Here is a 288,358-nt window from a genome sequence, read left to right as displayed (position 1 = left end):
TACCATATAATTTTTCAAAATATTCTCTTAAAATTGTTTATATTTTGTATTGGTATTCCTCTGATCTCTCCTTTTTCATTCATGATTTTATTTATTTGGGTCCTCTCTCTTTTTGATATGTGTTACTAGGGAGTTACTAATTTTATTATTTCAAAGAACCAGCTCTTAGTTTCATTGATCTGTATTTTTGCTTCTGTAGCATTTATTTCTGTTCTTTATTATTTATCTTCTTCTCCTGGATTTAGGTTTTATTTGCTGTTCCTTTTCTGTCTCCTTCAGGTGTAAGGCTAGGTTGTGTATTTGAAACTTTTCTTCCTTCTTTAAGAAAGCCTGTATTTTAATACGCTTTCCTCTTGGGACTACCTTTGCTGCATCCCAAAGGTTTTGGATTGTCATGTTTTCATTTTAATTTTTTCCTATGTATTTTTTAATTTCTTCTTTAATTTCCTGGATAACCTGTTCATTCTTTGGTAGGATGTTCTTTAATCTCCATGTATTTGTGGTCTTCCCACATTTTTTCATGTGGTTGACTTCAAGTTTCTTAGTGGTGTGATCTGAAAATATGCACAGTGTTATCTCAGTCTTTTTGTATTTGTTGAGGGTTGACTTGTGACCCAGTATGTGATCTTATCTGGAGAATGTTCCATGTGCACTTGAAAAGAATATGTATTCTGCTGCTTTGGAATGAAATATTCTGAATATATCTGTTAAGTCCATCCATTCCAGTGTGTCATTTAAAGCCATTGTTTCCTTGTTGTTTTTCTGCTCAGATAATCTGTCCATTGCTATAAGTTGGGTATCAAAGTCCCCTATTATTATTGTGTCATTATCAATGAGTGTCTTTATGTTTGTTATTAATTGATTTATATATTTGGGTGTTTTCAAATTGAGGGCACAAATATTTACAATACTTAGATCTTCTTAATGAATAGATCCCTTAATTATGACATAATGACCTTCTTCATCTCTTGTTACAGTCTTTGGTTTAAAATCTAGTTAGTATGATATAAGTAATGCTACTCTGACTTTTTTTTTTGACACCCATCAGCATGATAGATGATTCCCATACCCTCACTTTCAATCACCAGGTGTATATAGGTCTACAATGAGTCTATATGCTATAGGATGCATATAGAGGAGTCTTTTTTTTTCTTAATTTTTTATCCATTCTGATATCCTATGCATTTTGATTGGAGAATTTAGTCTGTTTACATTCAGCGTGATTATTTAAAGATGTGAATTTAGTGCCATTGTGCTACCTGTCAAATGGTGTTTCTGGTGGTATTCTCTATTCCTTTCTCATCTTGCTTTTGCTATTTTTCCCTACTCGAAGAGTCCCCTTTAATATTTCTTGCTGGGTTGGTTTCATGGTTGTAATCTCCTTTAGTTTTCATTTGTCTGGGAAACTCTTTATCTCTCTCTCTATTCTGAATGACAGCCTTGCTGTATGAGGTATTTTTGGCTTCATCTTTTTCCCATTCAGCATGTTGAATATATCCTGCCGCTCCCTTTCTTCTGGCCTGCCAAGTTTCTGTGGACAGATCTGCTGTGAACCTGATCAGTCTTCCTTGTAAGTTAAAGACTTTTTTCCCTTGCTTTCAGGATGCTTTCCTTATCTGTGTATTTTGTGAATTTGACTATGATATGTCTTGGTGATGGCTGGTTTTCTCCATCTTCTGAGATTCCTATGATACGAATGTTATTATGCTTTGAAGAGTTGCTGAGTTCCCTAAGTGCACCCTTGTGATCCCATACCTTTCACTCTCCTTCTCAGCTTCATTATTTTCCATAATTTTATCCTCTTTGTCACTAATTCATTCCTCTGCTTCATCCATCCTCATTGTCATGGCATGCATTTCAGTTTGCATCTTGGTTATAGTATGTTCAATTTTTGCCTGAGTAGATTTTAGTTCTTTCATCTCTGCCATAAGGGATTGTCTAGTGTTTTCTATGCTCATTTTCAAGCCCAGCTAGTCTCCTTATAATTGTTTTAAATTTTAGTTCAGACGTCTTACTTGTATCTGTACAGATTAAACCCATGGATATGACTCCTTCTTGTTCATTCTTTGGGGGTGAATCTTCCATCTTGTCATTTTGTCCAGAAACAAAGGGGGGAAGCCAAATCCTAGGTGTGTTTTGGTCTTATTGTTAATAGAAGATATATCCAAAAATGTTTTTAAATACTTGGGGGACCGCCTAGGTGGCTCAGTCATTTAAGTGTCCAATTATTGATTTCAGTTCAGGTCGTGATCTCACAGTTTAGGATATTAAGAGACACATGGGGCTCCATGCTTTCAGCACAGAACCTGCATAGGATTCTCTTTCCTCTCTCTGTCCCTACACCTACTCCTCAAAGTAAATATATAAACATTAAAAAATTATAAATAAAAATGTATATTTAAAAAAAGAGAAGGAAAGCTAGATACTAGGTGTGTTTTGGTCTGTTTTTTAAAAGAAGCTAGATCCCTAAGAAGAAGTAGAAGCAGAAGAAGAAAATAAAAATAAAAAGGAAGATAGATCCTGTTTCCCTTAAAGCTGCAGGTTTGCTGCACTCTTATGATCCATAGCCTTGGTGTGAACAGGGCAGCTTAGTGTCTGCGACTGAGCCACATGCCCATGAAGAGCTCGTGCCCCCTCTGCCAAATGCACTCCAAACATGGGAACTGCCTCTCCCCATGTGACCCAGGGGATCCTTGGACTTATCTGCCTGCTTCCAGGTCTTCCTGCCTTCTCCACCATAGCACTGCTAAACCCACCAGGTGCCTCACTGGCAAAGCCACAAAGCTTGGAAACTTCAGACTGTGTGTGAGTTATTTATAAAAACTTGCCCTAGTCCCCCCCTCTCCTTTTCCCAGGTGATGGTTTTGGGGACGAGTTTTTCTTGTGCAGTTCCCTACATGCACTTCTCCTTTTTCTCTCTTTCTTTCTGTCTTGCTCCTCCCCACTGCAGTACCTGCAGTGATTCTCTTCCCCACATCAACTCTACAGTCCCTACCTTCCACCATGTGACACTTTTTTTTTTTTTTAGCTCTCATTGTACATTTTTACTCTCTCAGTCCTCAGATCAATTTTTTGGGTTTGAAACCCAAATCAAAATGATTTCATATTTATCTAGCTGTGTTAGAAGGATGAGGCAAGCCTAGGGTCTCCCTACTCCTCCATCATCTTACCTCCTTCTCCAAGCTGTGTGATCTTAAACGAGCTGCTCACCTGTTCTGAGTATGTCTTCTTACCTCAGTGCTGGGACAGAGGCCTAGCACCAGAGCTTGGGCATGCTCAAGGAAGCCAATTCTTTTCAGCTGGGCTCAAGGATTTCACTGCTTCTCTCTGGGCTGCTCACTGCAGAGGTCTGCACAATTATAAGAGACTCTTAACTACAGATAACAAATAGGGTTGATGAAGGGAGGTGGATGGGGGATGGACTAACTGCATAATGGGTATTACAAAGGGCACTTGTTATCATGAACCCTAGGTGTTATATGTAAGGGATGAATCACTAAATTATACTCCTGAAGCCATTATTACACTATATCTTAACTAGAATGTAAATAAAAAGTTGAAAAAGAAAGAAAAAAATAAGAATTTACTTTGTCTTCCTCTGTGCCCTTTTTTTGTTATTGAAATATAACTGACATACAAATGAATATTTGCATCATATTGATTCAACCATTCTGTAAATTACTCATTTCTTACCACAATAAGTTCTGCGGTCACTATCTGTCACCATACAACATTGTTAAGATGTTAGTGATGATATTCCCTATGTCTTTACTTTTATTGGACTTTAACTTTGGCCAAGAATTTTTCTACACATTAGCTCATTTAACCCTCATAATGACCATATGAATTTATGTTATTAATTCTATTTTATGGGAAACTGTTTCTTTGAGAGGTTAAGTAACTTTTTCAAAGTCAAACAGTGATTAGGGAGGGAAGAAACAGAACTCAAACCAAGTCTTGCCTTACTCCATGCCTCTGCTCCTTAGTATGCTGTGAAAACTGTTTCTTTTCTTTCTCTTCCTCCTCCTCCTACTCTTCTTCCTCTTCTCTTCCTCTTTCTCTCCTTCTCCTCCTCCCTCACCCCTCCCCTCCTTGTCCTTCACTTCCTTGTCCTCCTCCCCACCTCTTCTCTCTCTCCCTCTCTCTCCTCCTCTCCCCATACCCCTCTATCTCTTTCTTTTTCTCTTCCATCTTCTCTTAGGTAATCATGGTATGGACTTGAAAAATATTTCCATTTCTTTCTATATTTTTATAATTATATTTTAATTGAAAACAATGTTAAATCTGTTTATTGGGCTTTCTAAAAAATATGTCACTAGTGTAAGTTGAATATTAGATTCATATCTTTTCACAACAGTAGTAGCCTTCAGGACACATCAGTTTATATGACTGAGGAGATTCAAATTGTAGTCAATCTATTCTGTTATGCTTTTAACAGAGGGATTAAGAGTTTGCTGATAGCAAATACAACGTCGAGATCAGGATATAGAAGATGAGAATCAGGTTGTGTGATCCAAAATGGAATGCAAAATGTCAATCAGGCTGTCGTGTCAAAATCAAGAACCCGGGGTGACAGAGTTAGGTTGTTACCTGGATCATTACAATCAGGGATTATAATCAAGAAGACAGGAGCAAATACTCTGCATCTGGATCTCACCAGAAGGTATAGCAGGAGAGAGGGAACTCTTGAAAAGGTTGTGTAACTTGCCTGATCCTCAGCTTTTTCATTTTCATATATGGATATAACTCCTTAAGGATTATATATACCATATGAAATGCACCGAAGTATCTGACATACAGCTATAATCCAGTAAATGGCCACTATAAGAGAAGAAAACCTTGGTGTTTAAGATATTTGGTTATGACCTTGATTCAGTTTAATGTTTTGTATGAAACAGTGTTCCTCAAACATCAAAGTGTTATGCTCAACATAGGCTAACATGGCTATTCATGTGTCTTTGCTCACCATGTCCGCAAGGGTGCCAAGACTCCAAAAGTTAATGTTTTTAACTGAATGAAGTAAAAGTTTAAAACATGGGGAAAAAAGTTTAAAAATAGGATATATACATTCATATATATATATATGTATATATATATAAATAAATAGGATATATATATATATATACGTGTATATATATATATATATAAAACTATATGCATTTCATCTTTTTATTTTATTTTTTTATTTTTAAAATATTTATTTTTGAGAGAGACAGAGCGTGAGCAGGGGAGGGGCAGGGAGAGGGAGACATAGAATCTAAAGCAGGCTCCAGGCTCCGAGCTGTCAGCACAGAGCCTAGTGTGGGGCTCAAACCCACAAACCACGAGACTGTGACCTGAGCCGAAGTTGGATGCTCAAATCGACTGAGCTACCCAGGCGCCCCTGTATTTTTTATTTCTAAGGTTAGGCCTATGATGTCGTCTGTTCATAAGAAGAGAAGTTTGTTTCTTAGGCTATAGATTCAAGTAAATGCATTTTTAGGAAACTTCAAATGATGAATATTCCTTAACATTATATATGTTAAACTCTGTTTTGAGACTTAGGGGCTAGATGTGAGCTATGATGAGATTAAAAGCAAATAAAATTATATAAAAGAGCATCTCAAATATCAGCAGCAATACTCTGACTCTTGTCATTGAACACCCACATAAGTTAAAAAATTCTAGTGCAAATTCATTTAATTTTTTTTCCAAATAACCACACACCTAGATTGAATGTTATCAATATTCCCTAGTTTTTTTTTTTTATTCTTGTCTCATTATATATTGGTGACAGGAAGATCACAATCAAAGGAGGACATAAAGGATAGAAAGAGTCCTGCTTGTCAGAATCATCTTTGTTATTTATTTATTTATTTATTTAGAGAGCGTGCGCACATGGTGCATGTGAAAAGGAGCAGGGGTTGGTGGAGGAAGGAGCAGAAAGAGAAAATCCCAAGCAGGGCTCAAGCTCAAGAACCCTGAGATCATGATTTGAGCTGAAATCCAGAGTTGAACACTTAACCAACTGCTCCACACATGCACCCCAAAAATCAGTCAACTTTCTAAAACGTGTCTGGTCTTATTATTCGAGTGCTGAAATTCCTTTAATATCTCCCCATTATCTATATATAAAATCCAAATTCTTTGCCTGGTAGACCACATCTTTCATGACCCTTTTCAGCTTATTTACTCTTACTCTTACAGGTGAACTTAAATTACAGGTTTACTTCTGAAATGGTTGTGCTCTCCCTTGCATGTGTCATTCTCTGTGCTGAAGTGTCCTTTCCCATCTGATGTTGCCTAATAAGCTTCTGCTAATACTTGAAGATATAGCTCAAGTGTAACTTTTGTGAGAATTTCCTTAATTGCACCCTTCACACCTGATCTTTTTATATATATATTTTGCCCCTATTTCTTTCATCCAATAGTTTATACTTCCATTATACCACTTAACAGAACTGTAGTACTCTTGTGTGTTTATGTTTTGATGACCTAATTAGCAAGTGAGCTGCTTGAAAACTAGGATTCTGTTTTCTTTATCTTGTAACCTCAAATCCTAGCACACTGCCTGGCTTAATATATAGTGGAACTCAAGAAGTACATGTTGAATCAATGAATTAGGGAGTGCTTCTGTGAGACATTTCTGTAGTTCACCTAGCCTTGTGTTCTGTCTGAAATCTGACCCTGCGGGTGTTGGAGGATGGTAGTCTCTATCATGTCTTACATGATTTTAAGCTCCTTGAATTTAGGATCTCAAAATTTTCAGGAATGGTAGCATAATACAAATATGGGGTCACATTTTTAGTAATGATGATACCTGTATCCATTTAAAGTTTTAACTTCATAATATTTAATAGTAGCAATAATATTAAATAATTTTAATAATATTTAAATATTTTCTCCCTTTGAAATGAAGTAGTGTGAGTAGATCCTAGGGTATATCAACTGAGTGGTGAGTAATGTCATGACAGTTACTAATAGTCGACCACAAACCCCTAGGAACTATGATGGTTGACCATTATATAATGTCAAATTTTTATTCTCAGTCATATATTATTTTTTTTGTCTATTATGCAATGTTGATAAAAGACAGAAAAAATAACAAATATATGAAACACAGATGAGTAAGGAGATTGTAACTCTACAAAATTGTCTGAAGAAGGCTTTCAGTTGTTTCTATGTGATCACAGTCCTATGTTGCTTTCATCTTGACCAGAACCAAGATATCTCTACTACTGAAAAACCCATTGTTAAAAAGAAAAAAAGTATAGTGGTGAATATATCTAATTTGTATTTTTACCTACTGAGATGAACACTGTCTATATCCATTATGTGTCATTTGTGTCATTTGTGTGTAGGTGCTTGCAAAAAGCCTGAACTCTTTTTAAATTATCGTTTAGAATGAAAAGAACCACAAAGATCATATTTTAAAATGTTTTAATGAAAAATATGAAAATTCAAAATATTATTTCAGCTATGAATTTTGTCTGTTTTGATTTAAAAATGTTCTATTTCAGTCTACATAGTAATAGGCATTCAGTCTCCCAATACAAATGTGATGTCATTTTAAAAATTTGTTCAAAATCAGGATTTTTATAAAACAATTATGTTAAAGTAAATTAAGTATTATCAATGACTTGCTAAGTGGTAAATGTTGAATTTTGTCTTTAATGCTATAAAATTTATCAGAGTATGAAAATCAACTTTATAATGTAATCTTTTCTAACATGGTAATACAAATTTTAAAAAATCTTAACATTTTTGTTCTATTCGATATACATTTAGAACTATAAAGGGATTTTAAAAAGTAGTAAGTGGTCTTCTTGAAATGATGTGCTTCCGAGAAAGGAATTTATGAGTTATCATTTGGAAAACACCCCTGTAGTTGTATGTAGAATTTGATGGTGCATTTGGATTCTGTGCAGAAGCATTCCATGGACTTTCACTCCAAAGGCTACAATGTGTTTATGATCTTCTAACAATAGAAGCTTTTAAATTAGTTTATAATAGGTCATAACTGGATGCTCTAAAAATCTTTATTAAAATTTCGTATAATGTACAGTGAAGCCATATTGCATAACAGATGCAGTCCAATTTGCTAATGATTCACTCAGGAGACTGCTTTGAGAAGATCACCTCCTCAGTGGGATTTAAATACCTCTGTTTCTGTCTGTCCATCCATCCATCCATCCATCCATCCATCCATCCATCCACGTACATACCTATATGTTCTACTAAGCCAGCCAAAATGGCCACTTGCAGTTGCTCACTACATTTTTCCTTAAATTTTTGTAAGAATTAGAGGCGGGAATTGGTATGGGGTGTGTATGCCAAGCCCCTGGAACGCTACTATTTTGTGACTTTGAGTGTTATTGTAATTGTGATTTCTGCATATTCAAATAATTCAGAGAAATTTTGGAAAATGCTTAATCATTTCTCTTCCTATTTCCTATGCATTCTCTAACTCAGGCCCAGTAGCCTCCTGCCACACACTTTTCCAGAAAACACATCCTTGGGTCTTGTGCTTTGTCAGCCTTAATCCCTGCTAAATCCAATAGTCTTTCTTTATCCCTGCTGCCTCCACTATTTATTAGAAAGTACTGCATTTTCACTTATATCTTAAGGAAACCGTAGTTTCTGCATATTAAATGAGGTTTGCTTTCTCTGTTACCAAACCAGGAAATAGCAGAAGTAAAACTTAATGCATAAAGAGGGTCTCTGGGGCATTTATGTAAGATAACAATATATTAGTCAGTTGGTTGAAGATGATAATAAGGGAAGGAATAAATAACTGGCTACGTTATTTTCAAAAATATTTTGACCTTCTATTTTTCCTCTTTACTTCTTACTAAAAAGCTAGGTATTTTGATCAAATATTTCAGTATAGTTTCAATATGGCACTCAAGTGGCTGTATTATATTTATATATTTATTTATTTTAGCCCGTAACCAAAGAGTGTAGTCCTTACTGAAACTAAACCATACACAACCAGAACTGCATCAGGCTTACTTGATATTTGAGAAGATTTCTAAAATTTAGGTGTCTGCTTAGCAGACACAGAATGAAACAAATAAAAATATGACAACCTCAATCTAAATTATGTTTAATTCAAATCATTACTTGGATGGTTCTGATTTTTCCAAGTTAGGTCTTGTGTGCCGAAATGACAGACCGACCCTTTGACTAGCAGCATGTGTTTTAGTGGGAGGATTTCTATTTTCTTACAGCCTGAATTCAATGTAGTGTGATCACCAAGGCAAGGTAATGCCAGCGCAGCATGCATGTGATTTAAATACACAGACTTGCATTTAAAGAACATTTAATATCCTCTTAGTTGCTTTAGGTAAGAGAGAGTCCCTAAATCCATTCTTGTGTGTTTCTTCAGGGATAGAATAATAGAAAATTAATATGTGATTCCTCTGACTATGGACCTTACTTTTGGAGAGCTAGGTGAGGAGTGCAGTATTTTGACCCCTTTCTCTCACTCATTCCCTCTCTCTCTCTCTCTCTTTCTTTCTCTCTCTCTTTTTTTTTTTTTTTTTTTGCTCGGTACAACGCGAGCCCAAAAGAGAAACCTGTGGAAAATAGCTAAATGTTCATCCGTTAGCATTTTACCACTCAGGTACTACTAATACAAATTCAAAAAATGCTAATAAAGTCTGAAATTTCCCAGTAGGGGAGTAATGGAACACTTTTAAAAAAGGCACTTTCAGTTAATGACTAAGGCATTTTTTGCTAACAGCAATTTTGGCTTCTTATCCCAGGTGGAGAAAAATGCATTAAACAGGAGATTAAAATGTCCTTTCAACTGCTTGGTAATGCCAGCTGCTGCTGCAGGCTAAGGCATCCATGAAGTGGCATTTAGTTGATGGTGGTTCTGTTCCAAGGGATGGAGCAAGTATGAAAATCCCACTGGATGGGGGTCTCTTTAAATATGCTGTATACGCACAAATAGCAAGTGTAGGAGCTGGGCTAGGATGGTAAACTGTACAATCTGTTCATTGCATTTTGGTTGCTAATTAAGAGGTGACATACAGTATGAATGCACAGAACCTGTTGAAATTCTGTCAGGCTCTGTCTTTGCTTTCACATGTTTGAATGCTATTTAATAAGGCGTCTTAATTGAAAGCAGAGAAATACGTAAAAGTAGAGGACAAATTTGTTAGATTAATATTCTTCGACAACGTGTGTGTGTGTGTGTGTGTGTGTGTGTGTGTGTGTGTGTATTCATGATTCCTAACCCCGTGGTGCTTCTCTCTGAGACAACTACTCTACTTCATAAGCACAATATGCAAATTTTGTGATTTTCTTCTTGCTGTGGGGGATAGAACTGGAGTGGAAAGTTGGAAACAGAACTTGCAAACACAAATGTGAACTTAACAGTGACTCTGACATAAAGGAAAAATGGTTTCTCTTGCCAAGAAATACCGTTTTTATGAGGAGTGTTTAAGCAATGAAGACGGAAAAAAAGGGAGGGCACTGTTACTTTTAACAATGTATTGTGTGTGTGTATTTTTATAGCTAAATGGATATTTTCTCTCCGCCTTTCTTCAGTGGATGAAGCCACATTAATACTAAACTTTATTTTCTGCTGGTTGGCTGCATAGAGTAAACATCATGAAAAAAGAAAAAGATGCAGCAAGAGCCAAAGTCACTGGTCTCCGTGAAGCTGGAAATGCTAGAAACAGAAGCACACTGAAGTTTAGCATAAGGATAAAAGTACCCAGAACTGCAAATTCTGTCTACATGCTTTAGTTTCCTTGCTTGTATACAGGAGTTAATGAATTAACAGGTATTAAGCACTCTGACTTTGCCTAGCACGTAGCAAGTGTTCCGAAGTATTTGTTCCATCTCTTGTGCTTGTTGTTATTTAGTCCTTGGAAGTGCCAGTAGACTTAGGAAATCTGGTCATAGTGGGTTTTCTCCTTAGAATTCTCATTGGCCATGCTTCTGTCTGGAGCTAAAACAATTTGAATGTTTTACTTATGTTAACTAAAGACTCTCTTTCTGCCTCTTCCTGCGACTGGTAAAATTTATGTAAGCAATTATATATACATTTCCTTTAACAACCATTAAGTGATAGCTTTAAAAAAGTATATTTTGAGTTTGAAGGTTTCTTTTCATTTCCATTTGTACTGTTCTCATCTGTCCCGTCTCCTAGCTTATTCTCCTTAGACAGTTATGTGGGACTTCATTTGGTGGCCAGATCCACTGATACTCCCCTTGAAATTTCAGCAGTATCTAAGCCAAAAAGACATACAAACTATTGTGCCAGGGAAGGGAGCTCACCTGGAGCATTTGTCTTCATTTGCAATACATAAACCATGTGTATTATGAGCGTGCAGTAGCCTGAATTCACAGCCCACTGACACTGTGAGTTAACACTAGAACATTGGAAAAAGCCATCCATTATTACATAAGTAACTGAGGGTTGGATTGAGAAAATAACTTCAGCAAATGTGTTATTTAAACAATTTTTAATTCTCGTATCCATCATAGTAGATACTGATTTGTATCTTCTATAGCCCAAGAGGTTCAGAATTCAGAGACTAAAAAAACTGAATATTAATTTGTAACCATAAGGTGAATCTGGAGAAAAGAAGAGAGGGAGATAAAAAGGCTAGTGATCTCCTTCAAGATTTGATCAAATCTCTGGAGCCAGAATCCAGATACCTTTATATTGAGGTACACTATTTAAAAAATACATAGGCATCACATTTTAAAATTAAAAGAAATCCTGTTGTGATGATTCTACATGCCCTTTGTCATTACTGGACATAGAATTCTCTAGAGATACTATGTGTCATTTAAAGTTATGAAGAACTGTCCCTGGGACACAAATCGGGATGAACTGAGATGATCCCCCAAGATAGCTTTGAAATGCCCTGGCTCCCTACAATAGAGAAGAGTAGTTGTACAAAAAATTCCATGCTGACATGCTCCAAGATTCCTTCACATTTTAGTAAGAATGTAAATATTATTAGAGATTTCAGACTCCTAATCACTAAGAAAATAAAACCACACTAATGCCCTCAATTGCAAGTCACTTCACAATATTACTTACCGTAAGAATTTAGTTTTGCTTAGTAAATGCCAGTAAAAAACATAGCAATTACATGTTCTTACAGATTACTTGGCGACTCTATTTCTAAAATTTGTATGACTTGCCCTCTGATTTTATAACCGAAATAATCTCTTTACCCTATAATTACTTGCTATGTAAATACCTGTCAATAGATGATTGACTCTGGCCATTTCCATTTAATTAAAAGGTCAATGCCGACACGTAAATACTTTTTTATTTAATGATAATATTTGTGCCTATAACCACACAGTTAGCTTAGTATCCAAGGTAAATTTATCTTTCCTGTGCACACTGAGATACACAATATGAATTTGATGTCACAGGCATGTAACATCAAATTCTCCTCATGGCAATTATAAACAGTAGGGTGTTCATAGATAATAATACATAATAAATGCACATAGAAATGTTGCATAAAAATTATTAATCATGTATTAATTTATTGAATTATTGTATAGATTAGGTAAAAATGAGCAAGATGAATAATCATTCCAGATAGTTTCTATTCAGTTACCAAAATGTACATAACTATTAGTTCTCATAATTCTCCTTTGAGTACAGCAGAGAAAATAGGAAACAGAGATGGATAGGACGTATAAAATGTATTCCTCTGTTTCTAGGAGAGTCTATGGGGATAGAAGGGTGAAATGGAGCAGAAAGACAGAAGAGGTCAGATGGGTTATGTGACAGGAGTAAAGAGCAGGCTAATTGAATTTGCAAATGATATGAAATTGGGAGTTGTCAGGAACAGAGGGGAAGACAGACTGTGAGTGTTAGTAGATGACTTACTTAAGTTTGAGTAAGTTGACATTCTGCAACTTCGAACATTTACACTTTGCATACATTGGCTTGGCTTTGTTCTTTGTCATAGGATTTATTAGTTGCTTTCCTTGAAATTAGCCAATGATTATTTCATGATCCATTCAACAAATATATACCAAAATTCTCTAGTTCTTTTTCACTCAAGGAAAGACATGAGAATAAAATAAATATAATAATTATTTTTGTAGCTTTTCTGGCTTAAAGAAACAGTTTCCCTGGAATGTTCTAGTTAAGTGTAAGACACATGGCAATTTGAGTTATTTGGATGCTACCTGGCTCTTAATTTAAAATTTTTGCACAAATCAATTCAGAATCAATTTGCAGGAGAATGCCATGAAACACTTTTGCAGAGCAAAAAAATTTTTAAGTGGGTTATATAAAAGAGATGGAAAATAGTGTTGTTCTTGGTGAGTTGGTAGCTGAAAACTACCTCATCCCTCTTACCATTACTTAAGATGGAGAAGTGTATTTTACACCTCAAAGACTTGGGCCTCCTTTGTCATATATGAAATGTCTCATTCTTGCTTTAATTGAATGTGGCTTCATTTTTGAGTGATGCAAGGTGCCTGACTGTCAGTCCTGGAAAGAGAAGCCCCTTCCGTGAAATGGGTCGTGAATGAAAAGTGGCAGGAGCATGCTCCTTCGCCCTCACCCTCATTAACCTTCTCTTGCTTCACCTCTTTTCCACACAGCTCTCATAGCTCTCAAAAAAAAAGGCTCTGGGAATGAATATAGACCTCATAATACGATACAAAGAAATGTAGGTCATGAAAATTTCAAGCCTGATAGAAATAGTTAATGCTCATTTATGCAATGACCTATGTTGTTTAATTTATTTATAACTTCTAAATGTTATAACATTCTTTTAAAACTTATCTCCTGTCAGTTTTCTTGCAGTGCCCCAGGGAAAATTTTAAACTTGAAAGTTCCAACATTTCGGATTTATCAAAGTGAAAGAATTTCTCAGATTCTTTTTTCACTGGGTTTCATGGATTTTTACATTGGAGAGTTAATATAACTTAAAAAAAATCTTTCTGTAAAAAAAAAAAATCACCTCTAGGCTGAGACCATATTTGGAGAGCTTCTGCTCCAAAGCAGTTTTGAGGCTATTTACATAAGAGGAGGAAACTGGAATTTATAACTGAAATTATTTAAATGACAAAATTCGCTAAACTTGATGCTATGATAATGTCTGATGAATATACACATTTTCTAAAGAAAATCAGATAAAATCTCATCCAGTTAAAGCTCTATCTAGTTTATAGTGAAAAAAGACTTATTTTAAAGTGCTATTTTTAAAGCGTTCTACAGACTGTGAACTCTCAATCATTTTTTAAAGAAAGATGTTTATTCTTAATAATAGTAACTGATAAAATTGGTGAAGAGCGGCAAACCATTTCATAGCCAACTTGCCACTATTGTAGCGTTCAGAGCCAAAATAGAAAATATTGTGGAGAGATCATGTCCCAGTACTTAGAAAAAAAGTCTTTTACATACTGAATCACTTCTATGTCTGTGGGTTTAGTGTCCCTTTAATAAATCTATGCATGCCTTAGAGCTATAAATTTTTTTAAGTTCAACAGCAGGCCCAACTAAGTGTCTTGAAACCCAGAAATTTAGCCAGTGCCTTAAATATGATTAACACTCAACAGTTGAACAAATCATGCTGTCATACTTTCTTATATACCTATATATATGGGGGTCTAAATTACCACTCACCGATTGCTATTTAATTAAACAAGAAAAGTGCAGGTAAATTGCTCTTGTCACTATAAAGGCTGTGGACACATTCAGTGACTGTCAGCTAAACTAGTCTCAGTGATTGGATAGCCGCAGGCTATACAGAATATATCATTTCTTTCAAAAACACAGCGAGAGTTTTTTTGGAGGGGGGAGGGGAGAGTATATTATTTGTTGTATATCTTTTTGTGTGTGATTGTGTGATTTGGTTATTTTAAGGCAATGTCTTGGTGCGAAAATTATACTATGCAGCAATTTTAGCCCACCTACTTTCTGTAGCATTTGCTATTATTATTATTTGCACTGTTCATGTTTAAGATCATAAACAAGAAACTTGAGGTACAGACTTTCTAATAATGAAGACTATGTTCTCTTACTGAAACGATAGCCCATGCCATTTTCTCCTTACCTGAACTTTCCTACCTCCTCTGCATTTCTGTTTCACACACTTGGCTTTCACACCTCATGTAAGTGTTCTGTATTCTGCCTTGGACTTGGCCAGATGTAGTTCTTGCTCTGAGTTTTTTGTTTTGGAAGCCCCCACTATGACCCTCCCTTTGCTGTGCCATTCTCAAGGTTGACAAAAATCCACTGGGCTGGCTTGGGGGATGTGCCCAGTTGGAACCCATAACTCACCCAACTAGATGATATTTCAGGTACTCAGAACCCCAGAATTTCCTGCCCAAATATTCCTGAGATCACTGTCAGGGCCTGTGCTGGAGGATCTTCCAGGCTTCTTCTCCTGAGAGCACCAATATGCTTTTGCAGACAGGGAGAAGCAGGTGGGGGTTGTGTCAAGTGAGCGTGAAGATGGTGTTCTGGGAAAGGAAACCGAACTGGTGGGTGGGTCCCCAAGAGCTTCGTAGGATTTATACCTGGCCCCTAAAAGGGGCAGGCCTGTTGTCATTTACCCAAGAAAGTCTTTCTTGATTTTCCTGAAAGATGAGTTGCCTCCTTTTTTTTTTTCATAGGCCCTGAGATCAATATGTGGAAATCTGTAACTGTTGTAGTATTACTTACACTTATTTGTGGGATTATATACTTGGCATCTAACTTTCTGTAAGTCTTTGGCCTCATTTAAGCCAGAAAATGGGTTTGATTATGTTTATTATTATATCCTCCTGCCAAATACCATGGCAGGCTCATAGTAGCTGCCTAATTAATATTTATAATACATGAATGAGAAATGTATCACTTTATAACATTCTTCTGAAAACTGGAAGACCAATGACCTTATGATGCATGAGTACATGAGGCTTAATATGTGCTTGGCAGATACTTAGGTAAAGTGTGTCACTTAAGGTTTATCCAGCCAAGTTGATAATCAATTTGAATGAACATTACCTGATTGGCATATGTGCACTATCAATTATTTATATGAGCCATAACTATTTTGGCTTGCAAAAATTGTTTTACTGCATGTTCCTGATATGTCAGTACATTTAACTAAAAGTCCAGGGGAATTAATTGGCTTTAGGCACATATGGATCTAGGAGCTCACATGATAACATAAATAGTCTGTCTCTTTCTTTCTCTAGACACTGTTTTGGCTTTGTTCTTTGGCAGGCTTTTTCCCCAACAATTGGACTTAAATTTCCAGGCCTGACACTCACAGGCCATTTCTCGGTCGCATGTACAACCCTGAACTACTTAGGCCAGGCCACCACGACATGGAAATTGAAAAATAAGGATGCAGTATATTTCCCAAAAGAAAATTAATATGTTATCACTATAACGAAGATACTGATCAGCTAACACCATAGTTACCCACTCTGTCAACACACTCTAAAGATTTTTTATTTAAGGTGATTTGATTTAATGGCTTGTAGCCCATTGCTGCTGTCCTATCACTCTATCACACATAGGATGAGAATCAGTATGCACCCTTGCTTTCTAGGCTTCCTTCCTGAGGGACTCTGCTTAAGCATTCCAGGCTATATTCTCAGAGTGGCCTTCATCACTCCCTCTGGGGAGAATAGGAGGGAGAGAGATTACTGGCCCCATATTACAGCCCATTCACACTCGTGGGATATCTGTTGATTGTTGGCCAAAAACCAGATTTAAGGAAAGGAGCAGAGCCAAGCAGAAAGAATTGGAAAGGAGGAGAATGAGTGTTCCATCAGTCTACAGATTATAATGCTTATGAGACCAACAAACCACCTCTGCAGATGATTCCCAAAGACAAATCCACTTAACGTTATGGGAAAACATAGAATAATATGAACGAGTGCTAGCTCCCTAGGGGACTTCTCTGAAAAGTAAAATTAACTTTTGGTATGTTTGCTTAGAAAAGTGATTAAGAGAACAAGCTTTGGAGTCCATCTCTCTGAGTTAACACTGAGCCTCTGCCACATAATAAGCCCTGTGACCTTGATCAAATTACTAAATTTCTCTGTCCTTCTCATTTCACATCAGTTAAATGGAAACCTACTGAATAGAGTTGTTATGGTAAGTAAATGACTTGTTAGAAGTAAAGATTTAAACTATAGACTGGCACATAGTAATTATTTAAAAGTAGGCATAACTATTAGAATGCATTTGTAAACAGGCTGGTTTATATATATCTGCTACTAAATTATTAAAATGGGACTCAATATTTTTAGGCATGTGTGATAAACAATCCATAAAACCTTTTAAAATGACTAATAAAAACAAAGGAAAGGAAAACAAGCAGTACTGACTATACTTGGTATTATACGATTTTGTAACCTAAATGTGGAATATGTCCTGCAATAGGGAACTAGATTTGGGTCTTTAGGACACAGACTAGCTCTGTGTATAAGAGCTCAACCACCACCTATTCAAAGCTTTGAAACTCTTGGACACTGAAGTAGCAATGTGGTGAAGGATCAAAGGAAGAAAATGTCAGTGCCAATAAAGATTGGTTCATGGATTTTAAAGGCTGGTATGTGCAACAAGTAGTGTGTGGAAGACAGCCACATGAGCTGACATGATGGCAGCTAGGGAAAACCATGAATTTCTAATTGTAAATAAGCAAAATGACCAAGGATATCCACTCATTCTAATACTGCTTAGCGTCACCATGTGTGCATTATTTCATTCATTTAACACATAGTCACTGAATACTTAATATACCAGTGCTGGGAATAAATGTGTGTGTGTGTGTGTGTGTGTGTGTGTGTGTGTGTGTGTGTGTGTGTGTGTCTGTATGTGTGTGTAAATATATGTATTCAACTTCTAATCATGAAGGATCAAAAGAAGTCGTTTCAGCAGTTGTTACAAGGCAGAACAGGGTATTTAAGTGGTCCAGTAGCCTGAGAAAAGGCACAGAACTGTAACACACCTCTGAGTATTTTGGGTGGGTAAGTCCTTTAGTATTACTGGAACCCACTGTGTGAGGCAATAAGATTGGCCCAGTGGAGAAACAAACATTCATTGAATGCCCTAAATGCTATCGAATATTTACTTTACTATATATGTGTTAAAGAAGCTTTTAATTTGAGGAGTGATAAATAGCTTTGCATTTTAGAAAGATGTCTCTTGTGACAATGTGAAAGACAGGTATGGTATCATAAGACTAGAACCAGGGTGACTGGTAAGGGCCTGGAGGGGAGTAATGATTTGGCTGGAGAGGTATAGATAACAGAGGATTTGTCTAGATAGATTTAGTAATCAGTTGGAAGTCTGACATTGGTAATATCATTCACCAGTTTGAGATTAGGTGAGGGTGTAGGTTTGGAGGGGGACAGTAATGAGGGTTGTGCCTTGGAATTGCTGGCTTCGTAGTCCAGGAAATGCTTAGGAGAGAGGTATGGGTCAAAGATAAAGAAGTGTGTGTCACTGATGGACCGAGAAATGTAGGGTGTAGAAAGAAAAGAGCAAGCCAGGGAGAGACCTTGAGGATTACTAATTGTCAAAAAGTTTAAAGAGGAAGAAAGCTTCTTTTAGAAAGTGGAAAGGAAAAAAAAGATCAGAAGAATGTAAGAGCATGGTCACCACAGGGGTAACCACCTGTGTCAGATGCTAAACGGTCAAAGAATTTATTGAAAGCAACCCACTTATGTATGTTCATCCAATGGAATGTCTGCAGTAAAAATAAGAAATGTGGCCACAAAACAGCATCCCTTGATCAGTTTTCTGAAATATTCATTAGTCATCCCAGGTTTTTCTCTTAAATCCTCTCCTCTAAAATGTTGCCTGTGAAAAGTTCTTCTAATTTCTTCTGTTCTTATAATAAATTATATGACGCTGATTAAGATAGCCATTGAAGTTTTGGATTAGAAGGTGAGAGTTATTAAAGAATTTATAAATATACTCTATTCCTGAATAATATTAAATATATGAGAAACTTCATATAAGTTTTGCAAATATTAAAGGGTTTCATATTATAGCTATTTCTGTGCAATCTGAGCTCTAGCCAGAAGAATTATCTTGTATTTATGCCTCTAACTCCAATATCAGTCCGTCACTGTAGCTTTAGTTAAAATTAGCCTGTACCTACCATGTATCTGTTGAAGATCCACTGTGTTTACAGGGAATTTGTGAATTCCTGGGGGATTTACATTGTCTGACTCTAAGCTTCTGCTCTATCAGTTCACTATTTCTCTTTTAATTATGGAAAGAGAAGCCCTTCCTAGACAGCTTTCTGAAATCTTAGGTTTAGAAAAGGCATTCCTCTATTAGAAGGTGGTTAAAACAATAGAAAACCGGAATCTCCAGCCTGAATGATAGAAGAAATAAGAAGGGATTAGAAGTGGTTTCTAATTAAGTATGCCCACTGATAAAGTCCCCTAAACACAGATACCACTCCATCCTCACACAAATCCCAGGACGCTGGATTACTATCATTCTCTATTTTACAGGTGCGGAAATTGAGACTCAGGTTAAGTGAATGTAAAAGCAAGGCGAGGAGCAAAGTCCTTCTTAAACGACACTTCTTATTTTCAGTTTTATAAATTGGCAGCAAACAGTGGTCAGTAGGATGTCAGCATCCATAACACTGGGCTTCTGTTTCCCCACAGCAATTCCCTGAGTATTCTTACATCTTCTTTTTATGTAGCATGTCTGTCCCTTCTTCTCTTCTTGTCAGAATGTCATCCTTTGAATTCCGTGCCATCTCTTAAGGTTTCCTGATCGTCCTAATTCTAGTAACTTTTCTCTCCCTTAAATGTCCATAGCTCTTCATTTGTGATAATTTAGTTGACCCTTGTTACAAATTGCCTTGAATTTTTGGTTATTCCATTATGTATCAAGACTTTCCACTTATAAACTTCTGAAAAACAAAGATAGCTGCTAAGAATTGTAGCTCTCCTACTCCCACATCCTCCTGTCCCTTGTCCAAATTCTCACAACTGTGTGCCATTTAAAAGATCAGGAATATAATTTTACTCTGGTAATGTACAAATAGATTTTTAGACTTAACCCATTTCTCCTAAACCATAATCAGTGTAATGAACAAATATCATGAAACTAGAAAGCCTTGGCATCTAATATGTGACCTGTGGGAATCACTGCTCACTCTTGTATAGGCAAAGCCTTCTAAAACAAGGTGAAGAGGTCAAAGTTCTTTGTCCTTCCTGTAATATTTATTGAGCACCTAAAATGTTCTTATAGTGTACTAGATAAGAGGTTTTAAGGGTAAGTGGCAGCACAACTCCTGTCCTCTTGGAGCTGATAGTCTCGTGGCAAACAGAATAGTCAACAGGCAATTATAGTGTGCCATATATCCCCAGTTTGCCTGGAGCTTATTACTTCCTTGTCACCATTATCTCCTAGAAGTTTAGAACTATTATTTTTCCCCTTTTTCTATTTTGCAGGCTAGTTTCCTGGAATGTACCAGAATGCATTTTATTGTGTCTAATAGGCAACTTGTAAACCATGACCTCATTTTGTCACTCCAGTTCATGTTTGCTGTGCATTTTAAAGCTTACTATTGTGGTAGACCACTTCTAAAACATCCTCCAATTATCCCCACCTCTGGTCGTCATGCTCTTGTAGAGTCTCCTTCCCTTATGTGTGGACTGGACCTAGTGGCTTGCTTATAGCAAATAGAATATGGCAGCAGCACCTTACACATTCTCTCTAAGGCTCATCTTGTGTGCTTGCTCTGGTTAAGTGATCTGCTATGTTGAGAGCTGCTTCATAGTAAGACCCATATGGCACTAAACTGAGGGTAACTTCCAGGCAACTCTCACTGACATCCTTCACTTCTCACTTCTCACTGACATGTCCTTCACTTTTGCTTCTAAATGCTTCTAAATGGCCAGCACTTCTTGGTGAAGATCTTTGATTTCTTACAAGCAGGTAGATTTTGACTATCACTGTAACTAAGAGTAGGTTACACAGAAGACCATAAAATCTTCTTTCTTGGTAGGATAGGTCTCAGAGTCTTGGAAAATCATTTCTGTTTAGGACACTTGGCTGGCTACCAATCTCTCTCACCTAGACAACTATAGCACATAAATATAAAATACTTTGATACCTTCTTATTGATCTCAGATAAAGGAAAGAAGACCTCTTCAGCCTACCAGGACTTGCAAGTTCCTGCCAGGACATACTTCACGGGCCTGATGCTTCCTAGTTTTCTCACTCTGCCTCCTTCAGCTCCCTGTCTGTGCCTTTTTTTCTGGCATAACCTATTTCCATGCCCTGTTTCCTCTTCTAGGGATACTCTAGATGATTAAGGTGCGCTCATTTTTCAGATTACTTTGCTCACTCTGATGTTCTTCACTCAGGTTTTTCATGATCTCATTTATGCTCATGTATCACCATAAAACTCTGCTTCACTGTCTGTATCCTAATTGTAATATCTAGCCTTTTTGGTGAAAGTGTTAAAATTTATATCTCAAGCCTCTTCCCTGCAGGCACCATATAATGTTTTTTGTTTTTTTTGTTTTTCTCACCACTGTGTCATAATGCCTGGCAATGGTAGGTGCATAATCAGTATTTGTGAACAAGTGAAGGAACTAGACAGCACTCAAGTGTAATTTTTAATTAAATATGCTATTATTAAGCTCAAACTTCAATAGGAAGCTAATCTTGTGTTTATCTAATATGACTGTAGCACAGAGAAGGATCTTAAGACCAAAGGGAAAGGCTATGTGCTGACGGCACAGAGGCTACTTGGGAGTCTCTCTGTCTCCCTGTCTCTCCACCCCTCCCCTGCTCATGCTTTCTCTCTCTTTCTCTCTTTTTCTCAAAATAAATAAATATTTAAAACAAATAACAAAGGCAGATAGTAAATTTCAGTAGTTTATATATATATTATATACTCACTATATATATATATATATAATGTTTTTCTGAACCTATGTAGTACATAAAATTCCCACTTTTATGTTGTATGAAATTTCATACATGCAAAAGTAAGAATTTATTATTAATATACAGTATTAATAAATTTCTGGGTTCTTTTGACTAAATTTAATGAATTATTAGATTAATCCACTCAAACAGCAAATTAGTCACTTGGTTAATAATTGATTAGTAACTCATCTTTTTAAAACCAGGCATATCATGCTGCATAAAATCTATGAGGCACTGACATCCCTGGGAACACCAAAGGCCCACTCCACACCATCTACCTCACAGTACTTGGTCGTTGTCTTCTTCCTCACTTGGTCTCACTTTTCCTTGACACTATTACTTTTCATTAGAACAGGCTAATGGTTTTCTCTAATCTTTGTCCCACTGATTAGTCTCCCCTAAAAACTAATTTTTAAAATAATGTTCAAAGCTTTTGAAATCCTGAGTTCTTCAAATTTAATTTTCCACATTTTGTTTCTTATTTATACTCTGTAAATAAATATATATATTTCAAATTGAGACAGACCTTGAAACATAACGTGTCTTTATATAGCTGTGATCCACCCACTCAGAAGAAAACAATTCATGAACATGGAGTTTAAAATATATCATAAAATTCACGCTTCATGCTGTGCCAATTTAACACAAACATGCCATATCCCTTGCATTAATAACCACAGATGATGACTGATAGAAGAAGTTCATAAGATTGCAACTTAAAATCAATTTATTGATCAGAAAATAATTTGAGTAATGAAATTTAGATAAACACAAGAACCATAGCTGCACTTTTACACAGATGACCAGAATCTATAACACCATATGTGATTTGTTACATATATGAAGCAGTAGGCAGTTGGGCAATTTTGCTCTGCCTCATCCTTCAAGAGGACCAGCATATTCTTTATAAATATACTTTTTTTCTTCTACAAGTTGATTAAAACAGTAGTTGTGTGATAGTCATGGAATGAGAAAATAATTTTCTTTAATTCTTACAGCATACAAAATGTCTCTCATTTATCACTGGTGATACGAGGAATGATTCAATCCAAGTTTTTTTTTTAAATAGCTTTTCGAAAACGTTAAATTGAGTAAAAAAATATTTCTTTGTAGATTATGAACTGTAATAATGCTATTTACTAACTAACCCTAAAACAATAGTTTACATACAGAAAAATAGATTACAGAATTTTGCATATGTGCTATTATATGATATCATCTAGCAACCAAAATACTAAAATGAGCTAAATTGTTTATTTTGCGTTCTCCAAATGATTTTAAAACCTATGTCACTAAATACTATTTTGAAAATTCCAAGAATTTTCAAGTTTTTCCCAAAGTTGAACCCAGGAACACAAACATTGTATTTTATCCCTATGTATCTTTTATCAGGAAAGTATAATATTTTAGAAAAATCTTATTAGAATAGTAATGCTGAATAAATAACCTAAAATATCATTTGAAGGTTATCTATATTAAGTAAACGTGATTTGTGCAGCTTTTCTTCAGGACATCATCTTCGTTCCAGTATGTATTTTTCTAATTTGAATTTGAAAAAGCCAAGTGGCGTTGCAGAAAAATATCTGAATGGCAGTGCAGGAGAGAGGTCTCATTGGAAGAATTCTGAAAGATGACGCCATAGGTGAACATTGGATGCAACAATGTTTTTATCAGTTCATTTTTAAATAACACATTATTTGAGTAGACCTATTCCTCAGGAATTTATATTCTACAAAAATTAACAACCATCCTTATTAGTATTGTTTGTTTTACCTTGTTATGTTTTTATTTTTGTTTGTTTGATTGTTAGACCAGACTTTATTATCTGTGGGAAATAGTTTATGTTTTTGTGTTTATTAATAGCCAGATTATCTATTTCTAAGACTTTTTTCTGTATTTCCTATATACACCAATTGTCTAAATTTGACTACTCCCTTCTGTCACTATGAGTTTGGATTCAGTAGCTGCAGTGGATGTGAGCAAACGTAATGCTCTCTCTGGCCCTCTCATGTCAGCCAGCCCATGATTGATTTATTTTATTTTATTTTATTTTATTTTATTTTATTTTACTTTGTTTCGTTTTATTTTTTTTTATTTTTTATTTTTTTATTTTGCCAGCCTGAGGCAGGCTAGCCAAGAGAACTTGTGATCCATGTATTGATGAATGCACAGGCAGGAAGAAAATGGGGGGAGCTTGGTTCCCTGAATCACATATTCAGGAAAACAGCTTATGGATTACAATCAATTATTTTGAACTTTCCTGAGCAGGAGATAAACTTTACGTATTTAAGTCATTGGGATTTTAAAACAGCAGTTATTTCAGTTTGCTTGTTACTGTTTAACTAAAGCATAATTATATACAATAAAATTAATGCTGTTTGTGTCTAGTTTATGAATTTTGGCAAAAATATATAGTTAGTACCACATAATCAAGATACAGAACTGTTCTTTCAGCCTTAAAAAAAGCACTCATGCCCTTTGTAGCCAGTATCTCTGATCATGTCTTCCCTGGAAAACACTAATCTATTTTATTTCTCCTTAGTTTTATCTTGTTTGAAATGTAAAATTAATGGCATCATACAGTATGTAGACTTTTGATTAATTTAACAAGAACATTTGATACCCATCTATGTTACTGCTCGTACCAAGTGGTCATCCCTCTTTGTTGGTGAGCAGTATTCGATCATATGGATATATCACAGTTTAACCTTTCAGAGGTTTGGTGGGTATATGGGTTGTTTCCAATTTGGATCATTTATAAATGAAGCCCCTGTAAACAGTCCCCTACATGTTTGTACGTGAACATGTATTTTCACATCCCATGGTAAATACCCAGGCATGGAATCACTGGGTCATATGGTAAGCATATGTACAGCTTTACAAGAAACTGTCACATTGTTCTGTGAGGTATCTGCGTAATTTTTCATTCGTATCAGTAATACGTGAATTCTGGTTGTTCAGTATCATTGCAAACAGCCTTTGCTTTGACACTCTTTGGGGTTTTTTGTTTGTGTTTTTGTTTTTACCATTCTCATACATGTTTAATGGTATTTTGTATTTGTTTCTGTTGTTGCTACCCTATACTTTCAACCTTAATGCAACACAAATTTGTTACCTCAAAGTTCCTGTGTGTCAGAAAGCTAGGCATGGGTTAACTGGCTACTCTATGCAAGGTCTTAATAGGCTGCAATCAAGGTTTCAGTAGAACTGCAACTTTATCTGAAGCTCCAGGTCTTCTTCGAGATTCATTGAGGTCATTGGCAGAGTTTAGTTTTTTGCGCTGTGGCGCTGAGGTCCCTGTTTACTGACTGGCTCTTGGCCTGAGGTCACACTTAGCTTCTTACAGGTCTGTCAGTCATGGGCCATCTCATAACATGGCAGCTTGATTCTTCTTTGCCACCAACAAAAATCTTTGATTTCCTTTGTTTCTGAGCGCTGAACCCTCATTTAAGAGCTCACCTAATTAGATCAGGCCCATTAATGTAAACTTCTTTATGATTAGCTCCGAATCAACTGATGAGAGATCTTAATTATATCCATAAAACCCCTTCAGCTTTGCCATAAATGTAATATAATCATGGCCTGACATCCCATCATAGTTAGAAGCCCCAGCCAATGCTCATGGAGAGGTGGACGTACAAGGGCTTGGTCATTGGAGGGTCATCTTAGAATCCTTCCTACAATAGAACTTATTTGTGTTTCAATTTGCACTTCCCTATGACTAATGATATTGAGCATGTGTTTATGTACTTATTGCCAGCTTTATTTATTCACTGAAGTGTCTTTTGAAATATCTTGCCTATTTTTTATTGGTTTGTTTTCTTATAATTGAGTTTTGAGAGTTCTTTATACATTTAGACACAAGTCCTTTATCAGATAAGTGTTTTGCAAATATATTATCCCATCTGTACCTTGTCTTTTCATTCTCTTAACATCTTTTGAAGAGTGAAGGTTTGGGTTTTATTTTGAAGTTTTTAATTTCAGTAAGGTCCATTTTATCATATTTTTTTTTTATGGCTCATGCTTATTGTGTTACAAAGAAACACTTGGCTAATAGGTTCACAAGGCTTTTCTCTTATGTTTTCTCTTGATGTTTTCTAATTATAGGTTTTGCATTTGGGCCTCTGATTGGCTTTTATTAATTTTGTTTAGGCTATGAGGTACAATTTGAAGTTAATTATTTTGGTTGTGGATGTCCATACTTACAGCACCACTAGTTGAAAAGACCATCTATTCTGCACAGCCATTGCAGCTTTGCCAAAAACTAATTCACCAAGTATGCGTGGATCTATTTCTGGACCCTCTCTTTACAGTTTATTTGTATTTATCTTCTTTCCTTAATATAATATTAATTTGATTATTGTAGTTTTAAAGTTAACTCCCAAAGTCAGATAATATGAGCTGTCAACTTTAGGTTTCCTTTCATACCTAATGGTTTTTTAATAGTAAGTAGGATGGTGCCTGTAAGGGTTTGTTGAGGTGCCCTTTAATAGACTGCGGACATTCTTTTCTGTTTCTAGTTTGCTGACAGTTTTTATCATGAACAAGTATTGTATTTTGTCAAATGATGCTTCATTGATTGAGATGATCATATATTTTCTCTTTAATGTGTTCGTATGGTACAGTTGCTTTATCATGATGTGCTAACATTTCAAATATTTTTGTGTCTGTGTTCATGAGAGATATTAGGCTGTAAGTTTGTTTTGTTATAATGACACATCTGATTTTGGTTTCAGGGTAATGCCAGCCTCATAAAATATGTTGGGAAGCACTCTCTCCTGTTTTTTTGGAAGATTTTGCACTGAACTGGTATTCTCTCTAAAATGTTTGGTAGAAGCCAACTAGTGAACCTATCTGAGGTTTTCTTTGTTAGAAGCTTTTTAACTCCCAGTTCAATTACTTTATATAAAACTAGTCAAGTTATTGTTTTTTCTTGAACGAGACTTGGTGGTTTATATCTGAAGGAATTTGTCCATTTTACCTGTTGTCAAAATTTATGGGCTTAAAGTGATTCATAGTATTCCTTTGTTATTATTTTAATATCTTTGTGTTTCTTAGATGTCTTTCCTTTCATATTTGATTTTGGTAATTTCTCTCCTCCCTTTTTTCTTGCTAAGTCTGACTAAAGATTTATCCATTTTATTTGTTTTTTCAAAGATTCAGTTTTTTATTATAATTATTATCTCTATTATTTTGTCCTCAGTATCATTGTTTTATGCCCTTTAGTATTTCCTTCTTTCTGTTTAGTTTTGTTTTTATTTATTCTTATTTTTCTGGTTTATTCACAATTCAGACTTGTCCTTTTTTTTTTTTAATTTTTTTTTTCAACGTTTTTTAATTTATTTTTGGGACAGAGAGAGACAGAGCATGAACGGGGGAGGGGCAGAGAGAGAGGGAGACACAGAATCAGAAACAGGCTCCAGGCTCTGAGCCATCAGCCCAGAGCCCCACGTGGGGCTCGAACTCACGGACCGCGAGATCGTGACCTGGCTGAAGTCGGACGCTTAACTGACTGCGCCACCCAGGCGCCCCCAGACTTGTCCTTTTTAAAGTAAACATTTAATGCTATACATTCCTTGAAAGTACTGATTTATGTAAATTCCAAGAATTTTAATATTCTGTGCTTTTAATTATATTCAATTTAAAGTATTTTCTAAATTCCCTTGTGACTTTTTCTTTAGCCCATGAGTTATATAGAAATGGATTGCTTAATTTCCAAATATTTGAGTTTTTCCCATCTGCTTTTTCCCCCATATGCTCTGGTTACTAATTCCTAAGTTTTGTCATGAGCAGAGAACATAATTTGTAAGATTTGTAAATAGTATTTATGCCTAGAAATAGTCATACACTTTCTTCACCTTTGCTACTTGTGGAGAATATGAGTCAGTCCTTAAAAGATTAGGTGAGTTTGCCTTTCATCATTGTTTTGATTACCTTCAGGGTACAACTGACTTCAGGTTTCTCTAGCATGACCTTGTGCTTGGAGGGGCACTGGTTTGCCATTGTTTCTCTGTTAGTATGAAGATTTTCCCAGTGTGCCTACACCTCAGGGAGGGTTTGTCTCCATGCTCTCCCTTCCCCCAGAGGTGTACCGCCGTTGCCTATTACTCTTTGCTTGCCAGCCTAGTGGTGAAAGACAGAGGACTTCTCTATTGTCTTTATATAGTTTTGGGCTCTTTGTTCCTAACTTGAGATTTTCTCATGGATTCTGCCCTCCCCTTAGTAGTAGGAGACTCTGATAATCCCTCAGTACCAAAGGGATTTTTTCCTTTCCTTCCCCAGCCACATGGGTCTATACCTGTACCCTGGAATGATAAGCATTCTTGTCTTTGTCACAACTTTAGGCTCTTGTTCCATTGGCAGAATGGTCTTGACAGGATTTTTGGCTTTTCCTGCAGTGACAGCCCTCTCCTCTTCTCATTTGCACTGTGAGGGAGACTTTCTCTGGTCTCCCTGTTTCTGCTCTTTCTCATGGAAAGTGGTAGAGGTTGATGGAGAAGAACCTTGAGTGGCTGTGGACTCCACTGTGTTTTTGGCTCCCAGGGGTTTTATACTCTCATGTTAGCCTATGTTTTAGCAATGAATTAAAAATTTTAGATGAATTTCCATTACTTAACGCCATCTTCCTTCCCTTCTCAGTCAGTACTTAAGACCTATATCTCCTTGGAAGCCGTCTTCCTTTACATTACAGGCTAGTTGGTTGTCCTGCAATCTCACAATCCGATGAGTACAAGCAAAGTTATCATTTTGTAAGTTAATAGTCTTTTTTCCTATTGGTAGGGTGGGAGCAACACTCCTTCCTGCTTTCTACCTTTGAAGAAGAAGCCAGACATTAACTAACACATTTTGAACTATTTGTTTTATAAATTGACTCTTAAGTTATCGTTTATTTGAGATGAATGAGAAAGCCATGAGAAATAGCTTATATTTATGTTAGTGGGTGATGAGGGTACCACTATTGTCTGCATTTCACAAATGAAGAAATTGAGCTTAGGGGCTTTTCCAAGTCTCTTGAGGTCATATATCTCATAATGACAGAGCTGGACTTAATACCAGAGATTATGTCCTTGGTCTGTACAGTTTAGATTCTGAAATATGAAATGCTCACTTTTACCCATGTGGTCTGAGTTGGAATATAATTGGAATAGAAAACATAGATTTTTAGGATGAATTATCAAAGCAGCCACCTACTCTATGTGAGAGACACTTCTTAACATGTTTATCATCAACATTTAGCAGAGTCCTCAACAGATGTTTTATGAATGAATTAGTTAATAAGTTATTGCATGGGTAAGTGGATAAAAGTGCCTTAAGGAGTTTAAATAGAATATTTACTAATCCTTAAGTATTTCACTGGGTATCGGTGCACACAGGATACCTATCCTCTCATAGTAAAATGTGGTGTTCCCTGACAGAATTTGTTTTTATTAAAATTTGTCACAAATATTCTGTGAACATTGTTTTGAGGAAAAGTGATAAGATGTCAGCTACATAGGAAAGAAACTTTGAAAAATTTACCAAAATGATGAGATTGTGATGCCATAGTCCTCAGCACAGTACAACTAATTGTGTATACCATTACCTTGAATTCCCTACATTCATTTACAATATTAAAGGATTACCTTGTAAGGTTAAACTCAAATGGAAGAAAATAATTACATAAAGAAGGGAGTAGCAAAGTAACAGAGCCGGAAAAACAAAAGCTATTGATAATGTATGAGCTTTTAAAAGCTCAAAGCTCAAAAGCTCAAAGCTTTTAAAAGGGTGGTTTCTTTACCTGTTTGGAAATGAATTAAATAAGATTATTTCATTAAAGAACTGGGAATGTCATTTTTTCCACACAAGCCAGATATGATCTTTTCAATGTACAGTAGCCCAAGATGGTTCACCATGTGTGGGCAGTTTCTGACATAAAACTAGTCTTAAAGGCTAATTGTGTGTTGACAGTTCATGTACACATTTGTATGAACATTGATGGAGAATTATGCAAATATTTGAAATCATTGTGATTATAAATGAACCTCACTGAATCTACAGTGTTTTTAAGCAGCCCCTTAGAATAAACAGAAATTATTTAAGAAACCATGATTTCAATTCTTGTTTTCCCCAACCTGGGGAGAGGTCCTACTATAACACAAATTTTTACAGTTTATCTTTCCAGTTTATTTAATGTTTAGTTAAAATGAATTTGTCCTCAAAAGTCATATTTCTGTTAGAAAAAAAAGATCTTATATAAATTCTAGAAGCAAGACTTCTAATTGAGCTACAAGACAATTGTATGGATTGATGGATTGATGGATGGATGGATTGATACGGTTGTATGGATACAACCAAATCATAGAGTTACTGAAAATGGTGTCAAGAAATTCTACAATTGTCTCTTTCTCCCTCTCTCTCTCTCTCTCTCTCTCTCTCTCTCTCTCTCTTTTGATTTGTTTTAAAACAAGCTCATTTGAAATGGAGATTTGAAGATACAAGTGTCAGAAAACAAATTAGACTGCTTTATATCTAGTAATGTAATACAGTAATACTTAGTATAACAATTATATCAGAAAATCTAAACTTTTGAGACATTTGCTAAGCCAGACTGGACATAGCACCTAAACAATTTTCACCTAAACCATTTGGTGTGGGCCAATGTAAAATACCCAAGCATGTAACCACTCAAGATAGACAAGGATTTAAGGAATCACAAAAGATCATCCAGGTTCTATCTTACCTTGGGAAAGTCACTGCTCATATTTTGTTATCTAGTACCCCTCTTTCAGTTGACTGACATATAATAATAGCATAACTTATAAAATACTCTTTTTTTACTGATAAAATATTCTTTTTTTTTTTTTTCTGAAATTTATTGACAAATTGGTTTCCATACAACACCCAGTGCTCATCCCAAAAGGTGCCCTCCTCAATACCCATCACCCACCCTCTCCTCCCTCCCACCCCCCATCAACCCTCAGTTTGTTCTCAGTTTTTAACAGTCTCTTATGCTTTGGCTCTCTCCCTTTCTAACCTCTTTTTTTTTTTTTCCTTCCCCTCCCCCATGGGTTCCTGTTAAGTTTCTCAGGATCCACATAAGAGTGAGACCATATGGTATCTGTCTTTCTCTGTATGGCTTATTTCACTTAGCATCACACTCTCCAGTTCCATCCACGTTGCTACAAAAGGCCATATTTCATTTTTTCTCATTGCCACGTAATATTCCATTGTGTATATAAACCACAATTTCTTTATCCATTCATCAGTTGATGGACATTTAGGCTCTTTCCATAATTTGGCTATTGTTGAGAGTGCTGCTATGAACATTGGGGTACACGTGGCCCTATGCATCAGCGCTCCTGTATCCCTTGGATAAATTCCTAGCAGTGCTATTGCTGGGTCATAGGGTAGGTCTATTTTTAATTTTCTGAGGAACCTCCACACTGCTTTCCAGAGCGGCTGCACCAATTTGCATTCCCACCAACAGTGCAAGAGGGTTCCCGTTTCTCCACATCCTCTCCAGCATCTATAGTCTCCTGATTTGTTCATTTTGGCCACTCTGACTGGCGTGAGGTGATACCTGAGTGTGGTTTTGATTTGTATTTCCCTGATAAGGAGCGACGCTGAACATCTTTTCATGTGTCTGTTGGCCATCCGGATGTCTTCTTTAGAGAAGTGTCTATTCATGTTTTCTGCCCATTTCTTCACTGGGTTATTTGTTTTTCGGGTGTGGAGTTTGGTGAGCTCTTTATAGATTTTGGATACTAGCCCTTTGTCCGATATGTCATTTGCAAATATCTTTTCCCATTCCGTTGGTTGCCTTTTAGTTTTGTTGGTTGTTTCCTTTGCTGTGCAGAAGCTTTTTATCTTCGTAAGGTCCCAGTAATTCACTTTTGCTTTTAATTCCCTTGCCTTTGGGGATGTGTCGAGTAAGAGATTGCTACGGCTGAGGTCAGAGAGGTCTTTTCCTGCTTTCTCCTCTAAGGTTTTGATGGTTTCCTGTCTCACATTTAGGTCCTTTATCCATTTTGAGTTTATTTTTGTGAATGGTGTGAGAAAGTGGTCTAGTTTCAACCTTCTGCATGTTGCTGTCCAGTTCTCCCAGCACCATTTGTTAAAGAGGCTGTCTTTTTTCCATTGGATGTTCTTTCCTGCTTTGTCAAAGATGAGTTGGCCATACGTTTGTGGGTCTAGTTCTGGGGTTTCTATTCTATTCCATTGGTCTATGTGTCTGTTTTGGTGCCAATACCATGCTGTCTTGATGATGACAGCTTTGTAGTAGAGGCTAAAGTCTGGGATTGTGATGCCTCCTGCTTTGGTCTTCTTCTTCAAAATTCCTTTGGCTATTCGGGGCCTTTTGTGGTTCCATATGAATTTTAGGATTGCTTGTTCTAGTTTCGAGAAGAATGCTGGTGCAATTTTGATTGGGATTGCATTGAATGTGTAGATAGCTTTGGGTAGTATTGACATTTTGACAATATTTATTTTTCCAATCCATGAGCAGGGAATGTCTTTCCATTTCTTTAAATCTTCTTCAATTTCCTTCAGAAGCTTTCTATAGTTTTCAGCATACAGATCCTTTACATCTTTGGTTAGATTTATTCCTAGGTATTTTATGCTTCTTGGTGCAATTGTGAATGGGATCAGTTTCTTTATTTGTTTTTCTGTTGCTTCATTGTTAGTGTATAAGAATGCAACTGATTTCTGTACATTGATTTTGTAGCCTGCAACTTTGCTGAATTCCTGTATCAGTTCTAGCAGACTTTTGGTGGAGTCTATCGGATTTTCCATGTATAATATCATGTCATCTGCACTGATAAAATATTCTTAAATAAACTGTTCTCATCTTTAAATATTATGTATTTGAAAATAACATTCCAAGCTAGCAATACTTTGTGTAGTTCACATTTTCCATTTGTATTTACTTAAAGAGATTTCTAAATGCTTTTTCCTCATTTTGGTACTTGAAATAATTAGAAGTTGTCCTCCAGAGATTAAATATGCAAGTTGGTTATTTAGAACTTTGGGAATATTATAAAGTTTAAAGCAGTAGGTAATTCTCCAGAAGGTGAAGGAAATTATATGATCTTTTTTTAAGATGTTTCATCATGGGAAGTTTATACTCTAAATTAAATCAGGATAGATGTTACTAAAGTACTTACTAAGTTACTCTTGAGTGCTTACCAAATCCCATGTACTATTTTACACACTCTCATAAGGGAAATTTTTTATCTTACAAACTTATCCTTCATCAAAGATGAGAAAACTGAAGTACAGAGAATTTAAATTCCCCAAGTTCACGTAGCTCTTAAGTGATGGATCCAAGGTAGTGACTTAGTTAAAAACCACATTTGACTCTAAATCTAAACTCTTGTGACCCCAAGTTAGGAAGGCTATGCATCTTTTCTATAAATAAAAGAAAAAGAGATTGGTAGTGATTGTGAATTGTATGCAGTGGTAGCATTGTTACATATGGAGATATATTTAATTTATATAATGACATATTTCAACTTGATTTCTTTAGTGGTATTTGTTTTCAGAACTATAAATAAGATAACTCTAATGATTCCTTATATGTGGTAAGAATATAGTTCTTGGCTAACTAGCCATGTTTCTGAAATACTTTTTGTAAAAAAATTTTTTTGATTGACGAAATATAAAGTAAGTGTTATGTGCTATGTTACTCTCTAGAGTAAGACCTACACCTGTATTTATCAGTAAAGAAATTGTTTTATTCAATTATAATTTGTCAGCTAGTGTAATTGTAAGTCTATGAAATCCACTCATAGACTTATAACTGATCCTGGCAGTTATAACTCCAGATGCTTCTGGAGTTACACACTTTCATAACTCCAATAGATTTCCAAAATCAATCTCATCATGATGCCAGAAAATATACTAAAGCTTTTGTGGTTAGCTTGATTTGCTGATTCTTCAGCCATCTACTAGTTTTGTAACCAGTAGCAAATCTCATGGCTCCTTTCTAGAACCAAACCCCATTCATAATACCACTGTTCAGTCATTTCCTTCGGAAATGTGCTCTACTGTTCACCCAACTATTTTTTGGTGGTATTGGTAGTATTTCCTTTTATTTACTTTTTAAATTTTATTTAAATCCAAGTTAGTTAACATGTAGTGTAATAATGATTTTAGGAGTAAAATTTAGTGATTCATCACTTATGTATAACACCCAGTGCTCATCCTAACAAGTGCCCTCCGTAATGTCCATCACCCATTTAGCCCATCCTCCCCCACCCCGTACTACAACTATGAATAAAGGAACAATATTACATATTAGCTTATTTTTTGCATTAGCCCCTATTGTATCAGGTCTTACAGTGTCTTTCTTGAGGTGAGAGAGAGCATGCATGTGTGCATGTGTACATGTGTGCAAGCAGGGAGGGGTAGAGAAAGAGGGAGAAGGAGAGAGAGACTCCCATGCAGGCTCCGAGCTGTCAGTGCAGAGCCCATTGTGGGGCTTGAACTCACAAACTGTGAGATAATGACCTGAGCCAAAATTGAAAGTCAGATGCTTAACCGACTGGGCCACCCAGGCACCTTTGACGTGCATTTTTTTATATTAGGGTACCCCTTCCTTTGAATCAACATCTAAAGTTTGTCATTTTTTCCCCTCCCCTCTTTCTGTCTCTCTTCTTGTCTGCTAAACCTTATTTAAAGTCTATCTTAGGCCAGGCATTTTGTTATAGAATATTTTACTGTCCCCTAGCGTGATTCAAAAAGACAATGTAAATCATTTTTCTGTTGATTTTCCAGGCTTAGCTTTTTCTTTTTTCCTGGTACCATACAATCCCAAAGCATTTATAAATCTCTGGGCATAAAACAAGTTGAGTGAGTACAGTGTTTGGAATGCAATATTCATGAAATAAAAATAATTTCACTCTATTATATATCAGTAACTTTAGTTAATATAAACTCTAAACACAGATTTTAGGTCATTGATATGATATTTCTATATCTCTTTTTATTATTTTTAAATTCAGTTTTAATCAGAGTGCACATATAATGTATATCAATTTGTCATCTATCATTACTTTGTAAGCATTTCCTGTTATTTTCACTGCTTTCATTCACAAAGAATATATAAAACTCTTATGAATGTAGTATAAGTTACTTTTCTTACTGTTAGACATTTAGTTATCTAATTTTGCATAGTAAACCATCCCCCAAAATAGTAGCTTAAAATGCAATTGTTTTCTTTATTCACAATTCCGTGGGTCAGAAATTCACACATGGGACACCAAGGGCATTTTATGTCTGCTGATAATGTCTGGAGTCTCTGGTAGTATTGCTCACATGGCTAGGGACTGGCTCAGATGCTGGTCTGGGACTGGGGTCATGTGTCTGGTTCCTTGGTTCTCCTTCATGTAGATACTCCATGTAGCAAACTTGGGCTTCCTCACAACATGGTGGTCTCAGGACCTTCACATTTCTTCCCAGAGAAATAGCACAAGCTGCTACATTTCTTAAAGGCTAAGATTGGAACTGGTACAGTGCCACTTCTGCCACATTCTGTTGGTCAAGGAAAATCACAAAAGCAGACCAGTTTGTGTCTGGGCAAATAGATTTCCTTCTTGATGACAAAATAGCAAGTATATATACAAAGGGAATGAATTCATGTTGTAGTTTTTGGAGTCTACCTGACACATTGTACAATCCATTTGCCAGTTCTCATGCTTTTCTGCGCTGGCTGTTTATGTTTTGCTTCCCTAACCTTAATTAAAGACTGAATTCATTAATCATATTTCCCAGAAAGTTTTAATGGATCAAGCATTTGTTTGGTACTTTACTAAAGTTTGTAGAGTGGCCATATCACTAAACATACAGCATCTTATTTAAATGATTTTTATTTTCTCTACAGAGTAAGTCTTTCTCCACAGAAGAATTATCATACCAACTGCTAAGATGATGATTTTCCCCATGTTATTACATATGCAACTTCACTGCATGCTTGCCAGAACTTAGTAGTGGGAGTTTTATTTTAATGTTGTATTATGAAATATTACAACCACATATGAAAGTAGAAAAATGGTATAAGGCACACTTTTGTAGCTATTGCTTGGCTTTAAGAATTATCATCTTATGGCCAAAGTTGTTTCTTCTATACCGTGCCCTGTTACTAGCTACCATTTCCCTTCCCCTCTCTCTCTCTCTCTCTCTCTCTCTCTCTCTCTCTCTCTCTCTCTCTCTCTCATTGTTTTAAAATGTAAGTGAAGATATTATAGGATTTAATCTGTAAATTATTCAATATGTTGGTGTTAGACCCAAGTGAATAGTACTAGCTCAAAGTGCACAGTTGTAATATTTTGGGGCCAATTTGATGAATAGCAGTAAAAGTAATCCTTCAGTGCCTAGAGCTATGAGCAGAAACATGGTTATTTACTTTTTATACGAGGATAAGTGGACTTATCCTTTCCACAGACTGCTGCCTAGTGGTAAATGATTTGGTTAGGGCCATTAAAAGGATAAAATTACAGGAGCACGTCCGAGAATTGGATGAATCAGATGAGTTGATGAAATTGGGCATAATAGAATCCTTGCATATTATGTTAATGTGTACATGAGCCTCCATTGGATACAGGCTCTCAGAAACTAGAGGGACATTCTAATGCAGGTGCAATGGGCCCATAAAGAGTGTTTTCATGATGATAGCAGCAGAAGGCTTTGTATGGGCCCACCAGTTTGTGCTCCTTCTCAACAAGCTTTACCACCCACTAATGCCACTGCTGTAGACTAGACTTGCCTTTACCAGAAATGAATTCTGACTACACACTATGGCAGCATTTCTCAAGGTAACTGGTCGGCCACTCTGTGGTAGTTTTGTTAAATCAGTCCCATTCAACATGATTAGTGATGAATCCTCCCCAGGTTGATCTTTACTGTACACTTGATACTGATCTGCCTTCCATTTCTGAAATGCTGCCATCATGGCTACCACCCCCCAGCTTACCAGAATGTCTCACCTATCAACACAGTACCCACACATGTTCCTTCAGCCCAAATATTTTATGATAACGGAGGTGTTACGATAGGCTCTAGAACAAGATAGCCACTGGTCTTAACATATATTCCTCACCCAGAAGCAGCTGGCTTACTAGAACATGGCACAATGCTTACCTAAAGCATCAGCTCTGGGACTTTGGCTCTGTCTTCTAGGAGCTGGTATAGGTCCTGAACTCATGGCCATTATCAGGTGCTATATTTTTAATAGTAGAATATATGGGTATTGGAAAAAAGGAGTTGAAGTGTGATGAGCCTCTTTCATCATCATCATCCCCTGTGACTCAATTGTGAAATTTTTGATTCTCATCTCCACAGTCTTACATTCTTCCAGATTTGATTTGTTTTGATTTGATTTGATTTGATTGTTTTTCATGTGTGGGGCAGAGGATTGCATTTGATTGGATTTGATTGTTTTTCATGTGTGGGGCAGAGGATTTTCTCTTGCAAGTTACAGACTTCAAGTTCCACTGAACTTGAAATTCTTACTGCCACCTGCTTTTTAAAAGGTAAAGACAGGATTTTCTGTATTGGCAGAAAGTCTTGTAGGCTTAATGGTTGCTGCTACACAGTGGCGGCAGACAAGAAGAGTCTCAAACCCAGTGGGTTCCTAAGGGCATCTCTTGACACTTATGTGCCCAGTGCCCTCTCCTCAGCCACTTCTCCAAGTGAATATACAATATTTACAGACCATAATTCAAGTATTAGAAATGCCCGCTGCTACCAACAGTTATGTTTTTAGGACTTTTTAGCTAAGAAAAAAAGAATCATGGGTTCATCTTGATACCCTTGATGCCCGCTGCTACCAACAGTTATGTTTTTAGGACTTTTTAGCTAAGAAAAAAAGAATCATGGGTTCATCTTGATACCCTAGGTATCAAGAAAGGATTACTTCTTTTTTTTTTTTATTAACTTCTATCTTTATCTGTATCTCCTTTCTTAATAAAAATCCAAGATCTAAATGACACCATTTAATTACTATATTTGCTTTCTCCGATTATATACATATGACAGTCTCAAAATAACACTACTAGCATTATCATAAACACTGTGATGACTGAAAAACACTGTATGATCTCACTTACATGTGGAACATAAGATAGTCAAATTCATACAACCAGAGAGTATAATGGTGGTTGCCAGGGGCTGGGGAAGGGAAAAGTGGAGAGGCGACAGTTAAAGAGTATGTTTCAGTTCTCTAAGGTAACTAAGCTCTAGAGATCGATCAGATACTATAGTTTCTGTAGATAACAATACTGTATAATATAATTAAAGTTTGCTAAGAAGATTTATCTTCTGTTAAGAGTTCTTACCACATACACAAAATACTAATAAAGGGGGCAGGAGGACGCATCACTTTGACAGGTGATGGGTATGTCTTTGATGAGAGTGATGGTTTTACAGGGGTATGTACACTTATCCCCAAACTCAACGAGTTGTATACATTAAATATATACAGCTCTTGATATGTCAGTCATACCTCAATATAGTAGTTTAAAAAAAATATGATCAGTGAAAGATACTTAAGCTTTTTTTTTCTCCTAAATGATTTTTGGTTAAAGATACATACTACCAAGTTTTGTCAAAATCACTGGCTAAAGCCACTTGAAACAGTTTTTCCCTGTGATGCTGTGCCACCAATACACTATGTCATTTGTTTTGTTTGTTTTATTTTGCTTTTGAATTTTAGGTATTAGTTGTATTTATATCAATGTGGCTTTGGTTTTATAAATTATGTTCAAAGATTTATATTAATTCAAAGCCCAATATTTAAAACTAGGTATATCTTGGATTTCTGTGTTCCATCTCTATCCTTTTTTTAATTCTGTCGTTGCTCCCCCGCTTAAGGTAACAACTTTTTTAAGTCTACTGTTTCATTTTTTTAAGACCAGAAAATAATATATTTGCTAACATATATGTATGTGTGTGTGTGTAGATATAGAGAAATAGAGGTAGATGGGGGGAATGTTGTATTCTTCACCTCTTTTATAGGTAAATTATAGAATAGCTGAATTTTTATTGTACAAATTGAGGGATTCTTTTAAAAAAACATTTTTCTTTTCACTAAAATGAATGGGCACACACAATTTAATCCTGGGCTAGTCCCTTTCAAATGGCAACTTGTATTCTAAATAATAGGTCAATAAAAGGAATTGTAGAAGCCATATTCTCCTGGTTTAATTTATATCTAAATATTAAAATATTATATTTTATAAGGAGAAAAATTGTGACATCAAGATAAACTCATTATTGGACGAACTAAATTAAAATGATCTGTATATGAGATCAGCCATTTATTTAGACTGGAAACAGGTAAAGATTACTCCATGGTTTGCTTCAGTACTCATTGTTTCCATAGGTACTGTTGTCAATGGCTCTTTGAAAACTAGATATGAAATTCTGAATCGTGATATATAAAAATGATAAAGTGGATTAGAAAACGTTTTAAGCCACTAATGTATATAAGATATTGTGTAAAGCACTGTGTAGGGGAAACACAGACAATGGGATAATTGTTCTTTCCTTTAAAGAATATAGTCCAGTTGAGATAATACACTCAAATAGCATAAGACCACTTAAAATCACGTAAGTGAATGTGCAAAGTAATGCAAAATAAGCTGAGTACAAAAAAACTTTCATCTTTATTTTCCCCCAAAGATGTTTTTTTTAATTGATAGTTTTAATGTAAAACACTTTTTTAAAGGATTAGTATTATAAATAATAGTTTTTGGGAAAGTTCTCTTTAATGCATCATGTAAATGAAAAAAATTAATAGAAGAAAACATTTCAGCAGCAACATTGAAATTAAACAGCATCAGAAAAATAAAAAAAAAATATATTATGATTCACTTTCTTGAGTTTTTGAGGCAAAAAGCAAGATAGCCAGAATGAGTAATAGCGTGTGTACATTCAGATAGAAGGTGGAAGTTGGTGACCAAAGGTGGTAGGGGACTACAGTATAGATTTTGAAAGGTGGGAATTAATTTGTAACCAGTGATTTGAGTGGCACTTAGACCAAAGAGCAAGGCTTGGAACTGTAACATACAGGCATGTCCCACCAACCTCCTTACCTCTGGTTCAAATACATAGAAGAGAAAATTACTTTGGATTTTTGAATTGGATGAAATGGATTGGAAATAGAAATATAAAAAGTTCACAGTCTCACTATGAAAGTTATGACATTTAAATCACAGTTATTTTTTTTTATAACTGAATAAATTTGCCATTTTTTCATTAAGATACAATATGGAAACAAAGAAAAATTATAGGGACTCTGTTATAACTCAATTGATAATGATATTTTATTCAAATTGATATATCAGATTTATACCCCAAAGACAGCCACAGTCAGCATGTAGTATATTTTTCTTCCTAATGTTATGATTGTCCATGTGTGTATGTTTCACTGGGATTGTATAGTATATAGTTTTTATTCTAGTTGTTGCTTTGTTTTGTTATGACTAACAATCATTTGAACTGTTATAAAATATTTAAAATTTTTGCTTATTTATTTTTTTTAGAGAGATGGAGAAAAAGCATGAGCAAGGGGGGGGGGGGCAGAGAGAGAATCCTAAGCAGGCTTTGTGCCATCAGTGCAGAGCCTGATGTGGGGCTTGAGCTCATGAACCTGTGAGATCATGACCTGAGCCAAAATCCAGTGTCAACTGACCAAGTTATGCAGGTGCCCCATAAAATTTTATTAAAAATAATTGTTTTTATAGCATCATAGTATTCTTTATGCCCTTTAGATTTGTTTTTATTTTTCACCATTGTAAATTTACTTTGTAAATTTTTAGGTTGATATCTCATAATTTTCTTAAGAAAATTCCTATTAGTAGAATTACTAAAATTTCAAAATTTTGAGCAATTTCTTTCCTCCCTCCTTCCTTCCTTCTTTTCTATTTTTCAATAAGAAAAGATTGTGTAACTCACATAACAAAATTAAGTTATAATCTTGAGTGCTTGACAGCAAGAGAAATCCCTGGGACCTCAGCAGCAGAAATAAATGGGGTGTTTCTTAAGGGTTGGCCACTAAGGGACGCAGTGCCAACTGTTTTCTATCCCTATGTGTCTCCATTTAAGATTCATATTCTTAGAAAAGAGAATGTATTTGGCCTAATTTGGGTCCTGTTCCTGCCATGAGCTGAAAGAATTATCAGAACTTTATACAAGAGAGTGAGGGGCATTTCTCCTAAATAAATGATGCTGGTCAGACAAAAAATAAACAAAAACAACTCTCAGTTATATTCCATAACTGATTTTCATACTGTCCAATTCTGGGCTGACCAGAATTCCCTTCTCCTCCAACATACAGTTTATAGTCAGCTATTCCACACCTTAACCTTTCTCTAACTGGAGAGAACCCCAAACATATTCTAGTCCTATATCCACATGTCATGGCACCAACTTCTCTGATTTCACAATCAGTAACATTTTTCCCCTGATTCTTTCTAAATATTCTAGTAGAACCTCTTCCATTAAATGGACAATAAAATCCTACAAAACTCACTTAAGAACTATATTGGACCAAGAACAAAGAGAAGAAAATAGAATGGAATGCTTTGGGCAATTTCCCCCTTTTTACATGTGATGATCAAGGCCCTTAATACCAAATGGCAAGTAGCCTTCCAGAATTGATCTAGTTCACAGTCCCATCAGGAATATGCAACTGTGCCACTTTCACTGTACCTTTGCCAAAAAGGAGTACTAAAAAATCTTTGGCAGACAAAAATACTTCTGCTTTAATCTAAAATATTTTAATGCCAACATGTCTGGACATTTTTCATATGTTTAGGGAATATTTATAAAGCTCCTTTTGTGAATCAATGAATGTAATATTTGCCCAGTTTTTCTATTGGGGTATTCTAAAAACATCTTCAGCATACACCAAGTACTGGTTTAGAGTACTACTCTGACTCTACTGAGAGAATGATACAAACACATTCGTAGATAATAGCTCCTGAACTATTACATTTTATCTATAATCTCTTATTAACAGCAGTCAGCTATTATATAAGATTATAATATAATGTTATAATTGTTTGAAAGTAAAAATATAAAATGTATAGATATTTTACTAAAAGTAAAAGGAAATTAAAATTAAAAAGGGCTACATAACCTATTGGTAAATTCAAAGGCACATAACTTAAACTCAGACTTCTGGTCTCTGAACTACATACATGAGGCACATTAAGAAGCTGAATCAGAGTATTATGTAGTATTTTTAAGTCCTACTTGTGAGTGACCTAAATACAGAAGTTGCCAAGTGGCCTGAGAGCCAGATTCCAAGGGTTGGTAAAGTTACAACCAGGCAACAGCTTGAACTGTGGGAGAGTTCCATCAATAGGTTTTAAAAGCCTTGCCTTGGGTGGATAGTTGGGGAGGGGGCGGTGAGAAGACTGTAAATATGCCCCAAGTCTCACTGTATTTTAGAGCATAACCTGAATCAAGGCAATACTCTCTGGAGCCAACGTTCTTCTTGCAGTGCCTTAAGGAGCCATAGGAGGACTTTTAACTTTGGACTGCCTTCTTTGTATTTAGCGAAGGAAGTGCTAATGAGATATGAAAACTAAGATAATGAAACAAAGTTAGTCGGTGCTCTTGCAGTTTCCAACAGAGGCTAGTGAAGGTACCAAAGAGGAAGATTTCACACTTGATCAAAACCTAATTGAAGAATCTTTTTGGCTTTTTAACGTAACCAAAAATTAATGAAAAATGACGGACCTAAGTAGGAAAGCAAACCTGAGCAGTTGAATAGCTACTAAAAATATTCAGACTTAAAATATTTAAAAAATATATTTCCTTTCCTCAAACTCCAGTAGCATGGCATTTACATTAATATTGTGGTATTTTCCATATGTTGCCATTTATTATGACCGCTTCCCTGCAAGATAAAGGTTTTGTGAGAATAGGGCTCAGGGTCCACGAGACATTTACATTTATAATCACCATTGCATTTTGAATATGTCCTGGTCAGGGTTGAATAGGTGAGTATCATATTTATTAGTGGCTATAATATTAGTAAAAACCAACAGTAGGGTTATTTTATTATGTTTTACCAACCTACCTGTTTATATGTACTTGTGTAAAGTACTTCATAAAATTTAAAAAGCTGTGGTCACTTTGGAATCACCATTCTTATTTTATACTTGAAGAATAATTTGTTAAATTATTGTAAAAATCTAAGAGGGGTTTGATCATGTATTCTGTTGTGAAAAAGAGAGAATGCATTCAAACGTGTTTTAGTAAATAGGGTCTGATAGTCTTTATTTTTGTCTAAACGATGTCACAATAAAAAATAGAGGGATTTGAATATATAATTTTTTAGTTGATATATTTGATTTTAACAAATATAAAGGATTTAGCTAAAATCTTTGTACTATTTTGGGTGACTAAGGAAAATAACGTTTGGAGTTTGAGATTTGAATTAGGCAAGAAGGTCTTTGTGGCACTAATTATAAAGTAGGTTGCTATATGATTTTAATTTCAAAGCATGTGTTACCTGTTGCTCTTTTAATATCTAGGGTGTGTAGTACTTGAGGGTGGGTGAATAGACCAAACTGGGGAACATACAGTCCTGGCTGTTTTACCAAAGTGTATCAATAGTCAAGTTTTTTTCTTTCTTTCTTTTTTTTAAATTATCACCTTGTCAAAATTAAATGTGCGATTCACAGGAAATCTAAAGGCTAGTTAATATATTTCAATATATGTAGAGTCTCTTTGAATTTCTGGATGTCATATTTCTTCAGTAAACATTATAAAATGTAAAATTAATTTAACATTTTTGTATTATGCACTATTATCTTGGGGCTCATAGCCTAATAAGTGGTATTTGCTACTTCTCAGCATTTTGTTAAACAAATGCTTTGGCTTATTTTCAATTTTCTAACATAGGATTTTTTTTTTCAAATCAAGTAGAATATCTGAATTTTTTTGCCTGTGACCTGCATCTTTTTGTTCTACTCATGTTGGTGTTTGAAGTTAAAGGTCTATACCATATTATCTATATCTCAATGGTCTTATGTAAGTGAAATAGGACTTCATAACTTCAAAGAATAGTATAAGAGAAGGGTAAAGAACAGGGTAACAGAAAATCAGAAGGAAACAGATTGTTCTCCCTGAGGGAAAAGTGAAAAAAAATTTGCAAAAGAACTGGTCTCTTTTTTTAATCTCTGGGATGAAAATGGTAACCATAGAAATAACAATAAAACTGAGGCTTCCTTGTCAAAGAATTTCTCTGGGTGAATGACAATTCTCAATACTATTTTTAGATCTTTGCTCTTATCGCCCTTCCAATATTTTAGAATTTCTAGAAAGAATACACCTGTGCCATTCATGGACTGGCAATTTGGCCTGAAAAATGAAACAGTTGAATATTTGAGCTTCTCACAGAAACGGAATATAACATACAAAGCACAACAGCCAGCTCTCTACAGAAGATGGGAGAGAGAAGGAAAGGGTTGAAACTCATTCCTCACTCATATTTTTAGCAGTTCATAAAGCATAAAAACTCTGGCTAGTTTAACAGAAAACTCACTGGAAGAATAGAAAAATAGCTTATGAAATTTAAGAAAATTAACTCAGATTTGGAAAAAGTAACTAAACTACAACAGCAGAAGTTTGTAGGTTTTTCTTTCTGGAATCCTATTCTTAATGAGTATTTACCCCTGTGACTCTTGACCTTGGGGGTTTTACCTAGCAAACATCCCAGAAGAGAGGGTCTGTTTGGATCAAGTTAAATCAGGTGACTACTGTATCTACTACTAGACTAATCACAAGTTCAGGAAGGATGCATAAAACCTGTGAGAGGAACCTCCCCAGTCTGCTTGGGAGACAGTTCCCGTGGAAGGGGTGAGCATGGTGGCAGGGCCATCAGGTGAAAGGTATTGGCACAGTGTCCATATGACCAGGGTCAGTACTTGAAACTGCCATGCTTAGGCCAAAAATTACTAAGCACATGGGTATAGCAAAGCCAGTGACCCCACTGCTAAAGATATGCATTTGTTTAGTCAACCATCAATTAATTGAGTTCACATTAATTGAGACACTATGCTGTATAATTAGGAAACTTAGATGAATAAAGATACACACTTAGGTTTTAAGAGTTTATGGTTTATCAAAAGGGACAGACACATGAGTATGTTCAAAATAATTAACCATAAAATCCTCAGCAATAAGCAAGTGAACATACTAAGCAGTGAATTTAAGTTTAAGGGAAACAAAACACGTTTTATGTATTTTATATTCTTTAAATTTGTAAGACCAGGACTGTTTCATGATCCATATTTAAAGAAATATACAAGATCCTGTCTCTTGCACCTGTGTCTGTGTTCATATGCTATGGGTTTCCTGCCTTTTTATTTTTCACTCATGTCATTTTTATTTTTGAATGAAAGGCCTTGGTTTTCAGATTAGATTTCATTGTCCTTCCAAAGACCCTTTGATTTCCATACCATGTCCATAAACAATTTACTGATGCCTAAAATACCCCATGTAGAGTCCATATACTATCCCTAAGAAATGAATAGAACAAAGATTTAGAGATGTCCAAGATAATCTTCACATTTTTTTTTTGAGTCTTTTTCAGGCTTTACATGGTAAGAAAAAAGTAGAATGCAAAGGCAATTTTTTTGTCTCCTTCTTATGTCCAGGACTATGCCTAGCTGGGGCCCATGAAGGGGTTTAATAGAAGTAAAACTGAGTAAATTTTTTCATAAATATGATTTGATTTAAAAAAATAAGTTATTAGGCCTGTTCTTAGCTTCTTCAATTTTAAGTATGAATATAATAGGTTTGAATTTATGTGCAATCCCTTAATTCTATTGAAAGAGGAGTGTTTCATATATTTGAAACAATGCTGTGATGTGATTTCATATTTAAACACATGTATATATCCTTATTCATTAAAAATTTCATGACTACAAGATAATATCTCTATAACAGGAAACATATTTAAAAGTTTGGAGTTAGGTTAAATTATGTCAAAATACTTATACCTATCTTGATTAAAAAAAAAACTAAACAGGTCTAGACAAGCTATATGTAAACAACCAATAAATATAAAGATTTTAGTAAATGGAATTGAAGGCATGACAGTTATAACCTTCATAATAAATTTAAGATGAGGCTCAGATGAGGGCTGGAAGCAGCCAACATCCAATATGGCATTCTCCATCAGTCAGATAAATCAGTTAGTTAAATAGTTCTCAGATTCTCTTTAATTTGGGGGAAGATCATGAATAAATATAATGGATAATTATGTAGCAAAAACTGTAATGTGAGGATGCAGAGCTTGGGTCCTGAAGTCAGACTGCAGAAGATCGATTAACCTCTCAGTGTCTCAGTTTCCTCCTCTGTAAATAAGAATAATAGTAACACCTACTTCATGTGATTCTTCTGGACATGAAATTGAGTAATTCCTATGAGGTGATCAGGATACTGCCTGTCATATAAAAAGCAATCATGAATGTAAGCTCGAATTTTTATAGTCTATGAAGCAATCTGAATAAATTTTAGAAAGATTGATATTTTCATTGGCTGTAACACAGAAACTGGTTGTTATAATTTTAAACTTTTTAATATATATTGATTTACTCATTTAGCAAATATTAATCTACATAGCTGATGACAAGTACTTGATTAGATACTGGTAACAGAAAAGGTGGTCGCTGCATTCAAGGGGTCTGAGGACTGATGTTGGGAAGCGATTTTCTAACAAAACATTCAGTACAATATTGTAACTGGAATGATAGAATTAGGCATGGTATGAAATTGGAATACATGGGAAACAGTGATACCTTAGATCTCTCTAGCATGTGAATACCAGAAAGAATTCAGAGAGTAGTGGCCATGAACTGAGTCATTAAATCTTGCAGTGTGTTCACCCAGAAAAAAATGGCTGAGAAAGTGGCAGTCTACATGGTCAAACAGCACAGGCAAGAGATACTGTGGTGTTGAGGAATGAAAATAGTTTCTTTTTTTTTTTTTACTTTATTATTTTTATTTTTTTATTTTTATTTTTTTGGTGTATTACAGATTTATTTATTTTTTTGTTTTTGTTTTTTAATTTAATTTTTTATTTTTTTTTAATTTACATCCAAATTAGTTAGCATAAGGTAAGGGAAACAAAAATAATATAAAAACAGGGAGGGGGACAAAACAGAAGAGACTCATAAATACGGAGAACAAACTGAGGGAAAATAGTTTCTTAAAAATGAAACTTAACATGTCAAAAGATAAGGGATAAAGCTTGATATCTGAATAGGGAGTCAGTTCATCTGTAATCTTAAGTGCCATGCTATGAAATCTGAGCTTGGAGACAGTAGGTACCTGATATAATGATATTTATTTTAGAAAGTTAAATCCAGTAAAGGGGCAAGTGATAGATGAAAATTACAGGACCAGATAGCATTTTTCATCTCTTTACATGTATACAGTTTACTTCTTTATTATATTTATTTTTGTTTTCTCATTCTTCTTACCAATTGTAAACTCAAAAAAGACACAGATTTTCATCGGTATCTCTAGCATCAAGACCAGTTCTGACACATGATAGGTATTTAATAAATATTCACTGAAAAAACTGGAACTTCAATAGTTTAGGTAAAAGAAAATTGAGAGTCTAAGTGAAAGTAGTTTTATTAAAGTTGAAAAAAAGTTTTTAAGGAGTACAACTCTCTGAATTTATTACTGATTAGATAATGGTGAGTGAACCAGAGATATTTAGCAAATATCCAGTATCTAAATTAAATGGTAAATCAGTTGCTGCAAATATTGTATAATAGAAGAGTTTGGTGTGAGGAGGTAGGTGGTCAGGGTATATATAGTAATCTAGTTTTTGGCTTGTTGTTCTGAGGGGACATACTTGTGATGCCTACAGATGTCCGGGGAGTATTTAGATATATGGTCCTGAAGTTCAGAGAATGGACACAAAATTGAAATGAATATATTTTAAAATATTTAACATATTATTGTGGTTATATTTAATTAATTTGTAAATATATTTAAATCCAACATCTGAATGTATATTCAGTGTCTCCCACCAGATATTAGTAATTGCTAAATGTCCAATATCATGTTTTTTTGTTGTTGTTGTTTTCCCTATTTCTCTCACCCCTTTCATACTCCAAAACTTGCTCCACTCACTCTATTTGTGCTTTTTAAATACATACTCTGTCTTCTAATAGCATATTGTACCAGAGTACATGTATGTATACTGTTGGGAGGCAGAGTGCCATGTTTAAGAGAATGAATATCAGGATCAGGAAGAACGTAGCTCAAATCTACTCGGATAGTATCTTGGAAGAAAACTTATTTAATCTCTCTAAATGTCAGATTTGTCATCCATAATATATGAATGCCTGATTTCATAGGTAATTGTATCACTGTGTTCTGCACAGTGCTTGGACACAGCTTACTAGTTAATTAGCTCTAAACATAACTTTAATTATTGCTATACCAGGTATAATAACTGCATTGCATCCATCAGTAAATCAAAGATGTTAAAATTAAAGACTTTTAGACAAGTGACTATCATTCATTAACTTGTTCTGATGCAAATTTGAGGTGTTCTTTAAAATATTTTGTACTTTAAAGCATTCTGGTAGAGTATTCTTTCTATGAGTATTTTTTATTTGGCTCTGGCAGATTCTGAAAGATCAGTTTCATGGGACGTAGTTGAATTATCTCTTTCTGAATCTACATGTCTGCTATGATAAACTGTACTCTGTAAGAGAAGAGCTTGAATTTATATAGGAATTTTATTTTTTTAATTTTTTAACTTTTTTTTTTATTTAGAGAGAGAGAGCAAGCAAGCAAGCATGAGTTGGGGAGGGGCAGGGAGAGAGAATCCCAAGTAGGTGCTCTCCTGTCAGCCTGGAACCCAATGTAAGGCTTGATCTCAGGAGCTGTGAGATCCTGACTTGAACCAAAATCAAGAGTCAGATGCTCAACAGACTGAGCCACCCAGGCGCTCATACATAGGAATTTTAAATGCATGAGCATGACTCCTTGATCCTCCTAATCACCCTGTGAAACTTTGGACATCAGAGTTTATCATCTCTATGCCTATAATAGGAGGAATTTAGGCTCAGAGTGGTAGTAGCAGATTCACCCAGCAAACAGTGGAAAAGCAGGTGTCCAAGCCAAGGACTATTGAATGCGAACCTGCTATCATTTCCTCTGTCCTTACTACCTTTTCATCCATCTCTGACCCAGAAGCACTGCCAGGTGGTCATTAGGAATGAACTGTAACAGAGAGATTGCATCTGGACAAAATTAGCATTGTTTGTAGATGTTGATAAACAATCACTAAAATTGGAAGAAAAAAAAAACACTTAAAGCAGGACAAGATTAAATCTATGCTGTTATATTGTAAAATGCATCCCAGGATGATTTTCTCACATTCTACTCAGGAATTATTTCACAACATTACTAGCTTGCTAAAGCTTACCGCATGATTAGCCTGACTTCAGAGATCAAATGGAAGCCGCAAGGTGCCCCCAACCAGGTTATCTGTACCCACATACATGTCATTCCTCTCCTAACATCTCACAGAAAACATTGTCTCTCTTCTAGTGGTGCTAATAACATCCCTTGTGGCCTGGATCCCATTGACTTACACGTACTCAGAGACTCTGTTCTTTTAGTTATTATTTTTAAAATATTTATTTATTTATTTTGAGAGAGAGTCAGCCTCAAACCTGACATGGGGCTCGAACCCACAAAATGTGAGATCACGACCTGAGCCGAAAGCAAAAGTCAGACACTTAACCAACTGAGCCACCCAGGCATCCCTGTTCTTTTAATTATAATCTCTTAACGCTATCCAATATTGAAAGAAACAAATGAGTAAACAAATAATCATGGCTAAAACTGGAAAACTGCTCTGTAAATCTTCTGTGCCTTATAAGCTTCTGAATTTCTTTCAAGCTCTAGCCAGGTCTATAAAAAGGAGTCTGTCCTTCACTTCCTAACCTCTCTATTTTCCAGGCCACTGACCACACGATTTTGTTTCAGTGTGGTTGACCAATAACCACCTAATTGCCAAGTCTCATAGACTTTTATTTTCAATACCTTTTTTTTCTGTCCTCATCTTACCTGATTTTAATGTCACTTTTGACAGCAGCTGTATTCCCCTTAAAGTTCCCCTTTTTCACTTCTTTTTAAAAATGTTCTCTTTTCTTACATTTTTGATAATTCTTATTTAGATTGCTGCTTTTTCTTGGCCCTATCCTCCACTCTCTTCTCATGGTTTCATCTTCTCTTATGACCTCACTTCATGTATATGATGAGGACTTCTGAGTCCCATCTGTCAGCTGGCACCACTATTCTCAGTACCACACACACATTTCTCACTTTCTACTGGGCACTTCCACTTCTCTGTGACCCTGCACCTCAAATGTGACACGCTTTAAATTAATTTTATGATTCCCAAGCACCCACCTCCTGTATACTTCTCCTGCATTCTCTGTCTTGTTGCATGGCACCACCATCAATTCCGTCTTCTAAGTCATGTGCTAGGTATTACCCTTAGCTCTACCAACACTTTCATCCCCTCCCTAGATGTACAAGTGTCTCAATTCTTTCTCTCCTGTTTCTTAAATATCTCTCAAATCCACTTAAGTCTCTCCAACTCACAAGCCATTGCTCTATTTTAGATCTGCATTATCCCTCAAGTGAATTATTTTCAGCGGTTCTTCCAACCCATTCTCCATACTGTAGTTAAAAATCTTTCTAAAACTCAACTCTTTCATGCTATGTACCCAAGATAACCTTTGAGTGATTTTGTTCCCTTCAAATTATGGTCCTTAACTTTTTTTTTAAATTGAGTTCATATAACCTAGTTGCCCACATATTCCTCCAGCCATCAGTCTGTTGCTCCTTCATTGGCATTCTTAAAAACCTTAGGGGTCTCTCATTTGGGCTGTCATACCTCCCCACATTTACATCTAACACTGTTTATCCCATATTGCAATCACTTCTTTATCTCTTTACTGGATTGTCAGCTCCTTTAAAAGCTTTTATTTTGTATGGTGACCCCAGAACCTGCCACGACATTTGTGAGGTGAATGTGATAACCACTGTACTATGGAAGCAAGACAGGTTGCCATGGCATTTGAATACGTTGTGCACATAGAAAAATTTGTGGAATGTCTTAATGCATATTTGGTGGGGTATGATGTAGTATAAGCACTACTCTAGACATTGAGCATTGAGAATACAACTATGAAAAGCATAGCCAAAGCCCCTGCCCTTAGAGAGCTTACATTACCATGGGTGGAATAAATAAGTACTTGAATTCTAAATGGTTAAAAAAAAAGGATAGCTGTTTACAAATTTGTAATCAGTTATTGTTTTATAAAGTCATAAAGATCGCTTTTCTTCAAATTGCAGATTTTACCAAAACTTCTGCATAAGTTGTAAGAATTATAGTAAACCAGAAGTGTTATCTGTAAATCTCGTATCAAACCTCAGAATGTCTCCACATGTGTATGATTTAATATAAGTGTGACGATCATCTGATAAAAGTCCCAGAAATGTTGCAAACAATTCCCATCACACTGACTTAAAACATTTCAAATCAAACATTGCATATAAGATGTATTTCAGAAATCTCAAACCATAAAGTATGCAAAGAAAATGGGCTATGAATGGATGAGAGTCTAAAAAAGTGTCTAATTTCTAATTCTAGCTGCAACGAAAGGAATGTCAACTATGTTAGACTGTGGCTGTGTCTGCATCCACAAACTGATTTTTAAAATGATTGAATTCATTTAAATGACCAGTTATTTTGACAAACCCAACAACCAAACGTGGCCAAATCTAGTAAATACCTGGTTGTTTGCATTCAGCCTTCCTGCCCCCTCAAGTTGGCACTTATGTGTAGATAGTCTGTGTATCAAGAATTCAGGGTGGGCCACTAATGTCATTTTGTGAAAACATGTTACCAAATAAGAGTGTTTTCTGGCCATTTGCTCTTGGCCACCCACATGTCTGAGAATGTAGTACACCAGTCTGAGTACCTTAGGTCCTCACATTCTTTCTCATCTTCTAAAGGTGTGGGGGGAAAATAGTTTGTTGGAAAATAGTCTACCTAGTTGTTGTGAAGACATAGTTACCCTATGGCTTGTTATCAACTCAAGGATCAACCAACAGGGGCTGCTACCTAAGAACCCAGCAACCGTCCCCTCATTAACCTGACTGGTCTGTTAGACAGCAATGTTTGCTCAAAAGCAGAGACTTGCATAACATTTTTTTTTCAAGTGAAGCAACTTTGCTTTTGAATTGCATTTGTTTCTGTAACAATTCCCCTGCTTTAGTTTCTGTCAAATAAAAGACCAACTAGTATTTTTCTAAATACAAACACCAACAAATATGCTTACTGCAATTACTATAGCTGCCTTTTTACTATTGTTAGGAGATATTGAAGGCTTAATTGCTTGTATTTCTTGTAATGCTGATTAAAAATAAGTAAAATGCACACATACAATTCAGTGAGGTCTGTTAGAAAAACAACGTACGGCTGAAAATATACTCTGTTCCTGCTGATCCTTAGCCAGGATTATTACAATATTAGTGTTTAAAAGTACCATATTTATATTGAGGACACCAGATACTACTGTGTTAGCTTATTTTTAACAATGCTTATTCTTTACATTAGATTTATGTATCTTACTGATTTACTATGTCTAAAAGTAAGAATGTATGCTTGGAGCCTAATACACATTTGATCCTATCCTACCATCCTATCCTATCCTATCATTGTAAATTTAAGTTGCCCTGACTAATAATTTCTTGTAGTTTAGAGATAGAGATAATAGAGATGGCAAAACTGGAAGAGGTGGTGCTAATTCACTCGCTCCTACTTAGCCATCTATGTTGGGAAAAAATGATTGGAGAACCAAACATTGATTACTTGTCAGGACACCTGAGTCAGCAAAATCACCTGCATATGGTCAAAAAAGGGGTCCCGCATAGAGTATATTTTGTGTTTGACTTTACAGAAAACTCGAAAGCCAGAATACAGTAGCTGTAGATGGCATTTATATTTAGTAAGAGTGCAATATACTCGTTTGAAGTTGGGAGATGAGTATTTATTGAAACAGCTGGCAAATCAGCAGGAAAATGCTGATTTTGAAAAAACTATTCTTCTTCTGTGGAATCAGACCTACTGTATTTAGCAACACTATTATAATTGAACACAAAAACTGCATTAAAATACCATTAAGAAGGAGACAGAAATCCAGAAAAATAAGAGAATTCTAAGTTAAAAGCTGTCACAGCATTACTGAGTCAGCTCTTTTAAGCATAAATGCACAAATGCACAAATGATCTTTCAAGTATGACATGAGATGAACCAACTGGACTCTGTTTCCCCATCATTCATGGCCACTTCGTGTCAACTGCACCCAAGATATTTTTCCATGCTGACCTCAACAGCTCATCTATTTATATACACCGGAGCACCAATTCCATCCTTTCATGGAACTAAAACAACTAGAACTTGGATGAGACTTTAATTTCAGCATGACACAAATACAGCCTAACATTTTTTTTTTTGAAAATAACCTATGTATCCGTAAAGGACACTCTGTAACTCCTACTGACCCTTGCGCCACCACTTAAAAACCCAGAACCATACTTCTGTACAGACATGAGGAAATCAGAGGATCCTCAGGGCATTTTTCTTTCAAATGAGCATACTGGGAATGACTTAACTTATGTGACTTGCTAAAGGTCACAAAACTGGTTTGTGGCTAAAACCAAATCTTGCAACTTTCAATCCAGTGTCCTTTGGACCATACTTCTTGCCCTCTCTAGTTTGTCAGTTATGGTTGCTGCTGTGTATAAAATAAAGATAGACTTTGTCCCAACCCTGACCCTTAAAAGCAGCTAGGAGGCCAGAAGTAGGTATAAACAGTAGGGCATTTTGTGAAGCACTTAACTGTTACTATTTTCTCCTTCTGCATTTAATAATGACGACAGTCAAGTCCTCCCCACATAGGCCAGGAAAGTACTGTGGCAGACCACTTTTCAGTTTCCAGGGCAACAGGCCATTTATATGCCTTCTGCTACCCTGGAAAAATCAAGGAAATGTAGGCCATGCAGAAGGGCAAGGTGTAGATGTCTGAGAGCTCTTCTGCTATAGCTCAGCTCTGATCCCAGGTCCAGCTTAAAGGTAGAAGTCATCTCACCCTTTCTAAGAAATATACTAAAGGTTTTTCTGATGAAAAACAGAGTCAGAAAGTCTGTGGAGATTAACTTGATCTTCACTTCTACTCACAGAGTATAAGATAAATCTAGTGTTGTCTTCAGTGGAACCAAGCATAAGTGTGGTAAAAAGTGTACCTGAGTCTAGCTTTTGATAACTTGCTGTAGAATCTCAACTATTGAGGACAGAGTTAGCTTTCCAGAATTCACCACTGTAAGTTCATGTGGCTTGGGAATGCATCTGAACCTAGACCTTAATATCTGTCAGAACTCAGGAGATGTACAGGTGGTTATCACCGGGTTCCAAGAGACTATCTTTTTGTGTCCTGGTGACTTCCTCAAGTGCAATCCTGTCCCTTCTTGTAGCCCCAAGATTAGAGATGGATTTGCCTAGAATATAGCTTCCCAGTCTTCACAAAATTCAGTCATTTCTCACCTTCACAGTGTCTTGAATTTATTGGTTAAGATTCTTGTCATGACCATGGGAAGTTTAGCAGGTGAGAAGCATAAAATTTGAGAACTTATTTCTCTGAGTTGAAAGCTCAGTGGATGTTCTTGTGGTTGAAATGTGAAACCTAACTTAAACCTTGGATTATTCGAGTTCATACTTTCTTGGCAAAGCATGACCTCCCTTTCTTCATGGGGAATGATTCTAAAAAATGTCAAAAGGTAACTTTTTGAATCATTTTAGTTGCAAATGAATAAGAAACATAAGGATGAGATATCTCTGAAATTGCACATAGTTACTAATACTAAAAGGGAAAAGAGTAAAACAGTTCCTTTTAGACTTAATTGAACCATAAATATCCAAAATATTATTTTGGAAATTTGGGGTGTAGGGGTGCATAAATATTGTATGATGCCTTATTTTTTAATTATGAAATAGAATCAAGAAGAAACTTGAATATTTGTCTTGAATATTTATAGTGACAACCTCGAATTTCATTTATTCTATTTCCAGAGGGGTTTTGCTTTGCTTTTCTATTTTGCTTCATGTTAACACGTTTTTATTCTTCTAACCAAATGTATTATCAAGTGAACCATTAATAGATCCTTATGGGAAACATGGCTTTGGTCTTAGAAAATCCTAGGGATGAGTCTGTGGTTTTTAACATGGATTATCTACAATCTTTGCTGGATCAAGTTTGTTACAAGTCTCAACAATCCTAAACAATTGCTATGTTACTTTTAATAGCTCCATATCAATGATATTGAACATTTCCACACTTTGATTTCAGGTAGATTGATTTACATGATAGGTTTGGTAAGATCTTCCCATCTGTCTTCCAGTAATTTTTGCCTACCTTTATTTGGTTGCATTTATTTTGGCGTTTCACTTTTCTCTAACAGTTTCTTTGTAGATTTGTTTAAAGGAACATTTTTAGCATGCTCTTGGCATTGGATATAATGTTGCTTTTGCTAATTTTGTTGAGGAACAATAGACACTTTTTGAGTGCTTACTCTCCGTACAAATATGCAAAAGCCTTATATCTTGAGCTCTTGCATGCAAGAACTTTTCACACAATTTTATTTTATTTTATTTTATTTTATTTTATTAATTTTTATTTATTTAGAGAGAGAGAGAGCAGGAGTGAGGGGTGGGGGGGCAGGGGGGAGCAGAAAGAGAGGGAGACAAGGAATCTGAAACAGGCTCCAGGCTCTGTCTGAGCTGTTAGAACAGAGCCCGATGCAGGGTTCGAACTCTGAGAAGATCAGAGTTCAGGCGAGATCATGACCTGAACCAAAGTCAGATGCTTAATTGACTGAGACACCCAAGGTGCTCCTACACAATTTTAAATTCAATAATAATTTCTGTCCAAAGTCAAATGTTCTATACCTTTGCTTACATTCTCCCTTTTCCCTAACATGCTCCACAAAATTAACTGCAAATTATGCATTGCAGTTAAACACAACATGGGAGGCCAGGAATCGATGACTATATGAATCAGTACTATACTTCACCTGCTAATAAACTCAAACATTGTTACAGGTAAGGGCATCCAGGACATAATTATTGATCCATATACCAGCTTGCTCTGTTCCTCTTGTATATGAGAGAATCATGAGACAAATTCTTGTAAATGTATCCTAAAATCAGTATCTGAAAGATACACACTTGAAGGTTAAAGAAAGATCTACATATACTGCATATATGTGCATGCATTGATTTACTTTCATGAAATGATTTACTAGACAACTTTGGGGTGGGGCTCTGAGAAAGCCTGATTCCTCTGATTTTTTGGGCTAAAAAAAGTAGGTTAGGCATAAATTGTTGGTGTACCTCACTGATACAGAGTAAGTATTCACTGTCCCATCGCAAGTCTGTATTGCCCAACAGCCAGACCAAACCCATGAATGGGCAATGAAAAAATAAACAGATAAACAAATACATTTTGGATAAAAAATTGATACTGAAGAACTAACAGTCACCTGTGCCAGGAGCTAAGCTAAGCATGCTCCTGATTCTACACAGGATGGGTTTCCTCATTGCTGTCTGAGGGAGAACAGGGGCCAGCCCCAGAACATGACTTCCAATGTCGCCCGTGTCACTGCAGTTCTTTTCAGAAACATTGGATGATAATCTGGAAAAGTCTGTGAAGATTATGGGTGTAGGGTAGTAGAAGAGTAGAAGGCCTACATCCTGGCATGATGCCCGTCTGGCATTTGTGAAAGGAGAAATGGAAGAAAGGAGAATTGGATAGGAAACACTTGAGATTCATTGCAGTTATGAGAAATTTTCAGCCAGGCTGATTAAGAGTCCCCTAACAATGGCTTCTCGCTAGAGTCTATCACTATGCATGGCTAACCCCATATGTGTAGTCATCAGCTGGGGTAGCATGGACTCAGCACCAACAACACACTGGATCTAGAGGTGCTATAGTTGAAGGCTGTCAGCTAAGTGTGCCTACAACCAGGTTCTGTCGGGCAGAGCTCAGTGGCATAATGTCCTTGCCCACATACTCTGGAATATTGGTAAGGTCTGAGTCTTTTTCTTGGGGCTTGAAATTCACTAATGTGTCTTAAAATGAATCTTCATTGGAAAACTAGTTGTTTGGGAGTAAGTCAGCTCACACAATTATATTAAACTAGATTCACTCCCCTTCTCTGTGCAACTACCTTTGAGGTTTGGCTTCCCAAACTTACCTTGCCCTTAAACTTACTTCTCCCTCATAAAAATTTCTTGTTTTTATCTTCAGTCCTTCTCCAAATCTCTTTTAAGAAAATTAAATTAACAGTAGCTACAAAACATGTTCCTTTGTAACACCCTCCTCACAATGATGCTATTCCAGGATATCAGTTCTTCTTATGATATATCTTTTTGTGGAATAATATCTCTAAGCTCCATCTCCTATTGCCTTTTCTCTTATGCTGCTGTGGTCGTTAAGAGCTATACAACTTTTGTTTGGGGCTAGGATACTATGGCCTCTGGAAGAAATGAAGTTAATTCCAAATAAAGGAACTTTGGGAAGGAATTTTCAATTATCTTTTTGCTCTCTGTATGTTGTTAGTCAAAGTAATTAATACTAGTTGCCACAACAGACAAAGTCCAAAATCTTTGTATCTTAACACAAAGAAGTATCCAACATTGCTTAGCAGAGAGTTCTTTTCCATTTGGTAACTCAAGGATTGCAGTTTCTTCCATTTTGTCATCTCCCCTTAATCATCATATAACTTCCAAGTTGGTTGTAGAAGGGGAAGAGAGTAGGAGACAAACTTGATCTTGAATGCTTTGTTGGAGGAGTAGCACATCACTTTCACTCATGTTCTCATTTGCCAGAACACACTTCTGTGTCCCCAACCCAAGTGCAAAGGAGGCTGGGAAATGTGAATGAGCACAGTGACTCTGGCTGAGCACTATTTGTTTTCTTATGCCATGTCAAATTTGCTCTGTCCTCACTCCAGGCTGGGGTAACTGATCTTGTGTCCTTTTATTTTTTTTCTGTCTCATAGCCTCTAAAGTATCTCCATATGCATATATTCTGTCTCTTGCCAAGAAAGGAAGATCCAACACCTAAATACATACAAGCAAATAAGTGGAGTAATTACAAAGAAATAATTATATTCTGTCTCTTATAAAAGTTGAACATAATGGGTTAATTTTTGTCTCATCTTTAGAACAAAGTTTTTAACAAATTACCACAAATTGAATGGTTTAAAACAACAGAAATATATTCTCTTACAGTTCTGGAGGTAAATAGTCCAAAATGAACCTTAAAGGGCTAAAGTCAAGGTATTGGCAGGGCTGGTTCTGTCTGGAGTCTCCAAGAAAAATAAAAATCACTTTTTTTGCCTGTTCCAACTTGTAAAGACTTCCAGCGTTCTGTGGGTCATGGTATCATCTCACCAATCTTTGCTTCTACCTATACGTCACTTTTCCTGTCTTTGACCTTCCTACTCCCTCTCATAAGGACCCTCACAATTACACAGGTCCACCCTCATAGTTGAGGATAATCTTCCTAGTTCCAACATCCTTATTGTTTTAAATTTATTTCTGAGAGAGCACATGCATGTGCATGCCAGCGGGGGAGGGACAGAGAGAGAGGAAGAATGAGGATCCTAAGTGGGCTTTGCTGAGAATGGAGGCCTGATGCAGAGCTCAGACTCACAAACCATGAGATCTTGACCTGAGCTGAGGTTGGACACTTAGCCAGCTGAGCCACCCTGGTGCCCCTCAGCATCCTTAACTTAACCACATCTGCAAAGACCCTTTTACCATGTAACATAACATACTCATAGGTTCTAGGGATTAGGATATGTACATCTTTGGGGGACCATTATTCAGTGTACTAAGTCATTTTTATTTTCTTTACATACTCTATATTCTTGTCAATAGCACATGCTTATCAATCAGCTAAAGATAGGGATAGAATCCATAGTCATATAAGAGATTCATTTTCACGAAACTAAATTTGACTGATGTGGTAGCAAAATCTTAAACATTGGCCAACTATGAATTGGTTTTTGAATATCCACTTAAAAGGCAGAATTGATCAGGGAGGAGTTGAGAAAATTTGCATTAGGTCAAGGAACCTTCTGGGAACAAAGAGATTAAGACCCCCCCCCCCTACCCCTTCCCTCTTGGGGCTCAAAGTTCAATCTTCTTTAATGGATTGTGGCAGCTAGACAACAGAGGTCCACAGGTAGGATTAAGTTCCCCAGGGGCACCATATTCTACGTGGTAAAATGTTAGGAGCAATAAAAATAAATTACATCATAGAAGAGAGATTGAATTTTTAATTTAAATCATAATACCTCCATCCCTGAAGACAGATGGGATAAACTAGGGGTGAAGTTTTCATAAATTTACACAAACTCAGTAAGGTTAAGACTTTAATAGACCTGATTCTTTTCTGAACACTAATCTGATCTTTCCAAACATAGACCTGGTTTTTCCTTGTAAGTGTCATCTACTATGATATTTTCTATGATCTAATTGTTACCATTGTAGTAGTGTTGCTGTAGAACTATTCTGAAATCTTTTAACCAATGTAATGGAATTATAATGGCATTATAATGGGCTCCCCATAATTTCTTTTTACTATTGTAATGCTGTCATAATGGCATTGTAAGGGGTTCTCCGTAAACATACCCTGAAATCATTTTGCCACCATCATGACAGTGAAATGAGTCCCCATAGAGTTTATTTGAAATTGTTTTGCTCTTCTAATGGCATTATTAATGCAGCCTTCATAGACTTACAGGGAAATTGTTTGACCATTATAATGTGGTCTTTGTAGACTTACAATAAAATCGCTTACCAGTATAATGTGGTTTCCATTAACTTGCCCTGAAATAATTTTCCTACCATAATGGCATTATAATAGGGTATCCATGAACTTGGACTACCAAAGTTTGGTTCTCTTGATGGCATCATAGCAGCATTGCTACAAAGAGAGTTAAAGTAATGTTCATGTTCTGTTGTATCATAAGCAAAGACTGTAAGTAATGCACATCTACTTTTCACACTTAAGTATCATGTGGTTTTTCCTTTAAAAGTAATGTTCTGACCGCAGTATACTTTATAAACCAACAACAATCACTTCTCAAATAACTAGATGAGAGAACCCTAGATTCTTAGGACACAATACCTCATCCCAGTCACTCATTTATAAATTCTAATGTTTTTTGTTAATTTGATGATTTTTTAATGTGATAAATCCTTCCTGGTCTTCAAAAAATTAAAATATTATTTTTATAAATTCTCTTTTATACTATAATTTATTTAAAAAAATTTTTTTTCAACGTTTATTTTTTTGGGGACAGAGAGAGACAGAGCATGAACGGGGGAGGGGCAGAGAGAGAGGGAGACACAGAATCAGAAACAGGCTCCAGGCTCTGAGCCATCAGCCCAGGCTTGAACTCCTGGACCGCGAGATCGTGACCTGGCTGAAGTCGGACGCTTAACCGACTGCGCCACCCAGGCACCCCTATTTTTATAAGATTGGTACAAAGTACAATAATTACTTCCTAGTTTTTAGTATGAGTATTCTGAAGTGTACAATGTTTATATCAAGCTTTTCATTACCTTGGTCCCTTTTATGTAAAAGAAATAATACAGGGGCGCCTGGGTGGCTCAGTCCGTTAAACATCTGATGTCAGCTCAGGTCATGATCTCATGGTTCATGGGTTCAAGTCCCGCATAGGGCTCTGTGCTGACAGCTCAGACCCTGGGGCCTACTTTGGATTCTGTGTCTCTCTCTTTCTCTGCCCCTCCCCTGCTCACACTCTGTCTCTTAAAAATGAATAAAAACGTTTTAAAAAATTTAAAAAAAAAAGTAACAATACAAACATAGAGTACTTACTGGCAAAGAATGCATATAGTATAAAGATAGATAAAAACATGTAATAGAGTGGATTAAATATTTACTGGAGGCACAGACCCAGTTTTAGGTACATTATTAGTATATGCAGGCATAGGAAAAGGTGTGATGTTGAGGGAGTTTTATGTTTGCATAGGGTGTGATTAGATTACCAGCTATGCAACTTCATAAGCAGCTTTTGGGGACCTATCTACTACAGACAGTTTTCCAGAGTGGAGAATTTTAATCACTCCTTCTCTGAATTAGCAGTAGCATAGTGAATACATGTATGGTTTCAAAAGGCACAGTGTGTTATGCTTGGATTATTATGGATTTTACTTCTGTTGTCCTTAAAATTCTGTGCTTTCAGTCTCAGATCCTTCAGATATACACACAAGTTTTCCTATCAAAAAGCAAACTTTGTAATTAGGTATGAAATAAATGGACACCACAGCTCATGATTTAGCTAGAACATTAATTATTAAAAAAAAAACGAAAACAAGTAACTCTTCTAGAAGCGACAGGTCATGTCTTTATCTTGGTGTAAAGAGAAAATTGCCTTAGACAAATTCCTTCTTTGGCTTTAGAATGTTTCCTCTAAGGTTTACTCTGCAAGTATAAATATAAGGCAAGTATATATTACTGCCCTGGTAAAAGAGTATAGCAAGATATTCTTTTTGAGTGAGCAGTGTTCCTCTGATACCCAGTTAATTAGTAGTGTTGGTAACTGAGAAGGAAGTGGAAAATTTGTATAGGGGTCAGGGAACCTTTTGGGAACAAAGGGATCAAGACCTATACCACTTCTTTTTAAGATTCAATCCTACCATATTGTCTGTGATGAATTGAGATAGATAACAGAAGTCTACAGGTAACAGAGATTCCCCAGGGCACCTCAGTGCATTTATACCACGTAGGATGACTGGAGTGGTGACTGAGTTCACTGCCAAGACCTATATGGTCATGGGTTGGTGCATAAAGGTGGTGATGAGTTTGTCTCAAGCTGGTAGTCTCTCCCAATGCCGTGCTTTCAGATAGTGACTATTTAATAACAATAAAATAATATTACTCTAGCAAGGATATTTTCATGTGCCTCATATAAATCAACTCAAAACAACCTTATGATGCACATTTTGCCTATAGGAAAGCTGGAAGGATAAATGACTTGACTAAGATCACACAGTTGATCCAGGGATGATCTTAGGCAGTTTGACCCTGTTTAATTTTGGTACTACAACATTTTGGGATCCCAAACGTGGGGCACCCTTGTCCCTAGCACACTCACACAGTGGGATCATACTTTCAGGGTTGAAATCCAAGATGGTAGGAATAATTTCAGAACCGGGACTTAGGCTTATAGTGGTTAAAGAAACATTTGGAAATAAACTTCCTGCCCTTTAGACCCTAAGAAAGGATTGCCAGAATACCAGTGATATCAGAGAAGCAGATAAATTTAACATCCCAGTAAATGGGTCCACATGTATTCTACAATGACAAATATGGCTAAGAATAAAGTTATTGCAGCAGAAACAAGGAACTTTCTTCCATTGAATGGATCAGATTTTCTAGTTCTTTTCCCAAAATGTGAAGCCGAACTGATCCTTTTGAATGAGAAAGTCTCTAGAGTTCCTGAAATATGTAGGGAGTTGGACATGTCCCAAGAGAGATACTTGAGTTTCTGCTAATGGGCATGTAAAGGCTCTAGAGATTAATTTGAATACTAAAAATAGAAATGACCTCATTTATATCATAAGCTCATGAAACGGGTTATTTTGCATATATTCTGTAAAGACCTCTGGATTAACATATACCAGTCAGATTTCATAAAATAAAAATGCAACCAATGATTATCTCAGAATTACTTAATGAAAGCCACTGGCTTTTACTGCCAGGGTTCAGTTACAGACTTATGAATAAAATAGAAAAAACAAATCACAATGGTCAGAGTATGATAGCACAGTAATATTGGGATAAAGTTAAAAAAATAACCATGTCTAAATTACAATATGGATATCACATAACTAACGTTAAAAATGGCAAAAAAAAACCCCACTTAGCATTCTTTCATTTCACTTTTGTTGAAAGATTAATATCAACACTAAGCATATAATCATTCGTCAAACGTTAACAAGAGGTCTTGCAGGTCAGTGAAAAGGACATTCAAACAGGCTATCAGAGAATAGAATAGAACTTACCTCATAGATTTGTTGTCAGTATTTGTTGAGATAATTCACCTACAGCATTTAACATAGCATTTGACACATGGTGGGCATACAACAGATGTTAGCTCTTAGTTTTTACTGCTATGTTATTGTCATCATCTGCCAATGAAGCATATGGTTTCAGACAAGTCACTTAATTTTTCTAGGTCTTACGTGGCCTATCTTTAAGAGGAAAGAATGAAATTAGATAACTTGGATGTCCTTCTTAATATTCAACTTGTTTAAATATATAAATATACGCTGCTGGAATTTTGATTGGGTATTTTCTGGAAACTTTGTTAAGATGGTGCAAAGTTACTTAGTTACATGTAGTAAAGTATGAAATTTTGATGAACGTATAACTTTGAGTTATTTAGGCCAATTGCAAGAAAGGTACTTAAAGTAACTGCTGCACAGAGTCAAAGATGAGAACTCTGTGTTTAAAGGTTGTTAGAGACCTTAAAAAGAAAAAACCTGGTGGCTAAATAGCAAGAATTACTGCTAAACACTGGGTAATCATGGAACAGGTTGCCTGGTAACCTCTCTAAGACCCTGGAGTAGCAGCATTATCAGTGGAATCCCCTTCAAATAAAAATATTTTTATGGTTAGTAATACCAGTTATATGATGAGCTGTGGGATGTCAGAAGTCTTTAAGAGGAAGTCTTTTGAGATATTTTGATATGAAGAGGAAATACTTTGTCAGTCAGTCAACATGATTTACTGAGTTTATTTGACCATAGAGCTGTCAAAGTGGTATAAAACAGCAAAATTTAATTCATTGGAGGAAGAAACATAGGGCCAACTACTTTTATGGCTCTTAAGAGCAGAACATGAGATAAAATAACATGTAGGAATAGTTAGTTCTTGGCCTTGAAACTGCCAAAACTTTTGGGCTTATTATTTTACAGTTTTGGTGTAATCTTATTCTGATAGGTAGAGCAAATGTTTGATGAAAGTAGGATGAAAAAAATTGATGTTTGGATTTTTGACAAAATTGAAACCTTAAGCTCTGTTCATAAACTGTATGAAGTGACCCTAAACCTGTGGAGATGTTCTTCTCCATGTAGAGGTCCCTAAGAAAATTAGGAAAAATGGCAAGGGGCATTAGTGAAAAAAAGTCTCCCATCTTAGCCCCTAAAATCCTTAGAGTTGTTCTGTCCTGTGTTTCCTTTTATTCTTTGAGCCATCTCAGAGATGGCTTAAACTGTGACTCAAAACAGAAATGTACTGACAATACATCACCTGCCCATGCTGTCTTTCTTCTTAGTTCTTTGAGTCATCTGATCTTTTCCTTAATCACCTCTTCTTATTCATCTCAGTTGGTATTAGTCAAGTCAAAATTCACATTTTCTGAACAAAAGGAGCAATGATGAAAAAAATACAAAATGTTTTAAGGAATTACTTTATGGCCCTTTGATGGGTTATTATAAATCACAGTTTTAGTACTATGGACATCTTTTGCTTCTGTAGTATAAATAAATAACTATCCATTTAATATGTAATTAAGTAGCCCTAATTTTATATTGTATTGAAAAGATTACTGTACCTTTATGTTCATTGAGAATATATGCAATTAATATTTTTAGCTTGTTTTCAAGATAAGTATCTTAGACACAGACTTTTTTAATGTTTGTTTATTTTTGAGAGAGTGAGAGCACGTGAGAGGGGGAGGGTCAGAGAAAGAGAGTGAGACACAGAATCCAAAGAAGGCTCCAGGCTCTTAGCTGTCTGCACATAGCCAGACACGGGGTTTGAGATCATGACCTGAGCTGAAGTCGGACACTTACCTGACTGAGCCACCCAAGCACCCCTAGATGCAGACTTTTAATTGAGGTTTAAATGTATACTATGAGGGAAAAATTATGTAAGCCTGAAGTATACAGCTCAATTGATAGCCACAGTATTGTATATATGTGTGTATATATGTAAATATATATATATCTGTATATATGTGTATATATGTGTGTGTGTATATATACACGTGGGAGTGGTTAAATGGACACATACACATATGCCATGTAGGTAGGTGGGTAGATAGGTAGATAGACACGTGCATACATACCTACATGTAGTTAAATACTACCCAGATCAAGACATAAAACATTTCTATTACCCTGAGAGATTCCCTGTGTCTCTTCACAGCCAATACCAGCATTGAGCCACATCTCAACTCTCTGCCAAGAAATAACCATTGTTTTTATTTGTGTCATTGTTGATTATTTTTGCCTATTTTTGAATATCACATAAATGAAATCATATAGTAGTTGTTTCTTTTTTTTTTTAATTTTTTTTTCAACATTTATTTATTTTTGGGACAGAGAGAGACACAGCATGAACGGGCGAGGGGCAGAGAGAGAGGGAGACACAGAATCGGAAACAGGCTCCAGGCTCTGAGCCATCAGCCCAGAGCATGACGCGGGGCTCGAACTCACGGGTCGCGAGATCGTGACCTGGCTGAAGTCGGACGCTTAACCGACTGCGCCACCCAGGCGCCCCAGTAGTTGTTTCTTGTATCTGTCTTTATTCATTCAATATTATTTCTGTAATAGCCACCCAAATTGTTGTATGAAGCAGCAATTTAGTTTTGTCATGGCTGTATAGTATTTCACTGGGCGAATATAACAAAACATGTTGATTCAGTGCACTATTAATGGGCCTTTGGCTGTTTTGAGTTTCTTATCCTTATAAATAAAGTGGCTTAAGTATTCATGTGTAGATCTTTGTGCAAAGATGTTTTCATTTATCTTAGGTTTATGCCTTAAAATGGAATTTCTGGGATTACAGAGTACTATATGTATAGCTTTAGTGGATACTGGCAAATACTCTTAGAAAGTGGTTGTGGCAGTTTACATTCCCACCAGTGTATAAGAATTCCAGTTACTGAAAGTCCGTCCCAACACTAGCTATTGTATTTTTAATTTTAGCTATTCTGATAGATGTGTAGTGTTATATATTCTTAAGTGTGTTTGATGTGAATTTCCATCATTTATGATGGTGAATTCAAAAATTATAATTAAAATTTTGTGCTTATAGAACAGTTTACTAGCTTCTTTGGCAAATGTAATTATTTATAAAATGATACTAAATCTTTACCCCTTGAATTAATTGGGAGTTAAGAACTGGGTTTAAATTTTAGGTCTGCCAAACCATAAGAGACTCTTAAATACAGATAACAAACTGAGGGTTGCTGGAGAGGGGTTTGGGTGGTGGGATGGGTTAAATGGGTGATGAACATAAAGTAGAGCACAGTTTGGGATGAGCACTGGGTGTCATAAGTAAGAGATGAATCACTGGGTTCTACTCCCAAAGCCAAGACTACCCTGTATATTAACATGTTAACTAACTTGAATAAAAAGAAATTTTTTTAGGCCTGCCAGTAAGCAATAGAGTGATTTGGACATTTAATTTTTCCTATCTGGCACTTGAGTTCATTTGTACTGTTGTCTGTTTGCTTTTATTTCTAACATACATGGCTTAATAAATATTTTATTCTCTGTTATAATCTGAGTCTTTGGCCGGGCAAGTCCCGTAACTCTATATTCAATGGAGAAAAGATATACATAGTCAAAATCAGCATTGTGTTCTAGGTCATTTTTCATCCAGTTTTCAGATTTCTTTGGATTCATTTAGATTTTTAATGCTTTTCCTTAGCAGAAGCTGAAAGGGCCTAGTGGTTGAAGTTACTACTTATCCCTTGAAGGATTTCTTCCTGTATGATTCCCAGAGAAATTCCTTCTTAGTCCTCTTGGCAGAAGGATTTTGCTCTGGGGCCACTAGCTTTCTCTCCTTTGTGCTGACACAGCTCTCCTGTCAGATCTAAAACTTAAAAAGCATTATGCCCTCCCCAAAGTAAATGGCTTCCCATCTGCTTCAGGGAAGTTCCATAAACTCAGGAGTGTTGGATGGAGCACATCGTGTGGTCGCAATAACCAAAACAAATTCGTGTTACGTGTAATGAGGGCAGTTGTGATCCAAATCAGTGTCTTTACTCTTAGCCATATTTGAACCAGACCTAAACAGCGAAACATTGTTTTTCCTCTTGGTCTAAACTCCACCCGGTGGTAATTGATAGCCTAAGCCATACATTTTGTTTTTATTTTAAGATCTCCTTAATTTTACATAAATAAATTATTCTATTGGAGAGTGAACTTTGTAGTGCCAAAATTTTGCCAAATATAATGTTAGCCTCTTTTAAAAGCAGGATTAACTCTTCAAAGCCATTAGATTTCTAGTAACTATAGCGAAGTCTTTATTTAAACGGAAATGAACCCAGTGCATCATTGATTTATAAACTTTGCAAACATTAAATTGTGCCAGGGACTGTGGTATTCTTAAGAACACAGTAGTAAAACAAAGAAAAGTTCTCATTCTCTGCTCAGATGGGCTTAAAATCTTGTAGTGTCATTGGGCAAAGTTCTTAAATGTCTAGTCTTATGTATCTAAGAATCTGAACTAAGTGGATTATGAATGTATCAAATTTTTAAAATTACTAGACATTCAAAAGGACATTTTACCTACAGTTAGAAGAGTTAGTTCAAGCATTCCTTTACAAATATATGTATTTTTTTACTTCTTCTGATTTAACTGGCATTGTTCTAAGCCTTGAGATGTCAGGAGTGAATGAGATGGATGTGCCTATTGTCTGCTAGAGTTTCTGACCTGTTTGTTATCTTAGATTCTGCTAGAAAATTCTATACTTCATGGTTAAGAGCCTGTCACTACTAAATTATTGAAAATAGAGTTTTAATCTTCATATAAATGCTCATGCTCTTATGTAGCCTCCTCTTAGGGAACACAGGACATGGTTGTTCTTTCCCTCCTCACACTACAAACATGGAGTATGTGTGTGCATGCACACACACATGTATGTGTGTACTTGAGAATGTCTGGTTAAGAATGTACACAGCTTGGACGGAAAGGAAATGAGAGAATAATTCAGACATCTTTAAATCTGCTTATCCAGTTTGCTCATTAGTTACAACCTGCTTTCCTTTATCCCATGCAAACAGTAAAGGTTATGTTTAGACTATTAGATTTAGAATCTCGATCAAAGAAGACTCTGAATTTGGATTCCAGCTCTGCCATTCAATTCCTAAGCGACTTTGGTCAACTTATGTCTTACCTCTGGGTTTCAATAATCTCATCTGTAAAATGGGAATAGTAATCCCATTGTCTGCTTAATCCCGTTATTTAAAAAATGGGTTACACAGCAGATTCAGGACAGTTCCTCAAATTATGTAACATGAGCCATTTTCTATATAATAAAAGGAGCTGGTACTAGAGTTACATCTCTCTGTCATGGCCATTGACAACTGGGAGGAGTGAGAAAGAAGGAGTGCTGCTTGCTCACAGCCCCTTGTATACCATAACCTTCTCTGTTCTTTGCCCATCGTATTATGTTCAAAACATCATTTGCCAGGGATCAAATCGTGCTTTGAATAAAGGTATATCTGGATGGCTAGGCACATAGGCATTCAGAATACACCTTCTTTCGTAGAGGGAAGACTTCCACAAAGTTCTCTCAACCCATGCTTCGCTCCACCATGAAATTTTTTTTTTCCCTATGGGTCAGTTACCCAATTTCACTAATGAGGCATGGATAAACTAAATGATATCACTTAGACACAAATGATAATTAGATGGCATAGCCAGAATTAGAACCCATTAGACAGTTTTACTTCCAGGTCTATTCTCATGTCATTGAACAAGTCTTGTGCTCCCTTTCAGCTCAGATTTCTTATTTACAGTGATGCTTTGTTGCCTGAAATTTCACAGATTAGCGCTTTGACCCCTTAAAAACAGGTTTAAGTGATTGGAGCACTCTTGCCTCCATGCACTTTTATTTTTATTTAATCAAATCATCAAAACTTTCTATCGTTAGCAGGAAAAGGCAGAGACCAAGAACTTTCACAACAGCTCTGAGCACTCAATTATTCATCAGAATTGGTAGTGTTTTATGGAAGCAAAATATACACAGCCAGAATTATACATGATTTAACAAGGAGCTGCTCTATATCGGAGCATGAGAATAATATAACTGTTATTACAAAAGCAAAAAAAAAATTGAATCTAACTTTATAATTCTGGTCTTCCCACAAGAAATTTTATTTTCCACATGCACTGAGTCTGTATACATCTATGTTAATCAGTACTAAATTCATCTGCATACAACAGAAAATCCAAAAATAGTAGTGATTAAACGCAACAGAATCCATCCCCTCGAATAAATGAAGTCCACAATTAGGCAGTCATGTGTGATCATTGGAACCATGGAGTTACTAGAAAACCTTCCTTTTCCTTTTTCTCCTCCATCATCGTCAGTGTGTGGCTTCCATCCTCAGACTCACCGCATGGGTAAAGTGGCTGCTAGAATTTCTGTCCTCATGTCATTATTCCAGGCAGCAGGAAGAAGCGTGATGGGAAAGGCAGAAGGGTATGGTCAAGCTTCCTCTTTTCCTTTTAAAGGAGTTCTGCAGCCCTACATAACTTCTGCTCATGTCACTTTGGCTAGATCTTATTCTCATGACCACCCTTAGTTGTGTAGAGATAAAATCTTCTGTTTTGTTTGGGTTTTGTTTTGTTTCATTCTGCTCCATTTTATTTTGTTGTTCTATTTTATTTTTAAGCTGGCTGTGTTGACTCAGCAACTGTTAGAAGATTTCATATAGTAAGGAAGAAGGCAAATGGTTATTGGATAGACAGTTAACAGTGTCTGTCACAGTGTTTAAACCATGCACAGAGTAAATATCAAATGTGAGAATTACTTAGGGACCAACAATGAATGAGCTTCCAAATAATCCACATAAAAGATTAGTCCATATACATTAAAAGTCCTCCACAATAACAGTAAGAAAGTCTTTGAGTGCTTTTTACATTATTATTTTCTAATAAAGCGATGCATGATTGTTATAACAAAGAATGTAGAAGTCTGAAGAAAAATTTAAAGGTTTCCCCTGTTCCTCTGTGCCATTCTGTTTCCCTCCCCACTTCTCAGAAAACCCAAATTAGCAGTTATGTGTATTTCCCCACATTTCCCTAGAATTATACAAATAAATGATACATACATGTGTTGTTAGTAATCAAAAATGAATCATACTATATAAATTATTCTGCAGCTTAATTTTAACCTAATGTGTTTATTTGATATCAAATCTCTTTTTAATAGCTGCTTAAAATTGGTGAGTGTAGGTATATCATAACTATTTCGCAAAGAAGGCAACTTTTACTGATTAAAATGTCCACAAGGGCAGCAAAATCAGCCTAATGAAGTACTGAAGATGGCTAAAAATGCAAAGGCCTGAGTGGCTGAGAGAAACTTAGAGGTTTCGGGGTGAGCACATTTAAGTGGGTTAGCATGGCTAGCTAGAACACTGAGCATGCTCAGAATGTGACTGCAGCGTTTTCAGGACAGAGGGGGCATTTTTTAGCATAGCTTCTTATGCCACAAAATTCCTAAAGATGCCATTTATGCCATCTGGCTTTGTTGTTCCTCTCAATCAGCATCTTTAGACATCTCTACTATTCATTTTTTTCCCCTTTTCAAAACATCTCTCCAATCAAATCACCATCTAATTTCTAAATTCTGAAAAAAAATTTTAATTAAAAACTTTGCCCTTAAAGCACTTTTTCTAGTTATTAGTCCACCTGTTGATAGCATTTCTTTTTGTTTCGAATTTGCATTTATTTTTATTCTTTCTGTCGTGTACATTTTTCTTGTCTTTATTCTGCCTTCTTGTCCTTTTATCTTCTTTTCCTGTGATCAGCTGTCCCATCCTCTTAGGCTTATCAGATAATTACTTATTGAAACACAAACCAACATATATACTTTAATCTTGAATCGGCATAACTATTTAAAATTTTACATGAAAGGAGCTATGTTAGAATCTGAATCTCCAAGTTTGCTCTTCCTCCTTCCAGAATTTGAGCCTTATGCCATGAACTGCTCTCCTTCCCAATGTTGCACTATCCAGCTTATGAGACCTGACTGTACATTATGAATGTGATGGATAAGTAAGGAAAGTAAGCTGAAAAAGTGAAGGCAATTCTATGAAAGAGACTCAAGAAACACTTTTCCTGGAACACAAACATGTAGCTATCTTGGCATGTAGGGCAGATATGATCCAGAAACTCACACCAGGGTCCTCATGTTCTTCTGACTGATCCAAGCTTGAGGGATTTTCTGTCCCCTTCTTTTGCGGGATAGGACTGAGTAAATAGGGTCGCAGTGTAGATGTTCATTGGGAAGGGCTCACATACTCATCCATTCCTTCATCAATTTCCTCATATCCTCATTTTACAGTGAGGTTAATTGGAGATGCCAGGAAATTGGGAAGCTGGTTCTGAAAGCATCTGACATCCTAACTGCATATTTCCCTTGGTCTTTTGTGTCACTTTTACTAAGGAACATGATCTGTATTCACACAATATTCAATGACCATATTAATAAGAACATAGATCTCAGAGTTTCTCCTATGTGGAAATAATTTGCATGTGAGGAATTCAAAGCAATAAAGTGATTTGCCCCAAGTTATGTTATCGTTGTCAAAGCCAGAACTGAGTGTTTGTCTGTTATACAGGCTTCTTTCACTCTGTCCTTGGCCCAAGGCTGCTTCAGATAATGAACTGTTGGGTATAGTTAACCTTCCATTATTTCTGAGAAAAAGAAGTCACCTAACATTTTATGGAATGCTGATCACATACCTGACACCACCATACAAGTTGTTTCATGCTTTCATTTACTCCATGGATATTTTCCCAAAACCATTTTTTGTCGGCATCTTTGTTGGCACTGTGGACGAACCAAAAAAGATCTCTGTCCTCATGGGGCTTACCTCTGGATGTGTGTATGAATGTGTGTTTGTGTGTGTTGGCAAAGGATAAAGGTGGGAAGTGAAAGGGGAACAGTAAGTCAACATAGAAAATTACATATATGATAGTGTTTTATGTTAAATGTACATCAGAGGTGGGATGAACTGTGCAGAAGATGAGGGAAGAAAGCTACTTTATGTTATCTCCATTTAATCCCGATACTATTCTGTGAGCTAGGCATTCATGTCAGCCCTAATAAACACATAAAGAAATTAAGGCTCAGAGTAGTTCCACAGCTTCTCCAGGTTCAGGCATCTTGGGTGGGAAAGAGACGCCATTAAACCCAGGTCTGCCTCACGATCGAGTTGTGCTCTAGTCACTATGCCCAGTCACTTCTAAATGAGAATGTCACAGCAAAAAAAAAAAAAAAAATTTCTTGAAATTATATTCAACGTAGAGATTGTTAAATGAGAAAATACAGTGGATAAATGCTGATGATTAAGTATCTAAACAGTTGAGCTGAGTCATTTAATGAGGTTAAGGCTCATGGCATCAGAACTGGAGTTATTTAATCTTGAGAATGGCAGAAAAGAGGCCAAATAAAAATGCATTATTGGATTCATCTGGTTCCTATTTTCAAGGATCAAAGAATCAGCTAATAGGTACACAATTCTTGAAGCCATGCTGTTCAAAGCAAGGTCAGCAGCTAATAAAGACATCTACTGTTTAATCATGGATCAGACCACTTGACTTTGCTTGTATCACTGATACCAACCATTATTGGCTGTGAACCAGTGGAGTACTCAGTACAGCATGAAATAAGAGAGGTTTGGGGATCTGTTAATTGCATCTTGTCTCAGCTGTAGGAGGTATACTACTCCAAAATCAGTCCCTTCCAATTATTCCAGGTTGCAGCTGGCATGGTGAACCCTGTGTTGTTTTCGCCCAATGAAAGAGTCTAATTTTATCACAGAATCACAGGACTGGCAAGACCTTGAGAGGTCAGCAGAGGCTTTCAGGCAAGACTGCACTGAGTGAATATATCTAATCCTATTTTAAACCATCTCCAGAGGGGAGATTCCATGATTTCTCTTGAAAGCCAATGCCAGTGTTAAGCAGCCTTTTCTGTAGCCAGTCTAATATCCCTAGTAATTTATTTTAAATTCATCTTTCACTGCATTCATAATGCTGGTTTATACTGCGTTCATTTTCTTAAAAAGTTTTCTCTGTTCATTTTTTTTAAAGTATTGTTGAAAGCTACAATAACCTATTTTTGGATAAAAGGATTAATAGTTTGTAATTGTTGTCTAATGGGATATTATATTAGTTATTTAGCTTACTATGCCTGAATTGCATACCTATTCCGTAGTAACTTTAAAATTCCAAAGAAATAAAAATGAGGTAGCGGTACTTCCCAGCTAGTTCTCATTTTCCCCCGCTGGTTCCCCTGTTCCAGGCACACTGGCCATTTTATATCCTCAAATGTGCTGACTTTATTTATTTATTACTCAGGGCTTTTAAACTTGCCATTTGATCCCTTGCCTGTAACAGTCTTTACTAAATCTTCCTGTGGAGGGGCCCTCTTGCTAAGAAGCACCATCCCTCATCGACCTATTTAAAGTTTCCTCAGATCACATATCCATCTCTAAAATTATCTTATTTATTCCCTAGTTGGCACGTTTGCTCTTTGTTTCCTTCCGTGGGAGAATGTAAGAACTATGTGACAGGGGACCTCCCCTGCCTTTTTTTTTTTTTTTTTAAAAAAACATTGCAATCCCAGTGTCTAAACACTTGTGTGCTAGGGAATCAGTTAGTATTTGCTCAACAAATGAATGAAAGGATACTTGAGTAGCCATAGACTAGAATGTTCAGTAATCTCTGTTTCCTCAGAGAGCTCACAGAGTGGTATGTTCTGAGAGGATGTACAGCATGCCTAAATGAACTTTACAGTTGGACGTGTGGCTTCAAGTCCCAGATCCAGCATTTACCGACTGTGAAGCCTTGGTCAAGTTCCTTAAATTCTAAGCTTTAGTTTATAATTTGTGACATGGTGACAATAAAACTTACCTCATTTGTCAGTTATTAGGACAAATGGGTTATTTTATAAAAATGGGAAATTTTATATGGTACATAATTTATTTTTTAAAACAATATTTATCAAGTACTGATCTAGGAGCCAAGGATACAGCAGTGACCAAGCAATAAAAATCTCTACCCTCAAAGTTTACCTTTTGGTGCACGTAAATACATGTTTTCTAATTATTTTAAGAATAAGAACAGGCTTCTGAATTTAACCTTCAATGAGATTAAATTTGAACTCTGGTTAATGTCTAGTGCTGGTTCTTTGTTTAATAGTCAACCTGTATTTACTGTGTGCCTCTTATCTAGTGTAAGTATCCAGTGAATAATGGTTTATTAAGAGGGTTCTTAGAGATGTCTACTCCTAAGAGGATGTGGCCAGTCTTGCCTACAAATGGATTGCTTGTGTTTGAAACCTATAATTCATAAAAAGATCTATGAAGAGGTGCAAAAGTATCTTTGTTTAATAGCTCTTGTATATATTTCAGAAAGACTATGAACCCCCAAACAAGTGCATGTTTCTTTGGACTCTTGATAAGTAAAGACTTTTTTTTTTCCTGGAAATATGGGTGTTTATTGCTTTTAACCAGGGAGCCATGTGCGTTGGTGAAAGAGTCAGGACCTTGATTTTTCTGAAAAAGCTATTTTTTTCTACCAGTAATCCATTCTCATTTTAGGATGTTTAAAAGAAGAGATAATCAGCCAAGAGAAATTGTTACTAATATAATAATAGGTTTAGGTAAAAATGTAATTCACATGTTTTTAAATATAGTTCGTATTTCCAAAATTTACCTTTATATTTACCAGTATGTCATGACCATATTCTGTCAGCAGATCTAGATTCCCCATTATTTTTAATGGCAGTGCTAGGTCTGTGTATTAATGTATCATAATATATTTGTTCAACTCTTAGTTGTTGAACGTTTAAGATGCTTCCAGTTGTTTTCCTCTTCTAAACAATATCATGATAAACATACCTACAAAGCACTTTGTATAGTTGTTTAATTTCCTTGGGATATATTTGTAAAAAATTGATATACCTACTAAAGAAGGTATATATCAATGGATTTGATTATATGAAACCTAATTTTTAACATATGTAATAATAAAATCGAAAATGTGAAGTTTGGGGAATACTTATAACACATACAAAGTATAAGAGCATGATTCCTCGAACCAGCCTGCCAGAGTTTGACTTCCTTACTTAACTAGCTTGATCAGCTGGGGAAAATACTCTCTCTGTGTACTCAGATTTCCTCATCTCTACAAACAGGATAATAACTGGACTCATCTCTAAAGATAATTGTGAGGACCAAGTATAAAACGCCCCAAACCGTGACACTGAGGAATGGATAAGTAAAAGTTTGTTCAAAAACGTGTCAGTCATGCATAACATCCTAAATGTCTCGAGAGTTTATCAGTAGGATTAACACTAATACCTAAGTGATAAGCTAAGCAGTGTAACAGAGCATTCACATAAGAAGTAACACAAATAGCTAGTTAATAAATTAAAAGATGGTTGTTATATCTAAAATAAAAACATGGACATTAAATCCATAAAATACATTTTGGCCTATCTATATAATAACTATTAAATAAATACTAAGATCCCCTGAATTCTGATAGCAATGTACATTTGATTATAATACATATGGAAAATAATTTGGACAAACATATTAAAAGCTTCAAAAAGTGTTCATGCCTTTGACTCTCTAATTCTACTTCTGAGAATATAGTTAAGGCTATTTTCCAAAAGTGCACAAAGCCATACCACAAAGATATGTATCAAGATGGCACATCTAATGTGGGTCCAAAAAAGCAAAGTGGTTAACAGGTGAGCTTAGGAGTCAAATCAAACCTGTCTTTAAATCCTGCCTCCTTCATAAAGTAGCATTACTGAAATCTTTGATCTGAAATTGAAGACAATTCACCTAACATTATAGATTTGTTATAAAAGGACATGGTAACTGACATAGCAAAGTCTCAAGAAATGATGGCAAATTGCAACTATAAATAAAGCCCCAAATTTTAGATAACCTAAATAATTGTAGTTTTTCAGATGTTTTCAAGACATATATAGGTAGTGTCATTGAACATTCTAATGGATATAATATTTAGTTAAAAGTGAGATTCAATAGTGAATCTATTAGATAACCTTAACACTGTAAAAATATACAAGGTAAATGATGTCAAATAGTAGTTATTTCCATATGATAGAGTGAAAATTTTATTATTTTATTCTTTCTCTACATATATAGTGCAAATTTTTATTATTTCTAAGTTTTCAGTCATATGTATATGGTACAGAAAATTATTTGTACTAATAATAAAAATTAATTGCTATCTAAAATGTTTTTTTATAGTATACAAATGAGAATATAGTAAGTATAATTTCTTTGGTTAAGAATCTGGTTTTTCCTCTTATTCTAACACCTTCCCATCAAATATTAATCATCAAATATTTATTATATGTTCCCAGGCACTTAGCACTTGCTAGAGGCAAGCCTGAAAAAGTCCCTATCCTCAAGGTATTGACACACAAGAGATCATCTCACCAATAACATCCCCTTAGGTATAAAAAAATGTACACATGTTCACAGTGACTTTTGAATAAATTCAAAATGACGGTAAATATTTCAGAGTAGACTTTTATGCCCATTGGTATACGTAGATGAAATTCATTAAAAGTTTGACATTTAAAAATGATAACAGACCAGAAGCATTTTTTGCAAGAAAACAAAAAACTCAAAGTTTAAAGTTACTATAAAGTTTTGGTCATCAAGTTCAGAAGTGTATACAATGGGCAAAGTGAGAGGTTTTGTTTTGTTTTTAATTTTTTTGATGTTTATTAAACAGAGACAGAGACAGGGAGACAGATTGTGAACACGGGAGGGGCTGAGAGAGAGAAAGACACAGAATCTGAAGCAAGCTCCAGACTCTGAGCTGTCAGCACAAAGCCCAGCGCGGGGCTCAAACCCATGAACCATGAGATCATGACCTAAGCTGAAGTCCGGCACTTAACTGACTGAGCCACCAAGGTGCCCCAGAGTGAGAGGTTTTACTAGTTATCAATATGTAAATAATTAGCTGTTCATATGTTCCACAAAATGAGAAGAATCATCAACTCCACCTATATCTAAAAACTTCCTTTCTGCCCTTGGCTTTGCTTGTGAAGTCAGCTGTAGTGTGCTAAACAAAGCTTAAATCAATTGATTACTTGAATTCTTACTATTTATTAACTAATATCTTCCCAGAAAATCAGTTATGACATTAAATTTAATATAACATGAAATTTTACCATCTTTAAATAATAATAAAACGTCAAGTGATCTGAATGATATTCTGGAACAAAGTTGGGTCCTCCGCTCCTGCCTATACCTCAGTCAGGTTAGGACCATTTTGCTCTTGCTCAATGCTCTAGTCCCTGTGTGCCTGGCACACACACCCTGTGCACATTGCTTCAGAAAATACTAACACAAAGAATGAGGATGGCATTATAATGAGGCCCTCCTATGTAAATTAGTAATATTAGCCACATTAACTTCCCAATTACAATATTCATAACTGTGAAAGCATGTGGGAGCATACATGGCCTGACCTTCCCTGCCACATTCAGAATTTGATAAAGATGATTTTGGAGGATTTGTTCAGTCATCCCTCCTCACTGTGTATGTAGCACACACATAGCCCTATGATTGTACAGTGAAAGAAGTGAGTTACTCTTGGGAAGTAAGGGGACAAGGCACACTTGTTATAGTAGTAGATTTTTATGAAAATAGAATTTTAGCATTTAAAACTCCATATTAATATTTCAAATACATAAGTAAGACATACTCATTATAGAAAACTGGAAAATACAGAAATTCTAAGAGAAAATATGACATTTTCCAGCACCCACGTACAGACACTGGACAATTTGGTAAATTCCCTGTTTTTCAGCTACCTTCCCCCCAACATACACATCTATAACTTTACTTCGTATTAAATATATCTAAAGAAAGACCCACCTGTTTCCTTGCATTTCTGTTTCTTTGTTTCTGAATTCCTTGCATTATATTCAGAAGAGTTTGATGCACTTACATTAATGCTCTGTTTTTTTCCCCCACCACTCCTAATGAACATATAGGCCATGCCTCTCATTTGATTAACAGGAAGAAATTATATTTGACTCCTAAAGTGAAAGCAATCATAACGTACAGTATTCTTTCAGTGGTTCTGTCCCATTCTAGGTAAGGGTCATCTCTCATCTTTAACATAGGGAAAATAATAGCCAAAATTTTGTTATGAGAATTAAATAAATTGACATACATGAAGGAATTTAGAACGATGACAAGCGTATAGTATCAGTGCAACAAATATTGACTGTTATTGGTATCATTGTATTGTTATCTTTCACATGGTTTATAGAAAGGAATGGAGCAAAGAATGGAGGAAATATGGGGGCCACATCAATATTATCTGAAGTAAAGAGAGCAAAGTGAAAGAGCTGTGTTTTTTTTTTCTTCACTGTTTTTTTTTTATCACTGTATTCAGGAAAAGTACGTACATACGTGCATCAAGAGACAAACCCTGTTTGTGAGTATGCATGGCAAGATTGGGCTCTAAGACTATAAAATATTTTAAAATGTTATGTAAATGCAATATAACAAATTATCATAATGATATTGTGAAACCTCTCAAGATAATTATTTCTTATGATCATTGTGTAACCAAAGCTAATATTTGCTATTCAACAGAAGAGTAAAATAAATAACTTCATGCAATTTGTAGTATCTTAATTAATCTAATTTCATCTATAAAATATGAGTCAACTTGGCGAGTATCAAATGCATTTTTATTTATCAATTTAAAATTTAAAAATCCAGTTGACTATTTTTAAATTGTATAAAAGTAAAAAGGAACAAAAAAGGAATTATTGCTTTCAGAGGCATCCTTTCTGCTTTTCCTACTCAAAAATGGCTCTGATTAAAATTTTTAGCTTTGGCAAGCAGTTATCCAAAAATATGATCAAATGATAAATGGATGAGAGATTCATGACTAAAACCCCGCTTTATGCTATGCTTTCTAAGTAATATTTTTCAACCAAATTTGAGTAATTATTTTTACAATGCAGACTGATGTGACTAATATTTGAGCGGTCTGTTAAAAACATAAAGTGGGAGAAATGCCCATATTCAAGGGATCAAATGGACAAAGATAAATTCACAATTCCTTAAAATTCTTTCTGCTTATCATACTGTCACAGGTTGGGTTTCTCAGAAAATAGACTCTGAGACAGCGGTGCAGGATATTTACTGAGAAGGGCCCTTAGGATCAACACCTGTGAAAAAGGGAGCAGAGGGAGAACTTCCAGCTGTATCACAGGCTCCATGTCATCCTCGGTTGACCCCACTGGAAGCTCTGGAGCTAAACTGGCCCTTCATTGTTGCCTCATGTGGATTCCACAATGGCCAACTCTTTGCACCCAAACATCTTGGGATGTTAGCCTCTCAGACAAGGTGTGGCCTTGGATGAGGCAGCTCTGTCCAGAGGGGGCAATTTCTTGAAGGTCCCCCCCACACCTAACGTTTATCTTCCAGTAGCATGCCCAGCATCTGGACAACAAACTCCTCCTCCAAGGATGAACGGGGCAAAACCTCCACCACATGCTCTGTGAAGTTTATTTAGCCACATAGTATAAGTTCAGAATAAACATTCAAGGGAAGTTTTGTGAATATGTTTTCCCAGTTCTCTCACTTACTTGATTTCATCAAGCTAATTCATAATTGTCCTTGAGACAAAACTTCTGCATCACCTCCTTCAGGAATCCTTTACCACCCAAAAAGATGTATGCATATTACTACTCCTAAGTTTCGATGTAGAAATGTCTCTTAATATGTCACTTTTCCTTAGGGAAGGAGAGTTTCTCTAAGGCAGGGATGGTGTCGTCATCATCTTCATATCTTAACTGTCTACCATAGAATCTGTATTACAATAGTCACTCAGATGAGTATTTGTTGAATGAATGAACAGGTGAATGAACTTTTCTTGTCTCTGTTGGCGCTATCATTTTAGTCTCTCCTAATCTTTCTCACATAGCTTAATTTCTCCTTACCACAAGGAGTGGGTGAATGTTGACTTAATAGCTCTGGAGGTAACAATGATGTCTGTATACAAGGAACCACATGATTTGGAGATTCATTTTACTTAGTGTTGGAGGCTTCAATAAATTTTAGAAAAAATTAACATCAAAATTTTACTATTATTAAGTAAAAAATAAAGCATTTTATTACTTTAGAACATTCATCACAAATCATATCATATAATACAGTTGTTGAGATTAATTTAGAAATGTCTTGATTCCTATTTCTATAGTCACAGACAATGCCTACACCCATAGAGGCCACAAACATTTTTGAGATCCTGAAAGTTGTTTGGTTTCGTTGTAATATACCACCTAACCCTAGTAATTGTATAAAGTATGTATTATTTTCATTTTGTAGATGGAATTATATTCATGTTTTCATTTTTCAGATGAAAAGAAAATTGAGGCTCCAGGGGCTTTATAAAATTTCCCAATGTTCACATCTAATGAGTAGAAAAAATGGATTCAAACTGATCAGGTTTTAAGAAAATACACTGTAATAACTACAACCAATCAGCAGTGCTTTGGAAATCTACAGATATTTATATATTTTTAATTATAATTTTTTATACTTACATGCACATTTTTTTTAAATTTTCAGAAATTGTGAAGAATAAAACTGGCTTAAAAAATACAAGAACTGACTGTAATATGTTGTAAGAAAAACTTGTTGCACATTGCGTTTTCCAAAGATGGCTGCAACCATAGTGTCCTATCCCACATGCTCCTCTGCAGTGTGACCTCACCACCCCTCATCAAGTTTTAGAATGTTTTCCCTTATCTTTTGAATCTTGCCTGGCCTTAGTGACTCTTGAAACCAGCAAGATGTGGCAAGAAGGACACCACATGACAACTAGGCTGGAGTCAGAGGAGATTTGACACTTCTTGCTTGGTCTTTGGGACTACTCACTCTCTGGCTATTGCTTCTCAGATGCTCTCTTTTGGAACATGGTTCTCAGGCCTTCCAGCTCAGACTGAATTATATCACTGGCTGTCCTGGTTCTTGAGCTTTCACTGGGAAGATCAAGGCAATTCTTGGTTTCCAAAATCAGTGAGCCAATTGCTATAATAAACAAGCAAATGATCTCTTGGCTCTGTTTCTCTGGAGAACCTTGACGAATATAACATTCTGATAATGTCTTCTCATAATTTTTTCTTTGCTTTCTATATGATAGTTTTCCAGTCATATAGATGGCCCCTAAATCAAGTCATAAACAATGCAGCCTAAGTAGACACAGTTTAGAGGTTATAATTTCTAGATTCTTATTGTCATCCTTGACTTGAGTGAAATCTAGACAGGTGTTAGTCCCCTTTTTACCCAAACTGATTTAATAGAATACATGTATTGTGTACTGGGGAAAAGGCAAGAGGCTAAAACTTCTAGAAATAATTTTTACCATTTCAACTCTCTGTATATAATAGTCCTTAAAATACATTTGGCTATAACTGTCTTCACCAGTGCTGTCAACATTTGAGGATCATGATTTGTTCTTGTTGTTGTTGTTACATTTGATTAGCTCTTGTGTACCATCTGTCCATCCACATTCAGAATATGTTATATGCTTATATACATGTATGTGTATATATGTGTATACATATGTGTGTGGGTGTATGTGTATGTGCAAATATATATGAATAATTATTCAAACCATATAGTGCAGTAGGTAATTTATCTTTATGTCTCTTTCTAGAATTTCACAAAACACATTGAAATACATATTAGAAATTAGAACTGGGAGTTGTTAGCAAAAAACTAAGATTAAATTTCATTCTTATTCTTCTTTGTAAAGTGAATAGAACATTTGTTTTTATCAACTTTTTAAATTATTCAATAGCCTAGTACAAAGCAAAAGAATATCATTAAATATATATTTCTTCAAATGGTAAAACCAATATTAATTAAATGTCATTCACCTTTGCTTTTTATGGCTTCTCAGTTCTGAAAACAGAGGAAAATGGAATTTTTGATACATCTATTTCTATTTTTCTTTTACTACAAAGAAGTCAGATTAATAAGAGCCTTTAGCTAATGGGAAATAAGTCAAGCCTTGGATATAGTTAACATTCAAATTAAAAGAACAATTTGGCAATTGATCTGCTGTTAGGGGGAAAAAATGGACAAACGAAAAACCCAGTGCCTGGAAACAAATTTGTCTTCTTTAAAAGCTCACTTTCAAGTGTGTCTGGTTTCTAGCCCAGTTTGTATCAAAACGGATCAATTTTTCCCCCTTTTCCCTGTTCCACTTTTGCACTGGTATTGTCTGAATCCCAGAGTGAGCAGCAATACATCATCTTGCTTCAACATCTGCTAGAGCCCCCTCTCCTCCTAATCTGCCCAGATCCCCAAAGCCTTTTCCACCTGCTATAGCGCCAAATGCTCATTATAGCATACAGCTACGCCCTTCACTGTCCTTCCTCCCAGATCCTCAAGGTTAACGTGGAACAATGACTATTATTAAGTGGGGGCTCTAGGAATATAAAAGCAGACTGGGCAAGGAGAAAGGGGGAGGGGCAGTGGAAGCACTGGGTAGAATGCCAGGTTAGCTGGCAGGAAAGAGCTGCTAGAAAGCTGTGGCCAATTTTCCAGTCCAAACATGAGTCACTGAACAGAGATGCCCCAGAAATAAATAGCCTCCCTATTCATTGCCCAGTACAAGCAGAGACCACACCCTCCAATGGTTTTGTGTCAGAGTACTTTAGGGTATGGCTTTGAGCAGCTCATGGAGAAAGGAAGATAAAAATGGCCAGGGTAAGGAGGCTAGCAGGTCTATAAGTTATGTTTACTGCTTGGCCAACTGTAAATTGTAAGCAGTTGGAAGTTTTCTGGCTCCCCTTCTTTTTTCTTCAAACCACCAACCTATTCCTTCTTACATCGTCAGATCAATCACCAATGGAAAATTTGAGGTGCGCTGGATTAGACTGCTTAGAAAATAGAAAAATTCAGAAATCTCTCTGGTGCTCTGCATTCATCTTATATTATCATGGGACCTGAAAAAATATATAAAAAGGAATCTAATTGGGGGGATGGGGGGGAGCAGCTTTAATTTAAATTTCCTGTCTTTAGCAGCTGTGTACCTCGCTCCCAGAAGCCATACTTGGTACGATTTCCTTTTAGTTTTGCACGAGATATTTTAAGAGTTTAAATGCTGCTTCCTCAGTGACAGTCATAGGGATGATCTTGATATACCACATGAATGCCTGCTGGCCTCTGGCAGAGTTGGGTGGTTCTTCCCTAGACAAACCCTCGTGCTAACAGACCACTGGGCAAGGTCTTTAGCAAGATCAAGTCACTGCCTATTTCTCTTCAACTACTGGAAAAGTATAAAACCATAGATTCCCCCAAAGGCCACCTAGTAAAATTTTACTTGCCTCCACAACCCTGGGCCCCAGGAAATCTGTCAGGATCCTATAGTCACATGATGTGCTGATCTAAATAAGGCACAGGCCACCTAGCTCAAGCACTGCTTTAGCCAAGATAGGAGGGGGGGGGGTTGAATTATCTTTCATTATTAAAAACAACTAAGTGTAAAACTGCCTGGGCTAGATAAAGTAGGAGCTTCTTACTTGCTCTGTGAAATGACAGTGCATCTAAACTGTAGATTTACACTTAGAAGATTATTGTATTTCCCTTCTCTTTTTTAAAATCCAAGTTTGAAAGTTACAACTAATTGGGGATAGACAGCTTTTTAAAAACTTGCAATTAAGAAAGCAGAGACATTCTTAAGGTTAAGAGTTCTTCATTTTCACTTGGATTGACCAAGAAACTAGCTCTTTGCTGAACTTTTGTGTGGGTTAAAAAAATAAGTACAGTTTAATAAACAATGGACAGTTTGGAAAACAATTTTTAACAGACTTGGGTTATGGACATATACAAACTGTATATTTTAAGGCATACAACTTGATGTTTTGATAAATGTTTACCTTGTGAAATGATCACCCCAAACCAACCAATATATCTGTCACCTCTTGTGTGAGTGTGGTGAGATTTAAGATCTATCTTCTTGGAAAATTTCAAGTACATCTGTAGTATTAACTACCATCACCATGCTTTATTAGATCTCCAAAACTTTCTCATCTTTTGTAACTGAAACTTTGTTTCCTTTCACCAATACCTCCCCATTTCTCTTTCCCGCAGCCCCGGGCAACCACCATCCTACTGTCTGCATGTATGAGTTTGACAATTTTTGATTCCACACATAAGTGAAGTCATACAGTATTTATATTTCTGTGTCTTGCCTAATTCATTTAGCATCGTGTCCTCCAGCTCCATCCATGTTGCAAATGACAGACTTTTCTTTTTTAGGAATGAATAAAATTCCATTGTGTGGAGGGAGAGAGAGAGGGAGGGAGGAAAGGAGGTGGATAAGTAGATATCATATATATCCATTCATCTGTTGAAGGACATTTAAGTTGTTTCCATATGTTGGCTATTGTGAATAATGCTGCAATGAACATAGCTTTGAAAATGTAAAATCTAAACCTTGTCCTATACATTTCATGTTTGCATTAGTCTCTATCCCTGCTGCTTCACTATCTCCATTTTGAGACAGAAAGGTAGCAAGTAAATGTTAACATGGAATATTTTTTGTGAGTGTAGCTTGATATAAAAGTAAGAAAATTAAAATCATTTTTTATTGAAGTAAATCTTCAAAGCATATGGATAATGGAGAGGCATGATCCTAGCTCCTTTACTGGAATATGGGTAATATTGGGCAAGGTTTTTTTTTAGTTCCCTGGGCATTTTTTTTTCCTTATGAAAGGTGAGTAGCTCTAGTGTTTTACCTACCTAAACAGATTCTTGTGAGGATTAAATGAGATAGCTAGAGAAGGCACTAGGAATACAGTAAAAGATAGAATTCAGTAGTTACTGTCCTTAGCTATTCTACTTGAAGACATTTGCAAGATGTTTAAACATTTTCCAAATGACTATTTCTTTGCTCCTTCCTTTCTTCATTTCTTCTTTCATTTTTTTGTTTTTCCATTACTAAATTTCTATTCAAACTTTGTGAAGAAGAGGATTCCATTTTGTTTCATAAAGTTCCATATTCTTAAATTAGACTGTAATTAAATATTATACTATAAATACCCCAAATTAGGGGTAAAAATCACTGTATCATAATTAATTCAGGCTGCCATAACAAAATGCCATAGACTGGGTAGCTTAAACAAGAAATTTATTTTCCCACATTTCTGGAGGCTAGAGATCTGAGATCTGGGTGCCAGCTTGATCAGTTTCAGGTGAGAGCTCTCTTCTTGACTCACACATGGTCACCTTCTCTCGGTTCCTTCTCATGGTGCAGAAGAGAGATTCAGACTCTGGTGTCTCTTCTTAGAAGGGCACTAATACCATCATGAAGGCACCTACCCTTATGACCCTCAGGACCTAATTTAAACATAATTATCTAAATACCTCTCAGAGGTTCCATCTTCAAATGCCATCACTTTGGACTTAGGGCTTCAAAATATGAATGGGGGGGGGGTGGGGAGTGATGGTACCCAGTTCGGTCCATAGCAGACTTGTTTGAAACTTTGAGACCTGATTTAATCAGCTTGTTGGAAATGTTTTCAACAGAACGAATAAACATTGATCACCAAGATTCTACACTATAAGACATTTTGACATTACAACTGTAGACTTGAGTTTGATTAGCTCTATACATTACATTAGTTTAATCAAAATCTCCTTTATTCCCAAAAGAAGTCCCTCCAGACTACTCCAATTAAGTGTTATGCACAATTAGCAGTCTGACACAAATTCTGACCTTTTCTCTCTACTGTTTTTTTTTTTATCTTTCTTTAGGCAACTTTAACCTCTCCTATCCACCCATCTCCTCCCCACCTAGTGTTCACCTTTCCCCACTTACCTTTAGTCAATATGGTCTCTGAGTCTCCTTTTTAGTAACTCTGAAAATCTTGCTTTGATTTAACCTTTTTGTGATATCATCTCTTTGGTTCCATCTCTTTTCCTCAGAAATCTCTGCATTAATCTCCCAGCAACATTTCAGATTTCTTGACCATTTCTCCTTTTTGCTTTCCAGGAAACTCAGCTTTCCTGACCCTTTCTCCCCAGATTCTTCTCCACTGCCTTTTACTGGGCCTCCTCTCATTTTTTCCACGTCCTCTGCAAACCTAATTCTAAGCACTTCCCTTAAGACCATTTCCCTTTCCTCCCTATTCCCTCTGTTTTTAGTGACACCATCCACTTCCAAAAGTTTTATTTTCACCTTTGTGAATATGACATCCACTTCTTTTTCTGTATTCTAATTTTGCAGCTCCAGACCTTAAGTTTCAGGCCTGATCCTAGGAGAGGATCAGGCCTGAAAAGGGAGTATGTGAGTTTATGGGGCAGGGAGGAAGGAGGCATGAAGTTGCTGATTGGTAACTGAACAGTGAAATAACTAAAACAATTGTTTTTACAGCCCTCTAAGATGATTCATGATCTGACCATTTCATTTCATTTCATTTAACACTTGAAACTACTTATTCGGTGTTTAAAAAAGTTCAAGCTTGACCTGCTATCCTGCATCATAATCACACTGATGCAGTTGACTTACTTTTCAAGTTACCATTTGGATATGTCCTAGACAGTGTGTATATAGCTGATTTCACCATTATTTGTCCTCTTTTGTAGCCATACCCATATTTTGTGTTAGTAGTTTTATCTCTTAGCCAATACTCTAAACTCAAACCTCTTCACTGTCCCTCCGTTCTCCCCAATTCACATGTACCTATTGGTCATCAACATTTCTGATTCTCTTGGAATTTCTCTTGCACTCAATACTTTCCTTTCATTTTTATTTTCATTATTTTGTTTAGACTCTTTTTTACATTGCCTTTCTGATCATCTTCTCTTGCTTATTCTGTCTTGTTGCCAAATTCATCACTGTAAGCCACTCCTTTTCTTTTTTACCTTTATTCTCATTAATGAGTCCTCATTACCTTTCAAACCCTGAGGCATCATTACCTTGACTTTCAAGGCCTTCTACAAATTAGGCTATACCTCATTTTTATGATGCACTACCTAGAATTCCCCTTCAATCACCCTGCACTATTACAACTAAATCAAAATTGACCACTGTTTAATGAATTCGGTTAAAAACATCTTGGTGATGCTTTTACCTTCCTGTGGTCAAGAGGCTTCCCCACTTTTCCAACATGTTGACATGTTCTTTCCTTCAAGGGGCAACCCACATGTCAATCTCAGTTGAAATTTTCCCTGTTGCTACTTACCACATGTCTCATAGTCACATGCATGCGTGCACATGTTTTTAAACATAAATGCCTTACCAGATTCAATAGTAAGATTCAATAGGGCTATAGTAATTTCTACCCCCCCTTATCTCATCTGATATATTAACAATATGTTTGTGTCTAGAATCAGATCTTGTTTATATCTTTCTCCTTCTCACCACAAAATCAAATTGCATGGCTTCATAAATATCTGTACAAATAATGCAGATGAAGTCTTGATAAATATCTTTTGAATAAATACAAAATAGAATGATTACAGTACTAAGAAAAATTCTCATTTTTTATCACTAGGTGTTATTTTTTATGTGACCATTTAAAACAGTTACAATATTGTTAATGGTTACAGGAAGAAGCCTTTAGTTTTTTTAATACATTTGGTTGGTAGCATGACATGATATGGGCTGTTACATCCTTCTGTTTTTTAAAAACCTCCATGTTTGCATGTAAAATGGGTAACTGTAGTTTTGTTTGCATGTCTGTACGTACCTGCATCAGGAATAAAATTTTGAATAGAGAAATAGCTTTTAAAAATAGAATGTGGACAAAATTTGGTCATATTTAATCTGTAGTGGGATTATAGTCCAGTTACTAAATGTCATAATATATCCAAAGTGTATAGTTCATTCCATGAAAACAATACAAATTAAAAAGCCTATATTTAATAATTATTTTTGGTGAGAGATAAGATTATATTAATAGAATAAAAGCTTTCTGCTACTTTAAAAAATAATTTAATAAACTTTATATAAGGCCAGGTTTTTTTTTTCTATTTGAAGATGGGGAGGAATAACATCATTATGCTCAAAACTAATTTCCTTAATAGAGATTACAAAGTCTTTCTTTACCATGAATTCCACTGAAGTTCAAGAAAGTTTAAGTACTATAGAAAGCTTTTGGTTAAAAAATGCATTAAAACCTTGTAAAACAAGTCATCATTTGAAGATATATGGATGACGGATCCTCAGCAAAACACACATCATAGAAGTCTGTATTTAGTAAATTTTTTTAAAGAGATAAGAGAAGCTGGCTGATGTGACGGCACCTGTGGGTGGCCATGCTTGGGAGATTCCATAAAGGGCCTCGCTTGGCTGCAAAAGGTTTCAGTATGGGTGACAGGATATTTCCATGTGTGTTTCCTTTCAGTTGATACCTTCCGGTAAAGCTTCCTGTGTGCTGTGAGCGCTCACCTACACCACCCACGGCACATTTCTTGATTTGAATTAGGGTTTCATGAAGTGTGGGTTGTAGAAGTTTGATTCACTTACTAGACACCCGAAAATGTAGTGAAGCCCTGATTACAAAGATTCTCATCATTGCCAAAAACTGTTTTCACAAAGAGAAAATAAAAATCCACAGAACTTATATATTAAATAGTAAATACCTTTAAATTCTTTAGTGGTGAGGGATATTTATTCTAACTGTGATTTTGCATATGAGGAAACAGAGACTGAGAAAAGGTAAGTAAGTTGCTCAAGACAGAATTACAAGATGAATATAGGTTTCCTGGTTTCTTAAAAATTTTTTAATGTTCATTTTTTAAATTTTTTTAATGTTCATTTTAGAGAGAGAGAGAAAAAGTGTGAGTGGGGGAGGGCAGAGAGAGAAGGAGACAGAGAATCTGAAGCAGGCTCCAGGCTCTGAGCTGTCAGCACAGAGCCTGACAAGGTTCTTGAATTCATGAACCATGAGATCATGGCCTGAGGTGAAGTCAGAGACTTAACCAGCTGAGCCACCCAAGGGCCCCAGTGTTTGTTTGTTTGTTTATTTTTTGAGAGAGAGCGTGAGCAAGGGCAGAGGGCAGAGAGAGAGAGGGAGACACAGAATCTGAAGCAGTCTCCAGGCTCCGAGCTGTCAGCCCAGAGCCTGACCTGGGGCTGGAACTCACAAACTGTGAGATCATGACCTGACCCCAAGCCTGACGCTCAACCAACTGAGCCATCCAGGCACCCCAGGGTTTCCTGACTTCTAGTCATTGGACCTCATAGGCTGACTTCTCTAAAGAAAATTATCACCTTAATATTGAGCAGCTGATTGTTGTATTTAATAGTGAAAATACCTTTTTCCCCTCACCGGTCCTTTTTAAAAGAGCAGATTAAAAGAGAAGGAAAATGTATGTCAGATTAAAATGGGCCATAATTATTTTGTTACATATGATTTAGTTCTTAGCATCCCCAAATTATTTATTATATAATTTATATATTATTTATTATATAATTTATATTTATATATTTTTACATAATTAAATTTATATGTGTGTGTGTGTGTGTGTGTGTACACACACACACACACACACACACACACACACACACACCGTCTCTAAATGCTAAAATTATAAATGATGGAATGAGATGGAATATGTTTCAATTGCCTTTGGAAGTTAATGGGATAAGCTTCACACAACTATAAAATGTTCTCCAAAAACTGTAGTTTAAAAAAAATGTTTATTGGTTTATTTTTGAGAATGAGAGAGAGACAGAATCTGAAGCAGGCTCAGAGCTGTCAGTACAAAACCTGACGCGGAGCTCGAACCTCTGAACTGTGAAATCATGACCTGAGTTGGAGTCGGATGCTTAACCAAATGAACCACCCAGGCACCCCTGCAATTTTTTTAAGATGCTATTTTCCCTTATGAGTTCATGCAGGATAAAAAAAAGTTAGTGGAAATTATCTTTGTCATATGCTTGAAAAAGGCAGAGAGGCAAGTCAGAAAAAAGATAGATTTAAATTATCTTTAAACGTATCTCCTATATGCCTCTGTTTAAACCTCCTCAGTCCAGCTGAGATGAATCATTAAATAAATTCTTATATTAATACAAGGAAGGTAAAGTGATTTTAAATTTCAGTGTTACTTTAATTTGTACATAAATTTCCTTGACTTAAAGGAAATTTAAAAAGAACAGTAGAGTCTGTAATTGAAATTCATTTTAATAAACAACTAAAAACAAAACTGAGGTGATCTTGCTAATAGTTTGTCCCATCAGTGATGAGCAGTTGCTAAATGGTGACCTTCTAGGTTATGATTATACCTGCTTACCCATAATGATTACCTATTTGGGATCTAAGCCTATGCTTAGGAAGACACACACACATACATATATGTGTGTGTGTGTGTATACATATATATATGTGTGTATATATATATACACACATATGTATATGTATGTATACATGTATTTGTATGTATGTATATGTATGTACATATATATGTATGTGTGTGTGTATGTATGTGTGTGTGTGTGTGTGTATATATATATGTATATATATATATATGGCACAGGCCGAAGAAAAGAACCCAGAGTTGAAATAGAAGCACAACAGACTTGCGAAGAGTTGTACTCAAACATATTAGCTAAATTAGCTGGAGTTCAGAGTTGTAGAAAAAATACCCAAGATGAACTGGAGTGGGCAAAAACTAGCAGGAGGGGAAATGTCATTATAGCAACACACAAAATTCTGAGGATTCAGCTAGTGGAAAAGAAGGAACAAAATATCATTGAAAGGAATGGTTAATAGAAGGTGAGGAGCAACATGAATGCTTAAAAACCTAGTAAGTATAGGCATACAAAATAATAAAGGTGAAAGTCTTTATGGTTAAGCAGCCAGAAATGGTTATTTTATAGCATGGTCCTTGCAGAAGATTAGGGAATTCGATTTTCTCAGTATCATCGTCTACATGACCAAAATGGTATAAGGACAGTTCAGAGGTGTATAGTGTTCAAGTTCACAAGGTCTGGTTCAACTAATTCATGAAAGTCAGTAATCCTCACATAATTTGAGCTATTATTCTCTCATCCCAGTTAGACAAACACACACACACACACACACACACACACACACACACCCTCCTGCCAGGAAGTTCATTGCAGGCGTTCACAAGGTTAAATTAAATAACCAGAACTTTTCGACAATTTGAGACAACCAAACTGTTCTCTAAGACATGTGAAATGACACTGTGAAGCATTATAAACCTTAAATATTGAACTCAATTTCACCCCCAAATTGAGCATATTACATGTAATCAATTATACCTCAGTAATCTTGATAGGTGGGTAGGTAGATAGAAAATATTTCCTTAGAATGAATGCTTTTTGCTTAGCTAATACCCCTTTCTGAGTAAAGTCCTCTGTTTTCAGCAAGGCAAGCTTTTCACCCTACTTTCCTTTCAACCTAAGCAATATATGGGCTCATGAAAATATTTTTTTAAAGAAAAACAATTCTCCAAATACAGTATAATTGTAACATTTATTGTGCTTAGGGATTACATTTGTTAAATTCAGAAGAAGAGGGGCGCTTGGCACTTGCACATTATTGGAAATTCCCCAAACACAGACAACAAAAGCTCAGTCAGTTTAATCAAATTATCAGCTTTTCCTCAGTCTGTGTTTAGTCTGTGTTTGTCTAATGTCCGGGTGCATATTTTCTACTTAAGAAAATCAATAAATCTGCTGCTTTAAAAAAAGGCACATTTCAAATGCAGTATACAGCGTATTGCACTATCTGATCCAGCAATCTGTCTGCCTCTGCCCCACAGAAGGAATGAACAAGAAATATGCCTGACAAGCTTATGAGATGGTTTAGAAACTCATGTATGAAGGCAGAAAAATGATGCCATCGAGAAGTGCACACCCTTCACTTCTGATGTAGAAGGATGGCATGACATGTGTGCCTGAAACTTCTTTATGCTCTTTTAAATGGTTTTACGTAAAATGGGCAGCACTACTATGATCTTAGCAATGAAGTATCTAAATCAGTTTTCTTAGGTAGAATATTTATTCGTGTACTATTCTTTCATCAACCTAATTGTTACTTCTCTGTATATCTGGAGATCTGACAGCACATCTTCCTTTATTATTTGCTTTTGTTCTGTAAATATTTGAATTGCCAATCTGACGTATGATACTCACTTTACCAACTATGAGAAGTGATAATTCTGCTCCAGGGATAGTTCTTCATGCCCACATGGCTCTTAGGTCGCCCATGGTTGTCTCTTTTTTTGCAGGAATACTCTATACATATACAAACAAGCAGAAACAAGTTGTTTACACAAATCCTCTTAAGTGTTAATACTTTAGATAAATAAGTATTTTATAAATTTGATGTATAAAGATCATCTCACTAATAAAATCAAAGTTCAGGCTTTTCTTAGATCCAGACAGAAAAATGTAGAATTTTGATGGTAAGAATTTGGCTCTTGCATTTCCATGGATTAATTTTGACTGTATTAGAATTAGTGTATGTTCTCACATGGATGGGTGGATCTAGGGTGAATAAAATTTGAAAAGATATAAAGAAGACAGACATTTGGAGAATAAGATAAATTTTCTTCTATTGATTGACACATTTAAACTTATTAGAAAATAGATGCTACTTTTCTTCATAACCATCAATACATGATAGAACACTAGACGTAGGTTACAATAGAGCTTTTTAACCTAAAGATTTGCTCACCATTAATCCTTACAAATGATGTGGTCTTGATAGGTCTTTAATCATAACTAGTTCTGATGCCTCTAAATAAGTTGGTTTAAGCAGTGACAGTACACTGAGTTTAGTTGCTAGAGAAATGTTATTTACTCTTTCTCCTTCTGTGTTTTTTTGGCAGTAAGGAGATGGGGGAAATTGTGAAATTCACATTCCAATGAATTTGTCAAATATTAATAATTGCCCAAGTAATTCATGACATTTTCAATGATGTGTGTGTTTGTGTTCATTGGGGACAATAAGTGCACAAATACCAGGGAAGGCAAAGAAAAACCATTTAGAACAGTAACCTGAATTCATCCTCAAGGAAAGAGAAATTCTGATTAGCTAACTCCCCTTTCCCATCTACAACATCTTAGAACACATGTTTGCTTTGTTTATTATAAAAATGCACAAGTCACCATTGTCAAATAAATTTATTATTTCTAATGGTTCTGGGGGAATATTTTCTTTTTTGGTGTAAAACTCCCTGGATTTGGTTTGCTGTTTTCCCCACTGTTGTTTATGTGAAGAATTTCTAGTCAGGGTAAAAAAAGGTGTTGCTTGTGCAGAGAATCCGTTTAGTGGAGCAGGCTAATAGGCTGACCAGTCATTAACTAAAACACAGCTGGGAAGAGGCTATAATCCCCCAATTTCCTTCACAAATGCAGTAAATAAATATTCAAATGAAGCAGTGCACACATTTGCATATGTGTTAAACAAAAGCCCAGCTGAAGATCTGGTTTAAAAGCTCTGCTAATGTTTCTCCCTTTTCTACCTACAATTCCTCTACCTGAAGAGTTTGCATTTCACAAATGTCCCCATACTTTTCCCTTTTACTTCAAGGATTATCTTAGAAATCTTCTCTCTGGCTGCCCCCCATTAATTCCCTCATTGAACCCCATTTTTAAGAGGAACGAAATCCTCCTATCAGATTAAGTCTGTTTCTTCTTCTTTAGATGTTTTAAATTTCAGTACCCTTAATGTGTGAGATGCCATTGTTACTCTGTGTGTTCTGCTGGTTTGTGAATAAAATTCTATTTTTTTGGACCCTGGAGCATTAAATACTTGGGAAATAAAACTCGGAGGCTTGATCATTAGTACAACTAATTTGTTAACCTCATGGCTTTAGGAAGCCAATTCAGATCAGTTTCCTAAATTCTTTAGTCTGTCCTCTGAGATTTCAAGCAAGTGATGTAACATAGGATGCTGTTCGGTTAATTATTCCTCAGAATGAGCCTCAATATCATTACAAATTCCCTATTCTGCCTCTTTTTTCCCCTCTCCTGCTCATATTCGTGATTGTAATTTCTAGAGTTAGATTCTAGGGCACACCTGACCTTAGGCTCTTCTGGGTTGCTTATCCTGAAGCAGTGTGAGTCCCTCCCAAGGTGAAGAAATATAATTAGAAGAAAAAGAGATCATTCAGTGAGGAGCTTAAGGTAGGACACAAGGGGTTACTTTCTAGGGGAAAAAATAGATTGCAAAAAAAATTTTTTAAGTGATTCTGAAAAGAAAAAGAGAAAAAAGAAAGCTCTGCAGTTAAAGAAAAAAAGCATATGAAAAATTAGCAAGGTAAAATTGACTTTCACTTGTTTTCAACACTGCTTGTGACTCCACCAGATTTGTCCCACCCCAGTGGAGAAAGAAAAATAAAAGTAGCCAAAACCCCACGGAGTTCCTAGGTTACAGTGAATATGTGCTTTTTTCCTAGTTGTGAGAAGTGCACTATAATTATTGTCATATGTATAAAGACATCTACAATGAGAAAAGTATCGGCATTTATACACATATATTTGAATACTGTATATAAATATGTCGGCATACATTTAGGAAATGTTATTGATTCACAGCAAAGTACAGTGCATAGGTAGGAAATAATGTGAATTTTATAAGGAAATGGGTTAGTAATAGAAATACTACATCAGACTTTGGGCCTTCAGAATTATATTTTTAAATAAATAATACAGGAATTATTTTTGCCAACCTGTACTTAAATGCACGCAAGGATCCTTATTAGTGCCTGTTAGTTGCTTGCTCTACAACATCCTGATGGGTTTTAATTCTTCTATACCTAGGAGCAAGTGTAGCTTAAACAGTAAAGCTTTTGAGAGCTGAGATAATAAAAGATTTTTTTCCATCTCATTCAATCACGTTTACAAAGCATACTTGTAGGGAGAAAGTCACTATCATATAAACGATAATGCTTTGTATTTTTAACAAAACCATGCTGGTATGTTTTGTGTTACTCCTTTTTTACAAGTAAATTTTTTTTCTTGAAATAAGAAAATAAAAGCATTAATACTGTGAGGCTAGTTCAAATGTGTGCTCTAACTGATACTATCAAAGTAAAGAAGGCACTTTTAAGAATCAGGTTGTGTGAATTATGCTGGATATCTATGAGCATTATTTTGAAGAGGCTTCAAAGCTTTCAGAATGCATATAAAATATGGCAAAATAACAATAGAGATCGTTTTTTTTCCCCTAAGTTTTATCTTTTGCTTATTTCCTTAACAGGTCGTTAAACTAATTTTTTTTTTTTTCTGTTCAAGCCACACTGAACAGGACGCTTAGTTACTTGGTCACACAAAGGCTGGACAAGATGAGGTGCCCAAAGAACACCTGTTGAATTTAGACCTGCTGTTACTTGCTTGCTGTTCCATTTGAACTTGTCATGAGAAGTGGCATATCCTCATTTGTTTTATTATCCTTCAAGCTGAAATCTTCCCTAAAAGATGGTAATGTAGTCTGAGATAGTACACCCTCATCCACAGCCACTTGAGTGTAGATCCACTGTGAAATCATTTCCCATTTTGTATAGGAGATAAACTACAATTTGCAGATAACATTCAAGTTAATTATCTCTTTTGATTTGCACATGTTACTTTTTGTTGCCCTTTACATATTGCTTTAAGCGCAAAAAGTTATTTTATAATTACTTTGGCCCCCTGTTTTTTTTTTCTTTTTTTAATTGTAAAAGCTCCAAGTTACATGAGATTGTAGTGTCATGCATTGGGTTAGAACTTCCTGATCAGGTATAAGTCAAAGATCCTGGAATTCATGCAAATATTCATAAGCTGTGACGTGACAAGAACTAGCAAGGAGAATGAGTATTTCAGTCACCAAGGCAGGGAGATTTTTATCAGCCATTCTGTCTGAGCAAACGTACTGTGTCCAGCAGTCCAGTCTGAGGTCATGGCTGCCCCAGAATTTGGGCGGTTGGGGATATTTTGGGATACTTTCATTAGAAGGTACAGAGTACAGTTAAGAAACAGGCTTGGGGCGCCAGCATATGATTATGGCAAGACTGGCTGACCACTGGGAAATTGCTGAGCCAACAGGCCGAGAGTCTGGTTGACCTCCCCTGGGGCCAAGTCCACAGAGAGTCACCACCCAACACACCTTCTGAGGGGTAATCTGAAGCACTCAGTGTTCCAAATACTCATCTGAGCAACAGATGTTTTTGTAAGACAAAAGTATTGTACATTTTCAAAGCCTCTGTTTATGAATCTTCTTGCCTTTCTATTTTTAAAGGTGCCTGTATCCAAAAAAATATCCCTTATATTTACTTTAGAATGATCCAGCGTCTTCGCTGCCTGTTTCACTGGTGGTTGTTGGGGGAGGGAGGGGGGCGGTGGGAGTTGTTGCAGAAAAGCTCTAACCACAATGCGAAAGTCACTCACTTAGCAGGCTGCAAGTTACCAAGAGCCTGTTCAGAGAACCATTATATAAAGCAGGTATTTTTTAGACTTCTTATGTTTAATGACATTTAATGCTTCTGGATAAAATCTTTCCACTTTCAATTTGTGGTTAACAAAATATTTCTTTCCTTCTGTGTTTCATGCTTCTTATAGCACCCAAACTTGATGTTTCTTTTTTTTTCTTCTTGATTTTCAAGCAGCCTGTTTATACAAAGCATGGAAAAGAGTTAAAGTGAGAGAGAATTTAGAGAAGGTGTCATTTGATAACCATGACAACTCAGAAGGCAATAAGAAATTTGGAATCTAATATTTGTTTTATGAGCATTAGCAAACCTGGCAATTGAAGCAGCAGCCCTCTGTTACCTGGCATAGTCAGAGCATGGTTGAACTAGAATAAATCTGAAGAAAATGGGAAAATGTTAATTTGATAGTTTGGAAAGAAAAAATACATAATAAAAATCCACTAATGTCACTTTTTGATCATCTCACAACATTTTACGTAGTTTATGTGGAAAAAAACAACAACGTTATCCACTGATGCCTCCATGCCCATCGATTCTCCATGCTCGCTTCCTCTCCCGTTCCCGGGACGCATGAACCAGCCCTTCATGAGGTTTGGATTCGGCAATAGTGTGTATGTTTTCTTAAAATAACAGGAAAAAAAATTAAATGTGAAGCAAGATAAATTAATTATGACAGACTCAAATTGTATTAAAGCATTGACTCTTAGGGTGTCAGGGATTTCAATTTAATTCAGTTTGATTTAAGTAAATCCCTTGAGCTTTTCTGAATCAAAATTTATATTTCAAGTTTGGATGCTATAAGAAGCAAAAGTGCAGTATATATCAACTAAAACAGATGAAGCCCAAACCAGCAGTGGTTATGATTGTCAGGTTGCTCCTAAAAAGACAACAAATCAACAATAATGAAAATTAAAGTTTCTACAAAAAAAACAAATCTATAAAAAATCAGGTCCTACTTACCACTTTATAGTTTGCCTTCATTTGTGTGCATGTGCCTGTGTGTGCGTGTGTGTGTGTGTGTGTGTGTGTGTGTGTGTGTGTGTGTGTGTATGCGGGTAGTTTTCCTGGCTACACATTTGCCTCTTCTCTAATTTATTTCCTCCCTTATTGTTTCTTTCCCTTTCCTCTTTTAAATATATCTTAAGGTCTTCTTCAGCAATTCCAGGCCATCTGTCCTCACCGTACTAAATAAGCATTCATGGACACATGGCTGCCTCCTCCAGACTGACAAAGGCTCTTTAGTATAGCTAAGAGAAATGACCCAACAGCAGTGGTAAAGAGGCCTAAAAATATTTAAAGTAAAAAAAAATAGCAAGACCCACCAACTTTCTCTTTACTTGACTCCCCCATTTTTCTTAAGTTTATTTTATGTTTTACCATTGGAATCTGCCCTAGCAGAATACATTTGCATAATTGCCTGCCAAATTGGATATAAGCTTATTTTTAAAGGTAAAGAATCCTTATATCAGAAAAACAAATTAATAAAAAAACACAATCTTTAACTTCCTTTTAAGCCATGGCTGCATATATCCTCGTGTAATATAATTGGCAAACATTTAAAAGATGAAAGGTGATTATGTTTAGGAAGCACTCCTGAAATGATACGAAGAGGTTGGTCGATATATATTTTTTAGTAGTTTAATAAGAATGTACTCAGTAAGCAGATATGCTTTCAAATAACTTACATGAATTGTAAGGCATTAAGGACACACAGTTTTTTAAAAAGTATTCAGTGGATTAAATTTTTACATAAAAGACGCGGACTCATTTCTTTTTTTAGGTGACCAATCTTGAATTTTTTTTCATGCTCTGTAGAAAATTAACTTGTTTTATTTCCAATGAATACTATTTTCTTATATGTTTGTTAGTTTATTAAAGCATTTTATCTAATGAAAAATATTTTAATTGGATGTAAATTATCACTTTATTTTTTCACAACAGATGCTGTGTGAATTACATGAACTTATATGAATTTCTGAGCTACTCATAAGTATTCAGAAAACTGCTAAAACCTGTTAACTGAATAGAAAATAAGATATTTTCTCTCCTCTTTATGGACTAAACCTTGCTTATGTAAAAATTGTTAGGCTTTTTTTCCCCCTGAAACTTACTAACGTATAAGCAAGTGTTTCCTTGCTATACTATACACCTATAGTATATATGCTTATACCTATGCTAAGTATAGCCCAAAGTGATATCTTCTTGAACTTACATTACAAAATGGCTGAACACTACCTGTCATGTATTTTATGTTAAAAGAAAAAAACCTTTGCTCAACACTGCTGTCACTGATAGACTATCATAAGTCTTTCCTTGGAGTATTTCTGGCTCAATTCCAGTTATTACTAGTTAATTTGCAGAAAAAAACAATACATTTCTTTGAAAACTCAACAATAAAAATTTCAGCAAATCATATTTTTACAATTTCCAGAGAGAAGGGAATATTTTTAAAATAGTCCTTAAATTAGGATAGCACAAACAGCAAGTTGTCTAGTGTGCCACAAAAATGGAACTCAGATAGCAGACAAACTATCATCTCATCTATTTGAAACACAAACCAAGTTTTAGTTTTACATACCGTCTTTTCAAAATGTATGTTATGGTGTATATGCCATTAAAATTGGTCTTATGAGGGCTTTTGTTTGTATGTAGAGAGAATAGAGGCAATGAGGTGGGGGAAGAAGGACCTGAACTTAGGTGAGGATAAATTTCATGAAGCAGTAGGTGTTCATCAGTGTGTGTCTTACAGTGTTCAGTGTTTTTTATAGAATGTTTTCCCCCTCCAAAAAAAAAAAAAATCTAGTGGGTGTTCAGTGGTTTCTTTTGTTGTTCAATCTGTTAATTAGAATTTTGCCACAAATCTTCATGAAGAACTAAGTATTATAGAAAGGTCTTATTTTAAAATTTAGAAAATATGAATGCCAAAATCAAATAATTATAAACCTGAGTGAAAAACTATCAAAATACTTTACATGTTTGAAAATAAAAAGCACAGCACCATTTAATAACAGAAAGCTAGCATTAGGGACATGTCCAGGATCTGATTTGGGAAGGAAGCAGGATCAAAGTGGCAGAGCTCTGTATGGATAGTAGATAAAATGCCATATTTACATTTTCATTTTGACCTGCAGTGAGAGAGTAAATTACAGCTCTAACTCAGAGTTTTCCAAATCCAGGATAAATGGGTAGAGATCAAGGAACTGCTTCATCTCTAATATACTAAACCTAAATAAATAAATAAATAAATAAATAAATAAAAAGAAAAAGAAAAAAAGAAAGGAAGAAAAGAGATTAGAGGGAGAGACCAGGGAGTAGAAACAGTATCAATCCAACCCTTCCTAAATATGACTTAAGCTACAAGTGTAAGGCATTTCTTATACATTTTTTTTGCTCTATGTTTTCTTTGGTAATTCTTTTCAGTTCACTGTGTCAAAATCTTGATGAAGAATTATGAACAATACATCTTCTTTATATTTTAAATTAATTTCATAGGAGCCAAGTACTTACAGTCAATGCATTTGAAAATAATCCCTCAGTTAGAGAAGCAGCACATTGCACTCTGGGAAGCAACATAACATAATGGAATAATACAGATGCTAAAATCAAAAGACTTAATTTATAAATTCTTACTGCATTTCTTACCAGGTATATGGCCCTTTCAAATTACCTACCTCCCTGAGCCTCAGCCTCCTCCTCTGTAACAAGGAGATAATAATTGCTTCATCGTGGACTGATCATGAACATTAAACATGATAATATATGTAAAGCACCCAAAAGAGGTTTAGACCCATAGTGGGTGTTCGGAAAATTTGAAGTCCCGCGTCCTTGCCTACCTCATCCCATAATCACTTTGATCACCAGAAAAATGATTGCTCAGAAATTTCCTGGGACAGTGAGAAATTCTTTGGGATATTTTTCATACTGAAGTCAACAGTCTTCTTAATAAAGACTGTGATCAATGCAAAGTGGATTTTCATATTTAAAAGATGTATGTGGGTAGCTCTGGTGGGGAGTTTTCTTTTAAAAATCCCCTATTGAAAGCCTTAATTATCATGAGTTATGAGTATACTAAAAAGGTATCAAAATTATTATTTTGTTAACAGATCCCCTTAATTCATGTATATACAATCCCAATCCATGATTCACAGAACAACCTGATCATGGAACATGATTCATTCAAATAATACTTAGAGTTGTGTTATTGTCAGAGTCAAATAAATGTTATAAACTCATAGACTGTCTTGTGGTACATATAGCATAGATGGAACTGACAACTAGTAAAACTTGTGCAAAACCACTACTTTACAGAAAAAAAATGATATTCTGCAAAGGGAAAAGCTTTTTGAAAAAAATTTACTGTACTATAATATTTCATTAACTTAATTATAATGCTTCAAAACTTAAAAAAAATCTGTAGTCTAAGAAAAAGATTTTATTTCTGATCAGTAATATAAATAATATAATTTGTCTTTGCTTAGATTTTTGTGGAAGTCCTCATGGCCTTCTACCAAGTAAGTCCATAAGTGCGGAGTTTTATTGTAGTAAGTCTGGAGAAAGAGTATAAATGAAATATAATCATGTCACTTGTCATAATTTAAAAATTAATGTCTATTTTTAACTGATTACAATGTCTTTTTTTACTTTATATGAGCATGTATACACAGACACACACACGTTGATTCTATGCATTTAACTAATAGCACAGAAATACCACCCAAGCTGTTGTCTTGGAGTAATCTCACAAATAAACAGAAACAGAGTAGGACTGCTTAAGAACTACATGTGTTCTACTTTACCTATATTACAAAGGGCCCAAATATTTTTTGGAGTCTAGAAATACCTAGTGGAACTGATATTACTTAGCAAAGATTCCATAATGCCAACATCTAACCTTGGTTTCCACTAACAGCTGAAACAGTTTAAATTACTATGGAAACAAAAGCACAAATACTTTGCCAGAATCTGCTGTGTGAAGTAGCAATAATCACTTTCTCTTATTGTCAGACAAGAGAATATCATATAAGTAAAGGAGAGAGAAACAGACTATAGGGGGAAAAGTAGGGTGTGACGTGTACTACAAAAGGAAAAGGCTAATAAAAAGGAAAATGAATGAGGTCTGGCATTCATTCTTATGAATATTATTTCATAAAATTTTGGTTTGATTTACAAGAAAACAAGTTAAATCATTTCTGGCTAGTTCAGGCAATGAAACCGTTCATCTGGATTGGTCCTAGTGAGCATTTATGTTTCTCTCTGAAGAACATAGCTTGACTCTAAATTCACGATTCTGCACTTTATCTCTAGCCAGAACAGGAACAGTCTATCTTATTCTAGTGAAGAGAGTTGAAGCATTATCTTCATTATAGCCTCTCATTCTGTGAAGAGAGAAAGAATGATGTTCTTTTTTATTTTTTAACATGTGTATTTATGTATTTATAATTGAAACTTAAATTTACACGGTAGTGTATGTCCAATATATTTCAACAAAGGATGGTATTATTTAAATTTGTACAAATTACACTGTGAGCATAATCAGGATAGTCTACCTTACCCTGGGATAGCATCTCCAAAATTGCAGTAGATTAGCACAACAGACATGTGCTTCTTGCTCATCCCAGGACACCTGGGAACTCTGTTCTACATCTTCTCACACCAGGCAGATGATGTTTCTATCATCTGGAAAGTTACTGCTTGCCCTGGCAGTAGAAGGGAACAGCAAATTGCACTCTTCTTTGAAAGGCTCCATCTTGAAATGACACCTGTCACTTCTTCTCACATTTCATTAACCAAAGAAAGTCATAAGGACATAAATGTGTTTCATGCCATGAGGACAGGGCATTTTTACCATGCAATTTTACCATGTGACCAAAAGAAGAGATACTAGTGGCCAATCACATTTAGACTAACCAGTGGGAAGGCTGAGCAATCAATATTTTCTGTTTTCATTGTTGTTAATAACCCTCTCATCATGATTACGTGGAAACCCACGTTGATTAACGTGGTCAAAACTATTGAATAGTTTATCCTTTATAATTGTGTGTCAGACATACAAAAAAATAGTCTCCCACTTGCAAGGATCCTTTTCCCTGAAATGTTTTTTCCACAAAAGAACAGCCACCAGAAAATTGTTGAACTTGTAAAAACTTAATTATCACAATAAAGATCCTAGTGTCACAGTGTATAAGTCTCAGTATACTCGTTAAATCTGTGTTATGGATACCATCTTCTTCATTTCTTTTATATGCTTTTTTTCTTTCTGAATTGAAAGTCAGGGCTCCTGTTTTATCCAAAAATCTCTGGGTCAACGTTGCCATTATGGCTCCAGTTGTTATTGCTGTGCTGTTGCCAAGGCAGCCAAAATACAGACCTGGGTTCAAAGTAGTTGCTGGGTGTGTAAGAGGGTAGTCACTTCCACTTACATGAATACAGCTGCTCTGAATGTGACAAATACCATTATCATCATGGGTCTTATTACCTCCAGCCACAAGGTGCTATCTGAACAAATGCTGGGTTTTAACTGCCAGACTCTTGAATATGTCACATTTTTCTTTGGATCTTTGGGTTATTGTAACAGCTGTTTGTAAACATTGTAAAGCCTACATTAGGTACAGAATGGGTAAGAATATTTTGACCCAAATGTCTGCCCTCTGAACTATTGTAAGGAATGCAGCATGTCTGCTGACACTTAAAGCAGTAGATTTAAATAGCAACCGGGATCAACTTCCAGCTGAATAAGTCAATAGGCATTTTCAGTTTCGGACTCCATCTGGGTCAGTTTTCTTTCATCAGTTGGCCTGAGAACATCCGAGGGTATTCAGACCATACTGAAAAAAAGAAAAGGAGGGGAGTAGCAAGTAGGTATTTCTACCAAGATTTTGTCTGGGCAGTACTTTCCCTAAAAGTCTAATATATGCTCTTCCATAGTTTAGGTTACCAGTGCTTGGTGAAAAGCATTTCTTTTCTTTAGAAACAGAGACACGAGCAGCTTTAGAATTTGTCATGCTCTGATCTCTTTCGTTCTGTAAATACCCCATGCTATTTTATGTAGTGGTAATGAGTTAGATATTTCTAGTGCTTGCCTGGTAAGCAGTCATGAGGGTTGTTGTAATAAATAAATAGTAAGAGCACATTGCTCTGATAATAGCAACTTTCATTGAAGGATGTGAATGTGCCTTGCAAAAGAGTGATACAGAATCCTTAGAAAGGCTTTTATTACAAGAAATGTAATACAACAATTTTTAAATGAAACAGGCAGAGTGGAGAGAGAATCTCTGACCTTGTGTTGCTAGTGTCAGTTGTCATTGTGGACACCTAGGCTCTCAAACCAAGCAGTTGAGAAGCTAAGAATCATTCTTGTAAGAAAATGCATTTATCACGCATTGAATATTATGAGAAACGTTGTCCTCGAGATTCCTTGATTTTATAGATACCATACATCTTCCCACAAATTATATTACATAGTCACCTTTGGAAGTAGCCAAGTGATGTATATCCGGTTGAAATTTTACGTAGGATTAAAAATAAGACTCTTAAAATAATAGTCTTATTCTTTTATCTGCTCTTCACAGGATAATCGGATATATCGCAGCCATGATCCTCAAAAATTAAAAAAGTTTTCCAACCATCTTGCTTAAATACAGGAAACTGCGGTGAGTATGTGTGTATATACATAAACAACGCTACCAGAGATATAATTCATGTAGTTATCTCTAAAATAAGTACTTTGTTAAACAAAATTTATCTTATTTTAAAAATATTCGGTCATAGTTAAAGTTAGAATTAAATGCAGAACTACCAAGATAAGTAACTTAGTGCGTGTATGCTGGTGACAGGAAAAAGTTAGACAGACTGAGATTTAAAGTCACTACGGATAATCAAGAATTGACTAAACACGAGACATAGCCTTTCATGTAAAAGATGCAGGGGAGTCCTTTAATGCGTTCTTTTCCTGTGATGGTTGAACAAACTGAGGTTTGTTCTAGTCTCAACATACACAGAATCTCAAAATGAAACAGGCAAAGTTGTGTTCTGCTCTTTGATAGTGTGATGATGTTTGTGAGGCTTCTCACTTTGTTCACATGTTGCCTTGAAATAAAGAAGGCTCTTTCATTTGAGTGTGTGTCCTGAATTTCTTTATAAAATTAAAATTGAAAATGGAGACTAGGAATAGTGCCTGAGATCTCTTACATCTGTTTTGTCATGGAAATTCTTTGTCGATGCTGGCCCTATGTTAAGTGGTGGGAAAGAGTAAATTTGTGTTCTATTACCTTCTGCATCTCTCTCTTTTTTTTATTCTAGTATATATTCAAGTATATTTTCCTGGATTGTATTCCTACTACAAAGCCCCTTGAAGCCCACAACTTAGTGCCCCTAAGAATGTAGGAATTTTAGAAAGTGTCCTATCTATATATATTTTGCTCATTCTCATCTATTGCTACAATTTTCTAGATTAGAGTTCTGAGTGCAGTGGACTATAATGTAATGATATCAATATATTGCACATATATTGCACAAACATGTGTGATAAAATAAGTTGCACATTCTATATAAGCAAACATCTATTCTGTCAAGAGATTATGTTCAGAGAATTATCTATAGAAACAATGTCATAAATGGTTGCTGTGTTTCCAAATTCACAGAAAACAAAAAACAAAATCTTGAACTTATATTAAGTACCCCTGCTCCCATCCTGGCTACCCCTTCTCCTGGTCAGAAATGTCAGTCTCCTAGAATAGGTGATCTCACCTTCATTGGTAGAAAACAATCTGAGAGTACTAATTCCCACTCTTTCATGAAAGCGTGAATGACTTTTAATCCCTTAAACTCCCAAAGGTTGAGTGGTTAGAATAGTTGTTACCGAAATAAATCATGTATTTATAGAAACTTAATATAACAGGGAAACTACAGTGAAAAGTGTTCAGATGATATGTAAGGACTTATTTTTTTAGCTGACACATGGGCAAATCATACCAGCCCAGACTTTTGCCTCTGGACCTTTTAGTCTATAATGTTCATGATTTGGGGACCTTTTTCAACTTCTTGCACCACAGAATCTTTGAAAAGTCCCATTCATCTACATTGTGGTTCCCATTTCAGCAGCTGCAAGGGACTAGTGTGTGGGAAAAGTGTGACAGGAAAGAAGGTATTGTGTGCATTGATTTGAGGTAAATCAGTAACCTTGGGTATTTGCATTCGACCAGGGACTTTCTGGGGATAGTGACTTAACTGGAACTCTGAGGCATTCAGGCTCCATGGAAGGCTGTTGAGAAAATATTGAAGTCCCTCAAATCACACTATTTGTGTGGCCTTTTGTATTCTTTATTTGTAATTCAAATACTCATTTTCGCTAATTTCTAAGTGAAATAGTAGTTTATAAGTCATAAGCCTGGCTTGCAAGCCATGGTACCAGCGATGACTAACCCTGTGTTCTTAGGAAAATCACTTCATCTCTGAGTCTCTGTTCTCTCATGGGTCGAATGAGATTGTGATTCTAGCTGTCCCTTAAAAGGTGGTGGAGACACAGTGGACTATTAGATGCAAGCATGCTTAGACAAATTTAGGAGCATTATGTAAGTTTAACCTCCTTTAATTAAGTACTGTAAGATGGAACAAAATGCAACCTTAAAATATTTTTTCTCTTCCTCTATATTAGAACTAATTTAGCATAGAAACGAAGTTCATTATTTAGGGAAATTAAAATGTCACTATTTTCTTGAAACTGAAATTAACTGCAGTTTCAGATTTTATAAGGTAATTGTTGGAATACCTATATACAAATGCTTATTTCCTGACTTTTAGAATGCCAGGAAACTCATTATACTTCCAAGGATCCTTTAACACTCGAGACAACGTAGTTTTATCTCCCTTTTATGGTCTGTGCCTTTTTCTTTTATTCGTGGGGTACCAAGTTTTATTCTAGGTACGGATTCGAAGATATTTGAACATATGTGATAAACTAAAATTAAACTAAACTAAAATTAAACTAAAACTGAACTAAAATTAAAAATAGAGTTTTAATTTTATATCATACAAAGCATTTATTAGAGTGCATGATTTTATTTTGGAATCCAAGAAACAGCCTTTGGTAACTTAAAGATGTAATTGAGGAAATATTTCAGGGGATTGGGTCCTGTGTTTAACAGATTGAAATGGAGACAAGAAAGAGTAAAGCTTCCTATATTATTGTCACTGAGGTCCATTTATACCCACAGTGCATGAAGCATTAGAAAATATAAGTGAAAATGCAGTATAGTCAGCCAGACATTTCTACGTTACCCAAAAAGATGATCTAGGGCAAAACCAAACACTGTATGACTCATTTCCATAGCCTGCCATTGCACAGACAGGACTATGGCTTGTATCATAGTATATGCCTAATTGGTAGTTCCATTTGATTAAAATATGAAATGATTGCAACTATCAATACTAATAATCCAAAGTATTTTATAATGGACCTTATTCTTTCCAGACTCTAAAACACCATACCATATACCAAATATAAAATAGAAAACCAATTAGGAACAGGTTTTAAATATATCTTTATAATGTGTTTATTACATATTATATATATTGATGCATACATTTATAAATACATATAAGCATATGTATATATAATTAACAATCTCAAACATTCTCAGTATTATGCTATCACAAAATCAGGGGTTTTTCCTGGATTTATGTTAATATTGTACTTTAAAATTATTCTTATCCTCTTTATCTGTGGAGGGCTCTGGTAATTCTATAAAATATCCACACACTTAACATAGTCTGATTTATTGAACAATAAAATGTCTTGAGTGCCCAAACCAGATACTTGGGAATTTAGCAGACTTAGGCCACCTATGAATCAGTGCATTGTTCACAGCTTCAGCAGAAAGCAAATTGGACCAGGTGGGCTCCATTATGTCCCTTGATAAATAACTTTGCCCAGGGAGTCAGAGAAGAGTATCTACTAACCTCTAAAGTAAGAATAATGAAGGTGAAAGGGTAAGTCAGAAATGTGAGTGTCAGCTTGACTCCTGACTCTCCCTTACCTCTAATCCACGCCAAGTCTATCTCTTAAACTTCAGTTATATTCCTGAGTTCCTTTACCACATCCTCTCCAGTCACCATCATTTATCCCCTGAATCATTGAAACAGTTTCCTAAGTGGTTTCTTATAGTTTAGCTCCCCTTACAGCATTAGTTTCCCATACTGCACTGAATATAATCATCCAAAAATTCAAATAATATCAACTCTCTCCCCTACTGAAAAGTCTTCTACCACTTTCCATAGTCTTAAGGACAAATGGATCAGTTTGTTCATGTTTCTCTTTTATATGGTTGGTTTTCCTTCACCTTTTCAAGATTTTTGGATGTGTAGTCACACTTACAAATGATGGACTATATTTAATAGTAAAAGTAACTGGTACATATTCTGTTTGCTCTCATTCAGGACTCTTTCCCCATGAGGCCTCTCACCTCGGTGAGAAGGCTGACTGAAGGTTCCGCATAAGTAGGGGAAGTCAGGGGAATGTTTTGACAGGCAGTCTCTTTGAAGTACCCCTGGGAAAAAAGCAGGTTACAGAACAGGAAGCTCCTCTAGGCCTAGTATACTCTACTACAAAGAGGGAGTGCTTTCTGACTGGCACTTGAAACCTATTGTTTTCTGTACTGTGTGGCAGTCTAGAGGAGTGTTGAGGTCTACTTGACTTTTCTCTCATACAACAGCATCTTCACAAGATAACTTTCTTTGGGACATTACCCACATGCCCACTTGATTTGTAGAACAGCTCTTGGGCTTTTGCTGAAGACCTTTGCTATCAAACCAAAGCTCTGTTTACACCTGTATAGGGGGAAGAGTTCAACTTTCCAGGTTGTTTGGAAAGTACATTACTAAATAATGACCTAGGCTTGACCCTTGGCCTATCTCTGACCCCTGTATTTGTTGATTCACTTTGGGGGTCTCTTGTCACTTTTTATAAATTTTATCTTTCATTTTTCTACCAGTCATATTTAATTTGTTGGTGTCTTCCCAAAATGTTTATAAAATTTTTATTCACTGATGATACACATTTATTGCCCATTCCTTTTAATTTATCATTTCTATCCAGATAGACTTTGAGAGAAAGAAAATACAGACAAGTTTGAATTCAGTAGATCATTTTGAACTAGAAGATTAAGTTTACCTTTAATTTTTTTGGAAAAATAGTTTGGTTAAGTTAATAATTATATCTAGGAGAACTCACTGTTTTAAATACCTTTAAGAATTTCACAACGTATGGGTCCATTGATGGATAAAGGGATAAAGAAGTTGTGGTACACATATACAATGGATTGTTATTCAGTCATTTACAATAATGTGGATGGACCTTAAGGAAATTATGCTCAATGAAATAAGGTAGAGACCAATACGACATGATCTCACAGAGTATGTGGAATTTAAAAACAAAACAAAACAGAACAGCCTCATAGAAAAAAGATCAGATTTGTGGTTACCAGAGGCTGGAGGATGGAAAGGGGGAATTGGATAAAGGTGGTAAAAGGTACAAACTACCAGTGTTGAGATACATATGTACTAGGGATGTTACGTGGAATATGATGACTATAGTTAACACTGCTGTATGGTATATTGCAAACTGTTAACAGAGTAAATTCTAGGAGCTAATTATCATAAGGAAAAAAAATTTTTTTCTTTTTCTTTTCTTAAATACCTATATGAGATGATGGATGTTAACTAAGCTTATTGTGGTAGTCATTTATGCTGTATAGCTTACACTTATCCAGTGCTGTATGTCAGTTATATCTCAATGAAATTGTAACAAAACTCAAAAACATTTCTATTAATTTACAAACACTTATTCTCATTTGAAAAGACCTTTCGAGAATCAATTTATAAGATATATGACCATATCAAAATTAATAAAATTGTCCTTATAAAGATTCTATTTTCCACTTCAGACAGATAACATTTTAAGGCATTTTGATTTGTTAATTATAAAATATCAATAATCAATGATATGGAAATCAGTCAAACTGATATTAGTGAATATACCATTTTGTTGCTAAAATGTAATAAATGATATTTAAGCCATTTTTAGTTATTTAAACAAAACCTTATTTATTATGCCAGTCTTCAGCCAATCTTCTTGATGATTCTTCCCATCACAGTATAATTTTCAATTATCACATTTTCTTAAAGTCAACTGAAATTACAGTAATTAATGGAGATTAACTAAATTATATACCTTTTTGAACTATCCTAACAACTAGAAGATTACTGACAAATGACTCAGTGAAGATTTGAAAACTATCATAATATACCCATTGGAACTGGTTATTTTGAGAGATACATGATGGTAAAAAAGGAGAAGCAGAAATAATCAAATACATGGGGTGTTCTCAAAATCGCTACACACATTATTGATGGGCACCAAACATTAACCTTCACTGAAATCTAGTGTTAGAAATTAGTCTATGGGTTATACATATATTTCACACAGAAATTCCATTAAGTCTGTCTGAAGAGATAACCCATGGGACCAGCAATAAATGGTTATGTGGTAGGGAATGACTTTTAACGAAAGGTTAAATAAAATTGTACTGATGTTATTTTAAACTGATTGCTCAAGACAGTGATTCCTTTGGAATGGTCCATAGTTCAATTTGCTCTCTAATTCTGTTTTTGTTTGTTTGTTTGTTTGTTTGTTTGTCTTTATTTAATCTTCAGTACCCCTTTATTTCCCTGATGGTAGTATTTTCCTATCCATCTACTTCTTATGGTCTCCCAAATCAGATCCTTCTGTCCAGGATCTATCAATGGTTGTCTTATCCTTCACAGAGGTCTTCATACATGGGAAACTTCATTATTCTTTTACCCCTGCCTCCCATGATTATCCTTTGTTCCATCAGCAGTCAGTGTGAAAGGCAAGTATAAGCTTGGTTAGATGTTCCTATTATGTATCATAACTTTCTACACTAAAATTTTGAATAGTGCATGACAAAACTGTGATGGTAGTTTAACCTTCTTAAGACTAAAATGGCCTAAAGGTAATTATTATTTCTGTTACTGATCTGTCCAAAACATCTTGCAAATTATACATATCATTATAGTATATATCTTTTTCTTGCAGAGAAGTATTTTTGTCTCAAAACACTATAAACAAGGTGCATAAATTCAACTCTATAAATGTTTTCTATCTACTCTCTCGTACAAATATCCATTTCAATTAAGCATACACCTAATAATGCCTTTGCACTAGAGTTATAATTAAAGTACACTTTGAAACTCCAGCCATGAATATACTGATACTCAACTTTTCTCTTTACTAGTACTAATAACATTGGTTCTCACAATTCTTATATTCCTAAAAGCCAAACTTGCTTCCCAAATTCCCACTATATTGTATTCTAGAAACTCATTTCAATAGTTAAGAAGTGTCTCTAACACACATACAAGTGTGTTTACATACAAAGGTTTAAATTCAGCAGTTGGTGAATTTTAACAAGGTGAGGCAAAATAGATTGAAAGGAAGCTTTTAGTTTTCATCTTTTCAAATGGAACTTAATCCAAGATCTAAGGGCATATGGTATATAAAAAATACCTGGCTCTAAATCACGTTTTTTCATGAGAAGTTGGCTATTAATGCTGACTGGATTTCTCTATAATTTGATCTCAGAGAGTTCACACAGCCCAACTATTTGGGATGCCTACGAACGAGAAAAATTAAAGATTACTCAAAGATATCAGAGAACTGAAAAACAGAAATTTTGTTCAATATTAAAATAAAGACCTCATCGGGACTCCACTTTTAAAGAATTTTGAGAGTCTTAGCCACAAATCCAACAGCTAATATTTGTGTATTTGTATTAAGTAAAGTATTGTATAGGATTCTGGAGAAAGCTACAGAGAAGCCAGGAGGAATTCTTCATTGGCGGAGATTAGAATGTAAAATGGAAGATAGAATGCCATAATATTCTTAATCAAAGAAAGGGGCAGATATAACTTCTGTGGTGTTAAGAATTGTTGATATGGTACAAGTTTGTTGTAAACTGTTCTACAAGACAGTTTCCACTTCTTTAACACGTATAACTCCACAATGAAAGTTAAGGGTTGTTTTCAAATCTTACATATAACCTAAATAAAACAGCTTTTTGCCGCCTACCTCAAGGTAAATTTCAATATAGAATCACATCAAAAAGAACACATATCTGAGGAAAATGCTTTTTAAGATAAAATCACGTCCATCATCTTTTACAAAGGCAATGACGGCACAACACATTGCACCAACCCTGCACATCTTCTTTAGCTCCTTGTCCAGTGCTTTACCCAGGGTCTCCTACATCAAACAACTGTTCATATTTTTCTTTTCGAAAAAAATACCAGGTGCTTTTTCTCATTAACGTTTTCACTTTGGAATAATTTTAGATTTCAGCAGTATTGAAAGAGAATGTAGAGTTCCCCTATACTCCTCAGGAAGTTTTGCCTGATGTTAACATCTTACATTGCCAGGGTCCGTTTGTGAAAACTAAGAAGTTCAACACTGGTACATTACTTTTAACTAAACTCAAGACTTAATTTAAATTTCACCAGTTTTTATATTAATGTTCTTTTCATTGTCCCCTCATTGATTTCAGAATACTATCTTGCATTGAGTCCTCATGTCTACTTTAGTTTTCTCTGATCTGTGGAATCTTTTCTATCTTTCTTTGTTTTTAAACAGTTTTGAGGATTACTGGTCAGGTATTTTTTAGAATGTCCTTTGATGTGGTCTTGTCTCATACTTTTCTCATGTTTAGTCTAGAGTTATAGGTTTTAGAGAATAATACATAGATGAATTTCCTTCCTCATCACATCATACTAAGGTGTATTTGTTATCAAATGACATACCTTGAGATGTTAACCTGATCATTTTGTTAAGGCCATGTTTGCCAAATTTCTCCTCTGTAAATTACTGTTGTTTTTGTTTACATACTGCATTTTTTGGATGAGTTACTAAATCTATCACATACTCAAGGTGTGTGTGTGTGTGTGTGTGTGTGTGTGTGTGTGTGTGTGGTGGTGGTGGTGGTGTGATGTGATGTGATGTGATGGTGGTGGAAGGGTTTGGGGAAATAAGGTCCACCTCTTAGAGAGGAGTATCTACGTGTATTTTTTGAAAGTCTTTTATAAGTAACACTTGCCTCTTCTCCCCCATTCACTTATTTTCTTTTATTTTTTTTGTTTACCAAGTACATATTCATATATATCTGTTTTATACTTAAGGTTACAATTTTCTGTCACTGTATTGGGTTGAGTAGTACCTCTCAAGTTTCATGCCCATCCAATTCTGTGAATGTGACTTTATTTGGCAATAGGGTCTCTGCATATTTAATCAAGTTACAGTGAGGTCATACTGAATTAGGATGGGCCCTAAATCCAGTATCAGTGGTGTCCTTATAAGAGAGAAATTTGGCATACTTACAAGAGTAAACACCCTGGCAGAGGTAGAGACTGGAATGATACACCTTATAAACCATAATGCCAAGGATTGCTGGCAACTGCTAGAAGCAGAAAAGAGGCTAGGGAAAATCCTCCCCTGGAGACTTCAGAGACAGCATTGCTCCGTTAACACCTGTTTTTCAGATTTCTAGACTCCAGAACTGGTAAAGTAAATTCCTGTTGTTTTAAGCCACTCGGTTTCTGGTAATTTGTTACAGCAGCCGTAGGAAGCCGATAAAATTATACTATTTATTTTGTTGCTCAATTTGTTCCAGGTTTGACCATTGAGAGATAGTTCAGGTTGGCTCTTACATCCCTTTGATATGCCCCATCCCCTGCTGCATTTTAAATTCACTTTACTCTTCTCTCTTTTGTCAGGCTTCTCTGACTTCTTCACCCCGTGTGTGTGTGTGTGTGTGTGTGTGTGTGTGTGTGTGTGTGTGTGTGTGTGTGTGTACAAATGTATTTCTTCCAGATATTACCTTCTCCTTAGTAGGTGGCTGAAGACTGAACATTCCCCCTAATCTCCCCATCATCCTCTCTACCTGTCACCCACAGATCTCTTAACTGATCAAGTAAGTCAACTTCCTACCCAGAAGAGAATGAAAAGAGGGCAGTAAAAAGATGCTATAAGTGCAGTATCTTTTTTCTCTGTCACATAATCAGTAGGCCCCATATTGAACTGGTTCCCTTTCTGATTACTTAATATTTAACTAATATTTACTGACTTAGTTTTTTAATGTTTGATCAAAAATCCAGCCTTCTCGGGGCGCCTGGGTGGCGCAGTCGGTTAAGCGTCCGACTTCAGCCAGGTCACGATCTCGCGGTCTGTGAGTTCGAGCCCCGCGTCGGGCTCTGGGCTGACAGCTCAGAGCCTGGAGCCTGTTTCAGATTCTGTGTCTCCCTCTCTCTCTGCCCCTCTCCCGTTCATGCTCTGTCTCTGTCCCAAAAATTAAAAAAAAAAAAAAATCCAGCCTTCTCACTCTTTCCAAAGTACCACAAATAAATATTAAATACTTGTGCAAGATTTGGTGCCTTACAGATTGTGAAATTAGTATACATCCTTAAAAAAAAATTAACAGAAACCCATGGGGGAGGGGAAGGAAAAAAAAGAGGTTAGAGTGGGAGAGAGACAAAGCATAAGAGACTCTTAAAAACTGAGAACAAACTGAGGGTTGATGGGGGGTGGGAGGGAGGGTAGGGTAGGTGATGGGTATTGAAGAGGGCATCATTTGGGATGAGCAGTGGGTGTTGTATGGAAACCAATTTGACAATAAATTTCATATATTAAAAAAAATGTATTGATCAAACAACAAAGAGTAGCAAAATTGCTATAGGACACACATAGAATTAGCAAAGAGAAATGCAACAAATTAAAACCTTCTCTTCCTACTTGACCATTATCTCATTCTAGAATTTCAATCAATGATTTATTATGAAATTTTATTAGTGCAATTATCCTGTAGCAAAATGGATAGACAAAATATTTACTTCTTTTTGTATTGCTGTCCAATTAACAACACAACAGACAGATTTCATTCAGTCTGTAGGAAATTAGCAAATTAAGCACCAGGGGAATAATCCACAAACTAGATAATTACATAAATTGATTAAAAAACACTCCATCCTGAGATTCTTCATGATAAATGGAAAAATAAACATCAAATTTCACCATCCTGATATAGGAAGTGAGTGTAACAATAGCAGTTTTACTCATATTTCATGTACATGTCATCACTATTGTATGACTTCTGGGAGAGTCAGCATAGCAAAGATAAGAGGCTAAAAAAATGGGGGGAAATCTCATGGGAACAAAATTGCAAATTAGAGTAAAGAAAAGGTTGAATTTTTCATCATTCAGTGCAAGCCCTGTATTCAGCTATTATCCCTATTTTTTTTTCTCCAATGACCTCACAGCAGGTCCTTATTCTAACTCACTCTTAGATATGTCTCATGTTTGACTATACTTTTATAAGCTCAGAGAGTCCAATTTCTGTTTAATTTCTTATCTATAAATGGCTAACCTTCCAAGCAAAAATCAAATACCCAATAGAAACTCATGAAGACTTATTAAATTCTTCAGAATTTTTAGTTTCTTGGAATTCTGAATTGGTTATCCACCCTAAATCTCAAAGTCATGTACTTATTTTGAGACTTTATATGTGGTATAATAGCATTGTCTGAAATCTGTGTTCATATTATTGATAAATTAATATCTTTAAAGAATGTTTTTATGGATCCTTGCATACAAATATGTGTAAAGTATGACATTCACTTAACCTGGAAGTACAGGGAACCTTCCTAAAATATTATATAAATCCAGTATGTTGGTAGTATGTGTTATGTCCACCCATTGTACCCAACGGCAACCATGCACACAGAGAAAAAGGGGTGGAAAACTATATGTGAAGGCACTTTAGTATCAGAAAATGAAGAAGCATGCATGAGAGAAGTTGCCAGGTGATACTAAAAGAAAATGCCTTATGTATGGTATATACATGTCTGAAAAGTTTAGATTGTGATCCAATAACCCAAGATATATACAGAAATAATTACAAAAATAACTACTTGGTGCTTAAAAGTTGTAATTCATTCTATTATAGCTGATTATCTGATGTCCTATATAACCTGAGCCCATATGATACCAAATATTCACAGTACTCTAAGACAACGCTGACCATACACAATATTTTCTTGAAATGAGGAATTCCAAATGAGAAGCAGGGAAGAATCGTAGGTATAGTATATTTGAGATCTATGATATATTTTATTATTGTTCTCAGTTATCCACTCTTTCTTCTCTACAGGTATAATTCACCCCCAGTTACCATGCCTTTCTTAGGTAGACAGTTTCCTACCTCATTGTCAGAATCAGCCATGTGACTTGCTTTTTGCCAATGGATCTGACCCTATACTTTCTCCACTTAAGCTTTAAATGTGCCTGCATGGTTTGGTTGGGCTCTTGCTTCTGTCCTCTGCCAGGAGAACAACATATCTAAGATATCTGTCTTCAGCTTGGATTCTAGGATGAGAAGACGTGGAGTAAAGCAGAGCTAACCTACAAACCTGCAGGCAAAAAATAAATGTCTTTTGTTGTAAGTGACTATGATTTCAGAGTTGCTCATTAAAGCAACACAAGTTGACTAATAATACAAGGCAAGAGATAATTTTACACTCACTCTTAGTTTTCTAATCACCCAGGGACCTTCCATCAACCACCTGTTCCTCTGAGTAAATATAAATGTAATGAAGGTGACTGCTCAGACATTTAAGATGATTATACCTCCTGACTTTCACCATGGATTCACTAAAGGACTCCATTGCCTGGAGTTACTTTGGTTGTTGAACCATTTAAGAGTTTACACTTCTGTTGGACCATTCTGTATAAGATGTTTTGAGATGTGAGGTTTCTGGGCTGAAATGCTTTGTTTTTAGAGTTTTTGAGTCTGTCTTTATTTACAGACTATTCTGGAAGAGTAACACCACAACTGACATTTAAATGTGCTATACATCTGCTCCTGCTGGATGTAAAACCAGAATTCTCCTTGGACCTGTGTTTTTTTCTTATTAAAAGTACAAGAGCGTCACTTAGACTATAGAGAAGAACATCTACTAAATCCAAGTTCGAGGTAGATTCCAAAAGCAGTTAGATCAAACTGAGGGGATCCATATGCAAAAGACAGTTGGTAAAGGTTTTATGGGAGGGAATTACATAATTATTTCTGGTTTTCAGATGGATAACTCTAGTATCAAAATGGCACAAAAAAGCAGTGTAGAAAGAAAATTGTGGCAGGAAAGTAGAAAGTTTTGTAAATCCTGTAGTTCAGGCAAGCAGAATTTTCTGAAGGCAGGGGGTAAGACAATAGTGTTCAAGATAGAAAGACAAACACAAATTTGGGACAGGTATAATGTAATATCACCAAATAGAACAAATTCAATGCAGTGGTGGTATTTTTGCTTTAACTAAATATATTGCACATTTGACATTGTAGCAAATGACAAGTGATTCAAGAGATACTCTATATGTGAGATGATGTTACTAATTAACCATGTAATAGTGTGTGTGAAGTGTATAGAGAGAGGAAGGACTAAATAACTCCAACAATTTAGAAAGAAAAAATACAAATAAGAAAACAAAAGGGCCTGAAAAGCGACTAAGGATGCTGAATAACACACAGGATGTGACTGGATGCGCTCTCTGAGCTACCTTTGTTTCACAAACTGGAAATGACAGATTATGTTTCCTTCACTCATAAAAGAATTTACCTAATTTGGCTTATTTATTTTTATCACTGTGAAATTTCACTCCATCCACATAAATCTCAGTGTGGCAGTTTGACAAAATAAAATTGTTATTGCCCACATATTGTTACTGAATAGTTAAATATTATAAGTTAGTCCGGTAACTCAGCCAACCGAGGTTAGTAGCATTTGGAAAAGAATGTTCTTACTTCTCTTTAGAGGCTCACAGGTCTAGAGGAAAGTGGGGTTGAAGTCTTTTAGGTCAGGGTCAGATCCTTTGGATTCAACATTCATGACATGAATACTGGTAAAGATTAAGATCTTAAGGATGAGAAAATGGCAAGTCAGAATGGCAAGCAATAGATTCCAAACTAATAATCACAGTCAGCAAAATCTAATAACATCCTGATTCTCTGCTTAAGGGAGATGATGACTCATTAATTATACAGAGCAACTCTGAATACAGTTTTCGCACATTTGTTTATTCTGGTCCATTTTGTCCCTACACGAGGAATGCACATAAAATGTGGAGCTAAAACTTTCTTAAAACAGAAAGGAAGGAAGGAAGGAAGGAAGGAAGGAAGGAAGGAAGGAAGGAAGGAGGGGGAAGGAGAGAGAGAAAGGAAGGAAAGGAGGGAGGGAGAAAACTTCTACTTACACAATTGCATTGTAAATATACTAGTCCCATCATTAAATAATAGTATTCTGAAGGTGGCCTTTTGATTACTTTATTAGTTGCAATTTTCTTTCCTTTTTTTCAAAACCAGAATGAAAAGCTCAAGTTTAATGAGGTAGGAATAAGATAACTAATTTTAGACAAAATGAGGATGATATTCAAAACTGTATTCTAGGCACTGTTTCCACTTAATTCTTTTTTTTTTTTTATAATTCTGATGCATACCCTGGAGGTAAAATTTATCACAGAAAGACCTGTCTTGACTATGAAACCCTTGGTGTTCTTAGGGGCATACCACAGCCTACCTTGGTGCAGGACAAAGTCATTTTCTGGTTATGGCTGACTAGAAGGGGGACATTTTTACCAAACTAAGGTGGGGAATACAAAAGTAATATTGTAGCATTAGATATTCTGCATTTTTATGTAAAGGTAAAATAATAGTAGATGTATATTAAGAAATGAACAGCCTTTTATAAATAAATACAATGTTCTTCTTATACAAATGTAAAAAAATCTCCCATTTTCTTATTTCTCTCTAATATATCCATGAAATTGTCCAAAAGAGAAAAATAATCCTCAACTATTATTTAAAAGAATGACATGAATCAAATTCCCAAATCCTGTAAGAATTTCTACATTCTCTCACCTAATGAGTTAGGACCCAAGAACAGTATCTTCTGTCGGATCCCTAGGCATTCTCTCTGGAAAGGTGTGCTACCAGAGGTCAGGTGTTGCAAACAAGGGAGTTATGAACTGGAACAACTACATTAATGGCTTGGAGTCACAGAATCTTGGTCATTATGATCAATCTTCTGGGTGCAGTATAGGGAATATAATACTGAGGATGGCCTCAACATTTCAGTCCCTCATATGACCAATTATGTCAGACCTGGAAGAAGAAAACAGTAGATGCAAAAATTGGCTTGAGTGTGCATAGTTAACAATACAGTTTTGTGTACTTCAAAGTTTGTGAAGAGGGTAAATCTCATGATAAGTGTTATTACCTAGAAAACAAAACAAATGGACATAAGGAAACTTGGAAGCAATGAATATCTTTATTACCTTGAATACATGTATAGTATCACAGGTGTATGCATATATCTAAACTCATCAATTATTTAAAATAAAAGTGTATAGTTTTTCTTATAAGTTATACTCCAATAAACCTGAAAGAAAAGGCCTAAACCCTAAGTCCAATTCTGAGAGTCTAAGAAAAAGGGCAGGAATGAAATGTTCATCTCCAGTTGACACACTTTTAATTTTCAAATACAGAAGACATACTCTGCTATTAAGAGCCAAACTCTACAGTGCAGAGTATGGGAAGGGGAATAAAACTTCTCTCCAAGATAGTGTGCTCTTCAATGCCAAGTCCATGTGACACATCATGATGATAATTTGGCAAAGAATATAAAGCCCACACACAAGAACAGAAGTTTCAGCATCAAAGAAATAAAATACAATCTTTTATTTGTCCCCCCACTAAGTCATTCATTGGGTTTATAGCTGGATCTTGGAGTTTTTCTTCTAGCAATGGCACTAGTGGGGAACTTGGGGGGCAAGGGAAGCTTGTTTCTCCTCTTTAAGTATGGGTTCTATTCACCAAACACTCCTGGCCTCTTTCCGTTTACCAGATCACACAAAAGCAGGAGCAGCTGAGGCAAAGATTTAATTGTCCAGAGGTGAGGAAGGTCACAGAGAGTGAGTTCCTTGAGTCTTAATGGCAATGGGGTGAAAACAATATTACTGCTTCTAAACTGACTAACAAATGTGTTTCGTGGACTAGTAAAATTCTAACATAAATCGTGAACCCCATCCCTAGACAGGAAGTTCTAGATCAGCTAACTCAAATCCACTTTACATTCAGTATTAGGAAAGAAAGAGGAGGGTAGTCTAAAATTAATGTAGCCTTTTGCATAAGGCTCAAGAATTAACTTTCGCTACATGATTACACATTTATTTTGAATTGGTTAATTACATATGAGAACATAAACTTGCTTCACAAGTGTATTTATTATGCCTAGGCACTTCCATAAGATGCCGTGGAAACAGTCTCTTCCAGAGATCTGAAAATGCCTGCTCATAAAGAAACTGTGGTTTTTGTGGCTGGAGGGTCACTCAGTTCAATTCTGCAATGCAGAAAATACAGGACCAAAGGGAAACGGGAATTTAGATGCCCTGAATATACTGTGTAGGAAAGAAAGAGCTTTGTCAAAGACCTCACAGTGGGGATGTTCCCATACAAACATATGGAAGAATGTAATGATGGAACTCTGAGAGGAGGAATTATGAATAAGTGGATTACAGACCCCACCATATGCTAACTGTGTAATGCCCATTTTAACCTTTTGTTGGGAGAGTTTTCCCAACTGGGTTTCTTCACTTCAGTTTCTTTGAACTTTATCTCATAAGAGCAATGTAACTTAATACATGCTTTTCTTCTTATTCCAGAACTTCTGGATGAGTGAGTATGCCTAATTCGGAGGTTCAGCATTAGGAAGCATACTAGACTACAGATAAAACCCAATTCTTCCTTGAATACTCGCTATTGAGATGTTATTTTGGTTGTCATCTCTGTCGTCTTATATTATTTCTCAGTTGACTTATGAATGTGGTAGGGAATGTGAAAATACTAATTGTTGGTCTCCTCAAACACTAACCTTTGTGAAGAAAAAAGAAAGATAGTCTCATTTAAAATATATTTTCAAATAACTGACAACACCAAAATTAACTGTTCCTATAGAACCATTAAGATCATTGTCCAGATATCTTTCAACAAATGTACTTTTAAAAGAGAATATTGCTATAGGTACAAACCAGTAATTACTAGTGAAACCAATCAAAAAATCAAAAATAAATAATAAAAAGAATCAGGGGGTGCTAAGTTTATAATAAAGCTTTATTCATTAAACAAAAATTCATTGATAAAATGGCATGCTAGGCTGAGGGAAATACAATATTTAACAGACATAGGGACACATGCTCCCACCGAGTTTAAATTCTAGCTGAATAGAAGTACTAAAACAAAGCAAAAATATAAATGCCAAAGAGAAGACCATAGTCTTTTGTATATTTGAATTGAGAAACAAAAACAGTGTCAAACTATTTAGAACAAAAAGGATAATGTGTCGAAGGAATAGGGAGACGAACTACTCTTTGTTTACTGAAGTTTACATGCGTAAGCTCTGGAAATTTCTGAAGAGGAATTTTGGTTTTTTTTCCCTTTTGTCTCTGGACTGTCCCCAATTCAATATGCATATGGTAGATAATGAATGCCCCAGCCTTGGTTCTTAGCCTCAGCATCCAACACAGATTAACTATTCTCTTTGAATCATAATTCCTGATTGACACATAAGAAAATCTGTTTTACGCAAAGTTAGGGGTCCACCACACAACAAATCAGCAGTGACTGGGGGTTGAGTCCGGGGGCAGTGGAATCATGTAATACTGACATGGAAGTTAGTCCCCTTGGCAGACTTTGCTACTTGTCTAAGCAAGATCTTTTCTTTACATCTTTATTTTTATAATAGAGTCATGATTTTGTATGGGACAGTAACATATCCAGATAAATACAAAATTCCTTACCCTCTCTTGTGGATAAAAATAGGCATTTTAAAGGAAAAGACTTGGAAGGCACATACCTTCTGTCTTTGACTTTAATATTCTTCTTCCCCAAAACTCAGATAAATGCTAGTGGTGTCTAGCCATCTTACAAACTTGGAATGATAAGCCTAGTGGCAGAATATCATTCTAAACTTAGCTGGGTAGAAAGCCTACAGGAGACCAAGTCACTAATGTCATAAAAGCTGGCATAAGAGCCCTGGATTTCTCACCTTCAGAATATGGTGATGTGACAAAAATAAACTTTTGGTTTATTTAAGCCACTGCGAGTTGAGTTTTCAGCCACATGGAGCCAAGTGACTTAAGTAGTGCCCCTTTGTAATCAGTTTGTGATATGTAGCTGTATCAGAGAATTGGATTTTGACTGGTTAAGCTATCCAAATAAGACTTACTTTCAACAAAGAGTAGGGATAGCAATAGTAATAAGAATACAAAAAGAAAAGAATGAATGTACAGATGTACAAATGCATAGATAAGATCAGTGAAAAATTAACAGAGCAGGTAAAGGGGTTGTACAAAAGCACAATATTATTTATGCTACATAAGAGTTTAGACCACTATAGATATAGTCAATATAATGTAAACATATTGTAAACATATAATGTAAACATATAATTAGTCAATATAATGTAAATATCAAAGCTGTGGTAGAAAAGCAAATATTAGTTATGCCCTAACTAATAAAATTATGCAGAAAAGAAGATGACAAACAGCAAACGTCATATAAAGGTTTCATATAAAGGTTTCATTCATATAAAGATGAATGGAAATAAAGTACAGATAATAAAATAAATAGATCAATAGAAAAAAATGCTAGCTGTATAGGTTATGGACCCAGAGCAAAAAGAATCCACATAGCTGAAATATTCACCAATATTTATTAATAAACGTTGTATAAATACATCACGAGTGTTAGTATTATCAAACAAATTAGAAGTTAATGCAAAAAAAACACCACTAATAAATAAAAATTTATTGTTTAGGTTTGAAAACACTATAAAGGTCAAACATTAGGAGTGCCTGGATGGCTCATTGGGTTAGCATTCGACCCTTGATTTTGCCTCAGGTCATGATCTCATGATTTGTGAGATAGGCCCCACATTAGGCTCTGCACTGAAAGCACGGAGCCTGTTTGGGGTTCTCTCTCTCTCTCTCTCTCTCTCTCTGCACACAACCCCCTCAAAAATAAATAAACTTAAAAAAAAAATAAGGCCAAATGTTAACAAACATCCATGTGCCAAGCAATATAGCACCCAAAAGAACTAAGCAAAAATTTTAAGAAATACAGTGTTTGCAAAAATAAAGAAATATATAAATAGGAGAAAGTTTTATTCTCATAGTCTGTGGCAAATTATGCAAAAATCAAGAGAACCTCTAGAGGAAATTTAAAAGTTAGTTAGAAGAGAGATTATGGTGTGATACAAGTCTCATTTTGAATCCTGGACCCAGGTCAAATGCTCTGTAGTTCTGAAGCCTTGAAAAATTCTGTTTTTGAAATTAAGGAAGAGTAAGGAATAAGAGAAAGGGAAATGAGAGGAAGAGGAGCAGGTGGAGGAGGAAGGGTGGTGGTGAGGCAGGGAGAAGAAGGAGGAAGAGGAAGAGAAGAATGTAATTCAGGTTCTGTGTTATGGCCTTTATATTATATATATATATATATATATATATATATATATATATATATATATGTATATATATGTATATATATACACATATATATATACACACACACACGTATATATATAAATATATATAATTTCAACATATTCTCACATGTACATATCCCCATTTAACAGAATAATGAGCATACTTTCAGAAGTAACTAATTTTTCAAAGATCATACAGAGTGCGTTTGTCATATGTTTTTTTCTGATGTTTTAAATTTATTTTGGAGGGCCTACACTAGTTAGAAAGATCAAAACAAGTACTTTCATACTTTGAGGAAAACAAAATATTAAGGTAATAAACTTCTTGACTAGAGAGACAAAATGGTATATTACCATTTGCTTAAAACTTGATATTAGCAGTTTGAATTTTAATAGCTTTTCACTTAAACATGAGTGTTTTGAGAGAAACTATTTCTGGGATTATTTGCTTTTGTTTTCCAACCTCAGAAGCATGAAATACAGAGTGGGAAATAGCTTTAAATAAATAAAATGTTGTTCGGTTTATACAGAAATTATATGATTCAGGCTAAAATATATTTGACATAGAAATCTTTTCACTTTCATAAAAGTAACTATTTGAAATCTTTTAAAGCATTATTCTCTTCAAACATTTTGAAACAAAAAATTTGCCTTTTGATAGGAACTATGTGTTTCATTATAAAGATGGAACATGATGTTCTGGCTTACATATTCTCTGCAGAAGGAGGTCCTTTTTTGTACTGAATTTTTAGCATATAGTAAAGATCCAGATTGTAAAAAATTAATTTCAGGCATGACAGACTGGAAGTATATATTGAACAGATCTGGGAACAGAAATGATGCAAATGCCTTTCTTCCAGCTTCTGAAAATTATGTAATGGACCAAAATTTTCAGGATAGACTTCTGTTTGAGTGAAGCATGGACTCTTAATCAAAGGAGAGTACCAAAAATGACTTTTGGAAAGCAAAAGTATAAGGCACTTTTCCACAAACAGTAGTTCCATTGACATTGTCTCTGGAAATATCACTACAGCTAAGCATTAGGATATTCACATATATTTTAATTATTAGTGATGGTAGCAGAACTATGATAGAAGAAAAATTTCCTGAATGAGCAAGAGTAGTAAAGGAAATTGACTCATGAAAGGAAGAAGACCAATGATGCATTAAGAGCTAGAAAAAATAAATCAATGAAATTGTTTTAACTCTTCACTGTGTTGCTATTGTGTTTTAAAGTATGATGCACTTGTTGGGTTACAATCAGGATGCTAACATTTGCATTGCCTATACAATTATTTATATATTATTTAGTGTTTCTACCTCAAAATAATAAGAATGTGGATAAATAAGGCTCATAGAAAGTACTTGAAAGATTTGTGCTTTCCTGTCATTAAACCATTTAAAATATGACAGCTGCTTAGAGTACAATGAATAGTGATAGATGCTTATTAGTATGAAAGTTTTACCATAATGTTGATAAACAACAGATATATACCCAGAAAAAAATTAGTAATTTGAATACATGAAGGGATGAGCTTATTTATATCTGTATACATATAACTAGAATTAGGAAGATACATGTAACTACTATCAATAGAACAGATAAGTGGGCCTTGGAAAGGTACTGTTAAATCAAACAGCTTACAAGTTGTCTACAAATTTAGTTCAATTCAGTGCAACTCAACACATGTTTAGCAAGATACTATTATGTGACAATTTTTCTCACAGAGTGTTTCTAGCAGCAAAGGAATACCTACCCATGGCCCCACCAAAAAAGACATGACAAGTCACATCATTCAAGATAAATAAACAAAATGCTGTGGGAATTTGCAGGGATCTAAAATGTCTGGAAGCACCAGGAAAGACTTCCTGGCAGGGCTGGCATTTAAGATGCTACTATTAAAAAGGTTAAAAATTCAACGTGGAGACTTATGGGGCAGGGGCATAAGTCAAGAATGAAAACCAGTATAAGTCTACTGTCACAAAACTGCTTATAATAAAGCTCAATAAAGTCATTAGCTCACTTTGACTCAATAAGTAGACAGCAAATGATGTGTAAGAGAGAGGAAGTGATATTAACTTATCCACTCAGGAGACCCTAAGTAGCCAGAGCTCATGAATGAGGCAGCTGATGCAAAATGGATTTTCATTTCCATCTCTATCTCTAATCCATCTCCATCACCTATTTTTTCTATCAATTCCTATTTTTCAACTATAATATATGTATAAAATAGCTCCTACCTAATTGTGTCTATGACAGAATAGAGAGTTATACAAATGTGTATGTGTGTATGTTTTACAGAAGTCTGCTGTTCTCAAAATACCACCCCCAGATGTCATGCCAAAGCATTTATAATCCTTCAAAGCTCAGTGTGTGAAATGCTTTCATAGAAATTTTTCAGAGTGACCCTGCCTAAACTCGTGTCTTTAAGATAATGTATAGGTGAAATTCTTCCAATTTAAATATAAATTCTCATCTCTCTAATCTGAAAGAAATCACCCCCAAAGATAAGATTTGTATTATGGGGAAAAAAACATTAAAAGAAGAAAGATGAGTAAGCAGAAATCTGAGATATTAGTTTAAAAAGAGAGAGGGAGGGATCGGGGGAGTGTGTGTCATTGGTTTATTACTTCTAGCATCTGCTTACAACCAAAATATTTTCATATTTTAAATCACAGAAGTATATATTTTTCAATTTAAAATTATGGATGATGCCTTAAATTCCTATTTTTCCTCATCTTCACTAAACTTTGCTAAATAAATAATATGTCTTCCTCACTAATTATATTTCAATTTCTCTAGTGTATTTTAAGTAGACCTAAGTTTTCATCTTTATTTCAAATATAAACAGCAATTTAAAAAAAAAACACCATCTTAAAAAGTTAGGGAGGGAGGGAGCCAAACCATAAGAGACTCTTAAAAACTGAGAATAAACTGAGGGTTGATGGGGCGTAGGAGGTGGGGGAAAGTGGGTGATGAGCATGGAGGAGGGCACCTGTTGGGATGAGCACTGGGTGTTGTATGGAAACCAATTGGACGATAGATTTCATAATAAAAAATAATAATTAAAAAACACCATCTTTTGGTCTTACAATTTTTTTCACATGGAATATAATAAAATGTCATGTACTACTTGGTGGTGGTAGACGTTCATACATATTCTTGAATGACTTTCTCCTTCTCTACTTACAATATACTCACATTACTTTTTTTTAATAGAACAACTCCTTTATATTCTCATCTCTTAATGCTTGCTTATATGCTGTCTCCTCGAAGAAGTCTCCCAAAAGAAAACAAAATAATAACAACTATAGCTCTCTTTTGCTTTTATATGGCAGATGCTGAGCTAAATACTTTGCATATCCTCTTTCTTTTAATACTTTAAAAAGTCCTCTGTGGGAAATACTGACAATCCCATTCATAGATTAAAAAATTGAGGTTCAACATCATTTAAGTAATATTCAAGTATGTCAGATTGCAAAGAGCAAGTTCTTTGTGTGATTTTTCACCTCTTCCTTTTACTTACGTGTACATGCAAGTATGTGCATGTGCACAAACACATACATATATGATTGTATAAATGTGTATGTGCAGATATGTATGTATGTGTTCATATAGTTACGTGTGTGTGTGTGTGTGTGCGTGTGTGTGTGTGTGTGTGTGTGTGTGTGTGTATGTGTATACACTCCTCCTGAATTTTGTTTGGGAGTAAAGCTAGTCTTCAGAACTGCCTGCAGATGGGATTATAAAGTGGGTAAGGGCAATGATAGAGTCTTATTTCATGGTCATTGCAGAGCCTTTGTGTTTCCTTTGTTAATACAGTATCTGGCACATAGTAGTTATTCAATAAATTATTGGTTGAATAAATAAAACATCACTAAATTTTTCTGGAGAACTGTACTGAATACAGTTACAAACACCTTACAGCCTTATAATATTTTCATTCACCAGTGTCCTCATGGCTGCTTTTCACTAGGAATAATATTTTCTATTCATTCATTATCTTCCTCTATATTTTTAAGTTTGTATTAAGGAAATTTGCCTATTACTAAGAATAATATGTTCTGAAAGTGTCAAATTTTATTTTGAGTAGCAAAAATGATTACAGATTAACAGTTTTATCACAAATCACCTTTTATATTAGGGAAAGTAAGAAAGAAATATCTTTAGGGATCTTCTTTTTCAGTTGATACTAATTAGATTTCTTTTAAACCAAGTTTAAGGCTCACAGTGTTCTGGCTTGATAGTGCCAAGTGATAATCCAATGTGACATACATTTCCTATAGCAATAACATTTTGGCAGATAAACTCCCCAATGAGAAACAACCATTTCTATGCTTAGATGAATTTTGTGATAAAACGCAAATGCAAAAAAAAAAAAAAGTAACAGAATTAAAAAAGAAATACTCCACAGCATAATGAATCTCTTTTCTGTGTTTACTAAAAATGCCTAAATCCATGGAGGGTAAAAATATTGAGTAAGTAATAGCCAATACATCATAGATACCTCATTGTCCATGGAAGGTTGATAAAATAACTGATGATTATTTACACAGAAATCCATTCCTAGAAATCTTGTAACCTTTCCCTTCATTATGCAATGCTGTCTTGGACCTGGGAGTCTAGAAATGTGGAAATTATAACACTTTGACATACCATGTAAATGAGGTATCGCTGTAACATGCTATTTAAATAAAGTTTGGAACAAACATTCAGTAGGGAAGTTTGGAAAACTTATAACGAGATTACCTCCTAACTTTTTTTATAAGAGTATTCTTGTATTCCCCCCCAGCCATCTTTTAATTCCAACAAGAACGCACAGTGTGCCAATTTAGCTCTCTAGCAGCAAAGCCACACATTGTCTTATTGTGGCAATTAGTCAGGAGCTGAGCTTGTCGTTTGAGCCTCTCCTTCTTTTCTTCATGTAGATAATACTTGACTTGGAGGATCTTTGTCTTTCTGATGGAAATACCTGAATTGGATATTATCAGTCTCAATAAACAGGTTATTTCCCATCATCAGTTCTGAAACTGAAGCAAGTGTAGGATGGGTAGTAAAACTTTGCATTTGTCTGTGTGCTTTTTTTTCCCTACAGGTTATTTCCACGATTAATTGCAAGACATGGACAACTAGATTGTCTGTGGAAAGTTTTAGGATAAATCCAATTTAAAGGTTTCTTTTAAAAATGTAAGCTTCTTTGAAAGGATCATGGCTGTTGCAGCACAAATACCTGGCCACAGTTAGGGATGTGGCCTGGGAAAAAAGAGAACAAAATGAGAATATCTCATCTTTAAAATTAAATCAATTATCTTTAGAACTATATTGTTCTTAGGATAATTTATTTGCTAATGAGATCGAGACAAAAACTACTTAAAAAAAATAAGATGTACGTTAAAAGTGTAATGAAAACTCCAGCCTCCTTTGTTTTACAAATTCTGCCAGACAGGCCATATCTCACCCAAGATATATATTTATTAAAATATGTGTTCATCTTTCTACAATCCAGCAGCTGTCAGAAGGTGTCATAGACACCTTCTCTAGCATCCATCTCAGTGTCCTTTTGGCAGCATCCTAGACTCTATATTTTCTTCACTTTCTGAACTTTTTTAATTCAAATCGTCTCTCTCCATCCCTTCTCCTCAGTTTTTCCCTTTTGCTTCTTTTTCCAAATTTCTTACTACAAATGAGTAATTAATGTGAAATCTCTTTCTCTAAAAATATGAGTTATGTAAATCTAATGGAACAAATAAATTTGCACCAGGCTAAAGACCAGAGAGAGCAAAGAACTATCCACAGAAGAATCTGGCAAGGGAGGCCCAGACAGTCCCTCCCTCAAGAAAAGCCAATGCATCTCCTCAGAAACTATTTCAGTCACCATGTGTTCTCTAAATAGCCTTCTAAAGAATTTCCCAAGGAGATTTCTTCCCAGGGCACTTGGGAAAGGTTCCTTGCATTAGGGTGGGCTTTGGGGAAGGGGTGGATAAAAGAGACCATTAGGTCAGGTTACTAAAGATAGCCTGCCATACACTTTAATCTTGAAAGAATAAAAAATCATAATGAAACAGTGGAAAGCTTTCTGAATAACAGTAGGAAGTTTTCAAATTCAAGTCTGGCTATCCCATTGCCAGAGCATATTTACATCAGATTATATGAAATTATAAATAGCCTACCTTCTAATGTTTTCATTCCTGAAACTATTTCCCAAAATAGTGCCCTCTTTTGAAATTTGTAACCTTTCTTATTACATGAATTGAGGAGTAAAAAGCAAATTATTATCATTTTCGTAGCTCTTAGGTATATTCAGTGTAGAAAGCCATTTGTCAGTTTCATTTGCCCAAGTATTTTAAATTGATGAGTCGTTTTTAGAGGAAAGCAATAGAATCTAAGTTTAGTCTCCATTTGTGCTCTTTGCCAGTTTCCAGCAGAGCTGGCTGAGAGAAAGCTGAAGGGCACTGATTTAAAATCAGAGTGAATAGGTTAAGTGATTGCACTTTCTTAACAGAGTGTTCACCAAAAACACACTTTTAATTTCTTATATTTATCATTTCCTTAACAAATATAGACTTAATTGTGCCTGGTTGTTTACTTTATTGAAATGTATTTAAAGTTCACATTTTTAAATGAAATATTTCTGTGTGGTAATATCAGCTAAACCTAATTTCTAGACAATTTCATCCTTTAATTTTTATTTTGCTTTTATTGTATCTCTGGTCACAGAGATACCATTAGACACTGCAGTTTTTTATTGTTTTGTGTGCATATGTCCAAAAATGTTAAATACTTTTATATTAGGTAATTGCTATCTTCGTATCTGTCTGCTGATTTCTGAACATACATAAACATAGCTTCTTCCCATTGAACACACTTTCCAATGAAATATTTTAAGATTATAATTTATTCCTTTACTCCAACAAATGGTCATATTATTATATGTTTTCTGGAGGCAAGGGGAAATCATGTCTTTCTCCACACACGTCCACAACAACATCGTGACTGGCTCATTTTTGCTTCTCTTTTATGGTAGTTTGCATCTAAGGAAAATTTAAGGGAAGATGAATCCTAGATTTTTACCCATTGATTAGATGTTACTGAGAAAATTTTGTCTGGTATTTTAAAATAAAGTTTTATATTCTTAAGTCATGGTCCAAAATACAATTCCTTTTTATAATCTCTTGCCTGTATATGCTAGGAAGTCATTTTATTATACCTCACATCTATTTGATTAAATTCATTTTTGTGTTTCATGAAAATATCATAGCTTTAAACAATGTTGAATGATTTGTAACACCTTTATACTAAGATAAGGGAAGTCTACCACTGAAAATCATATATTTTACTCCTTTCCTTTTAGTAGCTCAGAAAAACTGTGTTCTCTTGATATTACTTAAGATTTGATGAATATTAGTGTATCTCTGGAATTTGTTTATTTGATAAATTTTAATTACTTATACCACTATCATTTCAGCCTCCACCATAAGCTAATATTGTAAAAAGAGAGAATTGATCAAGATGTAAAACCTAAAGAGATCTTAAGTTTTGCAAATTCCACGTTAAGATAATCAGATAATACAGATTTTTAATAGCTGCTATCAACCTATATTTATTGCAATTTATTCTAAGATCAGAAATCATGACTCAGAAAGTGTTAATAATTACTACCTTAAGGCATTGCCATTATAGTAAATACATAAATGAAAGTCATGGAACTTTAATACTAATTCTATACAATTCTATATCAAATGAATGTAATCAGGTGAAAATCAATTTAAAAACAAATATAATTAAAATGACTACATGGGAGGATATGTACGACAAATATGACAAAGAGTTAAAATCCTATGATACAAAGAACTCATTGATTAACATGAAAAATACACTCTGGAAAAACAGGCAATTCATACTAATTGTGTGTACACGTGTGTTGTGTGCGAACACATAAAAGTAGAAAAACATAAATGAGAATCTGCAGAATACTCCCTAGGGAGAGAGAAAGAGAAAAAGAAGAATAGAAGATATTTCAAACATACCTATCATGATCTATTTCAAAAATAAATTGATAAATGAATTAATATTGTCAAATTGATAACATTTGTCAAACTTTGCTGATGGGTTCAGGGGAGCATATTTTCCATGTCTTCCTTATGCTCCTTATCTTTAAAATAATTTATAATTTGAAAATAACCATCATATAATTCACACAATAAATTATTAAAAAGTCAAATAATTAGTCAAATAATCATTAATGTTTTTTTCAACATGATAAATAATTAAAAATGCAATTAAAGGAATGATAAAAAGGCAAAAAGTTATCAGAGATTTTAAAATGTAGGGTAGTCAATGTTAACATGGGAAGAATGACAGAGTCAAATTCATACAATGCTGTGGGAGTGTAAATTGGTGTAACCTTTATGAAAATCCATTTGGCAGTAGGTATAAAGAGCATGAAAATGTTCAGCTCATTTTGATCCAGTAATACCATTTCTGGGAATCTAGCCTAAAGACAAAAGACAAATGTGAAAATATATATAGGCACAAATATGTTGATCATTTCTTCATTTATCTATTTAATGAATATTTATAGAGTCCCTACTAAGTGTATTAGCTGCTGAGTCTATAATAGACATCAAGACAGACAAGGTCTCCGTTCAGTTTTTCCATTGAAGCATTTTTCTGATAACAAGAAATTGAATACAATTTAACTTTCCAGCAACAGGGGAGTTATTTTATATACATAGAAATAGATAGATATAGATATAGATAGAGATAGAGATAGAGATAGAGATAGAGATAGAGATAGATATAGATATAGATATAGATATAGATATCAATGTAAAATTATAATTTTTGATAGTAAATAATCACATTTATTGAGTAGTTGCCATGTGCCAAGACCTATTTTAATTATTGTACATACATGTATCATTTCATTTAATCCTCACAAAACTCCCATGATGTAGTATATTTATTTCCTATTGCTATAACTACCATAACTTTTAGTGGTTTAAAGCAACACAAGTTTCTTTTCTTAACAGTTCTGGAGGTGAGAAGTCAAAATGGGTCTCACTCAGCTAAACTCAAGGTATTGGCAGGGCTATGTCCTTCTGGTGGCTTTACAGGATAATTTATTTTCTTCCCTTTTCTGGATTATTTCTAGCCTCAGACTGTGGCACTTTCTCCATCTTCAAAGCCAGAAAGGTCAGGCTGAATCCTTCTCACATGGCCACATCTCCAAGCTTTCTCATGCCTTTTCCACTTGTAAAAATTCTTGTGCTTACATTGGGTACACCTGCATAATTCAGGATAACCCCACTCCGATTTCATTCTCTGCTAGGTGACTGCCAAACTTAATTCCATATTCAGTCTAAATGCCTCTTTTCCATGAAACCTAACATAGTCACAGGTTCTAGGGATTAGGACACGGACCTTGTTGGAAGGCTGTACTACAGATAGGTTCTATTTTTTATCCTTCTTTTTAGGTAAAATAGAGGAAAGAGATGTTCATTATTTAGTCCAAAGGTCATACACTTAAAAGTGAGAAGTCTGGTATTCAAACCTGGCTAAGCAAACCAAAACCTGGTCCTTCATCAGTATGCTATATTTCGTAATCACCATGTTCCCAATGTTAAATCCTCTATAATAAAATGAAGTGTTTCAGAGTAAAGATCTGTTAAATGTTAATAGCATTTACCTCTCAGTTTTGAACATATGCATAATTTTTATTCTTCTTTATATGTTTTTGTCATTTTCACATTTTCTTTGATGACTATAGTTATGTACTATTATATTATCAACTTGATTAAGCTGAGAACTATGTTTTCCAGAAGCCCCTTCCCTGGGTGGTCTGTGTTATTAGCCACAGACAATTGGAGACAGATCTAGAGCTGCAGGTGGTTTCCCATTTTTCGTTTGTCTTCCCATCCCTGAGGCCAGCTCTCCTTCCTGTCTGACACATCTATTGGCACTAGGCTCGCCACCAGGTATTTTACTGTGCACTCACAGAGACAATAGTCATGAACAGCCAATAACCTTGCATGGGTTTCTACACCGGCCTCCTTTTGTGACTCCATTTCTGCAGCTGATAGGCATAGCGTCTAGATTTCCATGTAAGAGCCAACTCATTGACCTCTCCGAGGGATGGCTAGTTAGTTTTCTCTGGAATTATGACTCCTTTTTTGTTTGTTTGTTTTTACATTTCTAGCTTCTCTCCCAACTGTGGAAGTCCTAACTCCTGTAATATATTTCTTTTTCCAACTACATACACATAGTGCTTCTGCATCTCTGAGTGAATACTGACTGATAAAACTATTGGATCCAGAATTTAGTTGATTTTCATAAAAGAATCAAAATGTGAGGCATTCACCTTGGTGGAAAGAGGCTGCAAGGGCATGTGAGTGGTCAGTGAAGACTTAAAGGACAACCCAGAAATTATCACTGGAGGCTGGAGGAAAGGGAGCTCAGGTTACCTACTGACAGAAATATGAGCCTTACCTGTGGTAACATGTAAATGAGAAAGGTTATCTAAGAAACTCATTGATGTGGCTAAGGAGAAGGTTGAAAGTGCTCCCTGGCTGCTTCTAACTACATGTGGCAAAATATGAGAAAAGAGATGAACTTACGGACGAAGTGTTTACTTTTTAAGCAGATTTTAGAGGGACTCTAGAGTTAGGTTAGATAAAGGAAAGTTGACCCATCTAGAATAAGGTTCACAAAGTAAGAAATGGCCTCAGGGTAATGATCAATCCAGCCACCTGCTAATAAAATACCGTCTCAGTTTAAAGATGGAGTCAGGAGGGCAGCTTGAACCCTTTATTGAGAATGGAAATCAATTTAGTGATATTCCTCATGGACTCTCTCCACTAGACAAAAACAAGAACAACAAAGCTGTAAGCTCACGTCTTAGACCCTTTTTCCTAGAGGGTTTTTATGGATTTTAAAGGGTATTCTACCACAGCACCCTGACTCTCAGCCCAAGACAAAGAGCCACCTGTTTCAAAGAGGTTTGTGATGTGCTTTTGTCTAATAAACATAAATAATATTCCTGAGAAAGCCACAGTGTTTTTAGGACAATTATATTTGTGGAAGCACTGAAATCTATATTAAATGAAAGAGGGTCAGTTCAAAAGTAAAATAGAGTCCCAATCTTTGTACAGGCAGAAAGCAGGCTGAAAAAGTTAAACAGCTGCCAACATGGGCCATTTCCTATGGAAAAGGAAGGATCCTTAAGAGTGTGGAGCCAATAAGCTGGGCAGTGGAGTTTAAAACCATAGAAAACAGCTCCAAGAAAGCATGACTGGACTCCAGTTAGGAAACTGGCAATGCTGTCCTGGCTGGATTTTAGAAGCTTTGGACTAGTGACTACTACTTTCCCCTCTTCCCCCCTTTTGAATGGGAATGCCCACTGAAGTTCTCTTGCTACCATACATCCCCTCAGACCATCTTGCTATGAGTACATTCAAGTTAGCTACATAGGCTGAGTGGAAAGAAAGTGGACCGGTGAGCCCCCTAGCCATGCCAGGCATCGCAACCAGAACCTTCAAGAACAATGTGGAGAAGAACCAAAGAATCCTTCTAAGACAGGCAGAACAGAGGCCCCTGGCAAGCCATCCTAGCCACCCCTTTGAGACACCTCAGTTGAGACACAGATATCACGTAGAAAAGATAAGCCATCTTTGCTATGCCCTCCTTGGATTCATGACTGACCAAATCATGAATACAATAAAATTGTTGTTGTTTTATACTGTTAAGTTTTGGGATGGAATAGACATGTGATTATATGATACATAATTGAAACAAATATGCACTAATCTTCTAATTCATATAAATAAATAAAACAAATATTGTGAATGTCCCTTTTTTCCCTTTGGAGAATTTAGTATTTTTTTTAAATTTTGTAATGTTTATTTATTTTTGAAAGAGAGACAGTGTGTGAGTGGGGGAGAGGCAGAGAGAGAGGGAGACACAGAATCCGAAGCAGGCTCCAGGCTCTGAGCTGTCAGCACAGAGCCCAACATGGGACTCGAACCCATGAACCGCAAGATCATGACCTGAGCCAAAGTCAGACACTTAATTGACTGAGCCACCCAGGCGCCCCTAATTTAGTAATTTAAACTTAAAAACTTAGAGAATTATACACCTTAATGTTACTAATCAAAGGGTGTCAGTTGGTCTTTAATTCAAAGGCTGCCTCTCCCTAAACATTTCTAAGTGGCCTGAAGTTGGAAGTTGCCTTCGCCTCTTCTTTTTCCCCATAACTCTTCACTGTTTGTGCCATTCATCTGGCATTCCCTCTAAACTGCCTTGTGAGATGGCTATAAGAGATTGCATTACAAAGGATAAGGTACTAAGACATGTATTTTAGCAGACACAAAGGTATATAAGGTGGTGTTCTTACCCTCAAAGAACTCAGTCTTACAAGCTACTCACATGATTTGTAAAAGGGAATATATGACTTTGATACAGGAATGACAAAACTTTGTTCCATAAAGAAATTCAGAATATTATGAGGGTTTAAAGGGGAGAGCCTATTTACTAGAAGATATAGATAAGTGTAAATTTAGGGGATATAGTGGAGCTAAAAATGAGATCATGGAGGCTTCTGGCCTATTCATCTGTGGATTCCTCAAGGACCTGTTAGAATTTTGAATTTATAGAAGCTCAATGATTGTTGAATTCCATTATTGGGCAAATTCTATAATGTTAGAAAAGAATCATTTGAGGGGTCCTTGGGTGGTTCAGTCAATGAAGTGTCTGACTCTTCATTTTGGCTCAGATCATGATCCCAGGGTCATGTGATCGATCCCCACATCAGGCTCCACACTGGACATGGAGTCTGCTTAAGATCATCTCTCTCTCCCTCTGCTCCTCTCCCCAGCTTGCTGTCTCTCTCACTGTCTCGCTTGCTCTGTAAAATAAAAAAAAAGAAAAGAATCATTTGGTTATCTTGTGTTCTAGGATAATAATTTTGACAGTAGGAGTTTTTGGGTTTTTGCTTTTTGTGAAGTTTTTTGCTACTGATTTCTATGAGATGCAGAGAAGTTTACATACAAAGCCCTCGTGACAGTTTTAGATAAAGTCACTGTAAAAGTGTAAGTCATTAGATAAAAGAGGGTAGAATTTACTGATATTTCCCATGCAACAATATCTTTGCCATGTACCTAGAGTAACAAGGTTAGATGACTTCAACATGAAAGTCCGTGCAGTTTGTTCAAGGTATTTTGAAAAGTTCTCCATTTTCTCATCATGTTATAAATTGTAATGTTTATAACCATCAGGTAAATGAAAACAGAAGAGAAAGAAAATCTAATTCGGAATAGAGCTATAAAAACAAAAGAATAGAATAAGGTCCTTTATGTCACTGAGATAAATTGTTACATCCTCTTATGTTCTATATCATGGACTTCTAACACGTTCACAACTTGTATGTGTCATATGGGCATAAGCTATTTCTCATCCTCCTACTCAGACTTCCTTCCTAATAGCAAGTTGTTCCAAAATATCTTGTCAGCAAGACTTTGCTGCTGCTTGAAGACAAACTTGATTCTGAAACCCTTTGCTCTTTGCAAAAGAAAGAAAAATAATGTTGTTTTATTTCCAGTGTCAGAATATAAATCAGTATCATAGATAATTTCAGCATTTTATGAGTGCTTAAATTAAATGCATGTAAAACACAATGGCCTATTCTTGATAATATTTGAATTGTAAAATGGATTCTGCATAGATATGAAACATTCCTCAAATTCTTGATTTTCTTTACTGTTTTTAGATTCTTTTCCTTTTTTACAATCTGTATGTTTCTAGTTAAGCAAAACTATTGATAATTATGATGTCTTTGACACAATGTAGAGAAAAACCTCAAGGTACCTTAATATAATTACATAGATCATAGATTGTTTAAAAAAATAATTCATCAACACTAGCCCCAATTCATGTGAAAATTGCAAAAGGCTGTGATAAAACCTCAGCCCAGAAATTGAACATGGCTTATCCTGGCCATTGCTTAGGCTTCAGAGATCTCCATAACCCTACCCTCAAACTTCTAGAGTGGAGACAATGTCCCCACCAAGTCAGCCCTCACTGCCTACAGTTTAGTGTTGGACCCCAGTGTCTAGCTCAGAAACATGAGCAAGGAGTAAAGTTTGGGACCAAAAAACCATTCACTCGGTGCTGACTGATGCCCACATTCAACAGTTGCAGTGCTGGAGCTGGAATTTCCACTGAAAGGACGTCAACTAGCTGGGAATAGGACACACTTTTCTGGTGGTCATAAAATATCCCTAACCCATAAAGAAATGGTCATCAAGGGACAGTAAACATACTCATTGATTCATTCATTTATTCATTTGTCTAATCATTCATATACACACATATCTGTTTTTTTAGTACTTTTAGGTACTTTTATGTTGGTGAATCAAAAATAAGTCAGTGGAGGGGCACCTGGGTGGCCCAGTCAGTTAAGCATCTGACTCTTGTTTCAGCTCAGGTCATGATCTCACAGTTAGTGAGATAGAGCCCAGCGTCGGGCTCTGTGCTGACAGCATGGAGCCTGCTTGGAATTCTCTCTCCCTCTCTCTCTGCTCCTCCCCCACTTGTCCTCTGTCTCACTCCCTGTCCCTCAAAATAAATAAATACACATTGTTTTAAAAAGTCAGTGGAGGGGCGCCTGGGTGGCGCAGTCGGTTAAGCATCCGACTTCAGCCAGATCACGGTCTCTCGGTCTGTGAGTTCAAGCCCCGCGTCAGGCTCTGGGCTGATGGCTCAGAGCCTGGAGCCTGTTTCCGATTCTGTGTCTCCCTCTCTCTCTGCCCCTCCCCTGTTCATGCTCTGTCTCTCTCTGTCCCACAATAAATAAACGTTGAAAAAAATTTAAAAAAAAAGTCAGTGGAAATGTTATTGAAGATGAAGGTCAATTGAGCAAGGTTCTGGAATTGGTGCTAAGTGTGCAAGTAAAGGTGTAATATTGGAAAGGGTGAGACTATCTCTTGCCTGAGGTAACAGAGAAGAAGATCTAGATGAGTTAAAAAGAAATTCTGGAGTAGAGAGAGTAAAGTTGAAGGAACTCTGATCAGAAGCCAACTCTGATCTCAATAAGGAGGTGATTCTGATTGTAGTACAAAAGGAAGGAAGAGCATGCCTTTGGGGCTTGAGGAGATTGGAAAGCACTGAAACATTAGAAATACTAGGATATTGACAGGGTGACAAGAAGGATTCATATGAAGTCAAATCATGGGTTTTATGAGCTATAGGTTCTGCTGAAGTGGGTCAGGATAGATAGGTATATCATAAACATAGTCAATTTTAGATTCATGACAGTCTTGATCAGGAGCTTGAAAGTCAAGTTGGAGAAAATGGTCAGTAGAATTATGTTCAAGACCAAGGAGGTAGAAATGTTAGCATGGTATAAGATAATGGGAAATATCTAAAGTACAAAAGATTGAGGAGACCATTTTAAGATTCGGGGCATTTCATGATCAGAAACAAACAATAAACTTTCATAGTTTATAATTTTTTTCAGATTTGTCTTCCAGAATTTTTTCATCACTGAGCCTCAGCTCCTCTCTGATATGAACTCCTTATGTGATCTCCATCAAATGCGTAAGCTTCAAGCTAGTCCTGACCTAAACTTTGATCTATGCCCCGTCCCTGCAATTCAATTCTTAGGCCTTTATCTCATTCCTGACATACGACTGAGTCCACTTGTAACTGATCACTACCTAAATCAGGTCTCACCTAAGTAGAAGGTGAATGACAGGGACAGAATGAGCTGTAGGCTTAGAGATTAGACATGATTATCAGTAACGGGATGATAGAAATGAAGTAAATCATTAGACTGGATTAAAAAAAGATGTAGATTACCTGTTACACATACTGTTATTAAAGAAAATCCTGATAATACTGTAAGTTCAATTTATTTTAGAAAAAATGGAACACATATAGACATTAAAAATTTGTGTATTGGGGCACCTGGGTGGCTCAGTCGGTTGGGCGGCCGACTTCGGCTCAGGTCATGATCTCGCAGTCCCTGAGTTCGAGCCCCGCGTCGGGCTCTGTGCTGACAGCTCGGAGCCTGGAGCCTGTTTCAGATTCTGTGTCTCCCTCTCTCTGACCCTCCCCCGTTCATGCTCTGTCTCTCTCTGTCTCAAAAATAAATAAACGTTAAAATTTTTTTTAAAAAATAAATAAAAATTTGTATATTAAAATAGTCAAGTAAATATATATCTGGGAATCTAGCAAGTTATTGATAGCATGACATGTGATTGGGTCTTGAGTGCAATAGGATGACAACTGAAACTATAAGACAAATGATGGACAAAATAAGAGGCTCAGAAATGATTTAGAATAGTAGTATAGAATTTGAAAGATTTTTTTGAAAAAGATTTGCAACTCCCTAGGAATTGTTTAGTGAGGGGTCATTAAGAAAATGATCACATCAAAGGTAAAGCCAAGTGTCTATAAAAGGAAGAATATGGGAATGTGTTTGATGGTGTAGAAAAATGAATTGACAAGATTGGGAAAAGGTGAGAGTAAAGGAACAGTTGAGGTTGAAGTGTGTCAAAGGAATAGGGTGTGACTTAGATGGGAATCTACATATCATTTGGTAAAGCAGAGAATGTTTGACTTTCACCTTTGGTGATCATTGGGAATAAGGAACTGACAGATATTGGATTTGGGGAATAAACTAGAAGGTCATAGTAAAAAAGAAAAACAGGATATGTAATCTTTGCTGTTGGCAGAATTTGTAGTTTTTAAAACCACAGAGGCCTGACTGGGGACTAGGATGCTGGTGTGATCTTGAAAACTTGCTTCCTCTGCTTGGTTCTGTTGCTGATAACAGCTTCATGTTGGAAGAGCGGTTGTTGGAGGACTGCCCCTCAGCACATTTGCCTCCTACATGCTGAGCTCTGATATGAAGAGAGAGGATGTTACATGCAAGAGATCTAGGCCACCTTGCTCAGGAATTATGTTGAAATGAATCAGCTATGTGAAGTTAAATAGATTGGCACTTTATTGGTGAAGTGAAGATTTGCAAACTATAGCGTTATATCAAGTTGTAGAAATCAGGGCCCAAAATAGTCAGGACAGTATTGCACAATTGCTGACTCAAGAGGGCCTCAATTATTTCCTTCCACTAAACAGCAAAAGCAGCAACTAGTTTTCATCCTTAAACCAAAACATGCATTAGAGGAATGCCTTTCATACTGACCAGTCTACTCTTCTTTTACAGTATCACTTTATGGTATAATTTGAAGAGCTCTAGATAAGAGGATAAGAGTGTTCATGCCCTTAAGTTACTAAATTATTTTTCCATATCATAGTGATGTCAGAAGTGGGATGATCCCCATAACTCTGTGAGGATCGACATGATCATATTTCCATGTTATAAAGATGGTTTTGACACTAAAATGGAGGGTAGATTGGTAGAGGTTCCAGGAAGAACATATTGGAAATAAATCAAGAAACTGCTGTTAAAATCTGGTGAGAACTGATGATCTATTGACAAACAGAATATGACTAATTAGATATGAAGCAAAGGATGAAATACAGAGAGAAAAGTAACTAGGATGAAAGCAAGATCTCTGGTTTGTGTGGAGATGCCCTTTCTGAGATAAGGAACATAAATAAGGTTAGCATGTGTGAAAGCAAAGATCCAAATTCAGTTTTAGGCATGTTGACTTCAGATATTCAATTTTAGATATGTTGGAGACATCCAGCAGGCAGCAAGATAAATAGTTCAATAGATAGGTAGTTAGGTAGACAGATAGATATGTAGACATAGGTAGGTAGATACTGAATATTGAAAATATATATTGAAATATATATTGAAATATATTCAGTATTCAGTATCTACCTACCTATGTCTACATATCTATCTGAATATTGAATATATTTCAATATATGTATATATTGAATATATATTGACATTTATTTATAAATATATATTCAATATATAAATACTCAATATTCAGTATAAATATCAATATATAAATATCAATACAAATATTTCAGTATCCAATATCTATCTACCTATGTCTACATATCTATTATCTATCTATGTATCCATCTATCTATGAGCTCAGAGTATACAGAGTTGGTGAAGTCGTGGGTCACCCAGTGAGCAAATAGAGACATATTCCAGACAACATATTTTAATTTTAACATGTTTGAAATTTGAAGGTATAATTGAACAAAGAGCAGTAGACCAAGGACTATCTTAACAAAAGCTCAATTGAAAAGGAAATTATTGTATGCAAACTCTTGGAACTTAATTGATTAGTTTCCTCATAGTTGTTTGTGCATTTAATGCTTACCACGGAAAAAGGAGCAGTGTATCCCTGTGTGTATAGTGTGTACACGTGTACATGCAAATGAGAGTGTGGAACAAAAAGTACCATGTGTATATATGTATAGATACTTTGTATATAGGTATCCATAACATTCTTGTGAATAAATATGTATGAGGAAATACTAAAATTTTGTTCTTTAGGGGTAAGAGGAACACTAGTTTTTTGGATGATGAGGAAGGAAATGTTTGTTATGTGGGTATGATTACTTTGCTTATAGTTCTGCTTCTACTGTGGTATAAAGTTAAACTTAAAGCCACTCAAGGAAGTTCACGAATATTCTATTCAATAATTTAAAGGTTAGAAAGCATGCTTTTCCAGGGAAAGACCTTCTCCACTGCAAAAAACTCTTAAAGAGTCAACTGTAAATTCTTGTTTGTGTGTGTGTGTGTGTGTGTGTGTGTGTGTGTGTGTGCACGCTCACATGTACACCACACACACACAGGCACACAGAATTTTTTAACCCATGGAAGGAAAAAAATTTTTGAGCATGATGATCATAGTGAAGCACTTAAACCAAAAGAACTATAAGCAAAAACTAAACTAAATCAGTTATGACTAAATAATTAACTTAAAACTTAGTAGTGTTTCTCCTACAGTAATACAGATTTGAAGATTTTGATCGATTCTGCATAAGCTTAATGTGTCAATTCTTAATACACTGGATAACTTAGTATTGAAAATTATGTTGAAAATGACTATCATTTCTTGTTCTCCTTATTTGTATCTATGATTCTTATTATTCTTGAAATTTACACTAAACTCACATTTTTATAGATCTATCATCTTCTTCATAAGCCCACACCATTTAATGAATTTTGTGCTTGAAGTTGCCTAAAAATTATTCAGAATTCTTCTATAAAGAAATAGACTTCCCTAATGTCCCTACATTGAATATATAAATAATAGAAGAATTTTAAGGTAGAGGTTCAATATATGAGACTCATATTTGTCTCTTTCTTCTGAGTTTGTAATTCCTTGAGAACTGACAAATGGAGCACAAAATGTTAATTTTATTATGGATAAAGTTTATCAGAGAGAATTTTGATCTGTGACCAAATGAGTTAGCTAAATTAATTTATCAGATTTGAATGGATAAGAACAGATGCCCCCAGAGGGATAGAGGCTGCTCTTAAGAGCTTAACTGTAGTGTAGAAAGTAGAAACAAATGCATGTGTCAGAAGGGTATGGCTCTGCAAAAGTACAAAAAGTACATTCAACTTTTCTTTTAAACTCATCCCTCATGTAAGTGACTCCAGTCAGTGAAGGAAGGAAAAAGGAAGGAGGGAGAAAAATTAAAAGCATTCCTCTTACACTTTTCCTTTCTGGGAAAGTGGAGAAGAAATTTGTTTTCCTCTGTGAAAACATGGGCAGTTTAAAATGCATCTCTATTTCACAGGTAATAAACAACAAGGACACATCTATTACTCAATGCATATAAAGTTCCTTTTATTAAGCCAGATGATAGAAATCAGTGTAATGTTAGGGAGACTCAAGTCAGTTCTATACTTTGATGTTCCATTGCAGTTTCTTTTCATTGTTTTAGGTAGTTTAAATTAGTGATTCTCATCTCATTTTTTAAAATGTTTTAAGTATTTTTATGTGCCCATTATAATCTTAATAAGTATTTAAATTTTTTTTAACATTTATTCATTTTTGAGAGAGACGGAGCACCAGGAGGAGAGGGACAGAGAGAGAGGGAAAGACAGAATCCGAAGCAGGCTCCAGGCTCTGAGCTGTCAGCACAGAGACCAATAAAGGGCTCGAACTCATGAAACGTGAGATCATAACCTGAGCCAAAGTCAGATGCTTAACCGACTGAGACACCCAGGTGCTCCGATAATCTTAATAAGTATTTTAATGGACACTTAATCAAATTTCATTTTTTATATATTTATATTATTTAATGCAATTACAAAATGTTGTGCTTTTAACCTATCTGCCCTTGCTTTACTCTGTTTTAGAGAGTCACTACAGATAGCTTTAAATGCATTTCTAGGGAAAATTAATTGATATATAACATTATCTCAGTTTTGGTTGTACAATATAATAGTTTAATATATAATATATACTATATAACATGATATATATGTTGTATAGTATATGTCAATTATATATTTATATGTAATATATATTATGAAATGAGTACCACAATAAGTTTAATTAACATCCATCATGACATATTTATAATTTTTTTTCTGTAATGAGAATCTTTAAGATTTACTATCCTAGCATCATTAAAGTATATTATTAACTGCAGTGACCATGCTGTATATTACATCCCCAGGACCTCTTTACCTTATAACTGGAAGTTTGTACCTTTGACCACCTTCACATTGTGCCCATCCCTTCACCCCCTGTCTCTGGCGGTGACCATTCTGTTCTACCTGTCTTTCTGTCTCAGTTTCACATGGCATAATGCCCTTGAGATCCATTCATGTTATTATAAATGGCAGGATTTCCTTCTTTTTTATGGCGGAATCTTATTTATATAAATATATTCATCCATTCATCTGTTGATGGACACTTAGGTTGTTACCATGTCTTGGCTATTATAAATGCCACTGCAGAAGACATGTGGGTACAAATATCTTTTTCAGTTAGTGATACCATTTTCTTCAGATAAATACCCAGAAATGGAATTGCTGGATCAAATGGTAATTCATTTTTCATTTTTTGAAGAACCTCCATACTATTTTCCATAGTGACTACACCAATTTACATTCCCATCAATAGTGAAAAAGGATTCCCCTTTCTATACATCCTTGCCAACATCTTTTTTGTCTTTTTTAATAATAGTCATTCTAACAGGTATGAGGTGATATCTCATTGTGGTTTTGATTTACATTTCCCTGATGATTAGTGATGTTAAACACTTTTCATGTACCTGTTGGCCATTTGTGTACCCTTTGGAAGTGTCTATTCAGATCATTTTCCCATTTTCAAATTGGATTGTTTGAGCTTTTTTCAACAATCTGTTTAAGTTGTATGAATTCTTTATATATTTTGGATATTAATCCCTTTATGATTTGCAAATATTTTTTCCCATTCAATAGGTAGCCTTTCCAATTTGCTGATGGTCCTTTGCTGTACAGAAGATTTTTAGTTTGATATAGTCACAGTTTTATTTTTTTCCTTTTGTTGACTATGTTTTTGTGGTTAAATAAAAAAAAAATTGCCAAAACCAGCGTTAAGGACCTTATCCTATATGTTTTTTTCTAGGAGTATTATGGATTCAGGTTTTATATTCACATCTTTAGTCCATTTTGAGTTGATTTTTGTATATGGTGTAAGATAGTGATCCAGTTTCATTGTTGTGCATGTGGCTGTCCAATTTTCCTAACACCATTTGTTGAGAGACTCCTTTCCTCATTGCATGTTCTTGGTGCCTGTGTCAAATGTATTTTTATAAGATCTTTATCAAAGAGAGTTGACACTCTGATTAATGATCACCAGAATGGTAACTTTTTTTGTAGGGATGAAAGATAAATATTAACAGGGTAGTATTTGAAAGGAAGAGACAAAAGAATTGCATAGGAAGATGGTTAACTTTGAAGTAGATGATTAAAAACTCTTTCTTGTAGGGGTGCCTCAGTGGCTCAGTAAATTAAGCGTCAGGTTCTTAATTTTGGCTCAGGTCATGACCTCATGGGTTTGTGAGATTGAGCTCCACACTGACAATGCAGGGCCTGCTTGGGATTCTTTCCCCCTCTCTCTCTGCTCCTCCCCTGCTCATGCTTTCTCTCTTTCAAATAAATAGATAAACTTAAAAACAAAACCCTCTTGTGAAAAAAATCTGTATATTTAAAGACATAAAAATAAGCAATGTAATCATATTTATCTCAGTTTCTAATCAGGGACGCCTGGGTGGCTTAGTTGGTTAAGCATCTGACCTCACCTCAGGTCACCATCTCAGGGTTCATGGCTTCAAGCCCCACGATGGGCTCTGTGCTGACAGTGCAGAGCGTGGAGCTTGCTCCATATTCTGTGTCTCCCTCTCTCTCTGCCCCTCCCCCACTTGTACTCTGTGTCTCTGTCTCTCTCTCTGTCTCTCAAAAATAAATAAACATTAAAAAAATTAAAGAAATTCTAGTCAGTAAATTAAAGGTAGAAATTGTACTATGTAAAATATCTAACAGCTCATTCCTTCTGTTAATGTTACTAGATTTAATATTACTACAATTATGTGAAACTTGAAACTACCCCAAAGGGAAAAAAATGCCATGAAAATCTTAGTTTTATGACTGAATCACACAATTAACATATAAATTTATGATGTTAAAAGGTAGTATTGTTATGGATCAGTGATTTGGCCTTATTAACATTTCTATTGAAATTAAAAACTTTCATAAATTTGCTTTAGTTTTTCTATCACTACAATTTGCATAGAAATTTAGGTGAATCTAGTGATGATCACAGATTTCATGAAAGGCCTTCAGGTTTCATGAAAGTAGAGATGACATCTGATCACTTTTGTTTACCAACTGTATTCTTTTTTTTTAATATATGAAATTTATTGACAAATTGGTTTCCATACAACACCCAGTGCTCATCCCAAAAGGTGCCCAACTGTATTCTTTATGCTGAACACACAGTAAGAAAAGTTTTGTTGAATACATGAATAGATTAAGAAACTGGAGGTAGCTGAGAACATAGAAAATAGCCTCAATCTTCTTGGAAGGTCTTGTTAATTTGTAATGGGGCTGAATATTTCTATCTTTTTTTTAATGGAAATACACAAGTCTCTTTAATAAATGTATTATGTCTAAAGAAGACACATTTTTACGATCCATTTGAAAGCAACTTTATTCCTAAATAGCAGAAATTTGGCTTTAACATATGAAATGGTGTCTTAGAAAGTTTTCTCATTCATTATTCCTAGAGGATATTTTAAATAGATTAAGGAGTGTGGTGATAACAGTTATTAAGCTTGGAACAAATGAACTGTTGACCCGCTTTTGTGGGGAACAGAAATTTTCATGTGTACTTTAATTTGTCTAGATTGTCAGTGAACAATAAAAGAAAAAGAACAAGAAAAGCAATATTGTCTTCTCCCAGCTCTGAGTCTGGGAACAGATAAAATAATTATTTAATATAAATTGGGGGATTTCCTACCTTTTAAGGTAGAAAAGATGTTGGAAGTGTAAGCATAATGACCACTGGGTAATTTGCAGTTTAAAGCATTTCAGAAAGTGAGACAAATTATGTGCCAAAATAGAAATAAGATTCAAATCTCAGTTTATTTGCTTTTTTAGCAATGTAGTTTTACAGTCTCTCTGTATCTTAGTTATATCATTTATAAAATGAGGATGAGAATGGTCCTATTTCATGAGGGCTATTGTGGGGATTAAGTAAATAAATAATTTAAATAAAATCCTTTAAATAAGTGACTAGTGCTATGCCTGGCATGGGGTAGATACCTAATAAGTATTGACACCTCTTTCCCCTCCGAAATGTGGGGAAATTTTGGAAGAAACCAGCTTAAATTATCCCACTAAAAACATTAAGCCAAGCAATCTTAGAAAAGTTTTATAATATTTAGCATCTTTTAGTAAGATGCTAAAGCAGTTGTATGAAAGTTTTTAATTTAAATAAACATGTTAGTAAGGCCAATGTACTGATTCATAATAATATTGCCTTTTTAGCATCTACTGAGATATGTTTGATAAAAGAGAGAGATCCAGAATTTCCTACAGATAACTTTGTCTACCCAAGCCTCATAGTAAGGATTTGGTGTGGACTGGATAGGGAAAAAACCATCACTGATAATCACTGCCAAGAGACCCTCTGAGCATAGGGGCCAGATCCTTGTTCTAACAAGGTCCCTAGGTGATCGTTATATATACTAAGGTTTGAGATACACTGGTCCCCAGAATAATAATTTTCCTGATCCCTGAAATAGCTTTTTTTTAATTTATTTTTATTTTTATTTTTTATGACAGCTACTTAGCAGGTTGAGCTTAATCACTGAAAAAGCAGCATACTCTTCTCTCTTTTTTTTTCCTTAGGGCAAATGGTATGATTATACATAACAGACAAGTGGAAAGAGTTGTTTTCAGTGCTTGGATCATTGTAAACCTCATCCTACCTTTTTTTTTCTCATCTACCCAGAGTGGTCGGTCCCCTTATGCAGCTGAGCGGTAAGGTTTAGGGAGAAATGAGCTGAATCCCAACATGGATTCTCAGCATAAGCTGGAAACTCACTCTAAGCTGGGTTTACATCAAAATGAACTAGAGTTAAAGACAGAGTCGTTGAGATTAATATGAGCTGAGGATTTTTGTCTCGTCTTCATTCCTAATAAGAAGGTACCTTTCTTACATAATTGATGGATAGGCTTCATGACTTGCAGACTTCTATTTTTTAACTGTTGGTTTAGCTGTTACTATTTTACCAATTCCCAGATCCATTCTCATGCCATTAATAATGCCAGAGAGCAGCTGTGTTAAAGCTGAGGCTGTCTCCTGACTTTACTAGCCTTTGAGGTCACCAACTATAAGTAGTTCAAAGGGATTCTGCTCCCTTCAAGGTCTGATGTTTCTCCCACCTGTTATACTCTTAGGGCAGCTCCCAACTTCATTTACTAATATAATCCTTCTGCATTTATTCCTCTGGTTGTTCTTCTATTTTTCCAATGAATATTGTCATTCTCTTATCTTTGTAATATTCATCTGTCTTAACCTCTATTACTAAAATGTCTTTCCAGGATCACATTGCACACTCCTAATTTGTAGGACTCTCATGTAATGGTTCAACCAATAAGCTGCTCCTGCCTTGTAAAAATCAGCTTTGGAGGCTTCCTCTTGAGTTTATCTGTTCCTTCTTCAGCTGTTCTGGTATATTTCAGCCTATTGATAAGTTCTCCATTGGCAATATGTTAAGATTTTCAAGTTATGTCCCTTATGAGAGAAGACATAAAAAGAAAGCTAGGAACCGTATGAACACACAAGTACAAACAAGTAAGTGCTTTTGATATTGCATCAAATATGGTACCAAATGCCCTGATCTGGTGTTCATGAGTTTGATATCAATTCTGACATTTTGATGTTCTAAATCAAAGATGTGGCTAAGATCACAGTTACTATGGAGACCTCAAAAAGAATGGCTGACCTTTAATGAGTTCTTTGTATCATCAATGAAAGATACATGAAAAAGAAAGGTATTTAAGATGCCCAATATTTCATTGAGAATTTCTTTTTACTAAGATTTTGTGAGGTCCAGGTTTATATTCTTTTGTGCCTGATATGAATAGTTCCTTATTATTAATATTAAATACCATTTAGTATTAAAGAATTCCTAATATAACTTTTGTTTGTTTCCCAAGCTTTCCAGGGTTTTATTATTTGGTTATGCATTTGAAACAATTTGTAAAAGTAATCATCAGTCATTGATGTCAGAGGCATAGAAAAACAGCTATTTTTGTTTACCTAACCAGCCCAATTTAGGCTTTGTAGCATTTTAAACTAGGGAGAAATGTTACTCACTATAAGTTGGGCTTCAACCAGGAGAGCACTGCCATTAGCTACTGCCTCTTACAAGCTACGAATGCCTGTCTTAGAAGAGAGACACATAAGTTAGGAGCACAGACTCAAAAGGATCAAATGGAAAGCTCAGAGAGTAAGTGGTACAATCTTTAAGTAAAGTTCCAGCACTCCTTCTTTGCTCATTCAGAAATGGATGTTTCTGACTCATTCACCTTATCTGAATGGGGACTTCCTACTTTAATATATACAATCTTTGATGAGAAAGATGGTTCTTCCTAACCATTAAGCTTTCAGGGGAAAAAAAAATCTTCCTACAGAAATATACCTGCCATCTTTTTCTTTTTCTTTTCCCCACTGTGCCCAGAGGCCTTGATGAATATATGCAATACACACACACAATAGTATGAATGCTTTTTTAAATGTTTATTTATTTATTTGTTTTGAGAGAGAGACACACACACATACACACAGCATGAGCAGGGGAGGGGCAGAGAGAGAAGGAGAATCCCAAGCAGGCCTCTTGCTGTCATTGCAGATAGCACTGATGCAGACTCTTCCCATGAACTGTGAGATCATGACCTGAGCTGAAATCAAGAGTTGTATGCTCAATTAACTGAGCCACCCAGGCACCCTTATATTTGTTTTCTGTTGATGTATAACAAATTACTACAAACTTAGCACCTTAAACAGTACATATTTATCATCTCACAGTTTCTGTGGGACAGGATTTTGGACATGGATTAGTTTGCTTTTCTTCTCTGGCTCTCATTGGCCTTCACTTCAGATGTCAGCAGGGCTGGGTTCTCATCTGGAAGGTCATCTTGGGATAAATCTACTTCCAAGCTCATTCAAGCTTAGACAGAATTCATTTTGTTGTGGCTATATGACCAAGGCCTGTAGGTCCTGTAGGCTCTCTCAACTTCTTCCTACCTGGGCCTCTCCATAAATGGCTCACACTGTCACAGTTTGCTTCATTTAGGCAGACAGAAGAGTGAGAGTGGAACATTTTGGAATTCTCTAGGCTCTGGTGTTAAAAAAAATGAGAGCTGATCTTTTGCTAGCAGGCCACATCAAGGAGCAAGAGCTTTATTTGGGGTTTTGCTGCAGCCAGTCTAAAACCAGGAATTGTAAAGATTCCTGTGCAGTACATTTCTCTGCACCAGTCGCCTATGTATTCTGGAACTCACAGAAGAATTGGCATAATTAATCATACATCAATTTCAGTTCATGGGCTTATATCTATTAATCCTTTACTTCCTAAACTTCCTGGTATTTCCAACTTCTGACATCTGTAAAGATACATACCAGCCCTCTTCTCTATTCTTCTACTACTTAACTTCCATCCTCACCCCCCAGGTAATTTCATTCATTTCTGTGACCTCAGAGCCAATCTATTATGCCAGTGATTCCTAAAACCACCTATGTAAAGCCCAGACTTCTCTTTCCATATGAAGTCCTACATCAAAATTGACCTCCAACATTTTACTAAGATGTACTGCAGGTAGCTGAATCTAAATAGTCCAAAACTTAATTCATCACATTCTTTCCCCTCTCTCACTCACACCTCCCAGTTCTGATCCTCTTCCTCTCATTAAAAAACCATAGCATCCACTCAGTGGCTCACTTCACCAGCATGGGACTCCTTTGCTCTTTTCTCTTCCTTACCGTTTTCAAATTAACAAATACTGGCATTTCAACCTGAGCTTCATTTAAAATGTTAATGATGAATGTTGCATATTTTCAGCACAGATATATAAAGTATAATCATAAAATTAAACCCATAAACCCATCACTCAAATTAAATAATAAAGTCACTGTTAGTTTGTGTTGAATTTCACTTTGTGTTTGTCTGTAGAGCATCCTAGTTCTCCCCCAGAGTTAGTTACTATTCTAAAGGCTGTGTTCATCATTGTCTTCTTCTGTGTATCCCCCAACAACATGTTTAACAATGCCTGGTTTTGAATTCTATAAAAATGGTCTTCTAATGTATGCTTTCAACAACTTGCTTTTTTCACTTAACACTATGACTTGAGATTTGTCCATCTTATCGCGTGTAGAAGTAGTTAACTTCAAATTTGTGAAGTATAACAGTATAACATTTTATAAATATATAACAGCTTAATAGTGGTCATTTGTGTTTTAATTTGTCCTTTATTATAATGCTCCTATGAAATTGTACATACTCTCCATTCACATGACATGAACAAGTGTCTTAATTTATGGATTGTAGTACATGCATATTTCCAACTTTACAAGTTAATGCTAAGTTATTTTCCAGGGTATAGATTAAAATTTTAAACTCCTGCTTGCAGTGTTTAGAGTTCTTATTGTACATATCCTGGCCAACATTTGCTTTTTTAAGACATTTATTTTTATTAATATGGTAGGTGTGCTGTGGTTTAATTTTAATTTCTCTGAAATTTAGTGTAGGTGGATATATTTTTATTGTTGGCAATTTGTTTTCTATGAAATAAATGTGTCCATATTTTTGTCCATTTTTCTTTCTTTTTTTAAGTTTATTTATTTTGAGTGAGAGAGAGCGAGCAAGCGGGGGAGGGCCAGAGAGAGAGGGAGAGAGAATCCCAAGCATCCGATGTAAGGCTCAATCTCATAAACTGTGAGATCATGACCAGAGCCAAAATCAAAAATAGGACACTTAACCGACTGAACTACCCAGGTGTCTCTGTCCATTTTGCCATTAGGTTGTTTGCCATTTCTTAGCGAATGTTATAGTGAAGTCCCATATATATGTGGATTAACATTATTTTCCAGTTATGAATGTGCAAATCTTATTCCACCAAATAGTGGCTCTTTCTTACATATTTGTAATCAACAGAAGAGTTCTTTCTTTTGATCAGTTGTTAATTTTAATGTAAATTAGGTAGTCTTTTTTTTTTAATTTGTTTTTCAACGTTTATTTATTTTTGGGACAGAGAGAGACAGAGCATGAATGGGCGAGGGGCAGAGAGAGAGGGAGACACAAAATCGGAAACAGGCTCCAGGCTCTGAGCCATCAGCCCAGAGCCCGACGCAGGGCTCGAACTCCCGGACCGCGAGATCGTGACCTGGCTGAAGTCGGACGCTTAACCGACTGCGCCACCAGGCGCCCCAGTCCTTATTTTTTTTATATTAAGTGATTTTGTGTCTCATTTAAGAAATTAATTTACACCCCCAAAATCAGAGATATCCTATAATTTGTTGTAAAATTTTAAAATATTTCTTCAACGTTTAAGATTTTAACCCATCTGGGATTGAATTTTGTGTATGGTGTGATATAAGAGGCAATTTTTTTTTTTTACAATTAGAAACTGATTATTCAGTTATCATTGATTGCACAATGTGTCAGTTTCCCCATTTTGAGTCATGTTTTTATAATACATTGGTGGGTCTACTCCTTGGCTGTCTTTTGCTGGTATATTTTCTAAGCTTGTGCCAAAATCATACCATGAAATCTGTGGCTTTAGTGTAAGTCTGGATATCCAAATAGAGCAAGTCCACCATTCTTGCTTTGCTTCAAGAATGTCCTTTTTTTTTCTGTTTCCTGTATGTATGTATATGTAAATGTATGTGTGTATATATATGTTTTTTTAATTGTCATACCCTATCAAAAATCATGTTGAGTTTTCATTAAATTTGTGTTGTAAGTATAAATATGTTTGTGTAGAATGGACAATTTCACATTATTGCATCCCCATACTGAACATGGAATACTTATATATAATAAGTTGCTAAACTCTTTAATTCTAATAATTGGCCTTTTGAGCTTTTCATGTGGATAATCATGTCATTTGCTATTTATGACAGTTGTGTTTCTTCCTTTCTAATACCTAACACTTATTTATTTTTCTTGCTTTACAGACAGCTTCAGGACATCTAAGATAAGGTAAGAGGAAGTAGTGATAATTTACCTCTATCTTATCTTTTTTCTTACCGTTTAACTTACAGCTTTGTTAATACAGTCACTTAATTTATATTTCATTAATTTCTGATACTTCCTTTTTGTACTTTTCAGTTTTTTAAGCATTTTCTAACTTCTTAAGTTGAATAAGTAATTAATTTTCAAAGTTTTAAATTCTGAGATCAATATAAAAGGCTATAGATTTCCTTTTGACAGTTTTTTTGGTTGCATCCCATAAGATTTGCAATATTAGTAATAATACTAATTAGGTCTAAATATTTTCTAATTTCTGTTAAAAAATTTGCTTTGACCCATGAGTTGTTTATGCAATGTATGATTTAAAAATTTTTAACATATTTTTGGGTTTGATTTACAAATGTACTAAATTTTAGCAATTTAGACATGAAATAATTTAGAATTAACAGTTTTTATCAGTGTATATTGACTCTGTATTCTTCAAGACTTTATGAAGCAACATGTTCAATGTATTCTTTAAATGGTAAGTTTATCACAGAAGTTGGGTACACAGTTCTTAACATTTGTTTTGCACATACGTGTTATTTGTTAAACAAAACCTAGTTTAATAGTGTTGTTAAAAGCTTTTATACCATTACTGATTATTTCATCTTGGTATAATAGTTGTAAACAGTGTTGAAATATCTCATTTTGATGTCAAATTTTCACTTCATGTATTTTGAAGCTATATTATTATTTAGATGTTTAAAATTATTGCATCTTCCTGATGAATTGAAGAATTTATTATTATATTATTACCTTTTTCATTTCTAGCAATGGGGTTTTTGCCTTAAAAATCCATCTATGATAATAATATTGCACAGTATTTTTTCTAGATTATCCTTTTTCTTGAAGTAGCTCTTTATGAATCCAAGTTCCACGTGGAGGTTGGTGAGGGGTGGATATATAGAGCAAGGCTTTGTCTTTTGTCTCCCACATGTGTCAGCAATTAAAATCTAAGCTCTAGGTTACTCAAGATCAGTAGACACACCCGGGGCAGCCTTTAACCTTCACTTCTTACTAACTTCAATGGATTCATGTCCATACTTCATTTCTGATCCCAGAGCATTTGCATTTTCCTTTCCTACTGGAAAACTAATTTAATAAATATTAAAGAAAAATATATACATACACACACACACACACACACACACACACACTGTATACCTACAGAAACACATATACAATTATTGAGGTATGTTGATTAAGAGTTTTAGCCATCATCTGTCATACTGCCAGAAATGGATGTCCTGCATTTCAGTATCTTTTAAATACATTCAATTCTTACCATCTATGCAGCCACAAATCTCATTTAGGTCCCCACTTGTTTTTCTGCCTTTTTTCCCTTCCAATAATTTCTCCTACAGCCTGAGTATATTTTCTGAAACACACATACGTTGGTGTCACTCCCTCTTGTTCTTAGCATTAAGGACTGGATTATTTAGTATGGCCATACGCTCTTGATGACTTAAACTGCTTATATCTCCATATTCCTGCCTCACATGAATGGCCACCCAACTCCAAAATATCTGATTCTGCTACAGAAATTACTATCTGCCTTTGTGGAGCAATTTTTTGCTCTATAAACATTATCTTAGCTGATTCTTACAAAAATATTATTATCCCCATTTTACAGGGAGAAATAGAAATGGCAAGTGACTTAACCAAAGTTACTATTAATTGGAGGAATTGAGATTTCAACTTATATCTGGCTGAGTTCAAAGTTGCTTATACTAATTTCTGATCCTCCTATAGTTCCTTTTCTATTTTGGGGCCTTTGTTCCTCTTCCTGGAACACATCTTGTGCTTCCTTCACCATCATGCCTTTTTTAATCCTTCAGGTCTTCCTTGATCAAGTGCCCTTTTTAATGTGCCTTTTTATTCTGTCATAACATCTCAGTTTCTTTCCTCTTCTGCATTTCCCTTTAGACTCCAGGCTGTGTAACAGCAGAGACTAAATCTACCTTCTCCCATTGACATCTTTAGGACCTTGATATATATTTTCTAAAAAATTTCTCATATACTAGTTCCAAAAACTTTGATGTAAATTAAGAAAAGGGATTTTGTTTTGTGATAAATCAAAGCATGGGATTTTTTTTCTCCTTTTTTTCTTTCTTTTTTTTGATCACGTTAACTTTTAATGCAACCTTTTACTTTCTTTTGTTTAAAAATAACCATATTTTATGTAGTTATTAGTAATCTGTCCTCAGACATTCTGCCAAAGTGGTAAAGCATTATAATCAAATATAGCAATTAAAATATTTCTTTTTTTTTAAATTCAGGAGAACCATTCACTAGTTCCCAGGTCAAAGAAAATACCATTTTTATTTACTGTTTTTAGTGTAAAGCTGCTTCCCCTGCTTGAGATTTTATAAATATAAAAGTGGAAGCTACATATTAAGAGCCCAAATGATATATAAGCCCATACAGTGGTTGTTTAATTGCATGTTGGACAATATTTTCAATATTTGTAATATTTTAAGAGAATGAATTTCATAAAATGAAATTCTAAGCATTATATTCTATTTCTGTTACACTGTTGCTTGACTAACAATTCAGATAAATGTGCTTAGTACATTCTTGCCACTTTTATGAGAAAAACATGTATTTTCATCAGAAAAAAGTAAAAATATTTGTGAGTCTCCTTTAGGCATTAATACTTCATTTGCCTTTTATTTTTGAAATTTTTGTCAGACTAAACATTTCTTTCCATATGAAATATGTAATACTAGATGGAATTTACCTTTAGAATTCAAGAAATTATTTTTTTAAGTAGAGCCATTTAAACTGGTATGACCAATTGGTAAATTTATTTTTTATTTTCATTGTTTTTCTTCTTAGTGAAGTTAAGGATATATATTTTTTCAGACCCACCAATTCACTTCTAATTATATAGCATAGAAAAGGCATGATTAGCTATATTAGGATATCTATGCACAAATGCTATAGCATCTTTATTTATAATAGCCAAAACTGTAAATACTCAAAATGTGCATCATCAATAGAATAGAAAAATAAAAGTATATTCATACATTGGATTATTAACAGCAATTAAAATGAATGAAAGATATACTTAACAACAAAGAAATCTTAAAAGCCTAACACTGAATGAAAGAAGTCACACCCAATAAATATATATTTATGATTCCATTTATATAAAGTTCACAACAGGCAAAACTGAATTAAATTATTTAGTGATACATTTTTAGGTGGTAAAACTATAAAAAAAAAAGGCAAAGAAAGTGTTACCATGAACACCCAGACAGAGTGGGAGGGAAGGTGTTGTAATTGGGTAGGCTGTTGGCAAACTTCTATTTTGTAACCTGGTGGTGCTTACAGAGTAGTTTGTTATAATTAGTTAGTTTAATAATTAGTTTATTATAATTCATTAAATTATGCACCTTAATTTTCTATACTATCCTTTATATTTGCACATTTCACAATAAAGTTTGGATGAGACTGAAGTAAATTTTAATTTCTTTTTGCTCTAAGTCTACAGCATTACTTAAAGTTGAACTGAACTGAGCAATTTCTATCAACATTTAGTCCATGCTTATTGCTCAGGGAGGAAATTACTTTATTGAGGAATAAAAAGATAAAGTTTGTTTTGTCTAAAGGAGAGCCTGCTTTCTTTATTAGCCGATGTATAGAATACTAGTTTTCCATTGATGTGAGAGGCTGGGTTGAGATAGTAAAAAAAAAAAAAAAAAAAAAAAGTTTCCCTATGGATAGTGGTCAGTTTTGCAAATGAAGGCTGTAGAATAGAGGTTTGTTTTTATACAAAGTTAATTTGGCTAGTCATTTTAATGCCTGATATTCCTTTATTACTGTCGTGTTCTAAGGAAATCTGTAATTCTATCAGACATAAATAGGAACAACTTTGACATCCTTATTTTACCAGCCATTCAGTGTATGGAATAAATTAGAGAAGAGTCATAACAGTGTGAGAATGATTTGGTGACAATCCTGTACTGCTTCTTACTTTTCTGCAAGATAGAAAAACAAACCTATTAATTTATTAAGTAAATTGATCAACTATTTTGTGGTTCACCGTGCTTAGAGCTAAGAATATAAACATAAAACTGAAATGCTTTCTGTCTTTAACTTGCTTAAAATACTTATTTCTTATCACTTGGGCTTTTGAAATTTAGTATTTTAGCTGTTGTGCTTTCAACTGTTGCAATTTAAAGAAGTATATTGTTGGCTCCATTTAATTTTAATTGTTTCCTATACCTACCTGAATTATAACTTTCATACTCAATAGTAAATATCTTAAGTGACTGGGTCACTTTGTTTACCTTAGCCTGAATGGGAAAATTGTGTTCTGAAAATAAAAAAAAAAAGTTCATGGTTTTTGAGAAATATTTATGAAATTTGGGTGGAAGTAGGAGGGAAGAAGATGGTACATTCAGTTTTGGACATGTACTTTCAGATAGTTGTGGGACGTTCAAGCAAAGAAGACGAGTAGTTAGTTAAAAAAAATAGTATTGACTGAAGCTCATTAGAAAGACAGTAGTTGCAGATTTATCCCTTGGATTAGATTCTTCCACGTGGAGGTGGTAAGTGAAGCTACAAGCAAATAGATAGCAGTTGGACCTACACATTATATCCCTCAGTAGAAGGTATAGAATGATAAGAGCCAAGGGCATAAGAGATAGCCCTGCAGACCTTAATATGTAGGGAAATGGCAGTGAGAGAGGAGTCTACAAAGACAATGACAGAATGTTGTATTGTTGAACCAAGAAAATTGTTTTCAAAGAGAGGAATTAGAAATATCAAGTTTTACAAGTAAAATAAGGTAAGAGTAGATTTAGAAATGAGACATTCATTCATGACTGTAACAAGAACAGTTTCAGGAAATTCTTTGGGGTGGTTTCCAGACTGCAGTGGATTGAGGAATGCTTAGAAAGTCAGGGAAGAGTAAAACAGTGACTCTAAGCCCCTTTTTCAAAAAGTTTGCCTGTAGAAGGAAGAGATAGGAAAGAATTTAAACGGTGACTTGAGGATGAGGGTGTGACTTATTTTTAAAGTTGGAAAGTTGATAATATTGAAACAATATTATTTGAGAAAGATCCAGTTAAAAATATAAGAATCTGAAATAGAGAAGAAAGACAGGATTTTCAAGGTACTATGACCCTTGAAAACCCAAGATGGGTGAGCACGGGGGAGGGAGGGAGAATCCAGAGCACTGATGAAAGGATTGGCCTCATGCACGAGTAACACTCTACACTTGGCATGAAAGAGTTAGAAGCAGTGGGTGCTCATGTTACATTTATTTGTACTACTTGGATTATGGCTTCTGTTTTCCTTGTGAAGAGATAGGAAGATGAAGATGAAAAGGTAGCCAGCATAAAGGAGAATAGAGACAATAACTGTTTCTTGAATAATGGGAAAGAGAGCTAGGGCACAAGAAAGAATTGATCCAGTCTTGTGGTTTTTCTGCGAAGGTTATGATACGGAAGGAACATGTGGGAAGGAATTTGAGGTGAAAAAAGAGATGGAAGTGAGGGCCAGGGAGTCAAAGTCAGTCAGAAATTAGATAGATCAGGGCTAATGGAGATGCACAATTTTCAGAACTAACGGATTAAAGGTCTTGATCAGTTTGGATAATGGGGATGACTGAATGAAACCTAGAAGGCTAAGAAACTGTCACTAGAGAGAGAAATTTAAAACTTTAGAGATGTAGTAGTTCTAGGGACAACAAGTTTCAAGTTTGTACACAGCAACTGATAGTCAAAAATGGAAAATGAACAATTCTACCTTATTTGCCTGTGCATCCCTTAATCTGCCATATTGGTTTTACACATCTTTATCTCCAAGTATTTGTTGGTGTCTTTTGCCTTCACCTACAATATCCAATTATTTCCTTATCTTGCTATTCAAAATCTGTCCAAACTTCACGAGTCAAGGGCAACAACATTCAAGCCTTTTCTCATTACCTCAGCCCACTGGGATTACTTGGTATTATGAATGTGTGATGTTCAATGTGTTTCCCTGGGCAGCCTAAATGAGTTATCAGGATGTGCTCCAAAAGGTGCATTTCCCACTATCCCTGTTGTTCAGACCAGTATACCTTTGTTCATGCCTGTGCCTGTCTGAGAAGCCTGTCACCTTTTCCTCTCTGTCTAGCTTCATCAGCTTTCTGAGTTAGGTACCTTCTCTGTTCTCATCATTCCACATGCAAACATCTATTTCAGCACTTACTACATTATACTCACATTAAATTTTTATATCTGATTCTTGATAAGCCTGCACACTTCCTCAAACTGGTTTTCAATTTTATTTATTCCAGTGCCAAATACTATGCCTGATACAACACAGATGTTCCATATATGTTTATGGAGGTAAACTAAAGTAAAGCCTTATTCAGTCACTTAGTGGCTATGTGACCCAGATAACTTACATCCATTTTCCCAGCCCCTGTATTCTCTGGAAAGTCAGAGGACATCTCCCAGGATTCAGGAGTTAGGTGAGATACCTAATGGAAAGGAAGCTTCCAGTCTACTATCTAGCAGATAGAAGACTGCAGTGAAGTTTTTCAACTGAATTTTAGTCTACTTTGTGCCACCCGGTGTTTTTTTAACAGATATTTAATATATTTTTTGCTATTTGAAATTTTTGTAAGAATGTCTTAACTCATCAACTAGTTAGTTTCTCAAGGATAGAGACCATGTAGTAAATAAATCATATATTTTACCTTATGTATTACAAATATGAATACTTATAAACAATGAATATTAAACATTACCAAGCAAATGAACCACTTTCACAGATTCTGTTTGATGTCCTAGCTCTGATACAAATGAGGCAGGATGATTAGTGTTTTTCCTTTAAAGACAGACAGAGTTACATATCAATATAATTGTATTCAATGACACAATGAAACCATAACTAACCACTAACTGAATGGGGATTGAAAGCATGAATTGAAATTTGTATACCATAAGCAGAATGCTTTTTTCATTCAATGACTACAGGCCAAACTGCATATAGTCTAGTCTGTATCATTTGTGGTTCAGTAAAATTCTAATCTGGGCTACTCACCGCATAACCAGACAAGAACAGCCATAAGAATTGAATGACAGAAGATATGCGGATGCTTATATAACACCTGAATCATTAAATCTCTTTTCTTCATGTTCATGGGAGTGTTCTGGCATTATACAGACATAGCATTCAGCTGAACATTATGTTGAAAATGAAAATAAACAAAAGCCCTGATATAGATGACATACATCAAACGATGCTGTATATCATTTTCATTAAAAAACTGTGTTCTCAAATCTTTAATGATTTCTTAGTGAAGATAACAAAGCCTGTTTCATAACTGTATAGTAGATTTATAAATATCTTATTATGCTGAAAAAAACTGAAGCAAGTAAAGCATGTCACAGAATAACTTAACAGCCAATGTATAGAAATACACTTGTTCCTCACTTCTAGCCGTTCGGAAAGAAGGCAGGTGCTACCTTAACCCATTAAGTCCATCCCTTTATTCTGGCAATTTAATACAGTACTGATCGGGAAGTTTTGAATAATATGCATGTCACAACCTCAGAGTGGAGAGCTGATTTGACTTGTCTATTTGTTTGTACATATTTTGAATTTTTTAAAATGACACAATACAACTTGAAAAAGAAACATTTGATTGCAGGAGTTCATATGTACTCTTTAGATGTTTTCATAAACCTTCTTCATCTATATTTTCGGCAATTTTTCTTGGACGTCTAACAAATACTGAAATCAGTTTGCCTCTCCACTTACCCTTTCATAATGTTCGTGACACAAGCCTGTGTAATTTGACACCTTGGAACTTTAAACAGACTCAGAATCTTTTGGACCTTCTAGCCATCATCAATTCACATAGTGTGCAGTAAATCCAGCTCAAAATAAACAACACAGATGGAATCGAAGCTTATAGTACAATGTCAGCAGTATCCACAGATTGACAGAGCTAGTTAGGCTGCCAGATGCACAGAATGTTGTTCTATCTACTTGTTCTTTATAACTGGACTTGATGGAGTACATCAGTGTCAAACTCCTTGCTGGTTTCCACACGCACACGCACAGAAACGCACCCGCATAAACACGCACATTCCTGCGCTCTATATCAACGGCACCATCTGCTCTCAGCTTTACATGTGGTAGCTAACTAACTATCCTACTGTGCCTGGGTCTCACCGACTGCTTTCCCTGGAAACAAATGACAACAGTTTTTATCTTGTGCCCTCCTTGGCATTATAAAATAAGGCTCTTAACATTTCCATACGCATATATTTTACATGCATTTTTTAAAATTCTGTTCTCCGTTTTATTTACTGAGTCCCTAGAGAATGGCAATCTCTTTTTATATCTCCCCCAAATTGAGATTTTCCTATGGAACTTCGCATACAAGATTGTTTCTTCTAAGATTTACATAAAAGCAATGTATGTAAAAGCCATGGGCCCTTGGATCATTTTGTTCTTTCCACACTATTTTGTAGGGTGCCACATACTACTTATAAAATGGGGGTGTTAAAATGTGGGGGTTCAAAAGAGAAAAGACATTCATTTCTTTCTATTATTCTTCTATAAAATTACACTGGCAATAATGACCATGCTGGGAATGCTAAGATGAGAGAGTTGTACAAACATGAAACATTTTCATACACAAGTATCTTGCCTGCAGCAGAAAGCTCATGTGTTATTCTGTTACCAAATGTAGAGTTTCTGCCGTGACCTCTTTGCCATCTCATGTGAAATCTAGATGTGCAGTAAGATATAAAAAGAGATAATCACTTTTTTTTCTGACAAAATTCAATTGTAATGTCTTTTCAAAACAATATATCCATATTAACTGGGAGTATGAAATGTCCTAAGAGGGATGTATGGAATGAAATAACAGGAAGATGACCCAGGTTTTGGCCGCACCAAATATCTTTTCCTGACCCATTTCTACGTCTGACACCTGTCTTTATGACAATCTTTCCAGAACATCTACGGAAATTATACTTACCTTCTGGTAACTAGGTAACATAATCTCCTGGAGGCTAGCTAATTGCAGCCCACGATAACCTCACATACAGTAACTGTTAAATTTTTCATTTCTTTCAAATTATTATGGATCAGTGGAGAGGGTATTGATTTGATTCATTAACGGATTCCCAGTATGTTCCAAGGTTAATGATTACATGTATCTCAATTACATCCTTAACAGGTTATACTGTATGATTTGTTTTAACTGCTTTGTACATTGTGTATCTTCCTCAGCTGAAAGGCTTCTTAGCACTTCATGATTTAACAAATCTTTCTCCTCCACTTCCTAAAACAATGAACTTGCCTTGAAGGAACATGTCAAAGCAGGGCAAAAATAAATGATAGAAGCTTTTTGCAGAATTCTCTAAGAACCATAGCATACCAGTTTATCTTAGTCAGGTAAATGGTTTGCAATTCATTCATGTTTAAGATACTTGTAAGTAGTATGGAACAGAGGGTCCAAGCCTTTCTCTTGCTACTCTTATGTAGGAGGCACTTTTCTTTAACTTTCATCTCTGGAATATACCCATAATGCAGTTTATCTTGAAGAGGTAAAAGCAAAATACCCATTGTTAAATCACCTATAATCCTTTCAGCAGAATCCAGACACATTTTAACAGCTTTGAAGAAGCAAAAATCATTTTAAAATTTAGAATATTCATGTGATCCTCTTTAGAGTGACAGTAAGTCACATGACTTATAGGTATGCTTTCCACCCTGGCTATGGATAATCAGGCAGGACAGAGGGACCCACTGTAGGGAATCCAGGGCAGAGAACACATCTCTCGATCAGAGGACAACAGTGATTTTTACCAGAGGGAAGACAAGGATTTATTCTAGTCCTCCTATTTCCTTTTTATCCCTTTGCTACTGCCTGCAACCCTCCTTGCCTCTGTATATTTAAGCCAAGCACACTTCTATGTTGCAAATTAGAATTTTTGAATCTAAGGACAGTCTAATCTTGCTCACTTTTGAGGAGAAAGCACTGTTTCTTACACATAGTACTGTAGAGTCCATGGTGGGAATTACATTTTAAAGAATCTTAGTACTTTTACTTTCCACTTGTATTCTGCAAAAGCAAAGCACCAGACTCCCCTCCTTTCTGGAACCCCCAAGATTCTGACAGAGTTTGGGGACTCAGAAGCCAAATGGGAATCATCAGGAGGAGAGACTTCAGTTACACAATCCATTAAATAAAACAATAGAGCCTGCAGCTGAGCTATTAAAAAGAGTAGAGCAATTTTTATTTCAATGGCTACATTTTATTTCCTCTTCTGAGTGACTGTTAACAAAGGGCCGCTGAAAGGACTGGATAAAAAGCAGGCGTCAGATGCAGGATCCATGAGTTAAACAACATTATTAGATACAATTTCATAAAATCTAGTTGCTTTTTTGCTACTAGAAATCATGTCCTTTTGTCAACTTGTGGTCACATCAGCACTTCTCTGATATAATTTGCTCCAGCTGCAGAGCATAGCTGGCCTGCAAATCAAGAACCAGAATGAGGACAGGCAGGAATAACTCAATGGCTTGGATAATGTGCAAATCACTACACTTCTCGCTATTAGTCTACTTTTTTTTCAGAATATTTGGAAGAGGAAAAATTTATCTTTAGCAAAGCAGCCAATCAGCCACCCTCTTAAGAACTGGTTTGTCTGGTTATCTTCTGAAGCCTAACCCTCTTTGCAGTGATGCTCTGTAATCATGATATTATGAATTAAAAAAAAAAACACTAAACTTTCTTTGTTTACCATAAACTGGCAGTCTGAACACCTAAAGTCAAATAGCTCCTGGTTTTGTTCATCTCCCCTAAAAAATATTCCTTAGATTTAAAAAAACTCCTGGGTACTTCTGTTCATCATTTTTGCATTTTAAGTGCTTCTATCTGGCCTGGATATACAGGTTTACAAAATAATACACGTAATTCCAATATCAGCAAACTGCTATATACGCCTCAATTCCAGACACAAAAAGGTCCAATTAAAAATGAAATAAAATACTACTTACTGATTAAGGCCTGAGTAAAAATGGTAGAGGTTTAACAATCATTCAGCATTGAACTTCATACAGATCTCTACTTGGTTAGAAACTCTATTGACTTTCATTGAAATCAGTTAGAATTGGATCCCAACCATTTCACATTCAGCTATAATTGAATACTCAACAATCACTCACGTACGAAAGAAAAACAGTTTCTAAATAAAAGCAAAGTCCAAGTAATCTTGCATATCCGAGGAAATGATTATATGTGGTGAGCAAGTAAGAATGAACAAAAGCATATACAGCTGGAACAGCTGAATCAGTGTCCTTAATAACAAGAGCAGCTTATCAAGTGTGCAAAGGCAGCACTAGCCAGTTGTTCACCAGTGCAAGTGAGCTGATATTCTCTTTGCATGGCATGGCAACCTTCCCGGGCCAGGTGCAATCCTAACTGCATACCCATTATGTAACCTGTCACCTTCTAAAATTCATTGCTGTAGCAAGAACCCACATCCAAAGCTATGGTTGGAATATCCACTTTTCTTTGTAAACTGACCTGGGAAATTTTATGACTACTGAACATGCTTTTAGATGCCATAGTTCTAGAAAGAATAAAGAGAAGTAATGTGGCACCTATGGCACCGACTCTGTCTTCCTTTTGGCAAAATTACACAGTGAGAGGAGGATCAGTTCCATGCCTTTTATCACATTGCAGAGGCAAATTTGTCAAAACCCAGAGCTCTGTTTACTCTTAGATTAGAATGGAAACAGTAATATTCTCTGAAATATGTGTGGGTGATCTCCTCCCATCCTAAAAGTTTTAGAAGTCTGCTCCACCTAGATGCAGGTCAGTGAAGTTCATAGGCTGTAGCCTATAGAAGCAAATATTAATTTCTGATTGGAGTCTGTGAAAGCTGATCCTTCGCATTTTTCGGAGGTATGATATGCACACTTTTATTGTTGCTCACTTCTGGGAGAGTGGCAAAATTATGGTTTATTTAAAATGGAATCCTATTTTGGGGTGCCTGGGTGGCTCAGTCGGTTAAGCGTCCGACTTCGTCTCGGGTCGTGATCTCGCAGTCCGTGAGTTCGAGCCCCGCGTCAGGCTCTGTGCTGACAGCTCGGAGCCTGGAGCCTGTTTCGGATTCTGTGTCTCCTTCTCTCTCTGCCCCTCCCCAACTTATGCTCTGTCTCTCTCTGTCTCAAAAATAAATAAAGGTTAAAAAAAATTTAAATGGAATCCTGTTTTATTATGATATTGACTAGCAAACATGCACTGCTTAATTATTACACCCAGTGATTCTATTCAAATAAAAGAAACAAAGGGAATGACTTTTTACCCCTTTGGGAAAATAAAAACACCTGTTGATGAAGAAAAATGTTTTTCAAAATGAATTTTGGCATCTCTAATCACATTCTTTGAATTCTGGCCTTACCTGGCATCCTTATAGGTGGGGCTGGGTACCAAAGACAGGGCAAAGGAGAGGAGCCTGACATCTGTGAGGTGACTCTTTAAGGAGGATCAGTTCTTTTATGGTTCTATGTTTATTCCTAGCCCAAAACAAGCCCTTATTTTATCGTCAATCAGAAACTAGTTGCAGTAGTGAGCAAAATGTGCAGAGAACTTATATAATGACACTATATACAGACATGCTAAAGGCCATCAAATTGCTGCTGCTCTGTCAGATCTTAGATGCTCATCTGGTATCCTGCATTCATGTCTAGACAGGGAAGAGCAACAAAAAATAAACAATAGAAAAGTGCCTCTAGCTTTTTCTTTTATTTTTCAAAAAGGAAAGCATAATTTACTCTGCCCACATTAAAGCTAGAAGCTGTTCTTTCTAAAACTTGCCTTCCTATGTCCTCTGTATTGCTTGTTCTGTAGCAGTCACAAATCAAACAGGAATATATGTAGCAGTGAAAGTCTACTGTAATAATCTAATAATCCGCTTAACAATACGGTTTCAAAAGTCCTCTACATGGAAGCTGCATCATCCCACAAAGGTACAAAGAATATTTGTGATCACTGAATATACTGTTATTCAGGTCTGCTTCATGAGGTGCTAACCAGCATGGGCATGATAAGGTATTTCCATCCCATCAGATTTAAAGAATCATAGTTCAAATATTGATATCCAACACCTTACCAGCTGTGTGGTATTTGGCCAGTTGCTTTTGCTGGCAGTTACCCTCCCTTATAAAAGATAAAGATTTCTACAAAAAAACAAAATCTCTGCATAAATTTTAATTTTATTGTACTTTCTTCCCAGTCCCTGTATGCTACATTCTGATTATGTCTATGGGCACCAGATGATGACGGGTGGGGGAAGACCACATATTCTGAGGGTGACAGTTAATCTTATGTATCACAAAATTGTTGAGGCAAGTTTAATTGCAGAAGTAAATCTAAATGGACAAAAACCAAAGAATTTTTTTAAAAAAGGAAGAAGAAGGAAAAAGAAAAAAAGAACAAACCAGGGAGAGAGAAGGGAAAACATAAAACCTTGGAACAATTTCTGTTGCTTTATCTAATGTTTTGTCTGCTTTAAACAGATTAGTGAGTCACTGTCTTTTCGTTTTGTTTTATAGGAAATTCTGTTGACTTAAAACACTACTGCCAACATAGACAGCGATACCACAAGTATAGTTTTATGACAGAAATATTTAAAGCAAAAAAAAAAATTATTTCAGAGTCATTCATGTTATTGTGGATGCCTGAATTTTCACAAAACATTCCCAAGGACTCAGTGAGGGTCCAGAGGCCAGTTGTTTCTCCATGAGTTTCAGATAGCCCCAGGCAGCCCTATTGTGAGATGTGGCGTATGCAGGCTTGATTTAGAAAGTTGGCTAATGAAACCACTGATTGTGATCACTTTCAAATATTTCTTACCTGAGTTTTCTTCATAAAATGTGTACTTGTAAAGTTATAGAAAATTCACACACGATTTATGAGTACTATGTTGTGCTGTCATTTCATCAACCATGAGTTTAACAATCCTATATAATGTCGTACTTGTTTTGTTGTTGTTGTTGTTGTTGTTGTTCGTGGTATTTGTTTTCAAGTTTGGATGTAAACCTCGTAAAATGGGGAATAGCTAAATTAATATTTAACTTATTTGGGATACTGTATATGTTCTATGAAGCAAGTATTTATGGAAAACTCTTGTTTCCCTGCTGGATTGTAAGGCTGACTAAATCACAGATTGTGTCCTGCTTAGATATGCATGTCCTGGTGAACAGCAGAGTTCCTTGCACATAGCAGAATGAGTGAACATTTGCAGAGTTAAAGCGAAATCCAATTGAATTATAATGGTAGTAAGACAGCAGTCATTTGACAATTTTCTAACAGATACAGCTGATAAGTGGACAGTTTCTAGCATCAAATGGATTAAAGAAAGATGAGCTTATAGCTTTGTTAAAAGATTCAAAAATTTTTTTTTCATCTTGGATTTCAAATACTGATCATGGCTTTTCTGTTAACAGTAAAAATTGTCCCCTACTGGGTGTTAGCCCCATCCTAAGCATGTTGGTAAATGTTTTAGACACATAAGCTTACTACTTGTTACACTAACCCCTTGACATAGTCATATTTGGTCCCATTTTTTTCAGTGAGGAATCTAAAATTCTCAGAGATATTCAATGACTGTTCATAGTGTGTGGCAGACTGAAAAATGGCCCCTCAGAAGTTACGTGATATAATATCTGGAATCTGTGAATGTTACCTTATATTGCAAAAGAAAAGAACCTTTGCAGGGGTGCTTGGGTGGCTCAGTCAGTTGAGTGTCCAACTTCAGCTCAGGTCATGATCTCATGGTTTATGGGTTCAAGCCCCGCGTCGGGCTCTGTGCTGACACCTCAGAGCCTACAGCCTGCTTCAGATTTTGTGTCTCCCTCTCTCTCTGCCCCTCCCCCGCTCACACTCTCTCTGTCAAAAATAAATAAACATTAAAAAAAATTTTTAAAAAGAAAAGAATCTTTGCAGATGTGATGTGATTAAGGATCTTGAAATGGGGAAATTATTCTGGATCATCCAGAAAATCCCCAAGTACAGTGACACATATTCTTACAAAAGGAAGGTAGGAGGAGATTTTACACACACGCGCGCGCGCACACACACACACACACACACACACACACAGGAGGTGGGTAATGGGGAGAAGGAAACAGAGGCAATGTGAAGACAGAGTCAGAGAGTGAAGTGATGCAACCACAAGCCAGGAAATTCCAATAGCCACCAGAATATGTAAGATGTAAGAGATGGATTCTCCTAGAAGCCCCCAGAGGGAGCACAGTCCTACTGGCATCTTGATTTTGGCCCTATGATTCTGATTTCAGACTTCAGGCCCCTGAACCTATGAGAAATAAAATTTCTGTTGCTTTTAAGTCACCACGTGTGTGGTACTTTGTTACTGCAGCCTTGGGGAAACGGCACTTTGGCAGTGATAATGTTAGAATTTGAACATAATGTATTACTAAACTACTGCATTACAAGTTATATCACAAATTTATGTGCTTAAAACAATATTCATTTATTCTCTCACCGTTCTGTAGGTCACATGTACAAGGTGGGCTCAACTGCAATTTTTTGCTTAGGGTCTCATCAGGTTGAAATCAGCATGTTAGCCATACTGGAATCTTACTTAGAGGCTCAGAGAGGAATCACCTCAGTAGCTTTGGACCACCTGAAAAATCTCCCCATCTTGAGGTCACCCCATTAGTAGTCTTATTTATATCTGCAAAATCCCTTTTGTCATTTAACAGTATCGCCAGGGAATAACACTGGGGCAGAGGTCATCAGTGCCAACGTTGTCTTCATAATTCTGAAGCCTGTGCTCTTTTATGTGGCATGCCATACTACCTTCTAAAGCACTTTGGTCTTCAAGGTCTTTAGAAAAGACCCAGAACACCTCATTAATGAACATAATGTTGGTGTGAAGAACTTGTTCTTGGAGCCCAAATTCCTTTGCAACTGTTTTCATTTATATTAGTTATGGTAACTTGCAGCACTGGTTCATGTCTTAATCCATGAAGTCTTTCCCATTTCCTTACCTAAAAGTCCACACAAGCAATAGGGTGATTCTCTGATGAACAGCCAGGAGGAGAGATGTAGAAGTGGGAGACAGATCATAGGACACAGATGAGCATTTGCCCAGAAACCTACATAAGTAAGTTAGATACTGGTCCCCCCGGCTTGGTACCCTGGCTAGATCCCTCAATTCCCTTCAACCATGATGTGTGCTCTACCTCTCATAGATTTCATTCTAACATCTCTCAAAGGATTGCACTGGGTTACTGGAGCTACGTTCTCTTGTAGGTAGCTAGCTGGAAATGCCTGGGAGTTTATGTCTTTCTGGGGTGACTCATGGACTGTCTGGTAAAAAGATACAGAGCCTGGCCCTTTGCCTTGAGACATCACAAACTGACTTGGTATCTGTGCTCCACAGCTTTTTCTGGAATCTGGCTAAGCCTGGAACTGCAACTGATAGTGCCCCTTTTCTTGGTTCCTCTTCCTCCCTATTCTGAACTCTATTACCAGTTTCTCCTGGGAGCACTGCCCTAATAAATAACTTGCCCTTGAAATCTAGGCTCAGGTTTTTCCTTCTGTGATGACCTGACTTAGGATATGGAATACACTTTGGGTACTTTTTGGAGCCAGGAGCAGTAGGGGCTGGCCACTGTAAAACTCTCTACCTGTCAGGATTGGAAACTGTCCAGGCTGTTTTGTGTGGGTAGTGAATGCAGCCTGGTTATTACCTGGAAGCCAGATTCTCTGCTGTCAAACAGATGTCTCTCCCGAGAACGAGAATGTGTGCTCGACACAGAGGCTATTTAGCCTCTCATAGCAAGTGTCTTCCCTTGAATACTAGAACCCAAAGCCTTTTCCAGCATCTCTGGAAAAAAACCTTTCTCCTTGACTAGCCACAATTTGAAACTCATTGCCTAAACTGCATATGGCTTTCTTCTGGCTCAGACTTGCTATTTCCCAGTGTGTATACATGTAGTGAATGATTAATTTTAAGTGCCTGTAGAAAGTACAATGGTGAGTACATAAATTCAAGACTGAATGAGTTTGCTAAGAGTGTTTTAAACATTATTCTAGTTATTTCAAATCTGCAGTTGATTTGTGATATGAGTAAAGAATACAAAATGATGATTCACAGATGGATCCACTGAGTACTCTTAACTGCATATTCAGGTGCATGTGAATGATGCTACAAAGAGAATCAGGATTCAAGATGAGAGCTAGCGTAAAAGGAGAGAGCAGCATGTGAAAAATTGTGCCAGAGTTGCTCATTAGAAACTACCAAGAACTTGCAGTTGCCCAAGAATGGGGCAGGGCTCACCTGCTCTATTTGGTGAGGGTTCCAAGAGTTTCACCATGGTACCCTAATGCCTCTTAAATTCATTAATTCAGCAAGTATATAATGATAACTTAGTCTGGTCAACACAATGATTAATTAGAGAAAATATCACTCTTCAGGAATGAAATTATTCCATGGAAATGAGCTAATCACAAACAGCCTTAGAAGTTTTAGACCAGCTTCCTTGTGCTTAAGAATGACTATATGACAATAGTTCCCAGTCAGACAGGCTCTAGATATCTAAAACATTTTAAAAGAGATATGATTAAGTTAGTTCCACTAGGGTAATCTCCCTAATTTAAGGTCAACTGATTAATAACCTTATGATTATGTAGTCAGACAGAAGGAGTTTCTTCTTCTCAGCAGGGTCTAGTTAGGCCTTCTATGGAATAGGAAAAGTACACCACATTAGAGAGAGCAATCTGCATTATTCAGTTTACTGATTCAAATATTAATCTTATCCCAAAATACCTTCATGTACACATCCAAAATAATGTTCGATCAAATATCTGAGTAGGTGATGGGCCAACAAAGTTGACACATAAATGACCAAACTGTAATAATTTTTTTTTTTGAATCCGCTCTATTCTCTGTATTTTAATTGATTTATATAAACCATTTACATTGATTGTAGTTCTATATGTGGGTTCAGGTTACCATTTTATGTTTTTCTGTTTGTTCCTTGTGTTGTTGGGTTTTTTTAATCTACTCCTTTTCCCTTTCCTGTTCTTTGGACTGTTAGATCTCTCTTTTCTCTTCCCCCTCCTGTAGTATTCCATTGTTATGTATCTATTGTTTTTGGACTACATATCTTTTATGAATTTTTTAGTAATTGTTCTAGAGGTTATAGTACACAGACTTAACTTTTAAAAGTCTCCTTAGAATTAACTTTTTACTATTCCAAGTGGAATGTAGAAAACTTACCAATTTAGATGTCCCTTTACCTTTGTTTCTTTATGTTATGCATGGTTTCTATATTATATCTACATACATTAAAAACACCTTCAGAAAATACTATAATTTTTTTCTTTCAACTGTGAAAAATATTTAAAGAAATGAAGAGAAGTATATTCTATTTACTCAGGTAACATTTCTATTTCTTGTCCTTTCTTCTAAATGTTTCAAATCTACTTCTGACAAAAATTCCCCTTATTTGTGAATAATTTCCTGTCAATTATTTTAGAGCAGGTCTTCAGACAATGAATTCTTCTAGTTTCCTACACCTTAGAATGTATTTACTTCACCTTTATTCTTGAAGGGTATTTTCACTGGATAAGAATGCTAAGTTGACATTTGTTTTTAGCATTTTTAAAATGTTGCATTTTTTTTTCTGGCCACCATTGTTTTGGAGATATGTCCACAATCATTCAAATTACTGTTCTATTATATATAGCACATAATTTTTGTCCATCTGATTTCAAGAAATATTTCTTCAGTCTTCAGCAGTTTGATTATGATATGTTTGGACCTGAATTTCTCTATCTTTATCCTATTTAGGGTTTACTGAGTTTATTAAAACACATACACACATACACACACATACACATATACATATATATATATACACACACATAAATATATATATGCTTGAGAAATATATATATATTTATACTTGAGAAATATATATATGTATGTATGTGTGTATATGTGTGTATATATATATATACACACACATATGTGTATGTATGTATGTATGTGTGTGTATGTGTGTGTGTGTATATATATATATACACACAAATACATACATACATACATACATAGATACTTGAGAAGTTTAAGCCATTATTTACTTGAATTTTCTTTTCTTACCAGATATTTTTCTTCTTCTGGGACCATAAATGGGACCATATACCATAAATGTTAAAACTTTGGGTATTGTTCCACAAGTCCCTGGGATTCTGTTCATTTATTTTCCGGTATATTTTCTCTTTACATTTTGAATGAATAATTTCTAATCTTCTGTCTTCCAGTTTACTGACTCATTCTTTTGTCATCCCTTTTCTGCCGTTGAACCCATCTAATGAGTTTTGTTATTTTTAATACTTTAATTTTTAGTTCCAAAATTCTATTTGGTTCTTCTTTTGATTTTCTATTGCTTTTCTGATAATTTTAACTTTATATTCATTTCTAGAGTGTTTGCTCTTATTTCTTGCATCATTATGAAATTTATGATAGCTGCTTAAAGTCCTTGTCAGATTATCTGGCTTCTGTATCATTTGGGTATTGGAGTCTCCTATTACAGTTAAAATTTTCCTGGTTCTTCCTATGGTGACACATTTTGAATTGTATTCTGAAAATTTAAATATTATGGTATGATAGTCTAGGTCTTGGTTAAATCCTTAGGAGTATGTTGACATTTGGTTTAGAAGACAATCAAGTAATTTGGATTCAGGCCACAAGTTCTAACTAGCCTTTTGAGGGTTGTGGTTTTAGTGTCAGTTCCATTTTCAAGGCCTTTGAAATGCTATTTATATCTGTCCTATGTTTGCCACACCCAGTTGCCAGTCTAAGATTGGTGGTAGTCCATGTCTTATTTCAGTTCCCAGAGCTTTTAGTGTAATGTATAGGGTCAAGTCCATGTATACAAAGCTCAGGAGTAAGCCTAAGAGCTTATAAACAACTTGAATGGTCATCTCTTTTGATTTCTCCCTTTCCATTGATATCCCCAGTACTTTCTGGCCAGAAAGCTGGAGACTGAGTTGTGCTTCTGTCTTGTGCACTTTATATTATTACACTCTCATCCAGGGTCAAGAAGCAGGAGACCAGAGAGAGGAAAAGGACACAGGGGTTTGTCCAACCTACATGTGACCACAGATTCTGACAGGGGAAAGTTGTCCTTCCTCAGAGTTGTAGAGTTGTGGGTCCCTCCCTGCAACACTAATATTAATAGGACACACCTTTCTACCTCTAAACTAGAGAGTTTCTTTTAGAGCTTCATCTAACCATGCTGATGTCCACCTCCAAATTTCAGGATCAGTTGAGTCTAGGCCTGGAGTTGCTAGAGGAAACAAAAAGATAAATTCACTATCAGTTTGGTTTTAGTTCAAATTCTGATCTCCTCCAATTGCTCTGCTTTTTGCTCTTAATAGTTCTCAGATAGTTGCTCAGTGCATTCTCTCCAAGATTTATAGCTGCATTCAGTAACAAAGAAAGGATAAGGTGTGTTTAATTTGTCTTATCCAGCATAAAAAACCCATGGTTAATTTCTGAACAAACTTTATGACCATGTCATAAATAATAAAATAATAATACATAAAGTAATAAAATGTGCCATACTGTAATTCTACTTAAGCCAAGGCATTTAGTTCTTTGTTTTAATATAGGATCCTTAATATAAGATCCTTTAATATAACTATAAGACACTTATAAAAATATAAATTTAACCCTGTTCCAACTCATGCATTCAATACAAGAAATATTTATTGAACCACTACTTCAACAAGGCAGTTTACTAGGCACTACAAGGTATAATTCTATTTCACATGGTGTCAGAGGCAAACCAGTGTGTGGCAGCATAAAAGCCAAGGTACAATAGATTTTCTATTGTTATTATGACACTTGCTTTACTTGCAAGACCCAACCATATTGCTCATCTAATTTTAGCCTTGTATTCTTAACTCAGCAGGCAGTCATGTTTACAACATTTAGGAAAAGTTACTATTTTGACAGATTGATAAGCTATTTCTTCAAAACTGAGTAAGGCCTATTTTTTCATCAAATTGTTGAAAAGTATCCACATTTTACCTCTCTGATGTATGACTTTATTTTTGGTATTCAGTTATACAATTCATCTACTTTCTTTAGGAGTAGGTGGGTAAGTCACTCTTTTACCATATCTCTAAAGATTATTTTCCTGAACTGTTGTGAATGTTATTAGCTTGTTTGTTTACTATTTTTGTGTGAAACATTAACAAATTCAACATGTGAGCAGGCTTTCTTAAGCAAGCCTGCAAAAACCAGACTGTAGATAGACCAGTACCTTTTTTTTAATTTTATTTTTAAAAATTTTTTTTTCAACGTTTATTTATTTTTGGGACAGAGAGAGACAGAGCATGAACGGGCGAGGGGCAGAGAGAGAGGGAGACACAGAATCGGAAACAGGCTCCAGGCTCTGAGCCATCAGCCCAGAGCCTGACGCGGGGCTCGAACTCACGGACCGCGAGATCGTGACCTGGCTGAAGTCGGACGCTTAACCGACTGCGCCACCCAGGCGCCCCTAGATAGACAAATACCTTAAGAGGACTTTTTATTGGATGCTTCAAAGATTTTATTTCTTATCAGCATGATGAAGGATTAGGATTACGTTTTGGTTACTGAATGAAAAGTGTTCGTATTATCAGATTATAAATAGAAAGTAACTGATGAATTGGTGACCGATAGTAATATTCAATGGCCTGGTGTTATTGCTAAGTTTGGCATCATTAAAGAAAAGTTCTGCCTAGAGAAGGTGTATCAGAGTATGTAAAAATAAAAGCCTTCATATGCTTTAGAAATAAAATATATATGTCTGTAACTAAGAAGTCCATTAAAGCAGCAAATTTTACTCACTGTAAAATGAAAAGGTAAAACTTCCCGCAACTCTGCTTCTCAGGAGCAAAGAAAAATACTCTGAAATAAGATGGATTCAGGATAAAATTCTGGCTCTAACTCATTCTGTTTTTGATCCTAAGCAAGTTACTTAGCTTCTCTAAATTTTGGTGTATTCATCTATAAAACAGGATTACAGTGTAACTTACTTCATATAGTTCCTTTAAGAATAAAATAATATAAGGATACTTAATGCCTGGCACATAGTACTTAGTAAATGGCTGCTATTATTATCACTAAAGGAGTTATTCAGTAGAGTCCAGTATTTTATCAGAAAGAGCAAGTTTGTGGGTTCTAGCCCTGCATCAAGTTCTGTGCTGACAGCTCAGAGCCTGGAGCCTGCTTCCAATTCTGTGTCTCCCTCTCTGCTCCTCCCCTGTTCACGCTCGCTCTCTCTCTCAAATAAACATAATTTTTTTTTAAAAAAAAAGCAATAAAAAATACATCTTTAAGTGACCAAGATATCTCTAGTGGTTATATCCAAGCCACTTATCTGGCAATGTGACTTTTTCCTGTTTTTGTTTTGTTTTTGTTTTCTTATCCTTGTGGAATATGTGTGACTCTGAGGCTTCCATAATTCTCTCAATTAGAAGTAATACCAATCCAGTGAAGTTTGTTTCTATCCATTCTACTATTCTCTACAATGCCTGTTAATTCACTTTTTTCCTCACTCATTTATTTAATTGACATTAATTGAGCCTACCAAATGCCAGGCACCATGCTAGACACTGTGAATAAAAAGATAATTAAGACTCAGTCCCTGTCTTTGAAGGGCACCCAATCTTTAACAGAAAGATAAACACTGACATCAAAATTTCAGTGTTGTGTTGGAGTCATCTTGTATCTGCTCATGAGAACCAACTGCTGCAATTCTAGGAATTTTGCAATGTGTTAAAAAACGCTGTTACTAAAAAAAATAATAAATTGCATAAATGTATTATTAAATAAAATATATTAAACTGCAAGTAATATTAAAAACTCATCACTTTATCATTTTACTACATTTTACCATTATCTGTGAATTGGAGTTTATTTACATCTATTATTTCTGCATGCTGGAAATCTTACATAATGTGGAACTGTACATCTTTTCCAAATTCCACGCTTTGTGATTACCATGATGGCTGTTTGAAATCTGTCCTGGTATAGTATTTACACCATGGGCATTGACAAACGTTACAAATTAAGACTTTTTTTCCCTAGAGCTACTTTTATTAAATAGTGCCAGCATAATAATTCTCCTAATTATAACACACTGTGATATGTATCATCAGAGAGATATGTATAAGATGCTATAAGAATACAAATGAATTGATCAATGAACCACTGACTAGAGAAATTAAAGAACAATGTGTGAAGAAGGAATATTTGCATTGATTAAATTTAAAAGGATTTGGCTTTTTAATAATCCTGAGAACTAGAGAAGGTCTTTTGAAAACTGTGACAGACCACATTATTGCTCCCAACTATTCATTCCATCTTTCTGTTTTATATCACTACTCATTGCTTTTGGACTTGGCCTTGTGAATTGATTTAGTCAGTGGCATGTCAATGGACACAAAGTAAGGTACTTTGATCAAAAGTTTTAAGAACCCTTGCACGTGCTTGCCCGCCCTCTTGTTCTTAACCTTTGCCTGGAGAATGTAATGATTCATATGAATGCAGATGCTTCATCCTGGATGCTTGTATGAGAAAACATGTAAAGTAGGGATAGACAACTCAAGCTAATTTCAGCTGACTATAAATGGCATCAGCTGGCATGTTAACATGAATAAGAAGTTAAGTCATTTTTGTTATAAGTTTTGATATTAGAGAGTCATTTGTTATCACAGCATAATATATTGAAACCTGTTACTTATAAGGTGGAATTTAACATTAGCAACTTCATGCTTCCTTGTCACTGCCAGGGAATCTCTCTTGTAAGCAAAAGGAATCTGTGATATACCCACAATGCATTCAGAACATGGTTACATACCACTTCCACAAAACCTCTCCTGCTGGCACGAAGTACCGGGTAGACTTTGGTCTGGTCACCTTGGAAAGCAGGAAACTACAGAAAATAGATGGCAAGGATTCTAAAGTCACACTACCTATATAACGGTTTTTACTCAAAGCCAACACTGCATAAAACTCAAGTGTGCAAATACCAGCAGAGTTAAAACAAGAAGGAACCTATGTAATCACATCATGCAGCTCCTTCATTTCACAATCAGTGAATCCAAGGCTCAAGGAAGTTGAATATTTTTTTAAGAAGTGAGCTAACAGACTGGGATACAGCTCAGGTTCCCTAATTTCCAGTGTAGTTTTCTGTCTTCGACTTAATAATAGCAATAATAATAATAATAATAACAAATAACACTTATTACATATTTGCTATAAATAACACTGGTTTAATTGCTTTATACATATAAATTCATTTAACCCATTTGTTTAATAAAAATGAAAAAAACAACTATGAGGTAAGCATTATTATTATTTAATTTTAACTAACAAAAACCTTAAGTAATTCACCCATGATCACACAGCTTTAAAGGAACATTAATATTCATAGCCTTACACTTTATCATTGGAGCCATTTTGCCTCCCTCATACTACTCCATGAAGTCCTAAGACACCTGAACTATCAACAGGACATTCTTTTCTTTCTAAGAGCCAGCATGTCATTTTTTCTTACAAAGATTGCAATGTTGCTTTAATCTGAATAAAGTTGTATTTTATTTTGAGAGATGCATCATTTCTCAAATTACTACCTGCTCTATCAAAACTACCTACTCAAAAGATAGCTGCTTTTGTAGGGAGGGGTGTTTTCTTTGTTTTGTGGCTTTGACTTAAAATGTTCTCTTCCAAAATACTAGACAGTAATGACTGTTAACTTGGTAAAGGTCCATTATATAATTATATTATGTATTAGAGAAGGAATCCATTTTTGAGTTACCACCTTCAAGCCCATGGCAGCAAAGAAATGCATAAGTGTGCCCAACAGATAAAAATGTTTATCTTCCCATTTTATTTGTTAAGTCAACAAAATTTATCTCCTTTATCATTCAGAATTTTTAAAAAATGTCAGGATAAGTTTACAATAACTTTTGACGTTAACTAGGTATGAGCTGAGAATATTTTGACATTGGAGAACATGCATGAAATTAGCCCAGGGCTTATGTTTTTCTTTTGCTTTCAGAAGAAGCTTCCTAAGAGCAGAGAGAAAATTGTCTTCTAGTTCTTTTGGTTTCTTGATTGCTTTCTTTTTCCAATTCACTTTGCATTTGAAGACACAGTTTTATGAAAGAATTGAGAAGCTAATCTGTATGTTTACTGAATTATCTGATGGAATTATTCTCCATGTTGCCTGCGTTCCCCCAGTCTTCCCTAAAGCTTCCCACCTTTGGGACAAAACTGCCAAGGATGTGCAATGGCATTGGGCATACTGAGCAGCAGTCTAGGAACTTGCCCAAAAGGTGTCCTGGTACATCCCATCTATTTCAAAGTGTTCTCAAGTATATCAAACCATATTGTCATCAAAATACAGATATTTCTGTAAGAAAATATTGAACCCACTATTGTTGTTTATCAGTCATCAGGAACACTGGAGCACAGAGAATATAGGGGAATTGCTCCAAGACATCCAAAAAATATGACTGACAGAAGTATTAGAACCTAATGTACATTTCTTATCAAGAGACTAAATCCTGTCATTAACTAATCTTTTCACTTTGGTTTACTTTTCTCAGCATTTCCTTTGCTGCCTCACCCAGAAAACATTCTAATCCCCCATATCACCTACATTTATGTAGGGTAAAATCTGATTATTTGGTGTTCCATGAAGTGAAGAAGGAAAAAGAACAATTTTGCCTGGTGGCTCAGTCGATTAAGCAACCAACTTTTTTTTTTTGATACACACTTCTTATTTTTTATTTTATTTAACTTTTTTAACTTTTTAAATTTAATTTTAGTTAACATACAGTGCAATATTAGTTTCAGGAGTAGAATTCAGCGATTTATCACTTAGATACAATACCTAGTAGTCATCACAGCAACTACCCTTCTTAATACCCATCACCCATCTACCCCATCTCCCACCCCTGCTCCTTCCATCAACCCTGTTTGTTCTCTATCACTAAGAGTCTTTTATGGTTTGTTTTCCTCTCTTATTTTTTTCCCTCCCTTCCCATATGTTCACCTGTTTTATTTCCTAAATTCCACATATAAGTGAAATCATATGGCATTTGTCTTTCTCTGATTGACTTATTTCACTTAGCATTATACATTCTAGTTCCATCCAATCATATCAAATGGCAAGATTTCATTGTTTTTGATGACTATTATATATATATATATATATATGCATGTGCACACACACACACACCACTTCTTTATCCATTCATCAGTTGATGGGTATTTGTGCTGTCTCCATAGATTGGCTATTGTTGATAATACTGCTATAAACATTGGGGTGCATGTATCCCTTTGAATTTGTATTTTTGTATCCTGTTGGTAAATGCCTAATACTGCTAGATTGTAGGGTAGTTCTATTTTTAGTTTCTTCAGGAAACTACTGTTCTCCAGAGTGGCCGTACCAGTTTGCATTCCCACCAACAGAAGGGTCCCCTTTCTCTGTATCCTCACCAATGCCTACTGTTTGCTGTTTTGTTAATTTTAGCCATTCTGACATGTATGGGGTAGTATCTCATTATGGTTTGGATTTGTATTTCCCTGACAATGCATGGAAAACGTGATCGGAAAAGATGAGTACCTTTTCTTGTGTCTGTTAGCCATTTGGATGTCTTCTTTGGAAAATCATGTCGTCTTAACTCATTTCTTAACTGGGTTATTTGTTTTTTGGGTGTCGAGTTTGGTATGTTCTTTATAGATTTTGCATACTAACCTTTTATCAGATACTTTGTTTGCAAATATCTTCTCCCATTCCGTAGGCTGCTTTTAGTTTTGTTGGTTGTTTCCTTCACTGTGCAGAAGTTTCTTATCTTGATGAAGTCGCAATAGCTCATGTTTGCTTTAGTTTCCCATGCTTTCATTGACAGCGAGGTCAAAGAGGTTGCTGCCTACGTTCTCTTCTAGGATTTTTATAGTTTCCTGTATCATATTTAGGTCTTTCATCCATTTTTAATTTATGTTTGTGTATAGTGTACAAAAATGGTCCAGTTTCATTCTTCTGCATGTCACCATCCAGTTTTCCCAACACCATTTGTTGAAGAATCTTTCTTTTTCCTTTGGATATTCTTTCCTGCTTTGTCAAAGATTAGTTGACCATTTGTTGGAGGCCCATACCTGGGTTTTCTATTCTGTTCCATTGATCTGTGTGTCAGCTTTTGTGCCAGTACTATACTGTCTTGATGACTACAACTTTGTAGTATTGCTTGAAATCCAGAATAGTGATGCTTCCAGTTTTGTTTTTCTTTTTCAGCATTGCTTTGGCTATTCGAGGCTTTTTGTGGTTCCATAAAAATTTTAGGATTGTTTGTTCTAGCTCTGTGAAAAATACTGATGGTATTTTGATAGGGATAACATTAAATGTGTAGATTGCTTTGGGTAGTATGGACATTTTAACAATGGCTGTTCTTCCAATCCATGAACATGAAATGCTTTTCCGTTTCTTTGAGTCCTCTTCAATTTCTTTTATAAGTGTTCTATGGTTTTCAGAATATAGATCTTTTACCTCTTTAGTTAGGTTTATTCCTAGGTATCTTTTTTTTTTTTTTTTTTTTTTTTTTAGCTCGGGTCATGATATTACGATTCGTGAGATTGAGCCCTGTGTTGGGCTGACAGCACAGAGCCTGCTTGGGTTCTCTCTCTTCCTCTCTCTCTGCCCTTCCCTGCTCACATTCTCTCTCTCTCCATCAAAATAAATACAAATAAGCTTTAAAAAGAAAAGAATTTCACTGAGGCTTCCTGAAATACTTTTACTTTTCTTTCTTCTTTTTTAATGTTTGTTTATTTAGGGAGAGAGCAAAAGCAGGGGAGGGGCAGGGAGAGAGAGAATCTCAAGCAGGCTCTGCACTGTTAGCGCAGAGCTGATGCAGGGTTTGATCTCATGAAACATGAGATCATGACCTGAGCCCAAATCAAGAGTCAGATGCTTACCCAACTGAGCGAGCCAGGTGCCCCTAAACTGCTTTTACTTTGACACCAAAATCCTTTTAATATAGAAATTCTCTCTATCTTTGAGATTTGGCACCTGATATTGAATAGAAGTTAGTTAAGGGTTTACTTATATTAATACTAGAATTTACTCATTGAGCTTTCTTTAATACAAAAAAAAAGCATAGAATTACAAATTATACTAAAGAAAGAGGATGTCATAAATGGTAGAGCAACTTGTTTTGATGATTAAATTTAATTCTAGGCCTTTGGTTTAGAAAACTGCTTTTAATATCTCTGCTTTAGAAATCAGCCTAGTAGAATATGCTAGTTTTTTTTCTTTATAAGCTTACATCTTTCTCAATCATGTGTATATGTGTGTGTGTGTGTGCATGCATGTGTGTGTGTGTGTATGTGTGTATATATACACACATACACACACACACACACATACACTTTATTTTTTATTCAATTGTTACTTTAGCAGTGTCTGCAATTAAGAACCAGCTCACTAAATGAACTGTAATTATTGCAAATTGTGGTAAGCACCAGTAATTAAAATGTTGCAGTAATGCTAGCCAGCTTTCCTAGATGCCCTTTGAGAGTAGCATAAAATGATATTATGTCTTTAACTGGTATTTGTATTACAGATGAGAAAACCTGGAAATTCAGGCCTTCAGAATCCTTTGGCTGCCTTTAGAGCACAATGTAAAGTGGGGATTAGCAGTTATCTAGTGAATTCAAACTGGGAAGATAGTCAATTTGGTTAATTCCACAGTGAAAGTGGCTTTTTCTTTAAAATGTGCAATCTTTAGGGCATAAACATACATGGCTTCCCCATGAGGGGAAAATGAACAATAAACTCTAATCTCTTCTTTGTGTTTGCAAGATGCTAATAGTGAGCCTTCTGGGTACAAAAGCAAGACGGAACTCCTTCAATACCCACCCATCTTTTGAGGATCCTCACCCAGCTGCTACCCCCAATGAACTCTCCAGCTGTGCAGTCATTTGGCAGAGTGCACTGTTATGCATAACTTAAGCTATGTGTGTGTGACTCCAATACAACTGGTGAATATAGACTGTCCACAGGGAAACCCCTTAACTTATTGCAAATAAAAAACAATGGATTCATTGGGTTTGTGGTCATGAAAATGACCTAAATTTCAGTTTTAGCATTGACTGAATCCATTCATCAATATATTTGGTTATTTGCTTGTTTTCCATAAGGTCCTCAGAGACTATAGAGATGTAGAGTTGGGGATAATGTTGTTATGTTACAAAGTGGAAGACTGGCATTTTCCACCTTATGATCCTGAAAATAATCTGGTATACAAAAACATTCTAGTTACAAAATCTAATGCAAAGGTCTTCTCATCCGGGCCATGGTAGGTTATTGGATATTAGAATAATTCTCTTACCATAAACAATTGTGAATCTAGGGAAAAAGTGAAAATGAGATATTGCAGTTTGTACAACAGACAGTACAGCAAGTTTGATCTTTGATGAAAGGTAAACATACAAGTTAGTTTTGCATTCACCCCAGCATGCTGCCTGGGATCATTTCTCAAATTGCAGCATAGGGAACTAGAGTCCAAACAGAGAACACTAGACTCTCCAGGCAGAGGAAAGACAAACCATATTTATGGCTGCTGAGGTGGCCAGAATTTGAAAAAAAAAAGGATATTAGAAAACAGGGAGCAAAATAAAGAAGTCCCAGATATCTGCATAGAGGGACCCTTCCATCTTTGACCAAATGATAAGCTGGGCATACATAGGGTAACACTCCTTGAGACCTGGAAAACCATAGTTACTCAGGTGCTATGAAATGAATGGAGATTTTAGAGTGGACTCAGTGCTGGAACACTTTGGAATTCCAACCAGCCTAAGTGGGAATATATCTTGGAAAAACCCACTCATTCAGTTGAAACCGTAGAAAGGCCCTACCTTAAGAGTATGACAAACCTAGCCCTAAAGTAAGGGTTACTCCAGAGTCATTTTAACAAAGCATAACACTAAGCCTCAACAAAATCAAACTGCACTATTAGCAAATTAACTGACTGCTAGAAAAAAATCTCATTTTTTAAAGGCAGAATAATTTAGCTAAGTAATATATTATTCATAATGCCCAAAACAAAATAAAAAATTACTGGATATACAGGGAAAACTTTCAAAATACGACACAGAGCCAGGAGAATTACAGTGGACAGAAACAATCCCACATGTGAAACAGATGTTGGAATTAGCATGCAGTGACTTTAAAATAATTATTATAGGGGCGCCTGGGTGGCTCAGTCAGTTGAGCGTCTGACTTCAGCTCAGGTCATGATCTCACAGTTTGTGAGTTCGAGACCCGCATCAGGCTCTGTGTTGACCGCTTGCTCAGAGCCTGGAGCCTGCTTCAGATTCTGTGTCTCCTTCTCTCTCTGCCCCTCCCCCGCTCATGCTTTGTCTCACTCTGTTTCTCAAAAATAAGTCAATGTAAAAAAAATGTTTTAAAATAATAAAATAAAATAATTATTATAAATATACTGATGGGTTTAATAAAAAGGTAATATGTGGAAAGATAGAAATATATTTTCAACAGGGAAATATGAACAAAAAGAAAAAATGGAAATTTTAAATCTGAAAAAATAATATAATTAAAGTGAACATTCCAAATGCATGTTTATTTTTAATTTTTTAAGATTTTTTTATTTTTTTAATATGAAATTTATTGTCAAATTGGTTTCCATACAACACCCAGTGCTCATCCCAAGAGGTGCCCTCCTCAATACCCATCACCCACCCTCCCCTCCCTCCCACCCCCCCCATCAACCCTCAGTTTGTTCTCAGTTTTTAAGAGTCTCTTATGCTTTGGCTCCCTCCCTCTCTAACCTTTTTTTTTCTTCCCCTCCCCCATGGTCTTCTGTTAAGTTTCTCAGGATCCACATAAGAGTGAAAACATATGGTATCTGTCTTTCTCTGTATGACTTATTTCACTTAGCATCACACTCTCCAGTTCCATCCATGTTGCTACAAAGGGCCATATTTCATTCTTTCTCATTGCCATGTAGTATTCCATTGTGTATATAAACCACAATTTCTTTATCCATTCATCAGTTGATGGACATTTAGGCTCTTTCCATAATTTGCCTATTGTTGAAAGTGCTGCTATAAACATTGGGATACAAGTGCCCCTATGCATCAGCACTCCTGTATCCCTTGGGTAAATTCCTAGCAGTGCTATTGCTGGGTCATAGGGTAGATCTATTTTTAATTTTTTGAGGAACCTCCATACTGTTTTCCAGAGCGGCTGTATCAGTTTGCATTCCCACCAACACTGCAAGAGGGTTCCCGTTTCTCCACATCCTCTCCAGCATCTATAGTCTCCTGATTTGTTCATTTTAGCCACTCTGACTCAAATGAGGTGATATCAGAGTGTGGTTTTGATTTGTATTTCCCTGATGAGGAGCGCTGTTGACCATGTTTTCATGTGCCTGTTCGCCATCCGGATGTCTTCTTTAGAGAAGTGTCTATTCATGTTTTCTGCCCATTTCTTCACTGGATTATTTGTTTTTCGGGTGTGGATTTTGGTGACCTCTTTACAGATTTTGGATACTAGCCGTTTGTCCGATATGTCATTTGCAAATATCTTTTCCCATTCCGTTGGTTGCCTTCTAGTTATGTTGATTGTTTCCTTTGCATTGCAGAAGCTTTTTATCTTGATGAGGTCCCAATAGTTCATTTTTGCTTTTAATTCCCTTGCCTTTGGGGATGTGTCAAGTAAGAAATAGCTGTGGCTGAGGTCAGAGAGGTTTTTTCCTGCTGTCTCCTCTAGGGTTTTGATGGTCCTTTACCCATTTTGAGCTTCTTTTTGTGAATGGTTTAAGAAAGTGGTCTAGTTTCATCCTTCTGCATGTTGTTGTCCAGTTCTCCCAGCACCATTTATTAAAAAGACTGTCTTTTTTCCATTGGAAATTCTTTCTTGCTTTGTCAAAGATTAGTTGGCCATACTTTTGTGGGTCTAATTCTGGGGTTTCTACTCTATTCCCTTGGTCTATGTGTCTGTTTTTGTGCCAATACCATGCTGTCTTAATGATTACAGCTTTGTAGTAGAGGCTAAAGTCTGGGATTGTGATGCCTCCTGCTTTGGTCTTCTTCAAAATTACTTTGGCTATTCAGGGCCTTTTGTGGTTCCATACAAATTTTAGGAGTGCTTGTTCTAGCTTTGAGAAGAATGCTGGTGCAATTTTGATTGGGATTGCATTGAATGTGTAGATAGCTTTGGATAGTATTGACATTTTAACAATATTTATTCTTCCAATCCATGAGCAGGGAATGTTTTTCCATTTCTTTAAATCTTCCTCAGTTTCCTTCATAATTTTTCTATAGTTTTCAGCATACAGATCTTGTACATCTTTGGTTAGATTTATTCCTAGGTAGTTTATGCTTCTTGGTGCAATTGTGAATGGGATCAGTTTCCTTATTTGTCTTTCTGTTGCTTCATTATTAGTGTATAAGAATGCAACTGATTTCTGTACATTGATTTTGTATCCTGCAATTTTGCTGAATTCAAGTATCAGTTCTAGCAGACTTTTGGTGGAGTCTATCGGGTTTTCCACGTATAATATCATGTCATCTGCAAAAAGTGAAAGCTTGACTTCATCATTGCCAATTTTGATGCCTTTGATTTCCTTTTGTTGTCTGATTGCTGATGCTAGCACTTCCAACACTATGTTAAACAACAGTGGTGAGAGCGGACATCCCGGTCGTGTTCCTGATCTCAGGGAGAAAGCTCTCAGTTTTTCCCCATTGAGGATGATATTAGGTGTGGGCTTTTCATAAATGGCTTTTATCATCTTTACGTATGTTCCTTTTATCCCGACTTTTCCGAGGGTTTTTATTAGGAAAGGATGCTGAATTTTGTCAAATACTTTTTCTGCATCAATTGACAGGATCGTAGGGTTCTTTTGTTTTATTAATGTGATGTATCACATTGATTGATTTGCAAATGTTGAACCAGCCCTGCAGCCCAGGAATGAATCCCACTTGATCATGGTGTATGATTCTTTTTATATGCTGTTGAATTCGATTTGCTAGTATCTTATTGAGAATTTTTGCATCTATATTCATCAGGGATATTGGCCTGTAGTTCTCTTTTTTTGCTGGGTCTCTGTCTGGTTTAGGAATCAAAGTAATGCTGGCTTCAGAGAATGAGTCTGGGAGTTTTCCTTCCCTTTCTATTTTTTGGAACAGCTTGAAAAGGGTAGGTATTATCTCTGCTTTAAATGTCTGGTAGAATTCCCCTGGGAAGCCATCTGGTCCTGGACTCTTATTTGTTGGGAGATTTTTGATAACTGATTCAGTTTCTTCACTGGTTATGGGTCTGTTCAAGTTTTCTATTTCTTCCTGTTTGAGTTTTGGAAAGGTGTGGATGCTAAGGAATGTCCATTTCTTCCAGGTTGTCCAGTTTGTTGGCATATAATTTTTCATAGTATTCCCTGATAATTATTTGTATTTCTGAGAGATTTGTAGTAATAACTCCATTTTCATTCATGATTTTATCTAGTTGGATTATCTCCCTTTTCTTTTTGAGAAGCCTGGCCAGAGGTTTATCAATTTTGTTTATTTTCTCAAAAAACCAACTCTTGGTTTCATTGATCTGCTCTACAGTTTTTTTAGATTCTATATTGTTTATTTCTGCTCTGATCTTTATTATTTCTCTTCTTCTGCTGGGTTTGGGGTGTCTTTTCTGTTCTGCTTCTATTTCCTTTAGGTATGCTATTAGATTTTGTATTTGGGATTTTTCCTGTTTCTTGAGACAGGCCTGGATTGCAATGTATCTTCCTATCAGGACTGCCTTTGCTGCATCCCAAAGCGTTTGGTTGTTGTATTTTCATTTTCATTTGTTTCCATATATTTTTTAATTTCTTCTCTAATTGCCTGGTTGACCCATTCTTTAGTAGTGTGTTCTTTAACCTCCATGCTTTTGGAGGTTTTCCAGACTTTTTCCTGTGGTTGATTTCAAGCTTCATAGCATTGTGGTCTGAAAGTATGCATGGTATTATCTCAATTTTTTATACTTATGAAGGGCTGTTATGTGACCCACTATGTGATCTGTCTTGGAGAATGTTCCATGTGCACTCGAGAAGAAAATATATTCTGTTGCTTTGAGATGCAGAGTTCTAAATATATCTGTCAAGTCCATCTGATCCAATGTATCATCCAGGGCCCTTGTTTCTTTATTGATCCTGTGTCTAGATGATCTATCCATTGTTGTAAGTGGATTAGTAAAGTCCCCTGCAATTACCACATTCTTATCAATAAGGTTGCTTATGTTTGTGATTGTTTTATATATTTAGGGGCTTCTGTATTTGGCACATAGACATTTATAATTGTTAGCTCTTCCTGATGGATAGACTCTGTAATTATTATATGATACCCTTCTTCATTTCTTGTTACAGCCTTTAATTTAAAGTCTATTTCATCTGATATGAGTATGGCTACTCCAGCTTTCTTTTGATTTCCAGTAGCATGAAAGATAGTTTCCATCCCCTCGCTTTCAATCTGAAAGTGTCCTCAGGTCTAAAATGAGTCTATTGTAGATAGCAAATAGATGGGTCTTGTTTTTTATCCATTCTGATACCCTGTGTCTTTTGGTTGGCGCATTTAGTCCATTTACATTCAGTGTTATTATTGAAAGATATGGGTTTAGAGTCATTGTGATGTCTGTAGGTTTCATGCTTGTAGTGATGTCTCTGGTACCTTGTGGTCCTTGCAACATTTCACTCACAGAATCCCCCTTAGAATCTCTTGTAGGGCTGGTTTAGTGGTGATGAATTCCTTCAGTTTTGTTTGTTTGGGAAGACCTTTATCTCTCCTTCTATTCTGAGTGACAGACTTGATGGATAAAGGATTCTCGGCTGCATATTTTTTCTGTTTATCGCATTGAAGATTTCCCGCCATTCCCTTCTGGCCTGCCAAGTTTCAGTAGATAGATATGCCACTAGTGTTATCAGTCTCCCTTTATATGTTACAGCATGTTTATGCCTAGCTTCTCTCAGAATTTTCTCTTTATCCTTGTATTTTGCCAGTTTCACTATGATATGTCATGCAGAAGATCGATTCAAGTTACATCTGAAGGGAGTTCTCTGTGCCTCTTGGATTTCAATGCCTTTTTCCTTCCCCACATCAGGGAAGTTCTCAGCTATGATTTGTTCAAGTACACCTTCAGCCCCTTTCTCTCTCTCTTCCTCTTCTTGAATTCCCATTATACGGATATTGTTCCATTTCATTGCATCACTTAGTTCTCTAATTCTCCCCTCATACTCCTGGATTTTTTTTATCTCTTTTTTTCTCAGCTTCCTCTTTTTCCATAATTTTATCTTCTACTTCACCTATTCTCTCCTCTGCCTCTTCAATCCGAGCTGTGGTCACCTCCATTTTATTTTGTATCTCATTTATAGCATTTTTTAGCTCCTCATGTTTCTTAGTCCCTTGATCTCTGTAGCAATAGATTCTCTGCTATCCTGTATACTTTTTTCAAGCCCCTCAATTAATTTTATGACTATTATTCTAAATTCTTGTTCCGTTATATTGCTTAAATCGTTTTTGATCAATTCGTTAGCTGTTGCTACTTCCTGGAGTTTCTTTTGAGGGAGTTCTTCCATTTCCTCATTTTGGATAGTCCCTGAAGTGGCATGGAACTGCAGGGCACTTCCCCTGTGCTGTCTGGAGTAACTTGTATTGGTGGGCAGAGCCACAGTCAGACCTGATGTCTGTCCCCAGCCCACCACTGGGGCCACAGTCAGAATGGTGTGTACCTTATCTTTCCCTCTCCCAGGGGCAGGACTCACTGTGGAGTGGTGTGGCCCCTGTCTAGGCTACTTGCACACTGCCAGCCTTGTGATGCTGCTTTGATAGGATCTGGCATATTAGCCGGGGTGGATCCAGAAGGTGCACAGGGGCAGGAGGGGCAGACTCAGCTCTCTTTGCCTTTGGTGGTCCACTTCGGGAGGGGCCCTGCAGCACCAGGAGGGAAGCAGACCCACCAGAGGGATGGATCCACAGAAGCACAGCGTTGGGTGTTTGTGTGGTGCAAGCAAGTCCCATGATGGGAACTGGTTCCCTTTGGGATTTCAACTGGGAGATGGGAGAGGGAGATGGCACTGATGAGCGCCTTTGTTCCCCGCCAAGCTGAGCTCTGTCCTCCGGGGCTCAACACCTCTCCCTCCTGGTGTCCTCTCACCCTACCGATCTCCGAGCAGAGTTGTTAACTTATAACATTCCAGATGTTAAGTCCCACTGGATGTCAGAACACACTCCATCCGGCCCCTCTGCTTTTGCAAGCCAGACTCGGGGGCTCTGCCTTGCCGGGTGGGCTGGCTGCCCCTCCACCGCCCTGCCTCCCTCCCACCAGTCCGTGTAGCGTGCACCGCCTCTCTGCCCTTCCTACCCTCTTCCGTGGGCCTCTTGTCTACGCTTGGCTCCGGAGAGTCCGTTCTGCTAGTCTGCTGGTGGTTTTCTGGGTTATTTAGGCAGATGTGGGTGGAATCTGAGTGATCAGCAGGATGCAGTGAGCCCAGCGTCCTCCTATGCTGCCATCTTCTCTTCCACATGCATAAGTTTAATAGCTAATTAGACACTTAAGATTAGGTAATAAAAACTATCCAAATTGAAGCACAAAGAGAAAATCATTGACTTGTGACAGAGGATCAAATGGCCTTATATGGGGGCACCTGGGTGGCTCAGTCAGTTGAACATCCAGCTTCGGCTCAGGTCATGATCTTGCGGTTTGTTTCTGGGTTCGAGCCCTGCATCGGGTTCTGTGCTGTCATCTCAGAGCCTAAAGGCTGCATTAGATTCTGTGTCTCCCTCTCTCTCTGCCCCTTTCCTGGTCATGCTGTCTCTCAAATATAAATATTAAAAAAAATTCACATGGCCTTATATGCATGTGATAATTCAAGAGAAGAAATGGCAAAAGAAATCTATGGTGAAAAAAATCTCAGCAGTGGTCTCTTCTTTGTGGGAGCAAGTGACTGGGAAAAGTCAGGAGGGAACTTTTGGGGAAGGTGGAAATGTCCTGTATTTTGATAAGGGTGTGAATCAAAGAGTCGTATTTTTCAAATCTTATTGAGCTATATTCTTAGGGTCTGTTCACTGTTTATAAATTGTACTTCAGTAAAAAGTGGGAAAGTCCACTGGACAGTGACCGGCTAGTGTCAACCAGATCCAAGCACTAAAATATTGGCAATCATGTTATCATCACTGAAATCTTGTCTCCCTTTAACTCTCAGTGTGACAAACTGTTAGTGTCATCCCCTCTCTACTTTTTCATAGACTGTTTCAGTATTCCTTTTCTTAACCCCACCATTAAATAATGTTTATAAGTATATGTCTTCAGCCTTCTCTGATTCCCACTTTATACATTCTTTTGGGACCTAAGATATGGTTAGTATGGTGCAGGTATTCATTGATTGATAGACAGATGGATAGATGAATGGATGCACAGTAGGATGGATGGATGGATGGATGGATAACCAAATAAATAATGAGTCCTCTCCCGTTTACTTTCATTCAATTTATGTGTCAGACACTTTTCCAGGTGCTGAAGGTATAGTTGTGAACAAAGCAGAAAAAAAGGTTCTATTTTCTAGGATTCACATTCTATTTATAGTAAAGACTTAGTTCAACTTCCAAGTTCAGTCTCACATCATTTCCAAATGGGAGCACACCTACCCCCAATTTATACCTTGTAAGTCACTGCCAGAGTAAAATTATTAAGATCTATATCTGATTTTTACTCCAATATATATTTTTATATTTAATGTCCATACATTTATATGTATTTTTGTCATGTTCAACCATGTCTCTACCTTAATATCCTATAATCTAGTCATATAAAATTATTTTCTGTTCAATTCTTTCACTGTGTGACTGTACATAAGGAATTCCTTCAGTCTAGAATATCCTTCCTCTTCTCAATCTTCACCCTCAGTGTCTCCTTTCAAAATTCTCCTTATTCATTCTTCAGAGATACTTAAGAGACATTATCTTGACTTCCCAGACAGAGGTAAAGTTTTTTTTTTAATGTTCCCCCTAGTTGTATATAGGTTTGTATCTGTAACCTGGGTGTACAGGTTACTCAACCATAAGCAGATCATGCCATGGACATACAAAAATGATATAGTAGAAGAATTTGAGGTGTAATACCAAATAAAGCACTCATGGTCCAAAAGATTCTATTCAGGAGGGAGCAGAGGGAAAATTAAGGGAAAATTAATTAAGGGAAAATTAAAAAAAAAAACATTAAGTAGAACCCAGGATTCAGGAGTAAAAATTGCCAGGGACATTAGCCAGCTACCAAGTATAACAGACTGCACTTCATCTACACACAAATCCCAGAGGCACATGTATCTATTAGGAGCTAGGTATGAAAAGGGCTATAAACCAACAACTGGCTTATTCAAATTTATACAAAGAGAGTTAGTGGCCAAGACCACTAGATGTGGGGAGAACTTTTGCCCCAAACACAAAAGAAATATGACAAATTTTGAGTTCTATTTAATCCACAGTAAACTAGAATAATAGTGTTGTCATTTAATTGGCTACTTGATACAGTCAACTGATATGAGGTAGTCTGGGAACATTGTCTGATACCTTCTCCAAAAAGGAGTTTGTTATACTTGTTAGACTCATACCCTTTTGAGACAATGAGGCCCTTGAAGGTTATACTAAGTTTCTCTCTATATCTACTATTATGTGTGGCCCATTGTAGGCACTGAAAGTTCTCTTTTAATAAGAAATTAACAGTTTTCACTGAGTAGAGAAGTATTCACACAAAGCCTTCATTAGTCCTTGGACATGCATTCTTTGGGATTGTGATGGGTTTTGTTGCCATGAGAACATTTTGCCATGAGAACATTGTCAAGGAAGTAATCTAAAGATGTAACATCCAAATATCAAATAAATCAGTTCAAAATCAGTTAATAAGCTTTATATTATACAGATAAAGGATACTACTTTAGTCTATATTTTTCATTTCATAACTGATCATCTTAATATCATTTATAATTATCCTAGTATATGAAGCTATTCTCTTCCTTTGATAAGAATGGACTTCCTAGATATTTCAAAGCATTTCACCCATATTCTGTGGAACATGGATTCAAGAGATGTTAACAGATGCACTATGTGAAATAGAGATTTTTCAAAGTGCAGCTATCCTGATCTCTATCTAGAAGATTCACAATTCACATTAATATACTAAAGGCTCCAAGAAGTCCTGGGAGTGGGGGAGGTGATTTTTAACACATAGATACCCAAAGAGTTTATCACAAAACACTTTCTTTGTGACAGATTAATAGCATCTGGAGCAGTGCTTCCTGAGAGGAACAGTTTAAGAGACTTCTTCTAAAGAATAATAATTATCTTCTTTTGAAAGACACAGAATCAAATATAATGAAATTATGACAAGATTTGGAGCTAGAAGTCATAGGTTTCAATCACCTAAACCAGTTACAACTCTGTCATCTGGGAAAGTTCTTTAACTTCTTTGAAGATTATAAAGATGATCCTGCAGATGTAAGATGCTAAACAAATACTGGTTTTATTTTTCTTACTTTATAATCCCCTCCCACATTCTGATGATTGACCAAGTACTAGACTGTGGGTCCAGGTGGAGTTGACTATCCCTTACACAAGGGAGGGGCCTCGCTGGTAGCATTTGTGCTTCTGGAGAGCCAGGTGGGGTACAGTGATATTGAGACTAAGCAGGAGATAAGTGGGGAAGTGGTTAGTCCACCCACACATTCTCACATGTTACAAAATGCAGCTGGTGATTATTGTCTCAAGAGAAGGCTACTAGCCTGCATACCAACGAAAATAAGCCCTCAGGTCTTGTTTGGCACGTGCACCTTAATTACTAACCCCTACTTTTAGGGAGGTCAACAAGGAACTTCTCTCCTTTCTTGTGAAACAATCAAAATCAGCCAGAAGAGTTAATGTCAATACTTTTCACACGTAATACCTGGAAGTTTCTTTAGGCTATAAGGACAACATCATCTGTAAGCTTTTTCTGTATTAAATTATCCAATGCTAGTTACAAATCAAAATGTTGACTGAGTACTAAAACTTTAAATATGGTTTTCCACAGATTTTAAACAGATGCAGTTTTAACCAAAGAGTCTTTTGTATTGGGGCACCTGGGTGACTCACTTCAACTTCGGGTCAGGTCCTGATCACAATGTTCAAGAGTTCGAGCCTCACATCCATCTCTGTGCCGACAGCTCAAAGCCTGGAGCCTGCTTCAGATTCTGTGTCTCCCTCTCTGCCCTTCCCCCTCTTGCACTTTCTCTTTCTCTCTCTCTCTCTCAAAACTAAACATAAAAAAAATTTTTTTTTAAGTCTTTTGTATCAGTTCCCTCATTCTGTTTGTCCTAAGAAATGGCTAGCATGGACAAACATTTTGGTGAAAGGCATGTCCTTACTAAAACGGAGTTTAGTCTCTCTGAGACTACCAGCTCGCTGTACCCTCTCACCCCATCCCATCCCACCTCCCAGGCCCTATCACCAGTCCATGGCAAAATGTGAGCCAAAGCAAATGCCATGTAGGCTGTATCTTCTTTAGAAAAAGCCCCCTTTGTCAATTTTCCTCACATTTCATACATACCTTCATAAGGATCATGGCAAATAAAGGCTAAAAGCTGCAAAAGACTGAAAATTAAATGTTAAAAAAGTAAAACTGTGTTTTTCTCTTGAAAATCTGGAGTAATGACATGGGATCCAGAATTTACATATTTCTAGGGAATAATTCTGTAGTCAAACCCAATGTCAAATAAATCATGACACCAGGTGGCATGGATGACTGGGTAAGCATACAGCAAGTCCCGCAAAAGAAGACAGCCCAGAACAAATATTGTTACTTATCCTTTTTCTCTCCTTCTCTCCATTTTCCTTCTTTTCTCTCTCTCTCTTTTTTTTTTTTTTTTTTTTTTTTTTTGGTAATGAGCATATGAAGTAGTTCCAGATGGTGAGCAAGTGGCCAGACTCAAACAAGTTGCTAAGCTTGCTGGCATAAGAGAACCTGCTTAGTGGTGACATACAAGTACAGAATCCCCACAGTCCTGCTTCCTGGTGAAAACTGGAGAGAACAAACCAACAATAGAGAAATGAGTACTGTAATTTATCTTGGAGGCCATTTAGGTTGTTTATCCCAAACTACATTTTGATTCCAGTTACAGTTTAATTATGAGTATTTGTTCTCTAACAGAGACTAAACAAAGGGTAACTATTTTCTTTTATCTTTTTCTTTGTTATGAAAATTTCAGTTTCATGTTTGCCTCTCCTCCCTCCTTAAATAGTGTCTCATGCTAAGTGAACGCATTCAGCTCAATTTCTTCCCCTTCAGATGAAGTCTCTAAAACTAACAAAAAGAGCAGAAGTTTTTACATAGAAGAAATGTGTGATTTAATAATTCCTTATGTATTTCTTTAAGCTTTTATTGCATGTATTTGACAAATCCCTTCAGTTGTAAAGGAGACACCATCAAGACTCTGGACATCAAACTCTTGACAGACTTTTACAGTAGAGGAAACTCACTGAGTCTAAATACCCCTCTCCAGCTGTAACTGGCAAGGTGTTTTTGTTTCTGATCATGAAATGGGAAGTTATATAAAGATAGAGAAGGAATGTGGGTTATGCACATTCTCTTTTGTGTGTCTGTCTCTCACAGCCTCTGTTCCACGCTAGCAGTGATAGACCTGCTTTGTTTCAAGGACCATAGTCTACTTGCAAAACATATTCTGTATCTGGTTTTGCAGCTGTTCAAAGGTTTCAGCATGTAATTTTTATCAAATATACTGCTGTGGAGATTTTTCTTCTGTCTATAACACCCTGCACATTGTTTGATATTATTTTCTGTGATGAGAATCACATTTTCTCCTCTGTATGCCATAGATGGGCCCCCTAAGACTTGCTCAGCCATCTCTGGGTTCCGCCTAAAATTGTAGTAATGAAGAGTATTTGATAACCAATCCTTCTTTGGTAGGAAGTGGCACTACCAGTTTGAGTTGAAACTGAAATAAAATTCTAAATTTTTTGAAAAATAATAATTAAACTTTTAAAAATATATAAACCATTGTGTCTAACGACTTAAAAAGAATTTCTTTACTATAGAGATCCCATAAGTCTTAGTATTTAACTAATTCACTCTACCACAAGAGTAATACATTTTAATTGTTTTCCTCTATCACTTGCACTATTGATCAGGTTTTTTTTTTAATAAGCCTTCCTTTATCTATTTTTGGGTTAATTCCTTTTTTTCCACCATTCTCCTAAAAACCCTATTTCTACTGTCCTCTGTGTTTTGCATGGCCTTGCCTTTTATTTTGTCATGAAAGGTTTTCATATTTCAGTTCAGATTAGCTAGGACTGTCACATGGTTTCAGCAAAACTATCAATAATAGTTGATACAAATTTATTGAACAAAAAATAAATGGACACAGTTTTAGCTTATCAACAATAATCTGCATTATTTCATTCTATATGTAACAGTAAAGGTATGCATTGTATTAAGTTGGTTTTATTTTCAACAGTTCAGTTCATCTTTGGTCTTTGAACAATGACAGGAAAGGTATTTTTAATACATGCATATTCAACACTTAATTCTTAATGATGCAGACTCAAACTCCTCTGTCCATAGCCCATACACTCCACATGACACCACAGGTTATCAGGTTGGGGATTGAGGGTATTCACTTTGGATTTGCAAATTTCAATTCATTCACAGACTTACTGCCTGTCAGATGTTCAAGTCACTTAAATATCTGAGTCTCACTTTTCCAACCCTAAAATAGACATAATATCTACTTCATAGGTTTGTCATGAGGATTATAAAATATAAATGTATAAACATATATAACTTATAAATTAGACATACTCAGAAACTGTAAGGTATGATAACTGTGATTATTATTAATACTGTTCTTTCCATATAGAAATTGAAAAAACTATTCAATTAATTTGAATATTTGAAACAGCATTTCTACTGAAATGGACTTATAATTTACCAAAAGGTGTTATTCTACCAAGAAAGTGAACATCATACTTAAGCACCGACTTCTTGAAAACTGTATTTAAAGGAAGGGTTTTTGTTCCATTGTGACAGCTATAAAATTTTAATATAATCATTAAAGAAAGAACTTAGGATTTCTCAAATTGAAAAATTTAAGGCACCATAGCACAAAACTTTGAAAGGGAGTAACTAATAGGTATCTGAGGGCTCTTGCATCCACATTTAGGACTTCATACATATCACATGAAAACAAGTTGATTCCTTCTGTTAAGTAATATAACTTTTAATGTGAAATAGAACTATTTTTTCTCAAGAAATTTCAGGACAAAAAAAGATTAGGAGTGCACTTGAACATTATAAGAAGGGTAAATAATAGATACTGAATAGCTTTCTGAAAGTATATTTTTTAATAAATTACTCTGTATTTACTTGGTGTAGGTAGGTACATGCCCCCCCCCCCCCACATAGTCATGAACTCATATCTACATTCAGAACTCTGCCATTTGACTGGCAGTGAGATACTCACAGGGGCACCCTCACTGATGCACCAGCAAGATCCCCACTCTTGCTGTAAGATAATACAGAAAGTTAAACTGCAGACATAGCATTGGAGAGACAATCTTAAAATATGGTTATAATATAGCTTACTTAAATATACTGTAGTTATTTGTTGGAAATACATTTTGGGGGGAAAGAGGTCATGATCTGCACTATATGGTTCAAAAGTGAGTATTAGATGACTCTAATTGCAACATACATTTATCAAGTGCCAACCAAGAACTGGGAAAGGCACAGGGGAAGCAACATTGAGAAGAATACAAATTCTTTTCCTTAAGGATATCACTGTGTCTGGAGGTAGATGCATAACAAATATTTGGAACATGTGTATGATCCATTGAGACAGTGATGAATGCATCTTAGACTCTCCTAGAGTCTATGGGAGGTGAATCAGTCAGAAGGGATAGATGGATGGTGAAGGGACATGGACACAGCGTGATAACTGAAGGATCAAGATCATGCTTCAGTCATGAGTTTCTCTTTAGTTTCCATAAGAAACAGGGAACAATATCTAAGAAACATTGGCTTGAACATGGTAGTTAATCAACAGAGCCTATTTGGGCTTGAAAAAAAATGGAAAGGAAAATGTCAAGTGGAAGCTAGCTTACCTTTTGTTTCCAGAGAGTACTTTTGCTGCTGTCCTACCACTGGTTTGAAACCTATTTTTAAAGCAATGTCTTAATATATGTAGAAACACTCTGCTTTCTTTTTAAATGTAATGAATGAAATATATTTTTCATTTATAAATGAAACTATTCCTGACAGCCTTTAAGTATTTTTAAAATCTATTTTAATGGGGGAGAGGGGACATCTAGAAATACATTCCTACCCTCCCAAAGATCTATAATTGTAGTAATTTGGCTACATGCAGATTTCATTTTATATTGCTAAGCCCTTGCAACCTCCTCAAATTGTCAACAGGAAGTGGGAGTTCCTTGACCACAAAACATTTGGAATTGTTAGTATTTTGAGAATACAATGAATGGGATTCCCTAATGTCTCTTTCTCAGATTTTGGCAACTGGGGTGGTGACCAGAGAATTCTTGATGCTGAGCCCTCAGGCCTGGATCATGTTTCCTGTTCATTGTATTGTGGTCTGATGTTGGTAGTTTTTAATCTCCAATACAAGAAACAGCTGTTTGAAACATTTTTTTTAGAACTGACAGGAATTTCTCGTTGACTATTAGCTTTATTGATAAGATCATGTTAATTTCTGCCATTCTTTAGATCATATCTCTTATTTGCTTAGGGTATTCAGAGCTGTTTTTGAATGAAAAATAATAAATGCGAAGTATTGCATAGCATTGACCATATGCCTCAATAAATAGACCACTGTAATTATAAACAACTAAGTAGGTACATAAAAACTGTATCAGTTTGTGTCTCCTATAAGCAGATATGAAGAGAGAATAGAACTGCAAGCGATTCATTGGGAGGAATGTCTGCAAAAGATAAAGGGGAGAGTGAGCAGGAAGGCAGGGAAGGCTCTCAGATTGTGACAAGACCTGATACCTGTGAAAGAAGAGGGAAAGAAATAAGAGGTAGACTAAAAAGAGCCTCCTCAGACTACTGTATAGCTCTTGGAAAGTCTTAGCCAGGCCAATGTGTCGCCCCAGAGCACAAATTGACCATTAGTGTAGAGCTGCATTAGGTAAGCGAGGCTGGAATCTAGTTTCCCTACAGTGTACTGTCAGGGACTGATAAAACGTTCAGCTGGAATATGACCTCAGCATGAATGCTGAGATGGATCCTAAATATGTGTTCTCTCTTAAGGTAGATCCTAAATAGTGCACATCCTTGGCTGCCACACTGGTCTTTCTCAGTATTTTCCTATCATGAAAGTCTCACTTACCAAAGAAAAAATACATAGGGAAGATTTCAAAAACCATTAAAGTATAATTAATTATAACAGTATTTTTAGTTATTTTGACAAAATACTTAAAGCCTATTGAAAAAAAATGAACTTTAAAGCCCTACTTAAAGAAAATCCTGCTAGAAGAGTTAATTATTTAAAATTGGTATTTTTGACCTTAAAATGTCTTAGAGCCATTTAATTTTTTCAACACTGATAGAAGTTTGCAAAGATAAAGACACATTTTGTTTGAACACAATTTAGGATTTTATTTCAAGACTGTATTAGAAAGGAGAGTAATACAAGACTGTATTAGAAAGGAGAGCCATTTGGGACAACATGGATGGACCTTGAAGGCATTATGTTAACTGAAATAAATCAAAGAAAGACCAACAGCATGTCATCTCACATATGTATGGAATCTAAACACAACAAACAAAAAATGAATTCATAGATACAGAGAACAAACAGGTGGTTGTTACATATGGGAGCTTGGGGATAGGTGAAAAGGAAGAAGGTGGTCAAAAGGTGTAAACTTCTTATAATAAAATAAATAAGTCATGAGGATGTAATTTGCAGCATGATGACTACAGTTACAATACAGCATTATATATTTAAAAGTTGCTAAGAGAGCAAATCTTAGAAGTTCTATTATAAGAACTTCTTATGGTGGTGCTTGGGTGGCTCAGATGGTTAAGTATCTGACTCTTGATTTCGTCTCAGGTCATGATTTCATAGTAGTGAGCTTGGGCTACGCCATCCATGATGTGTGTGGAGTCTGCTTAAGATTTTCTCTCTCCCTCTCCCTCTGCCTGTCTCCTATGCTCACTTGCTCTAAAAAACAAAACATTGTGACTGTGTGGTAATGGATGTTAACTGGACTTATTGTAGTGATTATTTCACAATATATACAAGCACTGAATCATTACATTGTATACCTGAAACTACTATACATATATATATGTACACACACACACACACACACACACACATGAACGAGAGAGAGAGGAATTGTATCTCAATAAAAACGAAGAAGAATAAGAGTATCATAATTATGAAAAAATGTTTAAATAATATTGAATAATTTGTGTTAGGTAGTATAGGAATTATATAAAGGGAAACTAAACATGGATTTTTCTAAAACCTATCCTTCTTTGAGTGTTCAGTTGTACCTAGACGTCTTAGAACATCCTGACACAGGAAAAGAGAAAAACACAAGACTCATCATACACATTATACAAAGTATATAACAAAACATGCATTAGGAACACATTTAATAAGAGGAGAAAATAGTCAAGACTATTATTTTTTTTTAATTTTTTAAATGTTTATTCATTTTTGAGACAGACAGAGACAGAGCATGAACAGGGGAGGGTCAGAGAGAGAGGGAGACACAGAATCTGAAGCAGTTCCAGGCTCTGAGCTGTCAGCACAAAGCCCGACGCGGGGCTCAAACTCACAGACCGTGAGATCATGACCTGAGCTGAAGTCGGATGCTTAACCGACTGAGCCACCCACGCGCCCCGTCAAGACTATTATTAAGTGGAATAAAATAGTGAAGACCAGTTTGAAAAGGCCGTCCTATTGCCAAATTTATACAATAGCATTTTAACAACATTTGTTCCAGGGTATTAGGATTATATTCCTATTACCTTAGGTTTTATATTTATACATGTTCTAAAATAAAAATGTATTACTCTTGTAATTCTGAACAACAAAATCTATAAATTTTTAGAGTTACAAGTAATTACTAGCTCGCAAGTTTACACACACACAAATAACATGCACAATCACTAATACTTGCAACAGCATCAGCAACAAGTCAACAGGAGGAAGACCTGTTTTGTAATGAAGTATAATTAACACACAGTGTTACATTAGTTTCAGATGTACAATGATTCAATAATTCTATACATTACTCAGTGCTCATCAAGATAAATGTACTCTTAATATCTTTTATCAATCTCACCCTCCTCACGACCCACAATCCTTCTAGCAATAACCACTTTGTTCTCTGTCTTCAAGAGTCTGGGGTTGGTTGGTTTGTTTGTTTTTGTCTCTTATTTCCTTTGTTCATTTTTTTCCTCTTAAATTTTAATCATACAGTATTTGTCTTTCTCTATTTTTTTCACTTAGCATCATACCCTCTAGGTCTATCCTCATTGTTGCAAATGTCAAGATCTCACTCTTTTTTTATGGCTGGGTAATATTCTATTGTATATACATATATTCTCTCTCTCTCTCTCTCTCTCTCTCTCTCTATATATATATATATATATATATGTATATACACACACATATACATATATAAAAAGATATAGATACAGGTATAGATATAGATATGTTTTATTCATTCATCTATGAATGTACACTTGGGTTGCTTCTGTATCTTGGCTATTGTAAACAATGCTGTAATAAACATGGGGGTGCATAAATTCTTTTCAAATTAGTATTTTAATTTTATTTGGGTAATTATTAGTGGAATAAATGGATCCTGTAATAATCCTATTTTTTATTTTTTGAGAAAACCATACAGTTTTTCACAGTGGTTACATCTATTTGCATTTGCACCAATGGTGTGCAAAGTTTCCTTTTTCTCCACATCCTCACCAACACACTTGTTATTTCTTATCTTTTGATGCTAGTCATTATGACAGGTGTTTGGTGATGGTTTGATTCTGCAACACTGTGGTTTTTATTTGCATTTTCCTGATGATTAGTGACATCTTTTCATATGTCTGTTGGCTATTTGTATGCCTTCTTTGGAAAGATATCTATTCAGGTCCTTTGCCCAGTTTTTAAAAATTTTTTTTTAAATTTGTTTATTCTGAGAGAGAAACAGAACACATGAGCAAGGGAGAGGCAGAGAGAGAGAGAGAGAGGGAGAGAGATAGCCCAAGCAGGCTCTGCACTGCCAGCACAGAGCCCATTGTGAAGCTCGAACTCACAAACTGTGAGATCATGACCTGACCTGAGGTCAAGAGCCAGACGTTTAACAGACTGAGTCACCCAGGTGCCCCATTCTGCCCATTTTTAATCAGTTATTTGGGATATCTTTTTGATATTGAGAAGTATATGTTCTTTATACTTTTTGGATGTTAACCCCTTATTGGATATATCATTTGCAAGTATTTTCTTCCATCCACTAGGTTGCCTTTTGGTTTGTTGATGGTTTCCTTAGCTATGCAAAAACTTTTTATTTCATGTACTCCCATTAGTTTAATTTTCTTTTGTTTCCCTTTCCTGAGGAGATATATCTAGAAAAATAGTGCTATGGCTGATGTCAAAGAAATGAATGCCTATATTTTCTTTCAGGAGTTTTATGGTTTCAGGCCTGACATTTAGGTCTTTAGTTCATTTTGAGTTTGTTTTTGTGTATAGTATGAGGAAGTACTCCAGTTTCATACAAGAGAAACCTCATAAGGCCATCATATGATTTTTCACCAATAAATTTGTAGTCTAGAAAGGAGTGGCATGTACATTCAAAATGCTGAAATGAAAGAACCTGCAGCAAAGAATATTCTGCCTAGCAAGGTTATCATTCCAAACAGAAGGAGAGATAAAGAGTATCCCAAACAAACAAAAGTTAAAGGAGTTCATCACCACTACATCAGCCTTATAAGACATTTAAAAGGGAATGCTTTGAGTAGAAAGGAAAGCTCATAATCATGAATAAGAAAATTATGAATGGAAAAAATTTCACAGGTAAGTACAAACATAGTAAGTAGTAGATAAGTCACTTATAAAACCGTATGGAGGTTAAAGCACAAAAGCAGTAAAATCAATTATATCTACAAAAATATCAGTCACCAGATTCACAAAATAAAAGAATGTAAAGTATGACATCATATACATAAAACGATGTGGGGGGTGATAAAAATTTAGTGCTTTTACAATATGTTCAAACTTAAGCAGCCATCAACTTAATATAGACTGCTGTATATATAACATGTTATATATGAACCTAATTGTGACCACAAATCAAAAGCCTATAATAGATACACAAAAAATAAAGAGAAAGGAATCCAAGACTAACACTAAAGAAAGTAAAGAAAGCCATCAAACCACAAGGGAAGAGAGCAAGAAAAGAATGGAAAAGAGGAGAACTACAAAACAAACATAAAACAACAAAATAGCAATAAGACATACCCATCAATGATTATTTTACATATGAATGGATGAAAGCCTCCAACCAAAAGATGTAGGGTGACTGAATGGATAAAAAAGCAAGACCCAGCTATTATATGTTGCCTACAGGAGACTCATTTCAGACCTAAAGACACATGAAGATCAAAAGTGAAGGATAGAAAAGCATTTACGATGCCAAAAGAATCAAAAAGAAAGCTGGGGTAGCATTACTTATACTGGACAAAATAAACTTTAAAATAAAGACTATAACAAGACAAAGGAGGAGACTACATAGTGATAAAGGGAAAAATCCAGCAAGAGGATACAGTAAGTGTAAATATATGTGTCCAACAGGTGACACCTAAATACATAAAGAAACTAGTAACAGATATAACAGAAGAAACTGACAATAATACAATAATAGTAGGGGACTTTAACACGTCACATTAATGGATAGATCATCCAGACAGAAAATCAACAAATAGTGGCTGTGAGATATTAGATTATATGGACCTAACAGGTATATTCAGAACATCCCATCCAAAAACAGCAAATTGCACATTTTCAAGTGCACATTGAATATTCTCCACAATAGATCATGTTAGGCCACAAACTGAATTTTAATAAATTCAAAAAGACTTGGGATGCCTGGGTGGCTCAGTTGGTTAAGTGTCTGACTTCGGCTCAGGTCATGATGTCACATGGGTAGGTTTGAGCCCTGCATCTGGCTCTCTACTGACAGCTTAGAGCCTGGAGCCTGTTTAGGATTCTGTGCCTAACCTCTCTCTGCACCCCACCCCCCATTCATGCTTTGTCTCTTTCCAATAATAAGGAATTAAAAAATTAATTAAAAAAATACATTCAAAGAGACTGGAATCATTTCCTGTATCATTTTCAAGCATAAAGGAATGAAACTGTGGGGCGCCAAGCATCCAACTTGGGCTCAGGTCATGATCTCGCAGTTCATGAGTTTGAGCCCCACGTCAGGCTCTGTGCTGACAGCTTGAAGCTGGAGCCTGCTTTGGATTCTGTCCCTTCTCCCTCAAAATATAAACATTAAAAAATTTTTTAAATAAAAATTTTAAAAAAGGAATGAAACTAGAAATCAATCATAAGAAAAAAATCAATCATAAGAAAAATAAATGGAAGCTACATAATATGCTACTAAACAATGAATGGGTCAACTCAAAATCAAAAAAGAAATAAAATACATGGAGACAAATGAAAGTGAAAGCACAGTGATCCAAAAATCTTTGGGATGCAGCAAAACTTGTTCTGAGAGAGAAGTATAAACAGTACCGGTCTACCTCAAGAAAAAAGAAAAATGTCAAACAACCTAACCTTACACATGAAGGAGCTAGAAAAAAGAACAAACAAAGCCCAAAGATAGTAGAAGGAAGGCAATAATAAAGATTAGAGCAGAAACAAATCAAATAGAGACAAAAACAAAAACAAAAGATAAACCAGGAGCTGGTTGTTTAAAGACAACAGAATTGAAAAGAAAAGATAAATGAAACCAGGAGCTGGTTGTTTAAAGACAACAGAATTGATACACCTTTAGTCAGACTCATCAAGAAAAACACAGAACTCAAATAAGTAAAATCAAAATGAAGGAGGAAAAATAACAACCTATACCACAGAAATACAAAGGATTATAAGAAAATATTATAGGGGTGCCTGAGTGGCTGGGTTGGTTAAGTGCCCAATTCTTGATTTTGGATCAGGTCATGATCTCACTGTTCATGAGATCAATCCCTTCATTGGGCTCCATGCTGACAATGCTTGGGATTCTCTCTCTCTCTCTCTCTCTCTCTCTCTCTTTCTCGCTCTCTTTCTCTCTTTCTCTCTCTCTCTCTCCCTCTTCCTCTCTCCCTCTCTCTCTCCCCCTGCCCCTCTAAATAAATTAATTAATTAAAAAATTAAATATTTAATAAAAATATTATAAAAAACAATATTCCAACAATTTGGGCAACCTAGAAGAAATGGATATATTCCTAGAAACATATTACCTTCCAAACTGAATGAGGAAGAAATCAAAAATTTGAAAGACTAATTACTACCAATGAAAATGAATCAGTAATCAAAAAACTCACAAACAAAACCCAGGACCAAATGGCTTCAAGATAAATTCTATCAAATATTTAAAGAACTGATACCTATTATTCTCAAACTATTACAAAAATAAAAGAGAAGGAAAGCTTCCAGAATTATTCTACAAGTTCAGCATTACCCTCATACCAAAACCAGATAAAGACACAACAACAAAAAAGTAAAGTACAACCTAATGTCTCTGATAAACAAAGATGCAAAAATCCTCAACAAAATATTAGAAAACTGAATCCAACAGTATATTAAAAAAATCATTCACCACCATTAAGTGGGATTTATTCCTGGGTTACAAGGGTGGTTCAAAATTTGCAAATCAATCAGCAAAGTAGATGACAATAAAGAGAAAGAATAAAAACCACATGAGCATCTCAGTAGTTGCAGTAAAAGCATTTCACAAAATACATCCATTCATGATAAAAACTCTCAACAAAGCAGGTTTAGAGGGAACATCCCCGAACATAATAAAGGCCATATATGAGAAACCCACAGCTAACATTATACTCGGTGGGGAAAAACTGAGAGCTTTTCCTCTAAGATCAAGAACAAGACAAGGATGTCCATTCTCACCACTTTTATTCACTATAATACTAGAAGTCCCAGCTGCATCAATTGGACAAGAAAAATAAAAGGCATCCAAATTGGGAAGGAAGAAGTAAAACTGTCACTATTTGCAGATGACATGATACTATATATAGACAACCATAAAGACTCTTCCAAAGAAACTACTAGAACTGATAAATGAATTCAGTGAAGTCACAGGATAAAAAATTCACATATGGAAATCTGTTGCATTTCTGTACACTAATAATGAAATAGAGAAGTTAAGAAAACAATCCATTTACAACTGCACCAAAAAGAATAAAATACCTAGGAATAAACTTAACCAAAGAGGTGAAAGACCTGTACTCTGAAAACTATAAAACGCTGATGAAAAAAATTGAAAGTGACACAAACCTATGAAAAGATAATTCCATGCTCATGGATTGCCAGAATAAATACTGTTAAAATGCCATACTACCCAAAGCAATCTACAGATTTAATGTAATCCTTCTCAAAGGCCAACATTTTTCACAGAACAAAAAAATCCTAAAATTTGTGTGGAACCACCAAAGTCCTCAAATAGCCAAAGCCAACTTGAGAAAGAAGAACAAAGCCGGAGGTTACACAATCTCAGATTTCAAGATATACTACAAAGCTGTAGTCATCAAAACAGCTGGCACAAAAACAGACACATAGTTCACTAGAACAGAATAGAGAGCATGGAAATAAATCCATGCTTATATGGTCAATTAATCTTTGACAAAGGATGCAAGAATAAACAGTAAGGAAAAGTCAGTCTCTTCAATGGACTGTGTTGACAAAATTGGACAGCTACATGCAAAAGGAGAAATACACTTTCCTTACATCATCTAATTGCATTATGTAGTCAAAACTAACAGGTGGAAATAAGTCTGTGTATCCAGTTTTACTTTGGTGAAGCTTCTAACTAAAATTGTAAAAATCCTCATACTTCTAAACTATGACCCAGAACAAAAATACCAAACTCCACCCAGTTCCACCCAATGGCAGTGACTTTTGTTTGGGGTCATGTAGTCTCTTCCATCACTTTTTCTTAAATCTACATTGTATTTCCTTTGTGCTTATTTCTGACTTGAAATGTATCCCATATGTTCAATATGTATAAAGAAATAAGGTTGAAAATGCTAGCAGAGAACATATAGGATCTATGATTACAATGAAAAAAATGCAATAATCTTTTTAATTGGTAGTAGATAGAAGACTATAAATCTGTATAGGATATATTGTTCAAGAGAAGTTATGATTATAAAGGATGAAAAATAAAGTGCTGTGCCTTTATGATTCACTATTACCATAAACAAAGAAGAAAAAGTGATCTATGAAATTATATAGAGTTTGGATAATCAACATCTCATCTGGATACTCTTAAGATGAAGTCAGGGATTTAGTAGGGATTATAATAATATATTTAAGACTATAAAGGTAAAGCCTGGTGAATACATCCACTGATAACACTTTGAATGGAACTAGAATTTGTAGGTGCTTTAGAATCTGAGAATCAAATTAAGTGTCTGGGTGTGAAGTAAGGGACCCATGTGATGTTTTTGTTGAGATCACCCAGGAGTGGAAGTACATGCCTCAACAGATTTTCAAAGCAGGTGAAAGACATAGGTATATTCTGAAAAATGATATTCAATAGCATTTATGTCACCAATAAGAAAAGGAATATACCTATTAGAAAATGCATCCACAGAGCACTAGCTTGTACTCCTGCCTGTCACCATTGACTTAAGAACAAATGAAGTTATGGAAAGACTCTTCTCTTTAGTAGAAAAAAGTTTTCTGTGTAAGAGATAGTATTTCACCACATTTGATTGGACATAAGCTCCTTAAGAGCCAAAAGTAACAGAAAGCTTAGAAATGTATTCATGTATCAGCTCTAGCAGTTTTTTTGGTGGAGTCTTTCGGGTTTTCCATGTAGAGTATCATATCATCTGCAAAGAGTGAAAGTTTGACTTCTTTGCCAATTTGGATGCCTTTTATTTTGTTTTGTTGTCTGACTGCTGAGCTAGGACTTCCAACACCATGTTCAACAACAGAGGTGAGAGTAGACATCCCTGTTGTATTCCTGATCATAGGGGGAAAACTCTCAGTTTTTCCCCATTGAGCATAATAGTACCTGTGGGCCTTTCATATATGGCTTTTATGATGTTAAGGTATAGTCCTTCTATCCTGACTTTCTTGAGGGTTTTTATCAAGAAAGGATGGTATATTTTGTCAAATGCTTTTTCTGCAACTATTGAAAGGATCATATGGTTCTTATCCTTTCTTCCATTAATGTGGTGTATCACATTGATTGATTTGCAAAAACCAGTTCTGCAGCCCAGGAATGAATCCCACTTAATCATGGTGAATAATTCTTTTAATATACTGTTGAACTTGATTTGCTAGTATCTAGCTGAAAATTTTTGCACCCAGGTTCATCAGGGATATTGGCCTGTAATTATCCTTTTTTACTGGGGTCTTTGGTTTTGGAATCAAGGTAATGCTGGATTCATAGAAAAGATGTTTAACATCACTCATCATCAGGGAAATATAAATCAAAAGCACAATGAGATACCACCTCACGCTAGTTAGAATGGCTAAAATTAATAACTCAGGAAACAACTGATTTTGGAGAGGATGCGGGGAAAGAGGAGCCCTTTTGCACTGTTGGTGGCAATGCAAACTGGTGCAGCCACTATGGAAAACAGCATGGAGATTCTTCAAAAAATTAAAGATAGAACTACCCTACGACCCAGCAATTGCACTACTAGGTATTTATCCAAAGGATACAAAAATGCTTATTCGAAAGGGCACATGCACCCCAATGTTTGTAGCAGTACTATTGACAATAGCCAAATTATGGAAAAAGCCCAAATGTCCATCAACTGATGAATGGATTAAGAAGATGTGGTATGTACATACAAGGGAATACTACTCAGCGATGAAAAAGAATGAAATATTTCCATCAGCAACAACATGGATGGAAATGGAGGGTATTATTGATAAGTGAAATAAGTCAGAGAAATACAGGTATAGTATGATTTCAGTCATATGTGGAATTTGAGAACCAAAACAGATGAACATAGGGGAAGGGAAGGAAATAGAAGATAAAAACAGAGAGGGAAGCAAACTATAAGACTCTCTTAAATACAGAGAACAAACTAAGGGTTGCTGGAGGGAGGGTGTGTGTGTTGGGGGAGTGGCTTAAATGGGTGATGGGCATTAAGGAGGGCACTTTTTGGGATAAGCACTGGGTGTCATATATAAAAAATGAATCACTGGGTTCTACTCCCAAAGCCAAGACTACACTGTATGTTAAGTAACTTGAATTAAAAAAAAAAGTTAAGAAATGTAATAGTATCTATAAGTTCCATTTGCCTTGTCTTTTGCTATAAGACAGATCCCTTTTATTAATGCAAATACACCAGAAGCAGTATATTAACAGCAATTAAACTGAAGTATTCTACATGGATAAATATCTCAAAGTAGATTATTAAAGTGATTTTTCCTTAAAGTGAGCTTTCCTAAACCAAACAGTAGCATAAAATATTCTTTTCATAAAAATACAAAAAAAATATAAATTTTATAAATGTGAAGTATCTTGAATTCTTTACTCCATTGGGAACTTTCTTTTTTCCCTTCCCACCCCCACCCCCAAAGTTTTTTTTTTTTTTTTTTTACTTTAAACTCAAGTTAGTTAACATAGTGTAGTATTGGTTTCAGGAGTAGAATTTAGTGATTCATCACTTATGTATAACACCCAGTGCTCATCCCAGAAAGTGCACCTCTTAATGTCCATCATCCATTTAGCCCACCTTCCCACCTACCTCCCTTCCAGTAACCCTCAGTTTGTTCTCTGGATTTAAGAGTCTCTTATGGTTTGTCTGCCTCTGTTTTATCTTATTTTTCCTTCCCTTCACCTATTTTCATCTGTTTTGGTTCTCAAATTCCACATGAGTGAAATCATTTATTTGTCTTTCTCTGACTGATTTCAGTTAGCATAATACACTCCAGCTCTATCCACATTTTTGCAAATGGCAAGATTTCATTCTTTTTGGCCGCTGAGTAATATTCCATTGTGTATGTGTATGTATGTGTATGTGCATGTATATCTATATATACACACACACACCATATTTGCTTTATCCATTCATCAGTTGACGGATATTTGGGCTCTTTCCATAATTTGGCTATTGTCAATAGCACTGCTAGAAACATTGGGGTGCATGTGCCCCTTCAAATCAGCATCTTTGTATCCTTTGAATAAATACCTCATAGTGCAATTGTTGGGTCATAGGGTAGTTCTATCTTTAATTTTTTGAAGAACCTCCATACTGTTTTCCATAGTGGCTGCACCAGTTTGCATTGCCACCAACAGTGCAAAAGGGCTCCTCTTTCCCCACATCCTCTCCAACATCTGTTGTTTCCTGAGTTATTAATTTTAGCCATTCTAACTAGTGTGAGGTAGTATCTCATTGTGGTTTTGAGAAAGACCTTGGGTATCCAAAGTAATTTTGAAAAGGAAAACCATATCTGGAGGCATCACAATTCCAGACTTCAAGCTGTATTACAAAGCTATAATCATCAAGACAGTATGGTACTGGCACAAAAACAGACACATAGATCAATGAAACATAATAAAAACCCCGAAATGGACACACAAATGTGGCCAACTAATCTTTGGCAAAGCAGGAAAGAATATCCAATGGAAAACAGTCTCTTCAGCAAATGGTGTTGGGAAAACTGTACAGAGACACGCATGTGGAAGAATGAAGCTGGACCAATTTCCTACACCATACACAAAAATAAATTCAAAATGAATGAAAGACCTAAGTGTTATACAAGAAACTATCAAAATCCTAGAGAAGAATATAGGCAGCAACCTCTTAGACCTCGGCTGCAGGAACTTACTAGATATGTCTCTAGCAGCAAGGGAAACAAAAGCAAAAATGAACTATTGGGACCTCATTAAGATAAAAAGCTTTTGCACAGTGAAGGAAACAACAAAACTAAAAGGCAACCAAAAATGTAAGACGGTAACTGTAAATGACATATCAGAAAAAGGGTTAGTATCCAAAATGTATAAAGAGCTTATAAAACTCATAACCTAGAAAAGTAATAATCCAGTGAAGAAATGGGCAGAAGACATCCACACTTTTCCAAAGATGTCCAGATGGCAAACAGACACATAAAAAGATGCTCAACATCATTCATCATCAGGGAAATATAAATCCAATAGAAATTTTCTAACTAAAAGTAGCTGCTTTAATCATCTCAGTTTTAAAGCTAAATTAGAGACACAGAAAATCTCAAGAATACTTAGTAGGTGCTTCATTTGGTTCCGTTTGAAGCTTTCATTGTGTAGTATCACAAAATGTTAGATTTGGGATTCAAAAATCTTGATAACAAATGTCTCATCTAAGGAATCTTTTGTACAAAGTTCCTAGATCAGTGGATAGGTTAAAATCTTTTATTCTTCTTTGTGCTGCCTGAGGCTCTCAGTCCTTCATTTACGGGAGAAATCCTGAACCTTACAGGATCTTATCAAAGAGTTTTATCACCTTTTTGTCCCTCCACAGTTCATCTAAGATTTTACCAACTTCTCAGATTTTTCATGCATTGAATAGTTCAATCTCTCTATTTCTGCATTTGTCTTTATCACAATTCCTGTTATTGTCAGGGTAATTTCTGGGTTCATCTGGACATAGGAACTGATAGACCAGTTCTTTTTTGTTAACCTCCACAAGTTTAACTCCCTTCATCAGCTAGCAGTTCAACCATCCATTACCACAGCCACACCTTTGACATAATCATCTTCAAAACTGCTGTACTTTTAAAATACTCAATTTTTATCTGTCATTTTCTCAGGATGGTCTTCAGAATTCAGAAATAAAAAAGGCTTATGGAGAAATCAGATTCATATATGTCTTAACAATCTTAAAAGCTATGAGAAAGAATAAATTACTTACAAAGAAATGACAATTAAACTGACAGCATCAATAGACACCAGAAACAAATGGAATAGTGTTTTCAAAGTGCTAAGGGAAAATGATTGTCAAATTAAACTTCCATGTTCAGAATTAATGAGTGAAGGTGAAATAATGATACTTTTAGACACATACAGTCTGAGAGTTATTCTGCTCATAGACCCCTACTAAATGAACTACCATATTTCACTGGATTTAAGATGTCATCAATTGTTTAATGTATCAGTAAAAGAAAAAAAATGCTGTTAATTAAACTACGATATGCCCTCAATTGCAAAGTGCACCCTAATTACAGAGATGTTAAAAATATGAAAAAGTTGTATGTTAGAATGAATTAAATAAAAATGAATACAGGAAATACTTCATCAAGAAGGAATGAACCCAGAAGATAGGAATAAGATGCAAGAAACAACACTAAGCAAAGAAACTGGTAAACATATTTGCAAATGCAAGTAAGACCTGACAATAGCTAGTAATAACTACTAACTGTGTGATCTAAAAACAAGATTGGGCTAACATGACAGTCAACAGTAACATGGAAGAGAGGAAAGAGATCACGTAAATGATAGTCTATGTTCCTTACATTATTTGGAGGAAAGGTTAGCAATCAGTACTCTTGGGCATTGTTAAATATATTAAACATTTTATTTTTTTTTAATTTTTAATGTTTATTTATTTTTGAGACAGAGAGACAGAATGTGAGTGGGTTAGGGGCAGAGAGAGAGAGGGAGACACAGAATACAAAGCAGGCTCCAGGCTCCAAACTGTCAGCACAGAGCCCGACACGGAGCTTGAACTCACGAGTCGTGAGATCATGACCTGAGCCGAAGTCGGACGCTCAACCAACCGAGCCACCCAGGCGCCACTATATTAAATATTTTAATGGTCACTTGGAGAAAAGGAAAAAAAAATTCCACATTCAAACAAGCAAAATAAAAATAAATTTTTATTCATATAACAAAATTCAATAGAGAATTGCGAATGAATGACTTAGACCTATTTCTGTAGGTATAAATCTCAAAAAATAATGATAAATGAAAAAAACAAGCTGTAGTAGAACAATGAGAACAAAAATCCCTCAATTATGGTAACTAGAAAAACAGCTACTATTTACCAATTGCTGAATATTACTCAGGCCCTGGCCCTGTGCTAGATGATTTGCCTAGATATCTTTAATCTACAAAACAACTGTCAGGAAAAGAAAAAAAAAACATATTTTCCATGTCAGTACATAAATGCTCAAGGTTAGGTATATATTAAGAATGTTACTCCACTCTCTCTCGTTCTCTCTCAGAGTAAATAAACTTATAAAAAGCGGGGGGAGGGGAGACCTGGGTGGTTCAGCCAGTTAAGCATCTGACTCTTGATTTTGACTCAAGTCATGATCTTACGATTTGTGGGATCAAGCCCTGGGTTAGGCTCTGCACTGATTATCTCTCTCTCCCTTTCTCTCTGCCTCTCCCCTACTTGTGCACTGTCACTCACTTTCCCTCTCGCTCTCTCAAAATAAATAAATAAACTTAAAAAAAAAGAATGTTACTCAACTCTCTTTGCATAATATAGCTACTAAGTGATGGAGCTCAGCTTCAACTCCAGGTGTTCTAAACACAAGAAGAATATCTTGAGTTCTCAAACCTTGGGCAATAGCAACTCCTATACAGTAGGCACTCAATGAATATATTTTTAAAGGAAGGAAATAAGGGAGATGGAAAGAGATAAAGGCTGAGGAGGACAGAGAAGGGTACTGGGAGGTAGGAAAGAGAGGGGAAGGAAAGATGTTGAGTTATAATGCCAACTCAAGACATTACTATCAAAATATCTTTATAACTACTAGTGCAGTTGCAACAGGCTAGGAACTTCTGCTGGATGCATTTCCTTAATCAAGTAAATGGAGCAAAATTATGATAAAGGTCAGTGTAAGTGTGTAAAGAGTTGGGGAATGTATCATCCTTGTGCTCTTGAAAAAAATATACTGAGAAGGTATTTGTCATCTCTAATCAGTTTGATGAATGTAGTTTGTATAATTCTGGCATGAAGATATCTGGATAGATATTCTGTATTTTCACCTGCCAGGAATGTTGAGGTTTCCTAAGGGGTTTCATTCTAATAAAAATGAACAAAGGAGATGAGTAATAAGGGAAGACAGTAGGCTGATCACTTAGGTAAAATTATGAAAATCCAAATATGAATTTCTAGTGGTTTCCCATTATGGAAACATCAATTCCATTGAAATAACAGTCAATGAATTTTCCTAGAACATTATAAATGCCTTATTTGACTGGTGTGGTTCTTCTTATATGTGGGTTCTATTTGCTAAGTCAGGCAAGAAAATATTGTTTTTTAAGTATTTTTAAGATTGGATAATTAGTGACAAATTCAAAATGCACAGTAGCTTATTGTGTCAGTGGAATATCTTCGTATTTGACTTCAAAGAACAATACATGGCTCAAGCTCTCTTTGCGAATAATCTAACAGAGCAGTCACTTGGGAATGGAGAAGAAAATAGCTCTCATCCTAACTTTGCACTTTCATTTCTTTGGCATAGCAAGGATTTCTCTTTCTTTGACTTCGGCTTTTAAATATAAGTGGCATGACATCTGGACAAAAGAGTAAGTAGGGAAACCTCTAGGAGGAAATTAGAAATAATTAATATTGAGATTTTTCTTACCTCATTACCTAAGTGAGAGCCATGATATTTCTGAGTGGTGATAAGAACTCAAATTTGGATATTTTCCATTTATATACCACTGACCACTTAAGGACTTCCTTGTGAGAGGAGGAGCTATGTGGTCTAAATATGTATCAGCACAGCAACTGCGAATACCAACACAAGCAAATTTTCCCCTATATATGTGTATTGTTTCAAAAATAACTAAATTCATTATTTTCATATGCCAAAAGATGTATCAGTAAATAGAGTAAGAATTTTGTTTTAATGCCTGTCTGGTGGAATTAATTCTCCCATTCTACTTCACAGGGCTAACACCTAAACTGTAATTCTTTTATATATCAGTAAATGAAATGTGTATCTCATTTGAGGGTCCATGGGGATTTTCATAGAGACAAACTCTTGAGTGTTTCCTAAATTTTGGATGTTTACCAATGGTGATCCAGGGAATGATTTGTTGTGGTACAGGGACATGAAAAAAATATGGGTCACATTATTAAAAATGTAATCTTTTAAAATTACCTTTCAATCCTTTTTGTTTTTCTTTTTGAACAAAAAGAAAGAAGACAAGGCCCAGTGCCATGTCAGACAGTAGTACCTTGCTATAATTAAATAGTGTTATTTTGTTTAGGAGTATTTGCTTTTATTTTCCTCCTTTTTATATCACTGATTCTAGTTTTTAAATGCAGAGTAATTACAACCATTTTCTTTTTTTTTTTTCATTTTATTTTAATGCTTATTTTTGAGAGAGGGAGACAGAGTGAGAGTGGGGCAAGGGTGGGCAGAGATAGATGGAAACACAGAATCTGAAGCAGGCTCCAGGCTCTGAGCTGTCAGCACAGAAGCCCCACGTGCAGCTCCAACCCACAAACTACAAGATTGTGACCTGAGCCGAGGTAGGACACATAACCGACTGAGCCACCAGGCACCCCACAACAATTTTCCTATAAATAAGTTCATGTAAGTGAAAAAGGCAAGTCAACTTAAGGAAGAAATACTGGATAGTTGTACATATTCTATTTTGGATAAGGCAAAAGTCCCACGTTTGGTAGAAGAACTCTGAAATCTGGTACAATATTGTAGTGAGTATTAAGTGACATAGCATTGGTTGGCAGAGTAAATTCTTTTTATATTACCAAAAGGTAGTAAAGGTTTGAGAATTATCCTACAAACAACACCCTATTACAGTCAATAGCCTATGTAATTTTGTGCAGGCGTGTGTGTGTGTGTGTGTGTGTGTGTGTGTGTGTGTGTGTTTGCATGCGTGTGCGAGCTGCTGGCACTGGGCACTTTTCTCAATCTTCTGGTTCTTTTGTGACCTACAGTGCTCTCAGCCTTCCAGTCACTGAGACGTAGAAAGTGTATGCTAATACATCTTACCAGGAAGATGAATGTAACACTTTCAAAGTATACATGTGCAAACCCATGGGAAAATTCAGAGTATAAATAAAGAACATAAAGGCAAAGAATCCTCTCTTTTCCTATTTGAAAATGGAGTCTGGTACAGAGTTCTTTCATTGCTTGCTGATTCCATTTAAATAGCCCATATGTTTTTGGAACTTAGAATAAGGCCAAATGACACGCTGTATTTAGGGTGCTTGTCTTTAGGAATGGAGAAGGATTTGTGTAAATTTTGAAAAGCATTATGAATGATGAAGGAGTCGCAAGCCCATTAAGTTGGTTGTTACTATAACCTTTGGACTGAACAATTCATAACAGCCCCAGTTCAGAAGCATAGCAAAATTCAGAATTATTCAAGCTTTCTACATAACAGGAACTTAGCTTGTTCCAATGATAAACAGACACACATGAAGGAAAATTCCACTGACCTCTTCACCTCTGCTTCAGAGGCCTAATTGCCTTAAGAAGTAGTGTCAAAACAGAACACATACCTTCAGTCTCTGCAGTTTGGATGAGCAGGGAGGTGAATATTTTGCTTTTAAGTAAACCAGAATATGGTTAAAATTAAATTGTTGCATAATGATAAGCCAAATAATGTGATGGTTTAAAAATATCAATTAACTGGGGCGCCTGGGTGGCGCAGTCGGTTAAGCGTCCGACTTCAGGTCACGATCTCGCGGTCTGTGAGTTCAAGCCCCGCGTCGGGCTCTGGGCTGATGGCTCGGAGCCTGGAGCCTGTTTCCGATTCTGTGTCTCCCTCTCTCTCTGCCCCTCCCCCGTTCATGCTCTGTCTCTCTCTGTCCCAAAAATAAATAAACGTTGAAAAAAAAAATTTTTTTTTAAAAAAATAAAAATATCAATTAACATCTTTCTAAATGCAGAAAAATTAAACATAAGTCTTGGTGGGGCAATAAGTGTAGTTGTCTTTTGACAAAAGTTTATTTTGAATGATCAAAATAACTGCTTCAGTAGTAGTGAGATATACTGATGTGTGTCTATATGTGTGTGTATGAATAGAGAGGTTTTATTGGTGGGAGTGTAGAAAAACAAACTTATTCACTTTATTGTTTAGAAAATTTAGCAATAACTGGCAAAATTTAAATTGCAGATACTAACCTAGTTCCAATAATTTACTTTATACCTACTCAAATGTAGAAGAATATATGTACACAATGTAAATTAGAGCATTGTTTATAACAACAAAATAAAAAAAAACTGGGAAAGTTTTTTTAAAAAAACTTTTTAAAAACAACTTTTTTTAAAAAAACTATGGAAAGGTCTGTACAAGAGTTAAGTTTGAGAAGGTATGTTTACCCATAGGACATTCAAACATTCAGACTAATATTAATAACATCAATAACGTACTGGACAAACAAGCTATAGTATAGTCATTCCTTGAACACTATGCAAGTGTAAGAACTAGCAAACAAAACAAAAAACAGTAAGGTAAATATATACATGTAAGCACAGAAAATTTCATGATCTATTATATTAATAAACAAATTACAAATGTGTTTCAAAATAAGCAAACCAAAATATACACATATACGTAGGCATATATATGGCATTATTTTTATGTACTGCTTAATATTTGACAAATACTAAATCATCTGGAATATTCTTCACCAAATAGCATCAGTGAAGGGCTCCTATCATGACTTCATGAGAAGTAAAGTTCATGGAAGAGTGATAGCAGAGCCGAAGAACATGACAGAATAGTTTGTAGCTCTTGGGAGATACTTTTGTGAACTCCTAGACATAACTAGTTAAGACTTTGACAGAGTTTGGAAATCCTTTATCAGCAAAGTAGGGAGCAAATACCCATTATTTGAGAGTTGTTTCATTGTGACTACATGCATTGTCTAAATCCTAGAAAATGTGAGTTATAATTCTGTTTTTTAAAGTTGTCATTTAGTTGTTTGACATCAAGTAACAGATGTAAGAATTATATGAAAAGGTCTGCACAAGAGCCAATTTTAAGGAGGTATGTTCACCCTCCTTAGTGTTATGCCAAGTTAGAAACATCAATTATTAATGGAAAATTTATGGAAAAGAAAGAAGAGATATATATTTAATAATTTTGACTTTGTAGTAAATTGAAATGAGTTAACCAAATTGTTCTGTACTATGGGTCAAGATCAGGAAGGAAAATTTTAGTCATACATTAAGATTTAAAATAAACAGCAAATGAATGAATGTCAGTTTTGTGACACAAATATAATTCTGAAAAATACAAAGCATGGTGACACAAAAGTCTTCTGATGAAAATTATATTTTTTTCAAATATCTATAAGCCAGAATTTATATTACTTGAAGAATAAAAACAAGTACCATTCCAAATGTAAACCAAGATTTTTCTGAATTAGTGGTTGTAACAGTACTTTATAGACATGTGGCCTTCATTTTGAAAAATGGTATATGCAGATCTAGTAAAGTGTTTAAATTAATTTTCATGTATGAATCAGATATCTCAAAGGAGAAGATGTGAAAAAGGAGGAAATAGAAGGAAAGAGGAAGAGGAAAATAGGTGGGACGTTGTTTTTAACAATATCAAAGAACCATTTCAGTATCTATTGTAAATGTTTATTTCAAACTGAAAGTGGTATAGAGAGGAAGTTTATAGAGAATTCAGGGGAAAGAATTGATTCAACCCAAGAGTTTCCTTAGTCTACCAAATAGAATTCTTTTCTTCTTCTTCTTCCTTTTTTTTTTCTTTGCATACAATGTTATTTTAGGAATTCTATTTCCTTTTTTAAAAACAGGAGTTAAAAGCAATAAGATTTAGAAACTACTGACTTCTTAAGTTTCTCCTAATCCATAGAAATTCTCTTTAGGGGAAAGGACTCTATAACTAGTATCCGTTCAATATTTGTTTCTTAAGGAAAAGAGGAGTAATAACAACAAAAGTAAAACTGATTGTCAATTTTACTAGAATGCTTCCAGCAAAATGAGCTTTGTCCCTATCTAGGTAACATCAAATCAACTGACAATTTAAGTAAATTCTAGTAACAAAACAAAGTAGTTGTTCCACTAAATAGCCAGAATTGAAGAAAGAAAATAATTAAATTAGTAGAAATTTCACTCAACCCAATTGATTGAATAGTTTTATTTAGATGACCTGGTAGTCTTGGTTAACCCTAATAACACATTTACTCTAGGCAGAATTAAAGAGTGAAAAGGTAAAAAAAAAAATCCTCAGAAGCAAAAATAGTTCAAACTGGGAAAATCTTATAGTGAATTTCTGGAGGGTGTGTAAGTTATTTTGTAGAGTAGGAGTGAAACGATATATTAAACATGTTTCCAAATAGGCCCTTAGTGTTTAGAAATAGTTTTTCTCAATAGAAAATATGCAATAATTTCCTATAAAAAAAACCTTTGATCAAGATGTCTAATTTCATGATTAGATAATGTGTTGCTAATGTGGCTTTTTCCAGATGTAAACACAGAGAATGAAGGAAGCCCTTACAGTCACCCACACTGATATTTAGTTGACTCACTGACTACATGATTCAAAACCCAGTTACAATGCCATCTAGGAATTTGTGCCAATGGAATAAGTTTTGTTCTGATCTCATTCAAATTCTTCAGCATCTTTCATCTTTCATTTCATTACAGAGTAAAAATAGGATATTTTTATTCCTGTCATTTTTTGGTGTTTTTTTTTCTTTTTAGTTTCATATAAAAAAAGGGAATTATTCAAATAGGTATATATGGTGGCTGGTTTGTAAAAAGCTTAAAAATATCACAACACTTTTCTATCCTCATTATATCAAGTAGTTACTTGGACAGCCCATCAAAGAGTACCTCTTATCTTTTATAAACATTCTAGATGCAAGGAACACTCAGATTATAGAAGACTGATGTGTGTTGTATCATGTAATATGGAGTGATGCCATATGATATGTAGCACAAGAGAGATATTAACAGGACATAATTGGTGCTTGGGGGAGTATTTAACCCTGGTATTGGACATAGGAAATTATCGAAAGAAAGTTTGTTTGTAAATGAACTCTAAGTTTGAATATTAAGTTGAAGAAAGTATGGTAGACAAGGTAGAGGTATTACTCAAGGCCTAGGGATGTAAAACTGTAGGATACATCCAGGGAACAAAAAATAAATTTATTTTTTTGGAGGGAAAGCATTTAGAAGCTGCTGCAAATAAGACTAAATAGACGGCAGAAGCCAGATTATGAAGGGCCATCTCTGCTGAGATAAAAACATTTTATTCTGAAAACTCTAGAGAGCCTTCATATGGCTTTAGGGGGGTGATATGAGCAGACATGCATTTGGGAGAATGTGCTATGTGGTGAATGCAGAGCACGGCAGGAAGGAAGAGTTGGGTACAGAAGTGTATGATGAGTATCAGACAGATTAGCAATCTAATCTAATTAGGTTAGAAGTCTAAATCTTTTCAATGATTTAGATTTGCAATAGACTAGTGACATTGAGAGAAGAACCAGAGATCTGAAATGTTTAAGCAGGTTGTGTGCCACAGCTTAATAATGAATTAGAGACTGAAGTAAAGCTAGAGGAAGAAAGATTACACCAGGTTTCTTGTTTGAGAGACTGGATGTGAGTGCTATTGTTTTGCATTGCTTAACGTCATTGCTTCTTGTCTTTAAATCTGTTCTTCTTGATTCCTTTCATATCACACCTCTCCTTGCCCTCATCAAAGATGAACTAGAAGGATAAAGTTCCATGAACTATTCTACTCCATTCCACTTAGCTACATACTTTTCACTAACACTTAACTGATTATTATTTTGAAGGAATTTTGTTTACCTATAATTCTTAAATACAGTAAAGAGTTTCTACTGATAGAAAACCAAACTGAAAAATTATATTAAATGGATCCATCACAGTGGAAAAACTTACTAAGACATAATCATTGATATGTAGAACACTGAAATATTAAAATATGTTGTATAAATTTTCTGGAAATTCCAAATAAACAGACTAAACTTTTCCTTCTTCATCTAGGAAACTAGAAATTGAGAACTCATGTTCACAAAGGATTAGAAATGTATCTCTATATACTTGACAAATTTTCACTATTTCACACATAATTTTAGTTCTCTAGGGCTGTGTACCAAGAATAATTATTATGCCTAGTACTAATATGAGACAACAATATTTTCTCAATACGACTTCACCTCATTTTTTGTTAAATTATTTTGCCTAATAGTGTCCTATAGTACATCTGTATTATGCAATTATATGTATTACATATTATATTTAATGTTTTAGCTCAGTTGGCTAGAATATGGTTATTGTAGTAGAGGTTGCTAATGTCCCATATTATCCATTCTTTTGTTCTTCCCTTTTGTGATAGATCTTCCCTGAATGGTCACCCAGCTATATTTTTTATTACCTAGCCCTTCCAGCTTCTTTCATAACTAAGTTGTTTCCAGTGGGATATGAGTAGAAATTTGTATAACTTCCAGGTCTTGTCCTTAATAATAATTTGCCTTCGTCAAGTTTTTTTTCCTCTTTGTCTTTTCCTATTGGTTGTTCTTGCAAGAGGCAAGAACAGGACATTTTCTTGGGTCCCAGATATAAGCCACATATAAAGCAGTGTCAACTTGCCAGCTTGGGTCCCAGATTAGCATCTCAAAGCTTCTCATTAACCATTTTCTCCTGCACAATTATATGAGAGAGAGAAAGACACATCTGCTTTCTTCAGTCACTATATTTTCTGTTTCTCTGTTATAGAAGCTTCTGCTGTATCCAGACTCATACTGGCAATCATGACAAGGTTTGCAGCTCCAGTGTAACACAGCCAGTAGTTTTCACATAGGAACAAATGTCTCAAACACATGTCATAAAAGAAACAAGTTTCTCAAAGAAACTGGGTAGGGTTGAGGGCAGATGGATGAAGAATGTGCATGTAGATTATAGTTAAATCATCACCAGGAATGGAAAAATAGTGATGAACCACATGGATTGTGTTGTTCCCACTTTCCCCCCACCTCCCACTCCCAAACTTTCATTAAGTCCAAGCTCAACACATAGATAGTGAATATGTGGAAGGCAGGCCTCAAAATTGAATAGTAACTGGAATGTGAGACTGGTTCATGACTTTTAGTTATAGTGATGATGGCCTATAGGGTATAGGGTAGACCCTGTAACTGATGAAACACTTAGTGTGTATGTATCAAAAAACACTGAACTGACATGCTTTTCTTGCACTGTGAGTAAAAACTACAAACAGGGTCATAGCTGGTCAGCAACGTGGTCATTTGGACTTTCCATTCTGAAAAAAAAAAATCCTTACTCATTTTCACTTCTTGCCTCCTACAAACTACATTTGGATTTTACACTTTAGACTATGACATCTCACTTCTAAAAACTAAAATGTAAAGGTTTGGGCGGTATTATTCATCAGCTTGCTTAAAAATGCATTTGAGTTCTTATTTATAGCATCATACAAATATAAATATCATGAAGCAAGAATAAACACCGTGCCTTAAAGTGTTTCATTCCAAGAGTGTGTGGAAACCTTTAGAAGTGGGCAATAGAAAAGTCACACTGCCTGATTTTATTTATCATCTACCCATCGAGGAGTGGGCAGACTAGAAAATTTGAGCATTTCTTCAGAAGTCAGCTTCATCTGGAAATAGGACAAGGTGTGAAACTGAGAGTAAAGTCTCAAAGTAACGTGGTTGACAGTGGAATGTGAATTAGTGTAATGTAGATTATTTTTCCCTTACTTCACAGAACCTTCAGCACTACCAAAAACCTCATAATAGAATTACCTCCAAAAATAAAGTTGATCTTCAATTCATGACATTTCAGAGTTGATGACCATGATACCAAGATGGTATATGGGTTACAAATGCCAACATGAGTCTTCAACAAACTATGGACCCAGTAGAGGTCGAACTGATAGCCTAAGAATTTGGGCCCTGATACGTTTTTCAGCATTTCTACAAAACTTGAATCGAAGTGTGGGCTTTAACAGATTAATGTTGACTTTAACTATATCAAAGAAACTGTATTTGAATATAATTAAGAAAAGCATGCAAAGTAATTATACTGCTTAAGAAACAGAGTGAGTTCATGTATCTGGATACTTTATCACAGGTTTTACTGAGATTAAAAAACTGTCTGATAAAGAATATGACTATTTTCATAGTAAAAGAAAGAAGTACTTGTTAGTAACTCTTTAAAGATACTTCTCTATCAATTTCAAAGAAACACACTTATCAGAAAAAAGAAAACACCCTGGTACTACTTAATAAGATTTACTTGAAATTTCTCTGGTTTCTCCATCAGTATTTGCATTATCACATACTGAAATAACTTAAAAAATTGTGGGGGGGGGCGCCTGGGTGGCTTGGTCGGTTAAGCGTCCGACTTTCGGCTCAGGTCATGATCTTACGGTCCGTGAGTTCGAGCCCCACATTGGGCTCTGTGCTGACAGCTCAGAGCCTGGAGCCTGTTTCAGATTCTGTGTCTCTGTCTCTCTGACCCTCCCCTGTTCATGCTCTGTCTCTCTCTGTCTCAAAAATAAATAAACGTTAAAAAATTAAAAAAAAAATTGTGGGGTGATTTACTTAAAATTCAGAATTTTACTAAAGTTAGAATTTTAAAATTTAGTTTTCATTTTTTAGTTTTTCTTTTTTAGTGTAAGTGAGGTGGTGGAATAATAGAAATATAGAGTGCTACTATATTTAGAAATTATCTTTTGAAAATGTTACTTTTTCATAACATTCTTTATTAAAATTTTTTTAGTGTTTGTTTATTTTTGAGAGAGAGAGAGACAGTGTGAGCAGGGGAAGACACGGAATCTGAAGTAGCCTCCAGGCTCTGGGCTGTCAGCACAGAGTCCAATGTGGGACTCAAACTCACGAACTGTGTGATCATGATCTTAGCTGAAGTTGGACGCTTAACTGACTGAGCCACCCAGGCGCCCCCAAACATTCTTATTAAAGGGTCACCCACCACGTGAACTGTAAGGGAGGATTTGTAAAGCAAAACATAAACAAATAAGCCTATTGGGCTGGGAGGACAGATAGCAAAATAAATTAATATACCCAGAGACTAAATGATAGACACACTTCTCCCTTGATAGTACATTTTTCTGAAGAATTTAAGAATGTTTATAATGACTATCTTTACATGGAAACCCCTTTATCTAGATGGCAGGAACCTACACATGTATAAATATCAAATGATAGAATAAAATATTCTTGAAACTTATCGAAGGACATAGAAGTCATTCAGTCCATTAAACTAGGGATGAAAAATATTAGGGCATGCCCGTGTTTTTACCCTAATAAGTAACAATTTTAACCTGGCTCTAGGATCTTTTCTGCCCGATAAATAAGCACAGGTATTTCAATAACTACAAAATCTTAAGACTGGAGACATTTACTGTATACATTATATGTAACCACATATTCCAGTTCCCATTTCACCAACTGATAATGGACTATTCAACTCATATATTCAAACCACCTAAAACCAAACTCCTTCCCTAGAGAAACAGCTTCTACTCTTGTGCCATTTCACTATTACCACCTCTCTCCTATTGTTCTGGACTAGAATTATCCAACTCCTATCTGATTCCAAATTCTTTTCATTCACCTTTCTCATCCACATGGCAATTTACAAAAGTCTGTAAAACTTTCTTTGCATGCTCTGTAGTATTAGTTTCCTCCTTTCCATCTCAACTTTCATTTAGTTTAATTTTTTTTAATGTTTATTTTTGAGAGTGTGTGTGTGTGTGTGAGCAGGCTAGGGGAAGAAAGAGAGGGAGACACAGAATCTGAAGCAGGCTCCAGGCTCTGTGCTGTCAGCACAGAACCTGACACAGGGCTCAAACCCATGAACCACGAGATCATGACCTGAGCCGAAGCTGGATGTTTGACAGACTGAGTCACCCAGGCGCCCCCTCTCAACTTCCATTTAGTTTAGAATCCTAAAATCTCACCCTTAAAGTCATACCAATACTTTCCAAACTTGTATTTTCCTCTAATATTTTTATCTTTAAAGATACTCGGTACATTGTTGCCAAATTAATTTTCCTTAAGTATTGTTTTCATCATACCAATTTGTGTGTTTGATAATGTGGAATCCTTGTAGCCCTGAATCTTAGGCTTCCTAACTCTATGACGGTGGATGTGTAGTGTCACTCTCTGGCCTCAGTTTCAAGTGTGAAAATGAAGGTGTGGGACAAACCATTCTCAGAGTTTACTATGTGTATTATGTGATCCTTTGAGCTCCCTGGTCCCCCCACTATCTACAGCGGCAACTCTCAAACTTAGCTATAGAGTCACCTGTATTGTTATTTCCTATTTGCCTCCTCCCATACATTCTTCATCCTTCTCAACCCTGTCCTATGCCCCAGGAGGATAACCTCCACAGAGCACATCATCTGGGTTCCCTTGCCCAGTAGTTTCTCTCAGGATTTCACCAATGGAAGCATTGACAGAAGACCGGTGGACAGGAGGAGTGTCAAATTATGTTTTCTTTAGTTGTTTGTTTGTTTTGTTTTGTTTTTGGTGTCAGGGGAATCACAACTTTGTCAGCAGTTTTGTCCCTCTGTGATTACAGTTCCTACCAGGAGGCCAAATGGACTCCAGACATTACTAATTTCTGGCCACCTTCTCCTTAATACTGAATTTGTTGGATTAACCTTGCTCACACTTTTGCAACTTGTCCCTTCATTATAGTCTCTTCATTTAAATCATTTTTCTTGGATCCTAATCAGTATATGTGAAGCTATTTTTTTTAATACCAATGCTCAGACCTCACTCTAGATCAGTAAATCAGAAACTTGGGTGCAGGACCCAGGTAGAAGTAATCTACAATAACTCCTCCTGGTAGATTATAGATAAAGTCCAAATATTTTATATCTCATCCAAGGCCATGTGTAATCTGTGGTCAACTAGTCTTTTTCAATCTTTTCCATCTTTTGCAGATATTATAGGAAGCTAATTTAAAGAAACATCAATAACTATAAATAAACATAACATACACTGGACCCACTGCTTACATGCTAAAAAAAATGCTCCCCAAATGGATCAATAACCAGAGTCAGGGGAAATTACTGGCATTAAAACTTCTGGAAGAAGTGACTTTAGAGTTAATGAAATATATTAAGAAGGGCAGACCTTTCAGGGTATTATATCCTTATTAGTTATCTCATTCTTGTGAAATGCAAAGCCTCAAATCATCATTTACACAGTTTTCTAGTCAGGTGTGTTCCTCTTTTCATTTGATCAGTTATTAAGAAGTCTCACATTTAACTTTCATATTCTCTCACTTGCCTTGATTACCATTGGTTTACATGTTAGCAAGCAAAGAAATGATCAAGTAAGTTGGTGGGGTCTTCAATTACACAGGAACTGGTGATACCTGGAGTGAACACATGGTGGTTAGTGACTTTAGTTATTTACAGATCTAGGATTCTAGGATGCTTTCAAGTCTTGATTGTTTGACAGGTAACTTCTTACCTTGTGCCTGTCATAAAGGCCTATTTCTACTCCTCTGATCTCAGCTGGGTGGCCACTGTTGACTGTTATCGGGAAGTGGTTTCAAATCAGTAAGTTAACCCAATATTTTAAGGATAGAGCCATTTATTCAATAGTTAGATGCCAACCACAACCAACCAGAGCAGCATAAATGTAATGTCTGGAGCTGGTCATTAAAACAAGGTTTTACCGGATGTGGTCTTTAGTTGAGCTAGTAATAACACTGGTAAAATGAAATGATAAATGTGACACTTGTATTATTTATTCCAGATCCATATACAGAATAGTGGCTTGAGGATTTAAAGTTTGATTGCAGTTTGTTCTGGCACCATTATCTCTATATGTTTTTGGTTTGGGGTGGGGCAGAGCAAACAGTGGTGATGACCACAATATGTACCTTACCTGAATCACAGCAATTAATATCACTGTTGTTCTTTTATTGTTCACAAATAGAACAGATCGTGGCTAGAGAGCTCTGTTACATTAATTCCAGTGCCTAAAAGAAGAGGCAAGTGGATGTCAGTTTTCATTAGAGTATTTTGCCAGCGGAACTGAATTATTCCAGTTAGGGAGATATGTTCCAGGGAGGTCAGCTCTTGAGTAAAGGAGAATAAGATGGTAATGTTTGATCAGTTAGGCCTTAAATATTTATCCTTGGATAGTTTGGTGAGGTGTCAAAATGTGAGACACTTCTTAGGAAGACAATTACTTTGATTCATAAAGAATCTTTCCTCCAACATGAACTCTGTAGTTTTTTACTTACTAGGGTATACTGAGTTGTTATCAGTATCCAGTGGTGACACCAGCCAGTGACTTTGAGGTCTCTAAAACATTGTTTGATGACTTCAATTCCTCTGGCTACAGCCAGATGTGGGGGAAAAAAAACTGTATTTTCTCTCCAACCAGTTCCAAGTTCCAAACTTTAGTGTTTAAGTGAGGTTGTGCCCTGTGGAAAGATACTTCTTCATGCTAGACTTACTGTTTAATACACAGGAAGATTATAAAACCATGTAAATGAACAGTGGGAGAAAAAAGCCTTTCTCAGTCAATCAGGATGTATGTTTATATTACAATCAAGGCACTTGAGCTGCCTTAGAATGAAACAAGATCTCGGCAGGTATTGTGGATGTTGGAAGGGACTGCATGACTATGTCATTAGAAAACCATATTTTTTTTTTCACTCTTTGAATGCTTTAACCAGAAAAAAAAAGAAAGAAAGACTTTGGCAGAGAGAAGAATAGTATGTCTTCTAAACACTAAAAAATTCTCTCAGAGGCCTTTCCAAGATGTTTTGGATGGCTCTCTGCCTCTCACTCTCTGGCAGCCCCCTCTTCCGTCAGTGTTTGCAGAAGGTCAATAAACCCTGTGCAGGCGGGTGCTGTGGAGTGCATATGTGAGAAAACCTGCTGTTGTTGCGGTAAATGCAGTGTCCACAAATTCATTAGGAATGCATTTGTTCCTGGAAGTGCTAGCTATTCCGGTAACTGGCTGCCGCCAATGTTTTTAACCATATTCTCCACTTCTGTGCAGACGTTATAGGGCAGAAAACCAGGCTTCTGTTCTCACTGCCTGCATCAATTTGTAGTTTGTTACTTGATCAGCTCGTTTTACCTTTCGTCTAGTGTAAAGGGCAGTCTGGGACGCTGTAGTTATGTCTGGGGCCTTCTTATTAGACTTTATGATGAAAAGGGGCTCTCTAGGGTAACGAAAACTATGAATCTACTTATTTGGCTCTAAAGAAAATACCAGGCGAAAGGAAGAGCTGAAAAATTGTAGGCAGTGTGAAAATTGGAGGAAAATGACTTCTACCTTCCAGATTTTCTCATACACAATAGAAATACATACATACATATATATATATATATGTATATATATATAGTGATTGCATTAACATTTTTTTTTAGTTTTTTAAAAAATTTATTCACCTATTTTTAGGGAGAGATAGCACGTGCATGTGCACATGCAGCATAGGGAGGGGCAGGGAGAGAGGGAGAGAGAAAATCCCAAGCAGGTTCCCTTGTCAGCACGGAGCCCAAAGTGGGGCTCAATCCCACAAACTATGAGATCATGACCTGAGCTGAAATTAAGAGTCAGATGCCTAATCAACTGAAGCCCCCCAGGTGTGCCTTCTTTAACCTGTTAATAATTATTTTATTAAGGATTCTTTTTTCTCTCTGAGAAAATAGGAAATATCTCCATTCTTTATAAGGTAGCTTTCTCAATGTAATACTAATACTACTTGTGACCTGTTAGGAAAAATTCGAAAAAGGCAAAATGAATTGTGTGCTAAACTGACCAGGATTGAATGGGCATAAAACCCAAATCAAAAATTGCTATTTTTGACCTGACCTGACTCCAAGATGACAGGAGAAAACACCAAATAAAAATGGGACCACTGCCTTTTTCTCAGTAAACAACTCTGGTCTGGCTTTCTTGAAGTAATGTCACCTTAAGGGGGTAACAACATTGAACTTCCTGTGATAACAGTATCTGACACAACATGGGTTCAAGCATAGTTGTAACTGGCATGTTAGGACTCATGAGAAGTGTGAGGCCCTTCCATCACGAATGAAACACATCTGTCCAGGAAATATACTTCATTGCGCCAAAATGCTTTTAGTGTATCTGCCCCCTGAGTGCCCTCTCAAGCTACAATTCCCTGTCAGCAAGTACCTTGTAATTCCTTTCCTTTTATGTTGATGAAAGTCTTGATCTATTATGCCAATATTGCATACTTTCCAGTCTCCCAGAAACTATTACTCAGTAATGTGCATAGGAGATCATGCTCTGTTACTTAGACAACCAGTCTCAGCTAAGAGCATGAGCCCTTGAAGAAAAGCAGTTGCTAGATGGTCAGACTTTTTAATATGGCTCAGGTTCCACTTTGGGAAAGTGGGGAAAAAAAAAAGAAAAAAGGCCAATGATGAGATTAGACACTAGAGAACATGATGCACTGCTTTTCAAGGGAGCCAAGACAAAATGAGTCAAGAAGGGATTTGACTTGCTTCATTCTCCAACCTAGTGAGTTCTGACTGTATCCAGTGAGTTCAAGATAGGATGAGTCAGAGCTGGAAGTCCCCCTAGGGTTCCTCCTATATTAGCTGTAGCAACAGAGCCTCAGAATAGGCCTGGGTGACCCCCACCCCCATTCTTGAGAAAATCATAAAAGCCCAGGTTGTCTCTATGTTTTAATTTACTCAGGCATTCAGAAGCACATTGTATTCACAGTCACTCTCAAGAAATAACTGAGTTCTTAAATTTTTTAAAATGTTTTTATTTATTTTTGAGACAGAGAGACACAGCATGATCAGGGGAGGGGCAGAGAGAGAGGGAGACACAGAATCTGAAGCAGTCTCTAGGCTCTGAGCCATCAGCACAGAGCCTGACATGGGGCTCAAACCCACGGACCGTGAGTTCGTGACCTGCGCCGAAGTTGGACGCTTAACCGACTGAGCCACCCAGGCGCCCCATGAGATAACTAAATTCTTAAGTTTAAGAGTTTTGGGGTTATTACAATTAGAGAAGATTCACTGGAAGGGATCCAGGTCAGAGCAATTCTAAGCTGCACTGATGTTCACCTAGACCATAGAATCAGAAGCGTGAACTAGATTCAAGAGTGTCCTAAAGTGAAAATGATTTAATCTACCACAGTTGATTACTAGATGAATCAGGTGTCATCAACCGTTGAGAATTTATGCTTACCCCCAGGTACTAGCCACCATGTTTGGTACTGAAGTCACACAGCAAGTCAAAACTAGCACAGCTGATACTGCTGACTTCACGCAAGGCAATGTTCTAAGCACTTGAAAAGTAATACCTCATTCAGTCTTCACAATGGCCTTCAGAGGCAGATATTACTATTATACCAATTTTACAGCTGAGGAAACTGATGCGCAGAGGTCGAACAACCTGCTCTGGGTTACAGAACTCTTAGGTGGGAAAGCAGTGCTTCCAACTAGGCAGCCTGGCTGCGTTTCCATGCTCCACTGGGCCCTCACATCCCACGATCATTAAATACAAACAGAAACACCGTCGGTTAGATGACCACTCCGGTCACAGTACACTGATGATAAAATCAAGAAGACAACCCATCCCCTTCTGAGTCCCTGACCACTTGTGGTGAGGCCTCTGAAACACAGCCAAAGGAGAGCTGAGAAATGCCTATCAGCTCCTCCACAGCCCAAGCTTTGCTGGACAAAATCCAGCCCTTAGAATGTGGCTTTTTTTTTCAGGTTAATTATTTAGTCTTTTGTTCTTGAACTATTCAATGAAAACAAAATGAAGTCTCACATTCCAAATTCAGTATCTCAGATCCTGTATTTATATCCAAAACCCACTCAGAAGAAAGAAGGTAGCGGCACTAAAATTTCATCAGCATTTTTTCTTTTCTGATATGATGGCATAAGGAAGAAACCTGCCTCATTACAGAAGTCCTCGGCAGTTGCAAAAAGTTTCAAGCCATAGTCCTCGGTGGATGTTTCTCAATGAATAATACAGGATTTGCAATAGACCTTTTAGCCTCCATGTCCCAGGCACCGTGAGAGGAGGATAATAAATCCCATGGCATAGATATAATTCAGATTTGCAACTCCATATTCATATGATTGTTTAATATTTATTGACAAGCACTATTTGTTGGAGGCCCATATTGGCCAAACATTTAAAGTAATTTCCCTCAGTAGAAACTCCAGTTTATAAAAATAACTCGGCAAATAATTTGTAAGTGATGTTCTTAAGTGATCAGCATGCCATCTAAGGAAATGCTGAAGTCTGTATACTATTTTAAAGAAAGCACACAAAAGTTTCCAATATAATTTATTATGAGACAAAGTCGTAGGTGGATAAGATCATTAATATTAATTATTTTTGGTGGACATAATAGACAGAAAAGCACTCCATTTAAAACATGTCACTGCCGGAGTGACTTAATTATTCATTTTGGCTTCTGAATTATGTGTTCAAGCTTCGTAACCTTTTGGTTAAAAAAACCTGCCATTTACATTATAGTTTGGGAGCTGTTTTTAACAGTTATTAAAAGGAAGCAAAATGAAGAATTAAGTCACCACCTCTTTCATAAAATAAGATGTGGCCCATTTTCTTTTTGATGCAGCTCTAAATTTTTTATCTATTTAATTCAAGTATGTACAAATACCTATATAACTAGATATGTAGTCATGTAATCTGTAGCTATACAAATCATTTACTGTCCAGGGTACTATTCCAAGCACTGCAGGTTGAATAAGGCACAGCCCACACTTTAAGAAATTTACACCTCAGTAGAAAAAATAAGAGTTGTCTAAGAGTCACTCTCATAAGTCTGTGATAATTAGGTTGATAATATCAACTGTGTATTTGAAGAATTCAAAAGAAGGAGCAGCCTATTTGAGGCATCAAAATGCATCCGAGAAGGGCTTCCAGCAAGAGGACTGGACAGAGGTCCCTGGAAAGAGGAAAACAGGCAAGTATCGAGAAAGAAACAACCCAAAAGCAAAATTTAAGCATGGCATCAATAAGAAAAACAGTGGAGAGACAAATTTAATAGGAGCTTAAGGAGAGAAAAGTGGGTTAAACACTGAAATGAAACTTTTAGCTTGGATTTCATCTAATATGGCAAAGATCTTTTGAAAAGAGTCATTGAGTAACTGTAGTTACCCTTTATGAAAGTGTGTCAGATAGTGATTTGCAAGATGGCTAAACTAGAATAAAAACTAGAGATAGCAAATCCCAATTGGGAGACAGTGAAGAGGGAGACAGGAACTGGGGTAAAATGATGAACTCACAGGACCTAAAAGGGCAACAGAAGGAATGGAGCAAGAGAGAGGATTTGTGATTCACTGTTGAGGAAGAATTTCTCAACTCTGTCATCAGATTAGATTAAACCTGGGTTAAGAACTTTGAATTTTTACAACCCTTTTTACACCTTGATGGGTAGGAGAAACATCCCAAAGAGAAGTATTGGTGCAAAAAAGATAAGCCTAACAGTTAGCATCTATTTATCAGAGGCTGTAGGCAGTTGAATACATGTAAGGCTGTTAAGAGAACCTCTCAAAACCACACAACATATTCACCAAAGTAGATTTGCTGCTTCAAATGACCAAAGCAGATGCATTTTCTATGACCAGGACTATTACTAAAAATATCCTCCAGGTATTTTTCTTTTTTTTTTTTTTTGTTCCAGATGAAAGTGCTACTTAGATGAATTTGAGCTTTCAAGTTGAAGGTGCTACTATTGTTACTTAGATATGTTCTTCTTTTTGAGAGTGTTACTTCCTGTGGTGTGACTGTCTCCACGATAACAGTAACTCATTCTTTGGCCCCTCGCAGAGATTGGAGGGGAAGAGGCTTATAGCCAGGACTGACAGGGCTTGTGGCTTTCTGAGTTAAGGTCATACAGAGTGCGGCATTTTGTTATACCACTCTTTCCAGTAGTCTCAATGGAGAAGACCACCACTTCTGAGTGATTGACAGCTCAGTTCTATGTTCCAATTCCAGTTTAGCACAGTCCAAGTGCAGATTTTGTATCCCACAGACTTGGACTCTAATTCATTTTAGTCTTGTTGTTTACAAACTCATTTAATCGAAGGTGGAGAAATTTCTACTTTAGAAATCCAGGCATCATCAAGTCTATCATACGTTATTTGGTTGTATAAATTTAAACTCTACTTTTGGCAACTAACAAAGTTGATATTCAGAAATAGAGCTACATCTTAATCTCTCTTCTCTTTTGCTATCCATGCTACTTCTTAATAACAGTTGATTTCACATATCATATTGGTAATAGATTTGATGATTCCAGTGATTCAAAATGTACTTGGATACCTGTTGCATACCAAGCATGTAGCCAGCTCTGAGGACTCACAAGAAATATAAAGAACAGTTTTATCCTAAGTGGTTTATTATCAAGGCAAAGAAATACAAAAACATAGCTTTTCTGAGAATCTTTGTCCACAACCTTGAGAAAATATCTATTAAGTGTTCGCTGAAGCCTTAAGACACTATAGGTTACTTTGTAACATAAACTCATGGATGAACTTGCTCACTATTTATTTGAGCATTTTGGATAGCCGTTAGCCAGACTTCTTTCCAATGCTTCATTTATTTGCTCTTGGAAATCCCCCCAAAATTGAAACATCAGTTCCTGGATAGTTGATTCTGGAGTTTTCATGTTCCCATTGAAATTATAAGGTAATAAATGGTAATAGAAGGAAGAAGCAAATCTTATCAGATACTAAGTGTCCAAAGAAGATATTCTGCTTTGGGCATGAAGTGAGTTAATATGATGGTCATAATCTCTTATTATTTTATTAGAATGCAAATATAGAGCTCCTTCTTAAGGAGTAAAAATTCCTATTCACAACTGAAATTGTTATGACAAGAACTCAAGGTCACTCAGGCAAAAGAATGGTGATTATGAGATCAAAAATAAAATGTAGGTAGACCTCTGTCGAAATAGTTTTCTTTCTGGACCTTGTTCTGGAATTTTTGTCCACACCTAGGAACTCTAAAGTTATAGCACTCAAAGGTCATATTTTTATCATTATTTACCTGGAATTGAGTATCTTCTAATTAATGGGTTCAAGTAATTATAAAATATTTCCCCCTATTTTACACAGAATTAGAGCTGAAGATATTAAATGATTTTTGAATCAGAAAGTGACTTTATTCTCCAGACATTGCCTTTTAATGTACCATGATAAGTCTACTTCCTGTGCTTCTTGATTATAATTTGGGTATAACTTAGATTTCTGATCACTTTCAGTTATAAGCCACATGATGATGATGATGATGATGATAAGATAGAGGACAGCTAGTTAGCTATTTAATATTGGACTTATGAAAGTACAACCTTTACAAAGGAAAAGCATCAATCTCATATGCCATTCATGCCTCTTTTCCTCACTCCCATAAGTACTAGATTTCCTGCAAAGATAATGAAGGCTAAGCTTTAGGGCCCTGAACTTTCAGGGTACATTTACAAGCCCTGTACCTAATATTGTGTTTGTAATTCTGGGTTCTCCTTTTTGGAAAGGGTCCCCCTAATTGTACAAAGTTCCAACAAAACTTGTATTCCCCTTTCCCAGGAATTTAGGTCTAGGGACATATGGCCTGAAGGATGGATAAGAAGGAGTGAGGGAGCTAATCTACCCTTGGGTTCCCTTCTTCACTCTCACATGTTTTACCCCTCACTCCTCCAGAGTTAGAACAGAAGAGAGGGGATTAGAAGAAAGAAGCACTTAATACCAACTGTTGGTGGTTCCCTTTTAGCTATGGATACCCTCTCTGAGACAAGCATGGAAACGGTGGCCCTTTTGGGGGGCAGACTTAACTGACATGGGCAGTGCTTTCTCTACACGACCTCACATGACTTCCTATAAACCACCTCTCCCTTGGGTCCTGGCCCTGCACTCCACACCACATCCTCTTCTCACTTTTGTCTGGCCAGCCTCCTAGATAGAGGACCTTTAGAGAACTCAAGGTTGACCGCCGATTACGGCATCCACCTGGCTCACACACAGCCTCCACAGCCTTGCCTAACAGCGGTGGTAGAGGAGGTGCACCTGATTCCCTCCCTTTCTCTGTCATCTCTCCAACCATCTTCTCCATCTACTCAGATAATATCAAGGGGAGATTAGCCAGTCTTCTTCATAGGCAAATATCCAGCCAATAAGTGACATGCCAGTCTCTCTTTCTGGAAAACACTCCCCAAATCTTTAAGAGTGATTTCTTCGGAGCCCCTTTCATTTTGTTGAGTGAGGAGAAGGTATATAAATTCTCCCAAGATAAAGATTTCTCCTTTCACAAGTTCTACTACTTCAACCACTCTTTGTGAATTTTTAGTCTTACCTTTATACAAAGCCTGGTTGGAGTAATGGAAATGAATGTGAAGGACAGATGTGACAGAGATGGTATTTGGTAGTTTAATTTTAGACTACACTGTTATTTATCAAATATCAGCTTTGAGGTCTTAACTAAAATGCTGAGAGAATGGGAGGAGTCTTACTCAAATGATAATTATAAAAGCTTTTTTTTTTAAGTTTATTTATTTATTATGAGAGAGTACACAGGAGCAAGTAGAGGAGGGGCAGCAAGGGAAGGGTAGAGAGAATCCCAAGCAGACTGTGCACTGTCAGCACTGAGCCTGATGTGGGGCTCAATCTCACAAACTGTGAGATCATGACCTGAGCTAAAACCAAGAGTCAGATGGGTAACTGACTGAGCCCCCAGGCGCCCCTAAAAGCTTTTTAAAAATAAAACTTTTATTAAAAGGTTTATAAACCTTTACAAAACACATGGCAGTGTGGGGCTCAGTTGGCAGCAGGCATGAGGGCTCATGCAACCACTCCCATCACAGACACCAATGAGTGCCTGCACTGTACCAGGCACTCTGAGCACATTTCCTGCCTACATGGACCATCCCACCTCCTGCTGTTTCTTTCTGGTTTCATCTCCTGCCACTGGACTATAAAGTCCAGAAGGAAGGACTCTGTTAAATGAAACACTGTGCTTTGCTGCCTGAAATGTTGTAAATGATGGCAGTAACTGAAATTAGATATACAGAAAAAAGGAGTAAGTTGTGGGTGAAGGTAGAAAAATATTACTTGTAGCAGTGATAATGATAATGACCAGCACATTCTTATATAAAAAGATGAACAAAAAGAATGATTCAGTCATTGAAAAATATAGTTTATTGGGCACTTTCTCTGTACCAGGTTCTATGCTAGATATTACTTTCATATTATCCCTCATTAGAATCTAAAACATTATTTGTGGTTAACACACACACACACACACACACACACTTCTTTCAACATACAACATACATCACACTTCATATATTATCACTTGTGGACATAAGCAAAACTGGACAAGTCTGTATCTGTATCATTTGGGATTTTACAAAGTATAGCATTAAAAAATTTAAACACAGTGAGTCCCAAATATTTTAGACAAGTCATTCTCTGTGATAATTGTGATTAGAGATTTATCTAATGTTCATCTATTGCCAAATAATTTTTCAAGAAATTCTGTTGAGAACATACTCAGTGAATTAGATATCACTTCTTGAATATTGTAATTTTGTTCAGTTAAATGTATTGAGTGCTATCTATGTTGCTTACTACTCTCTCTTCAGGTTTAGTGTTTGTAGCCCCATAGTAGGTGCTCAGTAAATATTTGCAGATGGAGTGAATGAGTGCATGAATGAATGAACAAATGATTTCCCCCAGCCTATTCATTGATCCAGAAATTTTTTTTGTTTTTTGGTTTGTTTGTTTGTTTGTTTGTTTTGTAAAGCAAGCATAGTGGGGCCTGAGCATAATTTGCCAATCATACTTTTTGTTTCTTGGCATGCTTGCTACTATGCACAAGGATTACATCTGTATTTCATGATTCTCAACTTCCTCTAAGGTTTGTCACTCTCTATGTCTATGTGGCAACCCAGTTTATCTTCTCTCCAAATGGACTAGTAACATTTCTAGAATGTGGGGGGTGGGGGCCAGAGGAAATACTTTCTACTAACTCCTAAGGAATGAGTCCCTTTAAAACATGAAATTATATTAGTTAATTCATTAATTAATTATCTGTTTTCTATTCTTCTGTTATATGGTTTGTTCCAGCACAGGTAAATTAACAAGACTTAATTAAAAATCCAAAAACTGGAATAGCTGTAATGTGCTCATGAAATCAGCTCAGGACTTGAACTTAGATTTTAAGTTTCATTTAGGAATTAATAATCCATTTGTTTAGAAAACATAAAATTAAGCAATATTTTTAATGGTTTTCTTGGATAATGTAGTGATGCAAGACAGAAAATTTTCATTAGGTTGAAATCTTAAATACTGCAACATTTCCTAGATATTTTTGTATCTTGTTCTTATTTTTTAGTGTATTATGAAAATCATCCTTCTTTTATTTTTTATGTCATTTATTTTTTGGTCATCCACATTATTTATGTACTTTTTTTAATGTAAGTTAGTGTCAAGTTGGCTAACATACAGTGTATACAGTATGCTCTCGGTTTTGGGGGTCGATTCCTGTGATACATCACTTACATACAACACCCAGTGCTCATCCTAACAAGTTAAATAGAATTTTTCAAAACATATTTCTAGTATCATATATAATACTTATGATGCTTTATATTTTTAAGTGATTTTATGATATTATCACAAATATATACATATAATGGGGAAGAGATAAGACAATGAATAGCTTTCTCTTGAGGACCATGAAACTTGCCCTTTGGTATTAGAGGTGAAACCCCTTAAATCTTTTATAGATTTCCTTTTCTCCTCATGAATTGGTGAATTTGCCTAAAATGAGTCACAGTATTACCTTGGTGTTTCTATGGCAATGACTTTCCAGAGTTACCATTCAGGCCTTATTACCTAAAGTGATGATATGAATCTCTATGTTATTTTCCTCCTTCGATGACAACTTCATGGAGCTAATCTTCACCACTCCATAGAGCTGCAGAGTAGGATCCCTGGCCATTCACATATATAATAACATTGTCTTTAGTTTCTGAAGTAGCTTGTCTAGTGGCAACTTCCTCTAAAATGCTAGTAACCAGAAATAACAGATTACCACTTTTTTTGTCCTTTCATTTCATTGGGGCTACAATTAAGCTATTGTTCACTTAATTCACATATAAAAACAAAACCCTCTGAATATTCAAGGTGAAAGTCTGTATGTAGTGTGTTTTAGGATTTGTTAACCTCAAATTGCTGACTGTATTAATTTGCCTTTTCATTTAGTATTTGCTAACCTATGGAGGAAAGCGATATTTCAAGATAATTTTATAGTGATAAGGGCAAGAATATATTGACAAGGAGAGATGTTACATGTGATGAAATTTGCTAACCTCAATGAATACAGTGATAACACCTTAGGCCTAAAATATTTAAAAAAAACAACTGAGTAATATACTTTTCTGTAAATACACAAGAATGATGTAAATTGTATTACCAATAAGATATTTTTAGATTGTGCTTTTAAGGGTTTCCACATTTGGACTGACACAAGTAGTCTGTCAGAAAATAATGTCCCTAATAATCACTCTCTAACCAAACATGTTAAGCTGACTTTCTAATGGCATGAACAGGATTTCCCTCCTCATGACAAGTATGGTTTTGAAACCAAGAAACTAGTTTGCCCTTCAAGAAAAGTGATTTATAGGAGTTGGTGTGAGGAAAGAAAAAAAAAAAAAAAGGAACCCTACTTTACCCAAAAAGGAGACGAGAACCTTGCCGGAGGCAGCATTGTGACATTGCCAATGTGAGAGGGTTGTGAAATCCTGAGTGTATGTTTTTGTGGTGATGTCTGAAAGTACTGGTTACTGTACTGATGTCTCGCTATCATGCATCTCTATTTCCGGATCTACTTCCTTATAATTGCTAATGAAAACAGGGCAATGAGCAGAGCAGTGTATAGGGCTCCGCTTCACTTCTTCTGTTGTTTTCATTGATAGATGGCTTCTTTTGAAAGCTTCAAAATAATTCTCTTCTACTGTTAGGAGAGAAAATATATTCTTTTTCTAATTAAATAAATATAACTATACATGTTAAGGTTTAGACTCTTGTCCTATAAGCTATCAATTTCTTTATTCCTCTAACCCCAGGCATCCATTAAAACCATTCTCTATTAATGTGCATTTTGCAAATAATCAAGAGACTAAATCACAGTAACTGAGGGAAATCAGGGCAAGCCTAATAGTAGCCACGCTCTAAATAGGACTATAAAATAAAAATAGAACATGTGACTCACAATACAGTACTAGTTCTTCATCTTGCGGATGTTCCCAGCCATCAGAATCAGTGTGGGCTATGACACTGGTAAGTGTGGGCTAGATGGGTAAAAATTTGAAGAGAATGATGGGCTTTTTTTTCTGACTCTTTTCCTATTACCTCATTTACTTTATGTTTATAGAATGTACAGAAAGCTTTGTCTATTCATTTCTTATTTGCCTTAATAGCAAGCTTCAGTGAGCCTTAATTTAGTAACAGAATGGCCTCCCTCTTCTAATGGCATTTTAGGTTTACAAAACACATCTTAGGAAACAAGTGTCTGGCTTTAGTTACTTGCTAGCTAAGTGTTGTCACCTCATGAAACAAAATTCACCAATAATTTCTGTCATGACACACCAAGCATAGGACCAACCAGACAGAAAAGACAGCATCTCTGACCATGGAAGGGACACAACGGAAAGGCTGTCATGATATTTATATCCCACCTACTCAGAAGACCAATTGAGGAACTCCATATGGACTCCAGTTTGCCACTAGCCCACAGAATTGAAATTTCTTAACTGGCTTAAATTAAGAATTTGGGGATAAGTATAAAACTTTGCAGATATTTATTTTCATAATTCTAGGCAGTTTATTTTCATATAATTCTTCTCATCCTACCCGATTCTCTTTAGTTGACACATTAAGTAAAGGAAATGCGTTCTTAGAAAGCTTATAGAATAGAGGGCAAAGTATAATCAGAAAACATAAAAGAATACTGTCAAATAGCTCCTAAGGTGCATTAATGAGAGAAAGGGAGTCTATAAAGTCCAAGACAAGGAAAAGAAGCTAACCTACATGGAGTAGATTGGCTGATTTGAATTATCTTAGGGGACTGAAACCCCTTCCTCTCACTTCTCAACACTGCCTATACAGCAGGTGGTACAAGTCCAGTTCCCCAGTAAGTTCCTGTAAACAAAACTACTTATTTATAGACAGCTTCTCGGTACTGTTTTCAGGAGCTCAGTCAGACTGCAACTCAGAGTCACCTATCAACTGCAAAGAAAAATAAAGGCATAAAATCCTGTCTGCAAAAATTTGCTTCACAACTGAAACCAGAGAGGCATTCCATATATCTGGAAGACCCTTAGAATCATGATTAAGAATTGGTATAAAGAAAGAGAAAGAAGCTCATGAGCCTCTGCTTTGGAACAAAAAGAAAACTGGGCTGACATCATGGAAATCTGCCAGCATACCTAAGCAGAATTTGATGTCTGTACTTCTCCTTTCTATTCTTTTTTCTTTTTGTTGGGCATTCATAGGAACCAGCCTTGATGGAGGAATCATTGGGCCTTGGTTTATAAAGTGGAGAACTAAGATTATTGAAATATTGAAAGCTTCCAAAAAGCACTTTGCTGTATTTATTTATATTAGTCAAATTAAAATAACAATTTCAATGATAATGCCTTCTTTTTAAATATACACATATTTCAACATACTTGCATTTATTCTCATAATCCTCCTTATGAGATGTACAAGTAGGTATAGATTAACTCAGCATATATTTCATAAGGTAAATTCCTCCATTGATTTAATCTACACTAGTGTTACATATAGAAAATAGTGTGAAGAAGTATGACTACTTAGGATGAATGAACACAATGGCAGTTTTTAATGTAATGGCTAACTGATACCGCTTCATACATTCACCAATTTTTATTCATCACCTTTCAAATTCAAGGCATCTTGTTTGTTCTGAAGTAGATAGAATTGCAAACGTACATAAATATTACCTTACTCTTCAGGAACTAAATTCCACCAAAGAAATAAGTGAGCTCTATTAAAGCAGAGAGATATTTGCTCATTACTGGCACACAATAGGCACTAATTACATATATACTGAATGAGTGTATAAAACATAAATAATTCCAATATAATTCAGGATATAAGTCCCAAACATGATTAAATATTATAGAGTTTCAGATGAAAGAGTAATCACTTTTAGCTGGATGATCAATGAAGAATTCATGGAGTTGTATGAGCTGATAAGGATTTAACTTAGGGAATGGTTCTAATTGGGGAATTATTTGGTAGGCAAAATAAGAGAATAGACGGAACAACAACAACCAAAACAAGACTATATGAGGATGGGTAGAACGTAGCATGCAAATAACTGGCATCTAAGAGATCTGTTCAGTTTGAGTACGTGGGGAAGCAATGGAAGAAAATGGATTGGAGATGACAAGGGTTGTTGTACTGAAGACCTCAGACCAGTTTTCTGGACCAGTGGACTCTAGGTCTCCCAAAGTGCTAATTTTTTTTTTTTGAGCATTCACCACAGTATGTGTACAGTTATACATTAGAATTTATAAATTAAACATATTATCTACTTAAATATCTAAACAAATGTATATATAAACACATATTACATGTTGAAAATTCTAAGTGTCCTATAGCTACTATACTTTTTAACAACACATTACAAATGTAATTATTTTGTACATGTTTGCTTAATATATGCCACCTGTGTCCCCTATCAAATTGTAATCTCCATGAGAGCAGAAAACTTGGCATGATTGTTTTCTCTATATCACAAGAGCCTAGTGAAGTATTTGGCACAGAGTAGATGCTTATCAATTATTTGATGAAGGAATACACTGAGCACTTGGTTGATTAAATTTATTTTGAAGTGAAAATACTTCAGATTAGAATACTAATCTGGAATCATCGAACACCTTTCACATTTCCCACTAGAGACTGACCATCTAGCCACCATTTTCTTATAAACATAAATCTTCAGTCTTGGAATTATCAATGACAGATTCTGTATTTGAAGAAAAGATGGAAGAAACAAGACTGCCTCATCTTGAAGTATAACACTGAAACTTTATTAACATATTCCACATTTCTTCAAACTGAAGAAACAGCCAGTCTAGATATTTTTTCCCACAGAAAATGGATGTAAAAAGAATATAGAATTCAATTTGTAATTTCTTTTTATAAAACAAAGTTTCACAGAGGGTGCTCTTTTGAGCCCAAGTGTTCCCAGTATGATCTTTAGTGGCTTTCATAGTATGAGGGTTAGAAGGGGAAGTTGGAGTAGGGGTACTCCACAGTGTTACTTCAACCAGCCATGTTTAATATTTTCTGTTAATATGGACACTTTTTATAAGATGCCATTTGAAAAAAAAAGGATTCGGGCAATTAAAATAATACTTAAAAATTTTTTTAATCTTTATTTTTGAGAGAGAGACAGCATGTTAGCCGGGGAGGAGCAGAGAGAGAGGGAGACACAGAATCTGAAGCAGGCTCCAGGCTTCGAGCTGTCAGCACACAGCCCCATGTGGGGCTCGAACTCACAAACCATGAGATCATGACCTGAGCCGAAGTCAGATGCTCAACCGACTGAGCCACCCAGGCGCCCCTTAAAATAATACTTTAAAAAACAACAACACTGACTTAAAGTTGTTTACATCCCAGAGAATTCAATGGATCCAATTAGTAACTTTGTAAAACCTGAGTCTTAATAGTTTTGTTATACTGGCTTGTACATATTACAGCACACCTACGCTTTCACTATCATATTGCTGCTGAATCTAGAGTAAAATTAATAAGTAAAACTAATATTTTCATCAGAGTAGTTTACCTTATAAATATTTGATGGTTTTCCTGTTTGCCTTCCCAAGTGCATCTCATCCCTTCTATTTTCTGTCCCCTGGACTTCCTTGTTGTTGGCTTCTGGTAGGGAGTCAACTGATGAGAGACAATGGAGGAAAATGAGGGTGGGGGAGGAGAAACAGGTGATGGCTTATTGTCCACTCCCTCTCTGAATTGACCCTGTATGTCTGGCAGTAGCTGCATCCCTCCATGGCTCCCATGGCCAGATCCTTTCCATAGTTCTGGTTCTCACAGAGCTCTAGTAACACTGCTTCTGTCTCTTCAGCCTCTGAGGGTAACAACTTCCCACCCTTGCTGCTCTCTGGGCCTTCACCAGCCTTTGTTGATTCCCTTACTCCTCTCACATCTTTAATCCCTTGTCTCTCTTTTTTCTTGAGCCATGTGGTGAATTATATTCCGTACCATGACCCGGATTGATACAAAGCTTAAGCCTCTTACAGTATTAGTAAGACCTAAAATATAGAAAATAAAACAAATATAAAAAATAAATATAAAAACTAAAATTTTTCAAAAAATAAAATGTTTCAATATTCCTGCCAAAAACAATGAGGAAATGAGAACTATAGAAAATTGAATTTAATGCTATGTCCATGAAACACCCAGAAAAATTCTTACTTCATTGAAAATGAAGGTTCAAAACTTCCCATATCCACCTGCTTGCAAGCCATTGGGTGATAAGGTCACATAACTCAGTTCACAAAGCCAGGGAAGACTCCGGAAATGTCCCTGAAAACATTCAAAGAGTAACATTTATGCCTGTGCATATGTGTACATTTTCTACACAAAAGCAGAATATGTAATGATTAGAGGCCTAAGATATGAGTAAATGACTAGTATCAAAATATTTTTGTCCAGGTATAAGTATCAGATACTGCCTATATTTCAGTGAAAAGTACAGTTGTTGAGCACTTTGAGAACCATAACTAGCATTTAACTCTAAAAAGTGTTGTCTCTGGAAACCTTGCAAACAAAATGACATGAATATGAAGAAATTTTAGCAACACTAAATAAATAAAGAACATTACTGTATGTTTTGAACATATTCTTGAAAAGAAATCATAGAGAGAAAGTTTCCATAGAGCTTTTTTGAAAACATTGACTAGTTATTTTTATATAGCTGTAAAAAAATTAGCATGCCTCTTTACAAAGGAATAAAGAGAAAATTCTTGTGATTAGTTTTTAAGAAAATCTTGTTTTGAGAGAAACGTTCAACAATCTGCTCTATTACTTTAGGGACCATAAAGGAAAATCTACAAAAAGAAAATAGATATTAAAAAACAAAGGTAATACTGGAATATATAATACAATTTAAATAATTATAATGCAACCATGTCTAAAAATAGGAAGAAGGTCTCATCTAGATCAACTGTTAGTGAAAATGCAGGACATCTTCTCTGGTCAAAAGCTGAAGACAACTAGATTATTGGCTTCTGTCTGTCTTGAATTACTAAATCCAGAGCAAAAAAGACAAAACAAAACAAAAGAGACCTGCCATGTAGTTTAGGACAAATTTTGCCTTTGTCAAGTAGATTCACAGTACTGAAATAACAGAATGTCCCTGTGGTTTCTTCAGTGATACACATGAAAGATGGCTACGGTTACAAGAAATTTATGAGACATAGCAGTATCCTGCCCACAGTCTACCCACAACAAAGAGACTGAGCTTGGGTCAGAGGTGAGCTTGCCTCCCCTGACTTTGTAGGGCAGAATGACTGAGACCATTTTGACTGTATGGGTGCATCAGATGGGAGACTGCGTATCTCACAAACACTAAATTCAGAGAAGCAGCATTGGGTGAGCAAATTACATTATAAGTCATATTTGCAATCTTGGGTGCTGAGAAGACTGATCAGTGGGAGAAGGAGAGTTCCTTACGTGAAGAAGAAAATACTTCTTAAAATTACATTCAGAAGCAAATCTCATGAGATATTAAAACCATAGAGCCATTTTGCAGTTTGAAACATCAGTGTTCTTCTAATCCTGCAGTAATATTTTTTCTTCATATATATGATAAACTCATTAAACCCATCCCTTTATGCTGATTTCTAATTATGACATGATCCCTAGGTACTTCCAATCCAACTTCCACTATCAGCAATCAATTGGAAATCTTCAGAAAAGCCTCTCAACTTTCTGTGCAATATTCAACATGAGTTATCACCACTTTCATTATGATTTTTCCTCCGTTGAAACTGATAATGCATAGCCTTGGTTTTCCTTCTATCTCCCCAACCATGCTTTCTCTGACAACATTCCCCTTCTTATCCCCCCCGGTGTCAATATGCCTATAGAATGGACTATTCTTCTCCCGATTTTAGGGAGACAGCATGTGAAAGCTGATGGGGAGGGGCAGAGAAGGAGAATCTTAAGCAGGCTCCATATTCAGTGTGGGGAGCCCAAAGCGGGGCTCTATCCCACAACCCTGGGATCATAACCTGAGCTGAATTTAAGAGTCAGATGCTTAATCGACTGAGCTACCCAGGCATCCTCAGAACAGACTTTTCTAATTAGAGAGTCAACTGTGTGTTTGCAGACTGGAGATACGAGAGAAAGCAGTTTGCTTTACATACACAGAATCCTATCATCAACCAGTTCCTCAAATTATTATTGGGATGGTTCTTAGGTTTTCTAAGATCAGGCAAAATAAAACAATGCTAGTAATACTCTCACTTAAGAGCAGTTTTGTTTTGTTGTGGAGTGTGTGTACACTTTGTGTGTGTGTGTGTGTGTGCGCACGCACACGTGCAAAAACAGTCATGGACAGACTCTTAGGCACACAACACCAGAACTTTTCAATTCAGAATACATCTATAACGCATTGTAAAATTATGTATTAAGCACCAACATAGAAATGTGTTAGATACGATAGGAATACTATTTACTTTCTAAGAGTTTTCAGTTTCTTACCTAAGAAATAGGCAAGGTTTACAAAAGATTATGATTATTAGAAGAAAGTTAACTTAGTACAGCAAATAAATTATCATCAATAAGAAATCATTCTCAGCACATAAGCTTATCTTGCAAAATCTGGTAGGGTAGTTTTCATGGGAAAACTTGCTATTGGTTTGTGTAGTTTTCTTTTTTACACTTATAGGGAACACAAAATATTGTCCTAAATTACTTTTTATACCAAGTTATAGCTGTGATCAACTACACATTTGCTTATATGCTTTGAAAGTTACCATGAACACTGGTTCTGCTTCCCCTTCTCTTCACCTTGTAAGATCCTTGTCAGCCTTCCTATTTCCTTGGCCTCCACTGAGTTCTAATTCCTGAGTGACCCCACTGAGTAGGTGCTATTTTATGAAATTCTCTTTTATAATCAGAAGGAACCAATTGATCATAAAGACATGAGTCCTTGAAAGGTTCACAGATTTGCTCAGCTCAAGGAGAGAGAGAACTGACTGAAACATTGCCTCTTCACTGACATCAGAAATAAAGCACCTCAGCCTCATGAAGTATTAAACTAAAAAATACCTAGCACTGAAGCTTTATGCTAAATCACTTAGTATTTGTACTTTACTCCTATATGGATAAGGAGTAACAGCAATCAATATTTTAATAAAAATTATCAAAGAAAGCATTGAATTGGGAAAAATATCTACTTTTTCCAGTGAAGTAGGAAAATATTAGCTTTATCAGTTGAACACATTAGTACAGCTCCAAGAAGACTTTCTGGAAAGGAGCTTGCAAACTTCTTTACTGGATCTCAGAGTAATAAAGCCATAGACTATAAGAGATGGAACATGGCTTATACATTATTTATTCTAACCCTTTAATTTTTCACATGTGAAAAATGAGGCTCAGATAATTTGGGCGAATTTCCCGTATTATGTAACTAGATAGAACAGAACCAGGATTCAAAAACATGGGTATTCTGATTCCTCACTCAGCACAATTTTCCTTAACAGTCTCTTTGGCCTTCTGCTTACATGGAATTTTTTTCTTCTGAAAACATCCAAAAAGTATGAAAGAGTTTTCAGATTGTGTGATAAAAATGTTGAAGTTCCGAATGACCACTAACAGATACTTGATTTACCATCTTTTTTCCCCTGGCCCTTAGCCAGTTATCCCAATAAAATTTTAATGAAAGAAAACAAAAACCATTGCTCAGTAATGATCTTTAAAATTCAGTGGCTTGAAATACATTAGGATTTTACTAAAAATTACTTAAACAAAATTCTTTTAATAGCCTTCAAAATCAACACTTGAACAAACAATTCATTGAGCTATTATATGACCTACATGCTAACAGGTAAATATTTGGTATTCGAGGGGCAATAATTTAAGCTGGAATTATAAATGTATTTTAGAAAATCTGATTTCTTGAAATCTTGGTATCCATTAATTTTCGCCATTTTTGTGTATTTCAAATACCCCAGAGTTTAATGGTAGTATTCACAAACTTATTTACTTGCAGTTTTGCCTTTCCTTGAGGCATTTCTAAGTGCCCAAAACTATTAATAAGGGTGAATAAATAGACACAAATGAGCTTCTTTTCAGTCATTTACAATTTAGTCTACTATGTGCTAATCCTGTGTCCTCCGTTAATCAACCCCAAAACACAAGTCTTCCATTGTGCTCAATAGAGATGAGGCATATGTGGTGGAATTCAGTCAAAATATTAATTTAGACATTTGGGAACCATCACCTTCTTGAGAAAACTATCAGGTAAAATACACTCATTTTCAGCCAAGCTAAATTCCCACGTCCATGAATTGCACAACCCTGTTAAAGTCAGTAAGTGTCAAAGTCTTGAGCTATGGACTAGACAACGTTGCCCAATAACCACAATTAGGGTTTCCAGCATCTGCTGTTCCTCTTTTACAAATCTGAATTCTTCTTCCTATGCTATCTCTTACATACATTATTCATGCTGATGTTGAAATACTGACAATTTATGAGGAAAGTTTAGGAGTTTTGTGTAGCACTGGAAATCACTGCCCAAGTAACAGAAGGAAAACTTACCCCAGGAAATCATCTCCTAAAACATTTTTAAAACTCCATTTTATTATGGTGTGCCCTTAAAAAAAATTATAGAATAGTATTTTGTTAAATCTTTGGTTTGCCCTGAACTCTAAAACCAGATTTTAACCCTCAGTTTCAGGTTCCTTCACTGACTTGCCCTGATTTTGCTTTTCTTTTTTTCCTCCACTTCACATCTCTCCTTTAACCAGCTTCAGTCTATGTGCATTGTAGTCATCTCTCCTAGTCTTGGCCTCCATTCTCACTTACACATGAAATATTTTAGTAGCATTCAGAATTATCTTTCCCTCCTAATTCACAGAGCCATCAACATACAACAGTTCAATGTAATTGGTATTTAAATGCAGTAATTATTTCTACTAATTCACGGTGTATTCCTTAGAAATTTAGTTTATTTGCCCCTTTGCTCTTTATAACACCAAGGGGGAAAAGAAGACATGAAAGCTCAAACAAAATGTAAATCAGCCATAAAAATAGATAATAGCCCTCAGGCTCTTAGCCTAAAAGAAATAAAAGACCTAGTGAGAATCAAAAAGTGGAAGTGAAACAAAAATTATAATACATTTCTCTTTATTAAAAACATTTGTTTGGTTTTTATGAAAATATGAGTTTTTATGAAACTGTAAATACCATTATTTTGGGCAAAACTATGTCTTCTCTAATTCAGGAAATCTATCAAATTTTTGGATTACCAAGAAGAAAGTTAGATGTGGGAAAGACCATTTTTTGCCAGGAAAATTGAAATTTGGGGCAAAATATTATTTTTAAAAACTAAAACTATGTGACATAATTGTTTATATCATTCATTCAATTAACTTTTAGAAATATGCAAAACTCTTTATAGAGGAGATAGGTGTGGTACACATGATCATTTCTTGGTTAAGTACTACATACACATCTTTCCATTGTTCTTAATAAATGATGGAATGCCCTGTGGTTAGCCCAACATCTATGGCTGATCCAAAAGAATAACCATAATGCATTTTCTTTAGACTTGTAATAAATGAACTGTCTTGAGGGAGAAGTTGACTTGTTGATTCACAAATTTATTACTAAAGTTAATTCCTAGGGAATTTTAAAAATATTTTAACATAAAGTTAGCAAAGTTTAAAAAGCATTCTAAAATTTTCATCTACTGCTACCATGCAGACCACATTTGTCTTCTGTGTAATCCTTTTCCCCTCCTAACAACAGCTGTAGCACTGTATGTGCATTAGTCTAATGTTATTAACTAAAATTACTAACTTGCCTCTAAGAGATGCACTAGAGGGGGCCCAAGAGCAGCTCAGTGTGGGGTGTTCCATTGGCCTGCCCAACATCTTACCCATTCAAGTGTGTACTAAAATACACGTACTTAAAGTAATCAATCAGATGATCAACTAACCTAAAAGCTCATTGATAATTTACTATATATAAGGCATTGTAATAGGCAATTTTTTGAGAATACAAAGAAACCTGTTACTGACCTAGGATTTAATATTGCTACTTGAGTACCGCCGAGCAATAGTCAAGAGTTCATGACATGTAACAATTTGTAATTTTGCTGAGGCATGAAATTGAATTACATGTGGGAGAGGCAGGACTCTAACAGGAATCATTTAGCTAGAGTGTGCTTAGATGACTGGCCCACATATCTTCTCACAGTGGTTTAGATATTCTCTACTTGTGGTCAAGTTACTATGTAGTAATTCTCATGACATGATGAAAAACTATTTTCTTTGCGAATACTTTCCCTGAAAATAAAGTCAGCTGCTCGTTCTGTTGATGAAAGTAAAGTGGAAGCAAAACTATCCAAGAAAGTGATGGTTCTAATCCAGAAAATAGAAGTTTTATGGAGACAATTATATGCTGAACTGATATTCATGAATTTGGGACTGTGGTATCCCTCATGAATACTGTAGGTCTGCAATATAAAATGAAGTCTTTATCTTCAAGGAACATTTAGAAAAATGTGAAATTCTGTCATAGTTACCTTCCTTCAACCCACATTGTCTTTAGATCATTGCAGACATGAATGCCACTCTTATTACATCAGGACATCCATTCTATTTATATCTTGCTAAATATTGTGCTCAAAATCACCACAGTATCTACTCTTCCACCACACAAGATGTGAGAGACAGACCAAAACTTAAGTTGTTTTGGGGGGAGTTTGAGGTTTGTCTAATTTGTAGTTTTAGGTACCAGCTAATATAGGTTGGGTTGAAATAGAGCGAAGAATAAGAAATACCTATTCCAATCAATTGTGGCAACATATAATATACGCCTGGGCTGAAACAACTCCATAGGGAAGTCAGATTTGATCAATTTTCTCAAGTTGGCTTAAACATTTTTTTCTAAGCTATTAAAATAAGCCTGGAAACAGTTTTTGAAGCCCAGAACATGATGACAATATACATGATGTTGCACAATGGGAAGTATATGGCAAGCATATCTTGGCCACCTGTCCCTTATGAAGATCAAGGCTCATCACTTCAGCTTATGGCAGCTGTTATTTTCCATCCTTCTTTCTTCCTCCTGTTGGTTGTATATCCAGCCATCCAGGGTCTCCTAAACCTTAGGCTGCTACTGTTTGTGGTTCTTGCCCTTACTATTTTCACTTTATATAGGCTCTTTTGGTCCTTTATCAAACTTGTAAAAATAGTGCGCCTAATAAGAATTGAAAATCCAATGCTTGACTTCTTAAATATAAAGCTTCCTCTTTCCCTGGACTAGCACACAACAGAACAGGGGGGTGGGGGGAGGAATAAAGGAAGTAGGAAAGAAACAATTCATTTATCTCTTAAAGTTTGCAAAGTACTTTTTGAAAATGAGAATTCTTTGTATTTTTAAAATCCTCTCCACCCATTAGCCTCAACACTACATTGCTGCTATACTTACACCTCGCTCGTTATGTATTTACTTTTTATATAACTAAGCAGCACCCTGTCATAAATGAAATATTCATGCAAAAAAACTGCTCAAAATGAATTTATAAAAAGAACATATAAAAACTACCATCTGCTCCCAGTCCTAGCAAGCCCCTAGATACCCAAGTGTAAGCCCTCTGATTCCACAGAGAGGTAAAGCAATGTGTCCGTGATGTATTCCTGAAAGCCAAAAACTTCAGACTTTGTATTTAGATGGATCTATGAGCTCTGGCCATCGAAATGCTTAGATCAACATTGATGGACTTAGATATTGCACATAATGAATTCACGTGCTAGCATATTGTAATGGGTAGTCATACCCGGTCATGTTATGCTGAAATGAGCTGAAACTCTTCTGGGAAGTTGTGAAAGCATTTTGTAGTCAATTGATACCATGGTGCTTTATAATATGCCTTCCTTTAAAAAAAAAAGTTGTCCATACATTCCAGGACTCCAAGCTGAAGTGTGGGCACTTGGATACTTTTTATTGTTTTAATTCAACTAGGGATACTTCTGATATACTTAGGGCATTTTATTGCTCACACTTGGAGTATCACCATTGCTATACATAATAAGATACATGAATTTTCTCAATAGTTTCTCCCAAATGCTAAGTTGCACCTTTATAAATTCTATGAACACTTGAAAGAAATTCTTCCCTTTCTGTAGCCTAACTTTCCCATCTAACACATTCCCACTTTCCTCAATGTTCACTGCTACCCACTCTGAACTCTGTGTATGGAATTTTCATGTGTTCTTCCCCTGAGTCATTAAGAATTGAGTTTGCCGGCAAGTGACCAAAAAGAAAAATAACAGTTCCATAAATAAGTAAAGAGTTTATTTTTCTCCCATAGGACAGATACCCAGAGATATGCAGTCTAGAACTAACATAGTGGTTCCCGGATCATCAGGAAAACAGGCCCATTTTTCTTGCTTGCCCACCACCTTCAGTGTGTTAACTAACGGTTGAAGATTATTTCTCCAGTTCTAGTCATTCCATTGCACTCCAGAAAGCAAGAAGAAAGTTCTGCCATCTCCTTTCTTAATAAGACTTCCAGGAAATACCACATATTGTGAATATACTTTGTGGACCATAACTTAATCACCATGCCATTTTTTTCTACAAATTACTCTGGGGAACATAGTCTTTTAGCTTGACACTTTGCCACCCAAAATAAATTGAGTTGAGATAGTAAGGAGGAAAGGGAGAATAGATGTTGGAATAGGACATTCATAGACTGTGCTTCACTTCACTAGATCATATCATAACTTACTGTTACATATATTTGTTCAGGTTTAGATTTTGAATTATTCTAATAGTTTAATAATCCAGCTATCCATCATTCCACAACCAAATTATAAATAAAATAAAGATAACAGAGAAAAGTTCTGGGGTACTTCAATAAAGCCCTTGGTTCACTGTTACACTTGGTCTTTGTTTAAAGGAAGTTCTGAGAATGCCTTCAAATGACTGACCACACTTAATTACCTAAATGAATGTAGAATCAGGTGTATAATTCTGTGGCCAAGACTCTCAGTGCTTTGCTCATCATAATAATCATATGTTTTATAAACGAAACCAGAAGCACTTTTGAGAGTGCAAATGAGGAGGTTATTAATAATTATATTGAAACAAGGGTAAATCAGGGATGTCCAAAGCAAACCAGGGTGTATGGTCACCCAACTCATCCTCCTTACTGGATTTTTCCACATTTCAGACTTCATAAAGATGTCAGTTTACTATTATTAATTTACCAATCATTTCTCACTGGAAATGTGGTAGGACATGAAGAAAGCATGGCAGATATGGACTATTACCCTACAAACCATGTCTCTCAATTGGATATACAAGTGAAGAAACTCTAGTTAAAGTGTCTGGATTAACTGAAAAGTAATGTTAATGAACTATTTCTAGCCATTTGTGCTACAATAAAGCCAAAATTGTTCCAGGAAATGGGTATAAGTGATAGACATCTACTCCAGGTGCTGAGAATTTAGTTATAAGGAATTCTTAGGATCTCGGAGTTTATAGTATTTTTATCCATCATTCTGAATAGTTTTTCACTTTAATCTGTAACATGTGACATTTGACAGCTGTCACTTGGAAGGATTTGCTCTGGCTAAAGGCCAACCATAAAGAATAAGGCTGAGTGAGATCCCGAGCTGACCAACTATTCTGGCTTTCTTCATGGGGCACTAACATATTATTATTTTTGAGAATCACCTTTGCCTATGACAGAATCTAACACAGGATCCTGTCTTTTTCATCATTCCCATATATTTTTGTATAATATTTTATGAAGCATACTTCTATCTGGAAAAGATTACTATCTATTATATTGTACCATATTGATCAGAAACTTCCGAAGATGCTTAATGCTCAGCTAAGGAGAACAAAGGCTCTAAAAGAATTTGGATCAGTAATAGTTATTAGAAGTATTCCTAAACATCCACAATCTACATTATACATTCTTTGTTGCCTTATGAAGTCTTCTTTCCTTAAGTGACTTTACAAGAAGCAGTGTAGCATGTCAGTTCAAAACATGGATTTTTGAATCAGACTTCCTAAGTTAAAATCCCCGCTCTGTCACTTCCTAACTGAGTTACTCTGAGTATATCAACTTCTCTGTAAAATGAGGATAATATTAGTAATTACCTCATGGTTGCTTGAATATTTATTGAGTTAATATGTTTAAAGTGCTTAGAGTAGTGCCTGGCATACAGTAAGAGCTTTTTAAGTGTTTGCTATTTACAACCTAAAGATGGACACAAGATATAAAACTTGTCTCTGTATATAGAGCCAGTCAAAATCAAGGAGCTCAAAACCAAACTCTTCTTCTATAAAAAGTTGTGCCTTTTCATGGCATCCCAATGTTTGTTAAGCATATCACTTTCTTCTGTGCACCTGGACTTTAAATATTAGCCATATTCTTTGTCCCTTTCTCTCCTCCCTCACATTGAGAAATATTCAAGTCTTCTTCCAAAATTCATTCCCTTCTTTCTCTTCCCACTGCCACTAGCCTAATTCAGGCTCTCTTTACTCCTTGCCCAAACAATTCCAGTACTTTTCCTAATTTGTTTTTGTACCTTCAGGCTAGTCCATTCCAAATCATTTTTGTCTGGTTAATAGAACATTCATGTTAAAATCCTGCTGTGGATCCTCCTTGCCCTAACCTACCCATCACAGCATTTAACAATTTTATAAGGTTCCAGTCTGTCTTCCCATTCTCATCTCCTCCACCCTCATGCCCCAGATTAACCAGATAAGTAACTGTGCATTTTGGCACCTTAATATTTTTTCCCACACCTTTCCAACTAAATGGAATGTTTTTGGGATCTCCACTTTGTGAATATCAAAGTTTACCTTATATTTTGAAGCCCCAGCAGAGATGCAAATTTCTACATATAATTTTTTCTGAATTATAAGTACTCTTTTCCTCCTTGGAGGTTCTTGACTTGTACATTTGTAATAGGTCATTACATTGCCCCCTAAGTTATAGTTTCTTATTAATACTTCAGTGTCTTAATCTATGTGTCCTTCATATCTGTACTTCCTAGTAAAGTCCCTCCTCTTTACTACACTTTCCTACACTTTACCACACACTGGGCACTCCTGGATCATTGAATATGATTGTAAACTTTCTGCAGTACTTTAAAGCATGGGTCTATGAAAGCTAAAATCTAGCTGACCTCTACCTGTCAAGCCATGTGACACTGTGTTACTGTAAAGAGGAGAGTTTGTTCTCACTCTACCTAGAGCTGATCAGAAGTGGCTGCCTCATTCTTTGACTCTGTCCAGTAGGCAAGCTATGTACCCTCTAGGAGTACCTGCATACACAGGTACAGTTTAGGGTAAGACAGGCTACCATAGCAAAAAGATTCAAGACTATATAATGGCTCAAATATGAATGAAGTTTATCTCTTACATAATATTTCAGTGAAGGTGTTCTTGGTTGGCAGGCAGCTCTCATGGTGATTCAGAGATGAATTTGCAATGTGGCTAAGAGAGGATGTGTTCTATAGAGGCATGAGGAACCATACAGGTTTAGAGAAGTGCAAACAGTTTTGTCTGGCTAGTGCACTGGAAACATGAGGCAGTATGGCAGAAGATGAGGCTAGCAAGATAGGCAGGGCTCATAATGTGAATTTATCTGAAAGTCCTGTGAAGAATCAGACTTGGTCCTTCAAGTGATAGGAAGCCCCTGGAGTTTGTTTCTGGATTTATTGTAAGTGTCTTTATTGTTTTTTTTTTGGGGGGGGGGTTAATATTTGATAGGAATGTTAGAAAATCAGCACTGCCAGCAGTATGCAAGTTGATCTGGATAGCTGTGAACAGAAAGTCAGGATCACCAACAAGGCAAATGTAACATTCCAGAAAAAATGTTGAAAGCTCAAAGTAGGGCAGTGGCAGTGGTGATGGGGAGGAAGGGAGAAGAAAAAGAGCAATTTAGGAAGCAGGTCAGAGGAGGCTTGGTGATTATTTAAATTCAAGGGATTAGAAAGAAAAAGTTGAGGATGCCCCACCTTTCTGACTTGAAGTGAGGTCTGTGTCTGTGCCTACAAAAATCAAAAGTTATGCATTTCTCTTTAACACCTAATTTATTTTATTCTGATCACTAGTGAACAAACTGAATGACAATAAATGCCCCTTCTACTAATCTTTTGAAGGCCATGCAATAAGACCTTTCAAGGTAGAATATAAGAATCCATCATATTGTCATAATAAAGTCTCCAGGATCCTTATTGGTTAAATAGAAACATAACTTCCAAAAACTGACTGTAACTTTTCAACGATGGTTGCCTGGCCCAAACATCACCAAAGAATACCTACTGGTGGCTCAAAGTAGAATTAGCTTCTCCTGTTCTTAAGTTGCTATTCATTATTCATTGTCTTTGTTTTAAAAAGAATTGGAATGTGAAAATTTGCAGTCCTCAATAAAAATCAGCATATATTAGAAGATACACACTCCTTATGGCTGCTGAATATTATAAAGTTAGAAGCAATCACAGGGAGTTGTGCTTGCTGCTGTATTTTCCCCGCAATATGGAAAAGGCACATTGGCCCCTTAGATCCATTCCCTAAGAATTAAAGGACTGGAAATGGTTTGACTCTTCACTGAGTCTTCACTGCCATATGAGCCTGGCTGAAGATGGCACTCTGAGTTGAACTGGCACAGCTCTGCGGCATTGGAATGGTATTTCTTGACAGGGTTGGATGGCATATGTAGTTTTGTATATTGTTCTGGTGCTTCTTAAATCAAGTTGCCCAATTTAAGTCAAACAAATGTTCTATTCTCCACCATCCCTTCAAATCAACCAATCCTTTGCTTGGTCAAATCATACCCCACTGACTGCTCTGCAAATTTTCCATGGTGCTGAAAAAAGACTTTAATTATAATAGACATTTATAAAATAATACATTCAAGTATGATTTTAATATTTGTATTTATATTATTCCTATAGTAAATAATTTTTTAGTGAGTAAATAAGTAAACTTTAAAATCTGTATAAAAGAAGTGACTATAATTGAAAACAAAAATGGTTCTCAGACCTCAAGTCAGTTTCCATATTGCTCTATATCCTGAAAAAAATCTACCTGCATTTGTTTAATTTATTCAAAGAATATTCAAGTCATCACTAACTTTTGTGCAAGAGAAGACACTAACTTGATACACTGAGTGTTGGGCATTTCCTCTAGCATTATGAGTAGGCAAGTCTTCAAACTACTGTTGGTTTGTTCTTTACTACAGTAAGATTTGGCAAATTTAAGGGAAATTTTGGATAAATTTGTCTTAAAATTTTAATCTTGCATTTGACCTCATAAGGGTGCCTCCACCATTATCATTATTGATCTAGATCATTTCTAAGATTTTCCACCAATCACTCAAATGCAAGACCATAGTCATGCCCTACTTCTCCTGCATTCTTGGATCTTATCCCCCAAAGCCTGCCAGGCAGATTCTTGGCAAAATTGGACTCATAACTGATAATTCCTAGTGTGTGGCACCACAAGGAAAATACCTCCATTTTGACAATGGCATGGAGTAAAATGTGCAAGTTATTAGTATCTCACAAATCATACCAGTTGGGTGGCATCTAAGGTTACCTGAAGCCATGCAGGAAGACAAGTCACATGATATATAGAATATCTGGGCCTATAAAAAGTTCTAAATGATGATTTAAATGTCTTTAGAGTTTCTAAGTGGGAAAGAGAAAAGTTCTGATCAAAGGATTAAAATTTAATGAAGTGGTTAAAGTTGGTGTTATGTGTTTACTGAATGTGGCCACCTCCACATATTCATATATTGAAATCATAACCCCAAATGTGATGGTATCAGGAAGTGGAGCCTTTGGGGGGTGATGAGGTCATGGGGTAGAGCCCCCATGAACGGGATTAGTGCCCCTATGAAAGACCCCAAAGAACCTTCTCACTGCTTCTTCCATGTGCAGACACAGTGAGAAGATAGTCATCTATGAAGTAGGAAGAAGGCCCTCATCTAACAGCACATGTGCCCATGCCTTAGACTTCTGAGTCTCCAGAACTGTGAATAATAAATTTTGTTAAGTCACCGGCCTATGGTATTTTTGTTACAGAAGTCCAAAAACATTGACAATTGGTGTCAAAGCAGAGTACCCATAGGGAAAACACTATCTGGATTCCCATGTTCCCATTTCCATTTACCTTCCCTCAACATTTTGTGAGATTTATATTATAAAGTGGACACCCCAGACTTCAAGGCCTTTCCCTACTTTTTATTTCCTGGTGGGGAACCACTCCAGCTGTACCATCATACCACTGCATGTTCAGAACCTCTCCTTTGGCAAGTGCTCAGCAGATCTCTGCCCAGTAAGAGGATAGAACATGCCTATGGGCCATTTACACTAGCAGAGCTCTCTATTCTTTTACCTTGAGGCTTGTTGCTGCTTTGTGGTCTCCAGCAGTTTGCTTCAGGTATTTCTTGATGTCACTTAATTTTTTAAGGTTTTTCTTTGAGCTCTGACCTGTGCACTCATTGGAGACCATTAGAATTGTCCCATCCTGTTTTAATAGGATCACTCTTTCTAGCCTCTTAGATAACTAGGAGAAGTGGAGGAATATATCCTCCAGGTTTGGTCGTTTTGGAAACATGAAAATTCTTTAGTCATTGGATCATCCTATTTTGCCTCAGATAAATCTTCTTGGATCTGATAAATAAGACTTTTACTCATTTTTTAATGTTTAGAGATTTTCCCCCCTGTGGTCAGTATTATTTAGATTCATTTTCTTCTTCTTCTTTTCTTTGCTTTTATTTCTTCCCTCTAGCTCTGCTGCCAGCTCCTGCCAAGTTTCTTTATCATCTATCTCTACAGCCAACTTAACTTTCTGAGCCAATGGTGTCAAAGCAGAATGCATATGGATGCTGTCAATCTCACGTGGTGTGACTTGGAATTAATTTCTGATGCCTACCAGATATTTAAACCATGATCAGAGTAAAACTTGGGGGGACCTACAGTCTCTAAATTAAAGTGCTCTCTCCTTAACTCTCTATTCTCCCTCCTGCTCTTTTAGATCAGATGGAAAGCCTGAGTCTGCCTATAACGCAGTATGTCTTCTGCTTTTTCCTCAGCTTCTTACCTACCTGTTTTCTAGGACTTAAGCCCACCCCCACATTCCAGCCCCACTTGTTCATGGTACCCCCACATTCCAGCCCCACTTGTTCATGATCTAACACCTTAGCACTTGCTAATCCCTTGCTTCCTATCCCTTCAAATCACTGCCTGCTCTGGTCCTGCACAGAGGAGAGGCTATCTTCAAACCCAAAAGCAGCTATGTCAGAAAACTCTCTAGCATTCGCTGTGTACACTAAGACCAACCCTCACATTTGCTGGGGCCCAACATGAGCTTGGACAATATTCTCCAGCTATTGCCTTCACTCTAGCCAGACAGACACTTGAACCAACTTGGCCAGTGCCCTTTGTCTTAGTAAATGAGCCTCTGTATGGTTCAAGCTCACTGTCCACCCACCCTAGATTTCCCTATATTAATGCCTCAAACCAAAGCTCATGTGGTATCATCACACCCAATCTAGATCCTGTGCATTCTCTCTTAATTCACTTTTCATTAGATACTAGCTGACAACCTGCTTATTTCTTTAGTCTTTTTTTTTAATATGAAAGTTATTGTCAAATTGGTTTCCATACAACACCCAGTACTCATCTCAACAGGTGCCCTCCTCAATGCCCATCACCCACTTTCCCCTCCTTCCCATCCCCCCATCAACCCTCAGTTTATTCTCAGTTTTTAAGAGTCTCTTATGGTTTGGGTCCCTCCCTAACTTTTTGTTTAGTCTTATCCTCTCTTTTAAATGAACCCTCCCCAACTCCCCTACCACACAACACACCAGCTCAATAGAGAACATATTAAAGAAACCTCAATTTCATTATTGTTGAATAACTAGTTAATGAGCTCTTTAACAGAATACATGTGCATCACTAAGGCTTTAGAAGTTTTCCCCCCTTTATCTTGTTTACTCAGAACTCAAAGTAAAGTAGCATTAATATTTATTAACAATTCAGTATTTGCTAGTCACTGGGCTCATAATTCAGTAGTTATTCAACCTTCACAATGTCCACATGAGGAAGATACCATTTTAACCCCACTTTCTCTGGAAGAGCATTAGACTTGGAAAGAGTAAGTAATATGCCTATGGTCGTCAAGATAATAAGTGATAGGGTCAAGATGTGAACACTGAGTTCTTGCTCTTATCCTCAATTACACTCAGTATCGCATGCCCTAAAAGAAATGTTCCTTATCCTTTACAGTCTTTTAAGTCCCACTTAGGTATTAGTTTCCCAGGAGATATTTAACTCATTCATCAAAGATTTTCTGAGCACTTAGTAAGTGCCAATGACTGTATTAAGCCCAGGGGATACATCAGTTAACTAAAGAGGTAGGATCCACTCAGTTGGACTCAGGTATAGACATATCTCTTCTGACTTAAGGAAAACATCTGCCCCAAAAGGAAGTGATCAGTGTCTTAGGGAAGGTTAGGCTCCTCCACAGCAGGATCCAAGCACAGATGGCCATATTATGTCCCCTGTGGCTGGGGCTTTTACCATAACTTCTACATTTGGTCATAAATGGGGCATTTTAAGTTAATCTACTGAGACTCTGGAATGTCATAACCAGAAAGGACAATTGAGGTCATCTGGTTTAACTGCCTTACTTTAGAAATGAAAATAAATAAACAACGTGCTGAGAAGTTAACTTTTCAAGATGACATAAATGTGTAGTGAAAAAAATCACTTTTTAAATAGTTTTCCTAACTCCCCATCGAGTGCTTTCACTCATACATCACACAGTGTCCTAAGGAAAAAATGGGGTACATGTTGAAGCCAGAATCTCCATGGCTGTAGGCAAAAATCTCCTGACCATGGATAAGCTTCTCAAAACTAAGCTCTTTATTTTAAGCCATTGCCCATGAAGCACTTCCAGAGTTTTTCAAAGTGGTATCTAATAATTAGGCAATGGGACATATGTAGATTTGTAGAACCAGCACATAATATGACTGGTTGTAGCCAAAGGTGTACAGACTTAGTACCCATCTCCTGTTTGAAGTGGGCAAAGAACGAGAAAACTTAGAGAACCCTATCTTGGCTATCAAGCCTTCTTATTAATCAGTATCATCTCAGATTTCTCTTTTCCAGACCCTCTCATTCATACTCACCTAGGCAGCATTGTTGGGTCTCACTATTGAGGATATCAGGTTAGCATGAACTCAGTTCTGAATATCCACTACATTCCCCTCATACCAGTTTACCACTTTTGCAGTTTATCCTGGTGTTTAGGTGTATAATCTGTCTCCCCCATCCCACCCCTTGCCGTGTAGTTTTTTTTTTTCCTTCTGACATACTTGCTTTGTGCTATATTTAACTCCTGTACATTAGCATTAATATCCAGCCACACAAGTGAAGGTGCTGCTGTGCATTACTTCCACCAGGTACAGTAGGGGTTTATTTGGCTAATTCTCTTTGGGGATAGGGAAATAGATGCAAACACAATAAGAGAAGGGCTGAACCTTTTCTCCACAGTATACCGAATACAAATCTTTATAAGATTGTTATGTGCATGATTTTCTTCTTTTGCTTTTTACCTACCTTTTGCCTTTGGTTTTGGCTGGCACACAGAGCAACTTACAAAAAGGAAGGCTTACAATAAATAAATGTTCCCCTGAAAAGAACATGCTCTTAACATAAAAAGAAACACAAAAGATCAACAACATAAATTGTTCTTATAAGATTTCCAATTGCCTAGAACAGTGTCTGGTATATAGTGTGTACTCAAAAAATCGTTTAATGAATAAAACCAGATGTGATTTCTTCCCTTCTGGCTAGTCTCCCTTTGGCTAGATAGGAACTCCACCTATGCTGAGAAGGTCAAGACCATGAACCAAAGAGAGGGTATATAGTCATTACAGGCTATTTATTGATCCAATTTCTTCTGTCTTTCCTTTTTAACTTGTGATTTCTGAAATCTTCTCCTCTTCCATATTCTCCTTCCCCTCCCCCTTTTCCTTTTTAGTACAAGTCTCTCATTTGCCTTTTTTATTTACTTAAGCACTCAGACCACAGTGCTTTTTTATTTTTAGATCAGTAAATCATTGCTTTATTAGAACAAAAAACTGATGTATTCAAGGTTTTTTATCCAAGGCAACTTTTTTGTTTTGATTTGGCTTACCTTTGTTTTTGTGAGAAAGAAAATCACAAAATGCAGTATTTATTTGATCCTTGGGTGGTAAAAATTTTATTTAATTGACCTGCTAAATATATAAGATTATAATTTTATTCAGTTAAGGAAATGGAGATGGTCTGTGGGAGAGGAAGAAGATGGCAGTATATGGGAAAAAGCACTAGGAGGGGCAAAAACACTCCTAAGTAACCGAAAGAGGTGAGAAAGACAAGTAGACTGGGAGGAAAGTGGCTAGAGACTGAAAAATCCATAGAAGGAAAAAGGTTCAAAAGGAGGGGAGTTCCACATGGACTCTCAAAGGTCTTTCTGCAGAACTTTTGTGGGGAGAACAGGGCAAATGTAGAGGGCAATGCTCCTCTCTGCTTCACATCCACCAGAAACACAGAGGCTGTTCTCTTTTTAAAGCCCCAGATCCCATCTATGAATCTTACTCCCATCCTCTTGGTCCTTCAGCTGCTTCAGAGAGGACGCCAGCTGGAGCAAGAGGATGCTTCTAGGATGATATCCAAAGTCAGAGAACTCTACACAGACGCTGTTCTGCCTGTTATAAATGAGAGCAACTCAACTGAGGGGATTCTCAGCTAATAAAAACCTACCCACTAAAAAAAGTCTAGTCAGAGTTGATAGTGCACATATCGAGTGACACCCAGCCTGTGTCCACTCTAACTGGTCAATGCTGATGCTTTATTTATAAATAGTTTAAGTATTACTAACTACCTTCAGATAGCTAGGAAATGAAGTCATTATTTTAGATCACATGTACCTCTAATTCTTTTAAATATATTAGTATAAGCAAGTTAGTTTCATTCACTCATTCACCCAACAAATGTTTACTGAGGATTTATTATTGCCAGACAATGTGCTAAACAATGGGAAATAAAGTTTAAGATAGAATTGATGACCTGATCTCAGGGTACTTTATAGAACATTCTTAAAAAATTATATTTTGTTCTGCTTTTAGTAGGGAGCCAATGAAAAGTTTTAAACAGGGGAGCAGTCCAGTCAGACTTCTACTCAGATACATCACTTTGATATCCAGATATAATTATGGACTAGATCAAATGGCTGTTGCAATAGTATAGGTAAGAGTGATAATCAGTTTGACCAAACCTGGAACAAAGAAACATGATAGAGGCTTAAAACTAGAAACAGTAGGACATGGGGACACCTTAACTGTTGAGTGTTAGAGGAGTAAAGGGGGCAGGATGGTTCTCAGGTTCCTGAATGAAATGTGTGGAATGTATGGATTGCTTCAGAAGGAGGGATCCAGTCAGGGGTAGAGATGGGTGGAAAGGAAGAGAGGAAGGGGGAGAAGAGCAGAGTGCTGCAGGTAGAAATGAGAACCAGGTAGCAATGAGACAAAGGCTGGGGAAGGTAACAGAGAGACTAAGAAATTATGAGCACAGTTAGAAAGAGAATCTGGGCAGTGCAGTGAAGTTCTGAGTGATTCAAAGTGGAGACTAAGAGTGTAGTTTTGTTTTTTTTTTAAGACACTGAAATAGGAGACAGAATGATATAGTGGGAAGTGGGTAGGGTTTGGAGTCCAACTGATATGAAATTAAAACAGCTGTCACTTACTTGCTACAAGATCTTACACAAGTTACTCAACAATTCCCAGATTTTTTAAAAACTTATAAAATGGAGACTATATCTTGTACATAGGATTGTTCTGAGTATTAAAGGTTATACTATGGTTAGTGTTTAGCACTATTCTAGAAGGTTCCTTTCCTGATTTTCTCTAGTTTTACCCTCCTCCAGGCCATCAACTTCTGAGTTCATTTTCAAAAAAGAGGTTAGATGAGACTAGTGCCCTGCTTATCATCCCTCATGGAAATCCTTTACCTACAGTATAGAAGCCACAAGTGGTCCTTTGTGGTCTAATCTCTGCTTATACTTTTAGCCCATTTCTCATCACTTTGGTACCTCACTCCAGCTACACCACATTTAAAGCATCATCTTTCATATCTTCAAGTCTTAGAATAAACTGCTTCCTCTTCTTAGTGTCTTCATCTAGTTCTCTGATTATATAACCCTTTATCAAGTTTTGAAGACTTAAGTTCAAGACACAGATATCTATGTAGATGTCTTAGCCTGATCCCTAGTCTGCACTAACCTCCACCATCCACACATCAAAATATAGATTCTACCAGTCGTTCTTAAGCAATATTTAATTATTTGTTCATGTGTTTAATTTTCTCCCACCCAACAGACTGATACATCCATAAAAGCAAAATGATTTCTTGTTGTATCCTCAGTAATTTTACAATTAGTTGTCCAATAAATGTCTGTTTAATTAATGCCTGATTTTAGTGTAAAGCCATGGGTTCCACAGGTTAAGTAGGCACTGCTTAAACATTTTAAAACCACATAAACAAAGGATAATTTAGTATAGTACTTTCTTGGGAGTCTTGTGGTCAGTTGCCTCCCCTGAGATTAGATTTGGGGTTCAGATCATTACTGTAAGGGCAAGATCCAGGCCCTAAAATCCTATTACCCTAAAGGTATATTCCCAGCCCCAATTTCTGGTCCAGAATGGAAGTCAGAGAGAGGAGGCACAGTGTGGAGTTAAGAGCACTGGATGCTGGAGTGGGACTGTCTGGGTTCAAATCCCTTTCACTGGCCATTACTAACTATAGGACCATGGACTACTTATTTAACCTCTCCATTGCTCAGCTTCTTTATTTATAAAATGGTGATGATAATAACAGGACATACCCCCTAGAGATGTTAGGAGGATTGGGTGAGTTAATACAAATGAGAAGATTAGAACAACTGTCACATAATAATATGACTTAGTTTACTGACTTGTGGCTCCTTTTAAGGATATTAGTAGCTGAAGTTGTGTATATGTATATACACACACATATATATATATATATACACACACATGTATATATATATATATATATACACACAATATATACTATATATACACACACATATGTGTGTGTGCGTGTGTGTATACATGTGTGTATACCACTTTGTGCATATATAGTTAGTAGGATATAAACCACAGGCCAATAGAATTTCATGAAAGTCCCAAGGGAGATCCAGATCCTATACTGACTCTGAAATCAACATGGGCTCCCTATCATCTTTTTGTCTGAGCTTCTGCGCTCCTTCTCCAGTGATGCCAGTCAACAAATATTCTAAAATTACCTACTATGGTTGAGGCACTGTTCTATGTACAAGGAGTCAAATCCCTTCTATTCAGAGCTATTTAAAATCAGGGAGATTTTCCATGATTTTTGGCCTTAAAAGATCCTTACAACTAGGACAAGGAATAATCTGTTTTTTTTTCTCCCTGCCTTATCTATCTTTCTTTTTTCTTTTCTTCCTCTCTTCCTTTCTAAAATAGCATTCGTAACAACACATATAGGTACTATGGTGATAGCTCCCATATAAATATGGAAGAGAGAACAAGAGAGGAGAAGGAGGTAATTAACTCAATTGTATAAGGCTTTCTTTAAGAAGAAGAAAGGAATGAAATTATGGAGAACCTATTTCCAAAGAGGCAGAAAGGGTGCTGTGAAAGACATGCTTACAGTCAGACCTAGAACACAATGCTGACACCAAAACACAGTCCACTCAATTCTTACACCTGATTATGCAAAGCAGCCCACTTTCCCTCCTGCTTTTCCCTCTCTATGTAAATAATTTCTTTATAAATGGGAAAAACGGAGAACAAGCCTTTTAAACAGTTGTCATAAATTAGAATAAATTGCATTAATTCAAAATGTAAAACTAGGAGAGCCAGGAGAACATGCAACATATTTTCCCCAAATAACACTGTGAACAAGCACAAGTGTATACTTTGGGCATATGTATATCTTTCCTCTGACTGACAGCCTGAAGGAGATAGTCCATGTGATTTTTATGTTGCTGAGGTGGAAACAATCTTTATTTGGATTGAATAGCAGAGTAAACAGGAATGAATAAGAGACACAAAAGTTTACAGTACAGATGGTTTCCGATTCTTTTTTAAAAATTGCATGCGTTTTCAATTAAAAGCGCATTTGCCTTTTGTTCTAGTCGACTGTCCTAAAGACTTTTCATTGTTGTACACCACAAAAAATTAGAGGTGATCAGTAAATCGTGTTCTGCGTTTAATAATCTTACACACACTAAATGCAGGCAGAAGTTTATCTTCTCAATTTTTTAATCTGAAAAGATTAAAGTTTATCTTATAGTTCTGTAAGTCATTAAGGAACTAAAAAACTTTGTGATAACAAGCTTAGGTTAAAAAAATAATAAACTAAGGAGGATATTCATATACACACAGTGTGTGTGTGTGTGTGTGTACATGTATGCCCATGTTTTTGGAGAGAATGGGTATAAGATTTTAATGATTCAAGGAAAATAGTAAAAAAGTGTGCCAAAAGTGGTTTCCAGAGACACAGAATAATTTGCTTAAACTATAATGACACCCACCTATAAGCGGCATACACCTGTGCCCCTAAAAGCCTTCTTCCTAGAACTGGAAGAGTGTTTTGCTTCCCACACAGTCATCTGGCTGTGTCATCGAATGAACTGCCTTGGGTGACACAAGGAAAGGGTAACATAATGATCCATCTTCAGTCGACAAATCTGCCTTACCTGTGGTGAGAGGCAAAAGGCTATTCTGATTGAATTATCTACAACTCTTTTATAGTAATGTCAAAATGTAAAATAAAACAGCACTACCTCAATACTTATTAAGCATTTTTTAACTTGCATAATTATGGCAGTGAATCACGGCTTATCTTTTAACCTATGTTAAACATTGCCTTTACCCCCAATATTTTTTGACCACAGACTCTAGGGCAGTCAAATGCTCTAATTCAGGGGCATTTGAGAGCAAAGAGGACAAACACACACGTCTGACTTTCAGGCTCATCCTTGTTTCTGCAGGCTCTTCTGTCTGCCTTGAAAAGCCAAGTTATGGCTCTCAAGGGTGCTCTAATCTGGAACAATTCCCACAAAACAATCAATGGCAAATCATTATTTCTTTCCTTTCCCCAAAGAACAGGATGCACAGAAAATAATGCACATGTAGTAAAGAGTTGAAAGCCTAATGCACATAGGAAACTCGCCGCCCCTCCAAATCAGCACATCAGGCCACCAGATACCAGTCTCAGGCAGGAGTTAGTCATCATTTTCTTACACGAGCCATGCTCTCCTCCCTGGATTGATGCATTTTCTTCTCCTCTCCATAAAGAATTAGCTGAATAAAGTAAAAATAAGAGGACTCTGGGGCCGCAGATGGCTGACCAGCTGTTTCTGAGTGACTCCCCATGCATGAATCAGTGCCTCATCTGAGCTTTAGTGCTTCCATGTTTGGGGGGCAAAATATTCTGCATTTTGGAAAAGTAGTTCATGGAAAATAATACAGCAAACTAACATTTATAGAAAACCACAGTCATCTCGTAACAAATGTCCTAAATTATGGACTCAGAAGCAGATCCAGTTTTACCCAAGGTTCTCTGTCTACAGTGCCTGTAGGTTTTTGTTGTTGTTTGTAACTGTGGCTCCTCCCAACCCCCACCCCGAGTGCCTCTTTTTTAATGATATACCACTTTATATAATATACCACACAGAAGACAAAATTTCAGCCTGGAGAAGAGGCAAGTGGTGAGGGTGGAGGATTTAAAGGTCTTCACTTTTGTGTCCCCTTTGGAGATTCATCTTATATATTTTCATTTAGTTTGATGGTAAGATTAATGCTGCTTCTGAAAGCCTCCTGGTTCCCTTTTAAACAACATTCATTTCCCAGTGCTTAAGTGCAATGTTGGGGGTATTGACAAAATAAAAGTAGAACGGAACTTTATATTCCACCCTCTTCCACTCTCTTTCAATGCGGAAGTTTCTGGCAAGGCAAGAGCTTCACTGAAGCCTTTTCCTGGTTGTTCTCTTTAATTTTAGATGATTGTTTGATGTGAATGTCTCTAAGAGAGTTTATTTTAATACGCAGAGGAGCAGAGATAGCTCCAAATGCCTATTATCAGGAAAAAGGCATTATATGTGATGGGAGAGTAAGAAACCTTCTGTGATCATTTTTATTCAATGAAAGCCATTCCTTTGGGTGGGAGAGTCAAATGCTAGTACCCACACATGCTGCATGCATACCAGCACGAGCCGGAGGAATGCAGATTTCTGTATCTGAGAGCAGCTGCTAAGTGAAATGGAACGTCCAACAGATGGCTGCATTGTCATTGTTGGGGGAGGAGGAAGGGGAGCTATTTTGGTTTTTCTGTTGAGGGTGTGTGTGTGTGTGTGTTTAATAGGATGTATTCTCCTCTACCTGGATCTTTCCGGTATTTTCAAGGGCTTTTTTCACTTTGAATCTTAAAAGTGGAATAAGCACTAGAGATCTTCTGGTCATTTGACATGTAATGGGAAAGGAGAGAGATCAAGGGCACATAGCTTGTTAGAGCCAAAACCAGAACTCTTTCATTAAGCCATACCACAGAGAAGTCATGCATTCTACTTACTTGAGTACTGGTATTTAACATCAATACCAAAGCTCAAGAGAAGGAAACACTCTATCATCTGTAGTTTCATAGTCTGAAAAGTACATGTATATTATTTGCTTTTAAAATTTTATGATGAAATTGCCTTGTAATTCTCAAATTGGAAGAAAGAATAAGATGCTTCCTAAGCAAAGTTCTATCAAGTCTATATTACATATTTTATTAGATGTTTGGGACAATATGACCAAATATAAACAACATGCTATAGAATTTTACAATTCTATAGTAGTTTCATATTCCATAGTGTAAGTAAACTTGTAAGTCAAAGCTTGCAAAGGCCACGCTTAAAAGGCAAACAGAAAAGTGTTGAGCTCCCATTATGACCTGTCTGCAAAAGGCCTCTATCTCCCTTATGATGAGAGCTTTGGGTAAGTTGTAAAGTCACATGGCTCACCCATTGGTTCATGTTTTTTTCCAGAAATAGAATCAATAGAGAACAGACAAACCCACAGTTGCCAGTTTGTACAGTCTTGTGGTTTCTGTCCGGGCCTACAGACTCGAGCAGGTCTACCAGATAATGAAGGCAAACTATTTCAGTTCCTGTGGGTCCAGAGCGCCTCAGCATAGTTCTGGTTTCAAACAAATGAATAACAAATTAAAAGGTACAGTAAAATAAGGGGGTGGTTAAAATATATTAACTAAAATCAATGGAGGAGAAACGTAGTTAAAATCCCTGCATTCTCAGCAATAGTCTGTGATGTATTTTGTTAATCTCTTAAAATTTATGTTAAAAGCCTTTTAGCAGAAAGTCAATATATTTGGGTAGTTGAGCAAGTACATCATCCTGTACTGATGGCTGCATTAAACATGATGCAGAGGCTCCATTGTCTTTAGGAAAAGAACAGGGGGTCCATCCAACGGAAGTCCCACCTCAAAGAGACCAGACGCTTTTCCCAAAACAGCCTGTGGAGCCAAGCCCAGTATTATGCTCTCCTCCTCTGCCTTAGGTTCCCCGCTGACGTCAACTGGAGTCCTGGAAATGAAGCAGTATCCGAATACCAGAAGCATAGCCTAATAATAGAGCAAAAATGGAGAGCAGATGGAAAATAAAGCTTCTCGATAAAGTGAGACCTAATGTTATAAATTTGTTCAGGGAAAGAAAACAACAGCAACAAAGTGAAAAGGCCTGTAAACAGACTTATTGGTGCTAAAATTCTAGAATATGGCTGACTAGAAAAGCACCTAGATACTTAGAAATCGCCCAGAAAAAGAATGAAAAATAAACAGGAAAACAAGCAAAATCAACTTTTGGATTAGTTTGAAACACGGCTACTAAATGTGCCCAGGGTTGAAAATGATACCAAACCCGAACTAGAAAACTAAAATAGATGATTAGCAGCTTCCTTTACCCATGATTTGTACATAACTGCACCATTGTATTTGCATCCCACCTTGAACAGTCAGCTTATGCCCATGGATAAATTTTGCTGGGACAACACAGGTGTAAATTCTGAACGTGACAGTGAAATGGTTTGGATCAAAAGTAAAAGTTTTTTGTTTTTTTGTTTTTTTTCCAAAGGTGCCCTGTTATACCCAGAACTCCTAGAAATGTTCTTACAAGTTACTTACTCCTGCATCCCCGTTGTGTGTGTGTCTCTCTCTTTGTATGCAGTCAAAGCCATCAAAGTCTACTACTTTACCTCTTGGCATGGCTTTGACATATTCAAACACTCCATTTAATTTTCTGGGATGAGCAGCAAACTCTTGAAACAAACCTCCTCTTAATTTTTCCTGTGTATACATTTCTGTAGATAGAAATTTTTAGATCTTAATAATCTTAATAATTGGACTTGTAAACATGTTACTTTTTTATATAGACAAAGAAGGCTCAAAGACATTAAGATTGAGCTGTAATTTCAGACTGTAAATATATGTTCTATCAGGAGACCATGAAGGAACATCAAATATGTTCTATTTGAGAAACATTCTCCATTTTCTTATAAGAATGACCTTCTGGTTGGAAAAGTGATGAGGTAAAGTTTTAACACAGAGATACATTTCTCTTATTTTCACTATTTAACCACTGACAGGATTAAGGGGGGGAAGCCAATTTTAAAAAACATTTCACATTTTTGTCCTTTTACTCTAATGGTTTCTGAACTCTGTTTCTAGCATGCATAAAAAGAAATCTTGTTTCTTCAGGTAGCCTTCTTGCTTCTGCCTCTTCAACCGCTTTACTCTGCCTAGCCAACATTTTTCTTTGAGTCTCATTTCCTTGAGCTTTGCTTGATCTTGTGAACCTGACATTTCAGACCCCACCTCACTCCTAGGGAGAGTTCCCTTGCCTTGGGCTTCAACTTCAGTCTCTATTCCTCACCTTGAGACTCAGCACGAGCCCAGTCCATTCCTTGCCAGGCTCCTAGATGCCCAGTCCAACAGAGCCCCAGGCCTCCTGCCAACTTCAAGAGAAGATATTGGACACCCATCTCTGTTTGGAAGGTCCTCAACCAGATAGATCACAGGGAACTATTCTAAAGTAATGAACCACTGATACAGTGTAAAAGTATGGACGTACAGACATAAGAATCACAGATGGCTTTTGAGTTAGAAGACACCTAGAGGTCATTTATTTAATAAGAGAGGAAAGTGTTACTTAAACACAGTTGATAATCTAGAATTTCTGTAAGAAGAGAGTGATATAATGTATATAAAGTGTTTTATAAACTCTATAGCACTATACTGTATGCATAGTCAGTGTTTGTCTTCTAGGTAGTATGTTTGAGAGTTATTCCAGAGATGCTGCCATTACTCAAAATGTTTTAAATCTCTTCCTTAAAATTGTCATCTGAGGCAGTTAAGATTGTCACTGTACAGTCACATCTTGTTCTTATCAGTAAAGGTATTATCCAGGGCTCAGACATTCATCTCAGATTTAATCTTAAATGTCTTCAAAGGCAGAAACCATGTCTGTCTTGCTCCTTGCTCCTGGTATACTGCCTGACACTTAGTAAGTACCTAATAATTATTTGTTCAAGGAGTTTTTTTTTTAAAGATCTAACCCACCCTCAGAGAATGATGATTTGCTATGATTGATAGGCAAAGTCTCTGAAGACATTTCAAAAGAGAATTTCCCAAATAAAAATTATTTTTGAGCCATAACACTGTTGTTGGAATAAGTTCAAGGTTATTCATTAGAATGGGACAACATTCATTGTATTTACACATCTGTGTTCTGGCTGACCCCTTTATAGTGTTGCATTTATTTATATCTCACCTTTTTTTTTTTAAAGGCATTTTGAAAAACAGCAACAGAAAGAAACCCATAACAATAACGTTAATAAAATAAAATAATGTCATTATATCTCAGATATGAATGGCAAAAAGCAGCCCACAGGGTGGGTCCCTTCTGGGTAGTTAGCTAAGGAGTGACAGTAAGTAACAAGAAACAGAGAACAAATGAGGCTCGCACCGTCTCAAGCACATGTCTGCATGCCATCTGGCCCTTGTTCCCTGTTGAGTAAAAGAGTTACTTACAGCCAGTAAGAATGCAGTCATAAGGAAACATTCGAGGGTGACTGGGGTGACGAGATTCCCAGATTGATACGGAGTGCCCAGGAAGAAGGGCATCTGCGTGTCATGGTAACCAATCATCACTGTTTTTTGAGGAATCCGTGTGACACATAAAAGTGAGAACAGTCCCTCTCCAGTAGGCTGATGTTTTGTTTGAAAAGGAAAAAATGAGCACAATACTGAGTGGGGAAGGCATATTAATCACAAGACAAGGTTGTCCACCTTTCTCACATGTGAGTTGCTCTCAGGAGAGTCTAACAGTTGTGATTTTACAACTGTTTTAAAACTCATTAGGCACAAAGGAAAAGCCCAGATCACAGCACAAAAACATGAACTTTCTCCCATATTTCAACTAGTTCCAGTCTACAGCATCCTGGCCAGGCTAGGATGAGGTTATACATTTTATGAATCCTGTTGGGCTTAGGGCTTGCATTAGTGATTTCTCAGTGAACATGTTTACTTGTTCTTTTTACTGCTCTCTGAAACACTGGATTAAGAACATTAAAACAGGTCCAGCTAAAAGCATAGCAAAATGTGGTACCTCATAAAAATGAAACCAAGGAGTGTTCAGAAGAAGAAATAGAGAATGCTGAATTTCTCACCAGACCACCAGCTTATTCATTTTGGAGCTACTCTGGTTTTGATGAGGACCAGAGCATGGGTGTCATTCGTGATGTGTGGTATCCACAAGAACAATAAGTCATTTCTTTTCTAGAAATAAGTTATTCCAGGGCCATAATAAAAAGAAGGAAGTATTACTTGAATTCTGAATGGTTGAAAATTTGAGTTCTGTCCTTCAGCTAAGGAGAAAATATCAAAGGCAGCTTCATGCCTGCTTTTCTGTAATCTTTCCTAGAGAATTTTTGAACTAGCATCACTCCCTTAAATCCTACCCCAAGACTGGGTTCTAGTACAATCTCCACAGTGCCTCGAGAGTAAATTTCTAAACTGCAAATATGATTCTATAACTACAGAAGTTAAAATTATTTTATGTCATCCATGTTACAGACTGAAGTCTGATTTCTAAGCTTAACATATGAAGATTTGTAAAAAACTGGCTCTTTCTTGTCTTTCCGACCTCACCTTCTATAGCTCAAGCATGTACATTCTAAGCTCTAGCCATAATGAATGAATCCATGATTCCACTGTGTTCACTTATACCTCTCTTCTCTCAGAGGAAGACATAGTTTCATTCACCCTATTTTCTAGAAAACTATTCATTCTTCAGGACATAGACTCTCATTTTCTCTCTGAAGACTTTTGCCATCATTCTCACTTTCACCCCTAACCATGCAGACTTAAATACTGCCGTATACACTTCTAAACAGTACAAAATGTTTTGGACCATTTTGATGCCATTTTGACTTTGAGGGCATTTTGGGCCTGCTGGTATAATAACATTAACCTTCACTTCCAAAGTGACAAAGCACATGAGCATATATCCAATTCCGCTCTATCTCTGTGGCTGTTCTCTATCCACACTCCACAGGGTAATGACCTGCTTGAAAAAGATTTGGCTTTAATTACTGTATTTGTCTGCTCCGGCTGCCATAACATAGTGTCATGGACTGAGTGCTTAAATGACAGAATCTTATTTTCTCACAATTCTGGAGGTTAGAAGTCCATGTTCAAGGTGTCAGGTGATTTGGTTTCTGGAGAGATTCTCTTCCTGGCTTATAGATGGCTGCCTTCTTGCTATATCCTCACTTGGCCTTTCCTCAGGACATGTGACATGTAAGGGAGAGAGAGAGGAAGAGGAGAAACAGCAAGAAAGAGACAGACAGGGAGGGAGAGGACAAGGAGGGAGGGAAAGAGCTTGTTCATTGGTTTCTTTTTTTATAAAAACACTAATCCTATCAGGTCAGGGTTCCACCCTTATAATGTCACTTAATCTTAATGACTTCCTTACAGGCCTCATCTCCAAATAGAGTCATACAGGGGGTTAGGGCCTTAGTGTATGAATTTGGGGGGACATAACAATTCAATCTAAAATAATCACCTAATGTTCTCAATATCCAACAGAAGTCCCTCCAATGCCTGTAAACATTTGTGCTTTGATTAAATGCCATAACACATAAACAGAGAATGAGGAAAACTGTTCAACTCAGTAATCAATCTAAAGTATATACTCATTTATGTATACCATGTACAAATCCCTATTATAAACATGCCACTGTTCTTAAGGAATTCATAATCAAGTAATCTAATTGAGAATTTAAATAGAAGTAAGTGCCAAATAAGTAGTTCAAATAATAAGCAACTACAGGGTAAAGGAAAGGGTTTGGACTCAGAAAACAAATGTGAGTTCAAAATCTAGCCCTGCCACTTACCATCTACATGACCTTAAAGTAAGCTGCTTAATTTCTCCAAGCTTCAGTGCCCTTGCCTTTAATAACATGGCGACATAATGAAGCAAGTGAGAGACAGTTCATAAATTCACTTTTGGAAATGCTAACACCACATACACAAAGAGAGGTGTGGCTATGCCCTTAGAGAAAGCTCCTTTGACAGGATCATTGATACCTCCTTTCTTCCTAAGTGGGGAGGGCAGCTTTTTTGCAGGGCGTCGCCTCCCTATAAGGCAGGCCCTGCTGCATTGGCCACATTTGCACATGCCTTTAACCATCACTCTCAAAACAGCGTTTTATGCTAGTGCCCAACCAGGGAAAGAAGAGCTCTTGCTCATGTTCTACGTTTGCTTTCTTGCATAGAAGAGAATCAGCATACTTCAGTTCTGAATCAGAGAAAGTGTGGCAAAAGCAGAATGAAAAATCCTTCACAAACAAATACCACATGGGTTACTTCAAGGCTCCACGCACTCTCGTGGAAACACTCAAGCACTAAAAGTGTTAAACCTAACACTGAAATGACTAAGTGATTTAAACATGGAGGACACCATACAGTGAAAATCCTTATTAAAGACCTATTAAATATGTCATCATGTGCTATAAGCAGAGAATTACCTGTCAATGATGGAACATTCACTCTGTGGTCAGTAGAAAAAGGGAAAGTTGACCTTGCCCAATTGGTAACTATGGCTTCACCTTACATTCAACAACTATCAGATGATATTCCCAAATCTTAAATAAGTGTGTGGTATTTGCAGAGTTCATGGCAGCAAATTAAGTCCAGGTGGAGCTGCACAGGAAAAACAGGAAAAATGGCTCCTCACCAGAAATAAGAGAGGAGCATGGGAGGACAGATTCCGACACCCCAGGCTCCCAAACCCCCTGTTGAGAAGAAATAGACTCGTGTGTGTGTGTGTGTGTGTGTGTGTGTCACACCCCACAACCCCCCCATATACACACATGCACGCCACACACAAGCACACGTTATTTATTTATTTATAAACAGCCTCACTTCTACTGACACTGGCAATGCTCTCCATTTTCATTACATGTTGAAGACAAGAATTAAGGGGTAGAAAGAAAAGAACTGTGCATTCAAAGCTCAGCTCCAGAATTGGCTTTGTATTTATTATTGCATATATATCAAAAGCAACAAAAGACCACAGTGAAAGAAATAGACTGGGAAAACCTAAATTGAAAATGTAACTGAAGCATCATGAACTGACAAATACAGCTTTTAATACGTTAATTTATTTTCTTTCTGCTCCTTAACAAATGTAAAGGTGTCAATGCATATAAAAAATATCGCTTGAGCTGCTAGCAAAATACTAAAGCTAAAGCATGAGGTGACACTCCCAGCTGCAGGAAATGTAAGTCGCTTGTCCAAATCACTGAGTGGTCAGGGCATGCTTTACAAATCTCTTAAATATCTGCCTCCAAGCTCCTCACAAGGGAGTTCACACAGGCAGAGACATATTTTTTCTTCTTAATCACGTACCTTTTAAGATTCATAATTTGGGATGAGCAAAAGGCTCGGCAGGAGGTGGGGATGAATTAAAAACCATAAAATTGATGCTATCACTCTGATTGACACACCAGTAGTGCAGCATACATTTCCTGTTTGTCAGGAATGAAAGGTGTTCACATTCTGTAATAATACCTAATAATGTTTTGGAAAGACAAACTGCTGTCTGACTACATTTTAGCAAGATGGATTTTTTTTCCCTTTCTGGCAGCACTGAAATCAGAAGCTAGAGTATATATTACAACCCTTTATAAAAGATGACCTAGATATTTAATAGCTGCAGCTATTCCAGTCCACTACCTGGACCTCCCCAGGTCTCTGATGCTATATTCTAGTATGCCTGAAATCACCATTACACCTTAAGACTAATTCAAGAGAGTGTCCAGGGAGCTAGCTGTCCAGCACTGCCGTAATAAACTTAAGGGAACAAGTATCCTTTGCTACCTACAGCCGTCTCATCACGAAATTGGCCAGCCCTCTACTTATCGTTTGTCTAATCTGACAATTACTATTCTGTGCAGGGTAATAAAGAGAATCTTGTACATGTGGATCAGGAGACCTGAATCCCTCTAGCTGCCATGTCTCTGACTAGGTAAACATGAACAAGCCACTTAACCTGTCCACATTTCATACTCATTATTTTAAAGAGATGCTTCCACACGCCTTGACTACCTGATGGGTTGGTGAAAACACAAAAGCAAAATGACAGTTTTGTAACTTCATCATTTAGATCCTAAATATGAATTTATGTTTGTTAAACAAAGGATCTGGGGGATTTTGAAAGTCATCTATTTCTGGGGTGATAATTAAGCCAAAGGAAGAGGAAAGAAACAGTACAACACTAGATCTTACATGACAGGACTATATCAGAAAAAAATCAAATATAATTATAGCCATTCAAGAATTACTCCTATGGTGAACTTTGAGCCAAAGATGTAGTCCTCAACTTACTGCCCTATTATTATCAGTTGTGTTCCTGTTGAGTATTGATTGTAGGCACTCGCTACCTAAGGTCTCAAAATATTAAAAGCAGTATTTTGGGGAAAGGAGAATAAAGGGAAAACATGAAATAATTCTGAAAATTTCAGGAGGAAAATGGAACAGGAATGTTTGTGTTAAATATTTTAATGACACATTTTTGCATTTTAATCCCTGGGATTCTGCTGGTTCCAAGGAAGATGTCAAGAAAATAAAAATGTAAAATCAGTGTAACAATAATTGTCTAATAATACCAATTTACAAGTATTGGGCACTAACTAGAGTCTGAATAATCCTTTGTCTCCAGAATTATAAACACAGATTCTGATACTTTGGAAAGCCTAAGGAAAAGTGACCTAAACGAAAAAGGGAGGATATTACGTAGATCCTGCTCTTGGTAAGAATACTGTTGCAAAAGGATCAAAAGTACTTTTGAATACAATTTATTGCTGTTGTTTTTGCTAAATCAAATAAAGGCTTTAAGCAAAAACAGGTTTCAAGCCTTCTGCTTATAATTGCACTTCATGTGACTTGACAATGCTGATTTCTGTGTAATTTTTTAAATCCATGTTTGGTAAAAAAAAAAAAAAGAAAGAGCTTTTCTACCAGTTCTTCAAAGTTCTAATAAAATCAGCTTGCTGGTGAGCATGCTTACAGACACAGTGCAAATTCAGTCATAGAGAAGCTCAGCAGTCACTCTACTACACCCAGTTGGTCCATGCTAAACCTGCAAGAGTTATGGTGCACCTCTTTCAGGATTTGAATGTATTTCAGTCATGGCCTGAATTAAATTATATGCACTAACACTGAAGTTAAAAAGAGAATGCATGGATCACCATCCTCATAACCTTCAAGAGGCACTCCATAGACTGCTGTCTGTTTCTTGAGTTAGATTGACAGAAACTGGAAGGAAAGCATGAACAAAAGGGATCTTGAGTGCCATCAGCTGAAATTTACCTAAACCCCCATAGCAAAATATAATCTAGAAGAAATAAGAGGTTCACCTTTTGGTTCTAGTTAATGACAACTTGAAGGTTGGCTTAAGTAATATCCATCCCTCTACTTGCTAAGTTCCCTAAATGTGGTTCTAAAAATTAATGTTAAGTATTCAGGCCAGAGATATTTATCAGAAGGATGTGATTTAAATGGCTATGTACCTCATGGCAAGTCTTACAGAAAAATATAGGTACAAATATGCATAAGTCATATTTATATACTTTCTATAAAATTAGACTGGCATTAATTAAATGGCAGAAAAGGCAATGAGAGCATTGTTTGGAAGGTAGCTTGTTCCAAGTTCTGATTATAACTTGCTTCCCAAAGAAGGAGCCGCCCACAGCTTAGAAGACAGATGAGAAGATCATCATCACAGATTTGCTGTGAACAGCTCTGCTCAGCTCTGTCCCTGCCAGACTTGGGGCCACACATACCCTTCTAAGAGGGCTAAAGAAGATTCACAAAGAGCACTGCTTCTTGCTCCAGCTTTGGCAAGAGCAGAGGATGATTTTGTCTTTCGGTAACTTGAAACCTTCCTGTAGTGCTGAGAACTGCTCTCAATAGCAAAGTTGTTATCATCATCATTACACCTAACATTTACTGAGCATTTACTACGTGCCAGGCACCAATTGCTTTGCATCTCATCTTATCTTCACAGTAATCCCATGAGTGAGTAATATAATTACCCAAATTTCATGGAAGAAGAAACCGAGGCCAAAATTTGCCCATGGTTACAAAAAAATGGTGAGTGCCAGCGCTGGGACTTGAATTCAGACAACCTCATTCTTTGAGAATCGTCACTTTTTGTAACCACATTTTAGAGTAGTTTAATCAGCTGCAGACAACCCATGGATCAGGCATTTTTAAATGCCACCCCACTTACAAATCTCTTCCTATTTATTCATTAATTGTTTGAAGAATTAAGAGTGCCAGGAACTGTCTTAAGCACTGGGAATTCAGCATTGATCAAGGCAAACTCTCTACCTGTGTCAAGCTTACATTCTATATTCTGCACACATAGCCTCCTTTATTCCTTAAAATAACTGTGTAAGTCTGAGCCCCTTAGTATCACCCACTTTTTAGACAGGGAGCCAGAGCTCAGAGAAGTAGAACAACTTACCCAAGGCCACACAACTGGTAAATGGGACGACTGGGGTTTACCGCTTAACCTTCAGACTGTTGATCCTTCATTCTGCTATGCTTCTGTTACCCAATTACTATGGTTCCAAAATGGCTTTCATTAGTTGGGTAGAATGTTAGTTCTGCAGGGAAAGAAAATAAGACCAAGTTGGCCCCTTTCCTCCTAATTTATTCTCTTTTCCCCCCATTTCTTGGTCCTTACCTCTGTCATGCTTCAGGTACCCACTGTCTTCTGGTTGCCCACAATTTCCCACTTCTGTACCTTCCACACCCACCCCACAAGCCTGTTCTCTGCCCTCCTCCTGCTTTATATATTCCCCCTCTGTTCCTCACCCATCCCACATCTACACCTTAGGGTTAATCTTAGCTCTCAATCTTCACTTTAGATAGCAGCCCTGACATGTTGTAGAAAGTGACCTAAAAGGAGTCCCTTCTATCATTATACCAGGAAAGACTTGTCCCTAGTAAGTCACATATGTTATTATCTCAGAATTTCTTGAGTGAATTTTCCCATAAAAAGTCTCCCATGTGGTATTTATATTCTATAGTATTTACTGCATATATATATATATATATATATATATATATATACACACACACATATATATAGGCTAAATATGTTCCTGGATGCTGGCTAGCAAAATTTAACAGTGGGTAATATGCTTTGAGTTCCAATCAACAAAACTACAAGTGACCTCTGGCAAAGATTTCCTCAGTAACACATTCCTGTCTTCACTATTATTCACAATAAAGAGTGGGAAGCAGGAAAATTAAAAAAATAATAAATTTAAAAAATAAACATGTTATTCCTTAATATTGGAGAAATAGGGACCAATGTAATAAGCACAGTGTAGAAAAAGATAATTTTTTTAAAGAAAGAAAGAATTTAAACTTACAGGTGGCAGCAGTAGGGGCTATAGGAGTCAAAGATAAACATTTCTGACTTGAGAGATTTTCAGGTCTACAGAGAAACCCTGAATGCAAATGACATTCAGGAACCTCCTCAGTTGGACCCTAATTTTTTCACTTGGGGTAAGCCCCATAAGAATAAAGAACACATCTGATTTTGCTCAACATTATATGAGCAGCTTTAGCACAGGGCCTGAGACATAGTAGGCACTTAAAAATGATTACTGAATGAAAGAATGTCATTCTCGACTTCTCTTCAGCCACCCTCACGATCTCTTTCCCAATCAGCAGAGCCCTCTGTTGACCAGTATTCCTTAAGCCTGGGTTTCCACACTGTGCTTTTCTTTCAGGCAGTAACCTTTGTCTGTATCACCTTTTCCTCCCTTCCAGCCCTGGTGAAATGAGATTCTTTAGGCCAATGTGAAAAATTCTTTCTTATGATTCTCCTTGGCTGGGATTTTGGCTTCAATACAGAGAGGCCAGCCCTTGCCCACAACATCTCAAGTTGGGACAGTAGGTGACCCACCCTTCCCCTTGCTGGCAGGGCCCTGGGCTGTTTGGCCAGGTTTGGGAGAGGGCTTCTTGCCCACCTCAGATACAAAGTATATATCACCATAGAGGTTGTGTCCCTTGGAGGGTGCCCATTCATTTGTGCAAAGGGGAAACTGCCTTCCTCACCCTCCTGGCCCCCACATTATCATTGTACAGTGGGGACTCTGAATGTTATGTAGCCAGTGCTAGATCTGAGAGTAAAACAATTGTGTCTTCCTTTAAGCAAATACTGCAACTTGTCCCTATAAGTTGTTGAAGAATTCTCTAAGAGTAAAAGGGCCTTCACTAGTCATCTCAGCCTCTGGTTTTGCACACAGACTTGTTAACTGACTTCAGAAAGGAAAAATATCATTTTATTTCACACAAAAATGTAGGCAATCCCAAATCCAAATTTACTTGCACAGATCAGAAAATGGACTAAATAACATTGATTCCTTTTCTTTTTTTCTAGAATTATCATTCATCTTTTTCAAGAGGAGAATATTATAAACTTACTATGCTACTCATAAATGCCTTTCTGCCAGATTAATAGAAAACCTTTAGAAGCTGGACTTGTAACTTATTCTGGGATATGGTCTTCCACAAACAATTGGGTACTGTTCAAATATAATGATTATACTATTCATTCATAACTATCATCTCCCAACTATTTACTGTGTGCAAAATATAATAGCAGGTACTGTTAGAAGCTGATCCCTTAGTTTAGGCTTTAACTTGGCCCTGCCCAAGACCACTGTAGGCAGCTGCCCACCTAAAAGGGGAAATGGGAACTAAATGCAGACTTTACTCTATTTGCCAAACCACATACCCTGGCATGGGGTTGGCTGTGTCCACCCAAGGGAAGCTGCACCTTCTTCCTAACTTTCACAAAGTACCCTCTTGACCCTGCCCCTCCTTCTGCACAAAACTCTTAAGCTGCATTTGGCCCATTTGTGATTTCTTTTCTCTCTCCAGAGTCATCAGTGTTCAGTGGAACATCCTTTCAGTTGCATGAAGATGCCAAACTAGAGGAAAGAGGACACACCATGTGATTTCCCAAGGGCCATCATTTCCCAAGGGATGGTTGTGACTGAGGGGACACAAAAACAAACAGTCTAAAACCAACAGATATTCCTGTCTAAAGTATCTTTTTATAGCACAGCATAGCTGTATTCAATATAAAACAATGAGAGTGATAACTGAATGTGAATTACAAAGCAGAATTTTAATCATGATACATGAGTTAAACTCATGATACATGAATTAAAGAAAATAACTGGAACCCCTTTTCATATTTTATTGTCAAAAGTTTTACCAAATAGGTGGTTTATTTGGAAAAGTAGCACCTCTTTGAAATTAACTCTTGATTTGTAAAAGTTCAGATTGTTCCTATCTACTTGGTCAACTAAAAGTGATTATTTTTATTGCTATAAGCCATGCATGTTGGTCTTTGAGAAATATGCCATTAATCATGGTTAAATTGTATAGGCTCAAAAACCTCTAAGACCTGCAAGAAAAAAAACAAAATCCAAAAATGTTGTAAAATTATTTATTAGTCTATAAAAAGTTGTGTGGACTTTCTACAAAACCAGCAATTGGAAAATGACAAAATTGTTATTTTATCCCTAGAGAATCTTTACACATTTACCTCAAAGGGAAGAATAGAGTCAATTACTTCTATTTCAAATGGATACTCCCTTTGACAAGTATGCAAATCATACTGGAACTATACATCTGAGCTTTTTAATTGTGACAACTCTGAGATACTACTTGGTAAAGAAGATTGTGCTATTACCTCTCCAGTCTGTTCTCAAAGGGAATAACACTCATGTTTCCGAGGCAGAGAGAGCACCAAGAGGTGAGGTTCTGTCCACTCCTGCTGTGGACTGAATTGTGTTCCTCCCTCCACCCACCAGTTTATATGCTGAAGCCCTAATCACCAATGTGAGTATATCTGGAGATGGAGCCTTTAAGAAGGTGATTAAAGTTAAAAGAGGTCATAAGGGTCGACCCCTAATCCAGTAGAACTCTTGCTCTTTTAAGAAGAGGAAGAGACATCAGAGCTGTTTCTCTGCTATTTAAGGACATTTTGAGAAGGCAGTCATCTGCAAACCAGGAAAACAGCCGTCACCAGAATCCAACCATGCTGGCAACCTGATCTTGGACATCCAGCCTCCAGAACTGTGAGAAATACATTTCTGCTGTGTAAGTCACCCAGTCTATAGTATTTTGATATGGCAGCCCAAGCTAACATAATCCCTTAAGTAACCTAGCCAAAAATTATTTTTTCAGCAAATAAGGAGAAAAAAAAATGTTTTATAAGATTTTAATTTTTGTAGGGTTGCCTGGGTGGCTCAGGCAGTTGAGCATCCAAATCTTGATCTCAGCTCAGGTCTTGATCTCAGGGCCCTGAGTTCAAGCTCTGAGTTGAGCTGCATGCTGGACATGGAATCTATTTTAAAAAACTGACTAATTTTTATAAGAAAAAATGTGAATAAAACCATCTTTGAAAATTGAGTTCTCTTTATTTTTTGTAATACACAGCCTAAGAAAATTTGGTGTTCTTGCTATTCAAACATAGCTTCAAAATAAATAGCATTGCTTCTGCCAATCTTATATAACTTGATACCAAAATAACAATCCAATTAAAAAATGGGCAGAGGACATGAATAGACATTTTTTCAAAGTAGACATACAGATGTCCAATAAACATATTAAAATATGTTAAACATCATTCATTAGGGAAATGCAAATCCAAAACACAGTGAGATTTCCCCTTATTATCTATCAGAATGGCTAAAATCAAAAAGATAAGAAATAACAAGTGTTGGTAAGGATGTGGAGAATAAGGAACCTTTGTGCTCTGTTGGTGGGATGTAAACTGGTACAGCCACTGTGGAAAACAGTATGGAGTTTCCTCAAAAAATTAAAAATACCATATGATCCAATAATTTTACAATTTTTACCCAAGGAAAATAAAAACACTAATTTGAAAAGATTTATGCACCCTTATATTTACTGAAACATTATTTGCAATAGCCAATATATGGAAGCAACCCGTGTCCACTGATACATGAATAAATAAAGATGTAGTATGCACTCACACACACATGCGCATGCACACACATACACATACACACACACACACACACACACACACACACACACCCAACACAGAGAAATATTACAAAGCCACAGAAAAGATGAGCATTTTGGGGCGCCTGGGTGGCTCAGTCAGTTGAGCATCTGACTTTGGCTCAGGTCATGATCTCACAGCTTGTGAGTTCGAGCCCCGCGTCAGGCTCTGTGCTGACAGCTCAGAGCCTGGAGCCTGCTTCCGATTCACTGTCTCCCTCTCTCTCTGCCCCTCCCCCACTCATGCTCGCTCGCTCGCTCTCTCTCTCTCTCTCTCTCTCTCAAAAATAAATAAAAATTTAAATTTTTTTTTAAAAAAAGGATGAGCATTTTATAATTTGTAACAACACAGATGGGCCTACAGGACCTTATGTGTCAACAAGGATGGACCTAGAGGGTAGTATACTAAGATAAATAAGTCAGACCAAGAAATACAAATACCACATGATTCCACTCATGTGGAATCTAAAATACAAAACAAATGACGAAACAAACAAGGCATAACCAGACCTATAAATACAAAGAACTGATGCTTATCAGAGTGTAGAAGCATGGGGGAATGGGCAGAATGGGTAAAGGGGAATGGGAGATAAGGCTTCCAATTATGGAATGAACAAGGTACAGGAATAAAAGGCACAGCACAGAGAATACAGTCAATGATACAGTAATAGCGATGTAATGGGACAGACGGTAGCTACTCTTATTGTAAGCATAGCATAACATATAGAAGTTGAATCACTATGTTGTGCACCTGAAACTAATGTAACATTGTGTCAACTATACTCAAACAAAAGTTTTATAATTTCTCTTATTCAGAAATTCCAGAGCCACCAATAGTCAAATCCCAACACAAAATGCTTTTCACTTTCCCCACTCTATCCTTCCTTTTTGCACCACCACGGTACTTAATATTAAACTGTTTATGTCATTTATCACGCTCCACCTTATAATTTCCATGACATGCACATATGCCTGTCTCCTTCTCCACTAGAAGACACAGATCCTGAGAACAGGGTTCAGGCTATTTTTTGGTTTCCCCAATGTTTACCACAGTGTTTTACCACAGTAAGTATGTATTTGGTGAATGTATGAAAGAATGAATTAACTAGTGAATGAATGGATACATGAATGAAAAAGTGGATTAAAATTTATTAATGATAAATGAATGAATAAATTTACCATTTTGCCTCTTCAGTTTTCCACAGCATCCAGAATAATTATCTTTGCACCATGATGCCTCCCCTTGATGTCACATTTTTGAAAGAGAAAAAAAAGGGAAAATGGAATAACCCTTAGTTGCAGTGTCTCCTATTTGTTAGGCATAGTACCCTTGTTAACCTTTTTAATCCTTACTGCCTTGAGAGTTAAGTTTCACTACCCCCATTTTCCTAACAAGAAAACAGAGGCTCTGTGAGTTGAAGTAATGAATCCATACTCACACAACTGCTAAAAAGCGAAACTACAATTTAAGGGCAACACTGAAATCCAGGTTCAATTCCATATATTGTCTTTCTTTCTCAATGGTCTGCACTTGACATTTTGCTTCAGCTTTCTGGTCAAAAGAGAGGCAATTAAAGATATTTTCTGAGGCCACTGGACAGGGCCATCTTGCTGCGCCCAATTTGGAGAATGAGGTGAGGGTGTTCCCTCTCTCCCAGTGTTTTTCACTCTCCCACCAGTATGAGCCAATATCAACCTCAGGATTTCTTCTATAAGCATTACCCTGAAATACCTTAGCTATAGTAGCAAATCTGAGTAACAAATCTGATAGTAACATATCTACCTGTAACAAATCTTTGATGCTAGAGAGTTTCTGATATCTCAGAGGGCTTCAGGAGTGCAAAGCACAGGAGTCATTTCCCTCCCAAGCTGATCTCATCGCTATTGCCGTGCCCCGAAGTATAAAATTTAGGGGGAGATTATAACTTGAGATTCAGGAAAATTTGAGTTACATTCAAGTTATTTCATTTATTAGCTATGTATATTTAAATATTCTATCTCAGTTTCTACATTAAATAATGTTCATAAACTCAGACATATCTGAACACATGGCAAAAGCTGAGAAGACAGACCCCATTAAGGAATAATTTGCTTTAGAGAAGAAAAAGCCCCTTGGTCACTGTAGCAAAGACTGCCCAAAAGCTCACAAATCACAATTCTTCATCCTGTGTACTTAGAAAAAATAAATTTTCCAGCATCCCCTGCAATTAGACTGGTGCCATGTCCTGGAAGTAATGTTCACCACTTCCAGTCATGGACATCAAATGCATCATGTGATCTTCCTCACTCTTTGCTGGTCAGGCACCTAAATACAGACAATACAGCAGGGGACTCTGAAGATGCCCTAGAAGGTGATCCCACCACAAGATAGAAGAATTGGGATTCCAGAATCATGGGATGGGAAGCTGCCTGCCAACAGACTGTGATATTAGCCAGAAGAAAACCCTTTATTGGGTAAAGTCTCTAAGATTCTATGGTTGTTTGTCATAGCACCTGGCACTAATTACCCTAATACAGTTTCTTGGGAGTTAGAGAATCCAAGTCTAGGGCAAAATAATGGGTCATCAAAATGACCTGTGTTATTCTATGACTGAAGAGTATTCATGGACTATTCTTTGGAATACCTCCCTCCCTTCCCCATCCCGACTCTCCCATACCCAGTTGCTACTAAGACCACAGCTGTCAAAAGGAGGCTATCATGGAGACCCTTCTCATTAAAGTCTCCACAGGACACTGACCATGCAAAGCAGTATTACTGTGTGGTCTGCACAACAGAAAGGAAGATGGAGAATACTTCCCCACTTTGACAAGAAAATGGCTGGAGAGCAGAATGGAGGAGCAATAAACTGTAAGAAGCAGGGAATGTCACAGTAGTTGCCAGGCTGTGAGCAGCCCAGTCAGAAGTGAGAGGAGACCACAGCAAACTGGAACCTTGAGAGGTTCAGTCCCCCAGACACCCCCATAGTTAGGGCAGAAGTAAGCTGAAAGAGGCAGGTTTTAAACTCCTTTTCTTCCTTTCCTCATTTTCCTTTTATGTTCAACTTCCCTCATTAAAAGCATCCCAACTTTCTGACTAATGTCTTTGAGTAACACAATGATTTTACACTTCCCTGTAAAGGAGAATATTGGAATCACACGTTGAGTGAGGGACACGCTGAGAGTTGCTGTCCATCCTCCAGTGAACCGCATGATAATCCTGTTAACCTTCCTATCAGGAGGTCATTAAACAATTTTAAAAGCTGTTTCTTCTCACATCAGAACTGCATGTGGAATCAGATCTAGTATTTTTAATATAAATTCGGCTGCACAGACTTAAATAACAGTCTCTCACATGTTTTAGATGGTCTTTTATTATTCTTCCCCTAACTACTAAGTGCCTTTGCAGCCTTTCTGTCACTTTGGGTATTGTCCTATGTTTTTTTTTTTTTTTCTTTTTTCTTGATTTTAACATCTAACACATTTTCTTCCAGCAATACAGTACCACCCTTCTCTACTTCCTCTTGATGCTTTATCATTTGTGCCAACCTATGTTTCATTCATTTCAATATATCACCTGCCTGTGCATCAGTCTTTTTAATTTGTTGTACTTGGTGTTTGGTTCTTATTTCTGCATAGCTGTTTTCATGAAACTACCCATTTCTGTTAAACCTAATTTATTTCTATATTTCTCTCACAATCTCTTTTTAACTCCAAAGACATTTTAACATCCAGTTTTTCTTCCTTCCTTCCTTTCTTTCCTCCCTCCCTCCCTCCTTCCTTCCTTTTATTTCTGAAGTATGCTAACAGTCAGATGATGTCAGAACTTGTGCCTGAATACATTTTCAAGAAAAAAAAAACAAGTTTTCCATTTTTATCTTCTTGATCATATAATCCCCCTTCATTCAGCTCAAAACTTGATTTCCTTTTGGACTCCAAGAACCACTAATTTTTTACCTCCACAACAGAAAGAACTTACATTTTTAACCACATTTAAGAAATTGGGCAAAATTGAAATGTGCTTCTGGGCTTAAATAACACAAAATGGATTCCTAGTCTCTGGGGAAGACTCCATAATAAGACCCTATCATTGAATTAGCAATTCAAACATCAAAAAAAGTCAGTTTTCAGGAGTGTCAGTTTAGGGACTTGACATTTTTAAGAAATGTCTTTGCAAAACAGGGGCCTAGTTATCACTGGATGAAGGACACTGATTTAATCTCCAGGGGTGACTGAACCCAGTATCTGGGGTTCTTCCAAACATTTAAAGTCATTTCCAAATGTTTTTGATGCAGCACAACCCAAAAAGGATTTTGGCAAGTATGTTTTCCCTTCATTTTAAAACCCATGCGTATTTCAAGGGAAATGCAATCCATATGTCTTTGATTCATTTACACTTAAATCATCTAAATGCCATTGTGTAAGAGCTATTTGATGTACAAGAAGCCTGTGAGCCTGTTTTATAAGCCTTTTTAAGCCTTATTTCTTTGAATCAGAAAGTCATGTTTTGCCGGCCCTAAACAGATCTTGAACTGGGAAAGGCTCAAGTTCACTTCTAAACTGAAAACCCGCAAAGTTTTGCGTGGCTTCTGTACTTAGCAATATGTTTCCCCCTGCCTAAAGCTCAAAAACACCCAGCATTTCTCTTCTCTGTCTCACATGTAGTGAGAACAGGGTAAATCAATTTTTGAATCACATTTTACTTGTAAAATTCACATTTTGAACCTCAGTTATCTCCCAGGCACTGCCAGAAGTTAAAATAGCAACACTTGAAAATTAGGCTTTTGCTCTAAAAGGGCAAAACAGTCTATAAAGTACATAAATTACTGCTTCTGTACATTTATTTGTTTGACAGGTTTAAGATATAAGTGTGGCTTACATATGGATTTTCAGGATGCCAGATTGGATGCTCCACGAGCTACAGTCACAAATGTAACCTCTTTTTTTAAGACTTATGTTTGGGAGAATAGAATTGGAACAATCTTGCTGTTCTGCACAAATCTAATTGCTGTGTCAAAACAGCAATGGAATATGATGAACATTTGCATTTTTCTCATTTACTGGCCTTTTCTATGGCTCTAATCATACTTGCATTAGTGGTCAAAAAGAAAGTATGTTAGGCTATTTGTGCACTTGCTCCTTGACACTAAAAATTTCTGATGAATTTCAAACTGATACTTTTAGAGGTAAAATGGGAACGTCTGATCAAGTGTCTGGAGATACCCAAATGATTAACACTGATTGCAGTGGACACAGAAACATATCTTGAGAATGGGTAAATCTTTCTCAAGCAAAAGCACTAATTATCTATCTTCAGATGTGTGATTTCTTTGTTTTTATTTAGATGCATTTTAGACACTGCATTTTAGTGAGAAGGAAGAAATAATGATTCTGTGATTGTTTGAAATGAAGCAATATTTTAAATTTGTACTTGAAGTTTAGGGGCATGGTGATAAAGTTAAAAAGAAAGAAAGAAATCCAAGGGGAACCTAATTATTCCTTATGCACTCTGTCTAGTTCACATATATGATAGACTATCATGTTTGTGTAATCAAAAGGATTATGAAATTTAAGTTTAGAAAAAAATGATTTGGGTGCTAAATCTAGCAAACAGTTAATTATGCTGAGATAATTAGATAGGAAAAAGTGTTGGATTTAGTTTTTTTTTTTTTCATAGTTAGTTTTCATTAACTACCAAGTGTTCATGATCCTCTACAGGCAGAGATTATTAGTATTCTATTCTTAGGAAGAATGGTACATTGACAAAGAATTAAACTTTCAAAAAGTGTGACAGAAGCCTTTACATTGACCTACCTACTTATTTTCTTTAAAAATATGTATTTTTTCTATTAAAAATTTTGATATTGTAAAGTTTTAAAATCTAAGTTCAGGAAATACATTAATTTAAGAAATTTCAGCAGACAATCATAACACAAGCATATTTTCAAGCATCAATTTAAAACACAAAGCAAAGAACTTGCGTTTTTATGAGTTAGCTACTATTTCACAAAAATGAACTAA

The 288,358-nt window shown here is 36.0% G+C and overlaps 2 long non-coding RNA genes across 2 annotated transcripts; both read left to right on the top strand.

Annotated features, from left to right (window-relative positions):
- Positions 1-94,650: 94,650 nt before the first annotated feature.
- Positions 94,651-276,156, top strand: LOC125176699 (uncharacterized). The gene is made up of 4 exons (XR_007156363.1): positions 94,651-96,561; positions 104,117-104,197; positions 152,865-152,889; positions 275,958-276,156. It is a non-coding gene; the product is annotated as an uncharacterized LOC125176699 (long non-coding RNA).
- A 456-nt stretch (positions 276,157-276,612) lies between these two features.
- Positions 276,613-280,327, top strand: LOC125176704 (uncharacterized). Its single transcript, XR_007156364.1, has 3 exons — positions 276,613-277,166; positions 277,305-277,390; positions 280,202-280,327. It is a non-coding gene; the product is annotated as an uncharacterized LOC125176704 (long non-coding RNA).
- Positions 280,328-288,358: the final 8,031 nt, after the last annotated feature.

Source organism: Prionailurus viverrinus, chromosome A1, assembly GCF_022837055.1.
Source record: "Prionailurus viverrinus isolate Anna chromosome A1, UM_Priviv_1.0, whole genome shotgun sequence".
Taxonomy (NCBI): domain Eukaryota; kingdom Metazoa; phylum Chordata; class Mammalia; order Carnivora; family Felidae; genus Prionailurus; species Prionailurus viverrinus.
Note: the sequence above shows the minus strand (reverse complement) of the source record. Positions and strands in the feature narration are given on the sequence as shown.